Source organism: Eleginops maclovinus, chromosome 8, assembly GCF_036324505.1.
Source record: "Eleginops maclovinus isolate JMC-PN-2008 ecotype Puerto Natales chromosome 8, JC_Emac_rtc_rv5, whole genome shotgun sequence".
Taxonomy (NCBI): domain Eukaryota; kingdom Metazoa; phylum Chordata; class Actinopteri; order Perciformes; family Eleginopidae; genus Eleginops; species Eleginops maclovinus.
In genome coordinates, this window is record NC_086356.1 from 4,308,817 (window position 1) to 4,552,609 (window position 243,793).

At 41.7% G+C, this 243,793-nt stretch overlaps 4 protein-coding genes across 6 annotated transcripts; all 4 read left to right on the plus strand.

Annotated features, from left to right (window-relative positions):
* Positions 1–10,583: 10,583 nt before the first annotated feature.
* LOC134868741 (uncharacterized) lies at positions 10,584–14,859 on the plus strand. Its single transcript, XM_063890045.1, has 3 exons — positions 10,584–10,713; positions 11,834–12,143; positions 14,568–14,859. The coding sequence occupies exons 1-3, from the start codon at positions 10,653–10,655 to the stop codon at positions 14,857–14,859; spliced, it is 663 nt and encodes a 220-aa protein (XP_063746115.1). The 5' UTR covers positions 10,584–10,652.
* Positions 14,860–16,531: 1,672 nt separating this feature from the next.
* Positions 16,532–142,889, plus strand: cacna1bb (calcium channel, voltage-dependent, N type, alpha 1B subunit, b). 3 transcript variants are annotated; one of them, XM_063889414.1, is made up of 47 exons: positions 16,532–16,624; positions 19,165–19,304; positions 58,876–58,967; positions 59,505–59,657; positions 64,072–64,259; positions 76,088–76,191; positions 77,864–77,979; positions 78,096–78,185; positions 80,359–80,448; positions 82,072–82,293; positions 82,383–82,495; positions 82,578–82,690; positions 83,667–83,798; positions 90,662–90,734; positions 91,054–91,171; positions 91,592–91,659; positions 91,831–91,937; positions 93,721–93,783; positions 96,252–96,983; positions 98,275–98,480; positions 99,366–99,495; positions 101,049–101,178; positions 101,849–101,908; positions 102,278–102,384; positions 109,702–109,798; positions 112,491–112,651; positions 112,792–112,929; positions 113,499–113,700; positions 114,146–114,310; positions 115,412–115,522; positions 116,510–116,593; positions 118,168–118,284; positions 119,012–119,077; positions 120,695–120,786; positions 120,870–121,020; positions 121,517–121,644; positions 124,322–124,418; positions 127,744–127,849; positions 127,934–128,041; positions 129,379–129,488; positions 129,582–129,748; positions 130,193–130,325; positions 130,407–130,517; positions 132,567–132,605; positions 134,326–134,587; positions 138,336–138,559; positions 139,285–142,889. In XM_063889414.1, exons 1-47 carry the CDS (start codon positions 16,532–16,534, stop codon positions 139,843–139,845), a joined length of 6,870 nt encoding a protein of 2,289 aa, XP_063745484.1. In that variant the 3' UTR covers positions 139,846–142,889. The 3 variants fall into 3 exon arrangements, with proteins under 3 accessions (XP_063745484.1, XP_063745485.1, XP_063745486.1); XM_063889415.1 differs by lacking the exon at positions 132,567–132,605; XM_063889416.1 differs by lacking the exon at positions 83,667–83,798.
* Positions 142,890–144,298: 1,409 nt separating this feature from the next.
* Positions 144,299–224,996, plus strand: si:ch211-196i2.1 (collagen alpha-1(I) chain). Its single transcript, XM_063890046.1, is given in 69 exon segments — positions 144,299–144,585; positions 167,072–167,219; positions 167,740–167,898; positions 168,956–169,148; positions 172,148–172,282; positions 172,593–172,670; positions 187,676–187,992; positions 187,995–188,253; positions 190,504–190,623; positions 192,547–192,585; positions 192,687–192,740; positions 192,862–192,915; positions 194,306–194,413; positions 194,517–194,570; positions 194,941–194,994; positions 195,332–195,376; positions 195,950–196,003; positions 196,604–196,648; positions 196,743–196,796; positions 197,114–197,158; positions 197,248–197,301; positions 197,394–197,438; positions 198,061–198,114; positions 198,499–198,543; positions 198,617–198,670; positions 199,063–199,170; positions 199,620–199,673; positions 200,248–200,301; positions 200,490–200,534; positions 200,902–200,955; positions 202,980–203,024; positions 204,665–204,718; positions 205,589–205,642; positions 205,752–205,805; positions 206,305–206,358; positions 206,676–206,729; positions 208,969–209,013; positions 209,352–209,396; positions 209,837–209,944; positions 210,119–210,172; positions 210,248–210,301; positions 210,957–211,010; positions 211,217–211,324; positions 212,077–212,130; positions 212,245–212,352; positions 213,305–213,358; positions 213,547–213,600; positions 214,507–214,560; positions 214,606–214,612; positions 214,662–214,714; positions 215,402–215,509; positions 215,663–215,716; positions 215,828–215,881; positions 216,052–216,105; positions 216,952–217,005; positions 217,347–217,400; positions 217,494–217,551; positions 217,724–217,776; positions 218,558–218,611; positions 218,938–218,991; positions 219,117–219,170; positions 219,698–219,715; positions 220,009–220,062; positions 220,598–220,660; positions 220,784–220,949; positions 221,300–221,409; positions 222,242–222,322; positions 222,896–223,078; positions 223,297–224,996. Coding segments are annotated over 69 exon segments (5,304 nt in total). The 5' UTR covers positions 144,299–144,506; the 3' UTR covers positions 223,447–224,996.
* A 1,212-nt stretch (positions 224,997–226,208) lies between these two features.
* Positions 226,209–243,185, plus strand: man1b1a (mannosidase, alpha, class 1B, member 1a). The gene is made up of 14 exons (XM_063889936.1): positions 226,209–226,465; positions 227,770–227,907; positions 231,892–232,000; positions 232,133–232,341; positions 232,532–232,665; positions 232,809–232,936; positions 233,802–233,993; positions 234,602–234,750; positions 234,939–235,127; positions 235,595–235,785; positions 235,965–236,085; positions 236,606–236,800; positions 237,975–238,106; positions 238,443–243,185. The coding sequence occupies exons 2-14, from the start codon at positions 227,806–227,808 to the stop codon at positions 238,650–238,652; spliced, it is 2,061 nt and encodes a 686-aa protein (XP_063746006.1). The 5' UTR covers positions 226,209–226,465; positions 227,770–227,805; the 3' UTR covers positions 238,653–243,185.
* The last annotated feature ends 608 nt before the right edge of the window (positions 243,186–243,793 follow it).

Genomic DNA, 243,793 nt, shown 5'->3' on the forward strand with positions numbered 1-243,793 from the left:
CCACCCAAAAGGAGAAAATAGATAAATAAATACCTAGCATATGTAGGCTCCCATAAAGTACACTGCTGGGGGAAATCTTATCTGTTACATAAATCCAGCTGATCGCTCTACATCTGCAAAGGCTGGCATGCTAAAGGGATGTCAGGTGAAAGATGTGTTCTCAATACACTCTATAAAGGGAGTCCAGGTTTGAATAAATCTGTCTTCGTTACTGTTACGGCTATATTTGAGTTTCTCTAGTGGAATCATAGAGAGCACCTCTTTAACCCAGTGTTTGAATGAGGGAGGGCTTACCGACTTCCACTGTGTGAGAATTGATCTCTGCGCCATCAGGGTTAAAAACGCTACGGCATTCATCTGTAAGTTAGTCAAATGTTTTTCTGGAAGTATTGTCCCAAAGATGGCGATTACTGGGTCAGGGTCTACATCAAACGTAACACCACGTATAAGATATAGCTTCAAAAATGTTGGTCCAGAAGCTGTTTAGAGACCTGCATGACCAAAACATGTGACCCACTGTAGCTGGATTGTGGCTGCATCTTGGACATTCAGGATTGACGTTAGGGTATATTCTGGCCAGTTTCTCATTTGAATAGTGCAGTCTATGTACAGCTTCAAATTGGATAAGACCATGCCGTATGCAAAGAGATGTGGTGTGTATACGCTTCAAACTTTTTTGCCATGTCTCCTCGGATAGTGCAATGTCTAAGTCCTTTTCCCATGCCAACCGAGTACTTTCCCATGACGGTGGGTCGATATCTTGTAACATTTGATAGATCTTGGCTACCCTCCTCCTTCCACTAGGGTCTAGCTCCAATATGGAGTCCAAGACATCCTTAGCCGGTAAGTGAGGAAATGAGAAGTGCTTCTTGGCAAAGCTGCGCACTTGCAGGTATCTGAAGAAGTGGTTTTTAGGAATATTATTGTCTTTCTGCAATAGGTCGAAGGAAGCGAATGTGCCATCTACAAAGAGGTGTTTGAAGAACACCAACCCATTTCGATGCCATGTTTCAAAAGCAGTGTCAGCTTGGGATGGGGGAAACAGGTGATTTCGTACCAGGGGAAGGAGAGTTATTGATTGATTGAGGTGGAAATGTTTTCTAAATTGCAGCCATATCTTTAGGGAATTTCTAATAACCGGCCCCAGGCGTTGAAGTCTTAAATTGCTGGGCAGGGGGCTGCTTATGATGGAGATCGGTGAAAGCGGCGAATTAGATTCGAGTTCCATTGTGGCCCACATTGGCCCCGCTTTGTTTTGATGTAAAGAGATCCAGTAATTCAACTTGGAGATGTTAGCTGCCCAGTAATAAAACAGTAAGTTAGGCAGGCCCAGTCCCCCCGTGCTCTTGGGCATCTCTAGTGAGGTTCTCTTAATTCGCGGGTGGGAGGTGCCCCAAATAAAACTAGTGATGTGGCTATTCAGTTGTTTAAACCATGACTTGGTTAGCAGAATCGGGATCATCCGAAACAAATATAAGAACCGTGGTAGCACTGTCATCTTGATTGTGTTAACCAGCTAGTGTGATAGGGAGAGCTGACCATTTAAGAAAGTCCTGTTGAGTACGTTCTAACAACACTTTAAAGTCATGGTCAAACAGGTCCTTATATGACCGTGTAACGTTTATGCCCAAATAGGTGAAAGCTTGTTGTTCCAATTTGAATGGGAAGCCGCTATAATCTGTGGATTTAGCTAGTTGATTTATGGGGAAGAGCAAACTTTGGTTAGGTTAAGACTATAACCTGATAGTTTTCCAAATTGCTGTAGTGTGTGTATAAGTTTGGGGATTGATTCCATTGGGTTTGATATATATAATAAGAGGTCATCTGCATACAACGACACTTTATGCACCGTTTCATTTCTGGTGATACCCGCAATACACTGTTGCATTCTCAAGGATGCAGCAAGCGGCTCAATGGCCAGATCAAATCAAAATGGTGAGAGGCAGCATCCCTGCCGTGTACCTCTATGTAGCCTAAAGTAAGTGGATCTAATGGAGTTTGTACGTACTGAGGCCATGGGTGATGCATATAATATCCTAACCAACGAGGTAAAAATGGGGCCGAATCCAAATGTATCAGCACAGTAAATAGATAATCCCACTCCACCCGGTCAAAGGCCTTCTCTGCATCGAGTGAGAGCACAACCTCCGCCTGCGGGCTTGAGTGGTTAGAATAGAGCACATTGAACAAACGCCTCATATTGTAAAACGACTGCCGCTCTGGTATAAACCCTGTTTGATCCGGAGCGATCATTTTTGGTATCACTGTTTCTAAACGACGCGATAGAGCTTTTGTAAGAATCTTGTAATCACAACACAGTAGGCTGATCGGACGGTATGAGCCACAGTCCAATGGGTCCTTGTCTTTCTTCAACAACACTGATAGAGTAGCCTGTGTCCTGGTGGGTGGTAGTTTCTTGTCTGAAGTGAATTCTTGAAACAATAAACGTAAAAAAGGTGCCAGCTTGGAAACAAACGTCTTGTAAAATTCTACAGGAAATCCATCTGGACCGGGCGTTTTTCCATTCTGCATGGATTTTATTGCCTGTGTTATCTCCTCTGTCTGGGCATCAAGTAAATCTCTGTCCTCCGTAGTGATTTGTGGTAGGGGTAGGTCATCTAAGAAATCCTGAAGGGCCACCACGTTTGCTGAAGCCTGTGATTTGTAAAGTTCGGTATAATATGCTTTAAAGCGTTCATTAATAGCTTGTGGATGTGAAGAAGTCGAATCTGATGAGACACGAATTTCTGGGATTGCGTTTTGTATCATTGTTTAAGTTGGGGACATAATAACTTCCCTGCCCTCTCAGAGGTTATCAAATTCTGTTTGTAGCAATAACCTTTCCTTAAAAAGTTCAGGTGTCGAGTTACGAGCCAGTTGATTGTCTATATTCAGTATTTGTTGGTTCAACTCCTTGAGGCGTTTGTCGCGTTCTCTTTTCTTATGAGTTGCATATGAGATAATCTGACCCCTGAGATATGCCTTAAGCGAATCCCATATGATGCCATATGACATTCCTTGGGTAGTGTTTGTCAGGAGAAAGAAGTCTATTTGGTCAGAGATACATTTTTCAAATGATGGTTGTTTTAATAGCAGCGGGTCTAGTTGCCATGAGCGCTGGGGCACAGAACTGTTCGGAAATGACAGTCCAACTGGACAGGGCAGTGATCCGAAATTGTGATTGTTAGCAGAGCAGCCCGTTACAGCGGCTACTCGTTGTGAAACTCAACTGTGGGGTGCACCGAACGTGGAGGACAAAGAAAAAGACGAGAGACTCTCTGCTGCTTCTCATGGCACTCACTCTGCAACTCAATCTGATGTTACAGCTTCTGTAAATGACACAGGTATGTTACACATCACACGATAACAATAATCAATGTTACTCTGGACTTGATCAGTCTCCTCCTCAGACACATATTTAGAAACACCACAATCTGTGTATCTGTCTGGTCTCCTCCTCTCTCTGGAAGGGTAACGGCTGCACTCAGGCTCACACTTGACCTCAACTGTCTGTGGTTGGTGGTGGCTGACTTCAGGTCTCTGTTCCACTTTAACATGATCTGGACTTCTGGACCTGTGCTGGATGAAGTCATCACTCTCAGGTGCAAAATCAGTCTGTGTCTGTCGTTCTACACCTGATTTAGCCACAAACTTTACCAGTCTGTGCTTCTGCACTTTCTTACTGACAGGAAAGTAAACAATGTATGCAGGACTGTTTTTGTCGTACCCGATAAAAACACACTTTTCGCTCCTTGGATCAAGTTTTCTCTTGTCTTGTTTAGAAGCAAAACATTCGGTTCCAAACCTTTGCATTCTAGACAAGTTGGGCCGTCTTCCTGTCAACATCTGGATCGGTGTCTGCCCTGTGCGTTTGTTAAAACACCTGTTCCGAACCACAGCCGCAGTCTGGACTGCATAGGTCCACAGTTGTCTTGGCAAACCACTTTCAATTAGCATGCACCTTGCCATGTCAAAAAGTGTGCGCCAATTGCGCTCAGCAGTCCCATTTTGGTGAGGAGAGTAAGGTGCTGATGTCTGATGTCTGATTGCATTTTTAATGAGTAAGGTCTGGTATGCTTTCCCTGTGAATTCAGTACCATTATCAGATCTGAAGCATTTCACTTTGCCATATAGGGCTGTATCAGCTAGAAACTTCTCTGTAGCTTGTACTGTGTCACTTTTATTTTTCAAGAAATACACAAACACTGTACTGGAAACATCATCAGTAAATGAAAGTGCATATCTGTACCCTTCTCTCGACTCTGGGTGGATTGGTCCTGCCAAGTCTGTGTGTACTAGCTCTAGAGGGGCTTTAGCCCTCACATCAGGGTCTCTGTTTCTAGTTTGGTAAAACTTGCCCTGAGTGCACACTTCACAATGTAAAGGTTTGTTCGTTGAACCCTTAATTTTCATACCGTCCACAACATCTTGTAACTTCTCAATGTCATTGTAGTTACAGTGTCCCAGTATCTCATGCCATGTCTGCATATCATGACATCCCTTGCATTGATCATCACATTCATTATCATCATTGTTTACCGTGTGCAAATAATATAGTCTATCGTGTACGTGAATGTGGAATTTGGTACCGTCTTTGTGGATCAGAACGTCCTTCCCCTTCTTGAAGATCACCGTCGCTCCGCTGGCAGTAGCTGCTTTCACGGATAGAATGTCTTGTGTGTAGGATGGGATATACAGCGCCTGCCTCAGCGTTGCGTTCAGGCGTCTTCCTTTGCTGTCGATCAGACAGACTTCTGGTTTCAAGGTTTTATTTGTCATATGCACAGCAGATACAGCGTATATGTTGGCAATGAAAATCTTATGTCGCGTGCTCCTCCAACAACTCAACATACATGGTGCAAAAGATAAATAAAGTAGTGCAAAAAGAGAGAAGAATATTTACAATATTAACAATAAAGATTTGAGGATGTGAAATATATACATATGTGGAATACATTGAAAGTATTTAAATACTTTACTCTGTGGAATGAGGAGGTATGGACAGATGCATATATTATGTATAGCAGATGTATATGGCAGATATGTACAATATATAGATATGTGTACTATAGACAGATATGTATGGCAGATGTGTATAATATATATGTATGTGTGTACTATAAACAGATGTGAGTAGACATTCACACAGCTCAGGAGTTCAGTAGTCTTATAGCCTGTGGTATAAAACTGTCTCTGAGTCTGGTGGTCTTGGTCCGGATGCTGCGGTACCGTCTGCCAGACGGCAGCAGACAGAACAGATTGTTGCTGGGGTGATGGGGGTCCTTTAATATCCTACCGGCCTTCTTCCTACACCGCTGGGTGTAGAGGTCCTCCATGGATGGCAGCTCCGTCCTGGTGATGTGCTGAGCAGTTTTCACCACCCTCTGTAGAGTCTTACGGTTGAGGGCGGTGCAACTGCCATACCAGGCGGTGATGCAGCCAGTCAGGATACTCTCGATGGTGCACCTGTAGAAGTTGCAGAGTATCCTGGAGTCCATGTTGAACTTCCGCAGCCTGCGGAGGAAGAAGAGCCGCTGTCGAGCCGTCTTGGATATGACCCTGGTGTGATGTGTCCATGTCAGGTCCTCACTGATGTTTACCCCGAGGAACCTGAAGCTGCTGACTCTCTCCACAGGAGTCCCGTCGATGGTGATGGGTGTGTGTGCCTCTCTCTGCCTCTTCCTGTAGTCCACAATCAGCTCCTTTGTTTTGCTGACGTTGAGATGGAGGTTGTTGTCCTGGCACCAAGATGTCAGGGCTCTGACCTCCTCTCTGTACGCCGTCTCGTCGCCGTCTGTGATCAGGCCGATGACGGTCGTGTCGTCAGCAAACTTGATGATGGTGTTGGAGCTGTGTGTGGCCACGCAGTCGTGCGTGAACAGGGAGTAGAGGAGAGGGCTGAGCACACAACCCTGAGGGGCTCCGGTGTTGAGGGTCAAGGTGGAGGATGTGATGTTCCCCATCCGCACTGCCTGGGATCTGCCCGTCAGGAAGCTCATGATCCAGTCACAGAGGGCGCTGTTGAGCCCAAGGTCCCTGAGCTTAATGATGAGCTTGGAGGGCACAATGGTGTTGAATGCTGAACTGTAGTCAATGAACAGCATTCTCACATAAGTGTTCCTCTGGTCCAGGTGGGAGAGGGCAGTGTGGAGGGTGAGGGAGATGGCATCATCCGTGGACCTGTTCTGCATCGCCTCGGCGCTCTGCGACGCCCTTGCGCCGCGTCCCGTCCGCCAGCTCCACGCAATGTGTTTTGGCCTGGAACCCGTCATCAAAGCTCTTAAACTTTGCCAGGTCTGTGACGATGTGCGAAGTTGCCCCACAGTGGACCATCAGGCACCTCACGTCCACTCCTGCTGCTCCTTCGCTCACCCGGAAGATGTACTCCTTGTCCTGGTCATCTGTCTGCCCGGATACCTTTCGTGCGTCGTCTCGGTCCCGCCGCTGCCTCCGTCTGCAGTTGTCCCGGTGTGTGTTGCTCTTGCAGTGACTACACCAGAGTTTACGCTGGCAGGCTCTGGCCAGGTGTCCCTTCATGCCGCATCTGAAGCACACCGCGTCTGCTGCGGCCCTCTCGGCTCCCTGGTCACCTGTCCCGGCGGGTCTCGCTCTCTGCTGCCGCACGTTCATCACGTTGTCATCTGTCGCTGCAGTGCGCATCTTCCCAGTGTCCTCATAGCTGCGTAGCTTTGTTTTAAACTCAGCAAAAGATATTGTCTCATCTTGTTGTGTTACATGGATCGCGAATGGTTTGAAGGACTCAGGCAAACCTTTCAACACCATCGCTACCAAAAGTCCGTCACTTAATGTCTCACAGGCATTTCTTAGCGCTGTGATTGCGGTCTCTGCCCGGATCACGTACTCCGTCACACTTTCACTTTCTGACTTCTGAAGTGAAGTCAGTTTTGTATAGAGGCTTATTATGCGTGGCTTTCCTTTACCTTGATAATAGTCTCTTAAAATTCGTAGGGCTTTCCGCCCGTCATCGGCAGCCTCCCGCATCACCAGCGACAAACTTTTATCGTCCAGAAACTGAATGAGTTCTGCATAGGCTTCCTCATTCTTTCTGGTATCTTCCAGCAGCTCATCCGCGTCGTCAGCAGTGGGCTCTGTTAGAATTGTTTCTTTTAAGCCTTCCAAACGAAGGTGGCCCAAAAATTTCGCCTCCCATAACTCATAGTTCTTTTCGTCTCCATCAAACAGGAGCATGCTACTTCCATCGGCAGCTCGTCCGCTCATGGTGCTAAAACTTGTTTCATAGTTTCTCTGGGCCCATAACCTGTTAGCAGAGCAGCCCGTTACAGCGGCTACTCGTTGTGAAACTCAACTGTGGGGTGCACCGAACGTGGAGGACAAAGAAAAAGACGAGAGACTCTCTGCTGCTTCTCATGGCACTCACTCTGCAACTCAGCGCAGCTGCGTGCAGGAAGGCCCTTTATTAGCCACGCCCACCACACAGGTGGCTTGTCAGTGTGAATCACAAATTAAGTATGCCCATCATTTATGGAAACAAAATAAACAATAATTGAGAGCACCATTCAACAGTGATACTATGGTATCTGCTATCAGTTACAAAGCACAATGTTCTATAGTCAATAAGGAAAAAGTTGATTCTTGTATATGAAAGGTGAACTGGCGAAAAAAAAGAAAAGTGTCTAGTGGAGGGGTTGGCGTGACTCCAAGGATCATATCATTTATAAGATTGCATGAAGGATATAAGTAGTGCACCTGATTTGGACAAGTTGTTGTTTTGTCTAGGATTAGATTTGTCTAAGGCTGGCTGTAAAGTACAATTAAAATCTCCCCCTAATATCAACAAATGTGAATTAAGGTCTGGGAGTTTTTCCACGAGGCTGGAGAAAAACCGAGGGTTATCCCAGTTGGGGCCATAAAGATTGACAAGTGCTACCAAGTTACCATACAGCTTCCCTCTTACTATAATGAATCGACCCTTGTTATCTGGTGTAATATCAATTGGTGTGAAAGGAAGACCTTTCCTAATCAGTATTGCAGCCCCTCTAGATCTGTCACCATAATCTGAATGATATACTGTACCCGCCCAATCCAGTTTTTCTTCAATTTGTCATATTCGTCATTTCGAAGGTGCGTCTCTTGGAGGTACATAATGTCTGAACCTAATGATTTTAGGCGTGTGAAAACCCTATTACGCTTGATAGGATGCTGGATCCCTTTAATATTCCAACTAATGAGTCTTATTGAGCCTAGGCCCTGGGAGCTTATTGTTGCCATCTTGATATGTTATGCAGATGTATAGCTGTGTGACCGGCCGGACTAGCTCAAGTGAAATGTATGTCCCCAGTGCAGTAACAGATTTTGAGAAAAATATACAAACATGTGAGTGTTTCTAATTAGACAAAAACATAAAATTACAAATAATAATAAAAAGGCCTTGAAACCCTAAACTGACCTGTTCAATCACCCAGGTCGCTCTAGCCTCTCCTAATTCTAGGCTAAATCCCCACATGAGTATATTGGGTTTACACTAAACAGTCCACTAAGAACCCCAGAACAAAGGGACAACAGTTGTAGCACTTAATAGTATTTAAAGTAAACAGTTATAGTAGTAAGTAATTAAGATTGGTAAACAGAAAAGAAGAGTAAAGTAATGAAATAGAATGCATATGAGTGGTCTAGTAAAGGCAATGTTGAATAACTGGTAATAATAATCAACATGGTAAGAGTAAGGTAATATTGCATCCTAATATGAGTATACGCCCTCTCTCCCCCATACCCTCACACACGCGCGCACATCCACCCACTCGCATGCTTTCTTTATATATTAGGAACGAGTCTTGCAGAGAGGGGCTCTAAGGTTTAGTTCAAACAGGCGCACGTTCACATGCACGCGCGAGTGTAAGGGCACGAAAGAAGAAAAGAGCGAAAGAGAGAAAAGAAAAAGATCAATTCTATAAAAATTGGCGGTATAATTTTGATGACATGAGATATGATAGTAAAGCTGGTGGTAGAGTTATCAATTCAAGGTAAAGTTTAGCTTATCAGCTGACTGAGAACAAAGTAAAGTTCCAATAAATGTTTCTTAATAGCTACTGCTCCAGAGTACGTTTCTTGTCATACCAGTCATTCACTGTGGGAAGCCCCCCGTGTGGAGATATTCTTCGAGATGTAAACCTGCGCTTCTTCTGGTGAGGAAAACATCCGCTCCTGGTTGTTGTGGGTGATCCTAAGTCGAGCCGGGTAGAGGATGCCATACTTAACTCCTTCAAGTCCTCGTAGTTGTTGCCTCACCGCGTTGAAACCTGCTCGAGCTTTGGCCACCCGTGTAGTGTAATCTGGGTATACAGAGATGGTCATCCCGTCCACCTTAGTCTGTTGCTTCGTCCTGGCCTGGCGAAGGATGTTAACGCAGTCATGGAAGTAATGTAGGCGAGCCACAATGACACGAGGCTGGTCTCCCCGTCTTGGCGCTGGCTGCAGTGAGCGATGAGATCTATCCAGTACCGGGGCCTCATCGAGGTCAAATGCCTTCTGTAGAAGCGCTGAAACAGCGGTAGCAGAGCTGTTCTGGCTCTCCGGTACTCCAACAATCCTGATATTGTTCCTCCTTGATCTCGCTTCCAAGTCTTCACACTTGTTTTGTAATGATTCAGTTTGCGCCTGGAGATGTTTAACCTCGCGCTGTAACGTGGTGATATCATCTGTGCACGCGGACAGGCTCTTCTCCATTTCCGTCGTAGTGTTCTTAAGCGAGGTTAGCTCTTTAGCAACTGAATTCTGGTAGGATTGTAGTTCGTTTTTTACCGTGTTTATGTCTCCCCGAAGCCCCGCCATCTCCCTCTCGAGCACCTCTCTGATCTCCAGCTTGATAATGTGTCCAATGTCTTCACGTAGCGACGCGAGTAACTCCCGCCTGAAGGTCTCGGTCGCCAGCACTGAGGTCATCACGGCGGGGGTCGGGTTATCACTGCCGCTCGGGGATGTGTCGGCGGCCATAGGCGTCGATGCAGACGATGCGGTGTTACGGTTTTTTTTTGCGCTTTACCAGCCATGTCTTCTCACATAAGTTTTTAGAAACGTGTAACTAAGTGTAAATAAATAATAAACAGCGATAATTTGGTCCAACTTGTGCTATTTTTACGTTTTTTGAGAAAAAGGTTCTGGAGAGTTCCGACATACGTCTACTCCATAGCCTGCTCACTAGCGCCCCCTGCAATTCAACTCTTAAAGTTGTAAAACATGAATTCAGCTGCTGTTTTCCCATCACCCTGCAGGTTTGGATTCATAATGTCCCCTGCAGCAACGTTATGAAACAAAGCCCAGTAGGAAGTGAGTTTCTGTAACATCTGCAGGCCTTTTAGGTCCCATAAACTGGCCGATGATTGCTCCCTTCCTGGTTACCAGGGCGGACAGCGAAAACAGAGCCGATAATTGAATCAGTGAAATTTCTCCTTGAGCATGGAAGACGCTCGGTCTGATAACGAGGTTCTTAACTGGCAGGACAGGAAGCAGGCTTTTCCGCATTCCTGGGTGGGAGAAACTTTTTATCTTTGGTGCCCCTGCCCTGGTGCCCCTGCCCTGGTGCCTCCTGCAGACACATGAACTGTGTAATGGTCAAAGGGTTGATTTATTCCACTCTTCAGTTGGATTTACCTCAGTAAACCTGGATAGCAGTTATGAAGAGAAGTCTTCTTCAAAAATCCAGATGGGCAGAGAGACGGTCAACTGTGGTTTATGGTACGTTTATTCCACTTCTTACCACCTATGATTGGATTTATTTACATGTCTTTATTGCATGACTTACCATAGGTAGAAGAAGCTGAGTGGAGGCCCCTCAGTCAAACCAATGGTAGCTTTACCTTTTTATTTCACGTGGATAACTGTAATACAGGTTTACAATTATACATCACCGACTCTAATAATAATTTCAATTCCAAAGGTTTTATTTGCCTTTTCAGTGCCATCACAACTCTAACTGTCATAAAACAGGCTGTCTCTGTGCTGAGCGTGGCCTATTATTTCACAGTCCTGAGGGATCTATATAGAGTAATAAGCAGTCAAAATAAATGGTGACAATATTAATAATAATAAATGGCACTTAACATGGTAAAAAGAGCAATAACAACAGTCAAAGCAATGACGTTATAACAAAGAATCAGAGCAACAGTACAAAACAACTTCATTAGAGGCATTACAACTATGAATCAAGAAGGGGGGGTTGACACAAATAGGTAGGTTTTGAGTGCAGTTTTGTAAAGGGACAATAGGCAGCAATAGAAGACAGATATTACGGCGATGTTAAAAAAAATCTACAGTGGTTTAAAATAAACACACAGCAGACATTTTGGTCATAGCAACCAAAAAAACACAAACCCAGGTGTTACTAATTACATTAATCATGGCTCTGTTCCATTCAGGTGTGCCAATAAGTAATTACAGTGTGACAGCGAACCAGCATGCACATTACCAGCACCCTGAAAGTGAAAAAGCTAAATGGAATCCATCCATCCATCCATCAATTCATTAATTCCACCTGTGGTTAACCTACTGTAAGGGAACCAATGTCTGTGACAAGTACTTATTGTGGCTTTGCCTAATGACTGACTCAAGAGATGACTGAAATTAATATTTGACTTGGGAAAGCCACATATGCTGAGTAATATGCTTAAATAGAAGCTATAAAGAACTATATATATCTTTTGGGGGGAATTTTACACCAACTATTTAATTTTTCAGACCGGTGCTGTCTTCCTACGGTATTTGTGTTTCATTCTAGCATATAACATGTAAAAGTGTGCATAATAAAGCAGAAATGGCATGTCTTCTGGGTACTGTACGTATCATTTCTTTCGTACAGCGGTGCGCTCAGCCACACTGGGCTCCTGGAGGATGCTCACCCTGGGGGCGGAGTATGAGGACACCTGGGCTCTGTCACCTGACCAGAGGGGCCGCCCGGGTCTCCAGCAGGCAGAGGGAGAGCAGGGGCCTGTGGAGGGGGAAGACACCGGTTTTGGAGATCCGGAGGGGCCGGTGTGGAGAGCGGACACGGCGCAGAAGTATGACACGGTGTTACACCTGGACGACGCGAGCAGAGCGGGAAGAGGAGACGGTGTGCGTCAGATAGTCCGGAAGCACGAGACGCTGAACAACACGCCATGGCCTCGCAGGTTAGTCAAACAAACATTTCAACTAAATATTAACGGGTAAAAATGATCCTTTTAAGCAGTGGTGTAAAGTAACTAAGTACATTTACTCAAGTACTGTACTTAAGTACAATTTCAGGAGACTACTTTTGGTACTTTATGTATATTTTGATGCCAACACATTTTGATTGCAGGACTTTTACTTGTAACAGAGTACTCCTACACTCTGGTACTTCTTATATTTACGTGCAAGATCTGAGTACTTCTCCCTCTCCCAAAATGGACAGATAGACACAAATGATGCTTAAAGATCAAGGAATAAGATTGAGTTAACTGCAAAGCCCCTACCCTTTTCTTGCCTCCTTGCAATACACTGTTTCTGTGCTGTATTTGGCCTTCTTCATAGGTCCCACATAGGCTCATTGTGTAGTATTTGCATAAAACACACTTTGAAATGTTTTAACTTAACTGAAATAATTCAGGTATTTAAACCAGTCACTAGGGAACCTCTTCAAGACAGACATTCAGAAATCGATGATAGTTTTCAATGCTTCGGACATATTGGATTCCTGATCGTTGAATCTTTTTTTCCCATAGTGTTTACAGGGTTTGCATAACCAACTGCAGTTCATGGATATTTATTTTTGGGAGATTTATTTCAAAAGCAACATTATTATCTCCACATCAGTGCCTTCCTCTATCAGCACAAGACCAGAAAGATAATACAGTGGCTCTTGTGTTGTTTTTGCAATACAACAGCTGAACCACTAGATGGCTCCTCAGCCGTGTGGAGAGGGTTTGTTTCAGAGAGCTAAAGATATTTGGACAATTACCAAAATATAATAAGACTGAGTCCCTTTAGAAATCTAGATGAGAATAAACAAACTACTCTGGTGTGCAGTTGAATGTTCCTCTAGAAAAGCTCTTTATTTAAATGAATAGTGGTCTTACTGAGTTCCTGTAGCCACTATCAACTCACTACTCATACAGTATATACAGAAATAGAATAGTTAGATAAAACACACATCACATAACAATACTGTCACCATGAACATTTAAACAGCAGACAAACTTCTTGTTTTATAATCTTGGCTTTGTAAATGCATACGGCAAACGTGGGCATGCATGGTAATGGGTTGCCACTCTGTTTTCCTACATGGTTTGAATGAGGTAAAAGGAAAGGAGAAAAAGTGTGTTGATTTTGCACATATAGTGGGCTCGGTGTGACCCAAAACAGTTAAAAGCTTATGTTAAAAAAACACAAGGATTAACAATGTGAAATGAAAACTAATGTGGAAGCAATTGGTGTATATATTTACATATTATAATTTACCGGAGGGATATTTAATTGACCCAGAGGGAAGTCTGTATACACTGACCCACAGGAATAAAGAATGAACGCCTAACAGGGAAGTCGTGGTCTGGCCAACATAACTACTACAGAAAGCTGTCACAATAAAAGAGTTAGTGCTGATAATGGAGGTCTTGTTTTGCACGTATGATGACTGAAGTAATTCAAACAGTGCGAGCCTAATCATCCCAATGATAATTGAATAATTAACAACATTCTTTTTCCCAAGGCAGGAAATGTATTCTTCGTTACGCAAACAAGTGTTATTTTAATTTTAGAGTCCTCCAAACTGCCAGTGAAAAACATTCTGATCACTTGGAAGATATTTTATTGCATCACAAGGTATCTATCTGTGAGCTTCTATCTCTGTGCCGACATCACGTTTTCCCTTGATGACGCTAAAGGAAGGGTTGATAAACTCTTGTTCTGACCCGCAGGGCTTTAGAGATCCTCATCAGTTGCCCAGACGCTCTTACGAGCAGCCAGCACACGGTGAGCGCGTCTGTGCGCTCCACTCACTGATAGGCTCGTGTTGGTCACATGCGCTCTTCCTTGTTCCAGTGAGGACTTGCTTTATAGCCCTCAGCCCACATACAGCGAGCGATCAAACAGAAATCACAGGACTACTGCTCGTGTTGGATTGTCTTTTTATTGCTTTTAATTGGGGAAAAGAAAAGCAATTCCTGTGTTTTTTTTAAATCCTCACTGACACCTGAACACTTCAACTGGTGTTTGGATGCTGACGCGATGCTGTCAGGGGTTTGGACAGAGAGGGTGATGTGATTTCAGCGTGATTTTATTTTTCTTTCTCAGAGCACGGCCGCTATGGATGCAACAGCCTCAGAGAAGTGACTCCATATACAGCTAAAGCCTTTTTATTGCTTTAAACTTTTCCATGTCCCTGAAGATGAGTGAATGGAAAGGATCCAGAGAACATGGTTTTCTATGAGACCACCCTATTTTTCTTTTCCCAAACGCAGCGCTTTCTGTACCCTCTGAGCTGTGCTTTGGATGAAGTGTGTTTGTTGTGATGCGTCTCCCCTCCATTTCCACTGACACCAGTTTGGATTTACCCTTTTGGATCTGTGCATTTCCAGGATGCCTCGCTTCGCAGAAGATCTGCCCACCCGCTATGGAGGAGGCGCAGGCGGTGGAGGGAGAGGCGGACCGGGCGCCGGGAGAGGGGGAGCCCGGGGTGGCGGCGCTCCGGGCGGCCAGAGGGTGTACAAGCAGTCGATGGCCCAGAGAGCCCGGACAATGGCCATATACAACCCGAACCCTGTCAAACAAAACTGCTTCACTGTCAACCGCTCCCTCTTCATCTTCCGCGAGGACAACCTTATCAGGAAGTATGCAAAGCGGATAACAGAGTGGCCATATCCTTTCTGAGCACCGTGCGCACAGAGCAGGTGCATGTGTAACCCGGCTGTCCCTGCCTGGCAACCCCACACAGATGGTTAGAAAGCAGAAACACACCACCGCCCGCAGGCCTGTTTGTCAATCTGTTCTGTTGATTATATTCATTGGTTTCAGTTCATGTTGCTGTTGAATGAGCAGTTATTTTCCACCCGTGGAGCAGCTTCCACACTGTCATCATACCTCTCCGCGCAACGCTGCCCGCACCTGTCGCTGCGCTGCTTATCTGCCTTCAGCCTGACACAAAGATGTGTCCTGAATAGGTGCGGGGATAAAAAGACTTTACATCCGCCCTTTGTGCTGGCTTTCTGTTCCCAGCTCAGTATAGAGTCTCTAGGCGTGCGCATCGAGTGATAAGTTCTTTTGTCAAAATGTGAGCTGTTCACTGTCCAGCAGCAGCACCAGCGTCACTTAATGACGACCAAACATCGCTATTGATCCACGCAACTAGAAGTCAATAAAAAGCTGCGTGCGTAAAAGGGCAGTGGTAAGAAAGTGCTGTGGCTGTGTGCACCGCCTGACCTCCACCCCTCGTGCCCTCCGGTCATGTAATCTTAAGAAAAGGCTTGGTTTGTTTTTGCAAAAAAAAAAATAGACCGCTCGTCCAGGGTTGCAGCTCCGCCTCGTTGTGTTCGTTAGGATCCCTCTCCATGGTGCTGAAGGCGCCCACGCAACTCTTTCAGAGCTGCAAAAAAATTCCACTTCAACAGTCATGGTCACCCTTCAAATCTTTGCATTTTCACTGTTAGAATAAGTGAAACATTCTGCCAGGGTAACATTATTCAGCGTAACTTTGGCAGGTTTTATTTATTGGAAGATGGGAAAACTGTCAACATCTTTTATATAAGGTTATATCCACAATAGCAGCCTCCAAGGACCATTACATTGAATTCAAGACAGTCTTGAAAGCTGCAAAACTAAAATGTCAGTTAATTAAAACAAATATGATGAAAATAGGCTATTTTAAAACTCATCTGTTAACTAAAATAGACAATTATTCTGATCATGACGTCGTTTAAAAGTCAAGTAAATTACCTGCAAAATCGTATCTAAAAAGGTAAAAGTAGCGATCATGGCAATTGTTTATCTTTTTCACTGACAGGAAGACAGACAGTGTTATGGTTGTATAATAAGGGTGCGTAGTAATTCTATCTCTTGGCTGTAATGGTCATAACCTCCGTATTCCCCTCGCGATTCGCAGGCTCTCAATAGGCCCTGACCCGCGGGCAGTGACCCAGTGAAAACGGATTGCAGAATGCGCCAACCACTGAAAGTGGTTGGAAATGGTCAACCATCTGGAAATATGATGAGCGCATCTATGGGACGCTTTCTCTCTGTACGGCCTTGCAACACAGCCTGTGGAAGGTTTTTGCTTAAAGAACACGTCCAAATGAATGTCATTTTGCAAACAGCGACATGAGAGATAACTTAATGATGTTAATGTGGTCTGCCATGATTAGACGCCCTTATTTTATTGGACTAAGAATCACTAACCTTGATTGGTTACTCATGGTCTTCTGGTAAACACAGTTATCCTGGTAAATATTCCTTATCAAACTGTATAGTTCATTTAAGCTGTGAAATGAAATGTATGCAAATGTCTCTCTTCCAACTCTTCCTTAACCCTGTCACTCCATTTGAGTACATGATCCTAGCTACAATTATCGCCAACTGCATCGTCCTGGCCCTGGAGCAGCATCTACCTGCCAGCGACAAGACGCCCATGTCAGAACGCCTGGTAAGTGCTTCCACATGCTGCGCTCACTTCCTTTCAGACAGAGAAAGTAATCAGAGTTAACCTCGGGTAAAAGGCTTTGCCTCTATTTTGTCAGCAGAAGCTTCCATTGAGCTAGTCTATTCCCCAGCTTCTCAGTTCAAACAAACATTAAAACTGCAAGAGTCACGTCACATAGCTAACCAGTATCAGAGAGAGCAAACCAAACAGACTGCAACACTGGGAGGTCAAGAGGCAACTCCCGCCTGGCGTACCGGAGGGAAAACACAAACAACGCTCCTCTTGTTTTTAAAGGTGTCGTAGCTGAGGGGAGTGTCTTTAAATAGCAGCCAGAGTGTTACGATGAGCAACAGCTTGATGTTTAAAAGTCAATGATTTCCTCTCGAATACCCACTCCTGTTTTTAATCGTCTCCGCAGCTCTAATGCAAATTCAGCAGTGAAGATGTTAACAACTCGGGAAACAAAAAGGTAGCATTCATCACCTGAGAAAGGGATTAGAGTGGCTACACAAAGGAGAAAACAGGCATCCTGTCCCTGCCTCCTCCACCTCGAGCATGTAATACAACAAGAAGCCTTTTAATTAGAACAAGGGATCAGCTATTATTTATGAAGCTCTGTCAACAGAGTAGGAGGCGTGCTGTAAGTGGAGGCGATGATAGAAGCTATTCAGTGAGGGTATTTCACATCCATTGCTGATCTTAAGCGCCACGATCCTTCGGGATATCCCCAGCCGTTTTATGCAAGCGTATTTATAAATCAGGAGTATTTTAGATGTATGTATAATAGATGTTAACACACTAGTAGTACAGACATTTATCCTGGCAGCCCCCGGGCCCTGCCCTTACATAACACATTCAATTGTTTTGTCTATGAGTCTTGTCTTTGCATAGCATGCCAAAATGAATCTACTGTATGACATTGAACGCTTGATGTGAAACGTTGCAGGCTCCTACAGCTTCTCTTATTGGCCACGATCAGTATATCTGCTTCTCAACAACAAAAAAACTGTCATTATTTAACCACCGCAGCCTTCACGCATGAAACAGCATCTCTGGTCCAACAAACATTATCTCTGGATGTGCACCGCAGTCAGCCGGCTCCATAGAAAAGGTCACGTTTCTCATAGCGCTCGAGCCTGTCACACTGCTTTTACGTGATTATTTATGTTGGAGACCAAGTGACGCTGGGGGTTGGGGACACTCTTTGTCAGGTTCTAGTATGCTGGGAGCGAGGGTGGAAAATCGCGGGGGAGAGAGAGGTTAATGTAGGCGTGAGATATCTTCTGCTCATGCACATCGCCCCAGGCTTTGGCAGATAATAATAGAGGTAAAGGAAAAAGTGTCGAGTCATGCACGCCTGATCTATTTCCCTTACTTGCATCCAGGCCTGGGATTAACCTAGGCACACATGATACAACTGTTACACTTTTAGGAGATGACGCAGAGTGTCCCAATCAATCAACCAGTCATGTGTGTTGGGCATTTTCTCTCACTGCCAAACCGGGAATGTGGTTGTCCTAATGGGATAATGTGCTTTTGATTTGCCCTGATTTTACACTAGAAGGGCACTTCTGGTCACTCCAGGGACCTCATACATTTCATAATGCCTAATTTCTGTCTTAATGTCACACCAGAGTGGCACTTGAATAATGCAAAAATGTTGCTCCAGTGCATTTCTGTTCTGTACACATGCCCTTTTGGGTGACCCAAATGCTTAATTTTTACCCCTATGGTTGCAACAAGAGCCCCCCAAGTGCTCTGTGGTCGCTCCAAGTGCCTGCTTAATTCCTTGCTTGATTTTTCTCACACTGACGAACCACAGGGGCACTTCAATGTCCCAAGTAACCCACTAGTTGGCCCATGTGCCCCATTAGTTTCCACGTGTAGCTCAAATGGTCCCGTGTTTGGTCCTCTTGATGCCCTAGTCGTTCCTAAATTCCTCCTTTCATTCTTTTATCTAAACATAACAACAGACAATTCACATCTTATTTGCCCAAATTCAAACCTAGGAGGCCCCCCCCCTGTAGTGCCTTTTCTAGTACGTTTACACTTCCTCAGCTGGTTAGTCTAAGGACTCCTGGTCATTAGCCAATATCCCCCTTTAGTACTGCCTTTGCTCTCACCCAGGTACCTTTCTACCTTCTAGTTATACCAAATGTTCAGTAACCGTGATCTGGTTGACTCAGGTAGCCCTCTCTCTCTGGAATGGTAATATGACAAACTAACCTCTAACCCCCAAAATAGGATATCTGTATATTAAATAATACATTAAAAATATTTGAATTAGCGTTCATGAGGCTCCTTTGAGTTGAGATATTGTGTGTGAGTATTTGTTTTCACTGTATTTACTCTCTTTTTATCCAAAGAAGTGGACTGCACTTCTGTTCATGCTGCTGCAAGAAGTGAAAGAAGCCGTCTTTCTTTCTTTGACTTACCCCCCCCCCCCCCTTCTCTCATTCCCTTAACGCTTCATCGACCACTCTCTGACCTCAAACAAAAAGATCTTCCCCTGTAACTCCCATCCTCTCTCTGTCTTTCTGTAGGACGACACAGAGCCCTACTTTATTGGAATATTCTGTTTCGAGGCCGCCATTAAGATCATCGCCCTGGGCTTCGCGTTTCACAAAGGCTCCTACCTCCGCAACGGCTGGAATGTAATGGACTTCGTGGTCGTCCTCACGGGGTGAGTCCCTCGACCGCTGGTGGTCTGAAGTGAGAGAGTGGTTGCTTTTGTGTGTGTCTGTGAGTGCACTGAGAGAGAGAGAGAGGGGTTGTGGAATCAATCTCTTCCAGTTGGAGATTCTGCCTACTAGCATCAACACATCTCAGTAAAAAATGTGAGACAAGTTTCACAAGGAACATCTGTTGCTTTAGTCTTTCCATCTCACTCCTTTTTAGTGGACCACACTACATGGATTCTCTTCATGGCTTTCAACCTCATGGTGTTAACTTTTTATAAGATATTGTGAAACCTTTGTCTCAACAGCCATACTATGTTGTCCGGCTCTACCCAAAAGCCTAAACACCTCAGCATCTGCATGGCAAATTGAGAGTACGATAAAGTAGATATGGACACTGCATCTAAAGGCACCACAGAGTTCTGCAAAGGGTGCTTTTATTGTTCCTTATGTCTCGCCTCGAAGCTTGGAGACATGTTTGTTATTATCAGAAAGGAGTCCTGGAAAGTCAATGACGGAGCACTGGCCAGCTCAATTGTTCTGTGAGATTACTGCTGGGATTCCAATTTAGGCGGCCCTAAAGCTCTGGCTGTGAAGCGGTATGATGCCTCTTCTCTGCTTTTAACTATCGATGGCAATCAGAAGGTTGTCGGCATAACGGATGTTTTCCAACTCGGCTTTTAATTCCTCCATCTCCTGAGAGCCTTTATTTTATTGTTTAAAGAGACACTGTCCTGTGGAGCCATTTAAAGCTCCATAATCTTTAACAAAACAGTCTGTGTGTGTGTGTGTGTGTGTGTGGAGTATTGTAAAACACAAGCTGGCACATTTAGAGCGTTTGAGTTGTGATATGTTAATCTTCTTGTTATTCTCTCCCTGTCCTTTTTATCTGAGTGCCTATAACTAAATCACAACTTGACTCTGGTAAATGGGATGCATCCGTTTATATGCATTAGTTCCCCACTAGAAAGACACTTGATGCATATATGATGCAATCAACCACATGTTTTGTTTTTTAATCACAAGGGCAGCTGTGTAGCCTCAGCTCTTTAATCTCAAATGCGTCGTGATGACGCTTGTTTTTTACTTCTATAGGGACGCATGAATTGCTTGATAGCTTCAGAACTCTTTGTGTGTCTTGGTCCCATGATAGTTTACGCTGAGGAAGTCGTCCTTTTTAGCTCAACCAATGCTCCTCCACACCTCTGAGTGCAGGAATACCAACAGTGGCTTCCTCAACAGCTACCACCTCATGAAGTAGCTCACAGAAGCTTGGAAAGCTCTCAATCAATGTTGATCATGTCACTACTGACGCCCACCGCTGGACAAACCATTTGATTTTTACTTCACAAATATACAATGGAAGATCAGTCCATTAATCCACTCTTATCATGTCCCTGTGTAACCCTCCACAGCCTGAATAACAGACAAACACTGTCAAAAATGCGCCTGATTCACCCAGGTACACTTGATGCTAACAGTAATTGCTCTGGTGCATTTATGAGCAGATGAATGCTGTACAGCGTTATTGCTTTGTGGGGACCAGATTGGATTTGAACTGTAAATAGTGTCCTGTTTCAGAAGGTCAATATGCAAACAAATCAAGGTGTGTATTGAAAGAGGAACAGAACAAATAAAGTGTTTGTGATGAGAAAAGGACAGAAATATGACTGAAGAGAGGGAAAGGGCTTCATTGATTCACTTGTCATATTTTATTTGGATTCCTTGTGTTGCATTTTAAGCCAACACTCAGAAAGCTGGTGCTGAAAATTACATTTCTTCTGCTGTTTCAAGCCCCTGCCAGCACAATAACAGTTCAGAGATGCTCTTTTCTTTTTTTTTCACACGGAGCATAAGTGGGAAGATGTGTGTTTGGAGCTGTGATTGGACTTAATGTTCCCCTGCAGTACCTACACACAGAATAGTAGACTTGTGTGTGAGGAAGATGAAAGAAGGCTTTCTGTAAATGTGAGGCTAAGATCACAGGCACATCTTCATGGCACATTGCTCTGAGCAAAACACTTGAATTCCACCATCTTCATGTGGAAGAGGCTTCAGCTGCTGTCAGTGCCTACACCTTGCAGATCAATAGCCAAACAGCAGTGGTGCTTAGCGTCACATCTTGGTCGTTTGTAAGGTTGAACATAAGAGGAGTCATCATTATGTTCCCATGCATAGGAAGTCGTTGCAATCTTTAGTAGCCAATTAGATGATTGGATATTGAATTTAAAGGGTTATGTTAATATGTTGTTATTTATTGGGTAGCATGTATCTGAAAACCTCTTGAAAAGCTAAAGCAGGAGAAATAGCTCTTCAGTTTTGACTACCCGTTGCTGACACAGCTGGATCCAAATGAACCACTATGTTGTGTGTGTGTGTGTGTCTCCGTTTGGTTGCCAAGCGACCACGGTAGACAATGTGCCTCGGCCTGATCGGGGGTTTCTGTGTGTATGTGTGTGACGCTGTGTTTGCTTTGTGCTCGACATGCTCCTGGGGGATTGTGAGGGCAGGGGGGGTGGGGGGAAGGTGTCCGTGGCCGGGCCCACATCAATACGAGATCAATCAGATCACCACTGGGTCGCAGTATGAGCAAATTCTGATCCTTGGAGAAACTGTCCCGATGGCAGATTGATAAAAGGCAGAGAAGACATTTGAAGCTTGTCCTCAGATGTTCAGCCTCCCTAAGTGAAGTTAAGAGGATTAGACGGACTTTAGTGCACACCTGGGTGTTAAAATCTGCTCCAGCTTTGTCCCGTGTACTCCACACCGGGGAGGAGCCGCCTGCAGGCCAGAATCAATCGCCATACTTAGACTTTAGTTGGTATAAAAGAAGAGCTCATAACTCCGTAAAGATATTTGGAGTAGCAACAGAATAATAAATGGTGAGCGAGAAACCCTCAGAGGAACTTCAACACTAATGCAATTATCAATCAATGCATGAATAATAGATGAGAAATACTTTATAAGCGCTGAGTAATCAATCAAAAGTCATCGTTGAGGCTTTCTATTGATCTATCTGGTCAGAAATCTAATTTAGGATACACTCTGAGAAGATGTGGCCGTGGATCTGCTATGATCGAGGGGGAATAAATGCTTTACTTGAAAAATATTCAGCTCCGTTAATCAAGTCGACAATATATATTTTGTTTCAAATATGTAAGAATCAGTGCTAGTCTTCCGCCTGTTAGTGCTTAGGATGATTATGCGGCTACGGCCATCCGATCTAAATGATAGTGTAGCTCGAGGCTGTGGCAGACCTTCAATCTGTCCTGATCAGGCATTAGGATCCCTTAATAAGAGGGCAAATCTGTCAAAGGCCTAATCAATAGAACACCGAGCTGGCCAGCCCAGGAACACAGCATCCTGATGAGGAGCCAGGCTCGTCCAATCACACGCTGAGCATGGCGGCGTCTGACATAAAGAGACTGCGTGAGTAGCCTGCTCTGCGCTGAAACCCATTTTCTTTTTCTCCAGCTTTTAGAACATTTGCCAGTAGGAAGCGTCGTGCTCGCAGAGACTGGGTGATCATGACTCAGTGACTGAATATGTAATAAAAAGATCCAAGAGGGAAAAAGATTAAATGACTCACATTTGTTCTAATTTTCAAAGGCTGAACTTAATAGGAGTCAATTAAGTCTGGTTTCCCTCCAGAAGCTGGGAGAAGCCGTTAAGGTTACATATTCTTCCTTAAAGCCATGGAGTAAAGTGGTTTCTTACATTCTTGAAATGTAGCCATCAGTCACCCAGCCAAGGAAGTGATTTATAATACTTTCTATCATGGCCATGGGGAGTTATTAGGCCTGATTGGCAGTTTTCTATATCTTCTGTGGCTCCTGAGAAACTCAGTCTGAGGAAAAATCACCTCGGTTCTCATACACGGCTCGTTCTTATACCTATGTAGAGCAATGCATTATAACTTGTGTAAAACCCACATAATCAATTTCATACGCATCAAAGTAATCGTGAGCGAGGGAAGGTAACGTGGTATATTGAGTGTGCCTGTAGGGTGGCGGCTGCAGCGTATAGGAGGGTGTAAAAACCCAGGGCCTAACGTAAGTATATATTTCATTCATACGTATTTAAGCTCATATCAGAGTCAAAGTCAAAGTCCACTTTATTGTCAAAGTCTCCACATGTGTTATACATAAAGAACATTGAAATACCGTTTCTGGCCGTCCCACAGTGCAAATATAAAAGAACATAAAACATAAAAAGATAAGAGCCTAGAAGAAAAGGGGGGTGGGGGTAAAAAGGGGTATACAAAGAAAACTAAGTAATATATAATATATACATATGTTAGACACAATCAACACAGTTTGACGGTAGTGCAAGTAGTTCTTTAGTGCAAAAAATACTTTGTGACTGGTGCTGGATGAGGGACGGGTGTGTGAGGGAGGGGGATTAATGTCCTGGTACATTTCCATTGACGCAGCGGGGAAAGGTGGGTCATATATGTCATATGTATTGTATGTCACTAGGGTATGTAAACGTACACGCATGAGACAACTGGATCATTCAAAACTTGTATAATATGAACCTCTTTGTAGATCATCCCCCTTTTTTTATTAGCATCATGAGGTAAAAAAAGACGACTGTCCCAAAGCTACTTGTATTACACGCCTGGCTGCAGCTCCTTTGCTATAATACTTTATTATCCATTGAGACGTTCCACCTGGAGCAGCGCCATTTATGCACTTACGCTTTTACAAATTAGAACATTTAGACATTTTTCACAAAGGATATCTAGCAGAAGCCAAAGATGGCTAGAATCTGATGGAAACATTTACATTAAGCTCAAAATATTCATTTAATTCAGGTTTACATACACTTCCAGTCATGTAACATGCACCCATACTCTCTTGTATATGTTCTACTGTGTGTCAGTGACTGAATTGCTCAGTGGCTCTACATTTAAACCCCCCTGGCTCTTGGCCTTTTATTGCCGTTATTGACCAAAGCCTCTGATGGCCTTTCTCTGGCCGTGCAAACTCTATGGCAACGGCAACCTAAGGCTGCCGGGTGAACTCACCGAGAACAATAATCCCGCTGTCATCTCCAGCGTAACAAAGGCCAGGGCAGTTGTTTTATTTATTTATCCGAATGTTTGATTCACGGGTCTCGGGGCCGTAAGTGGTCGGGGCGAGCGTCTGCGCTTGTGTGTCGACTTCAAAGTTGTGATTTGCTTTCATGTGCCTCTCAGGCGGCGGGGCGACCACAATAGAAGGCCTCAAAGTACAGTCACGGTGACTACAGAGGTTGGGACACTTTAGCTTATGCCCCCGCCCGGCAGGATAAATAAACGCTCCCTTTGAAGGTCTGCCAACTGTCTGACCACCTACTGCTCTGACAGCCAGGGCTTTGCTGAAGTACAGGTGAGGTGTCAATCTCTGTATAGCTGCAGCTTAGTATAGGGGTGAGGTTCATTTCATTTCAGTTTTACATCCGCTAATCATAGCTAGTGTTATTTTGTACCCCATTTTGAATCTGTTTCTGTACATTGTTACCTATATAGCAGAATGCATGACTCTATGGATGCCCAACTGACCGTCCAATCGCCTGCTGATATATCCCAGCAGCTACTGGATGGATCTCCTCCACATTTCATCTAGGCGTTCACGTGTTATTTGATACAGGCATTTTTTTATTCTCCTCAGAGTGAGTTTGAATCCAAATTAAATGTTGCATCTTTAATTTGTTCAGGACTGACTGCATTCATGCAAAGCAAATTACATGTTCATTACTAACAGCTGTACTTTGTGTGTGTACTAATTAGCAACTAATTAGCAAATGTTAGTATAAGCAGTTTCATTTAGCACACACCTGTGTTATGTCACAGGTTCCAAATGTAGTTAGACAGGGGAATCACAACCAATATGTGTCTCTCATCGATAAATGTGTGGTCCATTTTTAAAAGGTTTGCCCATTTTGCTTCCAAAACACGTCTTCTTTGAGACAAGTGGAAAGATAACACCCAGAATACACATAAGAGTTCATTTAACAAACTATTTCTGTTGGGTTCAATTCTCATTTGCATATTATTACTTTCATGGTGGTTTCTTTAGGTTGAATGTGTTTCTTTATTCACACTTTTAATGAATACAGTGATTTCTATTGGTGCTAATAACATTGACTGGATGTAAAGTGGTCTGTTTTTTTATTTCAAGCATCTTCAGTCAACATGTGGAAGTATATTTGGGCCTATATTGGCTGATGTCTTTCTCATAAATGTTCTTTTGTATGAATGTATCTGCCTGAGAGATTTACCGTTGCATTACCAACCTAAGGCTGAGGTCTGGATACACGGCTGGGTTTTGGCTGGGTTTCTGACCAGTTGAGGTCAAAGTTGGGGCAGGAGGATTTAATGTCTGTCCTTTTTCTTCACTCAGCTGCATCCTGATAGCTGTGTGTGAAGTAGAAATAAAGGACGGACACACAATGCTCCTCCACCTACATTTTGTCAGTCTTTATCCTTTATCAACTCTCTCCTCTCCTCCCTTTCTTAAAATGACTCTGAATCCAGATGCACAGTCCCACGGGTATTTCAGTTTGATCACTGAGCTTCCCTCTCACTGATGTTATCGATCCCTGTCTCAATATCTGCTGTACTGACAGATGTGGTCGGTGACCTGACGGCTTTGAGGTGTGCTCTCGGTACAGGCTGTTCTGCATCACGTCTTCTAGCCTGTTAGCGCAGCCTTCAGTGAGTGGACACTGTGTGCCCCGTGAGGCCGGCTGCTGATGCTGATGCCATGTCGTCCACATCGCAGCAGACTGACACCAGCTCCGCTCCGTCTGTCCTGAACCGCCCTGAGCTCCTTCTCTTCCCGCTCACGCTCACACAGGGATGTGGCCAGGAATACAAAATCTATAGAGCTGCACCCAGATATTATTTTTCATTATCCACTCAACTGTCATCCTTGATTAGATTCTCCCTTTGGCCGTTTATTTTATAGAATACGAAGTCATCACAGAGCTCAAGGTACATTTAAAAAAATTATTATAGAATCAAATAGCTACTGGTGTACTTTACCTGGGGAGTAAAAGTAAGACTTGCCATCTTCAGATATAGATAAAGATATGTACAATATGTTTTAGCACAGCAAAGGTAAATATAGTTTTAGGAGAAAGACAATATTTTAGTCAGAGCAAAAGAACATGTTTTTCCATCACTCAGTTTATTGCTTTCTTACAAAGTTTAAAAAAAATAATAACCGCAATACTAAAAAGTATGTATTATATCAAGTGAGCTAAAGTTAAATGCTCTCTACCTGATATAAATCTGTGAAAAAATACATCTTTTTGGTATTAAAAGGTAAACAAAATGACCATAATTTGAATTCCACACATCAATCCATGAGGCTTTTTGTCAATTCTCACCTATATTTTGAAGTGGACGTGACACTCGTAGCATTAACATGTTTGGACATGACAATCGGACTAATCACAGCTCTCTCGCAGTTCATGAATATGCATGAGCGCAGTAAGCGAGGTGAAAAATCCAGCTCGCATCTGTCCTCCTGCCATCGTGCCTATTTACGTCTTGCTGACTGAAATGGCTGCTAGCTAGATGGCTTCACATGCAGCCGCTCAAACAGTTATCATGATGACATATATTTGGCAGGTTCTTGGCGAGACGGTCACATTTGTTTTTGCATCATCTGCTCCAGTGGTGACACACAGCCCCTAGTAGAGATGTAATGTAGACGCTTACAAAGAATAACTTCATTTAGCTGAGTCGAAGGTTGGCACGGACACAGGGACACATTTCTCACAGGTTTTCAGACTAATTGCAGCACACACACGTGTAAGGGAAGTTCACACAAGCACTGAGTTCACACAGCAAAACTCCCGTAACTACACACACACTTTGCGTCTCTGTTGGCTGGGCTTGCGAGCTTCCAGTGGAGCGTGGCCGACAGTGAGGCTTGTCTCTTCCTGTAGCAGTGGAAATACACTATACACCGCGGCTGATGTGGCAGACTGGCAGGTTTCCCTCTTCACACATGATTCAATCCTGAGCTAATTACAAACAGCGTGTTGTCTCCTGCCAAACATCAGTCAAATGTCAGGTATCCAACTGCAGTTTGTAGGAAATATATGCTCATTGAAAATGAGATGGTAGTGAATCTAGAGCTGCATAATGGCTGTTTTCACTAGAAGTGTTAGGGAATATTTTGCTTAGGGGTTTAACCTTTGACCTAGTTCACCATTTTCTCCTTCCTCTGTCTGTATTACCATGGCATAGTTCTTCGGCCTTGCAGGTGCTGTTATCTTCATTAAGGAGGGGCAGCCTGGGCTTCCGAACCTTGTTGTTCCCACAGTGGGTACAAGCTCATGCTGACCTAAGATTGGCTTTATTATTTAGGGACGGATGGGTGCCAGTTTATCTGGCCCAAGATGCTCCGGTAAACACCTTATTTGTGACCTAGAAGACAGTTTTAGTTAGACGTATTGTCCGCACTTGTTTAGTCTGGCGTTTGAAGAATGTTGATTACCCATGCGGAACTAGTTAAAACCTCTTCCTATTTTCGAGATCTTCAGAATTGGTTTGGAAACCACTGTGGCAACTCATGGCTGCAGTATATGTCTTGTCAATTCTCCGGATCTAACTCCAAATAAATCCATCAGTGTTTTGCCATCAAGCTCCTGCTCTCCAGTGTCTCAGTGGCTTCTGTGTCCATTGCTTCAGAAGTTTCCACCACAATAAGTAACCTAACTAATGACTATGAGAATTAGCGTAAGACTTCACCTATGTTTGTTTACGTGGCAAACATTAAACAGTACCTGCTTAAAATTAATTTGGAAACATTTTCAGAATGCTAAAGTTAGCCTTTAGCTCAAAGCACCACAATGCCTTAGAGCCGCTTGTGGGGTCTTTTTGTCTTGGTAATGCAAGCAGTGCTCCTACAATTTGATATATTTTCTGACCTTCGAACACGTGTTTTGTTTGTTGCCCAGCGCAGAGTACACGGTGCACGGGTGGGAGGAGAGGCGCAAACAGGTGGGATGTGCTTTCAGATGAAGCAGTGCAAAGCGAGACGTTTGTATTTGGATGGAAAACATGTCACAGATTTTGCACTGAGCTGATCTGTCCAAAGAAAATAACAAAATCAGACAACACAACAAGTGCTATAGGATGTGTTTGCGGGGTCAAACCTTTAAAGCCAAGATTTAAACGTCCAGTTTGTGTATCCTCCAGCAGGAAGAGGGTCAGCGCTGAGCCTGGACGATTGGTTAGCGCCTCACACAGCTCACGGTAAATAACAGAGACCTTTGAATGTTCAGGCCTGCCGTCAGCAGCACGGAGGAGAATGTCAGCGGTTATCATGTTGAACATGTCGCGTCTCAAAGAAGCCGGAGTGACAGGTCAGCCTGCAGGATGTTTACGTGACTGACAGCTGGGACAAAGACCTATACACAAGCTATAGTCTATCCTGCTTTGTTAACAGGCATCATCAAGATCAGGAAGTAAAGCAAATATATTTACAGGGAAAATTCAACCTCGGATAGAAATGATTGAGCTTTAAATGTCAGCTTTGTTCAGTGAATATTCACAGCACTGTGACTAGTGGTCCTGCTTGACCCGTTCTTTCCCTCTGATGAGGTTACATGTTTGCATCTCTTATATTAGTCTTATATTAGTCTTCGTCTTACTATTTCCAGTTTTTCTCATTCCGAATTTGACAGAACATACGGCACATCAGAAGCAGGCTGTCTTCTGTAACTCTATCAGACTTCTTAAAAGAACAGGACCCATGACAATGCATACCCTGCTTTGAATTTGTGTATTTCCTTTTAACATTTCTGGTTGTATCGTGACAGTAAGCAGGACAGCTTTATGGCATGACTGCCTTTTTTTTAGGACATCCAAGTATCTCTGATTCAGGTGCGTGGGCAAATGTCACTCGAGTCTTGAGAAAGTAGATCCTTTCATTGCTCTGAATCACAATTGATTGCTTTTCAAGAACGTTTGTGGACCTTTACCAAAAGAACACTTTGACTCTTGATCTTTAATGTGTCAACGACTCTATTGAGGCAGACCCTCTCTGTATGATATTTATAAGCATCCACCAATACTTGAAGTGTGAAGCTCTGGCCATGTTAGAGTTATTCTAAAGTGAAAATCCCAGAGCACATTGCTGTCAACTGGCAGGCAGAGGGCTTTTTCTCCATTTGACTCTTTGATTTCTGCCTTTCTCTTGCAGTTTTATTGGCATCCTTGACAGTGTTGACCTCCCGGGAACTCCAATCCAAACCATACTGAAACATTGTGAATATTGTATTATCAAAATGAATCTCTCTCTGGCCTGCTAGTCAGCGTCCCTCTCCTCCCTCCCTACGAGTTCAACTGCGAGGGCAGCAGCTGTTCCACAAAGTGGGCCCCACTTGCTCATTTTGCTGGTGTAATGGACGGATCGGCTCCCCTCGCATCCTACTGAGTCCCTTTTTAAAAGGCTTGAAAGTGGCTTTTTGCGCTGTCCCCTCTTTCTCCCAACATCTGCGTAATGGAGCGAATCCTGGCACAGAGAGCATCTTCTCCTGGCTGCCTGCTGCCTTCGAGCAAAGCAGGGGGCGTGGGTGGTTTAGTTTTCATTGTGCGGGAAAGAAACAGAAAACCTCCCTCTGGTTTTTCCTCCCCTCCTTCTCATTAGCTTCACAAGGAAGGTGTTGCTCCTCTTCCTCTCCACCTTGTCTTTTCTCCGTCTCGCCTCAGTGGAGAGGTGCTCTGTTTGTAAACCCCCCCCCTCTGGACCCCATGTAAGCGCTCTCACTCTGGAGTAACCAGAGAGGTACAGTGCACAGCAGAGAGGAGGGAAAACGAGGGAGATAGTGCTGAAGTATTAGCTGGCACAATGAACAGTATACATAACCTGCTGTACTTCACTCACACTGACGGTGATACATTAAAGCCTCAGTTTGCATTGTTTTTATATTTCTGTGTTACAATTCCTACAGGTTTGTACAACCATTTAACAATAAAGTGGATTTAATAAAGTAACTCAATACACGTCAGAGAACAGGATGTACTGTACCGTGTGTGTGTGTGTGTGTGTGTGTGTGTGTGTGTGTGTGTGTGTGTGTGTACAGTTTGTACAGTAAGTCGTCTTATTGATGTTGTCGTTGAACATCGTGGTGTCTGTATGTATATGTATCTCCACCAGGTGTAAGTCTGAAGGGAGAATGCATAATTAATCTAATTGGAGCTATTCAAATTGTCCACTTTACTGTCTATGTGTTGTTAGTCATACTCTACACTCCCCCTTAAAGGGACAGTACAACATTTGGGGAAACGTTGGTTTATTTGTTAAATTATAGTTAAAATTGTTAGCTTAGCAAAAAGACAGGAAGCAGGTGACATCCGCCAGTCAGGTTATTTTCCAAGCTCAACAACACGTCTATCAAGACCTCTAGACCTCGTGTGTGTGTGTGTGTGTGTGTGTGTGAGAGACACTTGTTATCCATCCTTCAGGGGCCACACGGATGACCCTGGAGGTGCTTGGTGTGTGTTTTTTAAGCCTAATTTTTGGGGCTTTTTGGTCGTTTCAGCAAGAAATGTACTGTAAGTGTGTTTGTTAAACCAAGGCAAGGATAAGTATTTCCTGATACTTATTGGTTTACATATTTTAATTTGAACCTCTACACAGTGTTACTTCATTAACAAACAGATGTGTTGTCTCAGATGCTACCAGTGTAAATGATCTTTTCATGTAGTTCTTCTTTAGCTCATTAATTCAGGAGGCGTTTTCAGCCGTGCACAGCAATTATTGCAGTTTGAGTGCTAATGTTTTCCTGCTGCTAATTCGATGTTCTGTAACACCATAATTATCCCATCTCTTATCCAAGCAAATGGAACAAACAAGGCAAGCTAACAGTTTCTTATTAGCCAAACAGAACCTTTTTACACTTTCTAGCCTTCAGTGTGACACAACAAGTGACAATTTACCAAGTTACAATAAGTCAGAATTGAGTCTAAGGAGATACTTAGGCTGGGTGAAAGCAGGGGGGAGCAGAGAATCAGTGATACCTTTTGATTAATCTGCTAGATGAGCATCTCTTTCTCTTTACTGGTCCATATGAGCTAACAGGCTAAACGTCTACTCAGCAGTGTGGGCGGCTGAACGAGCCTGATGACACTTTTCCAGAGGGGATATTTAGGGTCCTGGACCAAGTTTGTCCTTTACAGTTCAACAGTGGCTTACATGTATACCTCATTGTGCTCAGCAAGTTTTATAACAGTCTGTTATGAGATATTTTGAGTACATAGTTGATGTTGTTATCATTTCCAGAAATTGGTGATCCCAAGATTGTAATTTGTTGGTAAAAAAATGCATGGTGGAAAGGTCATGGAAAATGGAAATCTTGCTATCTGGCTATCTAAAATAAAGCCGGTATAGAAATAATTTTAATCCACAGAATACAACTCATTTGCCTTTTCAGTCTCACACAGTGTTCATGGGCTAGTATAAAGCTAAAGCTAATTAGCTACACTAGCTAAAGCAACACATGTTGACACAGACGGCCTGTTTACTCAACTCCACTCTGTATCCTGGACAAGGTTCTGATTACGCAACCATAAACTGAGCTTGGTGTTATAAATTAAGGCGTTCAAAACCAATATACTACGAGATGGCGGCTCTCATTCAATACCGTCTCAACAAATAGTAAAAACTCTTCATCCTCTCCTCTCATCCGTCCCTGATGTTTACGCTCTGATTACTAAAGACTCTCGTAAAAATGGCCGACAAATGCGTGGTAAACTGTGACTGTGACTTCATCACAGAACACAGTATTGGTCAAATGGACTTTTAAATTGATGTGGGCTCTACTTAAAGGGTCCAAGGATCACCAAAGTTATCAGAAATCTTCCTTTGATGGCTGTGAGTAAATCTAGTTTAGAAGATATCAAAACGCCTGACAGCGTGTCACATTTGCGATTGGCCATGGAGCGCTGCGGGGCAGAAATACTGATTCTATAGGTGAGGCAAAAAATAGGAAAAGCCAACCCAGTGGCACACAAAGTAACCCAAGATGATAACTGTTATTTCTCCATCTCAACACCTTTTCCATCCCAATCCCCACCGTCCCCGACCTGTGCGCCTCTGTTCCAAAGATAGATCGTTGAATAGGAGAAGTTTGTGCTGTGGCTCACCGAGACGGAGAGTCCCGAGAGAGGCAGGTGAGCTGCGTGTTGTGAGACTCCCAGCTCATCTCTGGAGAGCGCTGCTAATACCAGAGTGTAAATGGGAAAGAAAGTGGCCTATCCCCCCCACCACCTCGACAAAGAAAAGCTGGATGTTTGTCCTTCAAGAAGTACACTCAAGGTCTTTCAACACAATCTCTAAAGAACCAGTGGCACAAATGCCCGTCGAAAATAATAACGGAGAGTATGCATCTGCAAACTTTGAAATATCTAACGGGGATAAACTGAAAATACAACATGCAACACATAAGTAAAATACTAAATATATTAAAGTGACCCATGACCTATTACCTATTTTAATCCTGATCATATATCAACTTTAAATAATCGAAATCACAAAGGTAATGTCCACATGTCTCCTATGACAGTTTCACATCGCTTAGGTAGCATTTTCCCGCTTCTGAAGCATTAAAATGGTAGTGATAATAGGAGATAGCGACCATTTAATGGGCGTTTAATGAGTGTTGTACAACAGATACTTATCCAACCGGATTACAGTGAGTATATTTTGCACTTGACCTCTTTGGATAAACTATAAACTGGGCTATGTTTTTACATCTCTGACTTACAGTAATACCCATCAGCTCTATTCAGTATGTGTGAATACAGGCAGCCAGGTCACAACTTCAGATCATCACTGTTTTTAATGTAGGACGTCTTGAGGACTGAAAGTGGCGACAAATATCCTTAATTAAAGAAAGCCTTCATCTTTTTATAAACACAATCCCTTCCCGCTGTGAGCGGACGGAAAAACAAAGGCTCCTCTTTCTCTATGTCCTTGGATCTAGATGAATACGAATGTAATACACACACTAAAAGCTGTGTGACATCAGAAGTCTATATATATATCACAGGAATAGATAAGGCATTGAACACAACACCCGCAAAACTGACAGGGAGACGGACAGATGTCTGTAGGCGTGTGATAATTCAGATGCTTTTACCTTATCTCCATGCCAACCAGTGTGGGTATTATGTTTTATAAACCTCCATTGTATTGTGTTTTGTCAAAAAAATAGTCCTTCCTGGAAGACAAAAGGAGCTCCCACAGCACGCTGCTGACCACACTATCTTTTAATCAATATCCCTCCTCCTCTCACACACCTTCACCACAATATATGGCTCTCAAAGAGTAAGATATTTAGGAGTTATATATCAGATTGTAGCGGGGCCTTTTAGCAACCATTGCTCATTCACTACTCCATATCCATGCTGAGAGAGAGAGAGCGAGAGAGAGATATGAAGGGGTGAGTCAAACAGAGCCTTGCATCATATCCACTCATGGCGGTGATCAGCACTAATAGGAGGGAGGAGAATGGTCACTAATGATCTGTAAATGGCTCACACTACTTCTCAGTATATATGAATGGAACTTTGTGTAAAAAGGGAGTGTGATTTAGCACGGACTCAATCCTACTGATGAGCTCTTGACATTGTAGATGGAGATGTCTATACACAGATGTTAATGCACACGGCACCATGCTCCTTTGCGGTGTTTCCCAATAGTGTAGTTGTAGAAGTCCATATACCCACACACAGTTTGGAGGTACAGTCGGGTTGTCATCACTTCTTCTGTAATAAGGATACAGCTATAAGGAAAACTACAAAGTGAGATTGAAAGGTAAACAAAGCATCTTTGGTTTTGCAGATGACCATTATATGTGGTGCCGTTCCAAGAGTTTGGTTTACAGTTTACCTCTTGCCTCCTGAAACAGATTTCTTCATCGGAGGAAATACCGAGCATAATGGTATTTAAAGATACATGCAATTAGATTATGGCATACACAGTTAAAGGCACAACTTATTAGAGTGTGTGTGATTATCTCCGCTGGTTTCTGGGAGCACCTGGAATGCCTTGCTCATTTCGGCAGGCCCAAACTGGGGTAGAGCAGAAGGAGGATTTGTTGGACATTTTGAAAGCATTTCTTCTGGTGGCCTTTTCGTTCGATCTCATTTGCTTTTTAATGGATGCATTTTTCACAAACATAGCAAACTCTCTTCAGTCAGAGTTCAATTTCAATTCAACTTCAACAATCTTGATAAATGTTTTGAGTGTCAAACAGGGATATATAATATTAAAGGCTATATTCATTTTACAAATAGCAAGCATTAACTTGTTTTTGTTTGGTAAAACGGGACGAAATGCTGCAGTTTTATTCCCCGTACACACTCTTCACTACTTCATTATATTAAAGGCACTTTATCTATCCCAGAAGTGAAATTAGATTGTAGAAAAAGGCAACGATAATGAGAAAAACACAACACACAACCGCCTTATGCAATATATATCAACTAATAAGCCAAAAATGACTTCAAATAAAATAACTAAAAATTCATATTTTTATGAAACCTTCATGAAATCCTTTAATAAAAAGAAAAACCTGAAGTTATAAATGCATGTCATAGCCTTTTAAAAGCACACATATTTGTAGCTTGTTGTAAACGAGCGGAAATAGAACAAGGCATATCTGCAGTTAGCATAGCTGGTGCACCTTTTCAGCTTTCTGCTTCACTACGTTTGCCATTCATAGCTTCATCACAGAAGGTCTATTATCTATTATTATGACTTTGCATTTCTCCTGCTCAGCTGAAATGTGATGTGGTATGCACACAGTTCATGCAACATGCAGCGTAACTCATCTCCTGATTTCAGAAGCTGCATTACAGTAAAGCAATGTCTTTTTTCTAGACTGTATATCAACATTTTTGATACTTATTTAATGAAAAGCTCATTGTGAAAAGCACTAATAGTACACCCTTTAATATCAGTGCAATATGGATATCCAGTATTTTGGTCAAGTGAATGATGGTGTCTTGATGTGGGTTTTTAAGACCTTCTTGGCCTCTGCATATTTATTGTCACGACTGTGAGCCCCAGGGAGCTGTCCAGCAGCGCACAGTCCTGACATTATTGCTGTTTGAATGCAGTGAGGATGGAAACTTAAAAGTGGTTTTCTAACAAATGTTATTCTCCGTCTTATGTCACACTATGGCATTCTCTCCGAAACCTCTCACATCATCTGCTACAGTATGCTCCACATATACTGTAACTAATGTGCTTTAATCCACGGCTCCCTTTTGCTGTAGTCATCGTTCACTTTGCAGATTGTTTTTTGAACAAAAGGCATGTTCAGTTGAACATGAAAAACTTGGAACAGTGAAATAACTGCGATACAAAAGGGAAATGTGTGTGTCAATTAAATAAAACACACCTTAATTTCAGCTTTTTTGATGACTTTATTGTATTTCAGATATCCTTTCCACTCCATATAAAAAAAACCCTACATTTTGATTAACCCTATTAACTTGTCGCAGTAAACACGATACAGGGGAACAGCCCCAGTTGTTTCTATGGATGGATGCCTATAGTCATCTCTCTTGCAGGCTGCAGTCTAAGTATCATACATAAATCATATATAACTGCTGTAATGTGATGTCCACATAGCTTTGCAGGAATGTCTCTGCTGAGGACGTTATTGGCCCGACTTGATTACATTCTCAGGCATAAATCACAGTGCATGTTGTCAGAATGGCTCCTGTGGGGAATCACTTGTTATTGCTCTGTTACATTGAAGTTATTGTCTCCATTTGACTCAACAGGGCGGGTAACATACAGTACCTCTCTCTTTGTTCCGACGCCAAAACCAGGCATGCTCCGTTCATTCAGCCACATCGTGTCACATGAACACATTTAAAGTTTAGTTTGACTTTTTAAGACAGAAACAATCAGTGACTTTTCTCAGCCTTGTTTACAAGATGGAAAAATATATTCAAAGAGAGTCTCATTATACCTGTCTTTGAAAATGAGATCTAACAATGACTCGTTCTTTGGACTGCATCTTTGGACTGTGTTTACCGAAAACTGTCACAAGGAAGGGAAGGGAATATGTGTCTCCTTTTTATGTCGGTGTCCAATCAATGTTGATGGTAAATACAGTCGATTGAAGCAATGAACTCCTTAGTGCGTTCCGTATTGATTAAGCTAAATTTCCCTGTAGTAATTCTCCTGTATATCTGTTCATCATTTGCAGTGACAGTTAGAACTTCAGGCTATTTAATTGTGGTTTCTAGTCTCTGGGCAGCCAGGTGCTGCTTCTTCCTTCCCTGTTCCCTTTGCTCATATACCAACTAGTAAAACTATGTTTTCTAAAGCAATAATGGCATCGCCAAATATAATTTACAGAGGATGTTATATAGAAGATATGGTATAGCTTTCATGCTCATTTAGCTGTTGCTTTGGGGATTAACATTGAGCTTTGCATACGGCGATTAGCATAAAAACGCCCCCATGACTTACATGCTTTGGCTAGATCTTCTACATTAATTGGACATAAATACATCCCAAAACCTGTTGATATTCAAATATTTCATGATATTTAAAAGTATTTATTTTAAAAAACCTATAAAATGATATGCATACTCCACATAAGTGTCCAAAGAATGCTCCTTTAACCCGTAAAATATCCCACATGCAGATATTAGCATGTAGCTCAAAGCCCTACTGTGCTGTGGTACAGTCTTATAGAGCCAATAGCAAACCTTAAGACTATCACTCTTGTGAAATTGTAGCTTAATCATGTTGAATTTGACAGTCAGTGTTAGTGCCGACACAACAAACCAGAGCGTTGATCAGTCGGGAAACGCTCCCTCCCTCCTGCTGCACCTTTCTCTTCTGTTCTCCGTTTATTTCCTTCAGTGGCTCTCTTTATCTTTTCATCTGTTTTTCTATCCGTTGACGATTACCCCGAGGTCATGCGCTGCCAACAAGTCCTCCCGTCCCAGCAAATGACATTTAAATGTTAACTCCACATCAGATGTCCCCAAACCTCTACGAGGCACCGTGTCATTCTTTCCAGCTTTTCCTCATTGGCCTGAGTCATTGTTTCCTCTACTGGTGAACAGGACATGTTTCTGCTTCCTGTTGCATCAGTAGGTTAGAGTAGAGTTGATAAGAAAATACTTCTTGAATTGATCCCCATTTTTACATTTCAGTGTATGTAGAGGTTACATGAACTGAATACATTCTGCAGGGATGCTTTAGTGTAGGCAGAGTAATCAACTCATATGGGCTAGCTTTTCCCTTTTACTCAGTCTTTACTGAATGTTAAGCAAGGTTTAAAAACTGCCTCAGTCTTGTAAGGATAATAATTAAGCATATTTCCAAAACACTTCCTCATTCTTTTATTTTAAAACGTACAATCTGTTTAATTTTCAAATGTTTTGGTTCAATTTTCATGTCAACTCAGGATACAGCTACTGTAATTAAACTCCGGGGAATCCCTTTACACCAGATGAGATGAAGTATAAATCCCTTTCTACATGCAGGACTTTGCGTTCCCTACCTGACATGCTTTTTCTCCATTAGCAATTATTGTCATGGGCTTCCCTTTCATTCGAGGATTATCTTTTCGTCTTCAAGCCTTGCAAAATAACAAGGAATCATGGTAGCATCAGTGCTTGGTTTTGGAAGGAAGTTTTTCAGATTTATGACACAATTAAGCACACGCGTTGGACTCAAACCAGCTGATTTGGAACAGCTTAATTGGAGGACACATCAATCATATGTTCAGCATGGTGTTAAGCAGAGTCTGCAGAGCTTTATGTTCCTTTAATGTTCCTATTTCCATTATTGTAAATACCACTTGTACCACCTCAAATATTTCAGCCAGCATATGGAATAATTTGTTAATGAACCTCTCTGTGTATCAGAAATCCTGCTTTCCTTCCACTGCATCTCATCGTCAGCATCTGGTCAGAGACGTTCTGAATGTAAACAGCGCCTGGAGTGTCATTTATTTTTACATGTCTCATATTGTAGTCATTAAATGAATCCATATGTCCAGGCACCAGAGTGGCAGAGGCAGAGAGTGAAATTAACAAAACAAACAGAAATGTATGATTCATTCCCCCCCCCCCTCTCCTCTCCTCCCTCCCTCCCTCCCTCCCTCCCGCCCTCTCTCCCACATCACTTTCTGACTCTCGCACACATTCCCCACTGCTGCTGTTTATCTTTCATGAGCCCAATAGAGCCATTGTCATGCCGCCTTCCTGTTTCTATGGTGACGCGGTGTGATCTGTCGCCGCCGAGTCTCTCGCCCCGGTGACTTCCAAGCATGTCCACTTTCTCATAGATGACAGTCAGATCCAGGAGGCTTAAGTAGACACACACACACACACACACACACACACACACACACACACACACACACACACACACACACACACACACACACACACACACACACACACACTCAAAGTGTCCTTAATACCATGACCACTTGAAGTACAATAATGCCAGTGCAGGTTGTGCAAGGCTTAGGGTTTAGGTTGTCATTTACGATCAAGCAAGCAAACGTGGAGGTGCCTTAAACCTGCATTCTTTCAAATATCCAACTAAGGGGAAATCTTGTTTGGAAGTCTAAGAGAAAGCATGTCCACTACATTTTTAACGATATACACACACTTGTGTTTTTACTTCTTTTTTCTTTCTTCCATCATGAAGCAATGAAAAAGTCCACTCCTCTGATTTTTTTTTGCTTCTCCAGGCTTACTCGGTAACCCCCGTTTAACGTTCCAGCTCTTTGGCTTTCTGCAGAAATGCGGACAAACAGAACGTTTGCAAAAAGGCTCAAACTGTTTGTTAGAGAGCCCCCATGCATTTCACTATTCTGTGAGTGTGGACACTTGGATTTGGCTGCTGTGATTTGTCTGGGTTGCCAGGTTTGTCTCTGTCCACCAGCCTCAACAGTCAGGCTGTGGCCACCCTCTTTGTATTCAGTTCAAGTCCCCTTCGGATGCTTTCCCACCTGAAGATCACTTTGTAGAGACAAAGGGAAATCATTAATTATTGTTAATGGACTGCTTAAGTACATGAGTGTAATGCAAGCAGTTTTTGGTTATTCTGACTGCCTGTTACCATGGTTATTTAAAGGTGTTTTATAAGATCACTTACTAGATGGATTAAGGTTTGGCTTGTGTCAACACATCACACAGGATCCTGTGGTGAAGGTTTAAGCTTGGATTTCCCCAATATGTTGTTTTTCCTCCATCTCTTGCTTTCTCTCTTGGTGACGTCACATCTGGATCATTACCAAGAGGCCACACAGGTCTTCATGTCCAAACGTGGTCTCTTTAGCTGGAGGTATAAGCAGAACACACACCTGCTCTCTTTCCTAGACAGGAAGCTGTGAAATGACTTTGGAGCCTGTTACGCTGACACTCGTCCAGCTGGTGCTGAGCCTCAGGCAGCTGCGAGCAGACATGATTAGCACCAGCGCATACGTACATGGTAATACGCCACGATGCAAGCGTACAAACGCACACATGCACATCTCCTCTGAGAGTGCAAGATAACTCAACACACCATGATAAATGACATGTGCTTACACATCATCAGAGACACGGCTGATACACGGGCACATCATCCACTTTATCTGCTGGAGGACACATGTGTTCGTAGATGAGACGATATGAATCTCTCACAGGATATCAGTAGGAAGAGTGCATACCTCTGCTATTTCTCTAAAGAGGTTATTTTATTAAAGTCCTTTCTTATACAACTTCTCCACATTTCAATCCCAAAACAAGGAATCCTTCTTTATGATATATCAAAAATATGTGAGCATTGCACTACATTTTATAAACGTAAATACACATAAACTAGTATACATTATTGAAGGTTCAGCTACCCAGCAGTGCAGTGTAAAGCATATGTTATTATCTCCATTGTTGTTAGGTTTCACTAATGGCAAAGCTGCATTTTTGTGTGTTTGCTGATGCAACATTAGCGGTGGTTCTGCAGGTGCGTTGGACTGTTGCGTAATCGGGGAAAGGCCACGACTGATGTAGCTTTTACGTATTGATAAAAAAGTATCAGGAATATATCAGTATGTTTTTGTGTCGAATCAGTACATTCTCAAACCTGTTGTGGTTGAACAAATGTGGCATTTATCAAGTCAACAAGTCATTTTCTTCTGAAGTACTTGAAACGTCTGACGTCACTTCCGGTCCAAATGACGTCCCCGCTCACTTCCCGGCGAAAATAACGCATTAGACTGAAGCGCTAAAAATGATAGTTTCTTCATGTCTTAAAAGCTGCTGAGTCATTGCACCTTTTAAGCAACACATAAATCCAGAGTTACTGATTCTTTACTCCTTCCCAGACCTCCAGACAAAAGGAGAGTCAAAGAAAGGATGTAATTCCGAAATCTCAGTTTCAGTGTCAGCCTGCTGCTTGCCACTCGTCCACCGGCAGACCCACCGGACATCCATCCCGTATGTATTCCCTGTAAAAATCAAAGCCGTTTCTGCCGTCTGACTAAACATTTGACACCATGTTCATATTTCTGGAGTAATTATTCCATGTTTTGATCAACATAAATATTGTTTTCTGACATCACTTTAACATTTTACGTGGAAAATCTGCATTTTGGTTTCAGGGCGCAGGTTCACTGTTACCAGGTTTAAACAAAACCCTGCTGAGCATTCAAACAGTGTTCGCTTTCAGTACATCATACAAACATTTTCAAGTGAAGACTGCCATTAACACTGATATATGTCAGTGCCGTGACGAAAACACTCCTTTCTTTTTTTTGTCGCAGTCAAAAAGAAAAAGGCAATACATTTCCCAGCTCCTCAGAGTGCTCTCCATCACCTGGTTTGTCTGCTCTCTCCCCGCTGATTACATGAATCATCATCTTGTAGGGGTTAAACCCACTGAACAGCACATGATCAAATGTAGAGAACACACCTTCCTATAAGTCACGTGATTCATTCGGAAAAAGACACTTGCATTGATTTACAGCTGCATGATGTAAATCACAAAAGCTGGTTTGATGCCAGAAAAAAAAAATCCACTGGGAAATCAGGTTCAGGGAAATCAGGTTCTGGACAAAAAAAGGTCTGGATGGAAATTAGAAAAAGAAAGTTGGCAAGTGTAAAAATGTGCTTTAGCTGAGATACTAAGAGCTCCCTTCAAAGTAATTAAATTGATCTCATGATTCATGATCAATTAGACAGGCTCAGGTTTGTAAACGTGAACACTTTTTGCAGTGAAGGTCTTCCTGTATACATTTCATATTTTCTGAAGTGTTTTCAAACAGCGTGACGAGCGGCCTGGCAAACAGAGTGAAACAAGCACTCACTCTCGCTGGCTCCCAGGCTCGGTGCCAGCCGGTAAACGGGTCCAGCAGATTGATTTGATTCACTCCTGTGATCCCATGCCTCATTTTCTGCTCCTTCCTTTGTTTAAAACAGTGTTCTGCCTTCACCTTTGTCTCTGATTCAGTCAGTCGACTCGCTTCTCCACTCATATACTTTACCCTCTTCTGTAAACACAGTATACTCCAGTTAGTGAGCAGCGCTAGTGATGTATCTCTGAATGAATATTCACTGGAAATAAATCATTTCAGAGGGGAACAAATGCAGATTTGAAATGGATACAAATAGTGAGATCATACTGCACTTTGAATGTTTTCTTGCTTCTTAACAATGCCTATTAATTTCTATGTCATAGGGAATGTTACTCTTGTCAATTGGAACTTAAAATATGGCATTTAAAGGGATGCATCTAGAGAGCTTTACAATGTAATGAAAGCTCATGTGAGTGGATCGTAGCTTTGGCTTGATAAACGTAGCCATGCATTTCTATAATGTCTATCTATACTGTACCCTACTGGTGCCAAGCCATTGATCTTTAACCCCAATAGCCTGAAAAAATGTCCCTTTGGACTGTTTAGTATGGTTCAGAAGATTGACGAGTCAGCAGTTAATGATGACAGTCAATACAATCTGATTTTTAGAAATTATGAATGGTCTCAAGCAGTAGAGATCCTTAAACTGACAGTCTTAAATGAGCAGAAACATTTGTAATGCTCAGGGATGCAGAAATATTTCAGATTAGCTGCTAATCTAATTCAAATAGCTTTATTGGCATCACCGTAATGACATACAGCATCGTACAAATAAGGACAATTACAGCATCCTTCTTATCTCATTAAAGTTACACAGAAGAAAGACACCTAGAAATGATATAGACAAACTATTGATTATTGGGCATGATATAACTGATAATAAATACATATTGTTTTAATACATGAATAGAAAGAAAATAGACGTCAGCAGGTGTAGACAGAGCAAGTCCTTCTGATTCCTCATTTTGTGGCAGGCAGAGAGAGACTTCCTTCATGAATGCAGCTTTCTTTCCTTTAGCCCAACCTGTGGGTGCATACTAGAGACTTTGTGTGAGGGTGAGCTGCTCTGTCTCTCGAGCAGTACCTCCACACTGTTGGTACAGTCACTCCTCTTATGGGAGCCATGTTTTCTCTACCTGCCACTTTCTATGGTCATACTGTGAGCACTCAGTCGCTGTGCTGAGGTAGTATGATGAAAGTATACATATGTATCATTACTGGGGTCTTGCTGAGGCCACTCTGTGATGTTAGCGTATGTGTTGATGCAGTGGAGTCTCTCGCTGTGGATGTGCCCCCTGACCGACCGTGAACACAACGTGTTAGCGTAGCTGCTCCGCATTAGCAGCTCTGTGTCAAGGCTTTTCCCGCTTCCTCTTCAGCTCCAATTCACCAACATAATAGCAAGACATCAAGAGTGTAAGAGTGTGGGGGGGGGAGATGCAGTCGCTGAAAAATTGTTTTTGTGCACGTGTGAGTAATGTTTTAACGTGTTGATGCTCATGTATGCATGCTGTCCTCTGTTGCCCCCCCCCTTCCATGTTTTATGAGTCAAAGCGCTCGCAGCTATCTGCAGATGGATGATGTATTGCTACAATACTGCTGCTGGTAGGTAAATAATAGAGATATTGAATGTAATTAATCATGAAGGGGCCTCAGTCAGATTGTACTGAAAGCATTATGACATGCAGCAGCATGTGTGTGTGTGTGTGTGTGTTTAGGCCTGTAGGTTTAGCTCAGAGGAGGCACAGGTGGGAACTTCCCAGGACTCTCTCGAACAGAACCTGCTCATTTGCCACTTCATTTATCGTAGCCTCGATCCAGAGCCCCTCTATTGTCCCCGGGATTCTCTCTTCTCACACACTCCATGAAACATTCTCATCAAACTGTAATCTGAACCACATCTTTATGAATGTTGATGGAAGTGCAAGCAACCAAAACATAGATGCACTGACACTTTGTGCTATTCACAGTATTCACAGTCAATTCTCCATTGTCAACCATGCAAAAAGGACATAGGATATTTATATTGTTCTGCCCCTGTGAGGTTTTCCTATGTAAAAGACTAAATGTAACATGCAGAGTGGAAGGTTTTGTTCATTTTGAGAAGCCTAAATTCGTGTATGATCACATTTCTGTGGATTCATCATTGGAGCTTTAACACATTTGATATGACTTGTGAGTGAGATGTCTTTGCTCAGTTGTCTCGTATCGTTTTCAAGTTCAAATATCCCAAAACATCTCAGTAAAAATGTCTCAATTAAACTTTGTAAATATCTACACATCACATTTACAGGGGTAAAACCTCTCTTGGTGACAGACTTCAGACCTTTTAATGTAGATCTTATTACATGGAAAGTAATTCATAACAGAATAACTGTAACCTGCTATTATAAGCTGCTACCTCAGAGGGTTTGACTATAATTTTCTCCTCCATCACCTGTCTTGCTTCTCTTTGGACGTGCTGTTTCGATGTATGTGAGATAATTATATACGACATACAGTATCAGGCTTCTCAATAATTCGACAGTTCGGACTACTGATACTGGTCCTTACCCATCATCAGCATCACATATGGACATGAAGATTTAGGCTGGTTTATAGCATAGGTCTAATAAGAGACATCCAGTGGGTTAAAAGCCATTTTAGATAATGTTCTGAATCTATTTCTGCTACTATTGTTCCGCCCTCCGCTGCCTCTGACACTGACTGGAGTTCCTGTGATAAGAAGTCCATTATGCAGCACCATTGTGTGGATTTATCTCGCTGTTGCTAATGAGTTGAAGGCTGATTACTGCCTAGTTAATAGCTCTCAGTGATGGCCTTGTATAGACAAGGTGATTTATGGGTAATGGTGTTCAGAATAGGCATGGCCGCACAGGTTCATTGTCAATATCGATTAGCTATAGCCAGCATTAGTGTGTGGATATAGGCAACGTTAATGCTCATTAACTCATGTTGGTCTCATGAAATGATCATATTTGAATTGTTTCATGCTGCTGTAAAAAGCTTGTAAAATCTGTCCGGGTAAAAAGTGAGGATTGACAACATAGCGAAAGCAATTGTGAACTGTGATGAGAAAGAAGAGAACACCTGTCAGTTCACACCATCTGTGAGAGAACTGTCACCAGACCTTCACACACAATCCTGACGGACCCGTCACACATTCTGTATCTGACAACCGCTTAAAACTCTCCGTCCACAAAACACCAAAAACAATATTCAACAAGAGACCAGGTTCCTCTTTCTTTATGTAGCTCACAAGCAAGGAGACTCTGCTGCTTCAGTTTTGTGATTTATGTTTTTAACAACCTATTTATTGTGTCTCACAAAGCATGTGTAATATTATACATATGATTTCTGAACTGTCTTGATGTTACACTGTACTGCGCTGTTGGATAATCTTTCACAGTGAGTTTATTACAGCTGTGTGTAGCACTATCACCCAAGCTAAATTACCCCTTAGGGACATAAGAGTATCTCACCTCCTTTAGCACCAGCCAATAAAAAGCAAACGAGGCACGACTAAAAGGGGACATATCACGAAGGAACACTAGCACTTGTGTACATACATTTGGGTATATGGTGTGTAAATGGAAAACATGGGAGAAAACAAGCCTTTAAGATTTGCCTCCCATTCCATCCTGCATGCTGTATTACAAAACACCCGCCCTACCTACCAGTCTCTTCACCAAGGGATTGAGGACTGCCTTTGTAAAATTGCACCATTAAAGCACGTTAACATGTTCAAGTAGAAGTGCTGAACCAAAAATGAACATAACATGACTCTCTTTTATGCTATTTATGCCAGGCTTTGCATGTTGAACCACCATGTGGCATTTGTGCTATAATGGTGCCTTTTGGGATTAAGGTTCGACTCTACTGGAGTTGCATGGCACCATTAAAGACGCAAGACATACATAAGAGTAGTCATAATCACATGGTAGGAGTCAATGTCCCCTTGGAAACGGACAAATTATCCTTTCAAAGCAACACATAATATATGCATATCTCATTAGGCAGAAATTGGATTTTTAGAAGTATTATTCTCACCTCTCCCATCCGACAATGGGTGGGGAAAATCATTATCTACCACATCCAGGCCTGATTGTGAATGGGTAATATGCAGCAGAGCCAGAACAGAGAGCTGGCCGTTCATGACGTCAATAATTCAATGATTCCTTTTGCCTCGTGCGTGAGCTTTAATATACGCCATAAAGGGTTGCACATGTGCTGCGAAATGAGGCACGTGAAGCACAAATATTTGTATCATATGTTTCGCTGTTTACCGAGACGCATTAGCTGGTCATTTTCTGCGTGAGACAAAAAACAAATATGATCTTTTTCTTTCTTGCCAAGATAATGGATGTGTGTAATGTTAAACACCCTGGAGGGGGCCGGACATGCATGTTAATTGATTAGAGGCGGCTACAGCGGGGACATGATGGGTTTCCTCTGCTCTTTTGTTTCCTGCGTCAAAAACACCACTCACTATTTGTTCTCGGGATGTTACTGTGACTGAGTGATAAAGCTAACAGGTCAGCTGTTCAGACCGAGTTGTTTTGTTAATGCCAGTAAAGCGGAGGGGGAAGTAAGCAGTAGGCTGGGCGTGAATTATGAGAGTGTGTTCTGACAACAATCAAATCAACTTAAGCCTCTGAATCCCTCTTTGGCTATGTTTTCACTATATCTTTGTCTGATTGTCTCCTACTTTGTGCAGTAGGGTCAAAAAACGAGTCCTACAAAGTATTAAACACATCACCTCCGGACTTATTTTATTAAGTTTATATCTCCCAGGATACAATGTTCTTTATGTTTGCTTAAAAAGTTTAATTTGTCAACACAGAGTAAATTGATTAGCATAGATTAGATCCTCCGCCACCCGTAAAAACCCCGGGCGCCTGCAGCACAGCAGATTTCATTTAGCCTCGCTCCACTTAATTCTCTTTTCTCAGTCAGATCCCATTGACACTGAGTCGGAGTAGCATCTGGTTACCAGGAAACATGAAATTCTACGGCCCTCTGGTGACTGTGTAAACAAAGCTGATGGTTAACTTAACCTCCGAGCTCTTTATATTCTGAGACAATATCCCATATGAAACTGTCACTCCTGACTTAGTGCATACATTTGATGATTTTAAGTGATCAGTTTCCAGCATTTACTGAAACACGACTCACAAGTGCATGGGAAAAAAAATGTCCCTTGAAACTGTGATACTGCTTTTACGTTATTAAGGCCTCCTCTTCCTCCTCTTCGTGCAATGCAGAGTAGTTAGCATGCTAGTTTCAGTCGATATCTTTGCCCACAACTCATAGATATCTTTCACAAAACTTTAACCTCTTCTTATTCTGTTAATAATACGAGTACAATTTTCCGCCTTAAGGACAGAAAACGTGGTTATTTGTTCATTCTGTTTGCTCAGAACGATTAAGTGTGAGGCCAGATATTTGACACTGTAATACCCAAACATGCAAACACAACAGCGTGCGTCCTGTATACGTAATCTGTGTTCGCTAGGCTTAGGTAAAGTACATTATCTCAGCATGTGAGTCATGCTTAAAGTGCAGGTTTCTAAAGGTTGTGGCCCCCTCCTCAAACTCCTGCCTTTTTTTTATTAGATCTGCTCTCCTCTCTGTGGGCACTTTGTTTCAGCAGCAGTAAGATGGTGCATGTTTTTGTTAGACACCGTGAGAAACAAACCACTCATTTAATGTAAAGATACCATTCCTTCTTTCCTAAGTTGGGTATCGATAGAACTGCATCAATACAAAGCTTTGTAATCACCTTACATGGCGTGCACCCATCAGTCTAGTTATAGTTGCTTTCATTTCAGAAACAATCAGTTGTTTGTTTTTATTGCATTTGCCCCCAGCTGTTGTGCTAAACACATTAATAATGTATGACATAATTGTTCTCATTATTATTGCCTCACTCAGTTGCAGCCACTATGTGCTTATAATTGTCACACACTTGCCAGCTGTGTGACTAAACAACACAAATATTTATAACTTCTATATTTAGTTTTGTAATGAGCTTTAATCCCCTGTTACTTCCAAACTATTTATCTTGATAGCTGCGGTAATTTGAGGTAATTCTGACATGTATTAATAGATAGCATTTTCTGTAACTAATACTGTAATGGAGCATCGTTTTGGGAATAAATGTGGTGTGTGTGTCTTGTCAAAGTGGTTTATTTTGGTGTAAATGTATGAATAAAGAGAACCCAAGAAGCTGTTTTTTGACAGAGTGTGACAGTGATCCAAATTCAGAAAGATGTGGGCGCACATTAGGGAGCTTTTCTTCCAAGAAAGACCGATCTCCCCGCTGATTACACTTCTGTGAGCGACAGCCTGGCTGCTAGCACGTCGACAGGCCCGGAGTTTCTTTTCACCACCGATGGCACAAAAACCTGTGACAAAAGACATAGGAATAAATGCCGGTTTGTTCACACTGGGGCGGTGAAATGTTTACAGAACAAATGTGAAGGCAGCATGGAGTTTTGATTACTTGGTCAGCGATAATTTTGTGATTTGAAACCAATGAAGCTGAGAATAAATGACAATAAAGCAATCTACTGCAAATTACAGTCGTATCTTTTTCTAGTCTCAAAGCACTGTAATCATGAAGCCTTTCCTTACAAAATGTCCTTAATTTATTCTATATTATCTTTCAATTATGGCAGGCGGGGTAGGCCGTCAGATTGTATAGAAGTCTATAAAAAAATGAGTCTATTTCTCACTTGATTTATTACCTCAGTTAACATTTTCACAGTTAGTTTATGGTCCTTATTGGTTCTTTATGCTCCCATTTATAGTTAAACTGACCCTAAAGCAGTATATACTTGCGTGTGTTTTAGGGGGGGGGGGCTTCCCTTGTGATTAACAGGTTGCTACACCAGTGATATCGGTGTTGTTGCCTTAGAACCTAAACTTTTTCCCAGCGTGTTTTTCAGGTCACAATCCAAAAGCAAAGATGGCGACGGCTTAAAAGTGCCCAATTAGGCCTTTTGTGGTTTTCCCTTTCCTGTAGTGTGTTATATAGATTTGTGTGCATGTAAATGGTCTGCAAAGGCTCAAATCCCCAAATGTCCCTCAAGATGCCTGAAACGCCTCCATTGGACTCCTTTGTTGAGTTCTGTAACATAATGACGTCACTATGTAACACTCACGCTTCTATTGGCTAGTGCTCCAACACATTGTATGTGTTAGGCTAAGGGGAGGGACATCTCTGCATATGCATAATGACCTGTGGTATGTTTTGGGCAGACCTTATTAAGCAGAATATGATTTTACTTTTGTCTTTGTTGAGCGTTGCAGATGGAGGCGAAAGGAGACGAACAATATTTGCTAAGTGATATGCCTTCCTCTGGCTGAGATGAACATGCTCTCTCAAATATTTTAAGCAATATCTTCACTGTCTGGCCTTTTATTATTAATCTGCTTTATTAATGTTTGTGTCTGCTGTTGTTACTCTCTTTTCCTCCGTTGTTGTTTATTAGCTTTTTTTATTAGCACCTTGGTGAAGCTTTTCCTACTGTGGTTGAAATGTACTGTACTGTACAGACAGAAGAGGGTCACACAGAATACACTGTTCCATATAAAGCCCCCCCCCCCTCCCTAGGCTAGGATCACATTGATGTATACCATAAGAATCTAGGGGAATGTGTGCCATAACGTCCATGCAGCTTTGTAGAAGGAATTCAGCAGCGGAGGTTGGACTTGATTGCATTCAGCAACATAAATCACCGCACAACTTGTCAGGATGTCTCCTTGGAGGGGAAGTGTCCTCTAACAATAATATCCATACAGGGAGCACATGGTCTTACATGTTACTTAATGGCCTGGTTACTCGATGTACGGAACATGCGGTACTCCCTTTACAACCGGTTTTCACTCCCAATTTACAGCAACTTAGGGAGGGGCCCTACAGGTCAAACTGGGACTCTTCTAGTATCAGTTTTGGACGATGCAGTTCTGCGATTAAGACCATAAAATGGAAGTAGAGGACGCAGTCATGTGACGTATTATGAAGAGTGATAATTTATGTGGGTAGAGAGGAGGTCGGGTTGTGTGAAATAAACACAGGACTTTTCACAACGTACTTACAGAATGTACATAAAATATGTCTCTTACGGACCTAGTTGTGGGACGTAATTGCGTAACTTACTTAACTAACTTACATAACAACCCAAATCAGGATGTTTTTCTCAACCAAACCACATTGTTTTGATGCTTTAAACTACCATAACGTACTTCACCTGCGTTAGATAAGTTAAAGGCTTAAATGACATCATATACGTGACATTACTTTAACTTGTTGTGTTGATCTGATATCTGATCTGCAGATATCTTTTTGAGAAACCTCCGTCTTGTTGTGTGTATCCATGTTTACTTTGCAGTTTCAGCTGCATTTGCTTTTCACCTTGTCACGTTGTGTAGCAGTATATCGTTAAACCATTGGTTGAGCATTGTGTCACCTGCGTACAGTTTTAAAAGCATTGCTCCGTCCTGCTGATGTGGTCAAAAACTACACGATGAACTTTGACTTTTTTCAAGTGTAAACAACCTAAGTATAAAAGTCCTGTCTAGTATGAATACGCAGCACACTGTTCACAATGATGGAGCAAAGGCAATTTCACCTGAGCGTTGGAAACCTTTGAAAAACTTTAATTCTGGCAATGGCTAAATGATTAATTGGACATATTCCTCAGTGAAAGATTCAGGTAAGCCCTTCAAATTTTTAGGATTTTAGGAAAACTTCCATCATTTTCACACTCTCATTATCACAGAGCCTCTGAACGAGGTCTTCATGGCCCCACTCGGGTAATAACCCAAGTCTTGCCAGGTCCAAATCATCCAGTCTGTCATCACAGGAGGGAAATATTCTTTTTGAGGCAGAGAGAAACGGTAGAATCCCAGATAAATGAAAGGTATTCCTGCTCACTGATGCTTGTTAAAGTTGGAGCCTGCTGGGAGTGTTGTTGTCTCTATCTGGGTCTGTTTGGGTTCCCCACATTCTGGATCAGGTCTGATCATCCTCTGGGTTTCTTCACACTGAGTCTGATGGGATATCACTATTAAAGGATGTGTTTGTAATATATAAAGAATAAGTATGAGGCAATAAATTGGGACATAGCTTGGGTTTGTTTCGAGTTGGACAGAGTGCAAAACATGATGTTGCTGTTGAACTAGGAAGCTTCGCAAATGTCTTTCTGGTGATCATTAATCACCAGGTTCAGTGACTCTAAGGGCCCCTCTGTGGACACCACTGCTGCTACCCTCCTTCTCTGTAACCCCTTTTCCTCTTTCTGTTTCAGCTTCACTCTAGACAGTGTGTGTGTGAGCCATTGTTAAATAATCTGGAGCATCCAGCGTGTAACGTTATCTCAATTTTGGATTCATTTCTGGGTTTCTTAAGGTTCCTACTTCGGTTGATATGGAGGGAACAGGAGGAGAAGAAAGGGTGAATACCTTCCCACTCCTTTTGTTGTATTGTTTATGTTTACTGAGGCAAACAGCACATCTCAGACCTGTGCACAAAGTGCTCTGATCACTGACTCTGTGATGTGCTCTTTTCTTTAAGTCTTCTACGCTTTATTTACTCAAACCCACAGTAGTGTGTTTGGTTAGCACTTGCTGAGAGATGACATGATACTGTAAATACTAACACGCTGGGCTCTTCCGCTTTACATATTGATACACTTCCACCCCGGCCTTCTTCCCAGGACATCAAATACAATGCTAATACCCAAGTCACCCTTGAGTGCTGTATGGGACTACATCCAATATACAGTAAATAAGCCCTGGCTCTTGGTTCATGTTTTGATTCTTCCCAAAGGACTGGGATGGGTTTGAGGTCAACTGGGAAAACAGTTTTTTATGAACCTGCTTTTGAGCACATTTGCCACTTGGTTCAAATCCAGCCTGTGGTCCCTTATAAGCGTCTCATACCCTCTTTTTAAATCTACATAGATATCTCTAATAAATGCTTAAACTGGCTCAAAAATAAACTCTAAAATGATTTTGTTTGTTTCAGTTTTGTCGGATGTAAAGGAAATAGGAGCTTGTCAGGTCCGAGCTGATTGAGCGTGATGAGTAGAGTCAGCGCTAGGAGACATCATAGCCTGAGGATGTGAGCTAGCCTGTTTGTTTTTTTTTAGTCCCTTGCCTTTGACTTGTTTATGAAGTTAATGAGGAATGTGTGTGTGTATGTGTGTGAGCGATAATTTAGAACCCCAGCATTACTACAGCAGCCATGTTTGACGGCGAGTGGCTCTGGCAGCCGCGATGACTTCATGAGTACCCCCTTCTGTCCTCATGTGCATTGTGGGAATTGCTCGCTCCCCTGACTCCGTCGCAGCTGTCCACTCACATCATATAACGTCACGGCGATGCGGCTGCACCACCATTCACAAACATGAACACAAACATCTCCACAAGCAGGATGTGGCAAACTGAAGCCCGTCTCGTGATTGGTCGCCTCGTTTCCTATTAGAGGAGACGGTAGAAATGAGGTCTAATTGGTAATAAATGGTCTGTGTCTAATGATGAGGTCTGTTTCCTACTGTGTGTGTGCTGTGTGTGTCGGCCTGCGCATCCACACACTCCTAAATAGAAAGAATCTCAGAGATAATTTTTACATATTTCTATGAAGCACGATTTTAAGTTTGGCGATTGACACTTACAGAAAGACAGTTCGTATACAATTATCTATTTTGGTCTTTTGGTTTAGCATCTTCTTATCCATATACTGTATAATGTGTACGGAAGAGTATTAGGGCCAGGCCTAAGGGAGAAAGGAAAGCAAGAATAGAGTCAAAATGTTGTGAATGAGATGAAACTTTAAGTATATTTGGATTTAATTGGATTTTTTATACCAATTCATATGAAATTTGACTTTATTCTTGACCTTCTGACTTATATTTTCCTCATGCCAGGCCACTCATATGCTTCTGTAATGGTGGTATAGCACATCATCTGGAAATGAGTTGCAGACAAAGTTGTATCCAGATATGAAATACCTGGAAAAGGAGGTCAGCTCAATTCTCATTTCTGTAAAAATCCTATAATTGAACATTGTCTCCACAGTAGTTTTCAAAAAGTCCTCTAATGGACCAATTTGGTAAAGAGGAAATGTTGAGACGGTTGTGGTACCAATGAATCATCCTCCAGGGATCAGTGATGTCTGCACCAAGATCAATGGCAATCTGGTCTGTAGTTGCCAGCCAATCTACTGCTAAAAGTGCAAATTGTTTCCTTTGGGTGTGGGGTAAACAGCAGATCAATTACATTTGACATTGATGGTAATCCAATAGAACCAGACAGACATTTGTGTGGACAATAAGAAACAGGAAGCAAGAAGTATATCTTTTTAAGTGAGGGCCATTATGTGCTCAGTTTGTATAATGGGTCCTGACATTTTGACCTGATATGCACAACCAAAATAGTTTTTTTCTCAGGTTAAAATCTCCGATCTGTTTCCCCCAGATAACAGTGTCTGTAAAAAAGTGTTAGTGGTATGTCTTGTAGAGAAAGTTGTTTTACGAAACATGCATTAGTAGTAGTTATTGGAAGATGATCCTCCAGAATAAAGATGGAGCCTTTTTAAAAGACGGTGTTCCAACAGGCGTAAAAATACTCCAAAGTCATTTTAGACCCGTGGCCCTGACTGGTCATTTTCACCCCTCGGCTGAAATGACAGAAAAAGGAGAAAGACATACTAACAGCACCAGCTCGACCGGCATGAAATAAAACATTCTCTGGTAGGTACGTTTGAAATGTGAGGAAGGCACGCAGCGGAGAGACAGACAGTCTGCGAGCAGCTGGTGACGCTCAGACAGACAGGCAGATATTCAGGCAGGGTTTTCAGCACCATGTTCTCTTGTCTGTCCTCTGGGAGCCTCTGTCTCCTCTTACCAGGATGTGTGAAGAACTCAATCACAGCCCCCGGCCCCCAGCTGGGCAGGGTCGCACACTCGCAGTAATTAAACTACATCACTCAGCCTCAAGAGGAGGGCGCGCTGCTCCATTTGCCTCTCTTTTTTCTCAGCAATACAGCGTTTTAACTCGGTTTGTATTTCATTTCGTCTGTTTTTTGACCCTTTCTTAAAAGCAATAAGTAATAATAATAAAAATAACTTAAACTTATATAGCGCCTTTCATGGGACCCAGGGTCGCTTTACAAATAGGGAGGAGAAAAGGGGAGTGGGGTTAGGGATCAAAGACTTAGTGCAGAGAAATGTTTTGAGGTGCTTTTTGAACATGGGCAGTGATGGGGCAGAGCGGACGTGGAGTGGTAGACTGTCCCAGAGTGTGGGAGCATTGGCAGAGCAGGCCCTGTCCCCAAAAGTTTGCAATCTGGTGCGGGGAGTGGCCAGCAGGTCCTTGTCAGAGGACCGCAGGGAACGTGACTGAGTGTAAGGGTGGAGGAGATCTGTGAGGTATTGTGGTGAGAGTCCATGGAGAGATTTGTAGGTGAGCAGGAGGATCTTGTAGGTGATGCATGACTTGACTGGCAACCAGTGGAGCTGTTGGAGGATAGGAGTGATATGCTGCCAGGGCTTTGTGTGGGTTAGAACCCTGGCTGCTGAGTTCTGGACGTACTGGAGTCTGCTAAGGGCCTTGGTGGGCAGTCCAGACAGGACACCGTTGCAGTAGTCCAGACGGGAGGTGATGAAGGCATGGATGAGTGTCTCTGTGACTGAATGCGTGAGTGAAGGCCGAAGTCTTGAGATGTTTCTGAGGTGGTAGAAGGCAGACTTGGTGATGTTGTTGATGTGGGACCAGAGGAAAGAGTGGAGTCCAGGATGACGCCCGGGTTGCGCACCTCAGGAGATGGGGAAATGGAGCAGCCATCCACAACCAGGGCCAGGTCACCAACTTTCCTGAGCATTGGTTCAGGGGCCACCACCTTGAGCTCTGTCTTATTGCTGTTTAGTTTGAGTAGGTTTGTGGTCATCCATGATTAGAGTTCCTGCAGGCAGTTGACAAGTTGTGAGGGTGGGAGCTGGGAGGAGGGGTTTGTGCTGATATAGAGTTGGGTATCATCGGCGTAGCAGTGGAAGTTGAGTCCATGTTTACGGATGATATGACCTAGGGGTAGCATGTAAATAGTGAACAGCAGAGGACCTAGCACAGATCCCTGGGGCATGCCATGGTTGACGGGTGCTGTATGACAGTTGGAGCCATTTACGGTGATGAATTGTTTCCGGTCTGTGAGGTAGGACCGGAACCAGGACCGTGCTGAACCACTGAGCCCGATGAGCTCAGAGAGGCGGTGGAGAAGGATGGTATGGGAGACTGTATCAAAAGCTGCAGAAAGGTCAAGGAGGATGACTGTGGCACTTCTAATGTTAAAAAAATGCACTTACCAGCACTAATAGATCTTTGAAATCAGCTTTTTGTACAAACACGATAACACTCCATGATTACTGAGCTTTAAAGATGCTCTTGGGTATTTATTTTTAAACATCTTGACAGAGCTAGGCTAGGTGTTTTCTCCTACCTTGCAGTCATTTTATGCTAAGCTAAGGTCAATGGCTGCTGGATGTAGGTTTTCCATTATGAAATCTGTGTAGTACACACTTTCAATTTGTGCACAGAAAGTCTCGACATATAGCTAAAAGGTTTTATGTTCTTTGAACGTCAAATAATCGATACTCCTGCACATTGAACACATGAAACAAAACACCGTTTGTCACTGTTTCAGCTGCCACTCTTATAAATAAGTCTCCTACTTCTTGTGCACTGGTATAATACTCTTTTTCAACTGGAGAATTGAAGCCTCCTACAGCTTATCTCCATAAACCAACACCAAGTATTGCATAATGGTTCTTAAAAATCATTCATTTGCATTTTTATTTGGTCGGTTTTATCGAAATGCGGTTAAGATTTGCATGGAAACCTGGGGAGTTGTATATTCATTTCCAAAAATGTCAAACTTTTCTTCCACACTTTAATCTAAAACAAGCTGCCCAAACAAAAAGTCCTGTCTTCCCCCACTGGAACGTGGGAATGGCTGACTGAGTTGCATGTCTAAACACTTCATCAGTATTGTGTTTACTGCTGTCCTTCCACCAGTCATGTTATGCTTTAACATGTATTTTTTCACAGATGAAAAGACAAGCAGACCAGTGTGCTGCCTCCCACAGATTTTGATGGGCAGCATGAGTCACTCTTATCTCTCAGTCTTGTTCTGCCATTGTTTCTTCAAGGTTAAAATAGTTCACGTTCTATTTTTATTCCAGTGAGGAAAAAGCTGAATCACAGCTGGATATATATTTGTTGAAGCGCACAGGAGATGGGTACTTTCTTCTGTGTGTATTTGTACACCAAGGTGACAATCATGTGTGTATGAATATGTATGAGTAAATGTATTTTCCCCGGGCGCTGCACAATAGCTGCCCACTGCTCCTAGTACTACGATGGGTTAAATGCAGAGGACCGATTTCACTGTGTGTGCTCTGCTGTGTGCATGTATGTGACAAATAAAGGGGGTTTCATCCTCCGAGTCTATGCGCCTATTTTATTTATTCTTCAGAAAGGCTACCTGCTCAGACATCCTTTAGTGCTTGTACCTGTGTGTGATGAAACAAACGGAAGTGGCGTGCGTGTGTGTGTGTGTGTGTGTGTGTGTGTGTGTGTGTGTGTGTGTGTAAGCGAGTGACAGACGATAGCATCACCCTCCATATTTCCTGTGCCGGTGTCTGGCGCCCACATGGATATATTGTGCCGATGATAAAGGGATATTAAAACTCATGGCTTCTTCTGCAGCCTGCTCCCTGCCCGACTGTCTGTCTGCAGTCATCAATTCCTCTCCTCTCAGGCAAACATGTACACACACACGGACACACATACATGTGCGCACTTAGCAGAACAAAGTGAGTTATTGATTGTCGAGGATATAAAACTGCACAGAGGGATGATTCATGTTTTATATCCTCTTCATTTTGCTCCTACAGGTCACTGTTGCTTTGAGTGCAGCCAAAAGACTATTCCTGCTTCTGTTTCAATTGTCCACACCGTACGACCGGAGAAGCATGTTTATTATCTTAGCATCTAAGTGTTTTAATCATAAGGAGATTAATGAAGACTACATCCCTTTAAAACATTGTATAAAGTAGTGATTCTGAAGCTATACAAGCTAAATATTTCAGGGTCTGCTAGCTATGGCTAGGTGTTTGCTAGGGTGTTGCCGGTTTCTCGGTAGGTAGGTTACCATGCTACGGGTGGTCCTTGCTTGGTCGTGCCTTGGTATATATATATAAATAAAGTGAGGCTTAAAGGTATAATCTTTGGTTGTTCAGTCTTTCCTTAGGTTGAATGCTTTGGGACAGAGGATGGGTCACATACAATACCCTTCTCAAATTGAGCTTCAGTTTTTGCAGAGTGTCAGTCGCTTTGACTTCTCTTCATTGTATCACTCGTTAGTAAAGCCTTTTTGGATTGTGTGCAACCGGGCAACTTCAATTGGAATGAGTCCTTCAATCAACTCCATATCCAGTTCTCTTTATACAAGAAGTCGACAAACAGTATTCTCTAAGCATAAGGAGGCTGTATTGCATCTTAAAGTCTTTGGCAGCCTTGAACTGACAGCAGCTACTTTTCCTCTACACCCAATTTTGCAGCCCTTATTAATATTTAATCTTTCAGTCATCCCTCTCACTTCCTATCCCTAAATATAGGCTCCGTTTCAAAACAGTTTGATGAATAGAAATCACAATTTGTATGTTGAAAGAGTAATGAGAAACATATTAAAGGGAGCGTTTGGAAATCCATCACTGTCTGACGATGTGATCATTGCCAAAATCCTGTGCATGAAATATGTATGGAACAATGTACTGTATATTACAGAGCAGCCACTTCCATCCCAGCTGCGTGATTTCACCCATAACGATAATTCCCATTCCCACAGATGTGCTTTATCGGTTACCATGCCAACTGGTAACCAGGGAGCATTAAGCGACCTTTGTTGTTTTCCACTTTTTCTGTGTGTGTGTGTGTGTGTGTGTGTGTGTGTGTGTGTGTGGTATTTCTCTTTTCCTTTCAGGCGTTTGAGTGTGTGCTACCCTCCGTATAAAAGCTATTGTACCCTTGAGGATTTTCTTCCTGCTTCTGGTCTCCCGCCGGTACTTAACTCAGAGGTTTAAAAAACATACCCATTTGGGATGTTATGAATAATGTAATTTACACTGAAGTGCGTAAAAAAAAATATACGCCGTGAATCAGCAGTTTTTTGATAAGCTAAGGGAAAACCAACAGCTGGCAATTAAGTCTAATGATCAATCCACGCTCACCTCTCAATCCATCACGTCTGCAGCATTGTTTGTCCGAGAAACTCAAATACAAACCCATTTCAGTGTTGGGTTTTTTTCATAATAAGAATAAATTACCTTCCTTTTAAAAACATGTAAATCTACGCCTAAGGTGTGTCGGAATGGCCCTCGTTTTTTTTCCAGATTTTTCCGGGTAAATTATTATTATTCCCGGCTGCGGTTCTCTCCGTAGCCTCGAGCATGTTGGGTTTTTTTTCCTTAATGTTTCAGTGGAGCACTCAAGTCTCCCCCTCTGTGTACTGCCTGTAATGAGGGCTGCCAGCTGTGTCTCTGTGGCTCATACACACACACACACACACACACACACACACACACACACACACACACACACACACACACACACACACACACACACACAAGGACCTGCCACAGTATGTAGCTCCTCCACTTGTACTGTAGGTGAAAGCAGATATAAACAGCACATGATGTAATCGACACGTGATCAACCTACAGAGTGTGTGTGTGTGTGTGTGTGTGTGTGTGTGTGTGTGTGTGTGTGTGTGTGTGTGTGTGTGTGTGTGTGTGTGTGTGTGTGTGTGTGTGTGTGTGTGTGTGTGTGTGTGTGTGTGTGTGTGTGTGTGTGTGTGTGTGTGTGTGTGTGTGTGTGTGTGTGTGTGTGTATATGTATGAAAATGCTTGTCTGTGTTTTAGATATTGCCAAATTAAATTTATTTGTGTTTCGGGAACAAATGCTTCTTTTTTTTATGTGTCACTTGACATTTAACGGAAAACAGAAGCCAGTACTTTAGCAAAACCAACGAATGAAAAGAGTCATTGTAACTTGCAACATATGCTATGATTTTCAATGCTACAGTGACATGTTGTGTAACCGTCCTTGTTTGTGTGTTTACAGAATCCTGGCCACGGTGGGTTCAGACTTTGACCTGCGGACACTGCGAGCGGTGAGAGTGCTGAGGCCCCTGAAGCTCGTGTCGGGAATCCCCAGTAAGTCCCTCAAAATCATGAAAATATTTACACAAAGCATGTACCATGGACAATCTGGCTCGTACACACTGTTGATTTATTCTTTACTTTATCTGCAACAGGAAAATTGAAGCAAATAACACCCACTACACATTTTATGGAAGCATGGGTCTAAATAAAGTATTTCACGAACAGCTTTTGGGCTATTCTGCTTCATTAACATGCCTTAGTTCAGATAAACGATGAAAAATAACCCATCAAACTCTGAAGATTTCTCCCAAATGCTTCCAAAGTGAGCAAGTGAATGCCTCATTTGTATATTTTATCACAAAACTTCAGAATACTTAAAGCACAAAAATAATTGCCAGGACATTTGAGCAGCGTAACATTGCTCCAGTCAGACGATCAGAGATTACAGGCCAACTTTTACCCAATTGGAGAAATGTTGTTGTAGTCTCAGATATCAGCATTATTATGGATAAACATTAATGTACAATAAACCTTAATCATCCTTTGAAACAGCCCTGCTAACTCTCCCCTCTTTCCCCTGCCCCTCAGGTCTCCAGGTGGTGTTGAAGTCCATAATGAAAGCCATGGTTCCTCTGCTTCAGATCGGCCTGCTGCTGTTCTTCGCCATCGTCATGTTCGCCATCATCGGGGTGGAGTTTTACATGGGCAAATTCCACACCACCTGCTTCAAGATAGAGACGGGTGAGAGCCACATTTTGAAGCCAACACTGAGTTAATGCCAGGAGAAACTTTCAGCTGCACATTTGTTACGCACCAGAACAGATTTTGCATCGCATATTTATGCAGGCGGACATAAATGATTCATAAGTCGTGTATGTATGTTTGTATTCGGCTTAGGAGTGGCTGCACATGCCCAGCGCTGGCAGGCAGCGTGCCTATATCAACGCAGCAAACAAAGTGCACAGCAGAATTTCTGACAGCCATTTTTCACACCTTGATTTTGATGAATGGTATTTTTTCCACAGTCTTAGGGTTTTGATTGATAGCTTCCACAGTATCTCGATATGAGTTCTTCTGCTCCCCGCCCCCTGATCGAACGCTACATCAGACGGTGTCATTGAGGTTGAAATTCATTAGTTCTGTCTCCTACATCAGAAGGAAGTATACATACTGTAGAGTTTCCAACTAAAATCCAGCTTTACATCTCCACGACAGCCATCTTTATTATCAAAGCATCAATTAGTCAATCAACTCATTTCATTCACAACAAACAAACTAGAGATACGTGCAATAAGACAACCTGATAAGCCTTCTGAAGCTCCAGAAAAAGGGCGAAATAATACAACTGATAGTAAAACCATGTAAAAAATAGGAAGACAATCATGTATGTAGTTATATTTACAACCTAAAAACAACCAAAGAGTGTCAAAACTAACTGACGTAGAGGAGGGAGCGGCAGAAAGAAAAGCCTCCTCCCGTGTCTGTGAGTTAGCATAGCAACACAACCTATTTCTGATCAGTCACTGCCAGTGTACTACTGCAGTGGTATTATTATATGCAGCACTACAGTAATTATAGAGAACACAATCAGTGCGCTCCAATGAAATTACCCATTGTCTGAGACAGTGATAAAAACTGCTGGTGTCAGAGAGAGTGTGAAGGCGAGCCTGCGGGGCTATTGGCTGGCCCAGCTGTAAAAGTGTGTGTGTGTGTGTGTGTGTGTGTGAAGTTGTGACATCCTGCTAATGTACAGTACGTGTGTTATTGCGTTATTTTTGTCCAGAAACACAGCAGAGTTTGATTAGACTGAGCAGCACTGGTGACAACTTCTTGCCATAAAGGCTCTTTTTTGTGTGTGTGTGTGTGTGTGTGTGTGTGTGTGTGTGTGTGTGTGTGTGTGTGTGTGTGTGTGTGTGTGTGTGTGTGTGTGTGTGTGTGTGTGTGTGTGTGTGTGTGTGTGTGTGTGTGTGTGTGTGTGTGTGTGTGTGTGTGTGTGTGTGTGTGTGTGTGTGTGTGTGTGTGTGTGTGTGTGTGTGTGTGCACTGTATGTCTGAGCATGTTTGCATGTTTTTGTTTTTTCAAGTGTGAATTCATTGGCTTCCGCTTCACTTGAGTGCGAGGTTATTGAGGAGCTTGGCTTGTTTGTCTTTTGCATACTATAGGAAATTGTGTCTTCTTCTCTGTTATTTTTTCAGCTGGCGCTTTGCCTTTAGATCAGAGACAGACATTTCATATTCAGATTTGCAAGTGAGGCATTGTCTTACTGCATCTGTGGTCCATTGTATGTATTTCAAAACACAAATCTAAACATTGGTTAAAGACTGATTCATAATTCTTGTGAGTGAGTCAAGAGTCAAATATTTGAACAGAGGGAATTTCTGATATCTCCGTCTATTACTTCATGAATCCATTAAAAAAAATGACATGAATTGCTTTATAAATCAGGGTGAATGATAACTGAACATGTCCTACTGTTAGAAACCCTCAGAATATATGAAATGAAGTTGTATGGTGGTATGTGCTACTGCCTCAGAGTTTAAATAAAAACACAAAAGCATTTTTAAGAAACATTTCCGTAAATTGTTTTGTGACTAAATTTAATTATTTAAACAAAAGATATTATAACAAATACAATTACAATGAAAACAACGACATTAAAGACACTTTCCCCTTGATTTTTAAATGTTTCATTAAAAGAAAAAGCCCCAATATATTAGAAACAACACTCAAAGGAGAGAACTGAGATCTGTGTTCCTGTGCCGCCCGTGGACACTGAGTACACCGGCTGACACAGCACCTGTCAGTAGGAAGGAAAGGGAAAGGACACATTTTACTGGAGTGACACCAGAGGGATGTTGGCCGTGCAATCTGGCTCTGCAAATCATCGTTAAAACCTGGCAAGGTCTGTGATCATGGCACTATCCCTCATGAAACTCTGGGTGCACATGGCATCTGTTATACTCAGCACATTTATTCTTCATTCTGATCCCCATCTGCTGACGTGTGTTCCAGCACATCCTTTAGAATAACTCTCTGCTTCCCGCCTCCATGTACTCTGGTCCCTCCTCACCTCAAAGTCCCTGCTCAGTCAAGCACATAGTGAAACATCTCACTTGGTTAGGACACAACCGTGATAACCTTGGGATTGGGAGAAACACCATTTCGATCTCCCTGTCTGTATCACACAAACAGAAGACTGACAATACAGTTGACTTTGATTTGACTGAACCCTGAAAACACTACTCCTATAAACACATCTTTATCAAGTTTCAGTTAATTGTTTGATTCATCTACTACTTCCATTAGATGTATGTGTTGTGAGGCTTTACGACGGGGTGTAAAAACAGTTTCAGATCAAAAGAACATACTGTACATATATTGCAGTTTAAGTGTAGATTATCTTGATTTACTTCATAGCCTGACATTCCCTACTCTACTGTTTGCACTTGTATGCTCAACAAGTATGCTCCACTGGATAGAACGAAAGATGTAGAGCAAGTACAACTACAAGTACAACAAAGATCTCAGCCTAATATTTAGACTATGTTACTTTGTTGGTGCTTCAGTTTTGTTTAATTGCAAACGTACTATAGGTCCGATCTGCCCATTTTGGATGTTCCCCTTTTATTCAGGTTAGTTGACCTCCTTTACAGTCTGTGCCCACAACGTAGTTACATATTTCATAAATGTTTTGTTTTATTTGGGGTAAAAAATACCACCCTTTGAACATTTTGTCATATCTTCAATTCTCCCAGTCACTCCAATAAGGTACAACTCTTTGCCTCTGGACTTGGATGTGATGTAAACACACATTGGCTTGATCATTCATGGTCTGTGAGCACCAATCGTTTCTCCTGCACCATCAATGGAGTGGAACAATTATAATGAAATAAAACCCATTAACAGCATATTGATCTATGTTTAATAAATGGGAAAAGGAGCCAACAGTTTACCTCCAGATGTTGTGGGTGGAGATGAGAGGCTGTTGGCCGGGTGCCTCAGCTGCGATAACAGTGCCGCTCTGCTGGAGCACGCCGCTGAAAAGGGAGCCAAGCCACAGCAGAGCTCTAGATTCACCTGTCCATCTTTGTACCGGCCCTCACCTGTAGTCCCAAGCTTTGTGCAGTGACTGACAGAATGAGGTTGCAGTCACACTGTGCATGATAAGGTCCAGAGATCAATGGTCTCTATTGAGAAGAAGCAGTCTATGAGGGCGGGGCACCTGGGAGGACGTTCCTAGGCATTTTCCTATGGAGGTGTGACTGGTGATTAATTGTTAAGAGATCGTGGGCTATATCCGGGCAATATAAGGCAGCTGAAGAATGTTGCAGGTGATTTGACCCGAATAAAACATGCTTGCACTTTGGAGCACTGGAATCATTTCAGTGGCTTTACACTTAACTCACTTTTGCATCTCAATTACTCATCTTGTATTACCTTGATGCATTTTCCTCCATCCTTAGTATTATGTCATATATCCATTTTACTGTACATTATAAGCTGGACGAGCAGTGTAAGACTTTTTACTCGGTAACATTTAAAGGTCTCCTATTATGCTCTTTTATGGCATATATTATAAGTCTCAAATATATCAAAAAAAATACCAAACAGATGGTTGATTTCAGCATGTCCTATCCCTCTGTTTCAGCCCTGTTTTCGAAGATGCTGGTTCTGTGACTGTCGCTTTAAATTTGAGCTGACCTGAAGCTGGCCACACGCAGCTCTCTGTCTGAAGAGAGACGTTTCTAACGGAGAAACTCAGCTAAACGCTGCCGTGATTAAACCCCGTATTATGTTCAAACCACATCAAGCATTAGTTCTGAAACAGCCAGGAGTTCAATGTAAACCCACCCCACATTTCCGATATGACGTCATATCGGCAGCAATCTGGATCAGCTCGTTTGTACCCCCGTTTTTAGAGATGTGGGTAAGGAGGAAAAGACAGAGGGTTGTATTTTCTTTGTGAGTCTCCTTACACACCGGGGACACACATTTATGTATGAAAGACAGCATATTATTTACTTAAATTCCTTAAATTGTTCTTCTTTTGTGGACTCTTGGTCTTTCCATTAGACATATAAGAAGCTGTTTAACATGTAAAATGCCCTGAACATGAACTCATTCTCTTTCCCTTTATTATTCTTCTCTGTGTCAGGTGAGAGAGCAGCAGACTGGCCTTGTGGTCTGGAGCCCCCGGCCAGGTTGTGTCCCAATGGGACCCAATGTAGAGAATACTGGAAGGGACCCAACTTTGGCATCACCAACTTTGACAATATCCTGTTTGCGGTGCTGACGGTTTTCCAGTGCATCACCATGGAGGGCTGGGTGGACATCCTCTACAGCGTGAGTCTATATGCCCTAAAAAACTCCAGTATAAGCTTGATTTTCTGCCGTCTGTGTGTTTTTCGATCAAGTTCTACATCAACATCTTACATTGTATACTCTACGTTCAGCTATTTTCCACTTCCTAGCACTTCCTTAGCTTCAGGATGTCCTGTTATTGTTTGGTTTGTTAGTTAATGTCTCTGATCCGTGTATCAAAACAATGACCTGCCATATTGTTGTGTATATTCATGTTCCTAAGAAATGTATTATTCATGATTATGGTGCCTCCACAAGCTTCCAATGTTCCCCTGGACAAACGCTATGAGAATACATCTTGAAATATAAGGACTGAATGTTATTGATAGTAGTCATATGCATGGCTAATCGCAACCGTATGAAATAATATGAGAACTTTCTATTTCCCCAGATGAGCAACCCTTTTTAATTAGACAACTCGTGAGCTGTCTCCTTCTGCTGTTTTTCTAATGGGCAGATTGCCGTTCAGTTTTCTTGATGTTTTGATGAGTTAAACCATGTTGATTAAATTACCGCATGGCTCTTACTCAAGTGCTACTCCCTCACCTAACAATGTTAGCTCTACCATTGACAATAAGTGGTTTGGAGGATTACACTGAAGAGATAAATGTTGTTTTTGCCAACCGCCAGTTTATTATTTTTAGATAATTATCATTTTAACATTTTGGAGCCAGCAGGGGTGTTTTGAACTCATAAAAGCATGAATATTTCACACACAGAAAGACTTATTTGAGAAAACACTCTTTTTCCGCCACCGATCTGCTTCACATTTATATAAAGATACATGTTCAGGCCTGGAAGCTGCCAACCTTTGGAGGATTGTTGTTTTCGCTGAAGGGCACCGCAAAGGCAGTTGGTCATAATCCTTCATTTTACCCGCTTAGATTTTAAATACCTGTCAATGTATTAACCTGCGAGCCATACAGTATACGTGCATGTATGTAAGCCAGCATGTTGCCTGAAGCACAGAGGCTGACTTCAGATGTGCCAGTTCTGGTTCTGCATGAATGAATCAATGTTAGCAGCAGTGGCACAGGAGACACACTGTACCTGTCAGGTGTTAGTCTTGATGTACTGTTTGTATTTGATATATTCTCAACCAAAAAATGGCATCTCAGTGTCTCAGTTCACTCAACTTAAGAAAGAAAGAAATACAAAATTGGAAACAAATACATAACATGTACAGAAAACATATTAATGGACTATAAACAATATGAGGAACATAAACCATGATCAGTTCAAATGCACGACACGATGCACGATAGGCGTCATCTGTATACATTTGGAAATTCAGATGGAAGCCTCTGTTTGGGAGCATGCAAAATCAGAAAAGCAGTGGCTCTATGACAGAGCCTTGGGGTGCCCCACAGGACAATAGTAAATGTTGTAATTAACAGTAAGTGTCCAAGTGTGGCCACTTTCAATATGCAAACCTACCTCATATTGAAATATTGAATAGAGCCTAACTGAAAGCTAGGCTCTGTGATTAAATACGAAGAACATGCAAAGACATGAAGGAAATCTTCTGCTGATTTTGGGCGGCTTAGATTGCGATAACTTGTCCTTGGCATCCATTTGAAAATGTTTCTTCGTTAGTGGAAAATGGTATCCTATCCGAGGCATATGACACCACTTCATTATTGTTCAGAGACAGGATGATGGAGGAAAGCTTTTCTCTGTATAATCTGTACATGTGACTAGATGCGCCTGTCCACAAAGAGGAAACGTGAACGCCATTTGTGTCTTAAACAACTGGGTCACTGGGACGACCCCTCGAGCTCTACACATTTTTAGGACCTTTTCTCCCTGCCACTAACCCCACTGTTTTGTTAGCTAAATGCCAGCACCTCTGTTTTTTTTAGAGGGCACCCAAAAGCATGATAGTGCCTTTGTAAAACCCCTGCACACAAAAAGAAAAACAAGAATCCCTTTAGGATAAGTGGCGGCCAGCCAAGCAGAACTAAAACGTCTCACATCGGCTGTCTGACTTCAAGCCTCAAGTGTTCATCTGAAGACAGAAAACCTTCCCAGTATTTAAAGAGTAAAAATGTGATGAAAGATGTGACCTTGGTGCAGGGACACTTTCAGATGGTTTCAATAATGAAATACAGTTCTAAGATTAGATTGTTGAGAACGTTGGAAACTTTATTACACCTTTCATTTTTAGTATTTCACTATTCCGTCCTTTACATTAATCTTCTTCTTTTCATCTGAAAAAACCTCCCTTGTTCCTTCCCCCGTGTACTTCCCTTTTCTCACCACTTCATTGTTTCCTTTCCCAGGAGATAGCAGCTGACTGGCACTACATTGTGAGCCACTTTCAGAGCCATCCTTCCTCCTCCGTCTGCTTCTCGCTCTTCATCCCTGTCCAAACACCTCCCGTAGTTTTTTCTGGCTCATTATCCTAAGCGATTCAGACATACGTTTCTAAGATCGGAGAAAACCTTTTCTCTCAGTTGGTACTCTTTCTTTGTTTTTGGTATTTTGCTTTTCCTTGCTCAAAGTCATTCCTTTGGATCCTTCAGTTACTTATACTGCAACCTTTTTGAGTCTTCTTCCTCTGCTCATCCAACCTGCTGAATTTCACCATCCTAAATATTATTCACAAGTCCCATTGAGGCATATTTAGTCTGTTTTGATTGGTGTCATTTCCGTGCTCAAGGTTTTACTTCACCACACGCGGATGATGTTGAGCTCATTGGAGAGTGTTTTCACAGTCCTTAAAATAGTTTCCCTGAGGTTTAACACCTTGCTGACCATCTGTCTGTTGAAACCATGGAAAGCAGTGGTTTGTGACTGGCTGACAGGTGTCGAAACCCATGAGCCCAGTATATCTTACAGCAGGAAGTTGCTACTGCTAATATTTACGCTCATTATCAGTGGTGAAACCGAACCTATATGTGGGTTTAACCTGATAATTCTGTTAGCAGAATATTTCTTGGGGAGCAAGAAGTCTCGTGTTCTGTTCAATTAATATATGAATAACATATATCAATATATAAATGCAGAGGCTGTAGTAAACATGATGCAATTTCCTTCACAAAAGTGCTGTGGTTTGCATAGTAAGAGTGGTATTAACCATTTCAGGTTTCTCTTGAAACCCATTGGTTATCGTCTGTCAACAAATCTTTTTATATTAGCTTAAAATCAGCTTGAAACCAGCTAATTGTAAATGTACCCGATATCAGAAGTCATCTCCCAATTCCATTCTTGTTTTTAAATTTGCTAATCAGACTATAACAAAAATGACTGCACGGAGAAGGAAGTGTTGGCCCTGATATTGGATAGCTACACAGGATCCCCCAAGGGTTTGGAAATTGCTAACAGGGGCTGAATCATTGTAAGCCCAATAGCCAATGGGATTGGAGGCACCTCCTGAAAGTACCTGTTACTAACCATCCGAGCAGAGCCAAGATGTTCCACCAAGTCGTCCAATAAAGAAATAAAAGATAAACCATGACGGCGTTATTTAGTGGAAAAGTGCCATAGGTGTATTTGTGTAGACGCTATGGAGCGTACAGGCATGACATGCATTATCATCCTGAATCTACAAATGTACATGCACTCTTGGTACAGAAGCAGAGGGGGGGGGGGGGGAGGGCAACGTCTAAAGCATCATGGCTCTGGGGACACTGTGGCTTATATACTCTCCTGTAACCTAGCGTTAACCCTGCAGATTGATGACTGTATGCTAACTCTGCCCAGGGGGGAATGCTCAGACCTTCCTCTCTAATGGAGCAAAAGAAAATACAGAGTACCCCTCCCCGTCATTACCATCCTGCCCCCTCTTCTTCTTTTTATTTCTTTATTGCCTCCTCCCTGCCGTCCACCCCCACCTAATCCCCTCATAACTTCACCTCCCCCGGCTAGGCCACATCCCAGGATCCTGCGGTCTCCCAGCAGCTGATGTAGTGAAAAGATGCACTGCTGTCTGCCGTGTTATTCCTCAGCTTAAGGAGAAAATGAGGGTGCAGTCAGACTGACAATATGCCTCTGATGGTGGGAGCGTGTTGTTACAGTAACCAGCGATACAACTCAATACAAACAGTCCAGTTTGAGAGCAGAGTAGAAGACACTTTACATGGTTAAACCCTAAGATAATTGCTATCTGCAAACTAAGATTAAAGGCAGAGGAAAAAGAAACTGAGCCCAGATTGAGAGTAACTATTTATGAAGCGTGATGAATACATACATCCTATCAGAAACAAAATAAGCAGATTGGTTTGATTTTTGTTCTGTAATAAGAAAACATATTTGACAACTTAAGAATTACAATAAAATCCAACTTATAAAACAAAAATCCTTGCCAAAACTCAATTCTACGTTTAAATAAACATAGATCATTAATATTAAATGTCACCATACAAATCAAATCAATCTCTTTTTTTCCAATAGTTCTGGTTATCCTAAAAGGAAAATCCAATAAATCTATATTTGAACATAATGAGAAACGTAGAGAGGCTGACAGATGCTGTTTTTGGCCTGGGACTTAATTATTAAAACCGGCCTTCCTGTTTCATAATTAATGACGTCGCCTGGTCCTGTAACAACATGACTACCAACCTCTGCCCCCTACGTTTACTATCTTGGATAATGTGTTTGGTCTGTCTGTTTTCTCGAATTAGCCTCTTGTTTGTTATGCTCATTTACGACTGTGTGCTCAAGGACTTCTTGTGGTGGCGGTGATTCATAATTATTGGAAAAACTCATTCTGAGACTTTTTTACACCATGATTCACTGCTGACTCCTCTTCACCAGCCTAACAACAAGCCTTACCCGGTCTGAGGCCAGGCGCCACGGTAGTGAGGGGGCAATATTCAGCATGATCACACCACGTGGACTTCTGTTCTCCACTGAGAGCCTTTTCCTAGTTTAGTGCCGTTTGATAATCGTTAACGCTAATGTCTTGTGGGCTGCATTGTACACAAACGAACCAGTAGACTATTCTGGTTCCCCTTTTATCAGAATGAATAGGTAACGTAGAAAGTACAAGGTGTTCTAAATGCTCTATTTGTGAGTCAATTGCATATCCTTGACAGACTTTCCTCAACAACAGAGAGTACGTGGTTTGATCCTGGTTATGTAGGCAATTACCTGCAGCAGAATTAGCTCCTCTTAAGGAGGATGTGGCGTCATCGATGTAACACAAGAGTCTGCTATGTTGTCCTGTCTGCTTGCAATGGTGTTAATGAGTTCATTTGAACTGCAACCACAATCAATCTGTAAAACTAACCAAGCCTAACCAAAGCTTGACTACAGAGATGGCAGGTCAGAAAGGCTTGCACATTATATATATTTGGAACATTATACAAGAGGTCAATTTGGATTGCCTTAATCATTTCCGTCGATAAGTTATTTAGATTTTCCGGTTGTTGTGTGACGTCTATATTTTCAAAGATGCCATTCAGCACCCGCTGCATTCTCATTGCACTCAGTGAGGATGTTCATTTTGGGGGCAATGTACTCTCCACTTGGTGTGGAAGACAGAGAGCCAGCACGTCCTGGTACACGATGACATTTTTCATAACCAGTGAGAAAGCCTGGGAAGGAGAGAATGTCACCAAACTCAGGCGATGCTGCTTCTTGATGCTTTAATCACGAAAGGAGCAGAGGAAATGTGAAGGCAGTGCATATAAAGAGCGATTTCAGCTTATGCTAATAATCATAACGTTGCCAGCCGCTGCGGAGCTTTTGACTCGAGGAAAAGTATCCTCCCATCAGTGTCGTCTTTAGCGGCTAAACCGCACAGTGGATGTTACAGATATGCGCCGCCAAAACAGCTGGAGGCCAGATTATGGGGGAATTTGCTGCCAGAAGTTCATACTATATCCACACTGGGAAAAATAATAAGGATCATCCAGCCAAATTATTCAGTCATTTGCTAGATGTTCCTTCATAGGTTCCCCCCTTCCCCTACATCCTGTTTTGATCATAACAGTCAGTGTTCAAGGTGAGATGCTAGCATGAAGGCATGATCATTTCCCTTTATGAGCGACACTATTGTTATTTCACACGACAAATGATCTGAATTGCTTGTGGGCCTAAACTGAACATGCCATGGCATTTGTCTGTCTCCTGTTCCAGACATGTCCACCTTCATTCTCACCTTCAGATTCCATATCCGATATTAATGCCATGTTATCACCAGCCGGCAGCAGCTAGATTAGATCCGACTTGTTCATTCTGGCATCCTTTTCTCATTGGAGTCCCTTTTTGTCTTTCTTTGGTCAAGCATTCAGACTGTATATCATGGATGTTTGGATAAAATCACTTGGTTAAAGTCAGTAAGAAACGAAACAAACAGATGTGTGATTACTTGCCGTCACTATGGAACAGATGCTAATGGGAAGTAAATTCCTCTTTCATTGAGTACAGTTATTCCCGATCATCAATGAAGGGAGGAGGTCATGGTGCATTGATGGATGTATGGGGCTTACTTCACTTACATGCATACATTATTTAAGCAACATATAATGAGGTGTTTAGAGGTTGTATTCTTTTAATCTATTTCTTTTAGATCTTTGACTCTCTGAAGTCTGTTTACTGGTACAGTCCAGTTTGTTTAACCTCAGACCTCTGCAAAGCCTAATTAATTGAGTGATGATACTTGCCAATTTTAGTTTCAATTAGGGCAGAAGACAAGTTGAAGCGAAATGCCAGAGGACATTAAAGGCCAAACACTTTCTAAAGCAAAAAGAAAGCGAGTTAGGCTTGCCTACGTACATTTTCTTTTACCTTCATGAACTTTAAAATGATTTTTAGAGCTCTAACAACTCATAACTAACACAGCTCAGGTAACATTTTGACTATGGTATGCCAGCAGTGATCTACAATTGACAGCAAAGGGCTGCTACAACATTCAGCTGGGAACAGACCCTGTTGTAGATGTGTGTGTAGTGTTTCAGCGTTGATAATATGGCCATCTTCGTTTCATGCCCTGTTACGTTATTACATTTCCTCTGTCTCTCATGGAGACCTAATGGCTGCCATCAAATTAGATGCGGCCCTAATTACCTCTGCAGTGTCATGTTCAGGCTGCAAGAAATATACTTGTCACTTAACACTGCTTTGCAAAATCTTGTGTTTTAATCCCGTAAAATCTTCCCCAGTCAGCTTCCTACGTTAGGTGATGGGATCTTAAATGAAAGCGTAGGAAAGCATGACATTTGCTTAATATTGATTTAAAATATTGTTTCTTGGCATCCCTCTTTCGAGATGTGAGAGATGTGTGTGTGTGTGTGTGTGTGTGTGTGTGTGTGTGTGAGAGATGAAAGGGGTCACAGGCTCTTTTTCTTCTCACTTCATTACAGCTGTGAGCCACAGAGGCAGGCGCACCTTGACCTTGTCATGGCGACATCTTGTGCTTGTCAAATCCTCGTAAAAATAGAGCAGAGAGGGACAGTTAGATACCGTGTGAACATTCAGAACTATGTCAACGCATAGGCTTTTGAAGTTTAACAGACATTCACTGTATATACCGTCCTTCTTTCAATCTCACTGGTCTGATTTGATGTGAGACTCATACTTGTCGAGTACTTTGAAATGAAAAGAAATGTGTGTCCATTTAAGAGGCCAGCCTATTAGACTAAATATCACCAAAATTAGCCTGCAGCAAATTAATTCACCTTCAAAAGAGCAAAAAAAAAATGCTGTCTGAGGGAGATAAGAGTCTCGAGTTGAGTTCAAACGGTTTGATATAGACTTCTGCTTTCTGTTGAGCAGCTATGGCTGATGTTGTGGAGGTTTCAGGACAGTATGGAGCTGCACAATTGATTCAGAGTCACTGTCTTTATTTCATCAGGCTTCCCTCGGCATAAGAGAAAACGCGTGTGTGTTTGTGTGTGTGTGTTTGTGTGTGTGTGTGTGTATGTGTGTTGGCAGAGCTGTAAGCAGAGAGTGGGAGTACACTGTCACACCACAACTGCATGATGTATGACTCCAAATTATGTGGCAGCATTTTCTTTTTTCCTCACTGATCATTGAGAGCAGAAAGCGAGCGATGACTCATGGGAATAACAGAGGTGGAATAACGTTATCAAGTGAACTCAGAAAAACATCAAGCTCAGTGGATAGAAGTCACTAAAGTATGCCTTTACATATCTACGAAGTATAGGAGGAGTTGAACTAGTTGAAATCTTAAGCATGATGCATCTTGAGTTGCTTCATAAAGGTTTATTTGGATTGAGTGTCTCTCTGGGACATGTCTCCGTGCTTTAATGTTCAAAAAGCTCTTTATTTTTCTCATACTGCCTGTGCTGCAGCACCTCTTTTCACCCTCTGTCTGAAACCAGAGCCCAGTCTGCTCTGATTGGTTAACTGGCTGGCTGTGTTGTGATTGGTCAACCGAGTAGAGATGTAGTAAACGGAGGAGTCAAATGGTGGTTTTTCAGGCAGGGGTAGGAGTGTGTGGTAGAGAAACTACCACTTTGGGACTTCAGCCTTTGCAGACCATTTACATGCACAAAAGCCTTTATCAAACACTACAGAATAACAGTATCAGATCGTTGCCAAAAACAATATACCTTACGCTCATTATAATAACTACTTAAACAACATACGGGGTCATAAGAAGAAGCGGTGAAAGGCAAAATATTGCATCAGCAGTTTTGTAATTTACTAAATGAGTCAAGCCATTACGTGTCCTGTGTCTGCTCTCCTGCTCTGCACACTGTGGCTTAATCTCATTAAAGGTGGGCTCTGAAACAGATCTGGGGGGATTGCCATTTGGAAAAAACAGCAGGATTTGGAGACCAGATCTTTATATCTGTGGAATATAGAATATGACATCCTTTAATATGTTGCATTTCGTATAAAAGGCTTAAAGCAATTAAAGTACAAACAGAAAACGTGTATTCCGTCCTTCAGTTTGTGAATCTTACCTTGGCTAGCTTGGTAACCACTTCTTTGTATCGTATAATACACCCATTAATCAGCTGAGTAGAGGGCCACATTATTATTTCGTAAACACATTATAAAGTAGCTGATTCTAAAAATGTAATCCAAGAAAAACCTGCAGCCAAATGGAGAGAGAGAGTTTGCAGGAAACAGGACTCAAGTATGCAAACATCTTATATAATATATGGATTACATGTAGATGGAAGCACAGATGTGTTTTGCCTGACGGTGCCAGGGGCTGTTTGTTATATAGCATGTTGGATCACACCCTCCATCCAGAAGTGACATACTATAAATTGAAGTGATGGATGTCCTTCCGTGCTGCCCTGGGGCCACGGTACAGGTGTTCTCTTCTATTCTCTTCTCTACTCTCCTCAGAAGATATATACATTGGTGCTTATGTCACAGTGTTTATTGGTAAAAGTAACATTTAAAAATAAGAAGAGTGAGATTCCTAAATCTCCTCTTGGAATAAAATAACCAAACCAATCTGTAATGTCCTACACCAGATTCTTCCTGCTCTACTGCTTAAAGCCTCTTCAAACTGAAGTCTGAGCAAACCGGCAACTGTGAGGCCACCGCAGAGACCTTTCCTTGTTTCTGAATCTGAAAAACATTTGCACAAGCTCAACTGAACTCCCCTGCCTGAGCAGTCAGCTGAAGAATTAAGGGTGCATCAACAGGAGTCTTCCCTCCTCTCCAGCTGACTCTGGAAAGCTGACGCGACAGAGTGCATTTCTACTTAATTGTCTCCACAACAGGCATCCAGATTTCCCCAGTGAGTAAAACTGCAGGCTGTAATGCAAACTTCGCTTTAGGGTTACTGTTTCAACACATTTGTTTTCAGCGGACCATGTTTAGGAATCCCTGAAAATGACCAGGAGACCGTCTATTTTTGGGGACGTTTTGGACTGTTTTGTAATAACGGGCAGTCCCCGAGTCTCTGCAGCCATCTGTCGCCCTAAAACCTATTCATGTACGGTGTTTAACAAACAAACTGTAAAAGCGCTAGAAGGGTTAATAGACCTAATTTTGAACATTAGGCAAAAGTTGTTCCCCTGTTCTGATGCTAATTTAGGCTTACTACCTCCTGACTCCACCATTGAACATTATGAAGCGACATGAGATGAGATTATATAGATCCTCTCATCTCACTTTTGAAATGAGAGCATATTTTCCAAACCATTTCCTTATGCTTCATTGAATTGAACTGAATCAATAGAGACAGGAGATGGGAGGATGCTCATGTAAAATTCATAACAAGAGAATTTAACTAAATGTTTGGAGCAAGAGGGAGAGAAGCAGACGAGATGTTAGACTTGAAAAATAATTGATGAAGAGCAACAGAGTAAAGGCAGACATTTATCCTGGTGTGTGGGCTGCTGCTCCTCCGGGGGCTGAGACAGAGGGCGTGCCACGGTATACGTGTGTGTGTGTGTGTGTGTGTGTTTGTGTGTTCATCTTACATCTTCGGACGCATAATATAGATCTCCTGCCTGCTGATTCAGCCGCCCTGAACCTCCCATCACAATTACAGGCAGCGCGTGGCAGCGCTCCGACACTGGCGTCTGCAAAATGTCACCGTGCCTCACACAGCCCATCGCTCCGCGGGCTGTCCCCCGATAACAGAACGCTGTGTGTGGAGGCGCTCCCAGACACGGAGGGCGCTGACTCCCACAACCCCCCCGGGAGAAACGAGCATAAATATGTGGCTTGCTGCTCAGTCTGTGCAGAAGTACAGAATCAGTAGATAAAATGTACAACTCAGTTTTAATTGCTGTAATGGAATGTTTGGCAACTTGGACAACAAGCTGAAAACACAGCTTAGACATACTGACACATACGAATAACTGGCTTTCTTTTAGGCAAACGTTTGTTCACTTAAACGGAGCAACATCAGTCTTCTTTAGGAGTGTGTTTGTGATGATTCTAACTTTTATATGTCCACTTCTTTATAGCTCTTTTAACTCCTCAAGAAAATATAATTTACGCACCTAACAACTCAGGCTCTTATTGACTTTATTTGGGACATTTAGATCACAAATCCAAGGGTTTTTCTTTGTTTATCCTTAAAAAACAGCTTAACATAGACACCGTGTGTATAGAGAATATTATTTAAGACATTTTGTTATTGAAAGAATCACCTTCAGCTTCAGGATGATATATTTAAGGACATATGGGAGAAATAGAAAATGTGTATATCCTCAGAATAGCCTTCTTAAAAAAGCATTATGACATGCAGCAGCGTGCGTGTGTGTGTGTGTGTGTGCGTGTGTGCGTGTGTGTATGTGTGTGTGTGTGTGTGTGTGCGTGCGTGCGTGTGTGTGTGTGTGTGTGTGTGTGTGTGTGTGTGTGTGTGCGTGTGTGTGTGTGTGTGTGTGTGTGTGTGTGCGTGCGTGTGTGTGCGTGTGTGTAATTGAACCAACCTCCAACCATGACGGCTCATTTTTGGAAGACTGACTCATCACAGCTGATTGTCTGAGGGACAATTTATAGGAACGGATGTTTCTGATACGTGTGTTGAATGAAACTGTTGTTTTCCCGTGATAGCAACATTTTTTGCCGGTTTGTTTGGAAGCGTACAGAAATGATGCAGAGACTTTTAATTGCTTTTTTCCAAAGTTTTGCTCATTCAGCCCGGTTTATAAAAAACAAAAACACACTGGTTTTCACAGCTGTGGATGGGAAATAGGAAAGTATTATGGGACATATTCAAACACTGTCAGCTCAGACTGTTTCTATGTTTACAAAATCCCAATGACTTTTAGTTTTTAGCTAATTGGCAATGTCTTACTCGCACATACGTTATTTAAACAGGATGGAAAGGAAGCATATGACCATCCTGTTGTTTATTTGCGTGGGTGACTTTACAATAAGCTATCCTTTTTCCTTCTGTGTTGTTGTTGTGTTTCCAGACCAATGATGTGGCGGGGAACACCTGGAACTGGCTGTACTTCATCCCTCTCATCATCATCGGCTCCTTCTTCATGCTCAACCTGGTGCTCGGTGTCCTGTCTGGGTAAGCTCCCTCTGATCACAGGAACATATTCCCGGTCTGCTCGCATTACATGTAAACCCAATTAAGCCTAATGACTGATCCAACATTGGTTTTTCATTTGTTTAAAGGACATGTTGGATTTGTTTTGCATTGCTTATATGTGTTTGAAAAAGGTCTGACAATAATTAATGAAATACAAAAAGATTGAGAAAAAACTGGGTAAAAAAAATCTGATTTTAGATTTGAAGTTGAAATACGTTAATAAATTTGGACTTTCTTTCCAATTTGATTTTATTTATTTCGGAAAACATTATCTAGGCTTAGTTTTGGGGAAATGAGAACATATTTTGAGGGAACTTTTATTCTACGAAGTTATAAATTGAAGAATTTGCGAATACTTTTTATTTCGAGTAGTCACATTATTGGCAAGGTTGGACTTTTGTTGATATTTTTAACTTCCTTTTCCCCATTTCTTTTATTTGTTCACCTGCAATGGCCAATAAGCTTTTCGAATCTCATTTGAGAATACTTTAGAAATGCATCTGAGGGCCCTTTTGTATTGGCTTCGGCTACCTGCCTGATTCCCACTCAGTTTACTGTCCAATCATATGATAGGGATTGAAGACAGTATCCCTCCTGTCAGTTAACTACCGTGAAGAAGATAATCATGTCGTGGCTTGTAAGAAAAATAACTAATGAAAGCTGAAGTCATCTCGCGCTTCTCCTTTTTACTTTCTGTCCTCTCATCATCTGTCCCTGTCGTCCTCTCATCATTAAAGGCCTCGCTCTGGGGCTTTAATCATCCTGCGGCTCCGTGCCGGTGGATCTGACATCTGTCCGTCTCTTTGTGTCCGAGGCAGCACGCTAAGAGCCTTCCCTCACCTGCTGTGACTCCTTCTCTCCCTCCAAAATCGCACTGAAAGCAAACTTGTGCATATCAATGAAACAGACTTTCAGCAGAGGTCAAACAAAGTTCAGCCCTTTAAAAGTGGCCATTATTCATTGATTTCTTTCATGGAAATAGTTTATAGATAATAGTCGATTGGATTTCCAGTTTCTCTGACTTTTTGTTAACCTTAAGCAGTTTTTTTATTCATCCAGCTTTATTTTACTGTAGTTAATTGGTGTATTACCTCAACCAAGAACATTTAGAGTCATTTGTTTGTCCAATGGCAAGATATTTAAAAAAACTGTGAAGCAAAGGCTAAGGAAGAACCCATAAAAACGTATTCATCACTCCCATTTACTTGGTCTTCTAGTTCTATCTAGTCATTTCTTTTAATTGACATCCCTGAGCATATATCGCCATACAGTATATATTGTATGCTGTCTTTAAGAACGACATGTGATGCCTCTCTGATCTGTCATATCACATCATCACACTTCACTGCTCTTCCTCTGCCCTCTCACATTCCATAAGTTACATAAACATCTACTCGCTCCAGCTCCGCCAACGGCCTTTTCCTGCCTCTTTCTTGCCTCTTTCTTGCCTTTAACAGCTGCCCTGCTGTCGCCTGAGCCGCACAGTTAATATTCCTTCAGATGAACTCTTTAACCTCTACTTCCTTCATACCAATAAAACTCATTTGTTGGTTTTGTAATTCACAAGATCCTGTTTGCGAACAAATGCATGCAGATTGTCCATCTATTCAGTTTTTTTTTAGCTGTTCTTCCTGTGTGTATTCTTCAACAGAGAATTTGCCAAAGAGAGAGAGCGCGTGGAGAAGAGGCAAGAGTTCCTGAAGCTCCGGCGGCAGCAGCAGATCGAGCGGGAGCTCACCGGGTATTTGGAGTGGATCTGCAAAGCAGGTCAGACTCATCTCTGAAACAGCGGGAGAGCTGGCTCCTATGTGTTTGTTGTGTTAGAAAAACATGACAAATTGATAGAAAGTCCCTCTCTTTCTCCTTTCTCTCCTTCGCTGCAGAGGAGGTGTTGCTGGAGGAGGAGGATGAGATAGCAGAGGAGAAGTCCCCGCTGGACGGTGCGTGGTACAAGAGGAAACAAAACCTTCCAGGTATAAAGGAGGCTGAGTAACTGCTGCCTGCTTTATCATGATACATCACTACTTCTCTAGCCCATAGTAGATGTATTAGAGAAACGTTTTGCTTTCATAAGTCACCCGTAAAGAACGTGATCGGTTTCCCTTTTTGTGAAGTGGACTTTTAATTCTAATTCAGTCAGCATGTCGTTGTGTCCTTTGGGCAAGACACTTCACCCCAGATTGCTCCTGTGGTGATTGCCCACAGTATTGAGTGTATGTAAGTGGCTTTGTGACATTTAATGCAATGTAATAGCGAGGCCTCTTGTGGCTTAAATGACTATGACAACAACAAACATTTTTTTTTAGCACACTGGCCTTCCCATCTATCATCTACAATTATAAAACACTATTCCGTTTGTTTTCAGCCTTTTCTTATAATACTTAATATAAAACCACGTGTAAGGCGGTCCCTCCTACCCCTAATGCACAACGGTGTAATTGTGCCGTCTGCAGCCACGCCAGCCAACCGTTAATCATATAATCAGCACTTATGTACATCATTATTTAACTGGTTGCCATGGTTTCCACTCTGTACTCTTGTTGCCTTCCTTTGGAAGAAGAGCATGCTGTTATTCAATTACCTCCCTCTCCCTCTGCCTCCTTGCCTCCCGCCAATGATGTCAGTCCATCAGGCCTGGTGTGAAGGCAAGGGTTAATTAGTGGGATTTACAGCTTTAGTCTGATTGGATTTGTTAAAGTAAATTCCCTATGCCACGCTCCCCAACACACACACACACACACACACACACACACACACACACACACACACACACACACACACACACACACACACACACACACACACACACACACACAGCTACACACACAGGCACACACTCACATTCTGAGTCCAGTAAAGTGACAGCCCCCAGCTGCCTTATTTTCTCAGTTAGTTACATATCAGGGATTAAAAACGTGCTTTAGGAAAACCACTAAAGTATGGAGTATAGAAAGTATGGAGATGGCCTTCATCAAATGACTGAAAGGTATGAATATTGGAGCAAAGTGCCAATCACAGCTGCCTGGCTCAGTACAGGTGAATTAAAAAGATTATGCAATCATTTAACTGGTGCTTAGAGATAAGAAATTGAGCAAATCGTCCTTTAGGTTTGTCGAGTTTTACTTTAGGACGTTCATTTTTGTCATTTATTCCCCAAATTTCACTGAAAATTACATAATTTCTACTTAAATAAGTCGTAAACATGATGGGAAAATGGAAAAACAGAACCAAATCCAGGTCCCTTCAAAGGTTTTTAATCCCAAACACTGTTTTAATTGTATTTAGGAAACACTTTAAAAACACTGGTCATGAAAGTAGTTGTCTTCGTTAATTCTTAAAGATTCATGAAGGATATTATTTTGATATTTACATGTCTTTTTTATCATAAAGAAGGTCTATAAGGATATCAAAACGCTAAACAGACCATATTCAGAGACTGTGCCTTTTTAAAAGAGCTGTCGGGCTGCCCTAAGGTTGGGATGTCACAAAGGTAAAAAGTCCAATCAAGTAAGTTTTAATTGGAAGCAGATGGGATTATCTCTCTGCGCTGGCAGACTCCTTCACTTTTTTGTGCCACTCAATTACAAACTGAAAGGATTCCATAAAAAAATATATATCTCAGATCGTTTTTCCTACTGGTTCTTCCTCCCAGCAGCTTTTTTTTTTTAGCAGGGTTGGTGGGTTGTAGATCTTGATCCTGAGCCCACCGCTCCACTGACGATCGCTCTCATGTTGGGCTGGCAGTTTCTCATTCCAAGGCTGGCAGAAAATCTCCCAATGAAAAACATGATTGATGTCTGCTATTCATAGGTTCCAATTAGCTCACCCCTCTAATTTGCCACACACACACACACACACACACACACACACACACACACACACACACACACACACACACACACACACACACACACACACACACACACACACACACACACTCACACACTCACATATATCCTGGAAAATTCTGGCTTTTTATTTTATATTGATGTCTTGTAATCATTTTTACGCCTTATTTATTGTACTGTGTTTCTGTATGCACCATTATACACGAAATATTCCTTCTGTGTTTAATTGTACTCGGAAACCTGATGCTGATATCATATTTTGAGACTCATATCTGATCATTTTGCCCTTTCCTCACAGTCCTGAAACGTGGCAAAGTTAAGAAAGGTAAAAACGACCTGATAGGAGCCGAGGACGGGGAGGATCCTTTCGCCGACATCTCCTCCGTCCGTAAGTCTTCTTATCCGCCGTCACCTGCAGCCCACCTCCCACCTTCACATGCTGTCTGTTCTCAAAGATGACCTTCAATATAAAAGCCGCCATAAAAGCCTGTCTTTACTCCGACTCACTGCTCTCCATTTATCAGATGTATTGTCCCTTAAAAAAGTGAGATTTCTCTCGAAAAAATGAACGTTACAGAAGCAGCTCCGCTAAAGCTGTTCCTCCTGCAGCAGAGGCAAACCACCTTGAGGGAAAAGAAGTATAATTAACTTTTCTAATTAGACTGTTACATCCAAATGGCAAGAGAATCACCTGCAGCATATTAGAATTAGACTTTTTTTTAAATTAATGGATAAAGACAACATGTAATTGCCTGTCTGTGGGTTGGAAATGAGCAGAAGCACGTTAATTGAAACCATTTGGTTGCCTTCAATACTTTTCCCCTATCTCATCATAAGATTGTTTTCCATTTTAAATTAAGTGCCGAGGGAATAGAGGCACCGCGCGGTCAAATTTGGTCTCCTGTCTTTTCGCACACGATGCCTGCAGTCCTTCTCCACGGTACAAATATAATAGGTGCATATTTTTTAACGAGGTAAGTAAAATGGAAGTGTTCAGGTGATTTTACGCTTTGCTTTTGGTCCCTTTGGAGAGGTGTTGTTGCTTTTACAAGTTGGAGTTTTGGCCACAAACATCTTTCAGTGCTTGTTAGCAGGTGTGAAGGAGAATGGATCTCTACTCAACAAATCACCGTCTTGTTATGCTTCTGTCTTTGAACCATCTGCTATGATTTCCCACAGTGTAATTGCAGTTGTTGCGCAAACTGTGCACACAACAGGTGAAAAGTTGTTCTTTTCATAGTCAGTTTTTGTGTGATAGATTTAACATGTCATCTATATTTAGAGAGAAAGTAAATATGTGCATTAAATCAAGTATATACTTAAGTATATACAATGTTCACATACTTGTACTTGACTTTAGTATTACTTTCTAGTTGTGCGCTAACGTGGCCGACTGTGGCTGCTCCCAATGCATGAACAACTGTGTGTGAATGTTAGCTTTCTTGAGCGATGTAAATCTCTTTGAGAGATGAACTCCATATGAACTCCACTTTATTTGATAATTCCAAATTCAAAAATGCTTGAACGTTGTGATTTGATGCAGATTTGATCTACACCCTACCCAGTAAAGCTGGCTGCACAGTGACACACTTCTACATCACAATCATTTGTATTTCATTGAATTATACATCATATAATGTTGTCAATGAGCCATTCTGCATTTCTTCTACGTCTGATGTAAAATAAATAGTTGTCTATAGTTTATTTCATCTAGTTTTTGAGCGACTAACGACCCATAAAAGAAACAAACCTTTAAAGCACTTTTAATAGAAAACCTTACCTCAGTGGTTTGGAGCTGAAAAAACATGCAACCATTTTTGACTATTTCCAGTATTGTGAAAACTGTCTGTAATTAAATGGAAAGGCTACGCAACACGCTTAAGATGTGTTGGCTGATGCTGCTAATTACAGTAACGGGAAGAAGGAAAACACACACACGGTGATTCACTCTGAAGCTGTGAAACAGTGACACATATTTACCTACACATTTCTTCTCTCATCACCGCTCCAGCTCCGCCTGGCTCACCGTTCGGTCGGGCCAGCGTGAAGAGCAGCGGTAAGATGGACAGCTCCTCGTACTTCCGGCGCAAAGAGAAGAGGACCCGCTTCTTCATCCGGCGCATGGTGAAGGCTCAGAGCTTCTACTGGATCGTCCTGTGCCTGGTGGGCCTCAACACTCTGTGCGTGGCCATCGTCCACTACGACCAGCCCGAGTGGCTCACGAGGGCCCTCTGTAAGTCACACAAGCAAATACACACCTATACATCTAAACATATCGATGCTCAGGCTATGAACTGCTCTCTCTGTCCATCTTGGATCCAGACACAGCAGAGTTTGTGTTCCTGGGTTTGTTCCTGACCGAGATGTCCTTGAAGATGTACGGCCTCGGAGTGAGGAATTATTTTCACTCCTCCTTTAACTGCTTTGATTTTGGGGTAAGTTACTGAGACTCAAGAGTATATATTTAACATAAAAGCAGTACGTGAAAAAAACGCTATCCTCTGCTCTCTTGTCCAGGTGATTGTGGGAAGTATTTTCGAGGTGATCTGGGACATGATTAAACCCGGAGCATCGTTTGGTATCAGCGTGTTGAGAGCGCTGCGACTGCTCAGGATATTCAAAGTCACCAAGTGAGTTCAATTCAAAACTTCCCACAGTTGTTTCCTTACTCTTCCGTTAGAAAACATGCATCCATACATTTCCCCAAATCCTCTGTTTTGATTATATTACCCAAAGCATTTTCTCTATTTTGCACCTTATTCTGTTTATCAGAATCACAACATGGAAGCATTACACGTCTGTTTGCATTCAGAAGTGCACAGCAAGATGGGATGGGTGATACTTTTTCTATAATGCAACTTGAGCCTGTATAAAAAACAGCGCTGGCCAATAGAAAGAATGCAGGTCAATGGCATTTCCGCATTGGCTTCACTTAACAGACCCCTTTGAATGCAACACAGTGTAATCTTTCATTAGACCCTCATTGCTCCACATTTTCTTCTTCCAAAGCTCACACCTCCTTTTTATATTTGCTGTGATCTCCCTGATGACAACATAAGGGTTTTTCAGACTTTGAAAAATATTATCCAGAGTAAAAGAACACTTTGATATGACAGATATCACAGATCATATTTGCTCCGAAATGTGTAAAACCAGTGCAGTTAAAGTAAGAAAAAACTCGGGTTCTTGCGGTTATTTCACAAGACATGGTCCCGGATGAACTGTCCATCTAAAATGCATTGTAATTGGCTAAGAGCTTTTGTTTGGATACTTCTTTTAAAGCACTGCATTTTGGAGATGCACATTTTTTTTTCTGCAGGAGCTGTGCTTTTTCTCAAGGCTTAAGTGTCAATTTTTTTGAACCGACAATCCTGTTAGAGTTCAATGGCAATCCTTTTATTTCATTAGATTAGCTGTAATCCTGTGATTCACTGGAACTGGCAGCTGCGCACTCTGACGCATTGATTTGTTTTATGCCACCTACATTTCATATGGCCATTTGTTCTTCTCAAACCTCCTCTGTGTTTCTGTCTTTGTCCGTGTGTTCTCTCCAAAGAAAAATATGTGATTTATCCGTGTCTCTGCGTGTTTGCCGCTTCCTCTCAGATACTGGAACTCGCTGAGGAACCTCGTGGTCTCCCTCCTCAATTCCATGAAGTCTATTATCAGCTTGCTCTTCCTCCTCTTCCTCTTCATCGTGGTCTTTGCTCTGCTCGGCATGCAGCTCTTCGGAGGACAGTGAGTGTTCTTTCTTTCCCGTCTTGCTTTCTGATCTGTGTTTGCATCCAACACACACACACACACACACACACACACACACACACACACACACACACACACACACACACACACACACACACACACACACACACACATACCTTCTCCTTTATCCATCTCTTCACCTGACCCTGCTGCTCCGTGTGTGATCCGTGGCCCGGCGTGGCGGCGGTGACAGACGTGTTGACGCAGCAGGAAGCTGGCAGAGCAGTAGCAGCCGCTGTGGCCCTTTGATGTGGCTCTCAGCAGGAGCCCCGTGTCTTGTAATGGCAGGAACACCTCATGATTCTAGGCTGGCTGCAGTTAATCAAACGCCTGGCACCCAACCCTGTCTGACTCAACTTACATAAAAGCAACACTTTACTTCCTGTCTCTTCACAACAACAGCCTCTATTTATCCTCGTGTTTGGCTCACAAGGAGAATAATGCTTAACTTTATACCTAAAAGCCCCAAAAGGATAGTTTAGTCTTATTACGACTTATTATCTTCTCAGTTTTACAACATTATAAACAAAAGGGAAATTGCAAAGGAACACAGCAAAAATGAAGTCCAATGGGACATGAGGCACAAGCAGGTGTTGTAAACAGCTTATCTAGATTACCTCCATCACTTTATTTGGATATAAAACTGCAAGGGAGACACAGCTGAGACAATGTTAGTGGTCTCTTAGTGCACAGTGAGACTGTGTGCACAGCTACAATAAATACCAGGATGTTGATCCACAAAGAAGTGATGGATTCTTACAGATGGTCGTTCTGGTTTTCAGCTTACACGTTACCTTTGTTTTCTCTTACAAATCAGTTTGACTAGCTTGTTGGTTTGTGTACATGGTTTGAGTACAACCTTGTCCTATCATATGACAGCATGTCAACTCATCAGAAAATCTGCTCTAAACCTCTTTGACAACAAGCTTTTTACTAATTAAAATCTTAATCAGGAACTTACAGGAGTCCGATCAAACAAAGAATGGTCAAAACTGATGCAGCACCGACCGACTTTTAATCCCCACTAAAGTACAAAACAGTTAATCCTACACTTCCCATGATGCTACTTGAAATGAATTCTAGTATTGTTTTGATTTACATATATTCCTAAGCTTTTCTAATTGAGGTTTGTCTGCCAGTGGTTTGTTGGGCTTAGATTCATGACTAGAAAACCCTCCATTTTGTAGAATTTAGCCATGGAAGATGAGCAGAAGTGCTTGCTTAAAGTACTGACAGATTTTTACACATGTAATGTGACATATGCATCTCATTTTGAACACTTTACATACTCTAGACTTAAAGAGGTTAGAAGCAATAAATAGATTAATTACAATAAGCTTGTATTAAAAAGTACAAGGTAGTGACTCTAGGGTTAATTTGCTTAATGATAGGCAGGTTCTCCTATAAAGAAAACCCTATTCCTAGCAGAGAACTACTTTTTCATACTAAATATCTTCTTTTCTAAGGTTACATTGAGCTGTCATAACACACTTAAGTAAAAAAAACACTTTACTTGCATTGCATTTGATATTGATGTTAATCTGGAGTAACTAAAATGAGGTTAGTGATTACATGTTTACAGGCATTTAGCGTTTGTAATGGAATACATTTTGAAAGTGACCCTCCCAACCCCCGTCTCCTGGGACTGACGGCCTTCACAAACACCACAACTGGATGTCTCTGAGGCAGCAGGCTGTTGTCATGGCGCCGAGCCTCACATCGGTCTGCGCCATCATTAGCATCGCATCAGTCTCTGGTGACGGACACGTGTGAGATGAGACTGACGTCCACATGGTGCTTCCAGCCAGCCGAGCGCATTTTCACCTTAAAGTCTAAAAATGAACAGAGTATGTCAATTAATTTCATTTTCTTTAGATATGAATCATAGGGACATTCAAAACAGGCACTATACTGTTCTTTGGCTCGCAGATGATGTCATTGTTTGTGTCGATACTGAAGAAATTCATTCTTTTCTTAGGCAGATGATTTCAATTGTTTGATTAAAAAAAGTCTCTCACCCCTAAATAAAATACAGACTGTATTTCTGGCTCAGAGATTATGTTCTTCCTCTCCAAACACCCAAAGTAATCTCCTGGTAAAATTGTGAGAATTGAAAGATAAACAGCTTGAGGCAGAGGAGCGTCTCCCCACTGAGACTCACAGGACATCACCGACTGTTTGGAGAAAATGTGTGATAAGCTGAAACGGTTAGGATTTACTGTAATAGAAAGAGGGATTTTTTTTTTCCTGTGGGCTGCTTTCTAGCTTTCAGTTTTTCATTTGTTGTTTGACTTCGTCATATTCAGGAGGAATGGCATTTATTTTATTTTAGTGGAGGCGTTCCTCTGTGTGCAGGCTTAGTATAACCCTTGGGTGGATGGCAACAATCACCTCAAAACTGTTTGCAGGACCAAAAACTATATGGAATAATTGGTTTTAATTTAAGGAAACTGTATGGTTTGACCACGTTATTGACAACATAATTAGTACAGAAGATCTGGGAACTCAACATCTGGAACTACTGTAGTATGTATACAGTGGTTTCAGCATACAGAGATGATCTGGGTTTTAAATCCAAACTGTACAGGGTCCTTCTATGTTAAGTTTAAGTATTACCAATAGAGGAATGGTAGAATTTAAAAGCAATGTAAGTACAAACACTCACTGTCATGGAGATCTAAACTGAACATGTTTTGGACAGCAGCAGTCAAGGAGAAGGCACATACTGTAGTTCCATGTTTTTGGGAATGCTCTGGGATATGTAGATTCAAATAGATTTTAGTTTCCATGTCTTGTACGTGGTTAGGATGCCACAACGGCTTACTGGCTTTTCTAAAGTTAACATATTTAGAACAATGTTTGCCCACATGAACGTCTTTACAAAATTGGCAGACTGGTTTATTAAGTGCGTGCCAGTTTTTGTTATTCGTTTAAATATTCAGTACAGGCAGGATAAAAGCACCAGTTGTAGATGCAACCTTGTCTCTGACTGAATTGTATTGACATGTTTGCTTTGCGCTCTAAGGTTACGTGCACTTTAAGATATGTTGACTGACCTGAATTGAAATAAAATATATAAACATATGACTACTTTATCTAAAAACATGGTTTCTAGTACCTATAGAATAAATACTGATAACAAAGTCACGTTGGTGGCTACCGACAGTAATGCTTCAAATCTAAAACTCATTTTTGCACCGTATTGATCTTAAAACACACAATCAATTTGATGTTTGCAGCCATTATAGGAATTACTTCATAATCATTCAAATGAGATCCAGGGAGGAGTGATAAGTGACGCCCTAATAAACAGTAAACAGTGAGCTGCTGTTTGTATTCAACACACGCCTCATATTGTAAAAGCCAGTTCTATTTCTTGACTTCTGCAGGATGTCATGCGTGATTCACGTCACAGCTCCATCGCTCAGCAGTTTGATGTTGTTTGTTTTTTGGTGAACCTGCTGCTGTTGCTGTAAGTATCAGATATTGGGAGGGATAGGGCACTTGCTGGTGGGGAGTTTGGCTTCACATGAATCTTGTTTTCAGCATTGATTTAATGAAGTCCCCGTGGATGATGTGCGGAAGCCAAGCAGCACGCTCCCAAACCCTATTATCAGAGTAAACAGAGGTCGGAGCACACAGGCGCAGCAGCAGCCCACCACCATCGACACTCCCCACACTCAGCCTGCTTATCCTCAAGGAAAGAGAGTGGGGGGGGGGGGGGGGAGAAAGGAGGAGAAAATGAAAATGGAGAAAGTGATGGAGGGATGAGCAATGGGTATTGAGAGGTCTCGTTGATGGATTATGCAGTAATGACACGGAGGAAGACAAAGATAGAGGGGGGACGCACGGAGGGAGAGACTACTGTATGGTGACATACCAAGGGAGGGAAGGCTTATTGAATTAGTTGCCCCTCCCCCTCTCATCTCTTTCTTCCCCCTTCTCCCTTATGCACGTATTAGGGCCACACCAATACATGCTTTGGATATGGGGTTTTCAATGGTTCATCACATGGTCAAGTGTTTATAAATACCTAAACATTATAGCCAAGAGTGATAGTTGAACATGTCATTGAACACCTATGAAAAAAATGCAATATATAAGGAGATCATTGTGAGCCAGGACAGGAGACAAAATGACTTTCATTACGTATCTTATATACTTCACCAGTGCAACGCAAGCAAGTAACATGATAGAGAAGATTTACCAACAAGTTATGATCTCTAAACTGCTTAAGCGAATAACCAAGCCACTACTTCCTCTTTCTCATGTTTTAAAGTTTGATTAGAAATTGGAGTTAAAGGTCATGTATTATACTGTATTTCAACAATATGTTATAGGTCTTAGATATATACAAAACATGTCTCTGAAGTGAACAATTCCAAACAGATCATGCATTGTAGCATGCCGTAAACCCCTCTTTCAGCCCTTTTCCAAATGCTGATTATGTCGCTGTAGCTTTAAATGCAAACGAGCTGCTGCTGGCCACGCCCCTTTGTGATGTGGTTCTGGTTCTCCGCCTCCCTCCCATGCAGCTTCACGGTAATGCAGCAGAGCGAAGCATTTCACAAAGTCCACTGGCAGAAACTCACTTGAATGCACTAACTTTCTACCTACATTTAACCATGATACTATATTATACTACGACGACTACAAACCAAAACCAGAGGGCTTTTAGTTTTTTACATTTATGATTCAGTTGTAAAATGTCTTCATTCAGACATACTGTCATCAAAATACATACAGTAAACAAACAAACACATATACCCAGATCTGCTCTATTGAACAGAAACCAGCTGTCATTGTGCTCTACTTCTTTTCCTCATTTTCACAGACCATTCTTCTTCCTCTCTGCTCTCTTCCAATACTTACATTTGTTTCTCTACTCTTGCTCCTCTGACTGCTTTACATGACCCTATCACATGATTTGAATCATAAGGTTCGTTCATCGAAGTGTGAACGACATTTGATTCATTCCCTTCAGCAAAAAAGTATGACATTTCAATGAAAAATGTAAACTTCTGAACCCATATCAAGGGCTTCTGGGGGTCAATATGCATATGATACGAAACACGTAGCTATACATTACTAGGATATGCATAAGCTCTTGCCTGAATTGTGTTGTGTAATATCAACTTTATTGTCTATTTCAATCTTTTCTTTATTAGAAACTGCTTTCATACACCTTGATATCAACAGGTATAAGACCTAACATTAAATCTTCATATTTAATATACCAATGACACTAGATTCAACTCACATTGTGCACATTTCTTTTATAGGGTGCACATACAATCCTCTATCTGTGTAACCTTGAGAAGTAATTACTGGCTGTAAAGGCTTGTATTTCTTTAGGTAATTCTTAGAAAGCAATCTAGAAATAATAAGTGTTCTGTGAATCCAAGTATTTCTATGCGTACAGGAGACTGACATGGGTTCATTTTAAAGTCTTAATGGCAAGATTGTGAAAAGCACATGTCGATAGAGAATACTTTGCCCTTGGTTTTATCTGCATTTAAACAAGTGTATGATTAATATTCTGGAGTAGGAGCCTCAAGGGAAGTAAAATTAGAAGCATAAATGATGACCTCATCAGCATAAAGATACACTTGTATGTACTTAAGTGGAATTAATTAGTATTATTACATAACAGTAATAGGCCAAGAAAAGACCCCTGTGGTACTCCATTACAGATGGCAACAGGGTTTGATTTAACATCAAATAGAAAAAGTTGTCGCTTTAAGGGAAACATGGACCCAATGAGTGAGGCATCGTCGTGTACCTTACATACACAGCTGAAGTTTCTATGGGTGCTGAAGCATTGAAACTCTAGAAGTAAAGGTTTGGTTATTTCAGGCTAGCTCCTGTGAGGGGGAAATCCAGGCAACTTTGAGTATCTGCTCTTGTCAACTGGTAGCATATCTTCTTCTGTGGTGGTGAAGTTGTCACAGGGGACAAGGAGAGACTTAGATACTCAGACCCTATAGCCAACGTTCTCAGTATTATGAACACATATCTTCTTTAAATTACCAAATCTTGGCATCAACTACATATGCTTGATACTTGATTGTTAATATTCCCTGTAGGTTTTTTGACGTGCTGCGTCGCAGTGTCTTAACTTTTTGCATGAGACACTCGTCACATCGTGCAGCCCTGAGCTGCTGAGGCAGTGTGTTCGGGACTTGAAAATTTGAGCTGTGGCCCCCTGAGGACTAGTGTTTCCTTCTGCTGCTGCTGCATGTTTCACTCCCTGTCCTTCTGTCTCATCCATTATCAATACAAAACAACTCGTTTCATCTATGAATACTCTAGTCACCTCCTCAAGCAGTAAAGGATTCTGCAGAACTTCTTTCCTATGCCTGGGTATCACTTCTTTTGAAGGACTGATTTGAGTTATAGACTTTTTTTGGAGCACATTTTGTCTGGTTTTCAAGTAACTGTTTGGTTTCAAATGTGAGGTTTGTGTACTTTACATATGTGACAGACCAGGGAAGGGAGATACTACTACAGCTGGGACTCATGTTGTGACTGTATTCCTCCTGTTTCACATCTTGCACTATTTGATTTCTATTCTGTTGTTTCTTTCCTTATTTGTATTGGTTTTATTGGTTTTATGTCCTATATGTGTTTCTTTTGCATTGTTCGTGGAGCCTGGGACTTTTTCATTTCCATATCTACACTCTACTGTGCACAATAAAGCTCTGAAGAAAGCAGAAACATGCGTTGGTGTTCAGAAAGTTCAGCAACAGGCTCCTAAAATGAATCCCAGTGGTGTCTCTTATATATATTTTTTATTTCCCTCCCTTTATATAACAATGTTCTTATTTTGATTCTTTCAGGTTTAACTTTGAAGACGAGACGCCAACAACCAACTTTGATACGTTTGCAGCAGCCATCCTCACTGTGTTCCAGGTATACAAACATGCTCACACACACACACACACACACACACACACACACACACACACACACACACACACACACACACGCTTATCAATGAGGTGCACTTAACATGGTCCGAATTAACGGGAGAACATTGGATTTATGGAAAAAGAAGGATTGTTATCAGGCATTTTAATTAGAGGGAATGGCTGGTCTGTGTACCTTCTGTCCCCTAATGAGCTCGTAGATTATCCTTCAATTAGTCTGCGCTCGTAACCCTTCACTTTGTAAAGTCATTTAATTGAGCTTTACAACCACGGCGTCGCTTTGAGTCTCTTGTCTTCCTCAGATTCTGACTGGTGAGGACTGGAACGCTGTGATGTACCACGGCATCGAATCACAAGGGGGCGTACGCCGGGGCATGTTCTCTTCCGTCTACTTCATCGTCCTCACGCTCTTTGGAAACTGTATCCTCTTTGACGAATTAAAACTCAAGTGTGGAAATCTATATTCTTACCTTAGATTTTTGTAACTGAGTTAGTATCATTAACTTGGTGGGAATGTTTAATGGTATTGGGAAATGTCTTAAAAGTTTAAAGCCCTACTAAATGCTCCTGTACAAACCATATACTGCAGGAACAGCAACGCAAACTGTTTTGGTTATCAGTCGTGGAGTGTAAACCCTCTTTCTTGGGAAAAGCATTAAAACAATCATTATATTGGACAGTAAGGACTGATACATGGACCCTCAATCGGAGATGTGGAAGAACCCTGCTTGTTGCCCAAATATCGGGCCAGCAGGCGGAGCGACGGATTTATCAAATAACAATTTTGAAGCCCTTTTCATTACATGATGCATGTACTTTCTCCTGAGTCCTGTTGTTCAGACACCCTACTGAATGTCTTCTTGGCCATCGCTGTCGATAACCTCGCAAATGCACAGGAGCTGACTAAGGTAGCCTCGGTCTTACTGTCTTAAGGCTATTAAGACGTATTGATATAAATGCGGTAGTTCTTCTTTCTACTTCACAGTGAAAGATGTCAAACAGGAACCTGAGTAAAGCCTAACAGGATATGAACAGGTCGTACATGGATGATTTAATGTCTTTGTTCTTATTGGCTAAAGGATGAGGAGCAGCAGGAGGAGGCAGCCAATAAGAAGCTGGCCCTGCAGAAAGCCATGGAGGTGAAGGAAGTCAGCCCCATATCAGCAGCCAACATCTCAATCGCTGCGTAAGTGTCCAAGAATCGCTCTCCTCTGACAGCAGCTGGAGATAAACGTCCCTTTGTGTTCCTGCACGTTGTCTTTCTGTATGTTCTTACACTCTGAAATGTGTGTGTGTTTGATGTTCTTCCTCCTCGTTTATTCCCACTAAGGGAGTGCTCCTGATATGTTGTCTACTTTCTTCAATATTTGCTTCAATCTCTACAGTACATGTTCGTTTGCACCAGCAGTTTTCTTCGGTCTACAGTTTTGTGTTTTCATCCAAAAACCTCTTTAGTGGCGAAATGTAATTAAAACAAAGCTAAATTATCAGAGAGAGCAAGATAAAAGTAAACTGAGAAGTTCCCATCTCCTATTATATGATAATGATATAGCCAGACACTGTCATTCAAAACCTTGGACCCGCCCCTCCACCTACCACATGTCTGTGATTGACAGGTATGAGGGGGGAGGTCAACTCAAATTATGTGCGCCTTCAAATTGCACCTATTTTTAGGACCTAGATGAACACTAAAATGAAGAGTCTGTCAGGAGGAAATAGCCGTCGAAACAGAGCTTTATCTGCGCTTTATAGCTGCAACTGTCTATAATGCTAGAGGCTAAAATATGTTGATGTTTAACACCCATCTGTTCGGCTAATGTGGGGGGAAGAAACCCTCATAATGCAGCAGATAGATTTTATTGCGAGGTAAATACTCGGAGCACTTTGTGTGATGTGCACATCCATCTATTCAGTTAATTAAGTGAAATCATCGATTCCCGCTACTTAATCGCTGTCCTCCCCAGTAAGAAACCGGCCATTAGACTGTACACGGTGATCAGGAGCCGGATGAGCTGCTCAGGAATTCAAACACAGCATCTGTTAAGTGGAGTTTTACACATTGCTATATTAAAAGAGGTCGTACAACTCAAACCACTTCCTATTAGGAGATTATATGTTACCCTGTGCCTGAAGCATAGATAGAAACTCATGATGGCCGTTTAATGGGCTGATAACATTCAAAATGGTTGTCTTTCTTTGGAGTTACACATTACTGAAGTCTGTTCAACACAAGACATGTCTAGGTAGGTTTAGGAAGAAGGACATAGTGTTAAACCTCTGTTGTAGACCCCGAAAAAACCTAAGTTGATAGAGTTGGCGGGCCCTGTACTTGGGCTAAGTCCGGCCTGCAGCGATGCCGGTTCGATTCCAGTCTGTGGCCACTTTGCATGTGCACACCCTCCATTTTCTCCTTTCATCCATCTCTCTTGAAATGGCTTTACTGGCCAGCTGTAAAACTACATAGAACAATGTCTATTGCCCCCCTAGCTCTGTAAATAAGTGCATTTCCAATCTTTCCCTTTCACTGTCATTACTGATGTGATCCTGTGCAGAGTATTTGAAGTTGTACACTGAACACGTTTGTAACTAAGCTCATACACAACTGCTTTAATTGTAAGTTAACTGTTAAATGTACATTATGTGCTGTCACAGGGTTTCATTACAAAACAACTACAGCCTTTTCCAAACAAAAAACCCTGTAAAGATGATCTCCATTTCTTTCTTAAAGATGATGTCAGAAACTCTCGCTTTGCTTGTGTTTGTAATGAAACTCCTGACATGTTTCCAGCTGTCATTATTGAAATATCTCTACTGACGAACACGCTTCTGTTGTTTGTGTTCTTGCCGTATTTGCACAGTTTAGTTGTTTACTGTAAGACGAGAGGGGCCAGGTGGACAGCCTGAGCGTCCACCTGTCCCCCTCGGATTTGTGTCTCATTTTTCTTTTGTTTTTTGTTCTGCATGTACAGTTTTGTAAAGCAAAATCGAGAAGCACTCTCTCGCAGGTCGTCCATCAACAGCATTCAGTCAGCGTGAGTTATCACTCTCTGTTACAATTTTCTCCTAGTCTCCTGCTCACCTCTCCTCTCCTTGTATCCTACTCCTCTTCTGTCCTCTCCTTTCTGGTGATCATCTGCTCTTCTCTCCATTTCAATCAATCCTACATCTTGAGACTAACCTCTCCTTGCCTCCTCTCCTCTCCTCTCCTCTCCTCTCCTCTCCTCTGGACCCTCATAAAACTAAAAATCTTCATTTCTGGTTAAATGAAATGTACTATAATCATACAAACCATCACAAGACGTCTCAGCGCGCAGAGAAACACGTTTGAAGCTCCGAGGCCAGTCGGGGTGTCACGTTAAGTGAAGTTGCTGATGCATAAACACACTCTGGCCTTAACCAACCATTGTGTACTTAGTTGATGGCTGCGGCTCCTCAGTTTGGCGCCTACAGTAATCCATCTTCCGCTCCGTCCTCTCTGGTGTGAATAATTTGAATATAAATGTTTCATTTCTCTAAGCGTTGCCGTCACCGAAGGCACTTTGACATTTCCAGTCTGTTTGTAATCGTGGACCCCGGGACAGCACTTTAAAAGACAATCTGAGCCGATGCTAAGATTGTGCTCTCCTGCCCGGCAGTCTGACGTCTCAATCGATCACCAGAGACGCTTATTCAACCAAAAAGGATTACTAGAATTCACCGTGATTTCTGTGACATTGCCTTTCTTGTGTGTTTGTCAGTGTGTGCATGTGCTTTAATATATCTCACCCACAAATCCCCCTGTCCCTACGCAGTGTCTCATCCCTCACTTTCCTTTCTGGGATCTTTAAACACTTCCTGTATGTCAGCATCTCACCTGTGTGTGGAAACCTGTCCTTTGTCCTATGTGTCTTCTGTCTGTCCTTTTAGGAGTTATTCTGTCTACTACTCTCCTGACCGACGAATCATGAGGTACAGGTGACCAAATGGAACGAACTAAACTAACCCATAAAGCCCCATTTTAATAAATCATACTGCGCAGACACAGTATGCAATGTCTTCATATAGCATGGAAGGAGACATGGACTCATCAAAGGATTTTTGATTAGCTTGTTTCAGGTCTTTAGAGACATATACATCCTGGATCTTTTCAACCAGGAATCAGCCCGTTAGAGACGATACATGCCAGGAATGACCTTTACTCACAGCATGTGGGTCATACCTGCCCCATTCAACATGTGAAACACTGATTCTCTTGCATTTTACTACACTAGGCATCATAAAACAGCCTGGTCTCCTAAAAATGACGTTCATTTTTTAACTGAATTCGTTTAGGGGAAACAAAGACATGAAGTAGCTTCAATATTTAGCGACACATCCTTCTTTTTCATTCTTCTCACAGCCTCAGATGGTTGGTTTCAGATTTGTTCTGACAGGTTTTCACTGATAATGGACATTTTGATATGCCCCGAAATGCCTGACACCGTCTATCACTGATCAAGGTATTATGATGGCCCTGTTAAAGCGTAGGTTCTTATTTATGCAAGACTAACGAGACACAACGCTGTAAGTGTTCCTCTTTTTCATACTGGCCGCAAAGAAGTCCTTAAAAAAGGGCTGCATAAATGTCATTTTAAAAGATGGGGACCAAAACAAAGTCAATTAAAAATAATTGAATGGGTACTTTCAGTATGTCGAGTACAGAATTCCCTCTGCCGTGGCTCAGCAAGGGAAGAGTAACTTTGGAAGATACCTACTTTGTTTGTTTAACTTCTGTTATATCTATCTTTCATGTCCTGCAAAATATGCTTTTTTCTTAAGTATGGAACAGGCTTTACGCTGTTGTATGCTTCTGGTTTAGTCGTTTAGACAAGTCCAAAGTAGCCCTTTGGTGAAAATACTTCCAATAAAGTTGGTAATTTGCAATTTCCTTTCCCAAAGTAGCAATTCATTTGGAGTAGAACTGAGATATTCAGATTTTTTATGACACCAAAAACTGAATTGACATTTGTGAATTTAATGGACGCCACACACATGTTAATTAGCAAAGCTGGAATCAATAAACACATTGTTAAACAAAATACCCTCATCAAGGTCAACCATGGATCGCTATAGATAGTACTGTATAAAAGGGTTAAAAGTTCATCCCAGTATTTTTAATTCACTTGTTCTGCCTGCATCAGAGACTTGTAGGAAGACTTCCATGAACAGGTCATGTCATGACCGCAGCATGTAACACCCCTCTGCAATGAGAACACTTTACTGTCTTATAAACTTTACTTATTTTGCTATGAAGGATGCTGTCTCCCTGAAGCATGGTAAGTGAAAGCTTCACCATGGTGAACATTTGTGCTGACGCATCCATAGACCCACTGGTGTCTGCTTCATTTCTTACTTTACTTCATCAGTAGTGTTATTTGTAGAAGATTTTGTGGCTGTGGATGAAACAGTGGATCGTGATGTTCACCCGTTGTAAAAAATAACTCCCATAATTCTGTTCTGTGGGTTTGATGCCTGTTTGCAGTAAGGAGCTGCAGCGCTCCGGAAAGTCCATGTCAGTGTGGGAGCAGAGGACCAACCAGCTGAGGAAACACAACATGAGGACGAGCAGCGAGGCTCTGTTCAACGAGCTCGACCCTGAGGAGCGCCTGCAGCTGTCCTCGGCCCTGCACCTGCACCCCGACATGAAGACCCACCTGGACCGGCCTCTCGTGGTGGAGGCCAAGAACGGTGACAAACTCTGCAGGTCGCCCGACGGAAGACGGGAAGATATGGGGGAATTCAGGCATGACGGGATGGGAGAAAACCACACCCACTCCAGGAGGCATCACCGGCACCGTGACAGGAACGGGGAGGGCAGGGAGGAAGGCGAAGGCCACGGAGGGAGGCACCACACCCACCACAGCCGGAGCAGAGACCACAACGGCGAAAGAGAGCGGAGAGGGGACAGCAGCCACAGCCGCGACGGAGGACAGGGACACCGGCACAATCACCAGGCCGGCTCCCCTGAGGAGGAGGCCAAAGACTTCAGAGGAGGAGAAGAGCGGGCGCACCGGCACCATCACTCCCATCGCTCACCTAAAGAGGAGAACGGGGTGATAGCCAACGGGGCACAGGGAGAGCACAGGGGGAAGGGGGGAGGAGGAGGGGATAGTAACGGAGAGAGGAGGGGACGCTGCTCTCGGATGGTCAGAGCGCAGTCTACTCTAGATGGAGACGACTTTAAGAGGAACAAGAATGGATTGAAAGGTCACAGGTGAGGCTGCAGACATTACACTCTATTTAAGTGTTCATTATTGGATATGAAAACAAAAACTGGACAGAGGCCATGCTGCATCCTGACCGTCCTCACATCAAACTATTCACAATTACTACAGAGACAGCAATCAGTCCAAAATCAAACGAGTCAGCATTTCTGCACTTCTTGGTTCCATTGCAGTCAATAGGTTTTTTCCCATGGGTGTTTTGTTAGAGGTCTATAATAAGGTATTTTGTAAACACATGTTTTGCACTACAACATAAGTGCCAGTAATGACCCAAGACCTAAATTCTAAAGCTTTTAGGTGTTTTATAAAATGTGTTTGCTAACACACTGACGCTGCCCCAGAACACCGGTTTCATTGATGTGTGTATCGTGACTCTGTAGTGGTTATGGCCCCTATATTTCATGGTCTTCTAGCATTTGAGATCATCTAATGACACAGTTATGAACACCAGGTGGATCAATTACTGCCTAGAGGAAAGGCTCTGTAGGGGTCTTTTGGTAAAGTGCCAGTGTAGGGTTGGCTTTTTACTTCAAGAGGTAGCAGTTTCCAAATATTATGCAATTGTTGTTTGTTTCTGAAGATTATCTTACTTAACGAAAACGTGGGCTTCTTTACAAAAACACGTCCTCCCTGCAGCACTGTTTTTGTATGGTTTTATACTTTTCAAATTCTACAAACTAACTTCTTTGCTGCTCTAACGATTTGCTTGCAACGGCAGAAGCACTAATGCGCTGTGTTTGTAAATGGTGAATTCATTATTTTAGAGTGTTTCATTACCATACAAAGTACAGCATTACACAGCCAGAATACAAACTGCAAAGCATTGCTTGCATCTCTTTGCATCTGTTGGCTGATCCTTAACTTTTCACCAAGTTTAGTTCCTGAATAAATTTAAAGTATGAAACCAGACGAACAGTTGCAGAGTCTTGCTTCATTTTGTATCCTCTTTGTTTTGAATATTTGTTCATGGGGTATAGGCACAAGAGCTGCATGTCATAACATCCAAACAGTCTCTTCAGCTATCTGTTTTGTGTCTGGCTCGGCTTAATTTATTCTCTAGTGGATCTTTGGACAGAAAACATATTCAGAAAAAAAAAGAAACAAAGATGCACTGCCATATGATATTGTGTTTGGTAGCATAGTCTAGCAGTATAGATTGTGGTCTCTTCCCAGGAGGACAGAGAAACTTTATCTAGGTCTAATTTGGCAGAAAGCTTTAAGAACCCTGAGAGCAGAGTGTAATGAAGCCTGTGATACATGGATACACATCTCTCTCCCCAGGGACAGGCAGCCGGATGCCGAGGACGACGGCCTGGCCTCTAGTCCTCTGCAGCCGATGCGCAGTAACCTGAGTCTCGGAGAGAAGCAGGAGGACGCCGACAACCAGAAGAACTCCACCAGGGCCAGCCAGGCCGGCCTCAACAGCAACACCCTCGTCATCCCCGTCACCATCACCGCCCCGCCCGGAGAAACCACCATCATACCCAGTGAGTACACAAGGCCATCAACGGGAGAAAGGTTGCTGACAATAATTTGGGATGATACTTGCATCTGTTATGAGTTTAAAACATCTTATTATATTGTTTCCACCAGTCATCCATTTACAGCAGTGTCATTAGGGCTAATTAAGGCGAATTGAGCACATCGCCACAGCTTCAGATCTCAACAGGAAAAATTAATGAGTCAAAGTCACATACAACAGGAGTCATAGCCGGAGGTGCCCAAATAAGAACAATGTAGAAGAAGGCATCATTTATAAACCCTGCAAGTGGAGTATTTATTTAGATTTGCAATGCAATACTAACTGTTTGCTAAGACTAACAGTTGAAAGCCAACTTTGGCAATGAACAGCCTCTCAACGCTAATACTAGCACACATACATGATCAGAGACAATGCTAACATGCTAATGCTTAATAATTATAATGGTTACCATGTTAACCATCTTAGACTAGCGCCTATTTGCTAATTAACTCTATCAAAAGGTAGAAATTATGCTGATGGGTATGCAATTAATGTCTGGTAACTCCAGTTTCTAATTGTATGAAAAAGAAAAAGGAGGATAATTTTTTTCCCGCTTTTACCAGATGCTACAAGTTGAACAATGCTATATGTTTTAATGGGGACTATGGACTAGCAGCTTCATGAGTAGAGTTAGTATATGATTTTTGTAAGCAGTTCTTATGATAAACCAATATTTTCAGGTCTTTCACGCCTCGTCTCATCTTGTTAAATTAAATATATTTCAATAAAAGCAGAAATATTATCCTAAAAAACTACACAGACCAAAAGCCTGCATTTTGTCTCCATATTTCTCTTTTGATAATGTTTGTTCTGCTCTGAGCTAATGAGCGTGTTTATTTTTCCACCCCAGTGAACAATATCGACTGCGACAACTTCTTATTCAACGACGAGAAGAAAGACCTGGAGGATGAGGAGGCGGCTAATGGGCCTCGGCAGATCCTTCCCTACAGCTCCATGTTCATCTTTGGGCAAACCAACCCGTAAGTTGTAGCTGCAAGTGACTGAGAGCAGTGATGTGGAATACAAACGTGGGTTAAATTAAGGATAGAAAGTTCATAAAGCCCACTAATTATAAAGATGCTACCACGGAGAGTGGGAGAAATGTGTAAGCAGCACCTAGCGTAATCCCCTCACTTTGTTAAAGCAGTCCTTAAAACGAATAGAAAAATATTATACATACACAACATCTTTTCAATGGGAACATATCAGACTCACTTTCCTTACTTTAAAACGGCCTCCATATCTGGATTTGAACATACCACTTGTTTATGAGTAGGAGTCTGGAGCGTTGCCACTGGGCAGCAGGCGGCGTGGGTACTCGGTGGACTGACCCCCCTAGCTACTAAAAGTTGTTATCAGGATGTTGAATCTCTTCTCTCTCTGGTAGTGGGGGAACACAGCCGGTGCAGCAGATTGAGCATCGACAGAGAGATCAAGTTGAGCTTAACTCTAAATGCAGCACGGCTCAGGAATTAAAATCCTGGCTTGACTCTTCTATTTTCTGAGATGGGTGCTGTGGCACTCATGAGACTGCAGCTGACCAACTGTGTGTCGAAGTTTTCCCTAAAAAAAACAAGAGGCTCTTCTCTCGGTACTGAATCTGTCTGAAGGCGTGTTCAGACCTGCATTACTTGTTTGAATTATTTTGCAGCTCATGGATATTCACCCTTAACAGCTAATTGAAGTGTAGCTAACGCCTAATGCTAACTTGGTTTGCAGTCAATTACAACCTGGGATCAATTAATAAATATTGTCCCGTCCTTCTTCCTTGTTCTGTAACATGCTGAAGCTGAACTGTAAAGCTGCAGCAACAATGAGTTTGAATTTGTTTGTTTGTTTGTTGCGCTCCTGTTGTGTGATGCAGTTTAATGTTGGTTTTATCGTATCACATTGTCAGGTCTCTAGGTGCAAATCTAGTTCCTACGTAGCCAGACAATCTGGCAGTCCACAAGATTAACTGCCTCTGTAAGAACTTTTCCCAGATTCTGAAACTTGGGGCATGTTCCTCGAAGGAACCGTCATCCTTCGAGCAGTGTTTGCTGTGTTTCTCCTTTGGGCTGAAGATTAAGTTCTGTTGGCTTAGAAAACGACCTCCAGCACACACTGGGGTGGTTTGTAGCTGAGAGTAAATCAGTTGGGAAGGGCGCCAGCTCCTCAAGTCTGAGGCCATGGCACTTTACTCAAAAATGAAGTGTTTGTGCCCCAAGGGAATTAGTGTCTCAGGATCTGAGGAGCTGAGGCAGAAGATGAATCCCTTGATTTAATACTCCCTTCACATTCCAAACCAACATACCACCATGGAGTCATGATGGGGATTAGACAAATTAAATGCCAGATTCATTTCCACCTAAACATTGTTTTGACAAGGAGGAGTATGCGTGTGCTTTTTGACCTTTTATAGACGGACGTTACCTATGGAGCTGTCACTTCTCTGTATGTACTCTAACATTTGTGTGTGTGTGTGTGTGTGTGTGTGTGTGTGTGTGTGTCTGTGTGTGTGTGTGTGTGTGTGTGTGTGTGTGTTGTCTTGCAGGGTGCGGCGGCTGTGTCACTACGTGGTAAACCTACGATACTTTGAAATGTGCATCCTGATGGTCATCACAATGAGCAGCATCGCTCTGGCAGCCGAGGATCCGGTGCAAGCGAATGCACCGCGCAACAACGTGAGTCACACTGACATCTGGAACTCATAAATACACATCTGGAAGGACACGGCATCATCACAGAGACCAATGCTTGCCTTAAATGTGCTCGCATCCCCGCGGATTCACACACTGACTGGCTGATTCAGTCAGAATGATTCAGGGTTTGACAGGTTTGCCCAAGAAGCATTTTTAGATAATTCTTGGTCAATTGTTGTCACTGATTTGGCACTCATCCAGTTTGGCACAGTCTTTGAACACTGTTTACATCCGTGCACAACACATGAGCCCACGTTGGGAACAAGGGGATAAAACATGCACACAGACTTGAGCTTTTGCATTCTGACAGACAAGCACAACTAATTCTTATTCAAGTCAGGGGCGCAGAAGGAATGCGAGGTGATGCTGTATGTTTGTTTGTGTGGGTGTGGGTGTGGGTGTTCAAGCAATCTGTGTTAGTGCAGGGGAGTGCAGAGCTGACAGACCTTGAGACCTCTGACAGGGCAGAGGAACATGCTGTGCATAACTGGTCCACACACACACACACACACACACACACAAACACACACACACACACACACACACACACACACACAGACACACACTTCAAAAGAATCTTGATCTGAAAAACATCTGTCACTGGATCTGACGAGTCATCTCACAGGATGTTTTCTTGACCTCTGTTCTGCAGGTTCTAAAGTATCTGGATTATGTCTTTACGGGGGTCTTCACTTTTGAGATGGTGATAAAGGTGAGTACGCACCTGATGTTCAGGTTACTTAACCACGGTTCCCTCAGCATTCAAAGACTATGTTTATGAGGGGGTCATGTTGAGATCGTAGTCATTTCAAACCATTTTTAGCTTGCTTTCATCAAGATGTCCTTCAAACTGCAAATCACCAAATGGAAGTTTACTGGCGTTGCTAATTGGGTCTGTGGTTTACATTTTTCAGCTGTGATAACCCTGTCCTACTTCCAACATGAAAATGTGCTCCGTCACTAAAAGAGCTAATGAGGAACAGGGTCAAAATAGCCATAAAAGAGGCATTAAAAGAACAAAAATGTCCATCAGCTTGAGGTTTTTTTCTAATTATCCTGTTCTTTTATACTGTGACACCAGATGATTGACTTGGGACTCCTCCTCCACCCTGGCGCTTATTTCCGTGACCTGTGGAACATTCTGGACTTCATCGTGGTTAGCGGAGCTCTTGTGGCCTTCGCCTGCTCGTAAGTCAACTTCTCCTTTATTCTAATCCCAGCAGAGCTCTGAATATAAAGTGTTTCAGGGATAGAAAAACAACCACACCACAGAAATATGAAGCCTTTAGTCAATGTTCGTAGCTGAAGTCAGCCTCTTTCCCTGGAGCAGGCTAGCCTAGCATGCCAATTCCCTGTGACTAGATGCCCCAGCGTGTTTGTTTCGTCTAAAAAAACAAATCCATTCAGATCTGGTTTAGTGGCGCCTTGGGAAATGTATCAATCACAACTATGTCACACTCATCTTTAATTATTACACAATTCTCCATGCTCCCTCCGTGCTCGTCAACAGCGCACAGTTTAGATGACAGCTTTATGTTTCAGGAGGCGAAAGAAGTCTCCAAGCTGACACCTAATTGCCACTCTTGCTGCTCCATACTCTGCAGAAGTTATTATTATTTGTTCTAATGATGGTACTTTTTCTCCACGGTTCATTTATCTGTTTAATGAGACTCCTTGGAAGTCAATATATGCTCATGTTTATGCTGCCATAGTCAGAAAGAACTTCAGCAGCATTTTATAATCGAATAGGCCACTTGTTGAACCTAACTCAGCTTCACATCTTTGCCTCGTCTCACACATATCCGAATAACATTCACATACTAACATGTTTACATTAGATGGACATGAATAAAAAAATGCCAGTACCTTTTTTTGGTTGAGCACTGGTTAAGTACATATTAGCATTGAGAAGTGACAAAAATAAAGGGTTATTTGCAGATCAAATGAAATATATGTAAATGTTTCCCTATTTTATTTTTTATTTTTCAAGAAAAATGAAATGAAGTTGTTATTTTTAAAGTTTTCAACATTCAAAAAATATGCATAGGTACCCTTTTATGATATTTCTATGACTAAATGTAGGAATAGTTTCTTGTAAATGTACCACATTATTCAGAGAATATCGAGGTTTCTTTTGCATACAATTTATGAAATGTATTCTCAGAATGCTACCAACCTTTCCTCGCTCTGTACCTGCAATGGCTCGAATGTGCTGTTGTATAAAGTGTCATTTTGCATGATGGGAAATAAACGTTATCCATAGCCACATAATAAAGCTAGTTAATGAGCCCCGTGCCGCCCACAGACCTGCCTTCTGGGTCTCTGGGGTTGGAAGGTGATTACATATTCTGTTTATTTTCTCACTGTTTCACATGCAGTATTGATTCTTTCCTGGAAATGTGTCCACCGTTAGTCACCGGTGTATTTTTCTCTGTACTGCTCTCTGCTGCTGTGTTTTCTTCTCTTTCGCCAGCTGTAGATAAATGCTTCTCTCTGTCTTTTTTATCTGTTTCTGACTCTGTCTCTGTCTCCTCTCTTTACTTTGTTTCCTGCCTTTCTTTGTTGTCTGGCTTGGATTGCTTTCAGGAGCCTCATGGGGTAATGCTGCCTGCTCTCTCTGCCTGCGTTTCTGTCTATGAGCATGTTTTTTATTTTCTGTCTGTCGTCTGTTTTCCTTCTTGTCCATCACAGCCAATGTCATTTGCAGAGTTTAGACGCAGCAACCTCCCTCTAGCAGCAAAATGTTTTGAACAAATGTCATATTATGCTGTTCGCTATTCTTATCTTCACCGCCACCGTCACGAGCAAAGATTCTGGCATTTGCTCTGTTTGTGTTATGCAACTTTGTTTGTGTCACATCTGCATCTGGGTTACATAAGTGCAATTACCTGGTGTCCATTTACCGGATATATTTCACGAGTATTAGTAATAGGAACAAAACATACATAATGCACAGCGTGGCAGCACTGTGAAAAAGAAACAAACTGTCCGAGGTTTTAATCTTTCGTAGGGGTAAAAGGTCTTCCAGATATACACAAAGGACCTGTGGCTGCTCTGCACAATTAACACACACACACACACACACACACACATACACACACACACACACACACACACACACACACACACACACACACACACACACACACACACACACACACACACACACATTTAGTGCTAATTGAACACTTTTTTAACAGAGTGGTAGAAATAAAAGCTTTCTATTTATTTCCAAACACAGAAGAATTCTTTCATTGTATTTATAAATATCATGCACTGTTCATTTATAAATATCAATCACATATTGTAAGAGTACTTTGACATTGTCCTGTTGTCCATATATTCAACCACTACTCCTTCACTTTGTTCCATCTGTCATCATCTCACTTAGCAACTACCTTTCATGACATGTAAGCGTGAACCAGGCTACATTCACACTGCAAGGCTGACAGGATAATTGTACTTCCCTGGAACTAGGATCTTATTACGAGAAATTCTTAGATTGCTTGTAAAAAATATACTCAGGTTAGCTGCTATCGATTTGACCAGGAAAGAGACTAATGGGTGAGAGAGAAACCAAGGAAACTGGGAGAACGCTTTAACGCTCATTACAGTTTCGCATTTTCAATTTCCTGCTTCAACTCTGACATGACCAAATGTTATCAGCCAATTGAATGGCCGTTGTCACTGGTTATTACTAACAGAAACTCGTACAACAGGTTCACCTCTCATCCCATTTGAATATCTCTTATATCATTTGGATACCTCTTATCTACAGCTAAAAAAAAAACCGACCTATTTCGGGTGTCAGAAAAATTCACCCATTATACTCTATTCTGATTGGTCGATTTGGCCCTTCAGGGTGATTCAAAACCTAACCTGATCACCCAATCGGGGATCCTTAAGCTACTGCATCATGACCAGATAACAGCATGTTATCCCTTACCTAAATGTCAGGGTATACGTTATCCCTATATCATAATCTTAAGACGTGGCAAAAGTCAGGAATTTGGAATAAAATGAGTATGTTTGTTTCGAGGGTTAAGTTAACCTGCAGACTTTGTCGCTTCTCATACTGTATCAGCTGAATTTATCCTCTGCTTTCGTTAGAATCAATATGGCCTTTAGAGGTCACCAGGTAACAATTATTTTTTAAAGATTTGACTTGCAGAGTACGGCCATTTATCCTCATGTTATGCTCGGTAAACAAGATTCAAAATATCAAAAATGTCGCTGTCTCAAAATGTAAATAAAAGTAAACCTTCAGGTAACTTGCATTCAGGACTTCAGCCCTCTTGTAAAAGCATGGCACAATGCTTTACTCTTTTCCAGCTGCAGAGTTAATGTAGTCGTATTCATCAACACTGTCATCTCATCTTGGCTTCTCTCCCAGTAAAAAAAAACTGTCCATTGCATCTTGATCGTCCTCCTGCTATAAATGGGATTTATTCACCTGTGGAGTTCAGATAATCATCGTGATATTCGTCACTTGTCTATTGCTTTGCTCTTTCACAGGGTAATTAGTTTAAGTGCGTCTATTTGTGTCTTATCTTTGCTTTCTTTCCAATGTAAGTTTAAAAGGGCCGGATAATGTCCCTGTATCTTCACGCCTGTGTGATTTCAGCTTAAAATGTTTATTTTGCTCTGTCTTTCTTTACATGCTTGTGTGCTCTATTTATGTGTGAGGTGTTTGTGTTTTTGTGCTGTGTTTGTGTCATTGCTTTTTCTCATCAGATCGCAACAAAGCGTGGCCAGGTGGGAACTGTCCCTATCTACTTTTTACTTATTAAACCCCCGTCCCCCCCCCCCCGTCCCTCTTTCCCCACATGAAACATCGACTCCCCTCTCACCAAACTTTCTGAATTAACTGTGTCCCCCTCCATCCCAAAGTGCTTGGGATAAGACCATGATTTCCCTCCATCCTTCCTGTCTTCCCTTTACAAAAACCTCCTGTCCCAATATTGGGACATCCACACAGAAAGACAATATTGGAAACTCTGTCTCGTAGCTTTCAGAAGACCAACACATAACCACTATAAACTGAGTATCTTTCCACTCATCAGGTATCAGCTGTATCAAAGAGAAGACGTCCTTATCTGATGTTTCTCCCTCATGTTAATCTCCTCTAATCTTCACTAAAGTGGGTTTAATTGGCCACATCACCAAGAGATTATAGCCTGCAGCTTAATTCACCTCCCTGCCCTTCACCTACATCTCTGCTTGCATTCAAAGAGAAATCAATGGAGGATTATAGCTTCTCAGCTGGATTCGTCTTGAGTGGCCGCATCATAAGCGGGGTACTAGCATGTGTATTTTTAGAAGAATAATAGCAGATTAGTCATTCTAACTGAGCTAATGTTCTACAATTTCCTTTTTCCTACTGGGTCCACATACATCCTTAACGTTTCAATCCTTCTACAATAATTCTGTATTTTTTCATGACCACTTGAAGGAATCCTGATCACTCCCCTTGTTAAACTCAGAAAATGCTCCCAGTGATCAATAAAAATACAAATGAGAGTATGCAAAAACAGTGAAAATACAGAGTTTGTGCTCTGTATTTAATTTATTCCTTGGTGAACTGTGACTGCTGGACAGAAGGAGCCTTGCTGTTTAGCCGAGGCACTATAAAGCACCTAAAAACCCTGAACAGGAAATGCTCCTCGCCCAATAGCGGGCAGCTGATATGACAAAGTCACGATGACGGAGGATGACCTCACATGCAGCAGCTGAGCACATTATAATTAAATTACATCTCTGTTTTCCGTCTGCTCCAGCATTCTCATGTGCTCAATAATAACTTCTGTGACCTCCTTTGAGGAATAACGAAAACAGTTTCAGCGAAAAGAAATGAGGACTCATATTGTGTTTTCAAATATGAAAGCAGAAGTCTGAAAGACAGCCAAAACAGTAGAATGAAATAATGTTATGTATTAAAATAAATGGCTTCTCACAAACAAAAAAGAATCTCAAATGCAACACAATTTAGGGCGAACAGAGACCACAGAAAATGTGGAATAATACACGAGAGAATTAGTACCCTGATCAGACATATGAATCAGCCATCCTTTTATGCCTACCAATATTGTCTTGTGCTTATCTTTTTCACTTAGATTTTATTATATATTTTCCAAGAAAGAGGATACAAGGACAACGGTCAAACAAAAATAAAAACAACGGAAGTATGATTGTGTGATTCCATAATACATAGTTAGTATTTAGACTGCAGAAATGATGGACTTAATTATGTTGGACTTCAGGCCATCAGTGCTGAGTTAATGTGAACACACAAACTTGTATCCACACACACACACACACACACACACACACACACACACACACACACACATTACATGCTCCTTGCCCACGGCGCTTCTGAAAGCTATTGGGAGACTGTTCTTGCCGTCTCAATGTGTCGAGCTCCTTGAATAGCGAGGACTGGCATTGAGTTTGCAGATTGCATGCCAGGGTAACCAAGTCATCCAAGCATGAGAGCTGCATGCTATTTTATAGGAGAGTTTTCCATTGAGAAGGGAAAAGGCATCAAATGTATGGAACTCCCCCTTTTACACAGGCACGTTTTACACACATGGAAAATAGGTTTATTTCATTTGTGTAATTATCAAATGTGTTGCAATTATTCTCATGGATGAATATAATTATTTTTGACAGACTGATTATGTGTTTGACAAACCTTAATGCAAAGGAGGCAACGGGAAGAAAAGACCGAGGAGGAAGATGTTTAAAATCACACATCATTACCCTCGTTTCCACATTACGTTCCTTCATTTGTACATTATTTTCCTAGAAAGACATTTCTTATTTGTCAATAATCATAAGAAAATAATGCCCCATTACTCAGAAGGATCTATTTTAGTGTTCAAGGATAACCAGGAAATGACTAAAAGTAGTTCAATTGAGTTTACGTTTCTACTTCCAGGGTATTTTCTATGATAAACCGCACAAGTCTCAATTTGCTGACCCAGTGTTCAATTACAGACTTTACTCTGAGGTCTATTTTTATAATGGTATCAAGATGACATTACAAACTGGTCATTTGCTCTGCCCCGTTCCCCTTGTCTTAGCCTGTAGTGTTGCTACGCCCGTCCAGCTGCACACTACAGCGCTGCAGTTGATCTTGATGACAGCCCCTACAGCCAATAGCCGGCGGACGTTATACTCCTCAAAAACCGTCTGTTCTACACTTATTAGCTGGGATAAACAGCGTCACTTCAGGAGTTGTTGTTGTTGTCCCCTGGGGATGAAATAATTGGTTGTTGTGTACAGTAACTGTTGTGAGAAACAGAAGGGCCTCTAGGGGCCACTAACAGTGCTTTTAGACTTATTTTTGTGTCCTTCGCCACATCCTTGCACATTAAATTATTTACATACACAGATAAACACTCTCGATTTCTACGTTATAGACATGTTTGAAGTCATAATGAACAAAACAGAGTGACAGCCACTTTGTGTGTTCATGTGACTGATTAATTAGAAATCCCTCTCCCGCCGTCCTTGGCCAATGTCAGTGTCTGAGTGAATGATGGCTCAGCTGTATGTCATAAGCATAACAGCTAGTTTTCAAAGCACGGTGGACACCCACCTCCCACTCTGTGACCAGTTTAACCTGCAGCGTCTGCAATGACTGACAGCAGCGGTTCCTGCAAAGAAGCTGCTTCCTCCACCAGGGGCGAATTCTTTGTGCATTTACTCCGAACACTTGGAGATGTCTGAATGTTATTCTACCGAAACAGCATGCTAGCTTTGTGTGATGCTTATCCTTAGGGCTGAGGGATGCTCACCAGGGCAGTTGTGGAAAAATGTGTTACCTATGATGTAATCTAAGTAAAATTGGTATTTCCATAATGGAAAATACATCAGAAGTCAACAGTGTTTAGAAGTAGTGCTCCAATTGTTGAGTAAGGGTGGAGTAAGGATGTACTGTATGTGTAAAGAAATATTGAAAGAAATAAACAGAAGAAAGAAAAGGCAGGAAAAAGACAGAAAATCTGAAAGAAAGACAAGACTAAACAGGGAAAGAAAGATAGATATGTGGAAAGACTTTGAGAAAGAAAGGCAGAAGAGGGATACTGTGAGATAGAACAGAAGAAAGGGAAAATAGATAAATAAATAAAGGAATCGAAGAACACGCAAGAGGAAGGAGGGGCGCAAAATGAGAATAAAAAACAGGTTAAAAATGTTGTGGCGGAGCAACATCTGAAAGGTTTACTACATTACAGCACTTGAGGAAATGCAATTGGGTTACTCCAAACAAAAAGCTCTTCCTCGGCTGTTGCATGCTTCTGTAGAACAAGATTACCTCGCATGCATGCACTCTACTAACAGAATATCAAAATGCATCTGTCAGAGTACACAGATGTACTTCAATCTGTTCTTGCTACTGGAGGACGGGTTAGTCTGAAAGGGTTCACAGGCTTGCAGGTGACACAACATCACACACACACACACACACACACACACTAACTGTTCTCTCAATCTGCACAGAGGGACGAAAGGCAAGGACATAAACACCATCAAGTCCCTGAGGGTCCTCAGAGTCCTGCGGCCTCTCAAGACCATTAAACGTCTCCCCAAGCTGAAGGTACAGTAATCCAATCTGTCACCCGCACAGTGCATTATGAGGAGGAAAAAAGAGCTGGGGCCACATCCGGTGTCAGCATCATGAGTCAAATGCTTTTAAAGTGTACAGAGCAGAAGTGGGTATATCTGATTTAAAACAGCTGTGTATTAAATTGTGTATAAATCTCATAGCGTAGCCCTCTAATGAAAGGTTGGCGCTGTTTGACCTTTGGAGTGTTCTGTGTTGTGGAGAGAAGGGAGAAGTTAGAGTCCACAAATTGGATCTATGTGACTGGAAATTGCTTCCGTCTGCAGCGGTTCTGTGTAAGAGGACTTATTGATAGCCTGCATTTCCCACAAAATACACTCCTCAAAAGGCGCGGATAGAATAAAAACATTGAGAAACTGCTTTCATCAACAACTCCATCCTGTAGGGTTTGAAAGTGGAAAGATTGTAGCTGCTACCTGGTTAAGAACAGCTAATCTAGTTAGCATGGATTCACAGCAGTTACATTCATTTCAATTAAAGCAGTCAGAGGGAAAACAAGTGTCAAATTACCTTTAGAAAACATGCTTAACTACATCCTTTTTGTTATGATACTGTAGCTTCTGTTTCTCTGTAGCATAGTTAGCTGTTTATCTCTGTAGCAACAAGCTATGTTTGCTAGCGATGGTCAACACACAGCGACAGATGGTGAAGCTAATAAGCAGAGGCTGTGTTACCTTGTTCTTTGGCAAAACAACCATTGGGAACATAGTGAGCGTATTGGGTGTGCTTCTGTCCACCTTTTCAATGCTTATTTTAGATTTTACAAATGAAAAGTGGAAAAGTAGACGTCTTGAGCATTACACTTGGATGAGACAATGGGGTGCAATGGAGACTAGGGTGACCAAACGTCCTCTTTTGCCCGGACATGTCCTCTTTTTACGTCCTGTCCGGAGCGTCACTTTTCACTGTTGGGACCATTAAGCGTGTACTTAAATTGACTGGCGCTTCCCCCCACCCCCCAACAATCGCAAGTGTCCTCTTTTTCGCCACCTCAAATCTGGTCACCCTAATGGAGACAGATTTAGCAACAAAATTACGTCGATTAATTTTACATCCACTTAAGCTCTCCTTGTCGCTCCACACAATTCCAAAATATCAATCCCTAAACTAAAACGGGAAACGAACTAAAAGGTAATGTGTTTTATTCGTTTTTAACATTTCTTTTCACAATGTGAGCTGGTGCTCTTTAATTTACGTCTTCATTTTGCAAACCTCTTCGTCTTCAAAGGTGATATAGTTGCCTGACGCTACCTACCACGTACCTTAAAGAAATACAGGACCTCTTTATTATCCCATAATAATCACATGCCGTTTCTTTTTCAGTTATAGTTTTATAACACTTGGATGGAAACCTGTCTAAAGGAAGCGTCCTGTTTTCCAGTCAGTTTTTCTTTCTGTAGTGATCGTTAAGGGTCTTTTATTCAACTGAAATTCAAACTTGATAACTTTATCTACAGTTTGTTCATCACGAGGCAGCGGTCCCATCACACTCTTTTATTGCTGAACATTGCCAATCAGTTAAAAAGCCATCATCATGAATATGAGGTAAAAAAACTCCTAAAGATGGTCTACAGTTTCCAAGCTAGGTTTTGCAAAAAACATCCACTTAAATTTTTTTAAATTACACCAATGGTATCACTTCTTACATCATAGAATCCCAGGAAAAATCCTTTTGGATCAAGTCCAACATGTTGAACTTCTCCATAGGGGCTTACGATAAAGAATCTCCAGCATTGTGTGTGGGTCGGATCATTTCAATTAATAGACTGGGACCCTCATCAGGGAGAGACCCTCTCTGATGCAGAGACGACAGCTTCCATCTGCTGTGTGATGAGCTGATCAACCCAAAGTAATGCATCTGACAAAAATTGAGAAATCTCATTGGAGCGAAGGGAGTGAGATGATTGAGGCAGATCAGAGCTGGCAGACGGACACTCACCCACAACTCTTCTTGGATAGTTGGCCGGAGCTGTTTGACAGACCATGCTCTGTCCTGTCTCTGGAGACAAAAGCCTGGCCATCATTCATACAAGAAGCATATTCATTGGTTAGATTGCATGCATGTCAGGAAAGATAGACAGGGCACTCCGTCTTATTGAGAGATCACAGCACAGGCTGACAGAAGGGAGATGGAGAGAGTGAGTGACAGGCAGTCGGACATGAAGAGAGACTCCATGCACAAGTGAGTTCATGTTCTCAGTCAGCTGTGATTTGGTAGGTGCAGGTCTAGACATCTAAAACAGGGCTAAATCCGGGTGTGTTTTTAGACGTTTGTGCTGTCTAGAAACTGTCCGTGGTTTCAGAAGCAGTTCTCTTTTTTAAATAAGATTGCAAATAGTTAGTTAAAGATAAATAAGTAGTAAGTAAATAATGGAATAAAGCTCAGGTACTGTACTGCACACCTTTTTTCATACCTTTGCTTTTCCGGGAAAAAGAGTCAAATTGATGTTGAATGATTTTGTTAACTGAAGGATGAAGTGTTCTTCATGCATGTCTCCTACTTTTTGAGCTTAATAAACCCTTTCAAAATACTCTTGTAGGAGCTGAATATCTGCATCATCACAAATCTCTGAACGAAACTAAGGATGTTTGCGCTTCGATGGGAGGGATTGTACATTCATGCTGTGCCTTACACTGACTGATCTCATACGTGTGTGTTTTCAAGGCGGTGTTCGACTGTGTGGTGAACTCTCTGAAGAATGTCCTTAACATCCTCATCGTCTACATGCTCTTCATGTTCATCTTCGCTGTCATCGCCGTGCAGCTCTTTAAGGGAAAATTCTTCTACTGCACCGATGAGTCCAAGGGTCTGGAGAAGGACTGCAGGTGCTGTTCTCCTGTACATTCAGAAAGGGTGTTTTACATTTGCTAACAGAGTATCGTATACGGACATTATCTATTATTTTTCTTGCGATTGAACTATGACTTTTGACTGCATCTCCTTCCCCCTGATTCATGTCGTTCAGGGGTCAGTTTCTGGACTACGACAGGGATGATGTGGCAGCTCAGCCCAGAGAGTGGAAGAAATACGAGTTCCACTACGATAACGTCCTCTGGGCCTTCCTGACGCTCTTCACCGTGTCTACGGGAGAGGGCTGGCCACTGTAAGTAAAAAAAAAACTGCTTATCACCTCATTTGTATCCCGTCTAGATCTGAACTAATAAAACAAATAACTTTTGGGAAGTAATTGGTTTTAAAAGATGTCCACGAAACATAACTTTTGTTACATATCAAAACTAAAGTAGTTCAGGTTTTTCAGCTTCATCTTCATGTTATCATTTCCTTCAGCAGCTTGCTGTGAAATGCTCTCAGCACACCTGCGGGTGGATGGTACAGAAACTGATTTCTCTCAGGTCTGATTAACTGTGCGTTCTCTCAAGATGCAATCAAGGCTCATGCATAGATATCTCCAGACTGCCACTCTGTGTCTGACTTAAGAGATTGTCATCCTCGTGCTCCTCTCTGTCAAGGACCGTTGATGGCTGTTTGTTTATTTTATTTATTGTACCTACCTGATGATCAAAAGTAAGTTGTTGCAATGACAACACTTATCACGATCTTCTAAAATCACTGACTCCTAAACAAGCAGCGACAGAACAACAACATAATCACATTGGCAAATTAAGTTTACATTTAATTACAAAGTAGTTTGGAATATGTTTTCCTCTCCAGGGTCCTGAAGCACTCTGTGGACGCCACCTACGAGGACAAAGGCCCCAGCCCTGGCTTCCGCATGGAGACATCCATCTTCTATGTGGTCTACTTCGTGGTGTTCCCCTTCTTCTTCGTCAACATATTTGTGGCTTTGATCATCATCACTTTCCAGGAGCAGGGAGACAAGGCCATGTCTGAGTGCAGCCTGGAGAAGAACGAGGTGGGGGAATGGTGGAAAACTAAATGACGCACTTTGTAAAAACCCTCTCCCCATTATTTCTAAAGAAGCACTGGTTTTTGAAAATGTTTCTTCAATAAAAATCCGAGCACATGCTGATCCACTTCTGCACATCACTTCCAGGCATTATGTCCAACATGATTCCCCTCAAACAAAGCGAATCAGTGAAAGAAAGCAGTGGGGTTTATCTGCTCCACTCTCTTCATCTCTACTTCACACACACTTCAAACATCATGCTGGTCTTTGTCTGTAAAGAAGTGGCTTGGGTTCAGAAAGCCTCAATATGTAGTCTCATTTTTTTGCATCACAAAATGCTCGTTAAAACCTCTCGTTGCGTGCCAGCTGTCTCATGTTTTTATGATTTCCAGCACTATTTTTGTTCTGCGTAGTGGAGTGGACTCGCATGTGGTTTTTTCTCCTCTAACAGAGGGCCTGTATTGACTTTGCCATCAACGCCAAGCCGCTGACCAGATACATGCCGGAGAACAAGCAGTCCTTCCAGTACAAGATGTGGAAGTTTGTTGTGTCGCCCCCGTTCGAGTACGCCATCATGACTTTAATCGCCCTGAACACAGTCGTGCTGATGATGAAGGTCAGTCAGTCCTCTCAGATCCAACTCTGCCAGAGAAAAAGTTGGCTCAGTCAACTGGGGCTCCACACATGATACAGCGCACTGTTTAAATATTAAAGAGGAGGATCGCAGAAGCAGTTTCAATAAATCTGTACTATTTAATAATTTAGCTCTTATGGCAGAGATGCAATTATGACACCAACTCGGCCCTGGCCTTGAGACACGGTCAACAAGGAAAAATCAAGCAGCACCATCACACCGCTGTGACACAGAACAGAGCTCGCTGCTATCAGAGAGACACGCTCGTGACTTTGCAATTCCTTAATTCCTCTACTCTGTAGGCGAACATGTCTGAGGGAGTTAAACAGTTGGGTTATGCAGGCTGGAGAGGAGCTCTGTTTGCCAGGGGAAGGGGGATGATAAGTCAGTTAAGGGACTAACCAATGTTTTGTCCAATGCTAGTTTTAAGTCATCATAAAGATTTAACCTGGGTTCAAACATAGACAATTGACATACTGTTTACTAAGCCACGTTTATATTCTCCAATGAGCAATCGTAGTGTACCAGAATGTTTTTCATTCTGCAAATTTGAGTAACATTTCAGTCAATCAGGCATATTTTTGTTAAAAGAAAAATAACAAAAATAAAAACTTCCGGAGGGATGATTCACGGTTGACTTCCCACGTAATACAAACGGTGTAAAAGCAAAGATTAAAGTCAAAGAAGATAACGTTTGTAAGCGACTGAAGTGCTGCTCCATCAGTGAGTCCAGCGCTGCCCAAATACAGTCATAATAGTAATATGTCATAAACCCACCATTTCACCTTCAACTTTTCTCTGAACAAATGTGAAACATCTCTTCTGTGAAGTCTCAGATCAGCCTCCCACAGCACTTTCTGATGATATATTAAAATGTATGTATGCAGCTGTGAGTGACAAATACATGTACACCCTTTAAACATCCTACTTGAGTGCATCTGAGCAATCAAATATAATTGGACTGGAGTGCTGGTTGCATTTACATGTTCAGTTTTCTGTATGCTATCTGATGTGAACATTAAACAGGGGTTAAAGGATGCAGCAGAAATATCATGTGTATGTGTTTTCTCCTTCTGTCCTCAGTTCTACGGAGCTCCAGATCTGTACGAGTCCATGCTGAAATACTTAAACATCCTCTTCACAGCCCTCTTCACACTGGAGTGCTTCCTCAAGATTATTGCCTTCGGTCCGCTGGTGAGCCCGTATGCTGCGCCGTGCCGTGCTAACACCACTACGATTATTCACTGTTGCATTGTGTTTCTGTTTACACACCAGAGGAAAATCTTTCTTTGGAAATGCAAATCAGGCCGGGGATGACTCCTGCATTAAGCTGCTTTAATTGCGCGTGTAGTGCTCAGTTAATTAAATGCCGTCCTTGTGAATGCGAAAACCAGATGTTTAGATCGTCTTTAGTACTTAAAGAGACGCAGAGGGTATTTTTTAAATGAAGCAACTAAGACTCAGTCACACTTGAAGAGATGACGGATTGTTTGTGCAAAAGTACAAAAAGGATGTGTGAGATGTCACATAACGGTCAAAGTAAAAGATTTAAAGTTTCAAATTAAGGAAAGAGGAGGTCAGACTAGAAAGAAATAGAAGGGATGAGGAATAATAAATCTTCCCTCTACATGGGGCCGTCTGGCCCGCAGCGAGGCATTTCATCTTCAACTCCGTTCCATTTACCAGGCCCATTTATTAAATGGCTTTTCTCACACACCACTGGCCTCCACCTGTTTAGCTGTTAAGCCCAGACGGATGGACTCGCATCAGCTGGTATAAACACTCTGCTGCTGCTTCTCCTCAGACTGCAGCTGCAGGGCCGGCAGCAGCCTCAGGAGGAGGATTGACCAGTCTGTGGGGAGCCAGGTTGCAGGCGGCTATTCATTTATGCAGGAGATTGTATCAGCATTTGTTCGTGTTGTATATGCACATATAAATAAGTGTGCCCAAGGGAATGTCCAGAACTCTGTGTGTTTTGGTTTGTTTGTCTTTTTATTTATTTAGTTTGTATGTCTACATCCAACTTTTGCATCTCCACATTTGTAAATCCAAATGAATTACAAGACGGTAAACTGTGCAATACAAGAAGTTCCTGCACAGTTTGTGTATTCTTGTTTACAAAGACAGACTGTGATTATAACAACGTTTGGATGAACTCTGTGTGCCATCTTTGCGTTTCAGAACTACCTGAAAGCAGCCTGGAACGTGTTTGACTTTGTGACTGTGCTGGGGAGCATCACGGACATCTTGGTCACTGAGATTAAGGTAAGAGCTCCTCTTTCCTCTGAGGGCCTTCCGCTATTTGAGAACTTGAGTTAGATAATGGAAATAGTGGGAAAATTAGACCTTAGAGGTGGTTCAACTCTCCCTAATGGAGGATATATCCTTTTGATAGATGTAAAAGTGATGATTAGTTTTATTACCTGTCTGTCTTTCTGTAATGTTTAGGCCGACTGATCAATTGTTACCTAGAAAATGTCAGAAAATGTCAAAAATGTTCGGATATCGTAAAGAAATCTGACAAATCATTTGATTTTTTCCATTTTTTCCATCTGTTAAAAAGCTATATCATATTAAATGAACAACTTTGTTAAAATAAAGAAAAGCAGAAGTATTGACCAGTTTTGGAAATTGTCACAAAAAGGTGTTGGACTTATTGTTTCAGGGCTTGTATGTCTTTTATTATGGGTTGTGTTTATTAAAGATGGATCTTTTTTCAAACAAAACCAATTTCTTTAAACCACTTTAGCTCCAAAACCACAAATATGGAAGTCATGCTTTGCTATGCTCCCACAGTCTCAGTCCTCAAATGCAAACTCAGCAGAGAAAGATTGTAAGTGAGAAACAATGAAATCATGCGAATCAATAAATCAAACAACAGGAGGAGAAATAATGCTGTTACAATTTGAAAGTCTTTGTTGAAATCCAGCAGATGGAGAATGTAAAGTTTTGATTGTGGAGATTGAGGGCTGAGTACTGTTGCTTTCTCTGTGGCAAAATCGCTCTCTTTCTTTGTCTGACTTTGTTTTCATGGGATCATTAGTCTTCTTCTCTGCTGTGTGTATTTCTCTTTCGTTGTTTCCATCTTCTGCTGTGTGTCTCCTGGCGCCTGTGCCCTCACTGTGCCCCCTCTGTCACATCTGACACCTCCAGACGGTAAGTGGCTTTTCTTGTTGGCCGCTGATATTGTCAATTCCCCCGTCAGTGTGTGTTTGTCTCTCCCACAGTTAAACTGAATTACCTGCTGAATCCTACAGTAAAACACTCATTAAATTGTTAGATTTTTTTGGTTTAACAGCGACTTAATAATCAATCTCAGTTACACAAGAGCTGAAGTTCAATGCAGAAGATGTTCACATTAACAAGTCATCTAGTCTCAGTATTAAACAATACTTTTAGATCCTAAAAATAAAGTATAAATCTGTCTAAGGCTAACTTGTTGCTCAGAAGCCATAGACTGTATTTACAAAGAACAAGTGCAAGTACTTAAAGGGACAGGCAATCAATCTACTGGTTTGCTAACATTAGCCACCATAAGCTACTGGTCAATACATTTGCACTGTCTCTGTGAAGTGATACAGAAGAAGCTGTTTGATGATGTTTTAGGGGTTTGAAAATGAAGTTTGTTCACTTAAGATTAATTTCCAAAGTCTTCATTTGATTTGCTAACCTTAGCCACATAAGCTCATTTTAATAACAGACCAAGTAGGGCTGTAGCAGACCTGTATCTGTAAAGACTTCTACCTTTTTTGGTAACTTTTCAAGAGATTTATATTGTGTCTTTAGATCCTTTTTATCTTGGGTTCATTACCTCACACTGTCTTTGTTTTGCCTCCCAGGATAAGATGATCAACCTGAGTTTCCTGAGGCTGTTCAGAGCTGCGCGCCTCATCAAGTTGCTGCGGCAGGGCTATACCATCCGCATCCTGCTGTGGACCTTTGTTCAGTCCTTCAAGGTGAACACACACAGTTGCCTACACACGCAGACTAACAGTATGTGTGTACAACTTGAAAGAAACCTGAGTTAAGTAGCAGATTTCAAAAGAGGTATTCTACCAAAAGCAATGAGAGTAGTTCAGTCAGGAAGGACACAAGTGGAATACAGATTTATTCAATAGAGGTTATGCTTGTCCGTTAGATTTACTTATGCTTGAATAAAGTTGTGTTACACGAAATACAAGCTCCGGTGTAGAGAGCTTTAAAAGCAGGCCAGGCACACTGCAGACTTGTTCTGTTTAAATTGATCTAAATAGCTCTTTGCAGACAGTAGTTGGGATTTTCACAGATTGCCGCTTTGCTCTCCAAATCCTCGGGGACAAGTTGAGTTAAATACGAAGCACTGGGGCGCAGCCGAGGGAATTTATAGCAGGTTTAATGTCAGTGTTGAGAGCTTTTAAGCCCAATGGAAATGGACAGTAGCTGCAGACTGTTAATAGGTGGCTATTTAATTACAACAAATGTTCGCCTCCTCCTCGCTGAGATAAAAATAGCTGATTAAAAGAACAGACCCTGCAGGTCGGGTGGATGGCACAGGTTCTTAAATAAGACTGTGAAAGGGCGTCCGTCCTCTTTGAAGAATCCGATATGTGTGAGTGTGCCGAGGCAGACAGAGAGATCAAAAAGAGGTTGTGTGTGTGTGTGTGTCTCGGTGTCTTTTAACTCTACTGATCTGTTTGTTTCCAGGCTCTGCCGTATGTCTGCCTGCTCATTGCCATGCTGTTCTTCATCTACGCCATCATCGGAATGCAGGTGAGTTGTGAATTTGAGCAGCTGGACTAAAGGAAGTCCGACTGTAAGGATTCAGTGATGGTTGTTCAGTCTTGTAACCTCACCAACAGGTGTTTTTACCTTTTTCGGCTAATGGTATTGCTCCCAGAGCTGCGTGGGATGGCTAACACTATCACTATTATAAGTAATACTATATCAGCGGGCGTTAAATGTAGTCGAAGTAAACACTACAAGCAACAAATCAACGGCAAAGCATGGCCAGCTATTTAGTCGCAGAGTTGCTATTAAAGTGTTGTTAAAGCGTTTGTGAAGTTGTCAAGTTGACGTCCTCCAGAACAACATCACAAACATTACCTTTAAAAGCGGGAGCTGCGTCCACACATACCCAGTGAAAATGTAATATTAAACATTTCACAAAACAAGTATATGTTGCACGACTCTTGCCTCAGATTGCATGAGATTGTGCAGGTGTTTGTAGAGGTAGCTGATGGAGGTTAATCTACTTTTCATTCCTCTCACATTGTCACAGTTAGGGTGCAGAGGAAGTTGTTGTCGTACTGCAGAGGGTCAAGATGGTACATTCATGTTTGAAAGCTGGCAGACATCTCCTGGGCCCAGCAGCCAGGGTTTACTGGGCAGCAGCGAGGACATGCCCAGGGGGAAATAAATATTTGAAGAGAGACCTCAGGGTTGTTTTACTAGACTCGCTTTGGGACAATACAACATTGTGATAATGCACACGAGTGCCGGATAAAGTAAATGATGCCTGGATAGAATTTTAACCGAAGAAATACATATCCAACTTTCCCTTTTTGACTTAAAGTAGAGTGCAGCCAAAGCTGTTCGTGCAAAAGCTACCATTCAGTTGGAAGTTAGAATCGGAGGATGAAACCCCTCTTTATTAGTCACATACATGCACACAGCAGAGCACACACAGTGAAATTGGTCCTCTGCATTTAACCCATCCTAGTACTAGGAGCAGTGGGCAGCTATTGTGCAGTGCCCGGGGAGCAATGGGGAGGGGGGATTGGAGGTGTCCAGTGCCTTGCTCAAGGGCACCACAGCAGGGCATAGGAGGTGAGCTGGGACCTCTCCAAGTAGCAGTCCACTTTCCATATTTTCGAGTCTGTTCGGGGACTTGAACCGGCGACCCTACGATTCCCAGTCCAAGCCCCTACTGACTGAGCCACTGCTGGAAGTTTGTGAACAGCAGGCTTAGTTGGGTCAAAACTTAAGCAATACCTTGTTTACATCTTCTTAAGCACTCTATAGCTATGATTAAATTAGCAACACATTTAAAGTGTAATGTATTTAAAATAAATCGGCTTCTTTAGAGCTGTTTTTGGCAGCTATCATTAGATTCTTAATCAAAAAATCGATTCCTGATTGGTGCAAAGAAGTACATGACATAATGTTTTCCCGCCCACTTCAAATCAGTGAGATGAACAGAGATCTGTCCTCTGAAATTAGCCAAAACTGTTTTGGAAAGAGAATATATATGTCACTCTGAGCCAGTCGCTATAACATCGTGGGTGTGGTCTGAGTCTCGGCTTGTGGAGTGGACAGACTCTGAAGTACTCTCTCAGTTGATTTTTGGTATGAATTCACTAAGCGCCAGCTGTTCTCCTGCCTCCTCAGGTGTTTGGAAACATCGAACTGAATGAGGAGAACGCCATAAATCACCACAACAACTTCCAGACCTTTTTCCAGGCGTTGACTCTCCTCTTCAGGTAATCCTGCTTCTATATTCCCAAAAATGCTGCTATGCAAACAATCCTTTATATGTCCGAGATAACTCCTGTGTCTGTTTCAGGAGTGCGACGGGCGAGGCGTGGCATGAGATAATGTTAGCGTGTCTTAGTAACCGGCCCTGTGATAGGCTCTCGGGAACCGTGGGGAAGGAGTGTGGAAGTGACTTTGCCTACTTCTACTTTGTCTCCTTCATCTTCCTCTGCTCCTTCCTGGTCAGTGTGCAGGAAAACAGGCCATCTGTTTTCATACTGAGTTGTACTGAATATTATATGAAAATGTAATGGCTGTTTCATTCCCTATGAAATTATAATTTGGCCTGCTGTGAGAAGACACTGTTTGGAGTAAACAAGGTCGTCTTTGAATGAGCACAGCTTACAAAATGCAAACAGTTATAGGAAGTCAAAAGAAGAAAATGCAAATGAGCTGCGAACAATAAACAGTTTTTCTAAAGGTATTTTGGGTTTTTGATCAACGTTGTGTAATATTAATTGATTTGCATGAACAGAAAACAGTTGAAGAGATTAAAAAAAGGAAACTAATCCTTTACAAACTGAGAAATCCTAGTTATTTATTATTTATATCAATTATTCAGGAGTTATACTTTGAATAAAATGCGCAGTTTTGGTGATAAGACCATTAAATGATGAACTAAGATGATCCTTTTAATCATTATTATCTGACGCTTTATATATTGTTTTCATTCTTTAGATGCTGAACCTGTTTGTCGCTGTCATCATGGACAACTTTGAGTATCTGACCAGGGACGCCTCCATCCTGGGGCCTCATCACCTCGATGAATTCATCCGTGTGTGGGCGGAGTACGACCCTGCTGCCTGGTAAGTGCTCCTGCTCGCCTCTGACCTGTGTGGCTACTGTACAGTGTAGTCCCTAATATCAGCCAGTTCCAGTTTGAAAGAGGAAGGTGTTTGTGTTTATAAGAGGTGTAATAGGAAACGGGGAACTCTAAGCTGCGAGTTCCAGCAGGATGACTACCGGAGAAATCCCATTTTAGAGGCGGCGAATGAATGACGCTAAGCCTGAGCGCGGCGTTGGCGAAGGCTGGTGACGAAGGCTGGTGACGAGCCCCCTGTCGGCCGGACTGATGCATGTAAATCCAGCGTTTCACCCGGCGTCCGTTGCCTGTAAGCCTGCAGGCTCCAAATCTCCTCACTGTGGCAACGAAGAGGAACATTTCTATCCCTCTAACGGGGGGAATAAAGGTTGATGTGTGCGCCCTCTCTGCCCCGCACACTGTCAGTGTTTAACGGGACTGAAGCACAATCAAATTCTGCCTGAGACAGTGCGAGGTCTAATCTGTCTCAGATTATGTAAGGCTCATTAAGTTTTCACAGGAGCCTTGTCAGTGAGTCAGGACTCCAAGAGAGGTGTGAGATGTGAAATGTAAAATTGCCATCTCCTGACAGACATTACGGGGGAGGAATTATTATTTATTCCTTTGAATATAAATGAGCTGCTCTCAGAGATGTTCCGACAGTTACATTCAGCCAGTGTTCGACTGCTTTTACTCTTTAAGGCTCAACAAACTGTTTAAACTGATTTCCACACTTGATGCCTCTTCATCCCAAAGTTATTCCGTTTTTAACGTATACTCCAAAGCCATTTTGGGGGTTTTAAGGGGGACTTTAACATTACACAATTTTAACTTACACATTTTATTATTTTAAAATTAGGATTCCAGCATTTTTACACATAATATACATGACTGCTGTAATGTGAACTGATAAAACATACATTAAGGATGAAGGTTTAGTCCACATCACACATATAACATGATATCTTGAACCAAGTTTAACAAAAAGTATAAATTTGAATTAATTTCTTTACAAAAAAAGTCATGGCTGCAACCCTGAGGGGAAAAGAAAATGTGGATGAAATCCTGAATAAAGGGACAAAAGTATGTTTCATAAACTCTGTCTTCTCTCTCAAATCTCAGATCTATTGAGAAACAGCAGTCTTTATACTGCTTCTCCTCGGGTGTTTACCCAAATGTTTATTGCTGCTATCCAATCATTAAAGATGACATAACTTAACCTGTGACCTAACCTGTTGAACATGTCTTGTTTTTTTACAGCGGGAGGATATGCTATCAGGATATGTACAAATTGTTGCGTTTTATCTCCCCTCCCCTGGGCCTGGGGAAGAAGTGCCCTAACAGAGTGGCTTATAAGGTTTGCACTCCCACACAGTCCTTTTGTTGTCAAAGGGACCGTGATGGTTTCGGACTGAATGTCTGTTCTCATTCGCTGCGCTGCCAGAGAATGACCCGACCCACATGCATACAGAAACACATCGATCCTCCACTAACCAGCTGGCAGGTAACCATGGCGAGTGCACGAAACAATGCCGCAAGTCAGCCTCAAACAAGCGGCATCTCACGCCACGTCTAAAATATTTCCCTGCTTTTTAAATGAGTGGGTAGTGAAGAGAGCATTGTGTGCTTTGTTTCCACTCTGGTTACCGCTAATGTCTCTTAGCATGCAGAAACAGAGGGCATGTTAAAGCAATACTCCACTGGAAAATCTATCTTTAGACTCTGAAATAAAAACAACCTTTAAAAGTGGCTCTGAAAAGTCTGGAGCTCCTCGTTTGAGCAGCACAACAGCTGCAGTCAGCTGGGGTTATTAAGGATTTCAAAGACTCAGGGTCATGGCTAAAAGAGAACAGAAAACATCCACAGAAATCTCTCGAATCACTCCTGCAATGATCCACATTATGTCCGTATGTTACAAACACGTCATTTCTGAACTGTGTGAATGGTCTAAAGTAATCTCACTTCCAAATACTTGCATAACACAAATAAATTAACTCAATCTGAACCTTCTCTTGGGACTCAACATCCCATCTACATTGGGATAATGGAAAAAGTATGTTGAAAAGCAGAGCTAGAAACACTGCTCCTGTATTCTTCTTCTTCTTCTTCTTCTTCTTCTGATGCCTTGAAATAGTCCTGCAACTTCAGTGTATATATAGTAATCTATTGGAAATTGGAATAGAGCAAATATAAGGCTCACAGCGAGGAAGGGGATTATATTTGCTGGAGTGGTTTAGGAAGATTCCTGACTTGGTTGCCTTTGGAAACCACTGTACTATGAATCAAAGCTGTACAGTTTTCAGAGCCAGCTTGGTGATTGGATACTCAGAAGATCAATTTCCAGTGGCTTTAACATAAAATGCGCTCTCGTTCCCAAATGCATATCTTCCCCTCGTCATCCAGCATCTGTGCATAGGGGGTCCTCCGGAGCATTTCCCCCTCCCTCCTCCTCTGGGATCCATTCCTGAATCCTTGGATCCAACCAGGATGGCATCCAAATCATAGTAACCTGGAAATCTTATTAACAAGGATTTCTGTGTTCTCCTCTTTTGTCCTCTCCCATTCTCTCTTTTGGATTTTGCCGCCTTCTGTCATCATGTACCTCCCCCTACCCCTCCTCACCTGGGAAATCTCCATTCCTCCTTCCATGGCCTCCTCCTACCATCTTTCCCCCCTGGAAGCGGCCGCATGTCTTACCGGGACATGTACGAGATGCTTCGCGACATGTCCCCTCCACTAGGTTTGGGAAAGAAATGTCCGCCCCGAGTCGCCTATAAGGTAGAATCACTCCCTTCCTCCTTTGCTCCCTCCCCCTCTTCAGTCACTGCTGGTTCACCTGTTTCCACCTGTCAAACATCTTCAGGCGTCTGTCAGTCAGTCTTTTCCGACCTGCTGTTGTGTTGTTCTTTCTGTTTGACCGTGACGCTGTCTGGACTCGTGCTGCCAGGGTTTTGCACATAATAATATTTCAATTTTCAAACTACGGACAGTACAGAGCTTTAGAGATGGTCCCCAGAGGGTGGATGCTACAAACAATCCCCTGACTTCTTATCCTAGCATGATAGGATGCTAACACTTGTCATTATGCGCATGTTAACATTGTGTTGTTAGCACTTAGCTAAAAGGACAACCTAGCTTTGCTGTATACTGGGTTTTCTTTGGGAACGCACTATAGATAAACTGAATTATAGAGTTATATACACAGAATGTTGAAGTCGCAAATAGCTAGCTGGTTGAGACCAAAACCAGAGGGAAAGGAGATTTAGTATTGGACATAGAACTTGGAATAGCAACTAAACTATAACTTAAACTGGATGTAAGGTTTGGAAAGGCCCCAGCAATTTAGTTTAGGCAAATGCTCATTATTGAGTGAACAGTGCAAGTCATTTAGGAACACTTTCCCCGTCTTCTCAGCAGCCTCTGCTCAGACTTGAATGATTTATCTCATGATTTAATGTAAGACTTTCCTTCTAGTAGAGTCAACAATCCTCAGGTAGTCCCTGTGCCAGCTGTTTACCTCTCAGCATGCAGGCTTTCTGTGAATTGTTTGCCGTGCACCCACGCAGCTGTCCACATGAATCACATTTAAGGCAGTCCTGCCCTCGCCCCAGTTATAAATGTCTTGGTCTGAATCGGTCGCATATCCAAATATAACTCGGGTTTTGTGAATAGGCAGAGAAAGACACGAACAAAGACACACACAGAGAGAGCAGCAAGGCTAGGGTTTTTTTTCCCCCTGTCGCTATTTTTTGTATTTCTCGCCATCCACTACTTTGATAACCTCCCTCCCTCCCTCCTTCCCTCCCTAATGAACACATCTTCCCCTGACAGTCACAGTTGCCCCCGTAACACTCTTGTTTCCATTTTCACGTTCTGTCTTCAGGCCTGAGCTTCACCCTCTGTTTTGGATGATCTTTCCTTCACTCACTCTCGGGATTTATTTCCTCTCCTGTGTGTGTGTGTGTGTGTGTGTGTGTGTGTGTGTGTGTGTGTGTGTGTGTGTGTGTGTGTGTGTGTGTGTGTGTGTGTGTGTGTGTGTGTGTGTGTGTGTGTGTGTGTGTGTGTGTGTGTGTGTGTGTGTGTGTGTGTGTGTGTGGTGTGTGTGCGTGTGTGCGCACGTGCATGTTGAGTCACGCATGCATAGGTGTTTTTTCATCTGCAATTGTCATTCTTGCTCTCTTTGAAAAGATGGTAGACTCGCATGCATAGATGATTCCCAGTTAATCCTCCTCCTCCTCCTCCTCCTCCTCCTCCTCCCATCTCTCCATCCCTTCATATCGTATGTGTTTTGTCTTTTGCCTTTAAGAGAATGCGAACCATCAGCTTCCCTTTTCCTTTTTTTATACAAATGTTTCTGATGGTCTTTTCTTCCACCTTCGGCTCTTAATTTATTTCTTTTAATTAGAAGTTATATATCCAGCACACGTGTCTACCCCCCTCCAGCCTCACTGTCAAAGTGTTGTACTAACTCAAACTTGCGTGTGTGTGTGTGTGTGTGTGAGAGTGTGTGAATCATTTTAATGCAGCATTGATCCACCAGCCCTGCATGGTGTGGATTTATGCTGATAGCCTTTTACATACAAAATGAATGCCTGATGCTTTTTAAGTTCTAAAGCCTACTGAAGAAATAGTGATGCATTGAATATAGGTGCGCCTCTGTGGCTGCAAGTATTTTTTAAATTAATAATGTCATAATATAGTCCAAATATGTTTCATTTCTAGTGATATAAAATCGAAACAAAGCAGTAAATCCTCACATTGGAGAAATGTGATATTTTTGCTTGATCAATGACTTCCTCTTTATCAAAATGGTTGTCAACTAGTGATTCATCGCATCCATTAATCAATGTATACTCTCAGCAACTATTCTAAAACCAACCCAGGTTTCATTTTCTCTGGACATGTATTGATTTATTTCCAAATCTATCTGAACAATCTTCATTCTGTGCAAAATGCATTTTAAAGTTCAGTTGAAGCTAAGAACAGGTTGCAGTGAACTAAAGAAGGGATCTCTTACAGTGTTTCCGTGCATGCTCTGTATGTTTGTTGCTGGGAAAACCCTTTACAATAAATCTGCACAAACAGCTGCTCTGTTAAAGCGAGCAATATATATACCCCCCTATGTTTGACAGTGTAGCTGTAGAGTTTGTTATCAGTATGGAGAGGAGGGGAGATTACAGCCACCCATACCTCTGTCAGTATACATCTGACATGTGAGTAAAGATCAGACCTTATCATGTTAGCAGTTTAAGTCCAGTAACAGTTTGATTGACAGTTTCCTGTCCAGCAGCAACCTCCCTGTCTCTCCTCTAAGTCATTATTTTCAGAACAAACACGTGCTGCTGCATTTTTCCAGCCGCAGTGAGAGCTTAGCAGTCTGAGCTCACAGCGGAAAGCATCCCAAGCTAATCATATTTCAGCTTTTAGCAGAAAAGGCTTTCGATGGATTTTGCAAAGGTCTCGTAGCAACAGCAGCTGTTTTAACCAGAACAAAACCCAGTGCATTCATGTGTTCACTGATGTTAGTTTAAACAAGGTGTCTGCTAGGCACACTGGCAGAGGCCTCTCATTGATAAAAAAAGACTAATTGGCTAATTGAGAAGAAATTTGAGGGAAAAGCAATAATATTAATATGAATATTTTAGATTTAAACAAAGATTCACTGCTTCCAGCTTCTCAAATTTGAGAATATGATGATCTTCTCTGTTTCATATCATTGTAAATTAAATATCTTTGGGGTTCACCCTATTGGTCGGACTAAATAAATCCCAAATCGGAAAATTACAAAGATCAGAACCGAAATCAGAAGCTTGATCGTTAAAAAAAAGAGTCATTATTTGCAACCCTTAAACGTTACTATGGGTGTTTTCCACCACTTGTTTTATGATAACTACTACTGGTAGAGTCACTCTGTATGAAATACTGACACAATTTAAAATGAAAATGATTAATATTTATTATTTAAAGGATTTAAAATGAAGTTTGAAACTGCTTCAGTTTAACTTAAACTGTAGTTACTTATTTAATCCAGCCTCCTTTCCATTTGCTGTTGGTCGAGTGTTCCTGATTCATGATCCCTCCACTTTACTCCCGTTCCTCTCAGCGATTGGTCAGGATGAACATGCCCATTGCAGAGGACAAGACGGTGCAGTTCACCTCCACGCTGATGGCCTTGATCCGCACGGCCCTGGAGATCAAACTGGCGTCGGGTGAGTGACCGACGGCTCTGATTTTTAAAGCTGTGACGGCTGTGGAGCAGATTTGATGTGACATGTTTGTCGGCCCGTCCTCAGGGGTCCTGGCGCAGCATCTGTGCGACGCTGACCTGAAGCGGGAGATAGCCCGAGTATGGCCCAACCTGTCGCAGAAGACCGTCAACCTGCTGGTGACGCCACCCAAATGTGAGCTGCTGGCCACTTGACCTTTTGTTCATTATGGTTTTACACATCAAACATCTTCTGCAAAATTATTCTTGTGATCGATTTTCTAAGTCTGACGTAAATAAGTTTCTCTTCTGTGTTTATGTATTTAAAAAAGGTTTAAAAGTGTTTGAAGTATTATCTTTATAAGCTCCTTAAAAACATTAAGTCTGTGAAACAAGTGGGAAAAAGTTTGTACCAGGGGCATATTATATGTTACTTTTCTCAGTTAAAAATATATGTATTTGTGGTAAACACAATTGACAATATAGATCGGACACTACATAGATTATCATCATTTGTGTCATGTGATTTGCCTCTCAAGGCTTCCGTAGAAATCTGTAGTGTGGTGAGATGGGTGTAGCTTGTGTTCAAATGTAAATGTAAATGTACTTTATTTATACAGCCCTTTACAACAATCCTTTCGGAGTACCAAAGTGCTTTACATAGTGTAACAATAAAAAGACAGAAATAAAAACAATTTAAAAACAATAAAAACAGTGAGAGCAATAAAATACAGCAAAGTCAAATAAAATAAAATAAGATAAAAGCGCCATCGTTCTACTGGGTATTAAAAGCCATCCTAAATAAGTAGGTTTTTAGCCTGGATTTAAAAAGGCCCGGGTCCGAGATGAGACGCATCTCGGTGGGGAGCTTGTTCCAGAGCCTGGGAGCAGCGACGGAAAAGGCTCGGTCACCCCAGTGTTTATATTTTGATCTGGGCGCTTCCAGTACAAGTTGATTTGTCGACCTCAACGCTCTACCTGGATCTCGGATGGTTAAAAGTTCGGATAAATATAATGGGGCAAGGCCATGAAGAGCTTTAAAAACAAACATTATAAGTTTAAAATCAATTCTAAAAAGGACAGGAAGCCAATGAAGGGAGTTAAGAACAGGGGTAATGTGCACAGTCAAAAATGTTTATGTATTTATTAAAGTATTTCTAGCTCAACAGTCTGTCTTAGGCGTCTTTAACATGCTGAAAGACACATATAGATATTTGATTTGAATTGTTGGATATTAACTCCAATTAGGTCAAAACTTCTGCTAGTTTTGTGATCATTTCAGGTCATTTCTAATACAAACCAACACTCATTCTACAGTCTCAAGAAGATTGTCAAAGTTGTTACTTCTTTTCCTCAATCTGATGGTTCTACAATACACATATTAATACAGGATTCTCAAATAGCTTGAAAAGTAGTCGCTTGTTTTTTGTGTGATCCTTAGTACCGCTCACTCTGAGCTCTGTGTTGTTGATCACGTGGCGCCATCTCCTGGCCACCTGTAGGAACTGCCTCTCACTCTCCCCTCTCCTCCAGACAATGAGCTGACAGTGGGGAAGGTCTACGCAGCTCTGATGATCTTTGACTACTACAAGCAGACCTGTGCCAAGAGACTTCAGCAGCAGAACAACACAGGCTTACCTCAGGTACAAGAACAACATGATATAACCCCATAATATTTCATTTGACCTCATGCTCTTGTAAAAACTGATCTGGTTTTTTCTTAATCTGTCCTGCAGAGTAAACTCGGGGCGCTGTTCCGTCCTGTGCTGCCTCTCACTCAGATACAAGAAATAGAACCGCCGTTCCCCATCCCCAAACGGCCCAGCCCCCCGCAGCCTGAGCCAGAAAGCAAGCCTGTGGCGCTACCCTGTACCAGCATCCCGTCCATCAGCAGGGACACAATGTAAGGAACTGTCACTCAAACAGTATATTCTGTGAGTGATATATTACTGTCATGATCACCTACTGTATGTTTACCTTGTTTTTGGAGAGCCTATGGTAATGAAGACTCACTTGCAAGAAAAAATATATGCTTTTAGTCCTGTTTGGACTGACTTGAAACAGAAGGAAGAAAATACATCCACAGCAAAAGGGGTAGCTTTGTGTTATTGCTGATGTAAATTCATCTTTAAGTACAAGACAATATGTTCAGCAATACATAGGGATTCATTAGTTTATTTATTATGTCTCCTTCTTCTGTTATTGAAATGAAAATAAGGGAAATCATATTCATTATTAAACAGTTAGGACACTCAAACTTCATGCAATTCTTATCCATTACACATGTTTCCTTCATGCTGTTTAGCTTCCAGTATTACAGTCAGAGCTCTTGTGTATTTTCACACAGGCTCAACCAGAGGAGTGTCATAAAACACTCCCAGTCTGGAGACGTTTCTCAGATGGCACAACAGAGACCCAAAGTCCGGAGGAAACTACAGAGAGGCCAGTCCGAGGATGTGCCATACACCACCAGACCTCAGGTACTGCAAGGAAACTCTGTCCTCAAAAGTTATTTGACGCTCTATTGTTCTGTGTTACCTACATCTTCTTTTTCCATGCAGGAATTTGTTGAGCTGAAGAAGGTGGAGGACATTTCAGACTCAGAGGCCTATCCGAGCCTGGAGGGCCACTGCAGAGCGGCTTCTCTGCCCAGACTCAATGCAGAGTACTACGTAAGCTTTACAGCGGCTTGGAACACCTGAGAAATAATCTAACGGGAGCTTCTGCAGAGTAAAACATGACGTACAAAATTATAGACATGTCCGTGTTCGGCAGTGAACAGGTGGCCGAGGTAGGCTGAAAAAAGGATTGTGCAATACTGAGTGGTGGCCCTTTTAGTGAAAGCAGCCGTGAGCTAAGCAGAGCAGAGCCACTCTTTTGCTCTGTCAGTTCACATCAGTTCATCCTGCTGACCCCCGCACCACCTCTCCACTCTGACAACTTCACATTTATTACAGATGAGGAAACTCAGGATAGACATCGACTCCGCAAAGGATGCATGAATCAGAAAGTTACGAAAAGAGTAAAGACACAAGAAAAAATCAGATGCTGGTTAGACCATTTTTACATCTGTACCAAAAAAAGACAGACGTGTTTTAATATTTAGATTGCATTTTTGAGAGCTGCATGAGGAGATCAATACCACACTCGTGGCTCTGCTTGGGTACTGAGGCTTACCATATGAACTAGTTAAAGAAATATTATTAGAGGTAGCAAGTTCAGCATCTTTCTGGATCTGTTAGAATTCAATATACTTAGGAAACAAACCAATTTGGCATTCTCTCGAAAAGGTAAATATTCCTTTCCAACGCATCCACAGTGATTAAGTCATTAAGTCCTTTTGTATTGAGCATGAAAGGAAACTGATGTACTACAGATACTGTTTCCACGTGTTACAGTAAGTATTGAACCTCATCATGATACCCTGAGCTTGTTAACACATAAGATACATTACTCTGTGTGAGTTAATCTCTTAGGTATCCCATGGATGTTATTTTAAAATGCTTCAAATGTCTTTCTTATATTTCATACAATAGTGAAACGCAACTGCAATCTAATCTTTCATCTGAGTTTTACATATCTGCAGTAATCCATTGATTTAAATGAATTTCACTTTTTGTCTTCTGATAATTCTTTAACTTTCATTGTCATTCTGTGAGTTTCCAGCTGCTCTCGTCCGTTGCATACTTGTCTCATGTCAGGATGATTTTTTCTGTCTGTCGCTTGTCTCCTTGTCTCCTGGACTGTGTCACCTGTCTGTTAGCGTCTCTGTGTTTCTGTCCCGAAACTCTTAACATGTGCTTTCCTTATGTTTATGTTGCATTTTGACCTCTTACTCTTTCTGTTCTCTTTTCAAGAAAAAGGCTGAACTTATTTTCAACAAATGCCACAACGAGACCAAAACCAGCCATGTGTCAAGCCCTTCTTTATGGAAAGATTTAATACACACTGTAAACTATAAATAAATGTGGAAGCCCAATGCATTCAAGTGTGAGAGCGAGGTGTCTGTGGTGATAGTCCTGGGAAAACATTTTTCAAACGACTCGAGTGAGGTTAAAATAATCAAGATAACTAAATGGCTGATTGCAGGACCACCTGTTTTGGTATTAATGCACCTTAGTATTTGTTTTCCATCACCCAGCAGTGGTTTTTAGCAACCAGAGAAGGCAATGTGGAGCTAACACAACAAGAATGCGCTTTAACTCAATCGTGTTTGAAGTCGTATACTTGTATTTGCGCGTCAACCAAAAAAAAAAAAGACCTTTAATGACTAGTAAGATGGAATAACAGATAAGCAGATCTTCATCGGTGCAGAAACGAGAACAAAACCGAGACCCTCTAGATTGTAACTGTGACTATTTCATATAAAAACTGGGCACTGTTGTTCTTTGCAAATGTTACAACAAAGCGTATTTATCAGGGACGATTTTCAGTTGTGGATTGTTTACAACAGGATAGAAATTAAAGTCTTCATGGTAATAAAGAAGCGTTTAACCAGGTGTGAATCGACAGATGGAGGAAGAAAGTGTATCATGCTTTAGAAACACGGATAATACTTATGAGAAGGTTAAACACATTTTGGTCTTGTCATAGTATTTCTTGTCAATAAGGAAATTCCAGCTTCCTGAGTCTCCTCTCTCCTCTTCTGTCCTCCCTCTCACCTGATTTGATGCCCACTGCTAATGTTTGCCCACCTCCCTCTTGTGTGTGCTGTCTGATAGCGGAGCCACCCTCGCCACGCCCCTGGGACCCACCTGGCAGTATGTACCACCTGTTGTGCCACCTCACTCTTTCACTTCTTCTTCCTCTCTCCTCCTCTTCTCGTCCCCTCCCCTACACCCTCCTCTTCTTCTTCTCTCATGTCTGTGTTTGCCTCCATGCGCTCCTCTCATGTCAGAGTTCACATCCTCCTACATATGCAGTATATTCCTGTCATAACATGGAATTAAAACACATACACTGTCATCACAGTACATAATACACTTTAGTAACATGTGGTTGTGTGTACTGGATGTGAGTTTCATTATGTAGTATTGCAGTAGTGTCTTTTTGTGAGTCTGTGTGTGATTGTGGAACAAGGCGGAGACAGTACAGCTGCTTTCTTGCTTTGAAATAACTCTTTTTACATTTCTCTTTTAACTAAACCATAAACAAAAAACGTCCAACCTCATCGGTCATTTGATGTCGCTTTCAGTCTTAAAATCTTTTTGAAACACACAAATACACAAGCAAAGTCTCATTTATCACTTGAACCTTTTCCTGACCTTCACTGTCACACTCTTTTTAGAAGCTTGAAAGAAAAGGGGGATTTATTTCATCGCAATTAACGACATTTATCGGATAAGGAAGATTTTAAGACTGCATACTATATCAAATGACCTGCTAATATGGATATTTTCCAAAGTGTTGTGATCATTGTTTCTGACTATAGCTACAGGCCAGGCTGTGAGGTGGGAACGAGAGAAACAGCAAAACCACCCTACATCTGTCTGAAAAAGAACAACTAATGAGTATTTAGTGTCTGATACATTTTAACGAAAGTCCTGAAAAACGAATCCCTTTAATAATCAGACATGATCCATGCAGTAACCAGCAGGTGGGGTGGTCACTTAGCTGCTGTTCCAGTTCCTTCTTACATCAGTCTATCACCTGCTAGCGACACTGTCAGTCAGATAAGAGGAGGTGGGGTGAAGGTCAATGTTCTCAAAGCATTAGAGTCAGTATTATTTGTTCATGCCAGTTTTAAAGGGAAATCCCCACTGAATACTTAAATACTTTTTTAAAAAACACTGTGGTATAGGAGAGGGGTTACTTATCATCAAAGTGGGTCATAGTGATACAAACCATATTGAATTATTACCTGAATCTGCAGCTCCTCTCAACTTACAGGGCTTTACTGTAGCCTGATTCAGTGAGTTTGTATTTTCTCTAAATGATTCCCCTAACACATTTTATGATGGCTTTGAAACTGGAGTGTAAACATTCCCCCTGATAGTAATAAGGCCTAAAGTTAGGCACAATAATATTAAGTATGACATCTTTATTTGTATCAGTGGAGTCATCCTTTTGGTAGAACACCATGTGTTGAATAGCAAGTATTAACTCCTACAGAACAGTACACTACAGTCAGAAATGGGATGATAAAAATGCCAAAATATGCTAAAAGGCCAATGTCCACAACCCCCCTCCTCTTTTGACTAGCAGAGACTCCTGCTAGCTTACAGACGATGTAAGTGCTGTATCAGTAAGTATTCAAGTTGTCACAGATTTGTGTTCATTCTTCTCAGTTTTCTCTTACATCTGTGCGTAGAGAAGAACGGGTAGGACGTCAGTCTTAAGACAACCGTCCACTGGTTGTGTCATGTGTGTGTTGTGGCTATTTTGTTGATGCAGTGTAGGTGGTTTGGGTAAAACCTCCACAGCCGTCCCTCTCCTTTCCTTTCTTCTTTCTCATCATCATGTTTCTTTCCCCCCCCTCAGCCGATTGTGGACCTGAGTCCTATCAGGCGCTCGGCCTCCTCGCTGACGCCACAGCACTACCAGGAGGTCGGGCTGAAGGAGTACGATCTGGAACGGCCCGGCTTGGCTCAGTCCTCGATGAGCCCAGGGCAGGTCCAGGACCAGGACAGAGCCCACCACCATCACCACCACCACCGCTGCCATAGACGTAGAGAGAAAGATAAAGACAAGAAGCAAAAGTCTCTGGATAGAGCTGGATCAGTGCAGCCGTCCAGCACTGTTGGTGAGACAAAAACAACTTTTATGAGTTAAGATTTTGAATCAAAACCCAATAAAAGGCTTTCGATCATCATACTGCAGGTAAACATAACATGAACATTAGAAACCAAGGTCATGGTTTGACTGACAAAAAAGTACAAGGCCATCCGACTTGAAAAGTGAAACCTGGATTAAAGCAACCAATAAAATACTGTCCGATTTCAGTAAGGTACATTTAAGTAAAACAAGCATTATAGTCAATGTCTGTGAGGATAAAGGACCAGTGTGAAGGATTTAAGCAGATATATTGCCCCCCATTTGTTGTAAAATTGAAGCCAATAGGGAAGTGCCTTATACTTGGATCCTCTCTAATATCCAGCATGAGTAACTGAAGTCAAATTGCACAGAAGTCTATGAGAAAATTCGCTTGATTCGTCTGAGTTTCATTTGCTTTCAGAGTTCATATCTGATCGTTTTAACTCTTATAAATCCCACCTAAAGCAGAATATGTTTTAGGGAGCGTCCCTCTGATTGACAAGTGGCTAACTAACTTTGGGTCCAGAGTGGGCCTCTCTTGTTCTTGTTACCGTGTGGCCTTCAGGTAACACAATAAGCCTTCTCTGGAGCCAAAGTGGGCACAATGGGCTCTTCACACGCTTAGAAAAGAGAGGGGTGGGCAGAATGGTATGCAGTTGATTGCAATCACAGCTACATGCCACTGGAACTCTCACAATGCAGCAGGGAAATTCAATGTGCTGCTATCCTGTAATTAACAGTATTGGACACACAGGTTTCAGTCTTGCTTCACATGCTCTGTCTACAACACTGACATGATTGTCATCAAATATAGCCTAATAGTAAAAGGTATTATTATAATTGATATGATAAAAGTAAATTAAGTGGCTTATTATAGGTTGGTGAGAGATTCATTATTTGACTGGGCCCTTCATATAATACAGCGATAAAACTTAGAAACTTGGCATCACTTTAATGGAGAGACAGCGATGGCAGGCCAGGCTTTCCTCGTAGATTACTTGGATGTCTCATCGTAGCTGCAGAAATTCTTTATAGGATTAAGGTTCCATGATCGGGTTATGTAGGTGAAGGGGTTTCTGCAGCGCTTCATCCAGGGATTGTACATGTCAGGCTTTCCATCTGATTACCTCGGAGAGCTGTGAGCTCTCAAAGGAAAATCTGCTTTGCCGGGGATTTATTATACCTTTTTGTTCTATAAGTAGCTCCCTTTGTTCCCCATGAACTTTAACAGATGTATTTATAACATGTAGACTGAGTTCCATAGCCGTCGTACATCAAGAGAAAAGGGTTGTCTTCATTTAAGGGATGGCAAACTGGAATGAGTGGTTCTTGAAAATAAAGCAAAGGTTGGTATGGACTTGAAAGTGCAGAGATGTCTAAATCACTTTAAAGGCAGATTGAATCTTGATATATTTTGAGCTGAACGCATACCATAATGCATAACAATCGATACTATAACTCTGTGTTGAAGGGATTATATTGTCAAAAGTATAGGTACCGAGCACAGAACCTTGTGGTACCCCTCTTGTTATTGTAGGGGGTTGTTTTGAGACCAACAGTGCAGATTGTGTGTGTTCTTTACTGTCCAGTTCTGAGCGAAATCATCACCTATGCTGGTGCCCTTAAAGACAGTATGACACGTCAGATTCAGCTGTGTCAGCTTTGAAGAAACAGTGACCATTTGTAAAAAAAAAATCAGTTACTTCATGTAGTACTTTTCTCTCTATCCATGTTTGTTTATTCTTTTCCCTCAGCGTGAGATTTGAGGACTTTTCGCAGTGTCGATAAACGCACATCAGTAAATATTTTCCAACTGATTCTCAGAAGTAAATAACTTTACAATGATGTTTTATATTAGTTTGAGGAAAAGTAGTACACAGGAGAGCTTTGAACTTATGTCACTGAAGTTACGGCGGGAGATATGAAAGAGCCATTTGCTGAAACACTGTACTGTCCCAGCTCTCCTCAAAACAACTCTGTAGTTCTTTCCCCTTAATGGCTCTTTTTACCCACAGAAAGTTAGGGATCAAACATTCAATCAACAAGACATACCAGTTCCATTTCTTAGAGAGTAACAGCTTGCAGAGGCTTTGGTCTCTCACGTATATACTGTCGCATATAGCAGATATTGAGTTGACAACCTTGCGTTATGCAGAAGAAAGGAGGATGTCATCTCTCAACACAGCTGATGAAGAAATCCTGAGAGAACAAGCACCAGCTAAACTTCATACAGTTGGGCACCCCAGGCCAAATGCCTGCTGCCTGTACAGACAGAGAAACAGAAACTGAGGCAAGGAAAGAAGTGAAGGATTAAGAGAAGGGGAAGGTGACAAATTACAACGTTATACTTGTTTTCTGCTGTATGAAGGTTCCTAGCCACACTTTGTTTGCCATCGGGGGTCGTCTGCTAGAGGGATTAGAGCCTGAGAGCGGGTGGCAGGGTGTTTTTTGTGTTAACACTGGAGGGCAGCAGCTGGGCTTTATTGCCGAGATAAAAGACCACAGTGGACAGGTCCAGCACAGGGATTTATGGGTACCTCTTGGTGAGATAGCAGAACACCCCACAGCCCTCTCTACATCTATTAAACTGGGAGAAGCAGCAGGGAGAGTTTCACTCCTCAAAGCTTGTCGTTCTCCAGGCAGATCTGACACATCACAATGATGAATAGGCTTCTGTGTTTCTGTCATCGCGGTTTTAATCTAAAAAACTGGAGTCATTCCAGCGCTGAAGAGAGTTGTTTCTTTCACAGTGCTTTGCTTTATGCCACACAGCCACAGTCTAGATAAAAACACACACACACACACACACACACACACATACAAACATAGATGGGCCATTTGTCTTTAATTAGAGGTGTAGAGAAATACTGTGGAATCGTATTTCACATCACAAAAACACGATACGTCTCGTGAAACTAAAACTGGACCACATGTTGGTGATGTTTACATTCTTTAGATTGATGGAGTGTATTATTGGTGATGCATGCCAAGTCTATATGAAAAACTATAAATTGAAAACACGGTTATCGCCTGAGGAATGATGACTAAGGTTTTTCTACAGCCCTAGTTGATTTTCATTAAAAGTCCTCATGTGTAAACTTTGAACATTTCTGACTCTGACATCCCTTAGGGAAATAACACTGCCACCAATAGTTGAAAGCAACATGTACAATATGTGTTACCAATTTTCACCAGCATTGTCTAATTTCCCTGTAAATCATATACATATTGGCTTTGAAGTTTGTTCAACGTTTCAAATCAAACTGAACCTTATGTCACTGAATTGTGATCTGATGTTTCATGCTATTTGAATGAATGTAAATGAAGCTTGAAAGCGTTTGTTGAGTTTCCTTTTCTATCTTTTATCGTGCAATATTTGTTTGCCATATCCCCTACTTTTCATTCTTCTTCTTTATTGGTTTTGCTCAATAGTGTCGAGTTGCTTTAATCTTTAAGGATGCTGAAAAAAATCTAGAGAAGATGATGTATGCTGGTGTGTGAGGGTAATAGGAGGGTGATACTCTAAGAGTGTCAGTGATTAAGATCCTAACTTTACAAATCAATAATACATTTGTTTGTTTCCCCTCCTATTTCTTCAAATATTATGTCCCCCAGTTTCGTTATTTTTGTTATTTCCGTACCTACAATGACCCTGGATGCACTGTCGTTTATTATGAGATGTATACTGTATTTCTACCTGGCTTTTACTCGTTTTGTTTGATGTTGCCGTCCTCCAGATTCGTTTACCGACCCTTCAGCAGAGGGTTTGTCCAGAGAGCGAGCGAGGGAGCGTGACCGCAGCCGGCCTCATGAGAGGAGGCATCACTCCTCAGCCGGAGAGAAGCAGCGCTACTACTCCTGTGAGAGTTACGGCAGCAGAGAGCAGTGTCACACCAAATCAGCGGGTCCCAGCAGATCCACGTCCCCCGGAGAGGGACAGGAGGCTGGTCTGCTCAGACAGGTGAGTTACTGCTAAAAACAAACTGACTGTGAAGTTGAAGGGTACCTCTTGGCTTTTATTTGTTCACTTCTTTTTATTTTGTCTCTGCATTTACAACTCATAACCCATATTATATTGACTTCTATTGTTCCATTTGCATGTTAAGTCCATGTTCTATCCTGGCTTTTCTATGGTAGCTCACAACCGAACAACCAGACTCTCCAGAAAAGGACTTTCACATTTTTAAGTTACCTCAAGGCCACTGTAGTTTCTCTGAAATGCTGAGCTGAGATAATTGAATGGTGGGGTATTCATAGGGTTGCAATCTGCACATAAACCACTAGATGTCACCACCCTACACAATGCTTATTTAAAGAGTGACAACACAGTCACAAATGTGCTCTGTTACACCTTTAACCACACCTAATAGGGATGTCACGGTATACTGACTCATACTTGCGTACACATCTACATCACTGCAGCAAGGTGAGAAGTTAAACTATTGGAGGTAGGGAGAAAACAGATTTTCTGTTGAACCTGAAGAATCACTTGAGTACTAAAACACAATGTTGTGATTAAAGTGCCCTAAAGTTCTCTTTAAAACGTCAAACAAAGTATGAATTGAGACTATTCTTTTATAGAAAGTCCCTCTCATCCACATTTTGGATATTTCCGATCATTTTAGATTTACGTTCTTGTATTGGACCTGCAGAAACATTGTATTGTATATCATTTTGTTTCCTCAGCACGGTAGCAGTGTGGTGAAAGCTGTAACGCTGCCCTCGGGTTCGAGCACTCCGGGCCGCGGTCGCAGGCAGCTCCCCCAGACCCCCCTCACCCCTCGTCCTGCCGTGGCTTACAAGACCGCCAACTCCTTGCCTCTCCAGCCCAGTGCCAGCACCGCCGCCACGGGGCACCAGACTCGCTTCAGCCGCGGCCTTTCAGAGCACGATCGCTTAAACTGGGGCCACGACGAGTCCCCGATACCCGTCACACGCATCGGTTCGGACTCTAATTTAAACCGGCAGTCGCAGGTGGCCCCTCAACAGGCACCCCATGGAGAGGACTTCCAGGACTCTGTGAGCAGCCACGGAGGGGGACGCTTTGCCAGGAACGCAGCGTCCTCCTCCACCACCACCACAGCTTCGGCTTCACACGGGACTGCTGCTGCCTCCGTCACAGCGGCAAACTCGCAGAGTCGGTCAGGGGTGCCTAACGGGTACCACTTCACCCTCGGGGTCAACTCTGCGTCTGCTGCTGGGAGCCGAGGGAGTCTCAGGGAGAGGGAGGAAGAGGACTGGTGCTAACGTGGTGGAAACGTATCAGTGTTGTACAGCGCTCTAACAGGTCCAATGAGCTGACAGGAAGCCGGCGGATTAATCCAAAAGGAAAGTCTTTGAGGAAAAAGCCAGTGGAAAGTGCCGTAAAAGGGGATCAGAAACCATTCCAGCTTTGTAGTGTTACTGTCCTTTTTTATACAACAAACATTTAAGGATATGTAGACACTGATGACTTTTTCTACCCCCTTTACTTGCACTGAAACTATAGCACCTGTGAAGACCCTTAAGTATTTTGCCTTGGCCAGTAAAATCAGTGATGGAGCAGAAGACAAAACGCCAAAACATCCTCAATCTTTGAGCGGAAGTGTGTTTCAGACTGGTCTGAATGCCTCATAGCTGGCATCAACATGGCTGCTCACAACACTGTTTTATTTTTGTATGTTTCCTGTTGTTTATGGATGCTATGTCGGTGAGAGAAGAGTTACAACTTGATCATATTGATGCTTCCACCAAATTATCTTTGTTTTTCATCAGCCTTTACTTGGGGTTATCACCAAATTTTGTCCAGCTGGAACAAATTTATGTCAATATCAAACGTCTGCCATGACACCTAAGGGACACACCGAGAAACGTGACAAAAATGAAACAATGTGAGAGGTTGGATTTAGAATTAGAGCCCAGTTTTCATAATCAGTTTTTGTAAATTGTACCAGATGTACATTTTTTGAGTGCACATAGGGAATAGATAACTCTTTTTTGACGTTAAGTGGCTGATTACTAAGTGCCTCGTTTTCCAAGATGTATTAAGATGCAGCCTGATCAGATGGACTTGAATATACAGTAGAGGATGTGAGTATGTACAAGGCTGAGAAAAGTGTAGAGAACAAAGTTTAATCTGGTATAGTGGACCGAATGCAAAACAAAAAAGTCAAACACGTTTTGTATTGAATCTTGTGGTAGGTATGTCTGATTTACAGATCCAAAGTAAGCAATGTAGTGCATGCCAGGGTCTTGAACTTGTCAAAAATAGTGTCTGTACTTTTTGCTTAAGGGTGTGTGGTAAGCATTTGCCTTTCTCTCTCAAATATACTGCCAGCCAGTTGGTAGAAATGGTCTCTGAATGCAGAAAAGTGCCATGTTTTTTATTTCTAATCCACAAATCTCAACACTTGCCTCCTCAAGCAAACATCGTTTCTGCCAAATTTCAAGGTTTACACTTATCTCTTTCCCCCCCTGAGTGCAGTATTTTGTGAGGGTTTGAGGAGAGGTTACCTGTCTGTGTATCCGCAGGTACAATAAAGAGTTGTGTTGTTGCTGCTGACTGTTGACTTCAAATAGGGCTATGCAACAAGACGACACTTCATCTGCCCTGTAGCTTTACCGTCTCCAATCTCCAGGTTCAGGCTTTAGTGTGACTGCGACCAAATATTACATTTATGTATGAAGAGTTGTAAATTGTATATGTATTATATGATGTACAGTTAACTGACAAACACACACTGAGGCACAAATGGTATCAAAGCTGATATATGTGAATCACAGGGCATTTTAGAGGTTGGGAAGTTGACTGCATGAAGCCTACCCAGGTAGAACCACCCAGAGTATAAAGCTGTGTTCTATCCACAGTTGGGTCAAGTTGTGTTTTTAAATTATTTTTGAACGGTTTTAAACTTGCTTGAAAACCAGATACATGATCGATTGATACAGTGGATAGTGTGAGGTATAACTAATTTAGTTAGAGTTCTGAGTAAAGAGCTGATCGGCCAGACCCAAGACCCCCTTTATTTTGCTTTTTCCACCTTTTCTGCAACATGTTGGCTACAATCCTCCCCACTTTCCATTGGGCATTGTCAACAAATCCAATGAATGACCAATTCCAACAACATTGTGTTTTTAAACACATTTTAAACAAGGAGACTTTACTGCCCATGAGATATACACGGCCTGGCCAAAAAAAAGGTCACACTCTAATATTCGTTGGCCCGCCTTTAGCTTTGATTACGGCACGCATTCGCTGTGGCATCGTTTCCACAAGCTTCTGCAACGTCACAACACTTATTTCTGTCTTGCACGTATTGATGACGGGAGATTCGGGCCACTGCGCAAAGTCTCCTCCAGCACTTCCCAAAGATTCGCAATCAGGTTCAGGTCTGGACTCTGTGGGGGCCAATCCATGACTCCAGACTCTTCCACAATCTGAGCCCGATGGATCCTGGCATTGTCCTCTTGGAACATGCCCGTGCCATCAGGGAAGAAAAAATCCATTGATGGAATAACCTGGTCCTTCAGTGTATTCAGGGAGTCAGCTGACCTCATTGTTTGGGCACATTGCTGAACCTAGACCAGACCAACTGCAGCAACCCCAGATCATAGCACTGCCCCCCCACAGGCTTGTGACCTTTCTTTTGGCCGGGCAGTGTATAAGACTTGAATCATCACAAATACTTTCCTTTAATTGGTCGAAGAACATATATGTTGTTGCGATAAAGGATTTAAGAAAGAGGTTTTATCAAAAGGTAATTATGAGGGGGCTATTTATATTTATTTAAAAGGTTGCACATTTCTAGAAGGATTATTTATTAGTATTTTGAATCAAAATACAGATTACATTTAGTAGGTGTCTAAACCTCTTGGTGCTCTTCGTATTGAATCTAAGCAAGTTTAAGAACATATCAATGATTTGCAAACATGATTTGATCCAATTATTTCCCTGTGCTTTAATTTAACTTCCTGTTGTCTCATATTTGTGAAATCTATTTGAAGGATCATCCAGAAGGAGACATTTTAGACTTTAAAGCAATAAGGTCTAACTCGTGGCTCTGGTATTTGTAAAGGTAACTTTAATAGATTGCTTGTTGTCTTGCTATACGTTGCCTAAATCTCTAAAGTAGAGTTTTCAAAACAACATTTCCAGACCTCCAACGAGCGTGACATGAACAGGGTGCCAAGTTTTCCTGTTACAGCTTTACTCTGACTGCCCCCTCTGGACTGTTTGCATGTTCTCAAATGACAATGTGCATGTGCAAAAAAAAAAAAGAAAAAAAAGAGGAATTGTTTGACTTCATTCAGTCCATGATTTGTACCCTTTGTTTCCTGGTTGTAATTTCTGATTATCTAAACACACAATGTATCTGTTTTCAGGTAAAGACTAAAAAAAGAGAGCTTGAATAACATTGAATTACACAACCACCAAAGTGGAAACAAGGCTCTTTCTCAGAAAAGAGATTCTGGAATGGCTGAATCCTTCGCTGCCTGATCTGTTACTTGACTGTCTCTCCCGCAGTCATTTTGACTGTACCTATAGATTTTATATGAATATAAGTCCTTGAATAAAGAGGTATGATTATGAAATTGCAACATAGATCTCTGAAGATTGCATTGAAATGTCTTGGGATTAAGGTTGGGGTTTTGAAAGCATTTTTAGTTTCAAAATTCGATACTCCATATTCCTGATCAAATCTTGTGTAGCTTTTGGTAACTTTTTAGAAACAGCAATTTGCAAATAACTTAATATGAAAAGTTGAACATTCAAACTGCCAGAGCTAAATTGCCACATGTATGTTTTACCATTGCTTTTTGCCAAAGTAATATGAGGTTAAGATTCAATAAGAGTCTCATTGAATGTGAACTAAAGCAGATGAAATCAGAAACCCGCATTTACATGCAGTCCAGTTTCTCAACAAGACAGGTTACACACACTTTGAAATGTATGGGTTTGTAATTATAATGTGGAATTGGTGCCATTATGACAAATCTAACTCTTGATCCAGCTGCATGGGGATTGTTTCCAGGGGTACCCCTTAAAGTACAGCTCTGTAGGTACATGCTATATTACAGTTTAGCGTGGGATACATTTGATACTGCAGTTCCGTGCTCTATAGACACTCAAACAGTACTGATACGAACAAACCTTCCCAGGGTTTACCTTAATCTGTTAGAAAAATTAAACTATTTAAAGGTTTGAAAGGAGAGCAATACAAAAGTAAATGAATCCACAGGAATAGATGATCACCAAATGTACTACTTTTTGATCCAGAATGATCCATAAGGACGACATCGTAGAGATAAAAGCAAACAGTGTATTAGTGCTTAGCTAAACTATTAGATGACAGAGCAATCCGTATGAACACATCTCTGCGAATTAAACCAGTAGAAGCGTTGCAAACCAACTCTAAATCAATGTTCATGAGGAATCACTCAGCATATTATGTGATTCATTGTTGGTAATTTATGTGCAGCAGTGATGAATGGTCCAACGATCCCTTTTACATAAGAAAATGATCTGAGAGCCAACACTTCGTAGAGGCGTTGCAGACAGTGCTTAAAACAAACGGGCGGAGGTCCTGCAGGATTTTATTGGCTTGCATTTTAGGAAAGGGGCGGGGCTTCTGCTGGCTGGTTTGGCGCTTCGGTGATGAGCTGCAGCTGCAGAGGAGAGAGGCTGCTTTCTGAGGAGAGGAGAGGTGAAGAGGATGACAAGTTAGTCCAAGTTAACGAAAATAAGTCCCGTTAAACAATGTTCCTCACTTTTGAGGACAAATGAGAGCCTCTCTTTCACATATTTTATTTCCATTACACGTTTTGGTTCTCTTGTTTGCGTGTCTTAAACTCTTAATTGCAAAGGTAATTATTAGCGCGTGAAGATGTTCTGCAGGTTGTTAAAATGGACACTGTGCGTCCTCGGGCTCATGAGCACGAGCACCGCCTCACCGGACGATGCACCGGGGGAGTTTGGAGGCGAGTCCGGCTCTGGGATGCTGCAGACAGGTAAGAGTGGTGTGGTGTTACACCTGCGGAGCCTTTTAACTATTACAGGTAAAATATCAATGCATAATGATGGTGCTACTTGTTTCAAGGCACTTTTTTGATTAGCAGGTACAATTTCTCAGGCTTTAATTTAGATACGCAATTTGTAGTAATGTTCAGTTACATGGAGTATTTCACGACACACTTGTATAACCCAACAGACACCTGAACTAAAGCCACACAGCCTTTCCTTTTAAGTACAGTGGCCTACAACAATTCATTTTAGCTAGCTAACAGGAAATTAGTTAGCTGGCAGTGGTAGGTAGCATAACATAGAAAAGTTGGGTGTTTATTTTTATTGGGTTATTGGCTGCCCCTAAACCAAAGCAATCCTCCATCACTACATCTGCAGGATTTGGAAGTTCATTACGTTATATGCATATACATTTCTCTTGCAAATGTATGTAAAATGCTAAATGTAGAGACCACTATTGTTCTGCTCTACCCACACAATGCTAAATGTACTTCTCTTCACCATCCTCAGTATTTTCCCTTATTGTCATATCATATTTGCTGAGTGCACCCGTAACAATATCAACTGTGAATGCTCTTTAACACCCTGTAACATAACATCCTGATAAGTCCAGTGTTATCAGCTGGATCTCATTACATCCTGAGATCAGTGCAGTTTGTGCCCAGATGAAAGTTTCCTTCTTCCCACCATCCGCCCCCTAAATACTCAGCAGCTTCGTGTAGTCCAACACTGATGCTGCTAACTCTCTGTTTTTCATTCCAATTCTCTGGTCTGTGAGAGTGAACCCAAAAACATGTGTAGATTGAATACATTTGTTTGACAAGCTGTGAAGACAAAATACAGACCTCAATGAAACAATAGGACTTGTATTAACTGCAAGGCAATTGCATGTTTTATTCTTTCAGTTGCTTTCACAGTTTCTATAAGGGCAAGAAAAATAGCACTATTAAGAAGTGTTATTACAGCCCACTTGTCATTCAACTGGCCAACCTACACAAGTCCACCACTAATGTGCTGTTCACACTGTAAAATGCCTGGTGCCTGATTTGCAACCACAAACGGTCTTGAGTTTGCACCTTAATGTTAAAAAGACACCTGGTCCAAACCATTAAGATAAGTTTAAACCAAATATTGATGTTTAATGTTGACTTCCTGTGATCAATGGAGGAACGCACACAATTTGATGTGCTTTTTTAATGGCCCTAAAGAGATGCTTTGACTTGCTGAATACATCATGCACACAAAATGCTGCATAAAACACATGTGGGAAGTGATGCCGAAACTCATCTACAGTTATTAAATCCAATGGAATGCGTTCATTCTGCCAAGCACACTGAGTAAATCACAACATCATTTTCCGCAGCCAGCTCTGTTGTCCCATCAGTGTTTTCAGTGTCTGGATCTCCTTTGTTTTATCAGGACTGTTGGTACAGTGATGGCTGTGTGTCGGCTCTAGCTTTACATCGTCTTTCTGTGCTTGTTTAATCCGAGATGACCTGTTGAGGTTGATCTCAGATTGGATCTCTGCCAGGCGCCCGACCATGTCACGTCTGGATTCCACAGCGTCGCAAAGCTGACCCAAACATAGATGTGAGAGCAGGGAACAGCTGAGCGTTTGGATAAGACTGCTGAGCGTGTTGATTGAACCCTGCCTGTTGAATCCTTTCACTGTGTGTACACTGAGTTACTGTAGATGACAGAGAGTGAAAGCCCTGTGTAAACTGTCACTGGATATCACTGTGCAAATGGAGGGGTAGGTTCTGTGATAATATCCTGTTGTTCGGTTTCCCCTGATGATTCTCAACCTGTTAGTAATTGTGTTATTTCTGCCAATGCAATGATTCAGCACCTTTTAATATGAGACAAACCGACTGTGAAGGATAATGAGTTTATTTGCGCCAATTATGGATTGTGTAAAACAATGTGGAGCTCTGGCTCAGGAGGTAGAGCAGGTTGTCCAATAACCACAGGGCATGCCATCAGTGTGTAGACGTGTGAATGTTTGTGTGAAATGAGCAAGTAATTATAAGCACTTTGGGTAATGGACTACAAATGCAGTCTTTAAACATTCATTCACTTCTGGCGAGATAATCTAGTTCTGTCTCCGAAGATAAAATTGGCTGTAGTTGCATTTTTCATTCACTGCCTTTCTGGAAACCGTCCCATATTCCTTGCACACCTATTTGAAGTAAACTCAAAACACATGTATCATAGGGCCTTATATATCATGGTTGTACCCATTAAGGAGAAAGCATTTGTTCAGTAGTGGTATGAAGCAACTTTCAAGTAGCCTAAATCCCAAAGACCTAAAGAAAAGTGCACGAGGGAGCAGGAGAACCTACCTAGTGACTATGATCTGTTGTACATTTACCGCCATATTTATGACTGCAATGAATCACATTCTGTATTTGAAGCATTCCTACTTACTCAGGTTCGATGAGCTACTTTCATTTATACAATGAAATTCAACCTTTTATCTCAGCTCTGATTTGACTTTGAAGCCTGTGTGCTGAGGGGAGTGTAAACCAATCAGCATGGTAGTAAATCAATTGCTGGACAGACCTTTAATCCTCCAAACTGTCCAAGATATCTCATAGGCTCCAAGGACTCAGTGGACAAAGTGAGGACAAAAAAAAATGCGAGTTTTCTGAACCTACAATTCTCTGTGTAGTGAAACGTGCGTGAGGGAAAGATGTCGGGCACAGTTGCCTGCCTTCACCTCGGCAGCTCCTTAAATTTAGCATCAGGCGTCTGTGTCATTTCCAATCCACACATTCATTCATTGGTCCATTCATTCTTCAAGTTGGCCATTCTCTCAGTCAGCCATATCCAGCTGTGTTATGTGATTCCCATATGTCAGGAATAGCTGACTGTAACCTCTGGCCCTATGAGATGGGTATCACTGGAGCACAGTATGCAGAACAGCTGTTGGGAAGAGTTTTGTGAGGTTCAAAAGGTGTGCCTGTGTCTGAGTGTCTTCATACTTCTCGGCATCACCCATCCACTCACCTTACTGCTACCCCGGCACTAACACTTTCTTCAGAAGTCGGAATGGCAGTCTAACCTTCTTGACCCTAGGTGAGAATGTTAATAGAGCTCTGACAGTGAGGTGCTCTTAGCTGTATTTCAAATGCACAGTAGTGCACACTTTGGACCTTTGGGAAGGCATCAATTGACGGACCAAGCTTTAGGTTACGCAACTTCAAAAAGGTTTCTGCCATATTAACCTAGGGGGCATTTAGATGTCGGTCTGTCTGTCTGGAACTTCAAAATCCTACAGAAGAAATCTCAAAGCTACCAGCTAGACTGCCACACAGTTTGATGAATCGTTTTGTGAATGACATTTAAGTAAAGATGGATAGAAAAACACTTCTCCTGAGGTTCATAGTGGCCCTCTGACCATTACAAATGGTGCAAAAGTTGTCATTAATTATGCTCCTAATGCAAACTCATGAACTGAAATGAATGAGAATGCACAAGAAGTGGATTAAGAAGTACATAATGTTAAAAGTGTAATACAGAAGTCTTTTCAAACTCCTTATACATGGTGCTCATCATTTATATCACTTTGGCAGACTATGCATTGCTTATCCTGTCAAATCACCAATCCCTAAACCCAGATCAAAAGCACAGTACCGACCATCTTCCAGCAGGTTGAGCTCATGATGTCATTGCCATAAATCGCCAGATCCGTGAGCGGGCATCTGCATCCAATGAAACGTGATCTCTGGTTTAGTGCTTGGTGAGCCCTGATCTGTGGCCCATTAGCCAGCTTTAACCAGGCAGAGGCCCTCATGATGTGGTGTAACATTCCCAACAATATACGCAGACTAAACAGACTGGGTCATCGTCCTGGTTCTAGGTGTGGAGCAGGTCACAGCTTGTGGGTTAGTTTAGTGTGAAAAAAAAGCGGGTGGAGGTGCACACCACATGTTGGATCAGAACCCCCTTCCTCATCTGTATTCTCTTCTCCAGCCAACTCAAACCAGATGGCAGATAGAGTGGGTTGATAGTGTTCAGAGAGAGTTCCTCAGATGTTAACCGTTAAAGATGAATAAAAGAATGGGTTCCATTTTCTTTAGCATTTACAGCAATGTCACAGTGACCACATTTTAGGGTCGTTTCCCAACATGTCTCCCATCACTCAGGAACTGCTAATAGCCTGCAGACACGCCACTGCCTGTACACAAACAGACACATTTATTTACTGTTTGTGGTTACGTCTGTCTCGAGTTACACTATTAATATTGTCCGTCTCTGTTCCCCACGACACTAGGCTTATTTGAGGCTTTCCCGTGTTGAACACCTGCCTCATGGTGGGGAGAGAGAGTGAATGGTGATAATGTGCCCCTGGTGTCGCTGGTACTACCTGCTTAAGATGTGTTGTGTTTCTTATTTGAGGTGTGTCCGTTAACATTCCTGCTTGTTGCCACATTTCATTTTTGACATTTCCATATCGAAGTACCATGGAACCTTGATGAAAGGGATTTATATTTATATTTTTGGTCTATGGAGTAACTGTAATCAGTGCAACAAATAGTGGGTCGTACTTTGGGCTTTTGTAGACATGGTTGTGTGCATACCTTTTTAAATACCAATCTGGAGATCATTAAAGATCTAGTGTACTGTTCGTGCAGGACTAACATAAAATCGACAAGGTACAAAAACAAGCGCATTTCTCAAAGTGGCACTGCATACTGATCCACTGTATGGAGCACATCATGAAGCTGGACTGGGCCTGTATAAAATGCGTGGGTGTAAATGGTGAAATATTTGGGGCTTTGCCAACGTGCGTATACTAGATTACTAATTCTTCTACCTAATTGCGACACAGAATCTCTTCTTTAGTAATGAAATTGCAATATTGTCAACAGTTATTGAGATGGCCCACTGGCAACTTTTTGGAAGTGTAGACCTTTTTTGAATAGTCGAAAAAAAAAAACTACTAGATTTTTAGTTGTTTGTCACCAGTGGGACTTTTCATTTCTGGCCGAGGACACTTCATTTTAAAGCCTTTAATCTTTCAATACCAATGACGTTGTGCCTCCCTGCTGACTTCCATTAAACCCCTGCTGTTTCAGGGTCTTTCATGCTGACATGCTGGGACAATTGAATAGAAGTGTTTGTGTTTCTATACCTGCACCATTCCTTCTATCAAAATAAAACGATTGCTCTGGAAATTCCTTTTGTTTAAACTCACAATGGTTTCTTGTCTTGCTAGTTTGATGTACTTTACTGTATGATTTAGGGGCTTTGTTACAGGTACCTGTGCTTTGATGGTTTTCGGTCTCAGATTTGGCCGTGGTATGTCTGCTTTGTCATGTTGTACTGCTCATCTTGTTAAAGAAAATACCCCACTTTAAATAATGTCTCCAAACAACATTTATGAGCAGAGGATTCAGTATCAGCACTTGGCACGGGTTTGGCATGAGTGTCCACAATCCTGGCAGGCGTGCAGACCTTAATCTGGTGCAGATTGGTGTTTAATAGCACAACCTGACTTTATTTGGCAGTCATTTATCCCATGGGACACATTTAAACTATCAGATTATTGTTATCCATCATTAAAAAAAAGCCGAGGTAACCCAGGAGGCCAGTTTAACTGCTGCAGCTGTGACATGTGTAACTGCCTTAATACGCCTGTGTTCCGCAAAATAGATGCCAGGTGATGCAATGTTGTTTCATACCAGTGAGACGCATGCCTCATAGTTCACATCGATTTTCCTGTCACATAAAAAAATCTACATATTTTAAACCCATTTATGATTGTCAAATATTTTTGGTATCCCTTGGATCCTACATAGAGACCTTAATACAAAACACAGAAGCTCCAGCTCCCATGTGCATTTCTGTTGAACTCTGTGATCAGCAAGGTGTGCTGCATGCTGTATGCGTGTTGGTTTTTTGATCAAACACTGACACGACCGTATGGCGTTTTTGAGGTTTCACACAACGATACAGTTCTGTGGCATTCACTAGAGGCATATGCTACCATTAATTAGGATTTGGCTTTGCAGACATTTAAGTTATGTGTACGGTAGGAATGAATTGGTACTCAAACGATTTGAAAGAAATGTCTTGCTGGTGCATTCTTACCTTGCAGGGCTAAAGCATTTCTTTAACTAACCTCTGCTTCCCCTACTGTATTGTTTCTTTATCCATGATCCCTAACACATAAATGCAATAAACCAAACTAAATGGCACCCTCTCTTGGCCGTGGCATTGTAATCATTACTTTCCTTCATTCGGTGCGGTAGGGGCTTTCTCGTTCTGGAAACATTTTCTCTAAAAAGAATGAACTTAACCTGCTCGATGAAATGAATAGGTGTTTAAGTTAAGGGTGATAAGTTGACATGAATGTCCCTCGACAGGTTCATAAACGTCCTCCACCATGATGAACGTGTGCAGATGCTTATCTTTATTGGACTGGCTGAACTTGACTGATGCAGGACCTGAGGTGACAACTCTGTTATGACTAACAGAACTCGAGCAGATCCTTCCCGGGACAGCCAGAGGGAAAGACTAAATATTGGTTTTGTTTTCTGACTTTTTTCTGTTTCAGTCGCTGTCTGTCAGGACCCGGTGAACCTGTTGAGCTTTTGTTTACTTTAACGTGATTGATTTGTTTTGAAGTCTGGCTCAGTCCGGTGTGTCGCCCTCACCGCTCAAAGTCCTGACTGTTCAGGATTTATCAGCCCTGTAGGGTTTGTTTCTGGGCAACAGGGGCTGCCTTGCTTTCTTTATTCATCGCCTGCATGGCACTGTGCCACTCTAATCAAAACCGTTCCCCCCCAAAAAAGAGACATTAACCAGCTTTTTTTTGTGCATAGGGGAAAGTGTGCCTGTTTGAAGGTTTGCTGGCCACATGTTTGTCTGTTGGACATATTGGGGAGTTGTTTAAGGATAAAGGTGGTAATTAGAGCTGCAGCCAGATCAGAGTCCAGGTGGAAAGAAAAGCTAAAGAACATTAAAACTAAATCAATCTCCACCTCATCCATCTATTCTTGTTCAGACATGAGATTTAAAAAGTCAAATGTTCTTTAAAAAAGTGGAAAAAGTATGCCAGAAAATTGGATTAAAATAATCTATAACAAAATGACTGTCAGTCATTATCCTTGACATGTATCGCCAGGGAGGTTACAAAAAACAATGCTTTGGTACCAAATTGATGACAGACGAGACGGTACCCAAGTGCTCATGTAGATGAGGTACCGCGGGGGCTTTGAGATTCACAAGGACACAAGACATTTTAAGTTGAATCTGCTTGCTGTTTCCTTAAGCGCACACGTCTGGCTGTGCGCCCTGGACAGCAGAGTTTGTCCTCTGATCTGTTTTGCCAAAAGCTGTTTGTCTTCGACGCATCCAGCTCTCTTTCGCTAAAGCCAACACTTGTTCTGTCCTTCAATGGATATCTTATTTACTTCTTACTCTACAGTTCAGAGTTTAATCCATATTGAGCGAAAGGTAGTTTTGCATGATGATAGATTATAATGTAACCATGTTTAAAAATGTCCCTACATAACAAGTACATCCTAAGAAAAGTACAGATACAGCAGCAAAGATAAAACCTATATTTCTCTATGAGCGTTCAATATTAGGTTTACCTCTCCTACCAATATAATTAGAAATCAGGTTCTTTGTCTTTTTTATTTATGTCATGGCATTATCTTCTACTGTACAGAAAATGTAGAAAGAAGGCCTGTTAACAATGAACAATGCAAATACAGTCGGGATGCACACAATGCAACGGATTGTACTTAAGTCAGCCTCTCAGTCTGCAGTGCATTCCCGAGAGACATGAGATTGTACTTCTGCAGACTGACATGGTACAGATAAAGGCACAGCTAGTTGCAGATAAAGGCTCAGCCAGACACATTCCTGTCACTTTTACAAGCTCAATTTACATAGATATTAACCCCTGGAGAAAGGACAGGATGCCAGGCACTGTGTGTTGAATCAATGTAGCGTAGTCGAGGAATAGCAGATTTAGGGTCCTGCAACCAAAAGTGCTTCTTTGACAAACCATTGTGACTTCCAGATTCTCTGAAATATACTTCAGTTTTGAGTGTACTTCCTAAAATGAACTGGCTCTTTAAGACTAGTTGTGAGTGTAGTATATCACTTCATTGGTTTGGGTGCAGAGTAGAGCGTTTGTCTTTAATTAAGGAGCTAACAATACCAGCCAATGCCACTGGAGGTCCCCTGTCTTCCTGAATTACTCATTCAAACTGAGATTTTAGTGGCTGATCCAAAAAAAAGTGCTCCACAGCGGTCATACTTGGATAACTGCCTAGCTGTGCAAAATCAATCCTTGTCCATCATCATCATGCCACAGCCTTTGTCTTTTTTTCCTCGTTTTTCTTTGCCTCCCCTTTCGCCTAAGTTAAGGGAGGATAACCTGGTTCTCATGACCTAGCTGTGTGTTCAGCTCCCCTGATTAGGTGAAAGTGAGGTAATCTGCTGTGGTCTGCGCTGCTGACAGACATGAAGCAAAAAGCACCGGAATTTCTGCTGCTGGCGCACACACAGATAGACATAGGTCTGTCAGGATATTTGAGTGTGGTTGCCATTACCATGTTGCAGGGCCAAGACTTTGCATAGATTGAGTTTCCATCAGTCTATGCAAAACAAGTCAATCCGAGGACATGCAGTACGCGAGAAGTCCTTCTACAGCTTGCATCAGCGAGGGTCTGTTACAAAAGCTTTACAACTCGTTCAGATGCTGGTAGTGTAGTTTGGATTCTTTCAATCTCTTATCTCTACAGTCCTCATGTTGAGACCGATGTCCTAACTTTCTTTACAAAGGGACTGTGACAGAGAAAGAGGAACAGGCTTTTTATAGTGACTTTCCACTGTCAAATTGTCACCAATTAAACTGCCCCTTGATTAATCCCCACCTTCACCAGGCTTTAGTTTACTGGAGACCTGAAGACTAACCAACTCAACTGAACTTGACCTTGTAGGGTCAGGATTCGCGGCCATTTGACAGCGCTGAGCAAGCCCTGTAAAGCTTTTTACAAGAGTTCTTTACAAGCACTTTAATGACTTTGTCAATATAACGTTGTGTTTTCTTAACCCATGCGCTGTGGCCTGTGCGATAATGATGACCTTAACAAGACAGGGCAGTGGTTACGAGGGCAGGGAAGACATTTGGGGTCAGGAGATCCCAGTAGGCCAATATCTGACCCTGTCATCTATTTGTTAAAACTATATTCATCAGCATTCTCATCAGGATTCATTATCCAGGAACCCACAATGTCTGTAACGCCAATCAATCCTGCAGATTAACATATTTCACTGAACAATTTCAGATGGTAACTGCATAAAAGTTCATCCACTATTTGATTCATTTCTGTTTAGGTGCCATGTTTCTAACCTACCGGTCAGAAAGTTCTCCTTTTTAAGATGCGTAGGTTGAATAGAACACCCTATAACTTTTATCAGGGTTGTTAACACATAATTAAAACGGGACATGTTAGAGAAACAACATTTTCACTTGACAGCAGCATCATGAGTATTTGACCAAGAACGGGTCTATAGCCACAATGTTTAACTGAACTGTGTGTTTGCCACATGCAGACAGACGCAGTGCAGTTGTGCTGTTTGTACAGAGGTGACAGCAGAGTGGCACCCTGCCAGTATTATGGTGCCATTCCCATACACTTAAAGGCCTGTATAACCTTCAGGTTTGTGCTTGAACAGGCTGATGTAGGAAAAAACCATGAAACACTTGGACACAGTCAGGAGTAAGTCTGAACATCGGATAATAAGCTAGCATTTAGCTCTTCTGCTTTCCTTTTATGAAAGACAACATTATTTGGAAGTTTTTTTTGGGTAGATGCCTAAAATAGTGTTTAAGAGCGTTTCATATTTTGTTCTATGACAGAAACACACATCAGTAAATACCTCCATGTATGTTTGAAGTGCATAAATGAGCTGACTAAACATTATCAGGCCGAACACGAGGACACATGTAACATAGCAATGGTGATGTAGTTCCTCTTTAGTCAACTTCATCAATGTTGGCAGCTTAAAAAAATCATAGAAACTGTGGCAGCGCACAAGTGGACCGCCTCGAGAATTAGTACAGAGTTGCCTGCATATGGATCCAGACAAGGGTTACTGCGAAGCACAAAGACTTTTGAAAGAGCACTTTGGAAATGAATACAACATCTCTGCAGCATAAATAAACAAAGCTTTAAGTTGGTCTACAATCAAGTCAGAAGACGGAGAAGCTCTCAATGCACTCGCACTTTTCCTCACGAGCTGTAGCAATGCTATTACAGACGTTGAGTTTTTAGATACTGCCACTTTTTGCACAGAAAACCTCAGACCCACAGTTGTGGAAATGTTCCTGCTTAACAAAACGTGTACGCATCATAAATGTGTGTTTGTCAAATGTATTATTTGCCGCAATATTTCAATTTCCAATGAAATGGTTACTTTTGCTTTTCGTCCGTCATCACTGCACCACGCTTCTGTCATTTAGCAACTGCAGTCCATTTTCTGACAGTGTTTGATGGCTTTGCAGTGTGTTGGACCTCCATCATGAATTGGATTTCAATTGAAAGTTCCCTCCTTCCCTCCAGAGAGTGTTTGATGCTGATATTAATGTTTACTGTGGAGATAGTTGCCTCTTAAGGTTGGAAAATATGTTCTTCCCGTCCTCTACACATCACGGCATGGGTGCTTGTGGTTTGTCTTCCTTCCAAAACACACCCAGTTATATTCCTTGGGTTTCCACTCGAGTTGAGATGTGTTTCTCCTGCAGTGTTCCTGCAGGCTCATTACCTGACTCACCAAGTCCCTCGGTGTTCCAAAAGCCCCTTCTCTGCTTTCCTCATCTTATGTAAAAATACTCTTATACAACCCCAACCTACCCCTGCTTTGTTTTTCTAACTAGTATGTAAGACACATGTAGCACGAAGGCTTTCCCCTCGTTCTGTTTGCATGTTCAGCCGACACATTCCTCATCTGGCTGCGTGGTTCTTGAAACTGTAAAAAGGCGGTCAGAAGACAGCAAGGAATACACAATCATTTAGATAGCTTCAATGAGCATGTAAACACAATTAATAGCCTCCTATTCCTACATTTCTGTGGTTCTGCAGCCAACATAAATCTCACTAAAGGCCTCGCTTGAAATGGTTAGAGATATTCTCATGTTGCTTGTAGAACATGAAGATTACCACAGGTGCTGTTTATGAACCAGGTCAGTCTGGCTCTGGGGAACGGGTGTTTTGCAATGTCCATTTCTCCAGATGTACTTGTCAGCCGAGGCCTTTTTTGCCCCTTTCATCTGCTCTGCAGTCTCCATACAGTAGGTGGGGTCCTGGGATGGGCCTTGACGTGCATTGTGCTCATGTGTCCGCTTGGTGAGAAATGAAAGGTCTCTCATGCGAGGCAAACTGTCAGCTTCACATCTGTGAAAACAGGCAGCTTATTTGCTTTTGATGAAATCTTCAAATCTGCAAAGAGTGCTTAGTGATTTAGCATGAAGTCTCATAGTACCGCAGTTTCACTAGAGCTGCGACATGTTTTTCTCCTGCCATCAATTTAACATTTAACTCTGGTCCGATTCAGATAACTCGGCCACTATTGTATAAAATGCCATGCGTTTCTGTGTAGACATTGTCCCCAGACGATAAACCCTACAGATGTTTTCCATCCTTTGTCTTTTAAATCACAATTTTGTTTAAAGAAATGTGTCTTTTGGACTGGATTGCTGAAAATGTAGTAGGGGTACAGAACTATATCCATGGTCAATTACTGCTGAGGAAACTGGTGTGTGTATATATATATGGCCGACTATAATTTAAAACATAAGTAAAGTTATTCTTTCAGGACTGGTCCTTTCTTAAGTTGAGTGTTAGACATTGTTGTGCATTTATGAGGTTTTTTCACAGAATCTAAAACCCTCTTTGGTGTGTTTGGTCCCACTTACATCGACCTTAACCTCAAAGACCTAGGGGTCATCATTCCCAGGGCGAAGTGGAACCAAACTCTGATGGATGACCTAGATTCCCTTCAGTCAGACTGACTAACCACTCTCTATGCTGCCCTCTGCCCTCACGTCATTCACTTAACATGTGAAGCTAATGTTACGCTTCCCTGAGCTATTTCATTACGGCTGTTTAATGTCTCAAGTTCAGTACCTGTCGGGACATCTAAAGAGGACATGTAATACATTGGTGACACCAAGCTCTGTATAGTTTGATGTGCAGGAATATCAATAAGCCCACAGGGTCACATCCACATCATTAGTACTATTCACTCTTGCAAAAACAGCAGGGAATTTGACCCAAGGGCATGTTCTTCACTTCCTTTGGTGTCCTCTGATGAATTTTTCAACAGGCAAGTTTAAAAGCAGACCAGGACAAGTGTTGACTGGCGCTCTTCTACGTTTCCTCTCCCTGAGGGAAAGTTTTCCAGAGGAAACTCTTTGCATTGTCTCTGGGAAGATGTTGCTCGCTAAAGCCTTCAAAAGTTTTGAAGGCTTTAGCGAGTCTGTAAGCATGGCCATTTTTCAGTATGAAGCATTGGGCCCTTGAATGGCAATCAGTCATAAACAACACATGTTTGGATAGGCTGCACTCCTGGGTCATACTTAAAGATGATTTATCCCAAGAGGGGGAATTTGAACATGATGGAAATTTCCCAAAATCTAATGTTTGTTTTAGCTTCAGTCTTGTTTTGTGCATGATGTTTACCGTCTGAACTTGCTTATTAGCACTAAACACAAAGTCGAGCTACGGCTGATACAAGGGCATTAGTTCTGCAGGTTTTTTTTTAGCCTTTTACCCAAGTGTATTTAATACATTACAATGTCGAGCTGCTGATTGCACAGATTAAAAGCTTCTAGTTTATCAAAGTTATACGGATGCATTGTTTGGAATCAATGAATGTGTCCAAAAATGTCAGAGTCCTGCAGATGTACTATTACTTTGTGCATTAAGCATCACAAAGAGACCTTAATCTTCTCAGACTCATGCCACTATAATGTTTAATTGACGTGGCTGTAGACCGGCTCCAGTGTTATTTAGGCTCTCCTAGAAGTGATTACAGCAGCAGTTAGGCAAAAGAAAAACAGCACAGGAAGTTTTTACGTCCCCCTCAGCCCTCCAGGACACGGTCATTAGTGACTCTAGATTAGGACTCTGAACATATACAGTATGGAGGCAGATCCGGTCCTGCAGGCTCTACTGTCCGTCCAGTCGGAGACGAAGCTTTAAGATGTTTTTAACCTAAAATAATTGTGAGTATACTGTAGTAAAACAAATCGTGTATTCACATTATAAAGACTGTATTGAAGTGTACATGTTAAATGCTTTTCCTAATGCTACAGCTCTGGTTCCAATATATAGCTAGACCCCTTCTGTTCCTCTAGAGGGTACTTTATAACCTCACCAAGAATATTCATTTTCTGCTTTTCCAGATGAAGACATTTTATACGTTTTAAAAACAAGGGCCCCGGTCTACTGTGCTCAGAGCCAGTCGCTGGGCCTTGTTACATACAGCCTAACTGCGTAGCTGTTAAATCCATTCAGTCCACTAAACCCCCCGTGCCCTGCATTAGGTTATAGGCCCAGTTAAATAGCCTGTCTCCACACAGACATAGATTTCACGTAAGCTCGCTCTATCCTAGGGACACCTCTTGAAATGAAATCCCAGCGTTGTATCTCCTGCTCTCCCATAAAGCCTGCCGTCTGAGTCTGGACTGACAGAAGGGTTTTCCATCTGTGAGCATTTCCCATTCTGCTGTTCAGTTGAAGCTCAGTGTGGCAGAAGGTGTGCTCATCACTCAAAGCTCTGTTGATGACTGACTGATGGAGATGTTTAAGGACACAGAGTTTCTTATGTTTCCTGTGTTCACTCCAACTTTCCATCTCTCATTTCCTACTTATCTGGCCCGGTGATTCCCCACCCTCGTTTTCCACCAGGGCAGGTGGAAGTCTTTCATCTTGGGCCCATTTGGGCTGCCCCATCTACCAGAGCAGAGGCCAGTAATTGTACCAGCACAGTAATTGAGGTATCTGTTGTTCTGTCTCGGACTATTAGAGTAATGTGATCCCACCACAGGACGTGGCAGCCAGCTTCCCTTCCCCTGATTATGGCTGCTGGACATCGGCCAGACCAAGAGGCGGTGGCGTGCGGTCAGAGTTTGATTTAGATTGGAGGGAGGATGTCTTATCATACCCCTGCGGTTATCACTGCGGTAACCAGCCACCAGAAACCACCAGGGCCTCCACAGACAAAGGAATTCCCTTTTACAACTACAGATTGTTGAAGGAGGCAGAAGTTCTTAACATCAAGCTAAAAGATGCACTTCAGAAAGATAACGGATTCAACTCTTAAGATCTTTGATGTTCCATTTGCTTCACTAGCTATATATGCCTATTGGGGCTGGGACTTTCTTACCTTCTAGGAAATAACACATGTTAAACGGATTTGGTCGACAATGGTTTATTGCAAAAGTGTTCTGTAAGCCACGACAGTGAGGCGGCATGCACAAACCAGCCTCCTGGAACTAGCTCAGGAAAATGGAATGCAGTCATTTTTAATGTCATCAATTAACGCCTGCGCTTTTTCAACTTTGACAAGCCAATATATGATGTGAAAAAGGTCTATAACAATAAAAGGGTCTATCTGCAAGGCTAACATCACAGCATATTAAGAAAACTGATTGTCTCATCCAGCTATGCACAGTACCAGAGGCTTTAACTAAGTGGTGCGTAGACATCCACCCTAATAACGCATTTCAGCTGAGAGAGAGCAGAAACATCTGCACACTAATTCATCTGCTCCTGCAGTTTGTTTCTATACTCTGCTATCTGCAGACAGCTTCTGGCTAGTGTTAGCTGCAAGGCAGTAAATGACAGGTTCAACAACGCAAGTTCAACACTCTTCATTCACGGGAGGTGAAGCCTATGTTCAGGTAACACAAGATAACCAGAGAGCTCAGATTATTCAGTCTCTGGTGAAAAGGTCCAGTTAAGTTTTGTGTTTACTGTTATATACCTGGCTAGCTTGCCCTGCTTCATCAGCTGTAATCTGATTGGATGCACGTCTAAAGCTCAGCCATAAACAAGCTCAATGTCCAAATCATCTAATCTTTGATTGCAGCACCTCTCCCTTCTAAGGAACAAATGGCAAAGTCAGTGCAGAGTAGTTTTACCGCTGATCATTTGAAGGCAAATTCACAATGAGATGACCCGAGCCAGCTAGCCTCAAGGAACCTAAACCTTTATCTAAACAGTCGCAAGTTAGCATAAAGTACCTGCCCTTGTACTAAAGGCTAGCCCTGACTACATGTAGTTATTCGAGTTATGTTAATGATTTGGCTCCAATTGTTTTCCAAATGTGGGATTAGTTCCACTGTCTTGGCTGGGGCTCTTACAGGCAACAGGTTTAATGTATTTTCAGAACTAACATTATGATTAATGAGGAAATAGTGTACTTAAAGAAATGCCACTTATGGTATAAACCACACTCTCCTCCTGTGCTCTTTGAAACCCTCATAATGGTTAAATCCTTCTGGCTTCACAGCATCACTTCGCTCATGCTGCTCCACATAGACAGCATGAATTAATAAACACCAAGAGCTCCGTCCCCCTCGAGGTTCTCCACGGGGCACGGCGTGTAGAATAAAGCATAAACATTAGAGACGTGCCTGTCTGCGTTTGAGAAGGAAACGGGGCCCCGCTGATCAGCTCACAGTCAATGTGCTGTAGAGAAACAGGTCCAGTCAAAGGTGAGGAGCCATTCATTATGTCCTGCATCAGTGGCCCTCAGTGGCCCCTGCATGCTGGGTTTGACCCTTGATGACAGAATGCCTTTCCTCCATAACCATTACTACAGCATGTAGACGATTCCAGTAGGATATTCATTTTTAATGCCATGAGGTTTTGCTTAAGGAACCCTGGAAAAATAATTAGAACGTTTATCAACTGCTGTGATTCGCTGAAAAGAGGAAGGCCAACTGCATGACAAGATGAGTATATCCCCCATTAAATATCAGGAAGTGCAAAACAACCGCATATTTGGGCCGTGGGTTCATTCTCTGGTCAAAAGTTCCTAACTCCACACAGACACAAGTTAACAACCCAACCACCATCACTGCCGCTGATACAAATAGAAGAGGGTAGACTGTCCTCATGCCAGTCTCTATTTTTGGCTCATGTTGGACCTAAACTTAGCTATTCACTGTAACCGTTTGACATAAAGTCTGTAAGCTCCTAACATGCTCCACTGTTATATGAGCCAAAATAAACTGGAAGGACCAAAAGTGTGATGCTTTGGGAGATCTTAATGTGAACTGTAGTGTGTAAAGCATTTCATTTTTGGCCTCTCTGCTGTTCTAAGTGTGTGTTCATGTTCACGCTGAAGAATCATCACTCTGGAATGAGAATATTTGAGGCTTTTCACTCGTGAAAATGCAAAACATGTTCAACAGTTTTCCTTTCTTCCTCTTTATGTAAAATATCTCTGGTTTTAAATCGTTCCATCTGTCACAAATTTCAAAAAGGGTCGATGCTGTCAACGTGATTTTTTTTTTGTGTATCAAAGAACGTATGACAGCATTTGAGGAAATGTTCTTTTCTCCAGGCTCATTAAGTGGGTACAGTCTGATTTGAGCTGCGGTTACTAAGAAAGGATTGAATAAATGCTGTGTGTAGCTGCAAACTGTACACTTCAGTCTGTGAATCACAGCTCGTTACAGTCATCCAAAACAAATATCTATACCCTATACACACTGTTAAAGACATTCTGATTGTTGCTTGTTGCTTCAGTTAGTGGATACAAATGTTGCTTGCAATGTCTACCATATGTTGGATTCTGTTCAGGCCTAAATGCTCTGCAGTTATGTAGACATGGATGTTTTTAGGGGCTGAATGCTACTTAACATACGACACAAAAGTGAACGAATAGATGCACAGTTTAGCTTTTGGTCTTACGCGTTGATAAAACCACTGCAACACTAACTGGATGTGCCACTTCATCAAGATGTGGCGTTTAGTTGTGAGGAATCGTAACCACCCAATACATTTTCTAACTTAATATGATCATCCACTAATAATTTAAGGTCGAAGGAAACCAGGACACCTGTACATGTTTGTGTAACTGCAGACAGAAACATGTTCCTGCAGATAGCTTCAGAGTGTTGTTGCTAGGCCTAACCCCTTAACTCACGAGCTCTACATACACTCTGTCATTGGCCAAGCTTTTAAGGATAATCAAAACACAGGAGGTCAAAGACATGAAGACACCACCATCCACTGGCCTAGAATATTTAGCTTTTTTATGATAAAACCTGATGCGTAATCTGTTGACGAGGTCATGACGGGAATACTTGCTCGGCGCGTTTTTAAGAGAGCAATTATGAGACTGCCTCTGACATGTGGAGAAAACATGGTATATATGGGGGACTTATAAAGCTTCTTAGTGAAAAAGAATGCATGTGAACCATACGTGCGTCTCATAAACACAAGGCCACTTTAAAAACAGATCATAGATGAGTTGCATATGATCGCCCTCTTATTCCCAGATCATTAACCCTGCGTTGAGTCCGTGCATTCTGGATTCCGATCAATGAGTGATAACAAATGTAAAAGTGAAATGCATTCACTGCCTGACATCCATCTAGCTTTTTGTCTCAAGTTAATTAAAAATAGTTCCAGCATATCAGCTCTGTAGTAGCTATTGAAGTTGAGTAAACACAGAGTTGCTGGCGGCTCTTTATTAGTTGGAGTGTCTCTCTGGAGGCCTTTGTATTCTTTTGTATGACAATGCTGATCGTCATGAAGGCCTCCGTGTTGTGCATGTAACACTTTCCCTCATGTGAGGAGATTTATGAAGAGGATCAGAACATGGAATGATAACAGTGGAAGACAACATGCTTTACAATGGCCGAGGGCTTTGAAAAGAGATCACACACAGCTGTGTGATGTTCAGTCAGCGCTCTTTCCCTGATGCATTCAGTACAGCCTTGAGTGTCTTTCTTGGGGCTCGTTCTTTGTGCCTTTTGCTTTTTTTCCCACCAAGATATGTGTAATCCGTTTCATATATGACCCATAATAATCACAGCTGACTTTTATCATACTCTCCGTTAACTGGAACACAACATCCTCACTCTACACTTGACATATCCTGCCCCAATAGTGTTTTCTTGTCCGACTGATTATTTATATTCATAGTCCAACTGTATATATATATTTATAATACTGGTTTATTTTGATTTCTATTTCTTTATGTTCATACCTTGAATTGTTTATCTCTGATATTTTATTTAATGTTTTACTTGTGCAATGATTTGTATTGTATTACTCTGCTGCAACACAAACGTGTCCCAGTCTGGGATTAATAACGTCACTCTTAACTTCTCATCTCATACTGCAACACTTAAATAAGCTGTTAAACATTCAACCTGAGCATAAGCATGTTAAAACCTTCATTGTGAGCATTTTACTAAGCAAATAGGTCAAAGCAGGTTTCCCTAAATTAAGTCTCACTGAACGATATGGCAGTAGACTCTTAGGATGTGACTCTACATGACAGGCCATATAGACTCACTCTAGTCAATACCTACGTGTGCTGCATTCCCGTCAACTTGCCATGGGTTAGTTTATTGATTGGTTTGCATCTGCTGTCACAGATTGCAGTTCGAGTGAAAGGAGAAAAATAAGCAGATTGATCGTTTGCTGCTCTTTTTAATGTCACTAGGGAATTACTACTGCAGCAGTATTGTACATTTGATGAATGGCCACAAACTAGCTCAGCTAATTGACTTTTGTAAGCACATTTATTTTCTACGAATGTTCTAGAAACATCTTCAACGTTATTAATTAATAGTTAATCTTAAAGAGTTTTTGTGTGTGTAGAGATGCATCTGTACAGTAGATCCCTTCCCAAGTCGGCAACTTTGCTGGTTATTTGTTGAACAACTTTCAACAGTGAGCATACGGTGAGAGCTGCATGAGAACATTTGTCTGACTCTGGGGACAAATGGCAAAATTACCCTGAAAGTCTTCACTGTACTTTCTTCTGATGCAGCACTCGAACATCTGTTTCACTTTTGCCAGACACAAGGCAGGCATGACTGGTGGCCCCCTCCCCTCCCCCCCCTTTCCCATGGTAATGGCTTGATCCTTTGATTATAGTGTTGGGAGAAAAATACACGAGCATGTTCCTCGGTTTTCCTCGAGGGCACAGCGTTGGCACATGCAATGTTCTTTCATGAACACTCTGGTAACGACCATCGGAGCCCCAGATCAGCAAGTGTGTGAGAACATTTTCCACTTCCTGGGGCTATCAATTACTGCTCATTTAGATAATGTAGCATCAGCTATCCCACACTTCCCATGCTTCTCGGCATGGCGGGGAAGTATGCGAGTTGTGTGATTGATGTTAAGTATGCTTCATCGCAATTTGTGAATTGTTAGGAGCTTTTGTAATTGTGTGTTTGGTAAATGAGTGATCTTATTTTTCAAGTGTGCAGATTGGACATATGAGGCCGATCTAAACAGTTCTGATTAATGATCTCTGGAGGGAAATCTCTGTAATCTAAATGAATGGGCTGCAGATTTAAGGGTATAATGAAGTGTATTCATACAATAGTTTTAAGTTATATACTGTTGTGTTACTCAAGCAATCTAAAGATGCTAGAATCGTGGGTTCTGGAAACTTGTGATGGAATTAATTGGTTAATCAAAGAAAAAATGAAAGAAGCAAATTTAAGAGAATATTTCGATCTTTAAAAGCAGCCGTAGTTTATTATTTTGTACGCACATTGCACACATGTCACATCTTTCACACACATGGAGCGTAATGTAACTTTGGGCAGATTTCTGTAGTTCACCGAACTTCCCCTGATTTATTCAGCTGCGTCACCATCATACACCAGCTGTTTGGCTATCAGCTAAAGATTAAAGCTAATCATACTCACCGTCATTCCAACATCATTTGAACTGCATCCGCTCCTCCTAAGAGTCTTGCCATTTCTTCAGAGAAGAGGGCAGAAATGATGCGTCTGCTTTTGTTTTGGACACGCTGAAACATTAGATCCTTTAATGGAAAACCAAGGTGAATTGCCCCGATGAATGACCTATCTTTGCTGCTTGATGCAGCTTTGGAAAATCACCATTGCTGTCATTATCAAACGATGAGTTGATTTCTCTTTGTACGAGTAAGCTCTTACTAACTCATCTTTATTCAGTGCAACTTACCGTCAAAAATGTATTTCCTGACTTTTTCACATTCACAAAAAATCATGTAATCATGAATAATTAGAGGCTTGATTCATTTGGCCTTGCTGTTATGACAAAGATCAACCATCTTTAAGTAATCATATATTGCATAACAATAGTTAGTGCCTTTCGTGTTAACTTGGAACTGGAGTATCAAATAGATCAAGATACCAGTTAAGATTTAGAGTTGAACTTTTGTAAAGGACTCAGACGAGACTCACTGAGACTTGTTAAACATGCCTCAAGCCTCAACATATAAGCCTCAACATCAGTCCTCAAAGGAAGTTTGAAGCTGAGCATACACTTTTTTGAATGTTGAACTAGTCTTCACGGTACAGTGCTCCTCAAACATGAGCATTTGCACGCTTAGTTGGCAGACTTACTGTAGTTCTCCCAATCAAATATCCATATTAAGCAAAGTTCATTGATGTATATCTACACTTAGAACACAAGATTAGCAGCAAATGGTTAGATAATAATCTAAATTGGACTGAGCGGGGGTTCTGTTCATCATCTTGGCTGCTTGTGACTTGAGATCATTGAATGATTGACATGGATTTTGGCTTTTTTGCCAAAAAACTGACATCTTGTTTACCTGATTTCACGGCTGTTGACTAAAGGTTAAAAGTGCAAAGAGCCCCATTATTCAAATAATATCTTCTGTCTAAGCTGCCCTCGTCCATATATCTCTGAGGATTCCTGTAAGGCTGGTATGTTGGAATTTTTAGTGCGCCACCAGATACGCTCGCCCGCTGCCATTCCTCGGGGCGGCGGAGTGTGACCGCTCTTTGTAGACCAGCGATTTGTCTGGCATTGCTGTCAGGATAAGTGTAAAGAACAAATGGGTCTGACAGACATGGACTCATTTGTGAAAGTGCATGAGAGAAGTGGGATTTAATCTTGCTTCAGCTACCCTATAAATCTTGTACAACCTTTTGGAAAAAGTCCTCAGGCAGCCTGAGACATGTTCATGGTGGTTAAAAACCCAGGGATCCATGTGAAAGTGCTGCTATTGTTATCTATGGGCACCCTGTTGCTCAGGTAGATCACTCTCACATGACCAGCCTTTCGTCAAATGGATTTTCTCTCTTGTATGGTAGTAAAAGCGCCATCTCTGTTAGCCTAATTAGTTTCAACATGGCCTCTAACAGAATGACATTGACGTTTAAGTTGGCAATGATCTCAGTCAGTTCCCAGGATGAAGTGCGATCAGTACACCAGTGTTTGAATAGTGACTCACTGCTCTCTATATGATGAAAAAGGTGTATTCATATTCCTCTGGAGGAGTTGTTAAAGTGCAGAGTTAATCAGAGAAAAACCCAGGACCCGACGAATGGCACTTTACCTGCTCGCATGGTGTTAAAATAAAAGACTCCTGCTTCTAATGACTTAGTCAGTGGGTGAGCACTGCAACACTCTTTGGCACTGTGGTACACCAAAGGGAAAGAAAAAAAAGTCTTTAAATTGGATGGAATTTGTAGCAGCCCTCTGCAGCTTTTAAAGGCAATGGCCCCGTAAGTGGTTTTCCGCTTTTCAGGAATGCCATCGGTGGTCTGTTCACAGCATGTGCCAGCAGAGGAGTGATTCGGTGTGGTTGCTGCAGACGGCCGCCCCTCTGGGTTCCTTAACTTTGAAACACAGAATGGCCTCTACAGGTGATCTCGGTGCAGGGACTATAAGAGAAAATGTTGAATAGCATTGTTGAGTATCTGTTTTTCTTGGCTTGTGTACGGCCGCATTGTCTTGTTGAAGCAAGAAGGTTGTTCTTTTAACCAAAGCCACAAGGCTGAAAGCACGCTACTGCAGAACATTAATATTCCATGCGGTCGCCTTCAAATGTCTCTTTGTCAGGGCCTATCCTAGGGCGGGGTAATAAATAACGTTTCAGAAACCCTTGATTATGACTCAGTTGAGGCTGTTATTAATTTGATAGATGAAAGATGAAGTTCTGTTTTGGTAATCCCGCTCCTCTGTAATGGAAATTCCTCTGTCTCTTTGCATTACATTTTCTTTTATATTTTTCACACATTTTGCAACATTATCAAAATAAATCACACTTGTGAAGAGACGTTTTGTAGTACAAGTTAATCAACATGCTGTAGTAGAGTAGGGACAGGGTTCATGCAAACACATAATACACTTTAATATCATAGCACAAAAGGATCTGTGGATGGATGTGGAATGTCTCCATGGTCTTTACATGTGACAAAGCTTCTCCTCTCTCTCTTTACAGATGAGGTGAGCATCCTGCTGGAGCTTTCCCCTCAGGTGTTGAACAGCAGTAACACCTCAATGACTGTAGATGACAGCAGGTGTCCAGTCCTGCAGGTGGGACAGTACTCCACCTTGTCTGTTCCTCTTCAAGATGTCCTCACTGATGGGTATGGTTTCATTCACATTATCCTCATACATAGTCTTCTTTAATAGCTTCCTACATACTAGAGAGCACCAGATGTTATTTTCTGAGACAATAAGACAATTGCCTATTGAACTGTTCAGACTTTCTCCAAAACATCAGTAAGTTACAGAACCTTTTAGCTGTAAAAACCTTGTGTTTAAGGTTGGTAATCCAAGGTTTGTGTTACAATTTGCACGCTTTACGTCTTCTGGCTTTACGACTTCTACACATGGTGTGTGTGTGTGTGTGTGGCTGTACTGTGTGCACGACATGCATGTTGTTAGTGAGGCTGTGATGTAACCGTCTGCCACTGTGAATGAAAAGTATAGGCACATTTTAGCAGCAACAGAATCAAATACAGCATCCCTACGTACTACTGCATGGAAAGTAAAAACCTGTTGGTTTCCTTTTTACTGCTTTTGGTCACTGTTCATCTGCAAATGTGTATTTTCCTATGTTCTGAGCAGGAAATATATGGCTAAATGGTGTGTGTCTGTGTTTAGCTTTGCAGAAGAGTTCAGTTTGCTGGTGCAGCTGCGGAGTTCCCAGGCAGATGAATGCAGCGTCTTCACCATGCTCAGTCCCGAGAACCACATCATGCTGCAGCTGCGGATCAGTGCCTACGCCGTCATCTTCATAGGAACACAGCAGCGGCATTATGAGTGAGGACACTCATCCCTATTCTTTCTTTTCCCACCAAACATTTATTGAAATCAGGCTCAAGTGGTGTTACAGATTTATCGACAGCTTTATAAATGTTTTTGTTATGATAGGCTAACATTGCTCAAACTCTTCCAAACACAAACAAGAACAGTGCGTTCTTTGAACTTCTAATGAATTACCCATAGTCCAAAAAATCCAGACGTCAGATGTGATTACAACATCAAACCCAGGTAATTGAGGACAACTCTCTCCTCCTCCTGCGTCTTGGCTGAAGTGCAAACAAATGTGTCTGTAGCGGAGACTCTGTGGAAGTGTCCTTGTTTGCAGCATGTGTGCATTTGCTTTTCTGTGTTTTGTGTTTGGCTGTCTCTTTGGTGATATGATTTATTGGTTGTCTCTTGGCAGGTTTCTTGTTTTCGGAACACACAGAGTTTGAAGCAATTAAACACAACAAGACAGCGAACAGAACCGGGCCAGAAGACAGACGCATAGATAATATACATATCTTGTACTGTTGGCATATGGCTGATATACTTGTTAACCTTCCCTTCGTTTTTTAAGCAGTACGCTGTTGGGGTCTACCACCTACAGTGTCCTGTTGGGTCTAGAGCCCAGCTTGACATTTTGAGGAGGGTTGACGTTTGAGTTTGGCCGGTGTAAAACTGTTCAAACCGGTTTGATTTTAAGCGGATCACTGGACCAAACTAGTATAGCAAACTTATTAAACCAATAGCAGTCACACAAGCAGTGGGCGAGTGTTTCTGATGAAGGATACCTTTTTCATTTGCTAGAATAGTCATAATTACAGATGCCTATAATCAACCAGATTTAAGGTTTGCACGCCGGACTACTGACTAACTTTATAAGTTGGTGTGTTTTGACATTTAAGGTCCAATAATTAATATTTTGTATGTTTAAGGGAAATTCCATGACTTTCTTCATCAGTCAAAAGTCTGTCTCTGCAACTGAACCGCAGGTTGTGTGAAGCCTTTTTGTGGCTGTGGAATAAAAACATATGATAGACATGTGACATAATGGCCCATGTCTGTCTGTTAGATTCCCATTCAGCGGCCTGTCCGATGGAAAGTGGCACCATGTGGCCGTCAGTGTGTCTGCCAAGCGGCTGGCGCTGTACGTGGACTGCTCTCTGCTGGAGAGTGTGGACTGGGTGTACCGCAGCATGGGGATCAGCACCGAGGGGTTGCTCCTGATCGGAGGCATCATCGAGACCTTCGAGACTCCATTCGAAGTAAGTGTCTTTATCGACATGTCAAGCAACTTTCCATTTATTTGTCTTCTTTTCCCAGTGTAAAAGCAACATCGAGACACAGAAAAGCAACCCAGCCATAAGTCCTACACACTTTGTACAAGATGCTGCATTCACTGAACACATTTTATTTTACCATCCTCATGACAGACCCTCGGCTGACCTTCCATAGAGACTTTGAAAAGCTTTTGTCAGGTTTTATAATCCCTTACTTTACAGTTTTGGAATGTTGCTCAATAATGCGTGTGCTAACACACACTATATGAACAGATGGTCCTGCAATAGTAAGATGATATTTTAAACAACTGTTGCCAAATAATGAACCACATGTGTATAGTAAGTCCAGTTCATTTGAGTTTAGTCAGACGTAGGTATTCCAGCCCTGACCCCATTACCTTTCCATCTCAGACACAAAGACGTGTTGTGCATATTGCTTAGAAACCATGTGTTTGTTTTTTAGCATGCATAGAAATCCATGCAACCTGCTCCAATCACAACCTCCATTACCTGCCAAGCGCCAGTTTTACATGAAATTATAGAGGAAATACAGAGGATGAGTTTCCCAACCAACCCCCTCCCTGTGATGCTCTCAGTATGAAGACATCTCCCTTCACTTACCTTTATTGTTAAATAGACATGGATGCCTTTTGAGTGCTGGGAATAAAATCCACACGGACAACCTTTAAACATGTTCCTCTCAGTTTTATGCATGCATTTGTTCAGCCCAGACACCTATTGTGTTTCCTTTAGTTCAGTTTTGTAGGAAAGTCTGTGAGTAGACTCTGCATGATGTGTGTAATCTGTCACAGGAAACAGGTTATGCAAAACGCCTCTTTGCTCTACACCTGTCAGACTGAACGTCCCCAAGCTCATGCATACAAAAGTGTATGATCAATCCTCCGGTTGGTGTTGATGGTGCAAAAACATGTCGAACATGTCATGTAGTAGCCCAGATACATGGATAAAAGGCAAGGGGGGGAGGTAGTCTGTTTCAAGTTTCTAGTCTTAGCTGATATGTTGGCAAGCTTTCATTGTTGATTGGCTGAAAGGACACTCTTATCATTTATATCAAAGGCAACAACTGAAACTCTTGCAAGCAAAGCTATTATCTGAAAGCCCATAATGCACTTGGCCTTGCTTTGCTTACATGCTTCCTGAGTTAGAACAAGCAGTGTGACTGTAACGCAATGGGGGGAGGGGGTGAGTGGGAGCGTTGTAGAGGTGACATCTGGATTTGTTCTTAGCACCAGATAAAATGGGTAAACCATCGCCTCGTTTCCCCCTGTGAAAGGTTCTTTTTTACTAAGCTCCAAGGACGGAGCACTTCCACACTCGGAGGTGGTGACAGTCTTGTCTCTGGACAATCTTTCGTGTTTGGCAACGCTACGCCATACATTACTCTACTCTGCCTTTATCTATAACTCTTACTGTCATCCACTGTACTGCAGCAAGACTGGGAAGCGTTTGACCCAGAGAAGGATATGGAAATGATTGCCATACTTAAATACATGTTGTATGTTTTTTGGCATCTGCGTTTCGCCTTGAGACGAGTCAAATATAACTCATGATCAATCACCACTAAATTTAGTACATATGACATCTGTATATATGCACACATTTGTGTTGTTTGATCTCTTTATTTTCAGGGTATTTCTGGCTGAAGTCTGCAGGGTTAGGTCCTTTTTTTTACTGTGTACTGAACGTCTCTTCCACTTGTCTCTGGATTTGATTTAAATGGGTTTATTTATTCCTAACGGGTCTTTTTTGTGCGTACTACCTGTTTGATATGCATCATATCTATAATGAACCAGGACAAATGAAATACATTTGAATTTGATGTTACAAATCGTATTGACTCCAAATCCATCAGTGGTTACACAGCTAAATTAAAACTCAACACACACACACACACAGATCGATGAACGCACACACAGATGTTCTCTCATCCACCGTCACATTCTCATAAACACAGCCTGAGGATAGGGGTTTTTAAACGTCTGCCCATGCTTTGTTTGTCATGTTTGGCCTGGTGTCAGACCGACTAGTAAAGGAACCATTGGAACTGCAGAAAAGCACATGACCCTCAGTAACCCCCTTACGCGTGTCTTTGTCTAGGCTTGTCTTTCTAGTCTGTATATATATATATATATGAACAGTTATACAATAAACACACATCATGAATCATGAATAACAGATCTAGCTGATGGCTTTGTCTCTAAATTCAGAGTAGGTGTGTTTAGGTCTGAAAATGTAATGAATCAAGGTTTGCAACGGTTTGGTCTGTAAATTGTCTAAAGTGGAAAATATCCATCTCGAGTTCCAAAAGCCTGAGGTGACGCATTCAAATTGCTTGTGTAGTCCGACCGGCCGTCCAAAACCCAAAGATTATCAATCTTAGACGAGCATGAAAACTAGCACAGATGCAAATTGAAACCAGAGAGACGCTGTTCATAAAGCTTCCACTTACATCACATTTGGAGGTTGTTCAATGTACCTGTTGAACAAAATAACCGCGTGAAGAATGTTGGTCGTGCAAATCCAGTTAGAGATGGAGAACAAAGACTGGAATACAATGTTGTCTGGTTTATCTTTGCATATAATGTTCAATAATTATTATGTATTTCTTTTGGTCCTTTTTTTCTGATTGTGCTCTTTCATCTTTCTATTTCTTCTCTTATTTTTTCTTATTTGATGGAGAGATCCCCAAACCATGCTTACTACAGTATGTCAGTGCTGTCATTTGCCAGAAATTGCAAAATTGAATATGTTTACGGGTCTTTTGTAAGCCATTACGGACCCAAATGTTCAGGGTGTCTTTACTGGGACTCTGATCTCACAGATGTGGTTTCCTGTACAAGCTTCTCCTGTAATTTCCAAAGCCTAACCCCACATCTAAAAACATGAATTATGAATTCACTGCATGAAGGTAATGAGAGTCTCTCACTGCGCTAACCTTGTATTTGTGGTTTCTGTCCCTGCAGGGTCATCTCCGACAGCTGACCTTCCTGATGGGCGACCCCGACGCCGCCCAGCGACACTGCAGCCACCACCCACCCCGCTGTGGGGAGACCTCCCGCAAGCCTCCTCGATCCCCACGCCCCAACAACGCCCTGGAGGTGAGGACAGATGAATGGAAAAGAACAAAAAAAAGAGATCAGGAAAATTCATGTCATTAACTCTCAGCATGGCTCCTTCGACTTATGTAAACAGCGTGGCTCCAACATGTCACCAAGGTGTTTAAGGTGAAGCCAGATGCCCAGACATCCAGACTCCTGCTGTAAATTCTGAAGCATGATAAAGGATCATTAGAGGATTTCAAATAAAAGTGCATTGACTCCTGGGGTTTTAATCCAGTCAGTGATGTTCTGTTGATGATGCTCTGAACTGTCTTTTATTTGTGGTCGTGCCCCCCCTGTCTGCACACAGAATATACTCCTGTCCTCAAACGACCTGGAGAACTTGCTTGGGGATCCCGAGGATGAGCCTTTTCGGCGCTTTGGAACTGTAAGTAGGATGTCTTTTGTGGTGCCTGCAGCACTCATTAAATCGATGCTTTAATCCTCTTTTCATAAGGTGTGAAAAACATGCAGTCGCCTGGTTTCACAGCTGCATCGCAGGGTTTTAAGTCAGCCAGTGTGGGCAGCTGACCAGTCGTCATGGTGATTAGATCCAGCTGTGTCCAGGTGGGCCGATACAGTCGTGCATACCAGCCACAGTTCTGGTTTCACTGGCTTTTTGTTTTCCATCTCACTCTGTGAAACCAGCAGCCCAGTGTCTGTCATTAATTAGCACTGCGGTGCAGAGACTGTCAGTCAGGGGCACCGACCACCCGTCCCACCTCCTGTTCTGGGATGAATGGTCAACGTGTCCTGTGTGCCTGAACCGTCTGTCCTCTAGTCCACCAGCCTGTCTTTGGACTGTTCTTTGTTGTGGACTGCAGAAAGCGTTCATCAGGGTAACAGTCTGCTGTGATTGATTGCAGCGAGGGCATATTTCTCATAGCTTTAAAAAAAAAGCAAAAAGGGAATGTAGAAAATAATAAAACCAATAATGGATTTTATCCTAACCACTGTGTAATTGGATGTTTTCGTTCAGTAAATCATTAGTTATGACCAACAGGTCATCTGTGTTTTCTCCTTGCTTCCACTCTCAATGTTCCATAACCAGATCCAGAGTTTTATTTTCTACTAGAGTACCTGCTGTCGTTTCAAGGTTTCAAGGTTTCAAGGTTTTATTTGTCATATGCACAGCAGATACAGCGTATATGTTGGCAATGAAAATCTTATGTCGCGTGCTCCTCCAACAACTCCACATACATGGTGCAAAAGATAAATAAAAAGATAAATAAAATAGTGAAAAAGAGAGAAGAATATTTACAATATTAACAATACAGATTTGAGGATGTGAAATATATACATATGTGGAATACATTGAAAGTATTTAAATACTTTACACTGTTGAATGAGGAGGTATGGACAGATGCATATATTATGTATAACAGATGTGTATGGCAGATATGTATAATATATAGATATGTGTACTATAAACAGATATGTATGGCAGATGTGTATAATATATATGTATGTGTGTACTATAAACAGATGTGAGTAGACATTCACACAGCTCAGGAGTTCAGTAGTCTTATAGCCTGTGGTATAAAACTGTCTCTGAGTCTGGTGGTCTTGGTCCGGATGCTGCGGTACCGTCTGCCAGACGGCAGCAGACAGAACAGATTGTTGCTGGGGTGATGGGGGTCCTTTAATATCCTACCGGCCTTCTTCCTACACCGCTGGGTGTAGAGGTCCTCCATGGATGGCAACTCCGTCCTGGTGATGTGCTGAGCAGTTTTCACCACCCTCTGTAGAGTCTTACGGTTGAGGGCGGTGCAACTGCCATACCAGGCGGTGATGCAGCCAGTCAGGATACTCTCGATGGTGCACCTGTAGAAGTTGCAGAGTATCCTGGAGTCCATGTTGAACTTCCGCAGCCTGCGGAGGAAGAAGAGCCGCTGTCGAGCCGTCTTGGATATGACCCTGGTGTGATGTGTCCATGTCAGGTCCTCACTGATGTTAACCCCGAGGAACCTGAAGCTGCTGACTCTCTCCACAGGAGTCCCGTCGATGGTGATGGGTGTGTGTGCTTCTCTCTGCCTCTTCCTGTAGTCCACAATCAGCTCCTTTGTTTTGCTGACGTTGAGATGGAGGTTGTTGTCCTGGCACCAAGATGTCAGGGCTCTGACCTCCTCTCTGTACGCCGTCTCGTCGCCGTCTGTGATCAGGCCGATGACGGTCGTGTCGTCAGCAAACTTGATGATGGTGTTGGAGCTGTGTGTGGCCACGCAGTCGTGCGTGAACAGGGAGTAGAGGAGAGGGCTGAGCACACAACCCTGAGGGGCTCCGGTGTTGAGGGTCAAGGTGGAGGATGTGATGTTCCCCATCCGCCTTCTTCCTTGTGGTAATCGTTATTGCCTTTTGTAGCTTGTTTGTTTTTTGAATAGTTGGCATAACATTTATCAGTAACTATTTTGATAATCAAAACAGCTTTTGTTAAGAGCTCAGTTCAAATTAAAGACCCGAGACGTACCGTAGAAGAAAGTGCATTTTACCCGATAACATGTCAAGTGAATATTGATCGTATATTATTTGCAGTCTTTTATTTTGCTGCACATAAACCTAAACCGCAACACCATTGAAGGCAGCATTAACCTGCATGTAGGCTAACAGGATGCTCTGTCCACAGGAAACACAATGGGGGGGGGGGGGGGGGGGGGGGGGGGGGGGGGTGTTGGTCCAAGTGCTGTGATCTAAGTGTTCAAAGATCCCATTAAACGGACACTTGAACTTCCATTGGTGTGCATATTCGGTGCCACAGTGCGTTCTCAGCAGTGACGTGGTGTTGCAAGAATGGGTGCAACTCAAAAGTCCATGTAATGTGGGCCAGACACTAAAGTGGTTAAGGCTGGCTGAAACTGGTCCACCCAGACTGGTTCTAGCTGCCTACCTTTGCCTGTGTGTGACATATCTAGCTGCCCTGTGTGAGCCCTCGACAGCTACTTTTCTCCGTCTGTTTTTGGCGTTGCAGTTGTCTGGTACAACCACTAAACAAAATGCTGCTATATTAAATTAAGGCCGCCCGCCCTTACCAGAATACATACGGTTGTTTACACTGGCGCGTACAGAATAAACCGTGTTTCTATACTCTGCACATGTTTGAAATGGAAACAAAGGCAACAAATGTGCACTTGGAAACAAAGAAAAAGCAATTCAGGTTTCGATTTGCATTTTCATATCCATGCAAAACTACTGAAATAATGAGCTGGTTCTCTTTATTGTTACAGTAGTGTCCTGACAGAATGGTGTGCATGCCGTGCCAGCTGCAGCAGGCTCACAGTCCCTCCATCAGGATGGCATCGGGATGCCTTACTGATGATGCAGACCACAAAGCCCTCTCCTGCTGTTTTTAAGTTGTGGAGATTGTTTGCAGGAACAAGCTGCACCAGATCCGTCTTAATAGTGACATCTTCTTCAGCTGCATCCCTCTCTCATTATGAGCTCTTCATTCATCTGGTTTTATTTGTCTGTGTTTTATTGTGTCTGTATCTGTCTCCTCTGGCTGTTTTTAATGGGTTTTTTTTTCAGTCCGTGCCACTGTGTCTATGTGTCTCTATGTTTTCAACAACCTGTTCCCCCCCGTCTTGTTGATACCTAGCCGTATGCTAAGCTAAGCTAAGTAGTTGGTGGGTCTAGTAACATATTACCGTACAGACACAGTACAGTATTTGAATCCATCTTTATGTATGAAGCGTTGCTGCCTTTAACTCGGTTCATGTTGACCGTCTGGACAATTAGAGACTAGGAAGTGGGAGTCCTTCCAATGATGCCATCTTGCCATTGCTTAGCAGCAGTGTGCAATACCTGACATGTTCATCAACCACAAGCACACAAGTTCCTTTTGTATGCAGCATTGATCCCAAAATGCCAAACTATTCCTTTAACCACCACCAAGTACAACATTTACTGTTTCCAGCTCCCTAATTGTGAATATTTGCTGCCATTTTTCTATTAAATTGAATATCTTTTGTGTTATGGACTGCTAGCTCGACAAGTCATTTTGAATATGGACTTAAAGACTAAATCTTTGGTAAAAAACTGTATCATGTAGGAAATGGAGAATATGAGGTGGTTTTGGACACAGTGTTTCCCTGCAGCCTGTTTCTCATTAGGTCCACACAGAGCAGAGCTGTGGAGGTGCAGCCGCCCCGTCTCTGGCTCTCCTCAGAATCATTTGAAAGAAAAAGCAATAAAACAAGGCTCGTACATTACCAAGATCTATTTCCATTTCGCTAAGGTCTGCTGCTGTCGTCTGTGAAGCGTAACATTTCTGACTGCGAGGCCATGCTGTTGGTGTTTCCTGACTTTGATGCATGTCCCGTCTGGTGCCACCGCCTCCCCTGACAGGTGCTCTCTTTAGAGACATGGCACTCGCCCAGCTAATGTATAGCGCCTCCAAAGTGCATTAAGATGTTAAACACACCTGGAGGTCAGGGACCTTAGGCTAAACATGTAACTCCAAAGCCAGAGTTATGAACTTCAGCGTGTGTTCGTGGCTTTGAACCCTCATTATCGACATTTCCTGTAATAATCAGAACTGCTAATTCTAGTGTATCTTTTGAAATAAGCCAAGCATTAGTTGTATCCGGCTTCTTTCAATGAGAAAATAAGCTGCTTTTCTTTGATCTAAATCATTGTAAATAGATAAACTTAAGACATCCAGTCAAGCAAAACATGTCGTGTATAGATTGTTCATTTAATAGGATGATAATGTATATTTATATAGTACTATAGTCAGCATGTTTTGCACTTCATCCTAAAGTTTTTCACATATAGAGTATGCATGTGTCGGAGGGAGAGGGAGAGATGGAGCATGACAAAGCTTTTTAGTGTTATTTCACCACAGGAGAGATCAGGTTTGTTTGAGGGCTTTCAGTTTTATAAATAGTAATAACACAGATTACGTTTGATCCCTGAAGCTGCATCTGTCAGTGAGAGAGGCTGCCTCACACGCTTGTGGTCATAATATTCCCTCTTTTTCTGTGTGTGTGTGTGTGTTATCACAACCAAGGGTTTCCACGCCTGTCCCTAAAGAGGCCTCTTTCATAAAGCTCATCAAACAATGGCTTTCCACTGGTAGTCTGAGGCGGAAACAAAGAACTGGAAAATAATCATCCATCATCTTTGACACTTCAACATAATTCAATCATCCCACCAGGGTCCATGTCAGCCTGCATTTAAAGCTCTGGAAACTCTTGTTTTCTTATTGACATTACCCCTGGTGGAATGTTCATGTTCTAGCAAAGCTTAATTGTTCGTTAACGTTAAGCATTGTTGATGCTTTTTTAAAGGCTGTTATTTCAGGAAGACTTTTCTAATGTTCACCGTAATCCTGCGATAGTTGTTTGCTTATTTACACCGGAAGCAAACGCAATGCAACTTCAGCTTCAGTGTCCTGTTTCTGCCCGTTGGGAAATGTAGGTCCGATACTGTAGGTCTGTTTTGGGCAAATGGCTTCAAAATTGTCTGGCTTTTAAGTGGCAACCATGTTGATAAAGGAAGTATTGTCAGGGTGTATCTACTACTTCCACTTATTTTCACACATCACAGCCTGTTTGCAGGTGTGGAGGGTTAGTACTGCAGTTGTGGAAAAAGTTTGATAAAGCCTTTAAAAACAAATACAAATCTCTGTTTTTCTGGAGGTTTGAAAGAGGTGAGGCTACCTTACCTCTTTAGCGGGCTCTATATATTATAGCTGGTCCTGAGGCACCGACTTGAATGCCTTTTTTTAGATACAGCGACAGCCATACTAAACATGCTAACATGTCCAGCTACTGTTTTAAGCTTCCTCTGCTGCTGGGCTTTGGGGTGTGTACCGGGTTCATCTGACCTTTTGTCTGCTGAAAACTTTTGTTTACTAGAGGAGTTATGGTGTTGTATCTCTCCTCTGACTCTTGTTCTTCTCTACTTGTATTCCTCCCTTTTTGGCCACACTTCTCACTTGTCCAGAGGCATCAGCTGGCCAAAGTCGAGGTCAGAGGTCAGGATCGGGTCATCCAGCTGGGACGTAAAGAAAGTCAGACTGACAGGTTCGCCTGTATTCACCTCTTATCCAAAAAGTGATGGGGATATGAGCCGCTCCTACAGGAACTTTTGATGTCATCAAGGTCTTGATTTTGTATCATCTGCTCATCAGGAGAGCCGACCCAGTGCAAATTGTGCGCTGGTGTGGACGTGAAGCTCATTCTTAAACTGTCAAAGCCAGAACCAATCATTCTTTGTTACATTCCTATAGTTAAATACACTTCGTAAGCCAAAAACAACATGTTCTCATGCCAGCAAACGTCACATTCCTTTATAGATCTCAATGCGGTTCCCATAGTCGTGCTCTTGTTCTTTTATACTCGCTGCAAAGTTTCATAGCAACAAAGACATCGCAGCAGCTGAATGTGCTGACAGACCCCCTCAACTTTAGACTCGAGATGTCTTTAAATATCTGCTGCAGCCAGCCAAGAAACTCCAGCAGTAGATAAGTAAACCACGTCAGTTTTTATTCGTGAGTTTCGTATGATATTCTGCCAGCCTGTTTAAAATGTAGCAAAACGTGTCTGGCTCCAGGATGAAGGATTCTGCTGAAAGGATAGTTACAGTCCTCTCAGGGCTGTGTCTGCAGGACTCTGTGATTAGTGAGTGTCATGCTTTATGATCATATCAGAGACAGGGAAAGGTAAATCATTTAAGCCGTGCTGATGGTGTTGTGATATAATGTAATAATCCTTTAATTATAGCACTTAAACATAACTACCGTTAGAACAATGCAGGGCTCCCAGGTTCAACATTCTTCAGGTCTTGTCAGTGTCATGTGGACTGGTTGTCTACAAAAGTGATGTAAGTGAATAAGAAAAATTTGGTCTTCAGACTTAAGTTCTCCAAGGTCTTTAGAGCGGTTAATTCTTTAGTATTTTTCAGCCTGTTTCTGGGTACTTTTTTCCACATTGTCTTCATTCAAAGCAAGCAACGTGACCATGGATTAATAGACAACTACTACTGTGTGACTTTGATGCTGAAGTTAACCTCAAAAACCGGAGGATTCTTAGAATTGTATTTGAGTTATAGGGAGTGTCTTTTTATTAAGTTAAAGTAATTAAAAAGCAGAACAATAAATCCTATCAGTTTTAACAAGCATTCCTGTATAACTGTTATTCAAGTCTTGTCAAAAACTAAACTATTTCACAAGATTACATTTGTACAGATTACCTTACTCAATGGTACCTCGGTCAACTTTGGCTGTTGGCTCTGTCATCTAACCACGCAGGAATGTCCTGTCCTCCAGATGCTGACCACTCATGCTAACCAGCTCTCCTCCTTCTGATTTCCACTTTGGTTTGTTGTATCTTTATCAGGGGTAAGCTATTATTTTAAAGGCTAGCACAATCAGTTAATGGTCCCATAAAACACACGCTTGGAGCGCTTCATGTCAAAGCAACAGAATAAGAGGTAACATTGTTTTTTTTAAATGATCCAAATCAATCGGATGCGTTGAATTCTGAAGCTAACACCAGGTTTCTCTGGGCTCTCCTCTGACTTGCGTGATGCATCAAAGACTGCAAGGGAAGGGAACAAAATCTCTTAGAGCAAACTATGTGCTAAATTAAAACCCATGGACACGAAAACATGCTTTGTGTAAAAATATGAAAGAGCATATGCCCTCTTTTTTGGGTTTTCAAATCAACAAGACATTTCTGCACATTGTCAAGATTTTCCTTTATTCACATTACCATATATCGAGCAGCTACTTCTCATGGTTGTAAATGTTTCCAATTTAAGTAATTACAGACAAGCCATGGGTGGGGGGGGGGTTCTCATCATGTGGGTTAAAAAAAAAAGAAATGGGATGCTCAGATAAAAGAGATGGAGGATTTGGAAAGAAAAGGATAGAAGCAGGAGAAAGAAGGAGGTCTTGCCCCTGTTGTGTTTTTCTCTCTGAGGCGTGGAACAATTTTCTCAACGTGAGAAGCCAGAGCATGCCCAAACTAATAATTTTCCTTTCAAAACTGTAATTTAGTACGGGGTATCCATGCCGTGAAGATAAATCAGCTCTGGTTTAATGCTAGATGATGGTGCGTTGTCACAAGAGCGCAACATCAGCAACTTGTAATCACTCTCGATTCTGTTCCTCCCAACTCCTCAAGGAACAAAAAGTCCAGGTCCTGTTCTCAAAATGCAAAGAGTGCTAAATGTTTCATTGCATACAGCGAAGATCTCTGGAAGCCATTATGTGGCTGGGAACCAAAGATGTGTCGGGAAATTAAAAAGAGATCATTGATTTCCTGCACACATCTGCCCTGCAGTTTTAAAGTGCCCACAGAGGTCCTGTTCACCCCGAATCAACCTCCCTCTGCTCTCGTTTATTTATATTGCTGTTTGCGCTAGACCACCTCTCCTTTTGTTCCTAATAGACATGAAGTCATACATCCTGTGACAGGGAGCTGCCCCGCTGCTCTTGACTTTCATGCAGAGGGAGGTCTCCTTTCTGTGTCGACCCAGTTGTGTAAATCAAGCCAACCTCAGAGAATCCTTGGTGAATATTTCCCCCTTAAATGTTCTCCCTACTGTGGTTGTTTCACTGACTGCATGCACTGCGGCTTCCCCCACTTCTAATTCCCCTCCAGAGATTTTCCTTTCTTTGGTTGTGTGCAGACCCAACTCTATCCATGTGTGAAAGCCGCGTGGAGTCCCTCACACCATCCCTGTCCCGGTTTCCCTTCGTTCCACTTCAGTCCGACTGGAAGGAGCAATAATTCACTTGAACAGATTTTAAGTCACCCATGATGTTGCGGTTAGCATCTTTATAGCGTCCAAAAGCTATTTAATTTGTCCCAGATTTGACGACATTGCAGTTGTCTCCGTCAGTTTCTGTGTTTCTCAGCATTTACCGAGGCCACCCTGAGGGGTAATTGCCCAGGCTTCCGTCTCCTACACAGGATTCCTGTTGGAGCAAATTGTTGCTGGTCCACTTGTCCTTGAAGATGGTCCTAAAGTAATCGTAGAATGACATCATCATGAACACTTTACATTTTGGGGTATTTTAGCCTTCAGCCACGACATGTTTTAGTCTGTGTCCTTAGACTGTCTCAGACTCAGCAGCAACAACGTCACATTCAATCATTCAATCAATCAAAATACTTCATTAATCACAGAGGGAACTAGGTTTCATGACAGTTTCACCATATTATAATAATTAAATATATAAACAGAAGTAAAAATGTGCAATCAAAGTATTTGTAGCCAGAGGATTAGAGCGTCTTAGGCTCAGGAACAAGGCAGGACGTCCTGCACAGCACAGGGACTAAGCCTCAAGGCTGAACTGAAAAGTATACCTCCATTTGTATTGTCAAATGTTTCTGAATCTAGATTTTGATGTAATATATTCTTGAACTTTTGCTTTCCTTGCCTATTTTTGTTGTTGTTAGAACCTACTACTTCTTCACAGCTGCAGATAAATATTGGTTTGTTTCTTCTTGGTTGAATACACCAAACTAATCAGTGTTTTTCCCCAATATTCATTTTGCAGTTGTGTGTCTGGCGTAGACTCTGCTCGCACACACAGAGCAGACAGCGCCTGGGACAAAAGGCCACAACTAAAAAATGACCCGATAAGGGAAACTCAGATCACATGTTTTGCATTGGCAACACGTACAGTTGACACTAGTGGAAGGGTGTGTACCCAGTAGGTGTGTGGGTGTGTCTGCTGGGGGCTGGACCAGCCTCCTGTGCAGAGGTCTGCCTGTGGGCACAATGGGAACAGAGCTGAAGTGCAGACAGAGCAGCAGTGTCTCCTGCAGTCATGCTCCACCATGTTGGATGGTACTTGCTGCTGGGATGCCTGCTGCTGGATTTAGATGGATTGCACGTGCGAGGTCAAAGGCGCCCGGAGGGAAAGGTACTGCCTGGTGTTACCCTGTACACATGTTGCAATTATCAATGTAAATGTTCCCTTTGCTTTTGTGCTGCACTGACTTTAAGTAGGGTGTGTGTGATGTTCTGCAGACCATGGTGCTGCTTAGTGTGGCAATGCTTTTTTATAAAGAACAGTTTTCTTGTCTCAGAATGGAAATGTGTGGCACAAAAACATGCATTTACAGCTCTTGAAAGATTTCAATTTGATGTTTAAAGTTCAGCATTGCACCTGCTACAGTTTTTAACGAGAACCTATTAGTTTAAACTCTTACGTTTTAATAACATTAAACAGTTTCTATGCTGGCATTTTTTTATTTACAGCCATTAATTTCACTATTCCCAATGGTTTTTTTTGCAAAGAAATGAAGAATTAACTGCAGCAAATTATTTGTGCAACTGCTAACTTATGTTCACAATCTGTATTCATGCTAAACTATCCTGACCGACTAATAGGCAGTGACCACGAGGGCTTTTTAACTGACATATTGGAGCAGATAAGCAGATTACAATAACATTCATGCTCGTTAGGGCTTCAATAATGGCTGTCTAGGATCGAAAAACCCTGAAATGAGATTTAAACAAACAGAACTGCACACCATTAAATCTGTCTTCATCTTTCTGTATATGCCTAAACAGATCTAACTCAATGAAGTAAGCATTGAAACATCATAAGCAAGCGAAAACGTTTTTCCCTTCTTTCTCACACAGTAATGACGGTATACTTTGTCTGCAGTATCAGACCACAGTTACTGGGAGAAAGACAAACCAATTAATGATTTTGGTATTCTAAAAACCTAGAATAAAAGCAATACAGCTCCCTGTAGAAAAGCCCTGCAGCTGTCTTTGGCTACCTTGTGTAAAAATGAGAAGCCTGCATCGAAAGCTAGTTAGAGGTTGCACAGCAGTTTTATTTAAAAAGAAAAAGCCATGGTCTTTCTTTTGTCCCTCCAACATGCTTCATGATCTTACACTCGGGGACCACCTCTGGTGAATTGCTGTGACGCTTTGATCCCTACCAACAGTGGCATTTCTAACATGGGTGGTCCTGCTGAGAATCAAATCCCCGAGCATGACGGTGTTAATGCCGCCGAACAACCCGGAGTCACGCGCTCACTCCTGCACACATGACAATTCTGACTCTCACAGGCAAAAATACATTAAAGTGCACATGCAGGTATTAACATGCATGCTCACAGTGATTGAACAACTTGGCTCTGGGCCTTGTCTTCATCATATCAGAGACAAAAATACACATGACTCGCCTTTTTTGCCTTGGCGGCGTGCTGTTGCTGGTTCCCTTGTGTTTGTTTCAAGTTCCCTGGCAACCTTTTTTCATCTAGTATTTCACGACTCATATACAAAAGTTTAGCTCATATTTTTCTGTTTTTATTACACCTAAATCACACTCCTGTCCTTTATTCCTGAAACATCAGACCCCTGTCATCATGCTTTTTTACAGGCCAAATTGCTCACTGCTGCTTGCAAGACCCAGCCAGTCTGCATACCTGTGTCTTGGCTAGATTTACGGACCTTGCCGTTTGATTAGCCCTTTTGTAGGAGCAAGTGTTCATTGTCTGTGTGTCTGTGTGTGTGTGTGTGTGTAGAGATGATAGCACTGTTGCCTGCAGCGCTTGTTCCAGGATATGAGGCCTCCATAGACTATGTATTGCCCTCTAAACAGATTTGTCAAAACCATCCATCTAGTCCAGGTGTGCCCTGTCAACTTCTGCCCTAACTCTTTTTTGTTTTCCACCAAATATTGTTCAAGAGTTACTAAGACGTTCTGCTATATATCTGACCGGGCCCCTCAGGGGACATTGACAAAAAATAAAGGTCTCCGTAATAATCTTTGGAATATTTGTTTTAATAGAACTGATTTGATTGTACTGTATATTCAATTCAAGTGATCAGTAATGACCTCATAAAGTAGGTGTTTAAAAGAACAGTTTAGCAATTGCATCCAACAGATGTTTCAAACCATTTCTTTTTTTATTGTATAAGCATGCAAAGAGTCGGTATGTAAGACGCATATAAAACACAACCATGTGACTGTGTGATTGTCAGAGAGTATCAAGTTCCTGCAAGTAAGACCAGTGGCTGTCTTTAATGTGCAAAACACTTATTAGGGGAGAACAAAAAGCACTGGCACAGGTCTAATACTTTGAGTGCATTGGGTTATTCCTTCAGTTCAGTGAGTTGTTTTCAATTATTTAATACGTATGGACAAATTTACAAGATTTATTGACCGTGACTTTTGCATGAGGTAATTGTCATGTTGACGCAGGGAAGAGCCTTTCCCTGTTATTAACTATACTGACACGAGTTTGGAAACACGCCTTTTGAACGTAAGGAATCCAAACAATGAAATTATGCAAAGCGACCACAGAATATTTCGACAGATGTTTGTCTGCATTATTTTGACCATATGTGTGTATTGAACACACATTAAATTGAATAGACTATTTTCCAGAGTCTCATACCAGACACATTCAGTGACTTATTAAGGCCATCAAGGGAAAAGTAAAAGATTCACTCAAATGTATTATTTTGGACGTCCTTGTAATGCCGCTAAGAATGATCTCAAAGGCTCTTCTGCCAACGGAACAGCAGCTCTCCATCGCTGCATACAAGAAGGTTACTGAACTTTATGAAAATGAATTTGTGATGATGTCAACTGCAAGCTTTTATCGACTTGTGGATCGAGTAATTGCAAATGAGTTGCCAACAATGCACAGGAGCCACTGCTACTATTTGTAATTCAAGGCTTTGTGAGACCCTTATTTTACCGGGACATCGCACACAATGAACTGCAAAGGCAAAGTAAGGCTCAAAGTGAAACATGTGAAAGGCAACTGTGTCATTTGAATGCCGATACATTGTGCCATCAGCATACACTTTATAAAGTTGAAACCTGTCTGAAGCCACTTTAAGAAGAGAGCTGTTTTATATTATAAGTTTGTGGTCAGGGGCCTGAGGGTTTGAACTACGCTGTACATACACACACATTACCATGGGTGCCATATAAGTTAGAATAATGAAGAAAAATCATCCGACAGGAGCAATAGGAAAGCATCATGGAAGTCTGTTCATCAGCCTGCAGCCATGCCTTCTGACACAGACTGAACCACTTGTTACCCCGACTGTCATTTGTTCACCTATAGATCACACACTTACATTATGCTTTCGCTCAGACTGTGTTGTTAGGATACAACGGCCACACACACACACACACACACACACACACACACACACACACACACACACACACACACACACACACACACAGTGTCCTTGCTTGCTTCAGCCTGCTACTACATAGGAGACAGAAAAACAGCTGCTGTTACATTAGCATTTGTATAGTTGTAGCTTTACCTGGCCAATAACCAATGAGGTGCACTACTCGGTGTGTTGTATATACCTTTACCAAGTTCATTAAATAAGTACATTGCCACACAATGATTCATACTCTCCACAAACTTGGAGTCTCATGCTTTGCACTTTCCCTGCTCACATCCTTGTCCCTTGTCATTGGTCCATGGGATCCCTCAAGGTTCCGTCCTGGGTCCCCTCCCTTTTACTCTGTACAATTCACTTAGCTCTGTCTTTTGCTCTCTATGCCTTTCTTATCAGAGCTACACAGATGACGCTCAACTGATTCTGTCCAGTCTTTCTTTTGTGAAGAGTATCTGACAGTGATTTGTGTCTCACTGACTGGCCAACGTGTCATAGTTCTCCAACTAAGTGTGCCGCTGTGTTTGGCCTCTTGCCTGCACCAGCCCTCACAATAACCAGCCAGCCTTCCACTAAATGGCTACTCCACTAAAGTACAGTATTTAAGACTGGCTTTTGCTCTAATTTATCATATTATATAAAGGCCAGCCAAGTTCAATTGACCATTTCACGGTGAGGTTTGGGCATATCATTCTTTCTGATAACACAATCAGAGCATGCAAAATTGATTTCTGTCCAACAAATGCCCGTAACCAAACAGAAAACCTAAGATCCCCTCTGTGATAACTATGCAGATTCATCCAATGTGTGTATTACCGTTGTAGTTCTTCATGTATTACGTCCAGCACTTCAGGACAGTTTGCAGTTTACTCTTAATTCATGAACACTCTGCAGACCTATAAAGCACATGAGGTAATCTTCAAAGGTTGGCAGCATTAACAATTCTGTACCAGTTCATCTTGAACTAAAGGTGTTAACTATTCCTACATAGTGTAGATATGGTATGTTACTTATTACTACCTATTCTGACTTTTGTCCCTTTTTATTATTTGGGGATGTGATACAAATAGGTATTGATGGTTGGAAAGAAGAAGGGTGGATGTGTGGCTGCTCTGAGAAAAAGCTCTGAGGGTGCACACTCATGTTTCCCTCTCCTCCTCCTGTTCTGCTTCCCATATGTCTCTCAGCTCCGCTTTAGTACTCTCCATTTCACCCCATTAGGGTCATCAAACGAAATGCACTGCCCTTTGGTCCCGTCTCCCGAAAGGCCTCTCTCACTGCACCACCGTTCCCTGAGGCCCGACATTTGATGTGTTTTGTTATGTGTGTGCATGTAATGCATTATGGCAGGCCAAAGGAAAATGCTGGGTCGTAGTGGTTAGCATGTTGTTGACGTTTGTCACCTCTGGAAACCACAGAACTTGAAGTCGCTGTTTGTTTTGAAGGATTCTTCAAAGAATTCATGAGTCATTAATAATAAGTTTGCAATGAGACAGCTGGTGTTCTGAACCAAACTGATTTACAGTGAGAACTATTTTATAGCAGTTTTTATTATAATATGCACTGAGAAAAAAGCTTGTTGAAAAGTTAAGCTTAGTCACATCAAGATTAACTTTTAACAACCAGATGGCACAGATGCATGGGACCTGTTTTGTCATTTGTCCATAGCTTAACCGCAATGACATCTAGCACATAAATACACAAGTACTCATGTGGATGTGATACCTGAGCTATGATTATGATGGGTAAAGATAGAAATGGGTCTTTCAGCAGTGTGGACGATGCTAACGATAAACACGTTTTGTAGTTTGGCTTGAACGGACAATCCAGTCTTAACCGCGGAAATGTTAATTATAGGCAGCAAGGTTTGGAAAGAACACTTGCTGTCTATAACTTATTGGCAGATGGGTCAAGGGTGATTGTCTTGAAAAGATGAGAAACTAATCGTCTCAAAGGCAGACCAAATAGTGCCAGATGTCAGTGATGAGTTGATGATGTTTTCAAGAAGGGAATAAGGTCTGCAGCTGTGTTGTTTTTTTTAAGTTTAGATATGTTAAAGAGTGTTGCTCAAAGAATGACTTGATGTAATGAGGTTAACCCACATACATGGTGTTCAGGGACAAAATCACAAAGATTAAATATTTCTATTTTCTGAAAAGTGATTTGAACAGAACCTTTGACACCAAATGCACTTGATTGTTAAAACATCATCAGCCAGACATCTGTATGTAATCGAATTATCCCTGATTCTTGTTTTGTTTCTGACAGAATATGTTTCTGCGCCGAGGGAGTTCTCGAGGCGACGGGACTGTACCTTCAGGGACCAATCGGAAAGGTTCAGTAGGTCGTGGGGATGTCTTTGTGGTGGATGAGGACACCGACTTGTTGGATCCAACCTTCCAAAATGGTGGACAAGTCAACCCTCAGTGGAAACCTTCCAGGAATGGACTCAAGGGAAGCCAAAAGGGAAAGCCTGAACTGTTAGAGGAGAACATTACAACAGACGAAAAGGTTGACTTGGACGGCAGGACGTCATCATTGTTCCCGGGGAAACCATCAGGTGACATCATTGACTTGGACATCGGGGTACGCCCAAGAAGCCCCCAGTGGTGTTGCCTCTAGCTAAGATCCCTTCCGATCCATCAACGTCCACAGATTCTGGAACCCCAACAAAGGCGGTAGTCGAGAAGGGGAGACCCATTACCAACGGTACACAACCAGAGAAGGATCGCTCTGCCGTTGTGACTACTGTATCCAGAGATGGAGACCTGGTGCTGGGCTCAGATGGCAAAATGTACCGGCTCCAAAGAGGACCACCAGGCCGAATGGGTCCCCCAGGGCAGGAAGTGAGTCTTATGGAATTCTCATTGATTCAATACCCTTGTTGTAATGTAGGTATGCAAGTGCAATCAATGGATATTTTTCCAAACAACAGTAAAGGAAAGGACATTGATTGCTACCCAGGCTTGTCCGTCAGCCACTTAGTGCCGATTCACTGCCAACTTTAAGTGTGCAGAGGCAGATTCCGCCTGACAATGTTTAGCAAGCATTACCAGTGAACCGTTTCATCTGATATTATTCCAGGCATTGTATTAGTTTGTATTTAACTATTGTCCAAGTGACAAAACTTCTCGGCGCAACAATACATTGGAGAGCGTAAGAAATGGGGGCCTGATTCCCACTGATTTAATTTATTATATATCATATCAGAGATTTCTGATGTTGGATGAGATAAAATAATGTTAGGGCCAACAGAAGAAAGGGTGACGTCTGTTTATGCTTTACGGCTTACAAGAGCTGTTCTCCATAAGCTGTCGTCTGACTCTGATCAGGGAAGCATACACTGCTCAAACATGTGTTGATCCACATGTCTTTGATGCAGTTATCTGAGCACTCAGGGAACTGCACAGTGAAGGAGTCTTAACAGTTTGTCATAGCATTACTCAATGTGATCGTCTTGTCTGCCAAGTTATGTGATTGGTACTAATGGGTAGAGTCATTTTATACTATCCAATCAGATGGTTTACCTGGTGTAAGAGGTGGGTCATCACAGGGACTGCAGGGCAGACAGAACCAGAACCAGACTGCACATCTGCTCATGTCTGGACCAGCCTCTGAAGTCACGCTGCCATAAAATCCGCAGGATCACTCAGCACGATTACTGTGATTAAAGACGGCTGTAGGGAACATGAAGGAAGACGTCCTGTTGGCTCAGAATACAATCCTTCTCTCTTCTTATGTGCTGCTCTTCAGATCTAGCTTGCGTAGCTTTTCTTTGTATGCCTTTAGCCTGTAGCATTACTGTCTACAAGTATCACTTACAGGAAATGCTTTTCTCTGATTGGCTGGCTGTGCCTCGAAATGCTAAAATAGGTCGCCTTAGGCAAACATTTCAACCAATGTTCTAAATCAATTCATCAGGTGAATGTAATTGCTGGTAACAATACAATCAGAACCACTGATACATTCAGTTTACCTCAGTTTAGTTAAACTGACTACTTACACACTTTCTAAAATGAATTACGACTTTAACGCAGGCTTTGTTGCTTTGCGTTGGTGACTGGCGATCGCATTAGTGCGGTAGTACATTCCAAGATGTCCAGATGGAGAACATAATGGCCTCACTGCTTTGTCTTTACAAAGTGTGTTGCTTATTTATTTCAGTAAATCCAGTCTATATGCACTACTATGTAAACATTCAGTGTGAACAAGCTCACATAAAAATCCCCAAAATGGGTTTTTAACCTCCAGGAAAATGTCCTAGTAAAGATGTGGTAATATTTACAAGATTGATGCATTTTGTTCAGATCCATCAACAATTTACACTTAAAAGAACACATGCAGGATCTGCACACTGCCAAGCAGCTCCAACACACAATTAATGTATCTCCGAGTGCTATTTAAGCTGTTAAGTCTCAGTGTTTAATTGGCATTCAAGGTGTCGTGAACAAGACCTTAAAATGTGTCTTTAGCTTTTCAGCAGGCAATCAAATAGGCCACAAACTGTGAGGTTTTACAAGGATCCGGTGGTTTGCTCGTCTGTCAGGTCGCTGTTCCTTCCCCCTTAGGAGTAAAAAAGAAAGTTGTTATTTTTACATTTCTGGGATGATTTGTTAAAGACAAAACAGTTTCACTTTTCACAATTTGCTTTTTGGTAGAACGCTATTTCAAATTTGTTTTTATCTGTTCTTTCTTTGTGGGTTATTCTCCCTGTGTCGTCGTTCTGAGCTGTTTTATTGAAGGTTGTTACTTGTTTGGCAGGGCTGTGCTGGTGAGCCTGGCCGGCCTGGATTTAAAGGTGATAAGGTAAGAGAAGTGTTTCTTTACGACTTAATAACTCAAGACGATGTGTTAAGTTAGTCCACTTGACTCATTTAGATTTGAGTACACTAAATATCATCTGAGGCTACATCTTGTTAGAAAGCTGACATTTAATTTGACATTTTAATACTACTATAAACTCCTGTCCCTCTCTCGTTGAGCCCTTGTGCCTGAGCCCCAATACCACAGTATATCACTTTTATTATATTAAAAGAAACAAGCCAAGTGTTCCCTATACATTGATTTGTCTTCCACTTCCTTTTCATCTCTCATAGGGTTTGTTGGGTCGTGAAGGGCGTTCAGGAAAAAGGGGGGAGTCAGGACCTCCTGGACCGCCAGGGTTACCAACTTTCTACCTATGGAAGAACACAGCCGAGGAATTGGCTGCCTTTCAGGTAAGATGGAACAACAACATACTTGTATACTGTCAGGTGCAATTTTTACATCTAGTTGTTTTCCTTTTCCTCCAATCGATTCTCTCCTATTTAAAATGTTCTCCCTGTAGCGTCAGACCTCTTTCATTACTTAACTCTAATATACATTATCTATGGTTTGGATGAGCACCACCTGTTGTTTCCAGTATATATCACAGGTTTCGAGATACAGTCTTGTAATTCTGTCATCCATTTCTGAAGAAACAGACCATCCAAGGGCATTTCCCACTGGCACCTCATCGTCAGCATAAGGCATATTAGCAACATTTAGACCAAAACTCCTGTCCTAAACCTGAAGGCTCTTTAAGTTAGACCTCCATTATATTTAAAAATGTACTGTTTAAGAATAACATGGAAAAGCAGTTTGTTGTGGAAAAGAAGCAAAGATCCCCTCTGGATTTAGAATATATATTTTAAGGGGGATTTCAGACTTTCTTGCACTTTATTTCTAGCCATTTTAATAACATGGCTGTAGTGACCGCCTGTCATTCATTTCGTCAAACAACATTATAAGAAAAACCTTTCAATTTGTTCTATAATCGTGGGCTGTATCTATACTATATTCTATTACTGCACCACATATTTCATTCTGATCTACTGAATTTGTGGGAGTCATCACATCATTTAACAATAGCACCATTTATGTGTCCAGTTCTTATTAGAGAAAAGACAAAGATTGAATCAACCTTGGGTTGTTTACAGAATCTAGTGTGTATTTAACTGTTCAGTAGAGACCCTGATAAAGGCTCAGTGCCAATGGCTGGACAAAGAGTGAGTCCCTCCGGTACGGCGGTTATTTCACATCTTCCTAGCCTCTCCACAAGTGATGAAAAGGCAATATTTTCCTGAAGCGATAAGGGGAAATATAAAAGTTTCTTCGTTCAACATTGCCTTTCTTTGTGTTTGGCAAGTAAGCATGTGGGAAATGTTTGTGAAGAGACCGCACAGGGTCACGTTTAGCCTAGATCAACACCGGCCTGCTAGCCTAGCTCTGTCAAGTGCTTTACAACAACTTTAAAGCTGTCAGATATTGTGATTTAACAAGCCACTAGCATACCCAGCGGGACCCTTTACTGACAAACAACAAGTGGCCACTTGAGACCACATGAACATGTCAGAAGTCTTCTCCTTAGTGAGAGCAAAACCAGCTGTTTCTGGGTACTGGGGGGGCTAGCATGCTAACAAGATATGACATTAAAATAGGTCAGTTTGAGTTGTTGGAGGATGCATTTTAAAGAAGGTTAACTGCTCCTTTCAGGCCTGCTTTTTTGTGCTATGCTAGGCTAACACATCCTGGACTGATCTCACTTCTAAGGGATACGAGGGAATGTATCTTTCTGATGTAAATACCTGTAAGCTAATCCTAATGTTCCGTTAAACATCTCTCCACTGGACGTCCCCTGAAAAGATGGATCGTTCTTGCTCTTCCCTGTTGAGAAATTAATTGTCAATCATCTAAAAGACACACACTGAACATCAAATGTTCTTCGAGGCTGCACCATCTTACCGAGACCCATAAAACCTTAGACCGTGATCTATTGGTGCGTGCAAGCCGATGCTCTGTCCTCATCTGGTTAATCTCTCTGCAGTGGCCACAGCTGTATGTGATAGAAGACACCCACCTGCATGTCAGCATGATGGACAACTGCCATTACCAAAAAAGAAATGGAGAAATCTCTGTCTGTTAGTAGTTTGGGAAAACGATTTGTCACCGTATTGTGTGTGTGCTTTGAACTTTGTGGGTCAAACATGCAGAGTGCATTCATACAGTATTCGTATAGATGAATGGATTCTGTGAAAAGATGGTGGAATTCAAGCTTTATGTTGTCCATCCATGCACTTTTATTTCCTCTCTTAACTTACCCTGTTTCCTTTCTCCCGTAGCAAAGCAATTTCTACCAGTTACTTCGTTCTGGTTGGCCTGTAAGTACGCTGTGACGATTAATATCCTTTCTATGCTGGGATTGAGTTGTTCTGTAGCTGTCTGCTGACCTGAGGCTGGTTTCTTCTTTGTGAGCTTGCAGAGTAAAGAAGGCCCTGAAGGACCACCCGGAGAGATGGGCAAGCCTGGCATGCAGGTAAAACATCCGGTCACAAATATCTAAATGCAATTGATGAACCAGAATATGTAGCACTTAGAAAGATGATAGGTATTTCTGTATTGCTGATAGTGGTATTTTTTTTGCTCTTCTTTCTCAGGGTCCACCTGGCGAACCTGGAGATCGTGGACAACCCGGGATGCCAGGAGAGATGGTAATCCTGATCCAGAAATAACTCTATTAGTTTAAGCAATGTTCCTACTCTAAGGAAGACCGTCTCCAAATGTCTTGAGCACTGAAAGGGGAAGTTTATGCATCAAGCAAACTGGATTTATCCCTGTGAAGAATTCTTATTGGAAAGCCCAACTCTGTGTCCTCTTCTCTCCTTTTTACAAATAACTTTTCAACTCTTTTACCCTTCGCTGCACAGTGTTGTGTCACAAAGCTGTACTCAAACAGCACTTGTGATGTATAATAACAGGGCCTGATACTACTACAATGAGAGATCGACCCTCAAATAGGAACAGCATTCTTTTCCAAGGTGATATTAATAACTTTCTGTCAATGGCCATTTTCATACTTTGCAAAGTCATCCAGAAGACAGTGTTTGAACCTTTGGTGGACCTTGTGTTTGACACTCCTGGTTTGGGTTGAATTGCTAAGTTGTCATTTTGATTCACAGATCAGCAGGATAAATGCAGGTCTAGTTTTTGACAGAAAGCAGTAAGAGAAATATATATTTCTACCACTGAGAGGATACTACTACTATGCTAAATGTTAGATTGTGTTTGTTCATGCAGCTTCCAGTTGTGTTTAGTGATCAAATTGATAACTTAGTATCAGCAACAACTTTGAATAACTGTTCAGGTCATTAAATGTAAACCTAAAATGCCAAGCTATTCATTTCCAGCTTCGCTAAGTGTGATACTTTCCTGTCTGACATCTTTGCAAATTGAATTTATTTTGGCTTATGGAAGTTGGTGGGATAAGACAAGCAGCCTGACGATGTCATCTTAAACCCTTTTAAGTTTGTATACTCTAAATGAAGAATTAAAGGATTGCTAATGAAAATAATCGTTGGTTGTATGTACGTGCAAGTGTAACACTGTGACCCTGAAAGAGAGTTTATTGCTCCAAATGTAACAACCGTACATAGAGGTTGAAAATCTCACTCATCATGCCATTTGGGCCATGTGTAGCAGCATCCATCATTGTCCACAGCTTAAAATATAACGCCGTGCACAGCCAGCACAGGTGGTGGAGCCATTCCCTGAATACAGGCCGTTTTTCCACCTGTCTTTGGGCAGAGTTATTGCAGGCCACAGTCTTCCTGACACTGCGTTGTTATTCAGGTGAGCCCTTGTCTGTGTGATGAATGGCCTCACTGAGTGGAAAAGAGTCAGTGTTTTCACACTACAGACCTATAAATTATAACGAGGCTTTCCCAGCGTGATCCCACGGCGCCTGCAGGCTATTGTGATGTCGCTTTCTGTTTCTAGTTTGTTTTAGTCCGTTCTCTTTAATTATCTTGAACCATATCTTGTCTTTTCACTAACTGACTGATGAAGAAGCAACAGTAGTAATCATTTATGTTTGTCTGTCAGGGCGAGCGGGGTCTCAGGGGCCCTCCAGGACAGGCCGGGGCCCCGGGCAGAGATGGGGAAAATGGGGAAGACGGTGAGCCGGGGTCTTCTGGTGCTCCTGGACCACAGGTGGGCACATTCTCTACAGTAAACAGTTAAAGCTGTTTATAGCAGATGAATGATGTGTCTTTCACTGTTGAAATGTTTCCATCTCCTCTCTGATTGACACCAGGGCACCTGGGGATACAGGGGAGAACGAGGGTCCGAGGGGGAAAAAGGCGATGAGGTGAGGAATAAAACAGCACAGCTGCTTCTGTAAAAATAACAAGCCAGTCCCACTTTAATTTCAGATTTACTGTTTGTGAAATTGTAGCCAAGAAGGAATGGTTAGACTTTATGCAGTTTGAGCTGCAGCGGATCTTTCTGCCATAATTGAACAATTCAGCACTCAGATGTTCACTGAACATTGTGGGGCAGTTTCAAAAGGTCCAAATAGTCCTTGGTATCATTTCGAGTTATTTGATGCTACAAAATTACACATTTTAAACACCTTTCTTGGAGAAATCAAATGCGTGGCCTATATGAAATTGAAAGACACAAAGAGAGTTAGAAACGACTACTACAATGTTGATCATGTTATCTCTCTACCTTGCCAGGGTCTCATCGGGGTCATTGGTCCAAGGGGAGAAATTGGCGAACCTGGTGAGAAGGTAAATATCAGAGCTATTTAATTCATCCTGAATATTGAAAAAGAATATCAATATATCCAGATGAAGTTGTTTCTTTACCGTTTAGATTGCTTTAAAACTGAGTAGTGCCGGGATGACGTTTTTCTTGTCAACAGACATTTACTGGCAGATAACGAAAAACACATTCAAAACTCGGTCGGTTTTAAGACGAGGGAACCAGACGTGGTGTAATGCTAACTTATTTCAAGGTTTTAGGACTCATTCCTGCAGCACTATCGCCTGTAGTGCTTATGACATCTCTTTTTTGAACAACCCGTTATAGAGTTATAATCCTGCACTGTGCTTTCTCTTTGTTTAGGGCTCACCTGGTTTACCTGGCCCTCCTGGACCTGTCGGACTACGAGTGAGTGTCTTTACCATCACCTTTGAGTTTCTTTGCAACAGTCCAGGATTTTCTGCAGGGGTTTTACATGGCACTCAAAACCCTTGGATATAAAAAGTATTTATTTTATCTGTGCTTCAAAGCTACTTATAAATAAACAACATTTCAAACACAATCCTCTGGACAACATGCCAGCCCATTACAGGATCAATTTAAAACAACAACATTGAAAAAGAAACAGCCCTTCTTGTGTAATACATTTCTAACATATCCATCGGGTGTAAAACAAAACAATAAGCTTTTGTAACAGAAAGACGTGCGCCTCTGAATCCTTTTTAATCCCTAAGCCAGTCCCTCTTTGAACTTGGAGTCCCAGGCAGCGAGGCGCTGACTCCCATTTTCTCTTCCCTCTATTCTTGGGTTTACTTTGATTCTGTTTGACATGAAATCAGAACCTCTGCCTCATGGTATTAACACCGGCACTGTGGCCAGCACGCCGTAATCTCTCTGGTTAATCCTTACTTTGAATACAGCGTTTTCTATGTATTTTAATGATGTACTGTTGCTAAATTGACACTGAATTCTTTTCTGCAGGGGCCTCAGGGGACCCGAGGTGGCTCCGGAACAGAGGGATCTTATGGGCCTGATGTGAGTGATGCGCCGTTTGATTATAGCTGCTCCACATTCTGTGCTTACGTTTATTTTTGCACTATTCTGAGCGAGTCTTCTCTCCGTGAAGTGAGCATGCCTTCCATACCACTGCTTTACTTCACTATCATCTGGTGGTTTTCACATTTTAAGGTTTAGTTGAACAGAAAATGTAAATTCAGTCCTGAAATGATTTTTCAACAGCAACTGAATCCAGTGCCGTGTGTACCAACAAAACAAATGATCATTTGAAACAATAGTTCTTATCAAACGGCCCCGAATTAAACGTTTTGAGCCGGGATTCTTTTTGTGGTTCAGCCCCTAAAACTGCCAATGTAAAGCAAAGTATTTTTTTTAAACGTTTGAACTAATAATTTTGCATTTGTCAGATCTGCTTTTTGCAACCTGAGCAATTTGGAGATATTTTGTAAACATCTGTCCGCCTTTTTCTTAAGCGTTTCACAGAATGCTTTGGAAACTAGAGGTATCTTATGCATGTTTTGCAGCTGCACCAATGATGTGTATTAGGTTATACATTTCCCTCTGAATATGGACAATGTGGAAAATGTATCACTCATGCTTATATGAACCTGTCTCCAGGGGGAGAGTGGACTGGATGGTCCTCCTGGTTTTCCAGGGATGAGGGTAAGCAAACCGTTGGATTTTATGCCACACTATTTGTCTGTTATTTAACATTTTGAATATATGTGTAACACTTGTGTGTTTGTGTGTGTCACAGGGCGCTCCGGGTATTACAGGACGAGTTGGGGCTCAAGGAGTCAATGGATCAAGAGTAAGATTACACCATCACGGCTCAAAGCTGTTTTTAATTATTAGTTTTAGTGGTAATTATTCAGAGGACATCTTTGAATTGTTTTTGCTTCTCCAACAACTCTAAAAAAAACAACTAAAAATATTCAATTTATAGTGATCTGAAAAAACGACTCATTATGAATTAACCTGTGGTGTGTAAAATGAGAAATAAGTCAAAGTATTCTTCATTTATTCATCCTTGATGTCTGGAAAATGCCATACACATCACCCTGAGGGTCCTAACTGAGTGTGCAGGTTACTTCCTGTGTGTGTAAAACTGTTTATTGTTTCTTGCAGGGGGACATGGGACCTGCTGGCAGTGTTGGTCCCAGCGGCCCACAGGTATACATTTGGTTTGCTTATATACACGCTGCAGTTATTCAACCTGCTGGACATGTTTAGAGACTGTGTTGGCACTTTCTTTTGACTAGGGGCCTCTAGGTTTGGAGGGACAGGTGGGACCTCCAGGACTCAGAGGACCCCAGGTGAGTACAGTTCAAGACTGTTGACCACGGGGTGTTGTTTCATTCATTTTACACCGGTGAAGCGCAGAAGGTTAATGTGTTCATTCACACAGGGACATCCAGGACTGATCGGGGCTTCTGGACCTAAAGGAGATCCTGTGAGTGTGTTTTCTTCAAGTTAATGTGTCTTGTTTTAAAACTAAAACAGTACACAGGAGATTAAGGCGTTGAGCTTGATCAGAGCTGCACACGGTACAAGTCACACCTCTGATGTGCAAGGCTCCATTTCCCAATTTTAGGATTTTCAGTATATTGCACATGCATGGCTGAGAAGAAGATGTAAAGAGGAACAGGAGAAGAAAGGACAGTACATATTGATAATGATGATGATGATGCATTTAGCTAGCAGCTGCCAGGTTAGCACATATTTAGTCAGACAGCAAAAATGACATTTTAAGGACGTTGGACAGAGTTTGGTCAAAATGAAGAAATGGCCAACGCTTATCAGGAAAACAGGAAGTGCATTTCCTAAGCTTTCTCATTACGCTGCTCAAGATAAGTTTACCTTCCATCATCAGTGCAGTACGTTATTTAACTTGGATTAAATTCACTGTGGCCAATGTTTCTGATTAATGACAGTTAGCAGTATAGACCGTTTGCTTTGATCTGTTGTGAAATAATGCATTTCAAAAGTAATAAATGAACATTTAGTTCTGCAGAAAATGCAATATCTTATTTCACTTTTTCATTTTGGGTTTCTTTTCTTTTTGTTCATATCAGGGGCCTGTGGGGCCCATGGGTGCCCGAGGGGATCCCGGCTTCGAGGGGCCAATGGTGAGTTGCACTTGAATATTTTCTTTGGGTTATTACTTCATCACATTACAGTCAGACACAGGGACTGTAGACGTACAGTAGGTGTGAGGAGAAGTTGTGAACACCCTGCAGGCGCATCCTGCAGCCTCACAGTGCCATCTGCTGTTGGTCCAGGCTCAGTGGATCAGGACACGGTGCTGTGGGAAGATACTGAGGTTCTTATTTACTCTGATGGAAGACAAATGTCAGAGAAATAAGCGAAATCCATCTGCTATTCAGGAGTGGGACTGTAAAATGCTTTTATTGACCAATCAGCATCAACTATTTAACAATGCTGTGTAATAAACGTTGAATACTTCGCTTCGATTTGCTAGTGCTTGAATGGACCACACTTATTTTTTACAGGGTGCTGCAGGGACAAAGGGTCCTATGGGTTTTACCGGGATAACGGTAGGTGCTCTCTATACATTTACAACATGTTTAATGCAAAACATCATTGGTTTAAACATTCAATTCTTTGCAGGGTAAAAGGGGACCAGATGGGGACAAAGGAGATCCAGGACCTAAAGGAGACAAAGTAAGAGCCAGCTACTTCCTGTTCACTCAATAAGGCTCATTAACAAGAATAATACGATGACATGGAGCTACTCAAAGCAATAGTTTATCATTATGGATAATATGCTCATCCACTTTCATTCAACATAGAAGTTGTTCAAGTCTGCATTAAGACACAAAGGCAACTGAGAGACGATGTACTTTTAAATATTCATACACTAGTTTTAATGCAAGTTTATCTTTAGTTTAGTTGAATATAAGTCATGTTTATCAATCAAATGCACAAAGTGTAAGACAGCAAGACTCCAAGGAAGCAAGTACACATATTTCCCAAAATGCCAATGTTCATTTTACTTCTGTGCAATGTCTGAAGGCGTTCTCACGAGAAAAATGTCCTTTATGTTTTCATCTCAGGGTATTCAGGGGGCAGCAGGTATTAGGGGTCCTCAGGGAGAGAGGGGCTCCATCGGCTTCCAAGGTTTTGAGGGCACCAAGGGCCAGCCTGGCCCCAGCGGCACTGAGGTACGGTAAAGAGCACAGTTCAAATATTTTTGTAATAAAAGTAATGTAGATTAGGAGCTGGATGTTTTCCAACAAAGAGAAATAACATTTCTAAGCTTGAGAATTAACTCTGATGCATTGTGGGTATATTTTCTTTAAGTAAAATGCAAGAATGTTAATGGCCAAAAAGTTAGATCTGCACAGAAACAACTATTTAAGGTAAAAAACAAGTGGCGCGTATAAAAGCTAATATACGATGATGTAGCTCAACTTCTCACATAGTATTCCTCTTGTTTGAGTTGATTAACACTGGCAAAATAAACTTGATAGCCAGATTATTAACCCACATTACAGCACAGTATATTCAGCATAATATTGAATTACATGCGCTCTAAGCCGAGCGAGAGGAGCTGCCTGGTGTAGCTGAAAGAGGAGATAAGCTTCACTGATTTTTATATTTCTTCATCCAGGGTGAAAATGGAGAAACTGGTCCTCAGGGAAAACAAGGCGGCCGTGGGTTAAAGGTCAGTGATGATTTGTGGGTCTGAACACCAAGAAATGTCCGATGACTTCATGTGTTGTTCCAAACCTCACATCTAACTGTGAAACATTAGAGCCTCGGACGGCCTCCTGCATGTTCATTTGACAATCCAAACTGTGAGTGAATTAACAACATCTGACTATTGTACATTAAACACACTCAGGAATATTAACTGATGTGTCACCTGTGGTTAGGGATTACATATCTCTGCCTTATTTGAGTCTAAAATGAAGTGAATAGTGAACATATTCTAGAAAAAAAGGTGTGTTTACTGACGTTTCTGTCATCTACTCTACTAACCTCACTATCCATGTGCTATCTTATAGTGACATTGACTAACATGCCATAACAAGTGCAAGTGTTTACACAAAACGCATGTCTTTATTTTTACAAGTGTGTTAAATATCTACAAATAAGCTCATTTAGGTTGTAACAATTTCGTAAATATTAGACATAAGAAGACTTTAAATAATAGACAATGATGTGACATCTGAGATATATGAAGCATTACTTTATGACTTGTTATTTTACTTACTAATATCTGAACCTCCTTGAAGGGAAACAGGGGACCGGATGGACGCAACGGCAAACCAGGACCCAGAGGGACCAAGGTAAAACAATACATTTAATTGGCACAATAGAGCCTTAACGATGTTGCCTAATTTAGAATAAGCGTTATTCTTTCCATTTCCTTTTCCCTGACAAATATCTGAACTTTTAGATACCTGTGCAACTTCTGTGTATTCCACCACAGTTATTTGGTTTTGACGTTGCCCTTTCCCCACGCTTTTTTCTTCAGGGCCGAACAGGACAGAGGGGCCACACCGGCCAACCGGGTCCATCGGTAAACTGAGCGCCTGTCACAGATTATCTTAGATGTATTAGCTCCTGAATTCTATATAAACAATCTGACCATATGTTCAGAATGCAAATCGTAAAGTTAATGAATTAAATGTTTATTTCTGAAAGTTTTTATTACATATACAAGACCTTAAGAGTAGCGGGGAATTAAATATTTGTCGTGTCTAGTTTCTATGGAAGTTCAGATTGGCAAATGCAAAACAGAAAAATCCTTTGTCTGATCTAAATTGCTTTTCTCCTCCTGTAGCTAAGTTGTTTGCTTGGGCTGTGAATCAGATGCCTCTTAAGGTTTTTGTAGTAATCATATTTGGTTTACATATAATAATTGCCTCCGTGTGTGTATCTGACAGGGTTTGCCGGGGCCACATGGACCAGAGGGAGTTGAAGGAAAGCCTGGTACACAGGTTCCCATTCTCTATCATATTTCAATTCCATCACCTGTCAATGTTGTCTGTGTCTACTTACTCCTACCACATACTTTACAAGCATTTTATATTCAGTTTACTTTTAGTACTTGCACTTATTTCACACACACACGTCATTAACTGTCTCAGTTTGAGTCCAAAGTTAGAGGTAAAAACTGTTGATGGGTATAGAAGGAAGAGACTCCTCACACCCTTCACTTCTTCAAAGGAAAATGCTTTTCTGAATACAAGATTTCCTGGCTGTGGGATGAAACTTAAAAAAGTGACACCCTGAAAGACTGCTGAGACAGAAATGCCCTCAAACTGTCAAACCCACTGCAGAGTTGAGTCCAGGTTACTCTGATTCTGCAACTGTAGCTTTAGCCACCAGGGGGCAGTCTCAGGACAGGACAGCAGTATTGTGAGAGATGTACAAATTCAGCAGTAAGGTGTCCAGTTTTAAAAGTGAATGTCTCATTTATTTAGTGTGTTATATCCATGATTTAGAGAGCACATTACTGTCAGATAAATTGTATTCCAATGGAGGGAAACATTGCAAAGTTTTCATTTTAATAATTAACACAAGAAATGAATTGTAGAAAAAGACATTTCTGCTTTCTTTGTTTTATGTTGTTTTGTGTTGTAAGTCAGACTTTGAAGACGTCACCGTACTAAACTGTGAACTTGCCCTAAGCGCTTAATCATTTAGTCATAAAAAATAATCTTAATGTGGTGTGAAAATCGTTGTTTTTTTACCTTAGTTTTTTCTGAGTTTTAAAAAGTCTCCACTGAAAATTCACTTTGTTGGGAAAAAAAACTATGTAAGAAATATATATTCCTTCTTGCCAAAGACGTAGCTGAGAAGATCATCACCACTACCTTATCTAACCAGTGAATGTAAAGCTACAGCCATTGCACAATTTGCTTAGCTTAGTGTAAGCACAGGAAACAGCGGTTCTAGCTCTGTCAAAAGGTGACAGATTCTAGCAAAAACCAAGTGTAGAAACAGTGTGATTGTCGGTGTGGGACTTGCCCAGTGACTTGGTGTGTCTGAGTGTTATCTTCACCCTGAGGTTACCACATCCGAGGAACAGTCCATCACATAAATCCCCTACAGGTCTTTTTAACCTTTTAAGACAGAGCCTGTCTCCCCCTGCTGCCAGTATTTATGCCTTAGTAGCACTTATCACATCCTGTCACCTTGATGTCACTCAGCTTTACCTCACGGCGTGTAATCTACAAAGTGTCTGTGAGGAGAGGGCATCCCGGCAGCCTCACACCTCTGGCCCGGTAACCAGTATGGAGACTCCCTCACCTTTATCACGTGTTTTTGATGCTTCATGTTAATACTTTACAATGACTGTTAAATGGACCCTATTATGCTATTGTGGGGTTTCCCCTTTTCTGTAGTGTTTTATATAGATTTGTATGCATGTAAATGGTCTGCAAAGGCTAAAATCCCCCCTGCCTGAAAAACCTCCATTGGACTCCTGTGCTATCGTTCTATTGGCTAGTGCTCCAACACACTGTAAGCGATAACGTAAGAGGCAGGAAGTCTCTAAGCAGTTGACCAATCACAACAGAGCCGGCCAGCTAACCAATCAGAGCAGTCTGGGCTCTGGTTTCAGACAGAGGGTGAAAAGAGGTGCTGCCGCACAGGCAGTATGAGAAAAATAAAGAGCTTTTTGAACCTTAGAGCATGGAGACATGTCCCAGTAGAGGAACTAAATACAAATATGAACCTGAAAATGAGCAGAATAGGACCTCTTTTAGACATATGTGGTTTTGCTGCTGTTGACAAGAGAGTAAACGATACAAGTGTTGTGGCTTTAGCTTTGTATTAATATGAAAGTGATGCATCTTCTCGGTGAATTCAGATTAAGTGACTTGATTAAATGGAGCTTCATTTTTCTAAGTCTATAGGAAAGTTTATTCTTTGATAATACTATATTTGCACCCTGAATGACCTTTGTCGTTGTGAGAAATTGCATTGTTGGTATTTTCTGCTTCTCGTTCTGTTTCAGGGTCCCTCGGGTGCATCTGGCAGTGCTGGCAGTAAAGGAGCAGCGGTAAGAACGTTACCCTCACTATGACCTCAGCGCTCATGACATCATCCCTCTAGCTTGGCTTTTTTTTACTTTTTGACAAGCACTGCAGGGTTCAGCGGAATAAAAGCCCTTCGAACATTTTAACAAGCCAGCCCGTGATTAAATACAGCAGGTTTTATGGATTCATGAGCAGGCAAACACAACAAACACGAACAGTGCAGAGCTGAAGCGGCTACCAGCAGTTAAGGTGTCAGGTGTGTTCAATGACACTGGCAGGGGTGGATCAGGGTGCATGTAGATCCATGTGTGTGTTTGCATCACACATTGATTTACATGACCATATATAATGATATACGTCAGTCATGGACATCTTAACATTGCACCTAAATTGGATTGTTGCACATAAAGCATCAGAACCATTGGCCTTTTTCTGCTGCAGTAGCAGACTCCAGAAGAGCCTTTGTAAGGTCCAACCCTGATGTCATGTGATCAGGTCTGGCTCACAATTAAGTGGAGGACTTCAACCTCAAAATGAGGCAGCATTTGACCACTTCCAGTTAACAAATGAATAAATGAGGCTACTAAACGTAATCATGCCGCAATCATTAGCTGGTTTTAGCTGAGCGAAAGTGACGTCAAGTCATGCAGTCCATTTGAGGCCAAACGTTAGCATTTCTCTTCTGGTGTTTGCATTCACGCTTCAAAAATGTTAAAAGAAGTGTAGATTACCCTGCTGAACTAAACGTATAACTATCATAAGCATGAGTTTCCACTGAGCTTATTCTCTGCATTATTCCAAGATCCACTGGAAGAATCCCATTGGCTCTTTGTCGAGGAAGCCCTTGCTATGCTAACGTCCAGGTCTGCCAACAACTATGTCCTCACTGCACCTCTCTATAGGTGTTCCAGTTCCTCCTAAAGGTGTTGGATTGGGTCCAGGACTCTGTTAGGGCCTGTTCACCAAACTGGGAAACATATTTCTTTACTGGAGCTGTGTATTTGATACTGGCAGGCTGTCAAAAAATGTACACTGGTTCCAAAGACTGCAAAAAAAAGTTGTATTATTTTGCGTTCACGATTCTTTTACGTCAAACTAAATGGCCCAAACAAATGCTGCGTCTCAATTCATATACTTCAGTTAGTACACTTTGCCTTTCCTTTGACAAGTGCTGCTATGTAGCCAAGACGGCGAGAGTTGTGGGGGAAGTACCCAGTGTTTTAATCTCGTCCTTCTTTTTACTTCTGTATGAGATAGAAGATTCGATTTACTGTTTCAGAAGTGCAGAGGTACAACTGCTGAGTAATAACTTTGGTTTTGCGTGTCACCACATTATTGACCGCTTAAGTTAACAAAGACAAATGTAGCATTTTAAATGTAAAAGTCTTAAATTAAACTCTTAATCACCAATACTATTATCCATAATGACATTTAGGGAGTAGACTCATGACTGCAATCAAACGTAATGGCCGAGAAACTATTAAATGGCTGATAAAGCAAAAGCCATACGAAAAAATACTGAATCAACTCATTTAAACCAATACCGCAACAGTTCAGTGCACTTCTAAAAACTAAAAGCTTTTGGTCTCTCATCTCTTTCACTTCTTTAAACCTCTTCCCATTTCATAGCAACTTTTTAAATGACTTCTCCTACTTTTTCTAGGGTTTTCAAGGAAGTGCTGGCGACAGAGGAGCAGATGGCCCCCCAGGTTCTCCGGTAAACTTTGTTTTTATTCTCTAGTAGTCATTTGGAAGACAGAGTAGAGGATGACAGAAGCTACTGTGTGAAACTGAGGATTTTTTGGAGCGGAATCAGCCAGGCAGGAAGTCTGTAGATGAGCCGATCCTCTGAAGCATATCGCTCGGGAAGGAGAGGATGGATTGATTGTAAAACAAATGTTTAACCCTCTGAACACCTAAGCAGTTCAAGGTTTCTCACTTCAGTATGTTAGTCCTGCACTCTTGTTGCTTGAAGAATAGAAGAAAGAAGAAGTATATACAAACAACATGTTAAGTGTGTTAAGTGTTATCAATTTAGGGGGGAAATGTTGTGGATCTGGTTTTTGCAAATGGTTTATTTCAAAATGACTGGTGTCATCATTATGAAGTCAACATAAATCCTTGTTAAAATCACTTTTTCAAGCTTAGATTTCTTTATTTTCATCACAGACAAAAGCAATCATCACAGGTGATTTGTTAAATGACTGTCAGATGTTAGAAATTAAACAACACTTTAAGCTTTCACATTTTTTATCATGAATAAACAATGTAAACGTTGCTTTGTTTAGGGATTCAGAGGGGGGTTGAGTCTAGGCTGACACAGAGCTGTGTCCTGTAAATGCTTGGATCTTATTAGTTTTTCAGTATTGAGCTTTAGAAACTAAGAGCCTCTGATGAACTCTGCTGAGTTTACACATTGTGGTCATCTAATCTGACTTCCAATCAGATGGCAAGCAAGCATTTTTAAGCCCCAGGAAATATAACGCTCGATCTCTGCAGTCCTGTAATCTGATTGGCTGAACAGATAATCAGATGTTATTGACTGCTTCTTTGAACCTTTAATGACAGACATCATTTTTTCTGCCAGGGGTCACCAGGGAAACCAGGACCTGCAGGATCCCCTGGACCTTCAGGAGAAAAGGTGAGTCCACAGGCAGAGCGGTCATGACCCCCATTACACCAACACACACACAAATGCTGAATGTGTGTATGTTGTCATTTTGCGTTATGTGTGTGTTTTTTCTCCTCAGGGTTTCACAGGGAAGCAAGGCATGGAGGGACCTCAGGGCCCAGTAGGCATGTATGTAAGTGATTCTTCAAAGAGGTTTGAGGTTCAGATTTCAAATGTCTATTTAGGCTATCGTACAGAATCAGGCATTCAACAAAGCGATAAAATGCTATGAGGGTAAGGTGGTTTTAAGCTCATCCTTACAGGGTAAAATCAGTGTTCTGCAAAAAGTAGTTGAGGTGGTTTTTAACTGATTTACCTGATGGAGTTTTACACCTTTTTCTCCTGGAAAGGACTTTGTTCATTCAACTTTCAGTAAGTTGTTTCCTCTTGAGAAGAGAGGAAATTATGGAATGAATGTTAAGTTATTCATCAGTCCTTGAAAATAATAACATATAAGTTATTACAAGTTTAAATATGAATGTCTTTTAGATGGTATTTCTCATTTGCTTTGGACCCATTGTTTTTTTGGATCCTTAAACTTGTTTCCTAGATGTGGTGTGGTGTTGGGTGAGCCGCTGAGACGTTAACTGATGATAAACAAATGTCTCTTGTATTTGATCTTCAACCATCAGGGTATCCAAGGAAACGTGGGCATGCGAGGGCATCCAGGGTTCATGGGAGAAAGGGTAAAGTCATCTTTCTGTCACCTAACTTGAAACATAAGCCTTGTAAAAGTTAGCTTTATCGATTTGAAAATCCAAAAAAGGAACAGGAAGGTCCCTATCAAAGTTGCTGTTTAACGTGACAACATCACAGCGTTACACAATGGATCTCACTGAATGAAAATATATGTTTAGAAGGAAAACTATCTATTGAGAAGAGGAAGGAAAATGATATCCAGAACATTTTTGAAAATATAGGTGTGAGCAGAAGTGCATTCTGCCCAAGCAAAACCACCATTAATAATGACCATCAACACCCTTTCTTTTTTTCTCTGCACCAGGGCGAGCAAGGTTTTCGAGGTTTACCTGGGACTGTGGGGAAGCAAGGTCCTGCAGTAAGTGTCTGAAGTTTATTTTTGATTTTACTTCCTTTCTTTTGACCCGTGGGAACCATTAGGGCGAGCAAGACTGAATATTGTTCAGGGGATTTCATCGAGTCAACGACTGTGATGGGGTCACAGCAAGGAGAGTTTGGTGAATGAAAGGAAACCAGTGAGGTGTGCAGCTGCTTTGCAGGGACTGGCTTTTGATGAAGGCGGACATTGATTTTGTTAGACACTGGTGGAAGACTAAAGTACCCCATGCAAAGTCCTCCAGTCTGTCCCCTGCTGTCCAGAGTGCCAGGTGACATCCTCAATGACAAACAGGTTTTCCACACATTACAACTGTGTTCCACTGTGCAGTTTTTTGCTTTAGAATTGAAAGAAATATGAACCTTTTACAGTGATGAGAAGTAACCTAGATATCCGAAAAACTTCTCAGAAATACTTTTTGACCTTCCAAAGTACCCAACACATATGCATTAAGAACAGGCCGCTCTGGCTTACTGGCTGGCTGTTGAGAAGATGCGACGGTATAGGCACGTTGTTCTAGATGTTCATTGGAGCAGCTGCTGCATCAACATGTGCCACTGTTATCAGGGCTCGTTACACAGCTTATCTGAACATGATTATGATTGAACAACTCGGGCATTCAGCGGCCTGCTTTTTTTTTTTGATAACAGGGACTATTTGCAGTCGTGTCAATCAGTAGAGGAAATCTGGTTGCAACATCAACTGCGGCTGAAAAACACATATTTTCTTCTATCAAAAAACACGATTGAATGCTCTTTGAATATTCGCCTCTGTATTTGTGAACAACACGCAATTTTGGATTCATGGTCGCAAAACTGTCCAAGTAAAGAAAAAAAACAAGACAGAAAGGAAGTAAAGAAATGGAGCTATATTGACCGTTGTTGCATATGATCGATTACTTACTCGATGTCTTGGCTGCAGATATAGGTTTTTCAGGGTGTGAAGTAAGAAAACTGTGGAGCTAGACTTTAAAATGAAGGAAAAACAACAGGTGTCCAACATAGGACACATGCAGAGTTGTTTTGCTCTCTTTTGTTGTTATTTTCAATAATAACACTATTTGTTTCCCTTGCCTATACTGATGGATTTCCTTCTGATTTGGGGAAGTTGCATATGAAGCTGAAAGGTCAAACTTTTGTTTTTAAAACTCGTCAAAGTTTCTTCACCCTACACATCCATCTTCCTCTTCTTCGGTTGGTTAGATCTGAGAATAAGAAAATCCAGCTTGCATGGAAAAGTCGCTTTCAGTAATGGAAGTTCACTTCATGTCCACAGTCCTCTATTAGTGCTTGTTGTGGGGTTATCCATCAATCTGTCATGGAGCGAAATTATACCCCTGCTGAGAGGGATGATTGATCAGTGTCCGGCTTCAATTCCCCACACTGTATTAAACTCAATGCTTTGTGCGCCAATCCCTGAGAGCAACACGTGTCATGGCACAACATAGTCCTGTCAACAAAAGGGACGAACTGAAAACCTGAGCCAGGTTTCGCATTTTACATATTTTAACTCTGTGAACAACAGATACCCAGGATGCTGGCTGATGAAGACGAGTGAGCTAGGGACCCAATATAAGGCTTAGTTATCTTGCCAAATAGTGAGCCTGTGTTGATGTATGAAAACTGTTAGACCTGGTTTATAAATGGTTCTTAAGGATTAAGAAAGTGTTTACAACCTAATTATGAACCCTTAATGAATCATTTTTAAGGATGGTCTGATTGTAAAGTGGTACCAAAAAGTTTGATCCAAGTCCAAGATATACAGCCACCAACAATAATCCTCTACTTCAATGCAGAAATGATTTGTTTGGATTGTTCAGGTTGGTTTTTTGGATGTTTATGTTAAGCACTAATAATAATGGATAATGGATCAGCACACTTAATGCACACTTTCCTTTATAAAAACACTCAAAAGTGTTAGAAAAATGTGTCAAAATAGCATAAAATGCAACCATTTTGAGGTTTATTTTTCTCACACGAAGAAACCAAACTTCTAAAGTGGAAAAATAAGCCCTTTATGTGGATTGCTTTAAATGGGCAGTTATTTTAATTGTATAGATCCTCTTTGGTAGACCAACAGACACTCTTCCTCTGTCAGACGGGTTAACAGAGAAGTGGGTGCAAATGATATACCTTTAATTTAGCTTACACAAAAGGTATGTATTTCCCCACACAGTGCTCAGATCTTGTTCTGACGTGCTTTGTCTGTTTTTCTTTGTCAGGGATTGCCAGGTCCCTCTGGAGAAAAGGGGCCCCGGGGACCTCAGGTGAGAGAAGCATTTAATGGAAAAGTTTGTGCACTAACTTTTCCATTAGTATCTCTTCTAGAACGTAAAGGTCTCAACAAAAAGGAAGAAAGTACGGAAAATGGAAGCTTACTTATTGCTGGTTTTGGAGACTTTTTTTCCTTCAGTCCAGGAGGAATAAGAATAACAGAGTTAAAAGCTGTGGATCAGATTCATCCATTACAATAGTTTATTTACTGCTGAGATCAAATCTGATAGAACTAATGGATCCACTGGGAACCTCTCATAACCATCAGACTGTATTTTCATTTTCTGTTTTCTTATCATCCAGTGACTTCAAACTTTGTTGTTTCTCACAGGGTCGGCCTGGAGATGAAGGGGCCAAAGGGATACCGGGCCCATCTGTAAGTTAAACTTTCTGATATAGCTCATAGGAATTTATTTTCACAAATGCCACCTTCTTTTGTTGGGAATTAAGATCTACAAAACTGAATATTTTTTATATATTTTATATTATTTTGTGAACGTAACGGAGTCAGTGATGCGGATAATGCTAAGCATCACTCACACTTAATGATTTACACTTCACACATCTAGAAAATGTCGGCTGTCATTCTGATTGTTAAAATTGAATTCACTGGTGTGTAAGCCTGTCTGTGTTTGTGTCTATCTGTCTGCTGACACGCATCTCATCAAACATCTGCCAATTGACCTTTTAAAATGCTCTATTGACTGAAATGAGTCACATTTGACTGAATGTTATTGACAAATTGTGAGAAACACTGAGAAACCTAAGCTTGCATTGAGAGATTTTGACCTTAGGACTATAAAATCTATATTCTAGGGCCCTCCAGGTATCCAAGGTGTTGATGGGGCAGCTGGAAAACCTGGACCTAGAGGAAGCCAAGGGCCCCCAGGACCTCTGGGGCCACAGGGGCCAGCAGGAATCCCAGTGAGTGGGTACCTATAGCTTCATCTGCTGCTTTAATTTATATAATACAGATTTTGGCAAAGTCTGGACATATGAGAATCCACTAGTATTTTCAGTAAAGTATCTGATTACCTGGTTGCTGCATCACAACTTCTAAAGGTTTTTAACCCCCGTGTGTGTGTTCAATGTCCTCAGGGGCCACGGGGTGCTGATGGCTTGTTAGGAGCAGCAGGGGAAAGAGGACATACGGTAAACTACAGTGCATAAGAATTATGAGTCTTTAATGAATGTTTCAGGTTCAGTTACTGATGCTGTTTCCTGCAGGGTTTACCTGGCTTGCTCGGTGATGCTGGCCCCCCCGGACAGGATGGACTGCAGGTATGTTTGATTTTATAGTGAAGTAGAGTATGTCACATTTCAAAATCATGTATTTCTTCTCCTGCTTTACTTTGTCCTGCACTTCCAATAGTATAAAATGAGAAAAAATGTGAGAAGCTTATTGTAGAACAGCTGTGTTAATACCGTTACACACAACACTGTAAATAACAATGACCCAGCAACAAGAAAATCACAATCAAATAAAATGTGGTCTTATTCCAGCTCTACTCATCTGAATAAGCACCCTTTGGTCCTTCGATCACATTACAGTTTTAAGCCTTGAAGATGTTTTCGAGGAATTAAGATGCAACTTTGACTGTACATGATCTTAAACGGCTCTGAGTTTCTGTTCCCAAAAAATGTTAATGGCCAAACGTCCCCATGCAGCAGTAAGTTCTGTATAAATGCATCTGTAACCCTACCACTGGATGCCGTTCTTCCATGGAGCTTTTCTAAGTAAATGAATGTTATAGGAAGGCAATTTCTTAAGGTGCTTTAAGTCCCATCACATTTAAATGTTTACAAAAGGAATCCACACCTTTATGTAACACGTTGCTCTTGGTTCAAACACCACCAGCGGTTACATCTGCATTATTCAAAGCCAGAGCACATTTTTATTGTTGGTTTATAATTGTTTTAACTTTTGATTCTTCAGGGTCTGCCTGGACAAACAGGAAATGAAGGCCCAAGTGGACGGAAAGGGGACCAGGTCAGTGATCACATCATTCCTGAGTCTTTACATCATTGATTTGTACCTCAAACATCAAGAAATGAAAAGTTTGATTTAGTTTAATGTTGTTCAGTCTGCAGCTTCAGATTAGAGGGAATTACTCCTTGACATCCAGCTAACATTTAAAAGCCTGCAGTCAGAAACTTCATCTGATTCCAGTCTTCTTATGTTGCCATGTTTGACAGGGGGACATGGGGTCTTGTGGGAATCTTGGTCCTCCGGGTATTCCAGGAGAGACGGGAATCGAGGGCCTAAAAGGCTTACAGGGCCCGCCTGGACCAGAGGGTAAAGAGGTAGGTGTATTAATCGGCTGTTCACACACACGTGTTGAACGGCTGTCTCATAAATGATGAGCTCATAACATTACGCTGAAAACTTTACAGCCTCACAAACAGCCCGAGCTATGTTATGGGGAACAGATGTTTGTGTTGTTTTTTTATTTACTCGTTAGCATTAATGATTAATGTCAGCCAGAATTTCAATTTCAGTTGCCTCATGAAACACTCATAGAAATACAAATTCTGTATCTCTGTTGCATAAACCGTGAAATGAGATTTAGCTGATGAACTCAGATTCCTTTGAGAGGATTCAGAGGTTGATTATACAGCAGTCGGATGAGCATTCTGAAACATTTACTGTATGTCGTCCAAGAACAAGTTATTTTAGAAGGTTTCCTCACTCAATGTAATATGCTGTGGAAGATTTAAATCCACGTGGGCTTCAGGGACAATCTGACACTAAGGCAGGTAAATTACACACCGCCACAGCTAATGATCAGTCAGCTGCATTTAGGCATTTTTCCGACTTCCCTTGTTGCTGATCCCTAATTGATGCTCTTTTAAAGGTTGGGGAATCATGACCGTAGTATTTCTGCTGACAAAAACTCCTTGTATGAGGTAAAAAAAGGGCAAATGACAACAAGAGAACCGCTGCAGAAACAGAATTATCAGAAGCAGGATCCTCCTTTGGTGTCAGTCTCCTTGTCTTTGTCTAAGTGAAAGACAAACGACTAAACTCCAGACTCATGTTCTTTCCTCCTCTGCAGGGGGATGTCGGGCATCCTGGTGACTCTGGAGATCCTGGACCCAAAGGAGAGAAGGTAGATTAACTTTAGTTTGTAAAAGTGTTTTCTATTCTGCCGTAGGAAGAGGATTGTGTTGGTTTGACGTTGGAGAATGATGTATTCAGTTTCTGATCAGACTGTTCTTGGCAGGGTGAAGTGGGTCCTATAGGACTGTCTGGAAGAGAAGGCCCCTGGGGAGACCTCGGAGAAAATGGCCAAAGGGGGCCGAAGGGGGAGAAGGGCAACATCGGACTTATGGTGAGCACAGTTTTGGGTTTTCATTCTAAATATGTTAATAACACTACATACTCCTAACATCCCAAATGTTTGTATTTGTGGTATTGGGATTAAATGATATGAGGCAGTGGTCCTTTAAGAACTCATGGTTGTATTTACTTAAAGGATAATCATTCAGTCCAGTTGCTTTTTGTACATGACAAGACCAAGGCCATTAATGGGAAAACAATGTGATCAGTTTCACTCACAAATATTTGATATTCACAATCTGAATTGTCATTCAAACAACTTTATTGATCTCTCGCGTGTAGTCAAAGACGCCGTGTAACATACAACAGCATACAGACTAACAAATAGAAGGGGGAAAAGGATATATGGAGCATTTTAAAATTGCTTCCAAAGGGAACGATTGATTTTGAATGGTGATTGTTTTACAACTAGGTAGAACAGAACAGCACTCTGAGGGTTGGTGCTTTTGAGTGGATTTGATGGTTGCAGAAAGACTTCAGGGCTCGTTGTTTCAGTCAGATGGTTTTACAGATTTGAACAATGCTGCAGGCTATTACTGTGTTTTACTTTGAGACATCACTGCTGTAAACCATTTGCAATAACAACAAGGAGAAACTAAAGACAAGAACAAAGGGAACAGACATTCAACTGGACGTAGCAATCACTGAAGACATTCAAGACCCTTTAACGCTCAATTGCTCTGGGATTCTCACAGTAGATAAAAGCTCTCAATAAAAGATTGATCAAAACGCCACAGGTTCACGGGGGAGGGAAATTCCCTGAAGCCTCAGAGTTCACATCATATTCTAGATGGTCTTTAATAATAAAAATAGCAACCAAATATTCTGCATCCCTATTTGTCTGCGTCTCTGTTCGGTCTTTAACCGATAATCAATTGCTTGGTCTAGGACATAACTCAAAGCATATCAGATTAATGGTTACCTCGATGTCGTCCTCCTGACAGGGTGAGCCGGGGCTGATGGGAGAAGTGGGGCCTGCGGGTCTGCTGGGGTTACAGGTGAGCTTGTTTCCAGGAACTATTGACTCTGTTGATGAGATGCCGCTCAGGGTGGCCTTTAAATTAACCTTTATTGAACAGCTACAGCTATGATTGATACTTATTGATCTACCTGACTGATTAATTTGGTTTCCCCCTGCTCTTCACACGCTTACATTGATGTGGTGCTGTGTTTGTGATCATTTTAGGGAATAATAGGCTCTCGGGGCCCCCCTGGGCCAGATGGACCTCAGGGCCAGAAGGTAATATCCAACAGCTTTCTTCCCGGAGCACATCCTCTCTATCTTTGCTTCACACTAATTTCGCTCTGAGATATTACCTCCCTATTTTAAAATTGAAACATGACTTGAGTCTGCCAACACTTGTGTGTACATGCTTTAACAAACCAAGCCATTGTTCAGTTCAATCTGTACAGAGACCTCTTTTCACCTCTAATTTTATTTGGATGAAACTTAACAGCCCAGAACCAAACCAGACCAAATTAAAAAGCCAACTCAATCTCTCCTAATCTATATCCCTTTGGATAAGGTTTAAGAAGTCTTTGTTCTGGAGTTTATGAGTGAAAGTATTGGCTTTCAGTAGCTAATACAGTACATTAATCTCAGGGCTCTGCTGAAACAAATCAGTTAAACAGCAGCAGCTTCCCAAAGTGGAGCAAAAGGTTGGAAGTGGCTGTCCAGCTCATCTTAGAAGGGAAAAATAAATTGAACACAATTATCATTTAAATTGCAAGCATTTAAAATGTTGTGAGATAGAGAAGTCTCTTTAAATATGCAGGATCCTTAAATATTACTTATTTGTATTATAATCTAAAGACTGTGGTCAGTAACACTTTGCAAAGGAAGTCAATTCGGTACCAGTCTATTAAGGATGTTGGGATTTTATGACCATGTTTTCTTCTTAAAGTAGTGTGTTGATACAGGTTTTTGTGCATGTAAATGGTCTACAAAGACTAACATATCAAAGAAGAAATGAATATGAACTCTAACAAATCAGTTCATCAGATAATTAGTTTGGATGATTTTGCATTTCTAAACAACGTAAACATTTTGGCCAGTTCTGGTCCTATAACGGAAACGTCTTAGCACACCTGAAGCAGAGTGAATGTCAAAGGACTGGAACTCAAATCATTCCTCCCATCTCTCCAGGGGGATTCTGGGCCAGAAGGAATTACAGGACCTCCGGGGTCAGGAGGGCCTCAGGTAATATCTGATACCATTTAACATGTTGCACAACGTGATGTACAGTGCAGCTGTGAGAGGAGAGCCATCCATTTGCTTTCTGTTTGTCTGTCCGCACACAGGGACTGAGGGTGCTCGTGGTGTCAGGGGAGACGCAGGGGGGCAGGGACCACCTGTAAGTATCCTCGAGTAGCACAAATCAATGAAAAATATTCCATCTGTCTCTAAAGTTTTCCAAAGGACCAAATGAATGTCATTCTGTATGTTTTGTTCTTTGTCCTTAATGTTGTCTCTAGTTCTTTTACAGCGTAGCCGCTATTAGAGGCCACAGTCTGTAAACATCGTTTGATCTGTTATTGCACGCATCACTAATTAGGGGAATTAAGTGTCAGGGGAGGACTACACTATTAAGTGATTTAGAGAGAAATCTAGCTAATTACAGTGCGTTTTCAGTTTTAATGGCTATCGTTGTGTGTGGTGCATCTATAGTCATGCAGCATGTCTCCAGGGATGGAAATGTGGGTCTGTTAGTTGGTCCACATCTGAGGTCCGGGCAGAAATGCTGTCTGGTTGATGTCTTGGGATGGATGGCAGAGGCTTGAAGTGGTTCAGTATTTGATGTCTGCATTATTTTACATCAAACTTAAAGAAGTGTTAGTTAAACCCAGTCATTAAGCATCTAATCATTGAGCTTTTTTGTTGATATATTTAAGACAAATCTGCTACTTTATACTGAGGGGAAATTGGGTTTCGTGAAAGTTGCTCCATTTAAGAATAAAACGTGTAAAATGTGCAATAAAAGGAGTAAAAATGGCTCAAAACATAGTCATTTTAACAATTATTTATTATGTCTGCATCGTAGGGTCCAGTAGGAAAAGTTGGCCCACACGGAGACCTCGGAGTTAAAGGGGAAGTGGGGCCACAGGGACTGAAGGGAGAGCCAGGAGCCCCAGGACAACAAGGGGAACAGGTTAGTGAGGCTTTCAATGTTTTATCTCAAAGCCAAGCCAAAATCCATGTCTGCATGCTGCTACATCTTATTAACAAACACTTTGAATGCATAAAATACATATTCAGTATGTCTATATATCCATTAAACAACCTCATTATTTCACCTGTGCAGGGTGAGGAGGGTCTACCAGGAGTCCAAGGTCCTCCTGGTCTGCCCGGATTAGAGGTGAAAACTAAACCCTGTCTCATGTTGAATATATTGTTGGTGAGGATTGCGTTTTTTTCCCCCTAACAAACTTTATTGATGTTATTTATTCCTCTTTCTACCATCTTTCAGGGGCCTCCTGGAGAAATTGGACCCCAGGGTTCCTCGGGTCCCACAGGGTCTCCTGTAAGTGTGCAACACAGGATCACCTCAGATGATGAAATCACACTCTGCCTTCAGCCGCTGCTTTATAATTATGGCATTTGTTTGGCTGTGATGAATTATTCAAAACAAGTATGTGTGTGTTTGTTCTTTCTGTCTGATGGGAAATCAAACAACATATTCTTCATTTGCAGGGAGTGAAAGGAAGACAAGGATCTGAGGGCCAACAGGGCATGGCAGGGGAGAAGGTAAGAGCCTCATGTTATCGAACAAAGTTTAATGTTGTTTGACCTTTTATACCGTCTGCTTTTTTTAACACATCTAGCTGGAGTCAAAGTAAAGAGATTTAATTCTGCTTCATTTAATCACAGATTGGAGAAAGGAATAACACTCATTCTCTTCCTTAGTGAGAGTTCGAGGGTACGATCTATACCACTCTCATGTTTGTCTTTCGAATATAAAGCCAGAGCCAGCAGCCAGCATGCTAACATTAGCTTAGCATTAGGACATGAACTTCAAGGTTTCAAGGTTTTATTTGTCATATGCACAGCAGATACAGCGTATATGTTGGCAATGAAAATCTTATGTCGCGTGCTCCTCCAACAACTCAACATGCATGGTGCAAAAGATAAATAAAGTAGTGCAAAAAGAGAGAAGAATATTTACAATATTAACAATAAAGATTTGAGGATGTGAAATATATACATATGTGGAATACATTGAAAGTATTTAAATACTTTACACTGTTGAATGAGGAGGTATGGACAGATGCATATATTATGTATAGCAGATGTATATGGCAGATATGTACAATATATAGATATGTGTACTATAAACAGATATGTATGGCAGATGTGTATAATATATATGTATGTGTGTACTATAAACAGATGTGAGTAGACATTCACACAGCTCAGGAGTTCAGTAGTCTTATAGCCTTATAGCTTGAGATGAGAACGCTACCCCGGCGTCTAAGATCAGAAGTTTCGCCATCCATCTAATCATCCAACTCTCTGCAAGAAAACAAATAAGCATGTTTCCAAAAAGATACTGATTCCATTTTTCACCATTTATTTTGTGTTTGACCCCTACAGGGAGACGATGGCAACATTGGATCACCAGGGAAAAGGGGTCATGTTGGAAGGAGGGTAAGCTCTGTTTGTTTCAGACAAATGTCTGAAAAATTGGCAATAAAAATTGCATTTCTAAACGATGTAAACTAGTTGATCCACAGTTGTGATGAATCCAACTAGGCCAATATCTTCTGGTCTTATACTTTTTCCAACTCTGTGAGAAAACGCCTTGTAAACAGGACTTTTCCATACAGATAGGGTGCTGTGTGCATGGGAGGAAAAGGGAAAGAGGCAAAAGGAGCCACACTGACAGATACTGCATGAACAGATTCATACATAAAACATGAGTTTGGTGTGTGTGTGCGTGTGTGTGTGTGTTGTTGCCTCATTGAAAAACATTGGGATCTGGTCCACAGGGGAAACGGGGTAAGGCTGGAGTCAGAGGGACCAGAGGAGAGAGAGGACATAAGGTGAGATAGAAAAACAACCAGGCCTCAGGCTTTGAGGTCGTCTGATTAATTACAACGGATGAAGCAACTCTACACCATGTTTTTGTCTCTCAGGGCCAAAAGGGAGACACGGGGCCGTTCGGCCTCTCTGGGTGGCCGGGGCTCATCGTAAGTCAATTTATTCACGTACTTAAAATCTGGTTTTCATAGAAGATGGTCTATCAAGTTAGCTTTGAAACTGTCTATTGAATAATCTATCCTGTATAAAGTAAAGATTTTAAAATTGAACAGCTCTCTATCATTCAGTGAATTGACATCAAGTTGATTTTATTTTTGTCAACAAGGGAATCCGGGTTTGCGTGGAGATCTGGGAGACCAAGGGGAAAAAGGGAAAGAGGTAAAGAAACCCGACTCGCTTCAAGAGCAAACTCTTCTGGATTCAATCTGATTTAGCATATTTATAGAAGGCTTGCTTTGTATAAGTAAGTAGATAAATATCATTTTGTTAGTGAATATGCCTCTGAGGGTTTCTCATTATGAACATAACTTTTCAACCAGGGCTGTTTTGGTGAGAAAAGTCACTATTTTTGAATGAAGTAATATTTATACTTTTATTATTCATGTAATAAATGTGTTTTTATTTAAGTGTAAAATTAGCACTGGGTGATTTAGGATTAGCCTAATGAGAAAATAGATACAAATACTGTTGAAAGAAATCAAAAATGACATGCATACAGAAGAACACATTCATACATAAGACGAATCTTTCCCGCTCCACATGGAAAAAGCCATCACCTTCGAACAAAAACGAATAAAAAATGAATACCTGAAGGCACTTTCATGCTCGATGAATACTGTGCGTAACAATTCGAAAGCAATGGGGTCTTCTCTACATTCACTTCCCCCACAGGAGAGGGTAACAACAGCTGGACGGTACATCTGGCTCATCATAGCAATACTCAAAGAGCAGTTTCCTCTAAAATGGAAAGATGGAATTATTGAAAATGTGGATAACACTGAGCTCTTGTTGTGCTCAGACTCATGAAATGCTTTGGCCTGCTGGGCTCAGTTCAGGCTCTGTCAGAACTCATTTTTTTTAGAGAAGTGTGCTTTGGTTTTTCAATTTGCTGATCAGCAGTAAAGGTAGAGGCTTGACTGTATGCTGTTTGTGTCCTCAGGGAGAGAAAGGAGACAGTGGACTGCCCGGACCACCTGGAGCTGATGGCATGAAGGTAAGATGTTTAAAGTGTTCATACAGAGATACCAACATACTGTCTGCACAACATGTGTATATAAGATTGGCGGTAAATGTACTGAGTCGTGATGGTAAAGCAGCTAGCAATAGCCATAATATTTTAGTAAAACCAAACGGTACAGTCACTTCAAATCAGGGAAATCACAATCGATGTGGTTTGACTCATTTATAACAGAAAATGTTAACGAATTTCAATGTCTGATTTGAAGAAAGGTGTAAAAATGGAAAAGACTTTAGGGGAGGGATTCAGTTTCTTTCAGTTGTGTTATCCTTATCTTCTGAATTATTTTGTCTTTTTCTCAGGGTATTCGTGGTCTTGTTGGAGTGCCTGGTCCTGCTGCCGTGAAGGGAGATCAGGTACACAATATTAAGATCATAGATGTTTGTTTTATCTAGTGATGTTTTTGAAGCTTCACTCGTTTGAATGTCTTTTTTCTGATGTCTAACTTTGACGAATGCGCTCGTCCCTCTCTCTCCTTCAGGGAAATATTGGTCCACCAGGACCGAGGGGTACAACAGGGATGCCAGGACTGCCTGTGAGTATTTTACATTTGTGGTTGGGTTTTATATCCCTCTTGAATTGTGTGTTATAACTCAAATTTAGTTTTCAGTTTGTGTTGAACTTACAGAAGGATGTGAAAAGTGTATTTAGGCTAGGTGTTTTGTACCTATTTTCTCCTTGGATATGTTATAGTTTGGTTTCAAGCGGTTCATTTTCCCTCTTGACACTTTTGCCAGACAGCCTGAAAATGGAGTCAGCTCAAAAGTGGAACGCGTGATGGAAATTGTTTTATATGAACTCGGGAAAACCATCTTTTCCTCAGCAAGCTGCCAGTCTGTGGATTCATTGTGTTCACCTGCACAGTGTGATAGTGTTCAGCCCTATGTGTCATAAAGGGGAATAAACCCATTGACTTGGATTATAAAATCTGTGAAGCCGTGGCTGATGGGTTCATAATGTGGCAAATAAAAGCACTGGAGGGCAATTTGTCCATAAATGCACTTCCCTTTGGAAAAATGATACTAATGCACTTTTATTCTGCTGTTCTCTCCTCTGTCGCAGGGTATGTTTGGATTGAAGGTATGATATGATCAACTCAAGCACTCGCTTCATGACCGATCAATTTAACATCAGCTCTAATACACATTTATCTGAAGCGTTGAAAGTCGTAGAGGATTTAACGTGATGCTGCTTTACTTCGCTGACACACATAATCATAAAACTGTCACACTTTGGAGTCATAGTTATAATAAAAAGGCAGTTACCGTTACAGGAGTCTTTATTTCCATTTGAATGTGTTCTCCGGTTTATGGTGCGGTATTGCCCTGTAGAACAGTGCAGGGTCGCATTTTGACCTTTTCTTCTCCCTGCAGGGTTTGAAAGGCTACCCAGGTTTCCCCGGTCTGCCCGGCAGGAGGGGGCTCCCGGTAGGTTTGCAACAGAGGACGAAACAAAATCTGAATTAAAATGGAATTGGTTGAAATGATAAATATACTTATCAAATGAATATAAAGCTCTTAAGATACAATAGATGGTCTCATTATTCTATCTCCTTCTTCATGTGATCCTAATCCACTTCTTTTAGAAATGAACTTTTTGTCTCCCAGTTTTTTTCCCCTTTCTATTTTCTTTTCAAACTTCAGATTTGATTTTCAAAATGTTGAATGTTTTTGAATTTCAGAATATTTCTTGAAATTATTCCTTTTTTCCTCAAAGATCTGATTTTTTTTTTTCAAATTTCTGATTTGTTTTCAAAATGTCAACTTGTTTAAATGTACGATTATTTTTTCAAAGTTATTACTCTTTCCTAAAAAATCTGCCTTTCTTTTACATTTCAACTTTTAAAAATGTTCCACTATTTTCTCATTATTTCTCATATTTAGTTCACCTTTTGTGATTAATAACAACGTTTTGAATTCTAATATATACATGTTATATTTTTGTATCTTTCTTGTGTTTTAGGGTCCGCCAGGGGTCCCTGGACCTCCAGGACAGTCGTTGAACATGACGCTGACTCAACTCAAGGCAAACTATTCATGTCTAATGTCCATTTCTAGTATAACGTTGAACATAGATCTGCATCTTAATTCAGCAGTGCTTTAAAATGCAACTGACTGTTTGTTTCTTTTCTGCTCTCCCCATGTGCAGGATCTGATGTATGTGTCCGATAAGCCCAACTTCTATCTGCTCCAGACTCTGCTGGACTCTCTGCAGCTGGAGCTCCGGCTGCTGCTGGATCCTCCCGACGGCAGCAAGGAGCACCCAGCCTCCACCTGCCTGGAGCTGTGGTTCTGTCACCCCGAATACAGCAGCGGTCAGTCCCACAAACACTGAAATAAGGTCCTCCAGAATCAGAGACCGAATCAGGTTTACACATACAGTTCAATCATTTTGCTGTGGTGAGTAAGAAGAATAAGGCCGGAAAACGGGATAAAAATACTAGGTTTAATGCAACAACTTTTGTAGGTATTCCAATCAATATGCTATTAATAATTGACACTTGATGCTTCTGATTTTCAATAAATATCAGAAGTGAAGGATGTCATTTATTTGTATTCACACGTATGTTGGAGTTATTTTGCTTCCAGTGCGCTCAGGCCTTTCTGTCAGCGTCCGGCTCATCCCTGCAGATCTCATTGAGCTGCGGCTAACCTTTCTCTGCAGGAATGTATTACATTGACCCGAACCAGGGCAGCCCGGCGGACTCTCTGCTGGCCTACTGCAGCTTCTCATCCACATCAAAACAGACCTGCCTTCACCCCCGAAACTCTCAGGTAGAAACACATCACCTGAGACAGGCTGCAGGAAATTGAACCTCTGGATCAATGGCATGACGGCTAACTTCACTTAGCCCTATTGTACCTCCTGAATTTCAATTTGACGAAATGTCAGTCAGCCTACACTCTGCTAGTGACTTGAACAGAGAGGACTTGAACTTAAAAATGTGTCACATGAAAGGAAAATTCAAAATGTTTCCAATTTCAATAGTTTTTAGGTAGTTTCGACATGATTTATACCATATAACCAAGTTTTGATATTGTATGATTCACTGACTACATTGCCAGTGTTCATGATCTGACACAAACACACACCAGTTCTTCCACTCTAGAGTTTTTAAGGACTTGCTACATGATTTACATAAGTGTGATTCATTCCCCCTCCAACCATTCCAATACATACATTTTATAGGATAAAAACATACATTTTTGTTATTAGAAAACCGAAAGTGTTAAACTTAAGGTAACTTTATAATTCTGGCATAGAACAAATCAAATCAGGTGTTTTTTACACAACAGACGGTGTTGTTGCGGTTATGATCGTCCTTTTCTTTCCTGCAGTCTACACAAATCACCTCCCCCACCTCCTAACACAGTCAATACTACATAAAAATGTGAATCACTCAACCAAAGAATAATATGGATTGGTCTCAAATAGGCATGAAGTGAATGCATCGGCCCACCAAGCTAGCCAATTTACCTCTGCTTCATGCTTGAGCTGCATGCTAATCCGGAGCTGTGAGAACATTGTTGACCTTCACAAGTCTCTTAAATGAAAGCAGGACCTGAATTCAGATCGGCACTTTTGCCTTCTTTTCTCCGCCTGCAGTTGCCCATGAAAGCCTGGATGGAAGACATTTCTGAAGAAGGATCCTTTCAGTGGCTCAGCAGGCTGGAGCAGGGCTTTCAGGTGAGAGAACCAAACTTAAGTCACGCAAATATGGACGTTATCTCAGATCAGAGATGAGTGTTTTTCATTAAATCTAAATATACAAATGTCCATGTAAAAATACATGTACATCCAGCTACACATTATGGTTTCATTGATCTATTCATATCATATTCACATAGAAGGGATTCGGGGCTCCAGCTTTGTGGATTTAAGTTCACAGTCTGATAGTAGGCAATACATCTGCTTCTGTCTCTTCAAGCACTTTGTGTGGCTATGGACACTGATCTTGGTTAATTGGACGGTGTGGACTGTTTTTTCGATGAGGCTCATTTGCAATTTGGCGCCAAATCTATCTTATTGAAATACTTTCAAATACACATGGAAGCACTAAGATGGTATTTGCTTACCAGCGCAAGGTTTTTCTACTTGTCAAGCCGTATGATTGTTTCCTCTCACACGATTAATTATTTGGCTACTGACGTTTTGTCTTTTCCATTCTCTTAATGATTGTTTTACCTTTAAATCGTTGTTACTGTTAGTCCCTACCAGCCTTTATTGATAATCCATTGCATTCTTGTTATTTCTCACTAGTTTTACTATCCAGGAGCTAATGTGGTGCAGATGCGTTTCCTGAGGTTGCACAGCAGCATTGCCATCCAGAATCTGACCTTCTCCTGCCACCCAGGACATAGACTGGGCCACATGGACAGAGACATCAAGTTCCTCACCGACAGCAGGAAGCAGAGTTTTGTCGGAGCAGTGAAAGACTGCGTGGTATGTGACGAGATTTCTACTACTCTTGGTGCTCTGAATACTAAGTGCAGATTAGGCTGTTGTTAGCCTGTATGTAAAGTGGCCTCTCTAAATCTAATCAAACAAAAGAATGGGTAGCATAAACTAAACAAAAAACAAAGTCTTGACACTTAAAAAAAGTGAGGATTCACAGGAAATTAAATGATGACTCATTAAGTCTTCTGTCCCCCGTGTCCCAGCCCGGAGAGGAGAGCGTTTCTGTAACTCGGGAGTCTGTGTTTGAGTTTGAGGACCTCCACCTGCTTCCTCTGAGAGACGTAGCATTGATGGGAGGCGGCAACTTGACACACCAGTTCAGCTTCACTGTGGGACCTGTGTGTTTCAGCTAAAGGTGCTTCAAATCAGTGCAGTCCTAGAACACCAAGGTCCAGGACACCAGCCCGTACAATAATAGACACCTAGAGGACAACGGGAACATCTCTTCCCATTCCAGATGTCCCTCCCTTTCCTCTTGTTTTTGGGGATTCGAACTCTCAAATTGAGTGACTCCGTATTCATGAATTTGAGAGGACACCAGCGTCCTCAGGCTTTTTTTCCACGGAGAAGTCAAGTTTGTTTACAGAGACGTTTATCTTGCATTGAATAATTTAAAAATGTACGTCTTTTTTATCCTTTATATACAATTGTTTATTTTCTCTGTTTTATTTTTGTTATGTATTTCTGGGCTTCTGTCATAGCCGGCCCATTGTGTATATAAAAGCCGTAACAATGTGTTCTGCCTGGGAACACAGCTACTGTGGTCCCATTGGCCAGTGACCAGGCCAGTAAAAGCCCTACTTTAGTACGGTGTGTGACCTCACATGGGTCACTTTTCTCAAGGTGCTAATAACGTTTTATTTCAAAGATTATTTTCTATGCTCCCCAAAACAATAGAAGATGACATTCACATTATCCTATGCAGACTTGCTATGGATCCTCATTTTGTAAAAAGGCAAAAGATAGTTTTTTACAGTTTCATGAAAATGTATGGTTTTATTTTTTACATCTCAGGTATTATACAGCACACACACGGGAACCAAAGCTGCTGTTGCTACAGTGAGTTTTCTAGGTTTGTAGTTTAGCATTAAAAGAAGACTTAAGAAAGGTTAATGAAATAGAAATATTGAACTCACGTGTGCTTTGGAGATTCCCTCTTTCTCTGGTATTCTCATGTAAACCAAAGAACAACGTTTAGCAGCCAGTCCTGACACATCCACATATTCCCCCTCCAGACAATACTGTAATTATGTTCAATGTACTGTAAAGATCGTGCATACGTTTGCCAAGTGCAGTAGCCGTGTCCTGCAGAGCTACTGTGCCTATCACCACCACTTACCATTGATTAATTGCTGTTAACCTGCATTTGTGCCTCAATCAATCTGGAAAGTGCTTGGATCCAGAGAAAAGAAGCAAGCTTTGTATCTTCTCTGCAGAATCAGGATTCTGTGTTTGGGTCCTACAGTGTGTCAGCAGTGAGTGATGTGTGGTGTGCACAGTTTGCAGGCTGAAGAGGAGTCATTTGCATGAGATCTCAGGGAGTTTGCGGTCTACCGTCTCAACCAAAACAGCAGCTCTGCAGAAATAAAACAAAACATGCTTATACCAAATTCTGAGCTGTAGAGATTCAGAGGGTTTGCAAGGCTGACAAGTGCAAGTGCTTTATGGTAAGAAAATAAGAAATGTACGCTTTGTATGCAATTCTGGCCTGGTGTATTCTTTTAATATTTAGATTTGTCTTATCATTTCATGTGATTGCCTTAGCTGGCTGAGACTGATCATTGTAACTTGTTTTGTACAAATTATCATTTTTAGATATCCAAAATGACATGCTGGACATTTGTCTTGTGTGATCCCCTCATCAGCTCAAAGAATTGTCCGCTGAATAAAAAAAATGACATAACCGATTGACTCATGTATTTTATCAAGAGTAGTTTGCAATTATTTGCTCATGTATCAAATTATTTGACAATTGACATTTTGACCTAATGGTGGTTTGAATCTAAATGTAAACCACTTTTTTTTTCAAGCCCTGGAAAATATATGAACTGGATAAATTGTAATTATTTCAACTTTTGTTTACATAGATTTGAGGTTCTCATTTATGTTTTCATGCTACTATCATCATAAGCAATGTGTAATTTTGGACTGCTACTTGGAGAGGTCCCAGTTCACCTCCTAGGCCCTGCTGTGGTGCCCTTGAGCAAGGCACCGGACACCTCCAATCCCCCCCTCCCCATTGCTCCCCGGGCGCTGCTCAATAGCTGCCCACTGCTCCTAGTACTAGGATGGGTTAAATGCAGAGGACCAATTTTACTGTGTGTGCTCTGCTGTGTGCAATAAAGAGGGTTTCATCCTCCGATTCTATCTACATAGAGAAAGGACTATTGACATTCCAACTGTTTCCCGAAGAGCTGTTATTGAAATACCTAAATGGAGATTATTTGGCTTAATTGGTTTTTAATTAATGATATGATTTTAGACAAATTTCACCCACACAAGGTGCACCGGTCTGATGTGGTTATATGATTAGTCAAAGCCAATATCTCATAGCTGACTGCTTTAGTGGTGTAATTAGCCATTTAACAGGCCTGGCAAACCTCATTTGGATGAACTGTGAATATCTAATAAGGGAATAATTCATAGACAGAAGTAAACTGATCCTAAATAATTCAGAGACAGAAGTAAACTGATCCTAAATAATTCATAGACAGAAGTAAACTGATCCTAAGACATCCCTCAGGCAATTCAATGAGGTTTACATTTATTTATTTAATAAAACATATGCCACCTTGTAGATGGTATAAAACTGTGGACCAGAGCTACATATGCAGATTTTATTTTGAATGTTCGTGTCAATTACTGCATCAATGGAGGAACATTTTGGGGGGTTTTATAAAAGAAATGGGGTCTTTATTCATACGTACTTTGTAAGGAATCAAAGAACTGCTGTAATGAAATAAAAATGACCTCAAATAGAAAAAAAAAAAGTTGATTCTAAAATAGTTGTGTTGTTCATCATCAGCAGCGAACACTGTGGTTTGTTAGGGGTTAACTCTCAAACCGTCATAACACGTGCACAGGTCACGTGACGCGCAGCATCATCGCTCGAGCTCTTTACTTTTCCGCATCTGTCTGTGGTTGCCCCCTCGCTATCTTTAGACATGTTTCCCTCAGTTTCTCTTGTTTGACATTTCATGTAGCTGCCTGTCAGTGGGACGGACTGCTGTGTTGCATGTTTAATATTCCTTCTGCCGAACAGCGTCACTTTTCATTCAGGAACAAGCGGAAGAAGCAAGCTAGCCTCTCGGAGGTAGCTAACAGCTGCTTAGCTTTCAGGTGTCGCTGTGAGGCTAGCAACCTGACTCAAAGGTGAGGGGGGCAGTTTATGTGGCACTATTTGTGTTGTGATGTAATCGGTGTGTTCAAACAGCACGTCAGTGATGTGTGGAAAGATGTAACTGAGGTGACGAATGAACATAATATGTAAATCATAACTGTCTACTTAGCTGTTATTGACAGCAACGGGCTGTCATGTAGCTATTCATTTGTGTTTGTTTTATAATTTACTTGCATTCTCAAAGTTCTGATCATTGAAACGTCACTGTGTGCTTTAAGGGAACGTATTAGCTGCAAGGACAGCCTGTGGTGTTTAATTGTCAAAATGATATTCCATTAAGCTTTGTTTTGAAGCTCTTTCCTTTTGTAGTCTGTGATATAGCGGCAACAATCGACATTAGCTAAACATGCTAAATGTTTTCTAAGTGCTCTCTTTCCTAAAACAAGACTAAAGATTATCAGCTGTCATGATACTGAAGTTTATGATAATTATTACAATTTCATGTCTTTCAACAGTGTGATTTAAGCCATATTATTTATAGAAGCAATGGGGAATTTGCTAAATCTTCAGATGTATTCATGCATATGTGTTGCAAAACCAAAAGCCAAATGCATATTCCATCAGTTCAGAATGTTAGGATGGTGTTTGTTGATGAATTCAGCTCATCTGTTTCTCTTGCAGCTAAACCTAAACCTCATATTAGGCAGAAACAACCTTAACCTCTTCTTCGGAATCATTTCTAACATGTCATTCAGGTGCTAGCTCACATTGTGGCAGCTGAACATTAACTTGACAATTTAAAAAAGGACTAGCAGACACTACAATGGTCAGGAAGTAAATATGAAAAGATATTGTTTTAAATATCATCATGTCGTCCAGAATAAATGAAGAGGGATTAAGATGTTTGGCAGAAACACACAGAACCTTTTAACCTTGCCTAACGTTGAGTAAAATTCAAATGAGATGAATAATACAATGCAAAGTCTACTTTGGTGCAAATCCACAAGTTCATATTCTGTGTGTAGTTGTTTTTTGGGGGGGATTTAGGCTAGTGTAATTTGTACACTCCCCTTGATAAACATGAATGTAAAGCTAAGTGAAATGCTTGGGAAACAACCATTGTCACTTTCTAAAAGAAATCATATACACTTTCTTACTTTTCAGCCACATGTAGGGTTTCATATTTTACACAGCTGACAAAAGTAACAAATACTCATGTTTGAAAAAGTTTTAACAAAGTAATATATGACATCTTTACAATATGAATGACAAATACGATAATAAACTCAGATTTCTGTTTCACATTTTAATACGTTTTTGTATTTTCTGAATGCAGCTTCTATGAGCTACGTCTGTCTGCCACGATCAGAGGATGTATCCGCCTTCCAGAAAGGACTTCATCTCTCTGACCCTCAGTGATGCTCACAGTCACACGTACAACAACGGCAAACACCGGAGACAGTCCTGCTTGAGGGTGAGCGGGTAGAGTTTTACCAACATCATTGATAGAAGATATTGAGCTTGTGTTCGACTAAATGTAAACTTGGCTCCTGTCACAAATTGTCATTCGCAGAAGGCTGTAATCTGCCTCTGTAGGTCTTAGTATTGGCACTAATCTATTAATAGGTGCATACATATAAAGTGACACATTAAAATCAGAGTACTTTATTATCCCGAGGGAAATATGGTTTCCTGACAATTTCTCCCTTTTTAAAATGAAAAAAATACAGAATTCTGGTTTGTCGTAGAAGATGTGAATAACATCTGTAATCTCAGTGAATTTGGTGATGCATGAGAGAAAGGAAATGAATAAATATGTGGGAAAACATAACAAAAGCATATGCTTCCTTTTGGATTCTCCGAATTGTTTGATGTGCATGAAAAGGATGTGAGTCATGTGCTGTGACATTCGCACACATCTTAACTAAACACCCACGGTAGATTTTGAAGCCTCCTGTTAGATAACATTATCCACTGACATCAGCAGAACATAAGTGATCCCCTTTTTTAAAATAGAAGGTTCTTCATATTAATGTAGCACTTAATGCCATGTTGAAGTAGTCCTGCTCATTGATTGTCAGTAATATCCAAAATGGTGAAATAAAATACTGGAAGGAATATTAAAGGGGTCACTGAACCAGGTATTAAATGGTATAAAGAATCCCTGACACCTGATCGTTTGTACCGTTTCTTGATGGATTGCTCAGTTCTGACTGATAGCTTGGTTATCTTCTGATCACTTCACTGTGATAGAGCATCTCCAGCATTATGAAATGTGTCTCTTTTGAGACAAATCAATTCCTAGGTCTTTTCTTTTGTACGCTTCCTTTGTTCTGGAGCTGTTCTCTTTCTCTACAGATAAATCCCCCCTGAGCACAAGTCTCTGATCACTACAGCGAGATAATAAAAACCCTGCTAATCTCACATTCTCTCTGCCGTCTCCCACACTTTTCCTTTAATCTTGTTTTTTTTATTAGTTTCCCATTTCTTACACGTCTCACTTCACCTAAAGCCCTCTCACTTTAAGCCTCCCTCATTTCTTTTGTTGGTTTGGACTCTCAGGTTTCACAGGTATATTGTGTTGGGCATATTATTCTTGTCTCGTACTTTTGTTTGCATTCTCGAAGGGTCTCTGCTTTCTTCACAGGTTTCTCCTTTGATTATTTTACAAACAGGTCTTACAACCTCACTCATTATGAGAAGACATGAGATGTTTACTGATTACTTACCTCCTGATTATGTCTGTTTCACAGTTTGAACACATCAATGGACTCGGATGGAAATGCTTTAACTGCAATGATTAGAAGTGTATTATTTCACTGTCATTGCTTGTTATTTTCACAGCTATAAGTGTTAAGGGAAACACCAGACTTGTTATTTACTCTCCTTTACGCCACCTGACACCTGTATCACACTCACCTACTGTATACATACGCGCTATACAGACTGATGGTGTCAGAGACAGTAGCCTGGAGGGTCCATTCTGGGGAGCAAATGCAATGAAATGTAGGAATGGATGCATTACATTCTTTCATATCCTACTGTATACAGCATTTTTGAATAGCTGCCTTTATCGTCTTTTCCACTCTCTCCAACAACTAGGCTGTCAATAATATATTTGAATAGATGCTGTCAGTCATTCTTAAACCGTGAAAGAAATATTCTGCTCTCGTAGATGAAGAAATACCTCGTGCAACAACCGGTAATTCATGGCGATTCCTCATGTTACAGAGACTGTGCTACGTTAGGCAGCATTTTTGCTCCAACATATTTTACATGATAGGTTTAGCGGCGGGTTTATCATGCACAACCAGTCAGAGCAGACTTGGCTCTATTTTCAGAGAGTTAAAAGAGGTGCTGCAGCTCAGGCAGTATGTGAAGAATAAAGAGCTTTTGGAACTTTAAAGCATGGAGAAATGTCACAGAAGAGGCTCAAAATACAAATATAAAACTCAAAATAACCATAATAGAGCCCCTTGAAGAGGTGGTTAAGGCTGGGATTGGATTAAATGCTACTTTTTCTTCTGATGCAGTGATTACAGCCCGTATCGGACTTTTAAAGAGATTATTGTATCTGCACATCACTAACACAATGACTGCTTCTGTGGGAAGCTTTAATGCGCTGATAAATAGGACAGTGGTGTAACCTGAAGCACACCAAATCGGGTTTGCACAGAATAAATGAAGAGGATTATAATAAATATATAAAACTCTGTCGTATTAAAAAAGATCATTTTAATTTGGCAGATATCCAGATCAAAGGCAGAAATACTTTTTTAATCACCAATCAGCTAAACTGCACAGTCAGCTCTCATAAAGAGAATTCATGTAGTCCTCTGAAATGAAAAGGGAGAGCTTGATTCTCATCGACTCGTGTGTAACATTTTATTTCGGCAGTATATCAACAGACAGATCCTCTATAAAAGCAGCTTTATAGCAGAGACGTGGAAGGGCTCAGCAGTCCCCTGTACCTGCGGAGCATCAAATTTGATCACGGTTTATGGTTCCTCGGAAAACCATTCTCTGCAAATCATGTTCCGTAGAGTGGTTCGTTGGCTCCGTGTCCTCGCGCAGCAAAAAGAGGGTCTTCTCCACCGGCTTTACCACTTTCACATTCTTCAACACTTTCAAAGACAAGCGAGTGAGCTGGCAGCTTCAGTGTCATGCATGTGAGAGTTAGTTCCCCTGCCTCCAGAGACAATAGCTGAGCCTCTAGGACAGAATCACCTTCATTAAAGAAGTGGTCTAGCAATGTCTCCATAAGGACTGAACAATTGATCTAAATATTATCAAAACCACATACAGTGGTAAAAAAGCAGTGGAGTTTTTGCAGTAGATTGCTAAATGTCGCTGGGGAAAAAAAGATAAACTTGCACGTTATTTTCAGCAGGATAATCTCCACATATTAAGGACACACGTGAGGGGTTTTAAAGCGTTAATTGAAGTAAAAAGATAACGTTAGGCTATAAATGAACTACATGGCATCACGACCGCTAAGCTAAAAGCGGCTAATGTTCCGCGTGATAACGTCACGTGTTAGCATATGTTGTTTTTATAAAACAGAGAAGCTTTAGACACTAACCAGCTGGATATTTAGGGATGTATTTATGTCATAAAACAAACTGAAGATCTTATTTCAGGCATCAAACATCAGGCAGGTTTACAGATAACGTTGACTACCATACAAGGGGAACCAAAGTCTTAAATGCTAACTCATTCCTGCACCACTCTTTATGGACCAGTGCAATCTCCAGATTTGCAAACGGTATTCTACAGTCCAAATAAAAACTCTTTGCTTGGGTGCCAGATATGATCATTACCTCTAATTTAAATGGAATCATATCGTAATTGCAATATCATTCACAATCATCACAATTGCAACATCAAACCTACTTTGCTGTTCCCATATGCAGTTGTTGTTTAGAGGAAAAGACGGATGAAGAGTTGTGCTGATGCAGAATACCAATCATGTCTCCTGTATATGTGTTGTTGTTTTGAAATGCACCGTTGGTCTTGACTGACTGCGCTGATGCTGTTTTGATGAATGAGCTGTAGCAAAGTAAACGTCCCCTGAGATAAAGTCTGCTGTGTGTTCAGCTCACAGACGATGGCTCAATAGTTTCATGGTATTGCACTGGAGTTAATTAGCAGCGGGTAACACAGTGTACCTGTTAGCTCTCCCCCCTGAGAGACCCCGACTCTGTCCCTCCCTCCACACTGCTGGGTTGAGCTGGATACCTACATTTTATGTAGAGAAGGAGAAGGAGAGAGATGTTGAGTACATACAGGGTAAAGCAGCCTAGAAAAGGCCGTCATGCTTTTGTTTTCCAGGAAGTATAAACTGATTTTAAAGCTATCTAAGAGGGGGATCACGCTCTAAGCTTCTGACAGATGCTTACAGTTTGAATTTGGAGCTGTTGTCTTAGTGTTGTTATCTTTGATTTTGTTCTGCCTACAGAAATGGAAGCAGCTGTCTCGGCTGCAGCGAAGCCTGGTCCTGTTGCTGCTGGCTCTGATCCTCATATTTGGACTGCTCTCCTATCCAAGCATCACACAGGAGTGGAAAAGTAAACAATGCTCGCCTGTACAACGCTAAACTCTCTCTCACACACACGGACAAACAGGAGGACGATGTAATGGTTTTGCTGCGGTTAGTCTGATGTTTGACAGTATTTCTCCCTGGTTCATTGTGTGTTTAGGTTTTTCTGACCGGGACGAGTGGCTGGAGCTCAACGACAGAGAGGTGAAGGATGAACTTCCAGATGTGCAGTCTGTATTGGATCTACCTGCAGATAAAGTCCCGCCTCCTGCGGCAGGGCCACATGTGGGGCCAGCTGTGGATCCTGATCCTGCTGTGGTGGAGCCCAAAGCACCAAACATACCTATTTTTCCTAAACCTCCCATTAAGGTAAGAGTGAGAGCCTCAGTGAACAAGCTAATGACTGCCAAGCTGGAAACATCAACCGCTAACCAAAAAATAAAAACAGCTGTACTTCATACTTGATGTGTTTTCTTTGATTTAGTTCTGACTTGTACAATTACCAATAATACCTTGCTTTATGTTGACCATATACTTGTTTCTTTGTCCTCAAAATAAGAACTTCCCAAACAAAAGAGGGCCGCCCAGCATGCGCAAAGATGGAAATATTTCAGACACAGTCGGTGAGAAAAAGCAAGTGCAGGAGGTGGTTCAAGAAGAAGAAGGAGAGCAGGACAAAGAGAAGATTGTCAGGTTTGTTATTAGCCTCAAACTGTACAGGAGGTTTGCAACTGACATCATATTTCAGTGAAGCACTTTTCCTGATTGCAGTACACGTATCAGGGATCAGTTAAAGGATACGGGCTTAAGTAGGGGTGTTTTCTTTTGTCTCGCAGCTGGAGAGGAGCAATGATCGAAGCCGACCAGGCCACTGAGCCTCCACCATCAGCAAATGGGAAAGAAGCTGCGGGACCCCCAGCCCCAGCCGACCCAGCAGCCCCTGCAGAGCCTCTCCCATTGGATGGTCAGTGCATATTTGTTTAATTCTAACCAAGGTCTTTACTGCATGTGAATGTGATAAATCAGATAGGTACGCTACATGTGCTGTAACCAACAATTACTAATGAACTGTTTGCTTGTTTTTCTGAATAGTCCATAAAGTCTGGCAGTGTTTAGTTGCTGGGGCGCCAGACAGATGGGGCGCCTTACAGTACAATCATCAGAGTCTGATCAAACACTACCAATAGTACATTAATTGGAATCGAGTTTAAATAACATGAACCCTTTTAACATTGTGATATGTCTCAAATAATCCTGATTAATTTCCACACACTTCAATAAATCACATCGATTTAAATGCTACCAAAGACACAATCATTTCAGCTCAGTTCATTCAAACAACATTGCCCCTGAGTGAAATCAGCTAAGGTATATAAGATATTTATATGTATTTCCCTGTCAGAAGAATCCGTTTGGAGTAGTAAGTCAGGTTAATATTGCTGTCTCTAGTCTATAAAATGTCACAAAATAACAAAAGTATTCCATAAAACTGCACACAGCCCAGTGTCAATGTATTCTCTGACAGACGGTCAAGACGATGTCATTTTACAGAAGATTTCAAACTTTTCTTCCACTGGGAAACTTTCCTCTCAAGCAGATTCCTATTGTCCTGCTCTACTATTATATGCTGTTTAAAGCCTGGCACCTCTTTAAAGTTTAATCCTTTCCATCACATTGCTTTACTCAAGTCAGCAGCATCTATGCACACAGTATTCCTTCTACTGAAGATAATCAGATAAAGAGACGTGCTCTGTTGAGAGAGAAAACACATACTTTTAAGATTACACTTTAATATCGTCCTCATTCCTATGTGGACCTTTGTTTTGTAGATGCAGCTAGAACTGTGGCCAGACTGGAGGCAGTGCGTGATGCTTTCAGGCACGCTTGGAAAGGCTATAAGGACTACGCCTGGGGTCACGATGAGCTCAAGCCCATCTCCAGGTCTTTCGGCGAGTGGTTCGGACTGGGTTTGACAATCATCGATTCTTTGGACACCATGTGGATTTTGGGCCTAAGAGAAGGTACTATATGTCAGTTATTCTCTGTCCCTCGGGCTGATATCATTTGAATGGTTTCAGTACATTTAAAAGTAGGATACCGATCTAGAGGTATGATATAGAATATTTCTTATTGGTTTGTAGCTTTGCATTTGATCTCAATAAAGGGAACCACTTTACTCATCAAAGTATTCCTTTTAGATGTGAGAGAGTAATACTTATATTAAATCAAAGAGTTGAGTCTCCATAGGGAGATGTGTGAAGTCTGTTGCAATGATGCTGAAGACAAGTTTAAAAGGATCTGATCTCAAAATCCTGCTCCTTATGTCTGCTCCAGGCTAGCTGCTCAAAGTTACATTAACAGACAAGTTGCATTGTGGGTAAAGCAGGCACTGTCACTTTTAATATTCATGTTTCGTTGCTATCCCTAATGAGTCTGCCAGCTTTAAAGGATTCCAACATTGAAGTTTCCTTTTAAGTATCTGACAATTCCTAGCTTGGAGGCTATCTACTGTGTTGGTTTCAGAACCTCACCTCGACTTTCTGCACCTCTTTGATCCGCTATGTTTAATTGATGACTAATGTAATCGTTGTTTTCCGTCTCTCTCTGTACTCTGACTCAATCCACACAGAGTTTGCAGAAGCGAGGAACTGGGTGGAGAAAGAGCTCTCCTTCGACAAGAGCGTGGATGTGAATCTTTTTGAGACGACCATCCGGGTCCTCGGGGGCCTGCTGAGTACCTACAATCTGACAGGAGACCCACTCTTCCTCGACAAAGCTGTGAGTCGATCCACAGTTTCTTCTTTTGTCTAGTTGGTTTTTGCAGTCCTCCCCCTCAATTCAGTTCCAATTTCAAAAGACTTCATACTTACTGATGTGTTAATGTTGAGTAAAGCTGTTTTGTTTAGTGCTTTACTCACAGAACATGTATTTTCTAATCTGTTTCCATTCCTTCTCTCCATTTAAAGAAAGATATCGGGTCCCGGTTAATGCCTGCCTTCAAAACCCCCTCAAAGATCCCGTTCTCGGACGTCAACATTGGGAAGGGGACAGCCCACCCCCCTCGATGGACGTCAGACAGCACTCTGGCCGAGGTCACAAGCATTCAGCTGGAGTTCAGAGAGCTGAGCCGCCTCACACAGGACCCGCAGTACCAGGTCAGAATACCAAGAGGGGGCCCATCGCAGTAACATTTGAGCTATTGTGTGTTCATCGTTTTGATATTTCGAGGTTGAGTGAAAAAAGATTAGAGGCCGTTTTTAAAGATTTTTGTCAGAGGGTTTCGGGCTTACAGTCCAGATATTAAGTATAGCTTGCAAACACTTGTGTGACGGCAGTGATCATGTTGTCAGCTTATGAGTTATTCCAGAAGCCACAGCTAACCCCCGAAGACTTTAGTCCCAATTTGAGAGAGTATTTTCTGTCATTACCAGCCATGCGAGAAATCACTTCAACAGATTCAGCTTCATCAAATTGTGAAGTTTCTTACATTTTCCCAATAATAAATTGCTTAAAACTGTATTTTTTTAAATTCATGGACTCACACTGCAGAAGTGAGTGGAAGGAGGACTGTTCATTCATTATGTCTTGACCTTAATGGTAGCCCTTTCTTTTGCCCCACCAGGAGGTTGTGAATGAGGTGATGAGGCTGGTCCACAAGCTGCCGGGCAAACACGACGGCCTGGTGCCCATGTTCATCAACACCAACAGCGGACAGTTCACCCACAAAGGGGTATTCACCCTGGGGGCTAGGGCTGACAGCTACTATGAATACCTGCTCAAACAGTGGATCCAGGGAGGAAAGACAGAAGACGAGTAATTGCATCTTTTTTACATTTCTGTGAACAAGTTGTGGTAAAAAACACTGCATTTTAACCCGGAATAACAGGGATTGACATAACCTGACATTCAGTGTACTGTCAATAGTTAGGATGTAATGCATGTCTAACACTTAAATGTACATCTCTCATATTTCCTGTCCATATCTTCCCCAGCCTGCTGGAGGACTACCTTCAGGCCGTGGAAGGAGTGAAGAAACACCTTGTGAGACAGACTGGGCCCAGCAAACTGACCTTTATTGGAGAGTTGTCCCATACCCGATTCAACCCTAAAATGGTAAAGATACTCTCCAAAAGTCAGTGCACGATACAGTCAGGCCGTTAAAGGGACAGTAAGGACTTCTTAAAGTGCTGTTGTATGAGATACTTTTACATAAACCTACAGTTTGTACCAACACGAGTACAAGCAAGGAAGCTAAGCATGTACTGCTGAAGCTGAAGAGACTCTTTTAACATTTTTGGCTTTTTGTAAAATTTGTTTCATGAACATAAAAGAAAAACAAAACAACCAGTTGAGCTACCAGGGCAAAAAAATGTAAACATTAAATGTAGACCTCTTTGTTCTGGAAGCACCACGAACAGCTCGAGGATTTTCATAGGGTAATTTTCACACTGCCGAAAGTCAATGAACTCGCATCAGAGACATTCCCCGCCTTGTTCAATCAATCAGCCTTTGTGCTGTAGTCGAATCTTTAGCTGTACAAACTCATGTGCATTCAGTCTTTTCCTCCATCTGCTACATAAATCAATTCCATCCCTCAATATCCTGGCCCTTTCCCTTTATCTTGTCTCTACAGGACCACCTCGTGTGCTTCCTGCCAGGCACCTTAGCACTGGGGGCCCACAACGGCCTCCCGGGGGACCACATGGATCTGGCTGTGCAGCTGATGGAGACGTGTCATCAGATGTACAAACAGATGGAGACGGGGCTGAGCCCGGAGATCGCTCACTTCAACCTGCAGGCCACGGACGGTCAGGATGTCTTTGTCAAGGTGATACCTGATTGGCTTTTTAACTCGTTTTGAATTCAAATGAACACTGCCTTTTTGGAAGCTTCGTTATATTGATGCTTTACATAAACTACAGAAACCAAAAGGATTAAGAGGGAATATAAATGTGTCCTGGGAGCTGTGATCATAACCTTTCAAAACGTCTTCAGTGCTCATTTTCCTTTTCATTACTGCTCCAGTTTTATCAAAGCATTCTTTATTGTGGTGCTTTTCTCCTCTACTGCCTTCATTAACCTCAAATATGAGTAGAAAACATTTCAGAAACTCATTCTAGATCTGGGATTTAAACAGCTCCACATATTTGTTTGCCCCCTGAAAGCATATCCTTGAATGCTTGGATTTCAGCACTCAGATTATTTACATTTACAGTGGATACAGTTATAGACCTTTTTATTCAGGTCAAGATAAGGTGAAAGAAACTACATGAATAAGAAACCTCAATCCCCAGTAGAAACAAGGTTAGGAAAATCATCATCCATTCAAATAAAGATGCATGCGTCTCCAGAGCCTCTGGGCCTGTCTAATAGCTCCTTCATTATTTATAGTCTTTCTATTTGTTCAGTTGTATTTACTTAACAAATCCACAGTGTTTCTACTAACTGAAATCTAGGATAAAGAGTCTCTTTATAGTTTGTGTTTTTGAGTTGGCAAAATCACATCTGGCTCCGGATGTTAACAGAGAAAATATGTATACATTTCTTCTTGATTCTTTCTTGTTGTCTAATCTTAGTTCTTCTATTTTGTCATGTTTCCCTCAAAGCGCTATGAAGGAAGAATAGCAATATGTATGGCACTGCTATTCAACTGGTGCACACACACTTTAATGTTAACTTTCACTATACCTACTTATCCGTCAAAAAATGGTTGATTATTTTTTGTTAATTTTGAAAATATTTATTACTAACATTTATTCATCCCCAGCAAAATTAGGTTTTGTAAATAAAATATTAAATACAAATATCTATATAAGCATATTAAGTTAAGTAAGAATGTGCTATAAAACGATAAAGAAAATAATACTAAAATACAAATATGTGTACAAACATTAAAAATGAAAGTACAAATCTGCACATTGTATTACAATATGTAACATGTATGATACAATATACACAATGGTCTATACACTGTAAATAACACGTGCTCTTTTGTCCTCCAGCCTGCAGACAGACACAACCTGCTGAGACCAGAGACAGTGGAGAGTCTGTTCTACATGTACAGATTCACCAAGGACACCAAGTACAGAGACTGGGGCTGGGACATCCTGCAGAGCTTCAACAACCACACCAAGGTACAGACCCTCTGACCACAGACCAGTTTCAGACAAAACACAACTGACTGCCTATCCAAGTCAGCTAAAGCTCTGTTAAATGAACTATACAGACCATAACAACCTCTGCAGGTATGTTTTCGGATGCCTTTTTTATGCTGTTGGAAGATTTCTTAATAAGTCTAGTTGTCTCAGGAAGAGCCACAGATCCTGCAGCTGTTATTCCTTTAATCGACAGCTTTAAAGATCAACATTGATTGGGCATCAACAAAAAAGATGGCGAAATTGACCTTAAAGAACCACTGCCAGGGCACATGCAAAACTGTATTTTAAAACCAGTTCATTCCTCGTCTCCAGGTCCCCGGGGGAGGCTATACGTCCATCAACAATGTGCGTGACATCGAAAACCCCGGGCCCCGAGACAAGATGGAGAGCTTCTTCCTGGGTGAGACGCTGAAGTACCTGTATCTGCTCTTCTCTGACAACATGGAGCTGCTCAATCTAGACAAGTATGTCTTCAACACGGAGGCCCACGCTTTCCCCATTTGGCCCTCCCCACCTAAGTGATGTCATGGTACAGGAAAGCTCTGCAGAGATCAGGTGAAAAGGGTCCTGTAGGAAGCACTGCTGGTTGGTCAGGGCTGGACTGCAGGGTTGAGCAGACCTGTGACCACCTGCACCAACACCATGTGGAGGAGTTTAGTTTTTCTTAATTTTTCCTAAGGAAAACTTCCGTTAGAGCTGGTCTCTAATGTACAAGGTTTTTTTTCTAATCTGCTCCGACCTACTGGCTCCAACAGGTCATGAGCAAGAAGATAAACGGGAGCTTCACTACCAGGGTGACTGGGACAGTTCTGTATATATGTTGTAATGAACACCACCTCATCCCTGAGTTTGTCGTTGTGTTTTGTTACCCCTTCACAGTCCGGCATTGTTGCTGTGAAGGAATTCAAAAATGACTAAAGGTGCAGTAACCGATAATGGAAATATATGGAGTACTACAATCATATCTAAATGGATTCCTCATGTGACGGAGTCACAGATCATCTCTAAAGGTCTTTACTTTGGCAACACCGAGTGCACTTGCTTATTGCAAAAATGATATAAAAGCAGTTTTACATTTGAATACTTAGTGAGACGTACACTATGTCCTCTTTGTTGTGCTATCCTGAGTGTTTCTGAGCAGTTGGCAGCTACAGCGCAGCGTCCAGGGGCCAATATAAGTTCTGAGGCCTGCTGAGAAGCAAATGCAGCTCTGTGTTCCTCAAACCTTTCATACACGCTTTATTTCATTAAAGACTTTATGAAGCTTTGGTAAGTGTATGGCAAGTACACTCGCTATAAATCAGTCGTTTGTGGTTTGGGTTTGAATGTTACTCAAACCTGACTTTTTTTTATTGGTTTTCTGATTATTTTAGCTTTCAGTTTTGAGCTCAGTGCTTTCTCACTTTTTTTCCAGGGTTTTTATTTAATTCATTGCATTTATCATTAATTAAAGGCAAAGTTCTGTATTTTTCAAACTGGACTGTTCATAGGTTTTAGTGTCTAAGGGACTGATGTGGAAAACATTTTCTGAAATTGGTCTGGTATTCAGATAGAGCGCTACCTTTTGATATTCTTATCCGTATTTCTGCACTGTCACTGTACATAGTCAACTAAAAGTGCTCGCCTTTATAGCTGACAGGCTCTGCGTTCATTATAAGTGTCTGACAAAGTGTTGCAAAGCACCCTGCGGAGGAATCAGAGGGTCCTCTTCACCTGTCTCCTGATCCACTGTTTGTCATTGAGTCTTACCGAGTCTCGACCGCTGACTTGCTGCTGTTATAGAGAGTTGGAGAATGGAATTTCAGTGTTGTTTGCAGTACAGAAATCATGCTTATTGCTCTCTAAAAATAGTTTTGATTACATGGCTGATTATCTTAACAATAACAAACAGTCCCAATTAGCTGAAAAAAGTTCTTGACATATTGATGATGTCAGACACCTTTTTTAGCCTTCAGTGTCAAAAACAAGCACTCTTAGTGGATGGACCAATAGGATTACAGTGCAGCATCTCGCTTAATACTGGACCAATTCAAAGAAAAACTAGACCGTAGACACACACTTTTTTTCTCAAATGCAAAGTTGTTTAATTTCTGATGTTTTTATTTTGTGTGTCAGCGACAGAGAAGTCAGTGACCTAAAAGTGAGACGCTAAAAGTACCCTGAAAAGAGGTCTATGGAAATAGTGGTTCTGAGCTGGGCCTCTACACATAATGACGTGTTGTTTTATTAATGAATGTATGCATTGTTATTTAAATGTTACATTTGGTCATAGAGGAGCCCTTGTGAATAAGTAAATGCACTCTAGCTCTACAGATAAGGCTGCATCTGGGTTTTGAATACATCATTATTCACACTTATATGAAGGAGGATACATGAAGGCATCCATGTTCTAGTTTTTTATGAAGTCAGAAGGAAATAAACCAACGTATAGTAACGTTTCCTGTGTCAGGGACATTATGCCCACAGCCGTTCATGTATCATGTTTATACAAATGACTTGAGAAATGACAGATTGTCCAATTGTTTTCTTCATACTTGACGGAGCTTGATTCAGGCTGTGTAGCAATCCCTGACTTCCCGTCAAATGTGATGTAAGAGCAGCGCTTGTTTTCTATACTGTCACAATGAAAATCAATTTGAAGGACACACCCGGTGAACTGTAAGAGCTGCTCTCAAGATGGCTGAACACACATTAGAAGGGTCCGTGTCTCGGATCTTCTTCTGCGGTTTAAAGCGGTTAAGAAGTTTGTGAACCTGCTTCTGTCCGACAGAGAGCCATACCCCCAACATTGAATGTGCACTACATTAGCCGACGCTCTGCTGTGCCTACCTAAATGTTAATTGTGCTACAGCGGTGTGTCTGTTTGTTTCCTTGCTGCTGTATCAGTGGTGTGTATTGGTGAAGTGCACATGGTTTATATTTTTAATTTGAATGGGTGGTTCACTAAACATTGGGTGTAAATACTTTCTGTAAATCATTTAGAACGTGTGTACTGAACCCTTATACGTCATCATGTCAAAGAAATCGGTTTGAAGTTGTTTTTTCTTTCTGCACTTTTGAATGGGTTAATTATATGGCAGTCTATCAATGTGTCAAAGCCATATTAACATTTATGGAAACTGTCTGATCACTTTAAGTGTCTTTTTTTGCTCCACAGGGAAAAGGCTGTGGAAATGTGTATACTTTTCAAATTCTTCCTAGATGTGAGAAGAAAATCTGTACTAAAAATGGAAGTGGAATAATTCACAATATTCCGTGGTTTATCAAAGCAATTTTATTGAGAGATTTACATATATTACATTAATTCAGATATTTTTCAACTGTCATGAGGCCCTACAGTATATCTAATGTAGTGTAAATGGTTTGTGTCGCTTTAAGGAGTAAACTCCAAATCTTTAAGTGGCTAGAGATAGCGTTGCTAGTACGTATTTGAGTCTCACACACGTGGGTAAACAAGCCAACCTCAAACACTCTTTGGAAGTCAGCCATACCTCTTAAACCAATTTGAATTTGGTGAGAGTGTACAATTCACAATAGCATTTTACAGAACAGTAGTCTGGCAGAAACCTTTTCTACGTAAGGATGGCGGTACATCGATGTTTCTTATTGCCCTCAAAGATAAAAAGGAAACGTTATGTTGGTCAGAATCCAAGTACTCTGACTTCCTCATCCTGTTCGATCCACCCCAAGACCATTGGTTCCTAATGACGGTGTAAATCATCAAACAACAGCTATAGTTCAGATATTTTACAGCTCAGTCATTTGTTTTAAACTGCTAGTTAATCTATTTACAAATAACTTAAACAAGAAGAAATATTCTGAGTTTTTGGGCTCTATTTTTTGTGGAGGATTTGATTTCCGTTAGTAGTAACATCAGCAGGAGCGTGTGTGGGATTTACTTATGATAAACCACTGTTTGTGATGTGCGTTTGTCTTGAAAATGAAGGAACTTGTCACCTTGTTAGAAAGTGTGGCTCAGTCATGTGATTTTTAATTGTTTGTTGGACAACCATAGCTCCGTTTTGGGCTTGAATTCTATTTGTTTTTTGTATGATTTAATTGAGAAAGCATCATAAACCTAAAGGGTTGTTATAGATCCTGACTCCACCGAGGGATCGGTGGAGTCAGAACACAGGAATGATCAGATAAAAAGCTGCTTTACTCGTGAATGTCAGGGTTTTCACTTTGTTAAATACTCTGCTCTCGATATTCGCTTGCCTCTCTTTTCATTGGAACACATCCGCCTTTATGACAGGTATTCATGATCACTGTTTTGTGTTACGAGGCTGATGGTACCAGAAAGGATAAAAGAAATGGCTCACTTAGCTCCACAGGGAGAAATCCAACAGAAGCTATTTAATTCACTTTGCTTTCTATTTCATGTTCTTATTATTATTGCACGGATGATTCTTTCACTTTAAGGAAATTGGGTTGTCTAGGCCCTTTTCAATATGGCAGTGGTAAATTGATTCTTGAGGTTGAATTGCCAATTCTTTTCTAAAATGTGAAGGTTTTCTAAAACACGAGGAGAAACTTTTGAAGCTTCTTTCTGGAAAATGATGTAATTATTACTGAATGAAAGCCATAGCAAAATGACAACTCTACTGTTCTCCAGGGGGGGTGGGTGACAGAACAGCAGCATGGTGTATCAGTTTTAGCCACAGGGGCCAAAGACCTGGATCGGTATGGTTGTTGCTGGTTCAATACATTCATTGAGCCATGCTAAAAATAAAACACTTCTCTTCATGATGGTGGGTCCAATTTGTTGGCCTGCAAGTGGATAAGTCATCTGCGAAATTCATTCTAATTTAGGTAGGTTTTAATATCGGTGTTATTTTGTTTTCAGAGTGGATACTGTTTTGGCTGTTTCTCATTATGGTGAGGCTTTTAATAGTTCCTGTCTTTTTTCTGTCCTGTGTAAAATCCATGTTCACTGTACAGATGTCCGATGGAGCACTTTGTAACTCAAGTTGTGGCTTATTGCAAAGTTCACCAAATTCAAACTCAATTCAAGTCCTGCTGACCCAAATTTTTGAATAAAGATTTTCAACGAAGGGTTTGGACTTCATTTTGATGTGAGTAATGTTTTCTGTTTTAAATAAACCTGAATACATTTTCCAGATCTCCAGCCAAGATTTCTCTTTACAATTTGACAAAATGGTTGCATGCTTTCTGACTGTCTCTCCTTGTAGGCATCCATGCTCTAAGGTCCTAAGCGGGTTCCAAGGAGAAATGGTTTCCCAGGTTTAATGTGTGTCCTAAACCTGAACCAATCTTGGGATGAACTCAAAGACTGTAAGCAACATCAGTATTGTACCTGACTAATGCTCAAAGCCTAAAACCTGAACATTGTTGGCCGTTTGGGCTGCAGAACGAACTGCCCATATTGCTGGAATGCGATCAATCACTCGCTAAATCATAAACCAAGCTGCCTCTGATTAATTTTATATACAAGATGTAATCAGAGCTCTAACACCAGGGGGCAGCAGCAACAACCCATATCTGCCTCCACTTTAAACATTGCTTTAATGCACAAAGCAGGGGTCTGGCAGGACATGCCTTTCATCTTCAGACTGTAATGTCAGAGTGATGAACGGCTCAGTGATTTTGCTGCTGGTGCAATACAGCGCATATTATTGCACCAGCAGCAAAATCAATGAGTC

Excerpts from the sequence above, each read along its gene's own strand:
- LOC134868741 (XM_063890045.1), top strand. The coding sequence starts at position 10,653 with ATGAAGAGAAGTCTTCTTCAAAAATCCAGATGGGCAGAGAGACGGTCA. Across the intron at positions 10,714-11,833 it reads ACGGTCAACTGTGGTTTATG|CGGTGCGCTCAGCCACACTG; the intron begins GTACGTTTATTC and ends TCTTTCGTACAG. Across the intron at positions 12,144-14,567 it reads AACACGCCATGGCCTCGCAG|GATGCCTCGCTTCGCAGAAG; the intron begins GTTAGTCAAACA and ends GTGCATTTCCAG.
- cacna1bb (XM_063889414.1), top strand. The coding sequence starts at position 16,532 with ATGATCCTAGCTACAATTATCGCCAACTGCATCGTCCTGGCCCTGGAG. Across the intron at positions 99,496-101,048 it reads ATCTTTGGGCAAACCAACCC|GGTGCGGCGGCTGTGTCACT; the intron begins GTAAGTTGTAGC and ends GTTGTCTTGCAG. Across the intron at positions 129,749-130,192 it reads TCCATCAGCAGGGACACAAT|GCTCAACCAGAGGAGTGTCA; the intron begins GTAAGGAACTGT and ends ATTTTCACACAG.
- man1b1a (XM_063889936.1), top strand. The coding sequence starts at position 227,806 with ATGTATCCGCCTTCCAGAAAGGACTTCATCTCTCTGACCCTCAGTGAT. Across the intron at positions 232,666-232,808 it reads GACAAAGAGAAGATTGTCAG|CTGGAGAGGAGCAATGATCG; the intron begins GTTTGTTATTAG and ends TTTGTCTCGCAG. Across the intron at positions 234,751-234,938 it reads CACTCTTCCTCGACAAAGCT|AAAGATATCGGGTCCCGGTT; the intron begins GTGAGTCGATCC and ends CTCCATTTAAAG.